Source organism: Hypanus sabinus, chromosome 8 (genome assembly GCF_030144855.1).
Source record: "Hypanus sabinus isolate sHypSab1 chromosome 8, sHypSab1.hap1, whole genome shotgun sequence".
Classification (NCBI taxonomy): domain Eukaryota; kingdom Metazoa; phylum Chordata; class Chondrichthyes; order Myliobatiformes; family Dasyatidae; genus Hypanus; species Hypanus sabinus.
Window position 1 is genome coordinate 117,148,745 of NC_082713.1, and position 288,358 is coordinate 117,437,102.

The 288,358-nt window shown below is 42.6% G+C and overlaps 6 protein-coding genes across 9 annotated transcripts; 1 reads left to right on the plus strand and 5 right to left on the minus strand.

Annotated features, from left to right (window-relative positions):
- Positions 1-3,277: 3,277 nt before the first annotated feature.
- LOC132398364 (GLIPR1-like protein 1) lies at positions 3,278-41,121 on the plus strand. Of its 3 annotated transcripts, none has more exons than XM_059977675.1 (6): positions 3,278-4,090; positions 26,028-26,276; positions 29,227-29,342; positions 37,692-37,771; positions 37,870-37,896; positions 37,983-41,121. In XM_059977675.1, exons 1-6 carry the CDS (start codon positions 3,656-3,658, stop codon positions 38,081-38,083), a joined length of 1,008 nt encoding a protein of 335 aa, XP_059833658.1. In that variant the 5' UTR covers positions 3,278-3,655; the 3' UTR covers positions 38,084-41,121. The 3 variants fall into 3 exon arrangements, with proteins under 3 accessions (XP_059833658.1, XP_059833659.1, XP_059833660.1); XM_059977676.1 differs by having other exon boundaries at positions 3,278-4,057; XM_059977677.1 differs by lacking the exons at positions 37,692-37,771; positions 37,870-37,896; positions 37,983-41,121 and adding an exon at positions 32,622-32,752.
- Positions 34,394-36,948, minus strand: LOC132398362 (uncharacterized). The gene is made up of 2 exons (XM_059977671.1): positions 36,875-36,948; positions 34,394-36,596 (listed from the first exon to the last, which is right to left on the minus strand). Exon 2 carries the CDS (start codon positions 36,428-36,430, stop codon positions 34,394-34,396), a length of 2,037 nt encoding a protein of 678 aa, XP_059833654.1. The 5' UTR covers positions 36,431-36,596; positions 36,875-36,948.
- Positions 41,122-41,268: 147 nt separating the features above from the next.
- krr1 (KRR1 small subunit processome component homolog) lies at positions 41,269-76,112 on the minus strand. Of its 2 annotated transcripts, XM_059977672.1 has the most exons (10): positions 75,713-76,105; positions 71,299-71,474; positions 68,773-68,907; positions 68,212-68,337; positions 67,418-67,501; positions 61,262-61,318; positions 44,895-45,065; positions 44,113-44,190; positions 43,865-43,958; positions 41,269-42,164 (listed from the first exon to the last, which is right to left on the minus strand). In XM_059977672.1, exons 1-10 carry the CDS (start codon positions 75,765-75,767, stop codon positions 42,034-42,036), a joined length of 1,107 nt encoding a protein of 368 aa, XP_059833655.1. In that variant the 5' UTR covers positions 75,768-76,105; the 3' UTR covers positions 41,269-42,033. The 2 variants fall into 2 exon arrangements, with proteins under 2 accessions (XP_059833655.1, XP_059833656.1); XM_059977673.1 differs by lacking the exon at positions 68,773-68,907 and having other exon boundaries at positions 75,713-76,112.
- A 4,450-nt stretch (positions 76,113-80,562) lies between these two features.
- Positions 80,563-106,513, minus strand: LOC132397795 (uromodulin-like). The gene is made up of 10 exons (XM_059976551.1): positions 106,396-106,513; positions 105,332-105,486; positions 100,718-100,919; positions 98,959-99,090; positions 95,321-95,511; positions 94,910-95,067; positions 90,820-91,077; positions 90,033-90,198; positions 87,038-87,188; positions 80,563-80,727 (listed from the first exon to the last, which is right to left on the minus strand). Exons 1-10 carry the CDS (start codon positions 106,427-106,429, stop codon positions 80,600-80,602), a joined length of 1,575 nt encoding a protein of 524 aa, XP_059832534.1. The 5' UTR covers positions 106,430-106,513; the 3' UTR covers positions 80,563-80,599.
- Positions 106,514-108,465: 1,952 nt separating this feature from the next.
- LOC132397654 (uncharacterized) lies at positions 108,466-126,230 on the minus strand. The gene is made up of 8 exons (XM_059976422.1): positions 126,070-126,230; positions 124,574-124,643; positions 122,815-122,954; positions 119,125-119,171; positions 118,914-119,022; positions 117,719-117,967; positions 114,732-115,028; positions 108,466-108,758 (listed from the first exon to the last, which is right to left on the minus strand). Exons 1-8 carry the CDS (start codon positions 126,194-126,196, stop codon positions 108,466-108,468), a joined length of 1,332 nt encoding a protein of 443 aa, XP_059832405.1. The 5' UTR covers positions 126,197-126,230.
- Positions 126,231-260,536: 134,306 nt separating this feature from the next.
- On the minus strand, positions 260,537-269,103 carry phlda1 (pleckstrin homology-like domain, family A, member 1). Its single transcript, XM_059976552.1, has 2 exons — positions 268,503-269,103; positions 260,537-262,522 (listed from the first exon to the last, which is right to left on the minus strand). The coding sequence occupies exon 1, from the start codon at positions 268,957-268,959 to the stop codon at positions 268,528-268,530; it is 432 nt and encodes a 143-aa protein (XP_059832535.1). The 5' UTR covers positions 268,960-269,103; the 3' UTR covers positions 260,537-262,522; positions 268,503-268,527.
- Positions 269,104-288,358: the final 19,255 nt, after the last annotated feature.

The following is a 288,358-nucleotide window of genomic DNA, read 5'->3' on the forward strand; positions in this document are numbered from 1 at the left end:
GACCTGCCTTTGACAAACCCATGCTGACTATTGCTAAACATATTATGCCTCTCCAAATGTTCATAACTCCTGACTGTCAGAATCTTTTCCATCAACTTACCAACCACAGAAGTAAGACTCACTGGTCTATAATTTCCTGGGCTATCTCTAATCCCTTTCTTGAATAAGGGAACAACATCTGCAACCCTCCAATCTTCTGGAACCTTTCTCATCCCCACTGATGATGCAAAAATCATTGCCAGAGGCTCAACAATCTCCCTCGCCTCCCACAGCAGCCTGGGGTACATCTCATCCGGTCCTAGAGACTTATCCAACTTTATGCTTTCCAAAAGCTCCAGCACATCTTCTTTCTTAATGTCTATATGATCAAGCTTTTCAATCTGCTGTAAGTCATCCCTACAATCGCCAGGATGCTTTTTGGTAGTGAATACTGAAGCAGAGTATTCATTAAGTACCTCTGCTACCTCCTCCAGTTGCATACACACTTTTCCATTGTCACACTTGATTGCTCCTATTCTCTCACGCCTTATCCTCTTGCTCTTCACATACCTGTAGAATGCCTTGGGGTTTTCCTTAATCCTGCTTGCCAAGGCCTTCTCATGGCCCCTTCTGGCTCTCTTAACCTTCCAGTTAGCCTAATAATCTTATAGATCACTATCATTACATAGTTTTTTGAACCTTTCGTAAGCATTTCTTTTCTTCTTGACTAGATTTTCAACAGCCTTAATACACCATGGTTCCTGTACCCTACCATCCTTTCCCTGTCTCAGTGGAACATACCTACGCAAAATGCCCGCAAATATGCCCTGAACATTTGCCACATTTCTGCCATACATTTCCCTGAGAACATCTGTTCCCAATTTATGCTTTCAAGTTCCTGCCTGATAGCCTCATATTTCCCCTTACTCCAATTAAACACTTCCCTAACTTGTCTGTTCCTATCCCTCTCCAATGCTATGGTAAAGGAGATAGAATTGTGATCACTATCTCCAAAATGCTCTCTCGCTGAGAGATGTGACACATGACCAGGTTCTTTTCCCAATACCAGATCAAGTACAGCCTCTCCTCTTGTAGGCTTATCTACATATTAGGTCAGGGAACTTTCCTGAACACACCCAACAAACTCCACCCCATCTAAACCCCTTGCTCTAGGAAAATGCCACACAATATTTGGTAAATTAAAATCTCCCACCATAACCTTTCCAGAATCTGTCTCCGTATCTTCTCCTCGATGTCCCTGCTACTATTGGGTCTATAAAAAAAACCCAGTAGAGTTATTGACCTCTTCCTATTTCTAACTTCCACCCACAGAGACTCAGTAGACAATCCCTCCATGACTACCTCCTTTTCTGCAGCCATGACACTATCTCTGCGCAGCAGCGCCATGCCCCCCCTCTTTGATTCCTTCCCTGTCCTTTCTGAAACATTTAAAGCCTGGCACTCAAAGTAACCATTCCTGCCCCTGAGCTATCCAAGTCTCTGTAATGGCCACAACATTATAGCTCCAAGTACTGATCCACGCTCTAAGCTCATCCGCTTTGTTCATGATGCTTCTTGCATTAAAAGAGACATCTCAAACCATCGGTCTGAGCGCATCCCATCTCTATCACTTTCCTATCCTCCCTCTCGCACTGTCTACATGCTTTCTCTATTTGTCAGCCCCTATCTCTTCAGTTCAGTTCCGATCCCCCCAGCAATTCTAGTTTAAACTAGGATATTGGTCCCCCTCAGATTCAAGTGTAACCTGTACTTCTTGTACAGGTCACACCTGCCTCAAAAGAGGTCCCAATGATCTAGAAATCTGAATCCTTGCCCCCTGCTCCAATCCCTCAGCCACACATTTATCTTTCACCTCACTATTCCCATACTCACTGTCACGTGGCACAGACAGTAATCCCGAGATTGCTACCTTTGAGGTCCTGCCTCTTAACTTCCTTCCTAATTCCTTGTAGTCTGTTTTCAGGATATGATCTATTTTCCTACCTATGTTGTTGGTACCACTATGTACCACGACCTCTGGCTGTTCACCTTCCCACTTCAGGATATCGTGGACACGATCAGAAACATCCTGGACCCTGGCACCTGGGAGGCAAACTACAATCTGTGTTGCTTTCCTGCGTCCACAGAATCACCTGTTGGACCCCTAGAGTCCTCTATTACTTCTGCCTTCTTCCTTTCCCTGCCGTACTGAGCCACGGGGCCAGACTCTTTGCTAGAGGTGCGGCCACTGTTTCTTCTCCCAGGTAGGTTGCCCCTCCCAATAGTACTCAATTAGGAGTACTTATTGTTAAGAGGGATAGCTACAGGGGTACTCTTCAGTATCTGACCCTTGCCCTCCCCTCTCCTGACTGTGACCCACTTATCTGTCTCCCGAGGTCCCAGTGTGACTACCTGGCACTGATAGGCCACGTACAGTGGACAAATGCTCTCGAAGCTCCCTTTTTAAATAACCACCACCAACCTGCGAGAAAACCCTCTTGGTAAAGCTCTGTTGACACCGCTGTAATTACATTGTGCTAACTACTATACTACTGTGGCACCTTGCCTTTTTACAGTAATTTTACCAAGATGTTTGACCCACTGGTCTGAAATTAGTTAGTTTATACATGCTGTACTTGAATAAAGTTACCTTGATTTTGTTCAGCTTTGACACTTTGACTCGCTGACCCCTAGTTATATAAACTTCCACATATGAAAATTACCTCCCTGGTGTGTCTATTCACATTAAAATACAGAACATAAAACAATACAGCCCAGGAACAGGCCTTTCCACTCATGATGTTGTGCCAAATTAATTAAGTACTTTCCTTATAGAAGGCAGCATCCTGGTAAACCTTTTTTGCATCCTCTCCAAAGCCTCCACATTCTTCCTATGAGGAAATCAGTATTGAATGCAAAACTCCAGATGCAGCCCAAATAGAATTTTTTAAAGCTGCAATGTAACTTCCTGACTCTCGAACTTAGTGCCTCAACTAAGGCAAGTGCACCATATTCCTCCTTTACCACCCTAACAACTTGTGCAGCCACTTTCAGGGAGCTATGAATTTGGCCACCATTTAATGGAGGCTTTAATTAATTTGAACATTGTTAATATTTTCCACTTAAAAGAAAATATTCTCAGACTATTAAACTAACAGAACTCTTTTATCCCAAGAACCATTCTGCTAAATAATTTCCTCATTCTTCAAGGATCCTGAATAAGTAATATCATGCAAGTTAAATTGTCAGAGTAGTGATGTTATTACAAATGCATGGAAGCTTAAATTGTGGCTTTACAGTAGTTTAAAAAGTTAGGGCAGACTTAGATTTCTGCTATGACAGTTATGACTTGCCACCTCAACAGGTCCTTCATTATTAATGTTGCTACAGCAAAGAGAATATTGGCAATGACACAGAACTCTTAGCAATTGAGTGGGTTGTATCAGTATGCTTGAAACTTGTGCCAATAACATAAAAGGATTTCAGCATCACCCTTGCATCATTGATGAAATACAGAATTGTTGGCAACGTGGCTGCCCTGAATCAGTTAAATTGTAGCCTCACTTTCACCTGCTGTCCAAGGCTCTGTGGACATCTCGTGAATCTAAGTTCACGTCCAGGTTTATTGTTGTTGGACGCAAACGAATTCTATGAACATTAACTTCTTGCAGCTTGAATGCTACGTGGAGACGAGTCAGGATTAGTGTGCAAGGAGAAGCCAAATACAATTGACAGAATGAACCCTCAGAACACTCCACTGCCATCCAACCATCTGGGAGGTTGTCTTGGTGCAAAGATGAAACAAATGGCAATATTGCCTGTGAAAAGAGTCTACGAGGGTTTCACGACGATCGAAGCCGTGGTGCACCCGGCGCCATTGAGCAACGCTTCGCATCGGGCGCGGGCCGCGGGCCGCGGCGCTCGCGACGCCGGGGAGAGCGCGCTCGTCATGGCTGCCTGCCGCTGGCTTGTGTTCGCTCTCTGCGCGCCGCTGCCGTGCTGGGGCTTGTTGCCCTCCATCACCGACCCCAGTTTTATCGAGGACTGTGTGAACGAGCACAACAAGTATCGTTCGCAGGTGAACCCGACGGCCAGCAAGATGTTCAAATTGGTAACGGTGGGGGTGGGGTAAGGAAAGATCGAGAACGAACCGGTGGTTTGCGCGAGAACCGGCGACGCCGAGGTTTTCGAAAACAGTGAGTGGAAAGAGGATAAAAACATAGAAAACCTACAGCACAAAACAGGCCCTTCGGTTGTCTCGAACATGTCCCTGCCCTAGAAATTACTAGGCTTACCTATAGCACTCTATTTTTCTAAGCGTCATGTATCTATCCAAAAGTCTCTTAAAAGGTCCTATTGTATCCGACTCCACCACCATTACCGGCAGCCCATTCCACACACTCGCCACTCTCTGCGTAAAAAAACATACCCCTGACATCTTCCCTGTACCTACTCCCCAGCATCTTAACCTGTGTCCTCTTGTGGCAACCATTTCAGCCCTGAGAAAAAGCCTCAGACTATCCATACTATCACTGCTTCTCATTATCTTATCAGGTCACCTCTCATCCTCCATGGCTCCAAGGAGAAAAGACCAAGTTCACTCAACCTATCCTTATAAGACATGCTCCCCAATCCAGGCAACATCCTCGTAAATCTTCTCTGCACCCTTTCTATGGGTTCCACATCCTTCCTGTAGTGGGGCAACCAAAACTGAGCACAGTACTCCAAGTGGGGTCTGACTAGGGTCCTATATAGCTGCAACATTACCTCTTGGCTCTTAAATTCAATTCCATGATGAAGACCAAGATACCGTATGCCTTCTTAACCACTGAGTCAACCTGCGCTGCTGCTTTGGACGTCCTATGGACTCGGACCCCAAGATCCCTCTGATCCTCCACACTGCCAAGAGTCTTACCATTAATACTATATTCTGCCATCATATTTGACCCACCAAAATGAACTACCTCACACTTATCTGGGTTGAACTCCATCTGCCACTTCTCAGTCCAGTTTTGCATCCTATCAATGTCCCGCTGTAACTGCTGACAGCTCTCCACACTATCCACAATACCTTCAACATTAGTGTCACCAGCAAACTTACTAACCCATCCCTCCACTTCCTCATCCAGGTCATTTATAAAAGTCTTGAAGAGTAAGGGTCCCAGAACAGATCCCTGAGGCACTCCACTGGTGACCGTCCTCCATGCAAAATATGACCCGTCTACAACCATTCTTTGCCTTCTATGGCAAGCCAGTTCTGGATCCACAAAGCAATGTCCCCTTGGATCCCATGCCTCCTTACTTTCCCAATAAGCCTTGCATGGGGTACCTTATCAAATGCCTTGCTGAAATCCGTATACACGACATCTACTGCTCTTCCTTTATCAATACATTTAGTCACATCCTCAAAAATTTCAATCAGGCTCGTAAGGCACAACCTGCCCTTGACAAAGCTGTGCTGACTATTCCTAATCATATTGTACCTCTCCAAATGTTCATAAGTCCTGCCTCTGAGGATCTTCTCCATCAACTTACCAATCATTGAGGTAAGACTCATTGGTTTATAATTTCCTTGTCTATCTCTACTCCCTTTCTTGAATAAAGAACAACATTCGCAACCCTCCAATCCTCTAGAACCTCTCCTGTCCCTATTGATGCAAAGATCATATGCAACAAAATTATAGCTACTTAAAACTGGAAATGCTCAGTAGGTCGCCCAGTATTTACAGAGAGAGGGAGTCAGTGTGTCATGCTGATTTGCTGTCATAATTCTGAAGCAGAAAATTGTGACGTGGAAATGGGAGGCTGTTCAGCCCCTCTAACCTGTGCCTTTATTTAGTAGAACAGTATTTAACATCATGTGACAAAGTAATTATAGCATAATATATGTGTTCTCATATATTTTAGCATTATATAAAACTTTCATAGTCACTGCTAAATTGCTCTCATTGCAAATTCAAATCTTGCCAAACCTAACCTCCATTTCCTTTCATGTTGCTGTTCAATGTAAGGGGTTTGGATTCAGGCTAGTTTTAGACCAGAAGATGTAGGAGCAGAATTAGGTCATTTGGACTCCAGTGTCTGCTCCACCATTTCATCATGGGTGATCTATTTTCCCTCTCAGCCCCAATCTCCTGCCTTCTCCCCATATACTTTAATGCCCTGACTAATCAAGAATCTATCAACCTCTGCTTTAAATATACCCAATGGCTTGGCCTCTACGGCCACCCCTGTGACAATGAATTCTGTAGATTCACCACTCTGGCTAAAGAGTGATTTACACCATGGTGCAATGACAGTCCATGCTAATCCAAAGCTCACAGAGTAAACTGTGTACAAGGTGATAAAAAATACAACAATGATAAGGAACAAGACACCCAAATTTCCAATACTCATTCTACATAGAAATACACTGCTGCTGAAAGGTTAGTTTTTTCTTTTTAGCACACTGTCATGTTCTGACTACCCAACCAGTTGGTTGTTATCTGCATATGTTAACACAGATTGTCTTCTGACCTAATAACTTGCAAGAATGTAACCCCATCTGTGTAATCCATAACCACTGGAGTCAAAATGTTATTCTGGCCAGTCCAATGGTACACTTTATATAAAAAATGGCAGAACTGCCCAGAATACTTTAGATCTAACCTGGCTTTTGTATTGTGTTATTCCCTAGCTACTTTATATGAAAATAAATTAATTATGATGAAGCCGTTGATGCCTTTTCGGGGTCTTTCTTTGACTTCATACTTGATTACTGATATACTGCCTTAATTTTCATGCTGAGAGGTGATCATGCTGATAGACTGCCTTCTCCATATTGGATCAAAGTTCAGGTTCTCAAACACCTCCAGTCTAATTTGAACCTATCTCAACCAACCAGAAAGAAATCATGTCAGTCTTCAGGTCAAAGTACATTTATTATCAAAGTGCGTATATGTTTGGAAATACTATGAGATTTGTTTCCTTGCAGGCATTTACAGGAAAATATAGAAATACAGTAGAATTTATGAAGACACCTGGTGTGCAAAAGAAGACAAATTGTGCAAATAAAATTAAATTTTTTTAAGTACTAAGAATAAGAGATGTAGAGTCCTTGAAAGTGACTTTCTTGTAGAATTAGTTCAGAGTTCTGGCGAGTGAAGTTAATCCATGCCATTTCAGGAGTCAGATGATTGTAGGCTAATTAATATTCCTGAACCTGGTGATGTGGAACGTAAGGATCACGCACCTCCTGCCGATGGTAGGAGCGTGACCTGTGTGGTGGGGGTTTTCCATGATGGATGCTGCTTTCTTGTGGCAGTACTTCATGTAAATTTGCTGAGTGTTGTGGAGGGCTATCTCTATGGTGAATGGGGCTGAATGCACCATTCTAGAAACAGAAAACTTACAGCACAATACAGGCCCTTTGGCCTACAAAGCTGTGCTGAACATGTCCTTACCTTAGAAATTACCTAGGGTTACCCATAGCACTCTATTTTTTGAGCTTCATTTACCTGTCCAGGAGTCTCTGAAAAGACCCTATTATATCTGCCTCCACAACTGTTGCCGGCAGCCCATTCCACACACGAACCACTTTCTGTGTAAAAAGCTTACCCCTGACATCTCCTCTGTACCTACTTCCAAGCACCTTAAAACCATGCCCTCTCATACTAGCCATTTCAGCCCTGGGAAAAAGCCTCTGACTATCCACACGATCAATGCCTCTCATCAACTTATGCACCTCTATCAGGTCACCTTTCAGCCTCCTTCGCTCAAGGAGAAAAGGCTGAGTTCACTCAACCTATTCTCATAAGACACGCTCCCCAATCCAGGCAACATCCTTTTAAATCTCCTCTGCATCCTTTCTATGGTTTCCACATCCTTCCCATAGTGAGGCGACCAGAACTGAGCACAGTACTTCAAGTGGGGTCTGTCTATGGTCCTATATAGCTGCAACATTACCTCTCAGCTCCTAAACTTAATCGCACAATTGATGAAGGCCAATGCACCATATGCTTTCTTAACCACAGAGTCAACCTGCGCAGCAGTTTTAAGTGTCCTATGGACTCGGACCCCAAGATCCCTCTGATCCTTCACATTGCCAAGAGTCTTACCATTAATACTATATTCTGCAATCATATTTGACCTATCAACATGAACCACCTCACACTTATCTAGGTTGAACTCCATCTGCCACTTCTCAGCCCAGGTTTGCATCCTATCAATGTCGAGCTATAACCTCTGTGGCATTTTCTGTACCTAAAAATTGATATTTCCACTATAGGCTGTGATGCATCCAGTTAGGGTACTGTTCAGCTATAGAAGCCTATCATTGTTTTTGGTAGCATGCTGCATAGACACAAACTTCTGAGAAAGTGAGGCACTGTTGTGCCTTCTTCGTGATAGATAGCAATTATGTGGTGGTCCCAGGATAAGTCCTCTGATGTGATAACACCAAGGACATACTGATGTCCAAGTATCTCATCAGCTTGACCAGACCCCATCTTCCCAAAACTGATGTCTTTACCATTAACTTAGTTTTAGAGTTACATTTCAGAGACTTATCATTTTCAACATTAATCAAAGCTAAATACCATAAATAGAAGCAGGTGCACTTAAGTACCATTTACTTGGTTTATATAGAACATAGAACAGTGCAGTAGAAAAACAGGCCCTTCAACCTACAATGTTATGCTGAATCAAATAAATTAGTAATCAAGTTGACAACTAATCTTTTCTGCCTACATATCCTTCCATTTTCCTCACATTCATGTGCCTTTGTAAATGACTCTTAAAGGTCCATATGTATCTACTTCTAACACTACTCTGGGCAGCACATTCCAGACACCCACCACCCTATGTTTAAAAAAACTTGACCCTCACGTCTTCTTTGAGATTTCCCCCTTTCACCTTAAATGCATGTGCTATGGTACGGAATTACATTTTTCAACCTTGGGGAAAGATACTGTTTATCTATGCCACTCATAACCTTATAAATCTCTATCAGACCTCCCCTCAGCCTCTGCTGATCCAGAGAAAAGAATCCAAGTTGAACCTCTTATTATAGTATGCCTTTGAATCCAGGCAGCATAATGGTAAACAACTTCTGCACCCTCTCCAAAGCCTCGTCATTGTTCTATAATGGGGTGATCAGAACTGAATACAGTATTCCAGATGTGGCCTAACTAAATTTTTATGAAGATGCAACATAAGTTCCTGCCATTTTTGTATTCACTGCCTCCACAATTAAAGGCAAACATGCCATATACTTTCTTATCTACGTGCTGAACCTTATCAACTGTGTTGTCACTTTCAGGGAGCTATGAACTTGGGATGGCAAAATCCCTGTGCTTCTCAATGCTGTTTACCTTTGTCTCTCTGCCAATCACTTATTTGATCCTATTCATAAAGTGTGAAATGAAGGGTGTCATCCATTTGCCTCTACCTTGCAGATGCACCGTAACGGCACCAGATGCTGGTTATGCTGTGAAACTTGGAGCTTGACTTCTTTCAAGTATTGATACTTCCTGGATATGTCTGGTCTGGAGAAGGAAATGTTTTATTTCCACTCACATATGTTGGGTTTTCCCATGCCATTATTTACAGTATCCCATTCATTTATTCATTAGTAAATATTGATAATCATTGACACTTGTCTCCCAAGGACTGCTTTATTGTTTGTCAGTAGATGGCTACTGAAATCAATCTGGAATTTCAGATATAGCTGCAACCTGCAACTTGGACATGTATTGAATGGATAAGTCGACAATCCATCACAGGCAAATCCATTGAGAGCATTAACATGGAACATTGCCATAGGAAAGCCGTATACATCACCAAGGAGACATATCACCCAAGCTTGTTATTGCCATCAGGAAGTATGTACAAAAGCCTTCATCCCACATCACGAAGTTCGGGAACACTTATTACTGTTCAACCATCAAACTTCTGAACTGGTGTGAATAACTCACCTCAACTTGAACTGATTCTACAACCTAGAGACTCAATTTTAAGGAATCTACAATTCACATTCTCATTAGAACATATAACAGTACAGTACAAGAACAGGCCATTCAGCTCACAATGTTGTGCTGATCCAGCTAAAAAGCAGATAAAAAATACCCAAGCACAAAAACCCAAACCCCTTCTACTTACACCATGTTCATATCCTTCCATTCTCCTTATTTGCACTGTCTTCTTTTGCAAATTGATTGCTTTTTTATGCATAATTGATTATGTATGTTATTGTATTTCTTCATTTTCCTGTAAATGCCCGCAAGTGTTATGAGTGATGAACAGTTCTGATGGACAATGGGGTGCAAAGTTACCCACCCCCCCCCGAGATTCATGAATCATTACTGTTGCTATGCTGCTCATGAGAGAGAGAGATGAAAACATGCAAGAACATCTGCTATAGATAAGAGAGGGGAGAAAGACTTGTTGATTTACTGTATTATGACTTCTGCAAGGGTTCTTTATCTACCATTTTGCCCATTAACATTCCTCAGTGGACTGCAGGAGTGGGCTGGTTTGATGGTCATAGTCATTCAAAATTGATTGATAGCTGAGACTCCGTGAGTAGGATAAAAGACAGGTCTGGAGAGACACCCTTCAGACACACCAGTGGACACTGATTGAGTGTTGGAACCCACAGGAAAGGTGGGGACATCAGAGACTGAATCAGGAGATTGGTCAGTTAAATTCACAGTGTTACAGCAGGGCCGGTGGGGACTTGTGTGTGTGTCCACTCATGCCAGAGTGACGAGTCCACCACAGAAGAACGGTCTAGCTGAATGACAGAGGGATCATAACTGAATAACCACAAAGATATGACGGATTAAGAAAGCAAAGGAAGGTTTGGCTGCAGTAGCTGATACCTCTCGCTCGCTCGCTCTCTCTTTCTCCAATGATTGCAACACAACAACCATAACTACCTCAGCACTCATGAACTGAACTGAACTTTATACTTTTGTATGACAATTCATTTATCCCTAGACATCGATGGAGCTTGTTTATTATTGCTTATTATTATTCCTACACTTTTAGGTTTATTATTGCTAACTTGTGTTATCTATATATTTGCATTATTGGTATTGATTTGCTTATTTTACTAATAAACACTTTTGAAAATAGTACCACCAGACTCCAATGGATTCTTCTTTCTCTGCTGGTCAGACACCCAGTTACAGGGTATATAACAAATTGGGGGCTCATCTGGGATTTGATCTCCAAATTGGGGGCGGGGGGGGGTAGTGAATCGGGATAAAAGTCCCTTATCTGTTCTGGTTGCATGGATAACCAGTCGGGAAACCAGCAGAGATGGAACTAGACAAATTTTTAAAAGATCTGACTTCGGGGGCATTGGAGGATGCCAGGAAGGCAGAATTGGTGAGTGTTGCGAAACAATTAAATCTCTCGGCAGTGAAATCATCAATGAGAAAGTTGGATATACAAATAGCAATAGCTATGCATTATGTATCCGAGGGTGTGTTCACATCGGATGTATTGGACCTGTTCCCTGAGAGGAAACCAGCCAACGGTGAGGTTCAGTTACAGATAGAAAGATTAAGGTTGGCTGCAGAGAAGGAGAAAAGGGAGCATGAGTTCCAGATCAAGGAGTTGGAAGCTGCAAGGCAGAAGGAAGAAGCTGATAGGCAGAGGGAGGAAAGGGAGAAAGAGAGGTGGCATGAGCTGGAAATAGAGAAATTAAAGGCACAGCAGGGAAGAGACCAGGCAGCAGACCCAAATGAGGGGTTCAAGATTGGTCAGGAGATTCAGTTGGTACCTCCATTCAAGGAGATGGATATCGATAAGTTCTTTCTCCATTTTGAGAAAGTGGCTGTGAATCAGAACTGGCCTCAGGGGAAATGGGCTGTTCTGTTACAGAGCGTACTTAGGGGGAAGGCTCAGCAAGCATATTCGGCATTGTCCATGGAGGAGTCTAAGGATTATGAAGAAGTAAAAAGGGCTGTATTGAGGAGTTACGAGTTGGTGCCAGAGGCATACCGGCTGAAGTTCTGGAACTGGAGAAAGCCATGGAACCACACATATTTAGAGTTTGCCCATGAAATGCAAATGTATTGTGAGCGTTGGTGCACCTCAAAAGGGGTTGTTGGAGATTATGATAAACTGTTACAGTTAATGCTGATAGAGCAGTTCAAAGGTTGTATCCCTGAGAGTATGAAGACATACTTGGATGAGAAGGAGACAGAGACTCTGTCTGTGACTGCCAAGTTAGCAGACGAGTACGCCTTAACTCACAAGTCAAAGTTTTCCTCAAATAAGCGTTACCAGAGAGGCAGTAGGGATGGTAGAGAAAGCCCACTGGCTAAGGCAGAGAATAAGCCGGGAGCTAGTGGAAAAGGTAAAGAGGAGGAAAAGCAGGCTGGCAGGAAGGTTCTTAGTTTTACCTGTTATAATTGTGGGAAAGCTGGTCATATAGCATCTAAGTGCTTTGCTCCGAAGAAGGAGACAGGAAAAGGGAAAACGGCAGTCCCAATGGGTTGCATTGAGTCAGTCAGCAGATGAGGAAGGCAAAGGTAGATAGAGCACAAGAGGGCACAAGAAGTTTATCTCGGAAGGGACAGTGTCTGTGAAAGAAGGAGAAACCCGGGTTCCAGTGCAGATCTGGAGAGATACTGGGGCTGGTCAGTCATTGATTTTAAAGAAGGTATTAGATTTTGGTCCAGAGACTGACACTGGAGAGGTTGTGTTAAGAGGTATCGGAAAAGGGACAGAGGCCATACCTTTGCACAGTAGGTTTCTGAAATATGACCTGGTAACTGGGCCAGTCGAAATAGGGGTGCGGTCGAACCTACTGATGGACGGCGTGGACGTCCTACTTGGTAACAATTTGGCACATGTGTATTCAGCAGTGAAATTAACAAGTAAGCCTGTAAGCGCTTAGGACCCGCCCATAGATTCCAAGATTTATCCCGCATGCGCAATCACTCGCAGCATGTCTAGAAAGGCGGCTGAGAAAGGAGCCAGTTTAAATGAGTCCAGTGTTGATTTAGCGGAGACGTTTTTACCAACCCTGTACCAAGAGGGGTTAGAGGGTGGTAAAGCAGAGAATAGTGAGGTGAGAGAGAGTAAAGGAGAGGAGGCAGATCTACCCTTAGCCAGGAGGGAATTTATAAAGGAACGGAGTCGTGATGAGGAGCTTGTGACGTTGAGAGAATCTGCTCTTTCTGATGTAGAGATTGATAAGGAACCAGAAGGATACTATATGAAGGAGGGAGTGTTAATGAGGAAGTGGAGGCCGACCACGGTGCCAGTAGATGAGGACTGGGTGGTGGTACACCAGTGGTAGTTCCTAAGGTTTATCGGGATGAAATTTTGAACTTGGCTCACAAGGGACCTCTGGGTGGACATTTGGGAGTAAGGAAGACAGTAGATAGGGCTATGAAAGATTTTTATTGGCCAAGTATGAGGAAGGATATTGCTGACTATTGTAAAAGGTGCCATACTTGTCAGGTGGTAGGAAAGCTAAATCAAGTTATCCCAAAGGCACCTCTCAAACCGATACACACCTTTGGGGAGCCTTTTTCCTGAATCATCGTGGATTTTGTGGGTCCTTTGCCCAGAACTGCGAGTGGGCGGCAGTACGTCATGACCCTGATGTGTGCTGCTACTCAATTCCCGGAGGCCATGCCCCTGGGAAACATTAGAACTCCTGCGATGGTAAAGGCACTCATTAAATTTTTCACCATGGTAGGGTTACCTAGAGAAATACAGTTGGATCAGGGGAGTACCTTTACATCTCGTGCATTTCAGCAAATGTTGTCACAGATAGGAGTTAAACAAATTCTAGCCTCTGCATACCACCCGGAATCTCAAGGAGCATTGGAAAGATTCCACACTACCTTAAGGACCATGATTAAAACTTAACTGTCAGGAAAACACTCGAGACTGGGATGATGCATTACTACTTCTGTTATCTGCAGTGAGGGACACGGTTCAGGAATCTCTGGGGTTAAGTCCATTTGAGCTCGTTTTTGATCACATGCTCAGAGGACCTTTAACCTTACTCAAAGAGAAATGGTCTGGTCCGAACGTACAAGTCAATGTGATTGACTATGTTTTGAGGTTCCGTGAGAGGCTCCATAAGGTTTGCGAGTTGGCAAAGCAAAATCTTAAAGACTCCCAGACTAAAATGAAACAATGGTATGATAAAGGAACCCGAGAACAAGAATTTCAAGTGGGCGACAAGGTTTTGGTCCTGTTCCCTATAGTTACCAACCCCCTACAGGCAAGATTTCAAGGGCTGTACAAAGTGATCAAGAAAATAGACTCTCTGAGTTATGTGATTGAAACACCTGATAGACAAAAGCCGAGCCAGTTGGTTCATGTTAACATGCTTAAAGGTTATCATGACGTGACCTCCATGGTGGTCGGTGCTGTCGCGAAGAACGATGAGGCAGAAAGGATTGATAAGGAGGGGCCTAAGCATTTTGAAAAGATAAGTATAGTACCCACCCGACTAGAGAACTCTGTTATTTTAGCCAACTTTGCCGATAAAGTCAGTCACTTAGACCCTGAACAAAGAGAGCAGCTGACACAGCTAATTAACTGGCATGCAGATTTATGCCCAGATGTTCCCAGGAGATGCAAAGTAACAGAGCATGATGTTATTGTTACCTCGGCCCAGCCAATTAAACAATCCCCTTATTGGATGAATTTGGAAAAGAGCAAGCTAGTGGAGAAAGAAATTGAGCATATGCTAGCTGCTGGTATTATTCGTGAATCTTCCTCTGCATGGGCATCTCCATGCGTGGTCGTACCAAAACCAGATGGTAGTATAAGATTCTGTACAGATTACAGAAAGGTGAATGCCATCACGCAAACAGATGCTTATCCTATCCCCAGGGTGGATGATTGTATTGATAAAATGGGTAAAGCGAGATACATCACTAAGATTGACCTACTAAAGGGATACTGGTGTGTTCCTTTAACGGACAGGGCTTGAGAAATTTCAGCCTTTGTCATCCCATCCGGGTTTTATGAATACAATGTCTTGCCGTTTGGAATGAAAAATGCTCCAGGGACATTTCAGAGGATGATTGATGCCGTGATTAAAGGGTTAACAAACACAAAGGTTCATATTGATGATGTTGTAGTTTGGAGTGACACTTGGAATGAGCACATTGAGGCTGTAGAAAAACTGTTTAAAAGAATGCCTGCAGCCCATCTCACAGTGAACCTCGCAAAGAGTGAATTTGGTCATGCCACGATCACGTACCTGGGGTATGTGGTAGGACAGGGGCAGTTGGCTCCTGTGCAGGCTAAAGTACAGGCTATTTCCGAGGTTCCTGTCCCAACAACTGAGAGGGCACTAAGAAGGTTTTTGGGCATGGTGGGGTACTATCGAAAATTTTGTAAGAGCTTTGAAGATATTGCCCTCCCGCTTACAAAACTCCTATGGAAGGAGGAAAAATTTGAGTGGAGCAATTCTTGTCAGGAAGCTTTTGAGAAGTTGAAAACCATACTATGCCATCACCCTGTGTTAAAAGCACCTGACCTTTTGAAACCTTTCTCCCTGGCAACTGATGCAAGTGATGAGGCTGCAGGGGCAGTCCTATTGCAGAAAGCAGGGGATGGAGTGTAACACCCAGTAGTGTATTTCTCTCGAAAGTTCAATGAGCATCAGAGAAATTACTCTACTGTGGAAAAAGAATTGTTGGCACTTATCTTGGTGATACAGCATTTTGAGGTCTACATTTGTTCAGCACAGAGACCATTAATTGTTTATACTGATCACAAGCCCTTGGTATTTTTGGCTAACATGAAAAATAAAAATAGAAGTTTACTAAGTTGGAATCTGTTGTTACAGGAATTCGATATTAAAATAAATACAACATGTAAAGGGGAGTGACAATGTAATTGCTGATTGTTTATCTAGATGTTAATTGGAATGTATATTTGTATTATTTTTGTAGTTAAGACCACTTATGTATTTTGTTAAACTCTGTAATTTTGTATTATATACTGTATTAGTTAATTTTCACCTTGGTGAAAATTCCCAGAAGGATGGAGGTGCTATGAGTGATGAACGGTTCTGATGGACAATGGGGTGCAGAGTTACCCATCCCCCCTCCCTGAGAATCACGAACCATTACTGTTGCTATGCTGCTCATGAGAGAGAGAGATGAAAACATGCAAGAACATCTGCTATAGATAAGAGAGGGGAGAAAGACTTGTTGATTTACTGTATTATGACTTCTGCAAGGGTTATTTATCTTCTACCATTTTGCCCATTAACATTCCTCAGTGGACTGCAGGAGTGGGCTGGTTTGATGGTCACAGTCATTCAAAATTGATTGATAGCTGAGACCCCATGAGTAGGGATAAAAGACAGGTCTGGAGAGACACCTTTCAGACACAGCAGTGGACACTGATTGAGTGTTGGAACCCACAGGAAAGGTGGGGACATCGGAGACGGAACCAGGAGATCGGTCAGTTAAACTCACAGTGTTACAGCAGGGCCGGTGGGGACTTGTGTGTGTGTCCACTCATGCCAGAGTGACGAGTCCACCACAGAAGAATGGTCTAGCTGAACGACAGGGGTCATAACTGAATGACCACAAAGAAACGACGGATTAAGAAAGCAAAGGAAGGTTTGGCTGTAGTAGTTGTTCGTCCTCTCCCTCTCCCTCTCCCTTCCCCCCCCCCCACAACAACCATAACTACCACAACCATCCACTGATGGAAGGGTGTTTTTGTGCCATGTGACTGACACCAGGGTGATCTGGGTCTTTTGTTTGGTGGGAGATGAAGAGAGAAGACACTGGAGCGGGGCCAAGTCCCGACAAAAGCTGGAGGACTGAAGGAGGACCGGCAAATGGGAAACCATGAGCTCCAACTTGTGCACATTAGACTGTTTCATTAAAATGGGCCCTTTTTTTTTGCTTTTTCTTCACTAACCCTGTAGTCAAATTAAGAATTATAAATCATTTAATTGTATGCAGTGTACTGTCTGTTATTTTGTTGTACTGATTTGTAACAGGGTAACAGATCACACAGCATCTACCCAAACAGGGTGTTTTGGAGTGGACTTGCATCACAATCTCACTCGTTTGGCAGGGCCAGAGATTATCTTCCCTAGACTTAAGCAGCCACCAGAACCTGAGGGTCACACATGTACTTTGATAATAAATTTAATTTGACTTTGATATATTTCTGAATGATATTAGTGGGTCTTGGATGCTGATCTGCTATCTGAAAAGCTCCTTATGCTGTTCCTAATTTTCTATATTCTTATTGCCATTGTACAGTTTCAAAATGCTGTGATTCTTGCAGCAGGTGCTTAATTTCTACTGTAAGTCAGTGTTAATGTTGTACCATTTCATCTTTGTGTTGAGAATGTCGTTGAAATAGCCTGAGCTCAGAGAAAAATCTGGCCTCCAAATGAAGAACTTCTTGTTGGCTGCTTCAGTCCTTGCTGTACTGATTTGAGGGAGGATGTTGGCGATGTTTTGTCAGCCTGGGTGGAAGAGATCTTCTGCAAGTATTGCATTAATGATACTTCTTGAGGGGTTTTGAATGAATCTATACTTTGTTTACTTATCGACTTTTTAAAAGAAAAGAGGTATTGTGAATGCCTAAAGCCATTGTACTTGAAAATCTCATTTCTCCTGTTGATTAAAGGCCATATTTCCCCACTTAAGGCAATGTTGGATGTCTTTTGTTGCCTTGTGGGGATGTCTTCTAAAATATTGGAAGTGGTTAATGTTACCTGGAGTCTCACTATGAATCAGAGACCAATGCCATTGAGCCCTATATATGAGAGATTCAATCTTATTATAAAACCATCAATGATTGTTGGATTATAAGCACAAGACATTCTGCAAATGTTGGGTAGAGTGCTCCTTGAGAATTTTTAATTCTGATTTCAGTTAGTAAGTGTTCCTAAGTGCACCTTGCCCAGCTTACCTTACAAAGTGTTTCTAATTTTTCTGTTCCTAGATAAGGCGAGGAAAACCATTAAACAAGGGGAAAAGCTACTGAACAATACATCCTGATTCTTTTTGAGTCCAAGTGTTTTCGATGTGTTATGCTGATTCAACATAGATAATGTACCAGAAACATCAAAATATCGCATCTCCTTTGCTTTTATTGATGACTTCCTATTGTCTTTCTTTAGTTCCTGAGCTAGCTGCCTGTTTCTTTTAGGAAACTGACACATTCCCCTGAATTAATAACCCAGTATCTGAAAATATGTTCTATAATGTCTGCTTATTTAATTTTTCAATTCTCAATTAAATAATTAATGGATTGCAATGATTACATTCCAATTGTGTACTGAGTTTGTCTCAGAGTAGTTAGCCTTGACTGCCCTTGGTTATTGAAGGAAACTGAATGTTAGGGTTCCCTGCTGAATTTGTAATATATAGGTAGCAAAGCAGATTGTCTTGGACTCCAGCATGATATTGGACAGCTGGAAGGTTGGGTGAAGTACTGCAGATGGAACTTAATCCAGACAAGTGTGAAATGATGCATTTTGGAAGAGTAGAACATACACGATGAATAGTGGGACCCTAGGGACTTTTGATGAACCAAGGGATCTTGAGGTACATCCAAAGATCAATAAGAGTGGCAACATATGTAGATATAACTTCATCAGCCATGGCATATTGGATGTCATGTTACAGCTTTATAAAATTTGGTTAGGCCAAATTGTGTGTAGTTCTGGTCACCACATTACAGTATATAAAAAATGTAGTTACACTGAGAGGTTGCAGAGGAGATTCACCAGGATGTTGCCTAGATAGGAACATTTCAGTTATAAAGAGGGATTCACTAGTCTGGAGCAGAGGAGAGTGAGGAGGATAGATAGGAGAGACGATAAAAATGTTTTTCCTGTGGTGAGAATGTCTAAAAGCAAGAGGGCATCGATGTATTATTTCAGTGCCCAAGAAGAACGTGGTAGCTTGCCTCAATGACTATTGTCACCATATAAAACCATGAGTTTCATTTTCTTGTGGACATACTCAATAAATCCAATAACCATAATATAGTCAATGAAAGACTGCTCCAACAGGGCAGGCAACTTATGTGCAAAAGACAATAAACTGTGCAAATAGAAATGGAAGATAAAATAAATAATAATAAATAAACAAGCAATAAATATTGAGAACATGAAATGAAGAGTCCTTGAAAGTGAGTCCATACAGTAGGTTGTGGGAACAGTTCATTGATGGAGCAAGTGAAGTGATGTTTCATTGAAGTTGCCAAATGTTGGTCATGGAGCACATCAACTTCTGGAGAAATAATTTGGATTTGCTCCAATTTGTCTACTGTCACAATAGGTCAATAGCAGGCACTGTTTCATTGGTTTTTCACTCACCTCTGCAACACTTGGACATCAGGAAACTTGTCATCAATTACAGCTCAGCAATCAACACTATCATCCCCTTGAAACTACTAAATATGCTCCAAGACCTAGGTCTCAATAGCTTTATGTGCAGCTGGATCCTTGATTTCCTCACTTGCAGGCCCCAGTCAATTTGGATTGGCAACTTCACTTGCCCCATCAATGAACTGTTCCCACAACCTACTATATGGATACTTTCAAGGACTCTTCATCTCAGTTTCTCTATATGTATTGCTTATTTATTATTATAATTCATTCTTCATTTGCACTGTTTATTATCTTTTGCACACTGGTGCAATCTTTCATTGATTCTTTTATGGTTGTTGGAGTTATTGAGTATGCTTGTAAGAAAATGAAACTCAGGGTTGTATATGGTGACATATATGTACTTTAATAATAAATTTACTTTGAGCTGAGCAACATCTCCACAATCACCATCAGCACAGGTGGAGCAAGGTTGTGTGCTCAGCTCCTGCTCTACTTGCTTTATAGTTATAACTATGATGCTAAGTACAGTTCCTGCACCATATTTAAGTTTGCTTAATTGTTCATCAAATCAAAGGTGGTGAAAAATTGGCATATAGAAGGGAGATTGAAAATCTGGTTGAATGCTGCCATAACCACCACCTTTCACTCACCATCAGATAAAACAAAGATCTGATTATTGACTACAGATGGAAGAAATCAGGGGCCCATGAGCCAGTCCTTATTAGGGGATTGATGGTGGAGAAGATCAGTAACTTTAAATTCCTTAACATATCAGAGGATCTGACCTGGGACCAGCACATAAGTGACATTTGGAAGAAGACACAACAGCACCTCTATTTTCTCAAAAGTTTGTGCAGATTCTGCATGTCATCTAAAACTTTGGCAAACTTCTATTTATGCAAAGTGGCAAGTATCCTAACTAGTTGAATCATGCACACACAATGCTGGTGGAACACAGCAGGCCAGGCAGCATCTATAGGGAGAAGCACTGTCGACGTTTTGGGCTGAGACCCTTCGTCAGGACTAACCAAAAGGAAAGATAGTAAGAAATTTGAAAGTAGTGGGGGGGGGGGGGGAGGGGGAAATGAGAAATGACAGGAGAAGACCGGAGGGGGTGGGATGAAGCTAAGAGCTGGAAAGGTGATTGGTGAAAGTGATACAGAGCTGGAGAAGGGAAAGGATCATGGGATGGGAGGCCTCAGGAGAAAGATAATATGACATATTTAGTTGTTTGCCTGTTCTCCATCTCCCTCTAGTGCTTCCCCCTACCTCCTTTCTTTCCCCTCCAGTCTTCTATCATTTTGCATTTCCCCCTCCCCCCACTACTTTCAAATCTCTTACTATCTTTCCTTTCGGTTAGTCCTGACGAAGGGTCTTGGCCCAAAACGTCGACAGTGCTTCTCCTTATAGATACTGCCTGGCCTGCTGAGTTCCACCAGCATTTTGTGTGTCTGTTGTTTGAATTTCCAGCATATGCAGATTTCCTTGTAGTTGAATCATGGCCTGGTATGGAAACACTCAATGCCAAAGAATCAAAAAACCTACTAAAAGTGGTAGATGTAGCCCAGTCCATCATAGGAAATGCGCATCTCACCAATGAGCACACCCACAAGGAATGTTGCTGCAAGAAAGCATCCATCATCAGGGACTCCCACCATCCTGGTCAATCTCTCTTGTTACTGTTGCCATCGACTGAGAGGAGCCTCAAATCCCACACCACCAAATCAGGGACAGCTATTACTATCCAGTCATCAGGCTCCTGAACCAGCATGGATTACTTCACTCACCTCAACTCTGTACTAATTCCACAACCTAGGGATTCATTTTTAAGGACTCTACAACTCACGCTCTCATCTATCTATCTATCTACCTGTTTTCTTGTATTTGCACAGTTTGTCTTATAGATTTGATATGTGTCAGTCTTTGTGTATAGTTTTTCATTGATTCTATTGTATTTCTTTGTTCTACTGTAAGACAATGAATCTCAGAGTATATTGTAACATACTATATTTGTACTTTGATAACAAATTTACTTTGAACTTTGTAAGGTGAGAAGTATGGAGTGACGAAGGGATCTAAGAGGACTTTTTTTCCACACACAAAGGGTTTGGAATCTGTAATGTGCTGCTTCATGAGGTGATGAAGGCAGGTGTTCATTTAACAAGCATCCAGACAAGCATTTGGATTATTAAGACAAAAAGGCTGGAAATCAAATGAGGGTAAATGGGACTTGTGTAGATAAGCAAGTACATGGAGGATTGAAGGGACCATTTCCATCTTGATTCTATGGCACTATTCAATAACCTGTTGAGAATGACAGGGCACTTCATGAGAAATGAGAAACAGGAAACACAGTTACTTTATTTTATTTAGAGATACAACAGAGTAACAGGCCCTTAAAGCCCAACAAGCCTGCAGTGCCTAATTACCAGTTAACCTACCAGCCCGTATGTCTTTGGAATGTGGGTGGGAACTGGAGCACTCAGAAGAAATCCATTGGTAATGGGGGAAACATACAAATTCCTTATTCTTATAGAGAGCTTTGAAATTTAACCCAGGTTGTTGGCAGTCTAATAGATTACATGCAAGGATGTAATCTTGAGGCTTTATAAAGCACTGACGAGGTCTCACTTGGAGTATTATGAGCAGTTTTGAGCCCCTCATCTAAGAAAAGATGTACTGGCATTGGAGAGGATTCAAAGGAGGTTCATGAAATGATCCCAGGATTGAAAGGCTTATCATCTGAGGAGTGTTTGATAGTTCTGGGCCTTTACACACTGGAATTCAGAAGAATGAGGGGTGAATCTTATTGAAACATATTGAATGTGGAAAGGTCTTGATAGAGTGAATGCATAGCAGATGTTTCCTATTGTGTGGATGTCCAAGACCAGGACACACCTCAGAATAGAGGGGTGTCCATTTAGAATGGAGATGAGCCAGAGAGTGGTGAATTTGTGGAATTCATTGCCACAGGTGGCTATGGAGGCCAAGTCATTGGATATATTTAAGGCAATGAGGTTGATAAATTCTTGATTAGGACATGAAGGGATACAAAGAAAATGCAGGAGATTTGGGCTGAGAGGGAAATGGATTGGCCAAGATAAATGGCAGAGCAGACTCAATGTGCCAAATACCCTAATTCTGCCCCTGTAACTTATGGTCTTATGACTTTGTTACGTACCCCGTAACTGGGTGTCTTACCAGCAAAGATTGAAGTGTCCATTGGAGGCTGGTGGTACTATTTTCAACAGTGTTTATTAGTAAAAATATACAAAACAATATCAATGCAAATATACAGATAATATACATTAGCAATACTAAACCTAAAAGTGTGGGTATAATAGTAATCAATAATAAACCAGCTCTATTGTTGTCTAAGGGGTAATGAATTGTCACATGGAAATATAAAGTTCAGTTCAGTTCATGCAGGCTGAGGTAGTTGTTGGTCGATGTGTTGGAATTGTTAGAGAAAGAGTGCGCAAACAGTAACAGCAATTGTCTTGCAAACTTTCCTTTACGATCTTGATCCGTCGATGAGTTGTTGCTGTGGCCATTCAAGTATGACCCCTCTGTCCTTTAGCTAGACCATTTTTCTGTGGTGGACTTGTCACCCAGGCAAGGGTGGACACACACACAAGCCCCTTGCTATAAACACTGAGTTAAAATTTACAGATCCTTCGTTCGGTCTCCGATGCCCCACACTTTCTCGTGGGTGTCTGATGTTCACTAGTGTGTCTCCTGGTGTGTCTGAAGGGTGTCACCCCAGACCTCACTTTTATCCCCACTCACGAGGTCTCAAGTGTCAATCAGTTTTGAATGACTTAGCCCATCAAACCAGTCCACTCCAGCTGTCCACTGAGGAATTTCAATGAACAGAATAGTACCAAGTAAACAATCCTTCTCCAAAAGACAATAACAGTAAATCAATGGCTCCTCTCCTCTCTTATCAGTAGCAGATGTTCCAACTTGTTTACCTCTTTATCAGTGTCTCTCTCTCTTTCTCTCTCATGAGCTGTTATCAGTAACAGTTGTCCTGGCATGTTTTCTTTTGTCTCTCTTACTCTCCTGTTAACAGCATCGAAATAGTAACGGTTTGTGATTCTCCAAAAAGGGGGGGGGGGGCATGGGCAACTCTGCACCCTTCCGCCCATCAGAGTTGTTCATCCTTCGTAACAACTCAAATTGCAAATATGACAAACAAGGCTACCTTAGATTAAAATACAATTTCTCCTCTTTGAATTATGGTAATACTCCATCTACATTAATGTTCGAATTACAGAAAATAGTGTGCCTGACAATGCAATCCATTCTGCCTACGGTATTTCTAGATCTGGTGGTTATTCCCTATGACCCGCACCTCTGAATGACTGTTTGTACAGTCGTATCTTCCATCATACATATTCTGGAATAAACTCTTTAAAAGTGTTGTCACCCCATCCAGTGTCTAATGTTGAGTGCCACAGTCAAACAAACAGGCATACACCCTTGACAATTGTTGCACATCTTGTCTCTCCCTGCCATGTTGGAAGGTCACTCATGTACTATTCTGAACTTTGAGGTTACTGGACGACCATCTGGAACCTACAATCCAGGACCCTCACCATTTCCTTTATGCTGTGACTCCAGCTGCCTTTCAAGCTCAGATCTAATTTGTTAGAATTGAAGTAGCTCACAATACTGAGTGAACACCGATTTCCCTTTTTTTGTAATTTTTCTTATTGAAGTTCATCATCAAACAAACATTTCCATAAGATGTATTTCAGACATTATACATATGTATCATATAATCATATATGTCATAAATCTCCACATAGTATTTATCTGAGGTATACACATAGAAAAGAGTGGAAAGAAAAAAAACAAGCAAAAGGAAAAAACTATGTACAAGTAGGGAGTGATTTTTTTTCTTAGAGAATATTCATTGATTTGTGAGAATAAAATCAGGCCTATGAGGCATTATGTAGTTAAACTATTTTTCTCAGTATGAATCAAATTGTTCCAGCTTATGATTAACAAATGTGCTGTTATCTTCTCCATTTTGTAAATGCCCAATGTAATTTCCATCCATTCATTTAAAGTTGGGCTCTCCTGTGATAACCATTTCCTAGTAAGAGTCTTTTTACCAGTCACCAACAGTATATTCATTAAATATTTATCTCTTTTCAACCATTCTCAAAATTATATGCCCTTACTCTCTAAGGGTATTTCACACTTAAAGATGTCTTGTAGGGCTTGTGTATCCCCCTCCAATAGTCTTTGATAACAGGGCAGTCCCAAAAATATGATAATGATTTGCATTTTGATTTCCACAATTTCGCCAGCAAACAGGGAGGTTACTATCATAGTGGGATTTCTGAGAGGGTGTAATAAAATATCTTATCAAGTTTTTCTATCCAAACTCCCTCCATTTCTGTGAACTGGTACACTTACATTGATACCTCCATATTATTGTCCATTCTTCCTCCGATATAATTATCCCTCCTTCCTTCTCCCATTTTGTTTTAATGTATGAAGTCGAATGTGTTTTAAGATTTGACAACCCTTCATACATGCTTGAAATGATTCTACTATCGCTAACTGAATTATTTGCTTTTCTAAATAGCTCTATCAAGCATGTACTTGCCTGGTTACATTTTTAAGCATCTTATTAACATATTGTCACATCTGTAAATACTGATAAAAATCTTGTTTTTCGAATTAGTGTTTCTCTTTAAACATTTCAAAACTGAACAGTGTTCCTTCTTTCATTATGTTGCAAAGAACTGTTATTCCTTTAGCTGTCCAGTCCTTAAATCTAGCATCCAATTTATTTGGTGTAAAATCTGAGTCATATGCACACCATTTAAGAACTGCAACATCTCCCTCTAGATTATATTTTATAGTAATTTTGAACACCGATTTCCATGGAATAAATGTTGATTTTAATAATGCTTATTAACTAATTAAACTAATATAAAACCCTCTTATGTACTTTATCTTCCCAGTTTAAATTAGACAGCAGCAGCTTTCCATTCTGACCAGATTCTTAAGTTTGGGATGCCTCATCTATATTTAGTTTGAAATCAAAAATTAAACTAAATTTATTATCAAAGTACATATATATTACCATATAGTGCCCTGAAATTTATTTTTGCAGTCATTCGCAATAAATGGAAAGAAACACAATTGAATCAATGAGTAACTACACACAAAGATGAACAAATATCTAAAGTGCAAAAGACACCAAACTGTGTAAATACAAAAAAGAAAAACAAAATAACAATACATAAATAAGAAATAATATAAAGAACATGAGTTGTATGATTCCTGAAAGTGAGGCCATAGGTTGTGGTCTGCACTTAATGTAAATTAAAAACAACATGGAAATAGTACTTTCCCACCCTTTATAAATTCCCATGAATGCCAAATTACTGATCTTTACAATTTGAAGTTATGTTCAATAGAAGCTGCACCCATTTTATACATCATACTTTTACAATGGGAACATAAAAAAATGAAAGCAAGAGTAAGTACAGTAATGTAATTTAGTTCCTTGCACTGACTCTGTCATTCATAAGATAATGGCTTTTACTTCATATCCACTTTGTTGTACTAACTGTATATCCTTTGAAACTCCTAAAATCTGAAGATCTGTCTTAAAAAGTTAGTTGAGATGACAAAAATATGCAGAAATATTTTAACATTGTTTTCCTTTTTACAATTCTAGACATGGGATGACGCTCTTGCTAAATCTGCAAGAGCCTGGGGCAAGAAGTGCATATTTAAACATAATCCAGCCTTGAGAAAGATTGGACAAGTACATCCAACCTTCTTCCCAGTTGGAGAAAATCTCTTTGTTACAACAGGCACTTTTCAAACCAAACAGGCTATTAAAGTGTGGAATGATGAAGTGAAGGATTATAATTTTGGAAAAAATAGCTGCAAAAAAATTGCTCTTTGTGGACATTACACCCAGGTAATATTTCTGTTGTAAACAGTTAACTTTGCATTGCTAAATGAGTAGAACTTCATCAAATATATACAGACAGAAAAAGACCATACTCAGCAGCATTTGTGGAGAGCAAGTTAATTTTAGGTTGATGCCTTTTCAAAGATCTTTATAAATGTTGCCTTATCAACTGAGTATTTAAGGGATATTCTGTGTTTATTTCAGATATATGGCATCTGTTGATTCTTACTTTTGCCACATTATATTTTTGGTTTCTTTTGCATCAGCTGCATTACAAGACTCCTGAGACTCAATTAAAACTCACCTTTGGTGGCCTGCAATCACGTTAGCTATTAAATGTCAAAAAAATGTAGGGCCACTTTGCTGATGTGAAGTGGTATTGGTTTGTTTATTTTAGATAAAGGTTCCTTGCCTTTATTTTAATATCATGGTTTTAATCTACTGATTGTTAGATTTCTCAAGCTTTAGGAAATCTGACCCCTGGAGACAGGCAGGAAAGATTGAACTTATGAGGTGGGTACCTTTACAGTACAGCATGTGAGCCAGAAGCATCAGAAATTAAATTGCAGATGCACCTGGAACAGACACGTTATCACACATTTCCAGTTTTCTTTGTAAGTTCTAAGTACATTTATTATCAAAAAAAATCATTTTCTCACATGCATTCACAGTAAATGCAAAGAAACACAACACAGAAACACAGAATAAATGAAAAACTGTACACGAGATGGACAAACAACTAATGTCCAAAAGATACCAAACTACAAATAACAAAATGGTTCAAAAACCTGATGATTGAGGAGTAATAACTGTTCCTGAACCTGGTGGTGTGGGTCCTGAGGCTCCTGTATATCCTTTCAGATGGCAACAGCAGGAAGAGAGTATAGCTTGGATGGTATCAAGTAGTCCTTCAGGATAGAAGATGATATGATTCCAGGTTTGTGGATTTTAAGGTGGCTGATGAGGTCAGTGTGAGATCCACAGACTGTATAACAGGGTGAGTGAGTAGTAAGGGGAGTGTCATAGCCCTTATACCATTTTAACTGGGTTTCAGCACGTTAGACAAATAAACCTGAGGTTCTCATTGTCAGCCAAATGCTTCTCCATTTGGAGTAACCATGAGCTAGGGGTTCCTACAAGTTGTTGGTGATATTGCCTTTTTGAGGACGCTTTGAGTCTTGAATCATCTCTGTCCTGTTGTAATAGAACTCAGAGTAGAGACAGAAGCACAAGAAGGGAATTGCAAAAATAGTTGAATTGATGAATTCAAGAGGAACGGGAGTCTAGAGTTGGACAAGTGTGAGACTCAGCCTACCTGACTGGCTGAATGGTGGGGCTGAGGGAATGCTGATCCTGCCAGTACGTTTAGAGGATTTTATAGAGGCAATGTTGGTGGTATCCCCCTAGTGCTATGAAGTAACTGCTGTAAGTAATCCATATATCAGAAACATCTGGAGAGCAGTAATCACCTAGGCCTTAAGCTTTTCATACCCTTTCCATCCATGTACCTATACAAACTTCTCTATCATGTTCAAATTGAATCCACATCTCCCACTTCCACTGGCAGCTCGTTCCAAACTCTCACCGTCCTAAGTGGAAAAGAGTCCCCTCAAGTTTCCCTGCAACATTTCACCTTTCACCCTTAATCCATGGCCTCTAATGCTGGTCTTACCTAAACATATAACAAATATAACAGTTAGAATTAATATTTTGCATGCATACATTTGACATCAGGTGAATATAGTGGGTGGTTCATTCAGCATTATTTGAAAAATCATTTTAAAATTGCTAGAAATATCCAGCAGGTCCCACATTTTCTGTTCCTCCACCATCAGATTTCTGAAAGGACATAAACTAACCGACGAACTGTACCTTACTATTTTTGCTCTAAGATATATAATATATAGTAATTTATAATTTCTATTATGTATTGCTGCTGCTAAACAAATTTCATTACAAATGTCAGTGATATTAAACCTGATTCTGATTCTCAGTAGCTGTGAGGTATTAACTGGTATTTCAGGTTAACTATATTTTCTTTTTGAATATGAGAGTTTTTTATTTTATATTGTTATTGGGTAGAAAACTTCTGCTGGGCTGCATTCAGATTAATATAAATGGTTTGCGAATTCAACTGAATTTCAGAAAATGTGGATATTCAATGATAAAGTTATCAAAAGAGAATTACTTGGTGGCTACAAATTTTACTTATAGTTTACATTTTCAATTTTAGATACACATTTGTGATTTAAACAAATCAGTACTGTTTATTTCACAATATTTTTTTCAAACACAAGTGAACTATGTCACGTTGGCATCATCATCATTAGACCAACTTAGTGGTCTGACAGGTTTGTTTTTGTTCTGTGTGCTATGTATGGATCCTGCAGAGATCCAAATGAGGGGAAAAGAACTGTAGTGGTTTCTGACAAATGTTTAATCAGAATTAGAATTAAAATCGGGTTCATTATCACTGATGTACATCATGAAATTTGTTGTTTTGTGTTGGCAGTACAGTGTAATATATTAAAAACAGTTACAATAAGAAATTTATAAAATATTAATGTATTGCAAAATGAGAGTTAAAAGTGGAACCAATAATTTTTCTATCCTTAAGATAGATAGATACTTTATTGATCGCATAGGAAATTACAGTGTCAGTGTGGCAATACAAGTGCACAGAAGTAGAGAGAATAAAAAATCAGTTACCACAAACTGTGTAACAGGAGGGGGTCATCACTTCCCCGGCTATAGATTGACTCATGATAGAACCTAATGGCGAAGGGTACAAATGACCTCAAGTAGAGTTTTACGGAACAGCGCAGTTGCCTTAGTCTTAATTTACCATATACAATATAATGTACACAATGGTAGTACCTTCATGTATGATAAATAGATCAAACGTTAACAGAATGAATAATGTGACAGATGTTGAAAGACTGATCTTATTTTTCAGGTTGTCTGGGAGAGTACATACAAAGTCGGTTGTTCTGTTACTAACTGTCCCAGTGGAATTAAGCACTTTAGACCAAGAGGGCCAGCCAAAATATTTGTGTGTAACTATGGACCAGCGTAAGTTTTCCAAGTATTTTTAAACAATAATTTAATTTGAATGTCATTGCTTTCTTTCAATTGTAAAGTTAAGTAGATACTAGAGCAATAATTTAGATGAGAAACTGAAGTTATTTTTAAAATATTAAACACTTACCAGTCATAGCATTGTCACACGAAAAGGCAATAATTCTTAATGTTTCAGTTTACAGGTGACCTTGAATCAAGCCAGATATTTAAAATAATTACCATTGTTCAAATTACTACCCTTTTGAGCCTTGTATAACCATGTGTAAAGTTGAATTGAAAAAGTATTTCTGACCACTTAAAGGAATTTTTAAGTTGTGAGACCTTTCATCTGGACTCAATTCAAAGGATATTTTAAAACTCAAAATATCGACTGTGTATTTCCCTCCACTGAGTCACAATAGCACCTTCTCTGTTGTTCCAGATCACAGCATCTGCTGTCTATTTTGTTGTACAACTTGTGTTTCTTTTGTGTCTGCTGCTGTACTGTTCTCATGATAACTGCTTTTAGGGTTACCAGTGTTTAAGATCATCACTGTACTTTCTGCATTCAGCTTTGTTCCTCACTTTATTATGACCTTTCATATAAGGCTTTGTTTTATTTGTCACATTATTATTTTACTCATCCACCAAACTACCTCTGGGTGCCTTTTCTCACATGGAAATGTACTTACTGTGTGCTTCTTTGAAGGTTTACCATTATTGATCAAAATTTGATGCCAGTCTTTTGCACATTTGAGTTCAAGTTTATTGTCATCAGTGTGTGTGTGTGTGTGTATATAAGTTTTCATGCTTTATTGTATTTTATTGCATACTTTATCACAACATTGAATCACAGTGAATTTAATTTGGCTTTTTGACACTGTTCAACAGAAAAGACTTGTGTCAAAGTGAAAGCAGATTTCTACAAATTGGTCTAAATTTATTACAAATAAACACAAAATAATTGATTGCATAATTACTCTCCTCCTTCAAGTCCGTATTTAGCAGATGCACCTTTGGCAGCAATTATAGCCTTGAGTCTCTGTGGATGGGTCTCTATCCAGTTTGCACATCTGGACTCTGCAAATTTTCCCCATTCTTCTTTACAAACTGCTCAGTTCCATCAGATTGCTTGGGAATTGTTAAGTGAACAGCTCTATTCAAGTTCAGCCACAAATTCTCAATTGGATTGAGGTCTGGACTCCAATTTGACCACTCTAGGACATTAACTTTGTTGTTTTTAAGCCAGTGCTCTGGAGCTTAGGCTTTATGCTTGGGGTAATTGTCTTGCTGGAAAACAAATCTCCCAAGTCACAGTTCTCCTGAGGTTTCCCCCCAGGATTTCCCTATATTTTGCTGCATCCAGTTTACCCTCTACCTTCACAAGCCTTCCAGGGCCTGCTGCAGTGAAGCATCCGCACAGCACAACGTAGCTACCATTATGCCAAAGATAACCTTTAGTCTGATGGGTAAAAAGCCCAATTTTGGTTTAATCAGACCACAGAAGCTTCTTCCAGCTGACTTCAGAGACTCCCACATGCCTTCTGGCAAGCTCTACCGAGATTTCATGTGAGTTTTTTTTCCAATGGTGCCACTCTCCCATAGTGCTGTAACAGGTGAAGCACTTCCAGCAACAGTTATTGTATATGCAGTCACTTCCACCTCAATTGCAACTCCTACAAAGTTGTCATAGGTCTCTTGATGGCATCCCTCACTAGTCCCCTTCTTGTACAGTCACTCAGTTTTTGAGGATGGCCTGCTCTAGCTCTAGGCAGATTTTTAGCTGTGCCATATCCTTTCCATTTGATGACTGTCTTAGTACTACTCCAAGAGATATTCGTTGACTTGGAAATGTTTTTGTATCCATCTCCTGACTTATGCATTTCAATAACCCTTCTCATGGAGTTGCTTGGAGTGTTCTTCTATCTTCACGGTGTAGTTTTTGCCAGGATACTGACTCACCAGCCCTTGGACCTTACTGGTGTACTTCTATTACAATCAGTTGATACACCTTGACTGCACATGGTGATCTCCAATTAACTAATTGTGTGACTTCTAAAACCAACTGGCTGCACCAGTGATGATTTGGTGTGTTATATTAAAGGGGGTGAATACTTGTGCAATCAATTATTTTGCATTTTATATTTGCAGTTAATTTAGATAACTTTGTAGAGATCTGTTCTCACTTTGACATAAAAGAGGCTTTTTCTTTTGACCAGTGTCAAAAAGTGGAGTTCTCCAGGACCTCACCTGTGCCTAAAGAGGATACAAAAGGTCAAGGCCCCAACAATCTCATCTCCTTATTTCTTTGTTCAAAAGAGGAATAGGGATAATCCCGAGAATTATAGACCAATGAATCTTATACCAGTGGCGGACAAACTACTGGAGAGTATTCTTTGAGATGGGATTTATGAGGATTTGGAGATATAAGCCTGATTAGGGATAGTCAGAATGGCTTTGTTAGGAGCAGGGTTGTGCCTCATGAGCCCGATTGAATTCTAAATGTGGGTTGTTGAATGGACTTCCAGGGGTGGTGGTAGAGACACATGCATTAGGGACATTAGGGAGATTCTTAGATATGCACATGGATGATAGAAAATTGGAGGGTACATGGGGGAGAACTGTTAGATTGATCTTGGAGTTGGTTAAAAGATTAGCACATCGTGGGCCAATGGGTCTATACTGTACTGTGCAGTTGTCACAAATTTATTCAGAAACTTGTAAAAACAAACATGTCATATTACTTGGTCTGATCATGGATCTTCTGAGGACAGCCCTGTCTCTTGAGAAGAGTGGTCTGCACTATCATTGGGCATTTGGGAAAGGGAAGTCACATAACTTTACTGCTCTCTCCCATATTTCCATCCTCAATGGTAATGCATGTGTAACGTTCTCCTTCGCGTGTCACGAACGCCGAATTTAACGTCGAGATAAACCACAGTTAATAAGAACCAGATCGCAGCAAGATTAACCATTTACTGTTCACTCTTCACATTAACATATGGTGAAAACTGTTGATAAAACAATACAAGATTGATACAGTATTTGTTCCTTCCTTAATATCACATTTCAAGTGTAAATACTTGCAAAGGTGACTATAACTACATTACACTAAGGTGCAGTATACAGGGAGAGTTTACCTGCTCCATTGACTACTTTAAATACACTTCCATGCAAACTATCCGCGACTCTTTAACTAACGAAAGCATAAACATTATCTACCGTCGTTACTTCTAACAGGATCGGCATTAACATCTTAGTTCAATATATCGATTATCTATTAACTTACAGCGTTGCTCTCACTGTGATTTCTCATGCCTGCAAAACTGCTTCTGCTCAGGTGAGCCTCGTGGAAAGCCCCCACCCTTGCGCTAATTTCAAACCGGTGTTTTCCCACAAGACGCGGCGAAACCGGATGTGACGTCATCGCATGCCGATATATTTTACATGCAATGAATATACTTTAAACACTTCTAATTCTAACTAGAAAATACTATCGAATGAATTACTAAGCGGAAATATTATAAACTAAATAACTGTCGTAAAGACAGCACACTCCCCGCTTGACCTTCGTAAGGTCACAATGAGCAGAGTACAAACTTAGTCTCTTAATCAGTCATTGGGTAGAAGTAGAATAACTTCTGTAACTGGCCTTTGGTAAATTTTCACGTCGCCTTGGTCGGTAGTCTTCAATTCGATCTTCCTGACATGTCCATCCTCGCTAGGGAATGTAGCAGTGATTCTGGCCATTGGCCAGCTGTTGCGGGCGATTTGCTTGTCCCTGAGCAGGACTAAGTCTTCAACTTGAAGATTCCTTCGGGGTTCTGTCCACTTTTGTCTCTGTTGCAACAAAGGTAGATATTTTTGTCTCCAGCGAGGCCAGAACTGATTTGCCAGAGCCTGGACTTGTCTCCATTGCTTTGTGTACAAATCCTTGTCTGAGAAGTCTCCTGGTGGAGGAGGTGCTCCTGCCTTCTGCGTAAGGAGCGTTGATGGCGAAAGTATAAAGGGGTTTTCTGGGTCAGAAGACACAGGTAGGAATGATTGTGCGTTTATAATGGCTGTGACCTCTGCCATTAGGGTGCACAGTACCTCGTGGGCCAATCGGGTGCGTTGCTGCATCTCAGGTTTCCTTTTCTGGGTTTTCCGTAAGGACGTGAACCGCTTGACCGCTTGCTCTGTTATTTGGCAACCGCTGGCGTGGTTCTCTGAAGGGTAGTGGGGCGACCCAATTATTTGCTTCATCCCTGAAGACTTTGGTGTCCATCATTTTTAAGAAGAAGACGTCTTGAGCTGATGGAGCAAGTTTATTGTCATACTTCGTTTGAGCGAAGACTGACTGGCCCAGCGACTCGTCGCTTGCCTCGCGCTTGTTAACGCCTTGTTGTGCTTCCTTGATATACATGGAACTTGTGCAGGGTTGAAAAATCGAATGGCGGCCACTCTCTAGCACATTGGTCTTGAGTGTGTCGACCGTCGGTTTGTGTACGTCACCGAGACACACCTCTCCTATCACCACCCAGCCCAGATCCAGACGTTGCGCGAAGGGGGCGTCGAGTGGTCCATTGACCTGCTGCCTAACCTTGTGTACCTGGATAACATCTCTTCCTAATAGCAGGAGTATTTCCGCTTTCGGATCCAGTTCTGGGATGTGTTTGGCGATGTGGTGGAGATGCGGCTGGTGTAGCACCGCACTTGGTGTCGGGATCTCAGCGCGGTTATTCATGATTTCATTGCACTCTAAGAGCGGAGGGAGACAGATGACGACTTTACCATCCAGGGACTCGATCTGGATGCCTTCTGCCTTCCTTCCTTGGGTTTCCATGTTACCTGAGCAAGTTTTGAGGTAGTATGGGAACCGCTCACTCTCAATGTTGAACAATTTAAAGAACTCTGGACTGACTAGTGAACGATTGCTCTGATCGTCCAGAATCACATAGGCTTTGATGGCCTTGTCTTTGGCTCCTTTAGGGTACACCTTAGTGAGGCAGATCTTGGAACAAGAACGACTTGACTGAGCTTGACCGCAAACTTCTGTACAGTTCGTGCTGACAGCTCTTGACCTAGTGAGCCTCTCCCTCCCCGCCGTCCTGTTGTGGGGGTGAAGGAGCGCTCTCGGTTTGCGGTGACAGGTCGGGATGCATGGCCCCGACGTGATCTGGGCTATCACATTCTGGACACTTCACGGCGATCGTACACTCTCTGGCGAGGTGAGAGGTTGAGGAACAGCATCTAAAACATATTCTTTTCTCCTTGAGAAGAGCCGTCCTCTCTTCAAGGGGTTTTTCCCTAAACATTCTGCATGCTTTCAGGGGGTGAGGTTTGTTATGCAATGGACAATACTTGCCAGGGTCGTTGTTAGTTGTAAGGGCTTCGGTCTTGAGCACTGACACGGATTTATCAATGTTGAAAACATTCGAAGAGGATCTACCTGGCTTGGTGTAAATCGAACTGCTTCCTGGACCCACGAGGCTAGGGTCGTTTCGCCTCTTCGCCTCCTTGCGCACAAACTCAGTGAGGTGCTTAAAGGGAGGAAATCGACCACCGTGGTCTTCCTTGTACTCTGAGGCAACAGTCAGCCACTTGTCCTGCAGCCCAAATGGAAGTTTGTCCACGATTGGTCTAATCCCGGATGGAGTATCTAGGTATACTAGACCAGCTGAATAGCCATCTTCTTTGGCGCCTTGGATCTCCATGAGTAAATCTCCGAATTCTCTTAACTTAAAGTGATCTTTGGCTGACACCTTAGGAAAGTTTTCCAGACGACGATATAGCGCCGCTTCAATAATGTCAGGGGCCCCATATCTCTCCCAAAGTCTCTCCCACGCTTCGCTTAAGGCTAGCTCGGGTTTGTTGATGTACACTGAACGCATGCGTCTCACCTGGTCGCGTGATTCTTTCCCCAGCCATTTCGCCATAAGGTCCAACCTTTGGGTTGCACTGAGCTGGACCCCGTCGATCACGTTGGTGAATGTGGAGTGCCATGCATGGTAATTTTCGGGTTTATCGTCAAACTGGTACAGTCCCGAAGTGACGAGATCCCGTCGTGCTAAATACTGCAGCGTGGGATCGGCTGTAAGCGGCATGCGGGCTGGAGAAGTACGTTGGCGCCTATATGACTGAGAACGCACGTTTCTCATGGAATTTGCCATCCTGGATTCGACCTCCGCGTCTCTTTGCATCAAACTTTGTAAGTTTGGTGTCAAAGTATATCGGTTGTCAGCTCTTTCATTCTTGACTTCATCACGGAGCCGCGAGGGTAAATTTTCTTCCTCTCTTTCATTCTTGACTTCATCATGGAGCCGTGAGGGTAAATTTCCTTCCTCGTATGGATGTGATGCAATCGTGACTCTCTGAGGTTCCTCGTAGCTGGGGAAGTTATCGAATACGTATGGAGAGGGGAGACGAGCCTGCCTGTCTATTTGAGATTGTACATAGTCGCTTGTGCATTCCAGCCTGGTCCTTTCTAAAGTAGATCTTGCTTCAGTCAGATCACGCGACCCTTCAGCTTCTTCTATGTACTTTGTTTCCGCCATGGCAGCTTCTTCTTCTCTTTCTAGCTGCAGCACTTGCAACTCTGTCGATATTTTTGCCATTTCCAACTGGATTTCGGCTTCTCGGGCGGCCTTTTCGGCTTGTCTGGCGGCCCCTTCTCTCTGGATTTCGGCTTCTCTGGCAGCCTCTTCTCCTTGTCTGGCGGCCCTTTCTTTCTGGATTTCGGCTTCTCTGGCAGCCTCTTCTCTTTGTCTGGCGGCCCTTTCTTTCTGGATTTCGGCTTCTCTGGCAGCCTCTTCTCTTTGTCTGGCGGCCCTTTCTTTCTGGATTTCGACTTCTCTGGTGGCCTGTTTCATTTTCAAAACTGCTTCTTGTCTGGCGTAACGCAGTCGCACCTTGGCGGCTTCTGCCTTGGCTCTTGCCTGTGTGGACTTACTTGATGTCGTTCTACTGCCCTTGTCGCTGGGCGCCATCGACTTGATCCCGGATCGAGCTGACATTGCAGCACTTGGAACACCTGATGACGCCTGGGTGGGCTTACTTGGTGTCGGTTTACTGCCCTTGTCGCTGGGCGGCGTCAACTTGATGCTGGATCGAGCTGACATTGCAGCACTTGAAACACCTGATAATGCCGCTTTTTCACTGTAATGTTCTCCTTCGCGTGTCACGAACGCCGAATTTAACGTCGAGATAAACCACAGTTAATAAGAACCAGATCGCAGCAAGATTAACCATTTACTGTTCACTCTTCACATTAACATATGGTGAAAACTGTTGATAAAACAATACAAGATTGATACAGTATTTGTTCCTTCCTTAATATCACATTTCAAGTGTAAATACTTGCAAAGGTGACTATAACTACATTACACTAAGGTGCAGTATACAGGGAGAGTTTACCTGCTCCATTGACTACTTTAAATACACTTCCATGCAAACTATCCGCGACTCTTTAACTAACGAAAGCATAAACATTATCTACCGTCGTTACTTCTAACAGGATCGGCATTAACATCTTAGTTCAATATATCGATTATCTATTAACTTACAGCGTTGCTCTCACTGTGATTTCTCATGCCTGCAAACAACTTCTGCTCAGGTGAGCCTCGTGGAAAGCCCCCACCCTCGCGCTAATTTCAAACCGGTATTTTCCCACAAGACGCGGCGAAACCGGATGTGACGTCATCGCATGCCGATATATTTTACATGCAATGAATATACTTTAAACACCTAATTCTAACTAGAAAATACTATCGAATGAATTACTAAGCGGAAATATTATAAACTAAATAACTGTCGTAAAGACAGCACAGCATGTGTAAAGTTAAAAGGTTAGGTGACCTATCATATCATTGTATATCTACATATTTATGGTTGTCTTTTTCTTTTCATGAATGAACTATCATTTTGTGGTGTCCTGATTGCTTTTCAAGTGAAATTTAAAAATTGTTTTAAGTTTTTAAATTACAGGTGAGCTTTGTTATGACTGTTTGGGTAACAGAAATTCATCCTTACTGATTTCACAAATTGCTACCTAAAATCCAGCATCACTCATGGAATTGGTGTTACTTTATTTTCAGCCTGTGTTTCTTGGCAAGTGCATATTTTGTGACTTCACATTATAAATAATTATAATGGGAATAGTTTCCTGGGAATGCAAACCCTCCATAACACAGAGATCATCTACATTATTTTGATATGAGTTTCTTTGAATTTCCTTAAGTAGATTCACATGTCCCTAAACGTTGAAAGGTACATCTGATATTGAACTTACTTTGCTGTTTCTTGTAACTTTGTAAAATTGCCATACGTAATTTTATGAACAATTATTTCTTTCCATCCAACTCTTTTTTTGTTTGCACGCAGTGGAAATTTTCATGGAAGACGTCCATATACATCAGGATCAGCTTGTTCAGCTTGCACCATGTGTAGTGGCAAGTTATGCAGTAAGTTAAATAATAGTCTAATACTATAATTGCATTGAAGTTATTATACAAGTTGATCTAAGTGCAAACTGTCACAATTTATTTTTTTCTTTTATTAGCTGATGCAACCCATGAGAAACTCAAAAGTATGTATTTTGTATTTTTTATATTTATAATTTTTTGTCAACTTTGTACAAATTAGTTAAACATTTCCCCCTTTTTTGTTTGGCAGAGTACCCTCATTGGAATCCAAACTTTGGATCAGCCTCTATTTCCTTGTATGATCAACTAATATTTCTTATCACTATAATTTTAATATATACTCTACAATAATCATTTAAATGTAGTTTATCTTTTCAGGATATTTTGGTTGAAGTTGAGAGGGTGCAAAGTTTTGGTTCGTTAATATTTTTTGGCCAAAATGTATCTAAATGCATCATACTTTCAGTACAATTTCATCATCACCTTTCAACTTTTTGCAAGGCATATCCATCTAATAAGCAAGTCAAACACTGGCAAAACTAACAATTAAAATAATCCTGGTTGATAGGCTAAACCAGAGATTCCAACTGGTGATCTTAATTTGATCAACAATCTGTTCAGAATTTTCTCTCCTCCATCCCAAGAAAAATCTCTTCCATCTTATCTACTAAGATTGTAGTTTTCTAAATTTGAATCTCTGCCCAAACATCATTCAGAGTAATAACTTTTTGTTAAGGTTGCAGAAGAAAAAGTTAGTTACTACTACACATGATATGTTGACATTTAACAAATGCTAGCATTTTGTTAATGCTGGCAAAAGAGAAATTGCCAAAGATAATTTGATTTCAGTCAACCAATAAATATTAGTCAGAAAATTCATGAAAATCCTGTCTGCACTTTTGATTACTTTATGTCAGATTTTGCTGAACTCCATTTTACTAATCTTGAAGGAGATCATTTGATAACCAAAACCAGTGATTTGCTGGAAAACAAGTTTAGCTCAGAAAACAAAACACTGACATTCAGATTTGCTGCATCTACAGCATTTTCAGCATTACTTGATGGCCCTATCTTAAAAGGAATAATTATGAATGAGTCTTATCTATGTTTAACCATTTATTGGAAACATTACTTTGCCAGTTGAGTGTAAGCTTGCCAAAAGTAAACAACTGAAATCACAAAGTATAAGAGACCTTATGAAAATATAAAATTAAACATCATACTGGCAGACGAATTGAAATACCCTAATGTGAGCAAATAGGATAGGCATCACAGGTTTTCATACTAAATTTTGAGGTTCTCCAAGTATATTCAATTTCAGTAAGATTCTAAATGTATAACTTCAATTAAAATACAGATTAGCAGATGACTAACTTCCTATTCTTACCCCTTGGGGAGGTAATGTTTATATCATCTAATATAATTTCTGCCCAGAGAATGTTAGTCAACCTTCTGTAACTTTGTTTAAAATGTATCTATATATTGAACAGTCAGGTCAGTACAGATAAATTAAGGACACCATAAATTGATAAATGCATTAATTCAACACTTGCTATTTTATCCGAGCATTTCAGCATTTTTGGGTAAATTGCTAATTCCAGAATCTGTAGTAGTTTGCTTTTGCATTAATGCACTATATGTTGGAAAATTGCAAAGAATCTGTTGATAACTTACCACACCCTCAGCTTTAAAATAAACAATGCTAATTTTTCACCATATTCTTCACTTTAAATAAACTAATGCTGATTACTGATAGCTCAATAGTAAAACACAACAGATGCTTGAAATCTGAAATGAAACATGAAGTGGCTGTGAACAAGAAGAGGTTGAAATACTTAGCATGTCAAGCAGCATCCATGGTGAGGTTTAATATTATCATTTCAGATCACCTCAGATTTCTCCCTTGTAACACATTTACTGCGTAATCAATTAAGAATTGCCAGCATTTTCTTAGACCCCTATGTCAGACTTGCAATTAGTGTATCAAAGTCTTACAATTAGATTAAAAGCATTTGGATCTTGCAAAGCACATAAACTATGCCAGAAATTGTAAAGCTTCACTGTTATTGCTAAGTCCTACATATTGATACTCTGAACTAATAGTAAGCCTCACTGTTTCAACCCAACAGTTTGGAACCAGCTTCTGAAAAATCAAACTTAACATTAGTCACTATTGTAGAACAAAAGATAATCGTATTGGCCATTTTTTGTACACCACAACAGTGGGAAGTTAGAACCAAATTCCACCCCAGCAGGGCATGGTGAAAAAAATTAACGCTATGTTTACTATACATTTGCTATTCTAATTACCATCCTTTTGAAATTGACAGTGTTTGATGTTGCTGAGAGCAATTTTATGAAAATTAACATTTTCGACTTTGATGTTGCAGACAATATTTAAAGACATTGAATTTTCCATAATTGAGTAATGCATACTATTTGTGAAACTTAGCCTTGTGTACCAGCATTACTAATAAAATAGTTCCACATTTCTTTATGCCATTTTTTATGCATCATAGTAAATGACAAAATTTAGTTGCCATCACTGATTCCCTTGCATGTCTATCCAGTGCTTGGTTAAATATTTAGCCTGTTTTGTTTTCTTCTATGCACATCATATTTAGTTTATACCAACCCATGTTATTTAATCTGTCTTATTGGCCACAGGAGTATTACCAAGTACTGGTTCAACTGCATGAACCAGCCACATACTTCAAACTCAATTGCTGAACTCGTTTCCACTTTTCTGTGTTTGTTGGGTGTTCTTCCATCATCTGACGTGGTGGAAAATACGATCCGGCTTTAGTGAGCGTGAAAGTAGCCTATATCAATAGTTCGACCATGCATCTCATAAGTAAGTTACTCCTTTGTTCCAGAAAGGTATTAGGTATAACCCTGAGAATTATACTTGCATCAGTGGTGGGCAAATTATTGGAGAGGATTCTTAGATGCAGCATTTATGATCATGTAGAAAAGCGCAGTCTGATAAGGGCTAGTCAGCATGGCTTTATGAGAAGCAAGTCATGTCTCATAAGCCTATTGATTTCTTCCAGAAAGCGACAAAACAAATTGATGAAGGTAGAGCGGTGGATATGGTGTATATGGATTTTAATACAACATTCAACAAGGTTCCCTGTGGTAGGCTCATTTAGAAAGTCAGGAGGCATGGGATCCTAGAAAATTGGCTGCATTAATTCAGAATTAGCTTGCACACAAAAAGCAGAGGGTAGCACTAGATGGAGTGTATTCTGTTTGGAGATTAGTGACTAGTGGATTCTGCAGGGATCTGTTCTGGGAACCCCTGCTTTTTGTGGCTTTTATAAATGATTAAGATGAGGAATTGGAACAGTAAGTTAGCAGGTGACATGAAGGTTGGTGATATTGTGGAAAGTGTAGAAGGTTGTCGCAGGTTACAGTGGGATATTGACAGAATGCAGAGCTGGCTGAGAATTGGCAGAATTGGAGTTCAATCTCAAAAAGTGTGAACTGAAATGCTGCAAGCAATATACCTTAACATTGCACAACATCACTTGCACTGCACGTGAATAGCTCATTATGAACATTTAATGAAACAAAAGCAGTTAATTTTAGATATAACACAAATTATGAGATACAAAAGAATTTTAAAATATTTTTCTAAATGGTATTATGTTAAATAAACTGAACAGTTGCACCTACACATAAAACACTGTCTTTGAAACTCATTGAAGACTTCACTTCAAGTACCGTAAAGGAGAACAATAGTTTTACCCTGACAGACAATACTAGTCCAAGAATACTTTAGTTGTGGTCTGCACAATCTCAGCACGTTTCCGCCAGTCTTCATAGGTTTCAGAATGCAGTGTATGCTTGTAGTACAGTGAAATATACTCCCACAATCTGTGTCCACTGGGACTACTATACAAGGTTTAAAATAGATTTTGTCCACCCCCCCACCCCTCACCTGCATTTTAAAAATATACCCGTCATTCTAATCAAGGAGTCAATTGATGGTGACAATAAAAGAACCTCGTACTCAGTTGTTAAGATTGGATTACAGAAGATCCAGACCTGTTAAATATTCTGAGATAGAAGACAGCTAGGGAATCACAAGTACTGGTTCAACTGCATGAACCAGCGACACCCTCAAACCTCAGTTGCTGAACTCTTGTTTCCACTTTTCCGTGTTTGTTGGGTGTTGTTCATCATCCGATGTGGTGGAAAATATGATACAGCTTTAGTGAGCATGACAGCAGTATTTATGGATAATTCAACCATGGTTGTCAAAAGCAAGTTAGGAGATATGGAAAATTATGCCAGTTTTATTTTTTCTTCTTCTCCTTTTGAGCCATCTTCTGTGCAACTTCCTCTGTTGCTGGAGCTCCTAGTTTTATCTTCTTGGCTGCTTTCACTTTTTCTTTAAAAACTTTAATGTCAATTTTAGTTTCAACAGCTAAAACAGAAAATAATTTCAGTAAAGATCACATGTCTACCTGGTACAAACTTTACAATTTAAAATACTATAGGTTGAAAGCAACAATATTGGCAATTGTACAGGTTTAGTTTATGCACAATTGTTCTTCCAATTACAATCTGAAAAAAGAAAAAGTTGATGAATCTGTTCCACCAATCATTAATCCCATGTTCCATAATATATTTTAATACTTATTTTGAACACTCTTAGATTTAACTTATTTTGACCCGGCATCTTGTCCTGTGTCAAAATCTGTCTCAAGCCCTGAAAGACACAGCTTCAATCTTTTGGACTTAGGCCATCAGTGAAAATACTCTGTCTTCAGTTTGCCCAAACAAAATTCCACGGAATGCAAAACTAGATTCTGTGTTCTTTCCACATAACTTAGTACTTAAATCATTAAGCATTAATGATTTCCGAAGGCAGTTCACTGAATGAATGCCATTAATGTACTGTCCAAAAACGTCATAAATAGAATGGGAAATGTTTATTTACAACACACTCCTGACTTTTCCAAACTTAAAGAAAATACCAGATAAATCCTGACAACAAACAAGAGAAAATTTGCAGATGCTGGAAATCCAAGCAACACACACAAAATGCTGGAGGAACTCAACAGGCCAGGCAGCATCTATAGAAAAGAGTACAGTCGATGTTTTGGGCCGAGACTCTTCAGCAGGACTGATAAATCCCAGGACTACTGAGATAAATACAATGTATATTCTTAAGAAAGTTATCCAAGTGTTACATAGAACTATGTGGACAATGGATGCAAAACCAAAGATTTTACTGAGTAGACAAAAAAAAAACGCTTCGTGGGAAAATTGCAAAAGGTAGGAGCGCATAACTACTTTCAAACAAAGTAGGAGATTCAGTCAGATTTATTAGAATTCTCATCCTGGAATCATTTTTTGAAATAATAGACGCACACTAGATCAATAAAATAAAACATTAGAAAATGATCTACTTAATGCGTAAGGTAAGCTTTAGCTTTCATAAGTCAGAATATTGAGTATAGAAATTGGGATGTTATGTTGAGGTTATACAAGACTTTGGTGACGCCACAATTGGAGTACTGTGTGCAATTCTGGTCACCAACCTCCAGAAAAGTTAAGATTGAAAGAGTGCAGGGAAAATTCACAAGGATGTTGCCAGAACTTAAGTACCTGAGTTATTGAGAAAGATTGAATAAGTTAGGACTTTATTCCCGAAGCATAGGAGAATGAGGGAAATTTGATAGAGATATTCAAAATTATGAGGATGGATATAGATAGGGTTCATGTAAGCAAGCTTTTCCCCACTGGGGTTAGTTGAGACTAGAACTAGAAGACATAGGTTAAGAGTTGAAAGATTAAATATTTAAGGAAACCTGAGGGGGAATGTCTTCGCTCAGAGGGTGATCTGAGATGCCAAAAGAAGCGGAGGATGTGGGTTCAGTTGCAACATATAAGAAGTTTTGATAAGTACATGGAAGGGAGAAGTATGGAGGGTTATGGTCTGGGTGCAGGTTGATTGAACTGGGCATAATACTAGTGTATAATGAAATAGATAGGACAAAAGACCCTGTTTCTGAGCTGTAGGCATCCAGGGCTCTATGACAACGGAACCACCATTCTTAATTCGTATTTTAAAGCAGCAGGATTTTGCTTGTTGTCTTTGTAAACACAGATAAATTTTACCTTTCTTTGCTTTAACCATGGGCTTCTCTTTAGGAGGAATAAAAGCTTTATTTCTTTCTTCCATCCGTCTAGCTGTTGCTTCTGCTTCTTTGGCCTGAAAATACAAATAGAAAATGGTAGATAATTACAATGATACTTTAATCAGCAAACTGAGACCAATAATCAAATTAATAAGGTAGTGAAGAGAAATTATTCATCTTTCATTACCCTCCCCCCCCATTTACAACAATTAAATATTTTAGACTGACCTTTGTTTCATGTAATTTTTTTCTCCTCTTGTCTTTCTCCTTTAGAAAGTATTCACCAGTTGCCAGTTCCTTATCAATCTAGATAGTAAGAATAGCAAGCAGTTATAAACAATACGCTGAGCCTTTTTAAGGTATGTGTCAGACCGCACTTCCAAGTATCGTGAGCAGTTTTAAGTCTCTTACCTCAAAGGATATGCTGGCATTGGAGAGGGTCCAGAGGAGGCTCACAAAAATTATTTCAAGAATGAAAGGGTTAACATATGAGGAGTATTTGATGGAGTTTAGAAGAATGAGGCGGAACCTCATTGAAACCTATCAATTATTGTAATTCCTAGATTGAGTGGGTGTGGCAAGGATAATTCCTATAGTGCCGGAGTCTAGAACCAGAGGAGTAATACGAGGGAGAACAATTTTAAGGTGATTGGAGAATATATTTGGAGGATGTCTGAGGTTTTTTTTGCAAAGAGATTGGGCATTGGATATACTTAAAATGGAGTTTGATAGGTTCCTGTTTTGTAAGGGTGTCAAGTTATGGGGAGAAGACAGGAGAATGGGGTTGAGAGAGATAATAAATCAACCATGATGAAATGGCCTAATTCTGCTCCTACGTCTTATGGACTATGCTCAGTGGACAAGAAATATCAGGGAGTGACGATGACTTGACTAATTGCTAAGTAACCTTGTTCGTAGACCTCATTCATGAGGCACAGATGGTAGGTAAACACCCTGTCAATTGTATTTAAGGTTACAGAATAAACGATTTAGCAGTAAAGTGTACCCACCTTGCTTTCTGGCTGAGGTGGTGGGAAAGGCGTGTACTCCTTCTTCATTCTCTTCTTTTTGGGCACTTTGCGTTTGTTTATGTTCTTCGGTTTGAAAGTGGGCAGAAAACGCTCCCAGTTCTGTGTTCTTAGCTCCTTGTCTTTTGCTAATTCCCGTTTAATCATCAATGTCTTTGAAAACATCAGAATTTTACCCACTTAGTATCATGCATATGAAACAGGCAAAAAAATGAAACAAACCTATAGAACAAATAAGTCGTTCAATGGAAAAGCCTTTTCAAGTCCCAATACCACGCTGGTATTTATGCACATTTTATTCAATATCTGTACTCTAACCTCTACCGTTATCTTTATATAACTCTTCATAATTGTTGAAGATTGTTTTTGTTGTATGTCGTGCCAAAACACAATAGCAAATTGCAAATACAGTGGATTCCAGTTAATTGGGCCATCAGTTAAGCGGCCTCTTTGATTATTTCAGACAAATCTTAAAGAACAACGACTAATCGAGAAAATAGTTGGGATTCGCTTTGTTTATTTGGGATACTATGCTGCTTAGTTGGGACAGGACAGTTGGCGAATAGTTTCTAGTGGCAATTGCGTGCACTTGTGGCCATTATACACTACACCATGCTTAGAGTGAATAGTTTTTAAATAGAGTCAGTTGCATGTGTTGGTGTTCAAAAAGCAAAGATTTTTTTCCACTGATAATTGGTGAGAAATATGGAGTAAGATAATTCAGAACTGTTTTACTCACTGCAGTTTTCAACATTCAGGCTTGGAGATGCCAGAAACAACCGGGAGTAAAAAATGAAACAATTTCACTACTGTACTTCAACAAATTAGGAAGTACAAAGAATTTGAAGGTAACAACCATCTTGAATGTTACAATGAAAATGAAGATTTGGAGGATGCAATCATCGAAACCATTGTATAAAGGCAGTTCAGTATTTGCACTAGGTGCCTGCACTAACTTTGTTCATTTACAGTCATTCAAAATAATACGGCAGCATACACTGAATGAATTCCTCCGTCAATAGCTATTACAAACTAATATACTGTTTTATAGAACTGCAGTAGCATTGGTAGTGTTCTAATGACATAGTTTGTTACTCAGTTAAACAGTAGTTTGCCATATTTTAAACCATCTTAACCATTTCCACGAAACTTCAGCAAATGTGGAAACCGGCCAGTCAGTGAGTGGCCAGTGAAGGAGTGGAGATTTGAGGCTTTGACTTGAGAGGCTTCGACAAGAGGTGGAGGACGAGTTTGTTCCCAGTTAGTCTTTACGCCTCCTGAGTCGGTGATGTGCCTCTCCTGTGAGATGTGGCAGTCTTGGGGGAACTCCCCTCTCCCGCAGAGTCACATCTGCCAGAACTGCTTACGGCTGGGCGATCTGGAAGACCGTGTGAGGAATCTTGAGCAGCAGCTGGATGACCTTCGACTCATAAGGGAAAAGGAGGCAGTCATAGATGAGAGCTACAGGGAGGTAGTCACACCTAGGCTGCCCGAAGCAGGTCGTTGGGTGACAGAGGGGGGAAAGCAAAGGTGAGTAGACAGGTAGTGTAGAGCACCCCTGTAGCCATTCCCCTGAATAATACGTTTACCATCCTGGATATGGTTGGCGAGAACGACTGACCAGGTGTGAGCCACGGTGGCAAGGCCTCTGGCACTGAGTCTGAGCCTGTGGTGCAGAAGGATGGGACAGAGAAGAGGAGAGCTGTCATCATTGGAGACTCAATAGTCAGGGGAGCAGACAGGAGATTTTGTGGACGTGAGAAGTACATCTGCATGGTTTGTTGCCTCCTGGGTGCCAGGGTCTAGGATGTCTCTGACTGGGTGCATGACATCCTGGTACGAGAGGGAAAGCAACCAAAAGTCGTGATACATGTTGGTACCAATGACATAGGCAGGAAGAGGGATGAGGTCCTGAAGTGTGAGTTTTGGAAACTAGGCAGAAGGCTGAAGAACAGGACCTCAAGGGTGGCGTTCTTAGGATTGCTACCAGTGCCACACGATAGTGATGGTAAGAATTGGAGGAGATGGCAGTTGAATGCGTGGCTGAGGAGTTGGTGCAGGGGGCAGGGTTTTAGATTTTTGGATCATTGGGATCTCTTCTGGGGAAGGTGGGACCTGTACAGATTGGATGGGTTGCACCTGAACTTGAGGGGGAGGAATATCCTTGCAGGTAGGTTTGCTAGCATGGTTCGGGAGGGTTTAAACTAATTTGCAAGGGGATGGGACCCGAGGCGATAAGAGCAGTGAAAGAAGTGCATAGAGTAAAGCCAGATCTAACATACAGAGAGGCTTTGAGGAAAGAGAAGCAGAATAAAGGTAGTAAGGTAGAAGGGCTAAAGTGTGTGTACTTCAATGCAAGAAGCATTAGGAACAAAGGTGATGAACTGAGAGCTTGGATACATACATGGAATTATGATGTAGTGGCCATTACAGAGACTTGGCTGGCACCAGGGCAGGAATAGATTCTCAATAATCCTGGATTTCAGTGCTTTAAAAGTGATGGGGGGGGGGGGGGAGGGGAGGAGGGGTGGCATTACTGGTCAGGGATAATATTACAGCTACAGAAAGGGTGGGTAATATAGCAGGATCCTCTTTTGAGTCAGTATGGGTGGGTCAGGAACAGGAAGGGAGCAGTTACCCTACTGGGGGTATTCTATAGGCCCCCTGGTAGCAGCAGAGATACCGAGGAGCAGATTGGGAGGCAGATTTTGGAAAGGTGCAAAGATAACAGGGTTGTTATCATGGGTGACTTTAACTTCCCTAATATTAATTGGCACTTGAATAGTTCCAAAGGGCTAGTCAAGTGGAAGAAGGCAGCATACATGAGGTTTAGGAAGCAAGGATCAGATGGGTCTATTGAGGAATATAGGGTAGCAAGAAAGGAGCTTAAGAAGGGGCTGAGAAAAGCAAGAAGGGGGCATGAGAAGGCCTTGGTGTGTAGGGTAAAGGAAAACCCAAGGCATTCTTTAATTATGTGAAGAACAAAAGGATGGACAGGAGTGAAGGTAGGACCGATTAGAGATAAAAGTGGGAAGATGTGCTTGGAGGCTGTGGAAGTGAGTGAGGTCCTCAATGAATACTTCTCTTCAGTATTCAGCAGTGAGGGAAAACTTGATGATGGTGAGGACAATATGAGTGAGGTTGATGTTCTGGAGCATGTTGATATTAAGGGAGAGGAGGTGTTGGAGTTGTTAAAATACATTAGGACATTTCAGTCCCTGGGGCCAAACGGAATATTCCCCAGGCTGCCCCACGAGGCGAAGGAAGAGATTGCTGAGCCTCTGGCTAGGATCTTTATGTCCTCATTGTCCACGGGAATGGTACAGGAGGATTGGAGGGAGGCAAATGTTGTCCCTTGTTCAAAAAAGGTAGTAGGGATAGTCTGTATAATTATAGACCAGTGAGCCTTACACCTGTGGTGGGAAAGTTGTTGGAAAAGATTCTTAGAGATAGGATCTATGGGCATTTAGAGAATCATGGTCTGATCAGAGACAGTCAGCATGGCTTTGTGAAGGGCAGATCATGCATAACAAGCCTGATAGAGTTCTTTGAGGAGGTGACCAGGCATATAGATGAGGGTAGTGCAGCAAATGTGATCTACATGGATTTTAGTATGGCATTTGACAAGGTTCCACAGGGTAGGCTTATTCAGAAACTCAGAAGGCATGGGATCCAGGGAAGTTTGGCCAGGTGGATTGAGAATTAGCTTGCCTGCAGAAGGCAGAGGGTCATGGTAGAGGGAGTACATTCAGATTGGAGGGTTGTGACTAGTGGTGTCCCACAAAGATCTGTTCTGAGACCTCTACTTTTTGTGATTTTTTATTAACTACCTGGATGTGGGGGTAGAAGGACGGGTTGGCAAGTTTGCAGATGACACAAAGGTTGGTGGTGTTGTAGATAGTGTAGAGGATTGTAAAAGATTGCAAGAAGACATTGATAGGATGCAGAAGTGGGCTGAGAAGTGGCAAATGGAGTTCAACCCGGAGAAGAGTGAGGTGGTACACTTTGGAAGGACAAACTCCAGGGCACAGTAAAAGTAAATGGCAGGATACTTGGTAGTGTGGAGGAGCAGAGGGATCTGGGGTTACATGTCCACAGATCCCTGAAAGTTACCTCACAGGTAGATAGGGTAGTTAAGAAAGCTTATGGGGTATTAGCTTTCATAAGTCAAGGGATAGAGTTTAAGAGGCACGATGTAATGATGCAGGTCTATTAAACTCTAGTTAGGCCACACTTGGAGTACTGTGTCCAGTTCTGGTCGTCTCACTATAGGAAGGATGTGGAAGCATTGGAAAGGGTACAGAGGAGATTTACCAGGATGCTGCCTGGTTTAGAGAGTATGGATTATGATCAGAGATTAAGGGAGCTAGGGCTTTACTCTTTGGAGAGGAGGATGAGAGGAGACATGTTAGAGGTGTACAAGATATTAAGAGGAATAGACAGAGTGGACAGCCAGCGCCTCTTCCCCAGGGCACCACTGCTCAGTACAAGAGAACATGGCTTTAAGGTAAGGGGAGGGAAGATCAAGGGGGATATTAGAGGAAGGTTTTTCACTCAGCGAGTGGTTGGTGTGTGGAATGCACTGCCTGAGTCAGTGGTGGAGGCAGATACACTAGTGAAATTTAAGAGACTACTAGACAGGTATATGGAGGAATTTAAGGTGGGGGGGGGGGTATATGGGAAACAGGGTTTGAGGGTCAGCACAACATTGTGGGCCGAAGGGCCTGTAATGTGCTGTACTATTCTATGTTCTATAAATTGTGGCAGCCGCTTAATTTGGCCAAAATGTAGTGGCCTCTCTGTGTCCCAATTAATTGGAGTTCACAGTGCATATAACTGTTAGGGTGAATAAAGATGATTCTCCTCAAGTCTGTTATCTCCTCACATTCACTGTTCAAAGCAAATTTATTGTTGTTGTTGAGTTGCTCGTCAAGCTGGTTTGTTAGCTTACAAATGTTTCGGTACCCAGCTAGCAACATCATCAGTGCAACTTCAAATGAAAAGTTGGTGATCTACATTGTTTGTTTTATATGTGTCCTGTGATGTGTGTGAGTGTGTGTGCATGCACCATTTCTATTGGTTACAGATTATGTAATCCACGATTGGTTTGTTAAAATCCAATTAGGTGTTAATTTTGTCTGGGCTGTGTTAGTCCACTGTTACGCAGGATTAACATTTTCCTCATGATTAACGTGTGTAATCAGGTGTGAACTGACTCTTGGGACTAGCAACCTGATACTGAAGTGGAATGTAAACTGGGTTCATTTCGACTTGCTTATTGATAGAATTCTGTGTGGAGAACAAAGCCTTTAAGAATTCTCGGGCTTGTTGTTGATGGACTTGGCCTAGAGTCGAATTGATGTGCTTTGTATAGATATAAGGGAAAGTTGATCATGATGGTTTACAGGCTCATGTACATGACGGTTCATGTAGTCTTGTTGATAGCTTCCTACCAGTCTGGCCAATATAATGCTTGACGCAGTTGGCGCATGCAATTTTGTATATGGTGTTTGTTCTGTGCGTTGTAGGTAGGGGGTCTTTTATTCTTGATAGACATTGGCCTAATGTGGGTGTAGGTTTGTATGCTACCGTGATGTCAAATGGTCGTAGAAATCCATTGGTCATTTCTGATATGTTCTTGATGTAGAGTAGGGTGACCATCTTGGTTAGACGATGTGTGCTTTTTTGATTTTGTCAGTTGGACAAACAGCACTGAACAAAATTCCTTGAGTATTCATTGTTCTCGAAAACTTTGTAGAGATGTTCTTCTTCACTCTTACATAGTAATGCTGTTCTGCAATGTGTAGTGGCCCGTTTGAATAATGTCCTGATGCAGCTTTGCTTGTGGACGCCTGAGTGGTTGCTGTGGAAATTGAGTATTTGATCTGTGTGAGTTGCCTTTCGGTAGACACTAGTTTGAAATTCGCTGTTGACTTGTCATTCAACCAATACATCTAAGAATGGAAGTCAGCTGTTATTCTCTTAATCCTACGTAACAGTCGAATAACACATCCCGGACAACAATTATCACCTAATTGGATTTTAACAAAACAATCGCGGAATACATAATCGGTAACCAATAGGGATAGTATATACACACACACACACACACACACACACACACACACTAATCACAGGACACATATAAGACGAACAATGTTGATTACCAATGTTTCATTTGAAGTTGCACTGATGATGTTGCCTAGCTGGGTAACGAAACATTTACAAGCTAACAAACTAGCTCGGCGAGCTACACAACAACAACATCCTCATCCCAAGCCACCAATCTTTTCCAATATCTTAAATTTATTATCCACATACATATACTACCCTGAGATTCATTTTTTTTGCAGTCATTTACAAGGAACTACAATATATAGAAAAGAAAACTGTTCTTGAACCTGCTGGTGTGAGACCCAAGGCTCCCGTACTTCCTGCCCAATGGTGGTAGTGAGAAGCAAGTATGGCCTTGATGGTGGGTTAGGTTTTTGATTATGGATGCCTCTTTCTTATGGCAACACTCCATATTTGGGGTGGCAAGGTAGTGTAGTGGTTAAAACTTTACAGTTCCAGCGACCCGAATTCAATTCTTGTCGCTGCCTGTAAGGAGTTTCTACATTCTCTCCATGACCATGTGGGTTGCCTCTAGGTGTTCCTGTTTTTTCCCCAGAGTCCAAAGACATATTGTTTGGTAGGTTAATTGGTCATTGTGAATCGTCCTGTGTTTAGGCTAGGATTAAATCAGGGGTTGCTGGGTGGTGTGCTCAAAGGGCCTATTCCACTTTCCATGTCAATAGATAAATAACTATTCTTATGGTAACACTCCATATAAATGCTGAATGTTTGGGAGATCTTTTCCTGTGATCGACTGTGCTGTATCCACCACATTCTGTTGCCTTTTCTGTTCCTGGGCATTGATGTTTCCCTATTAGGCCTTGAAGCCTAACATCATGAATGGCCGTTGTGATACACACTTTGAAAGGGAGAATAAAACTAAACCTGTCTCAACTCCAGCAGCATCTGGTGATCTGTAATATCTGTTAGAAGTTGACAGCAGAATATCTTTCAAGAGGATGAAACCTCACAAGGCCTCAGTCCCTGAGGTACCTGGTAAGGCACTGATAATGTGTGCCAACCAACCGGCAGAATATTCAAAGGCACCTTCAACCTCTCTCTGCTGAAGTCAGAGTTTCCCACCTTCTTCAAAAGTGTAACAATCATACCACTGCACACGAGGAGCAAGGTGAGCTGCCTCATCAACTATCTCCTATTTGCACTTACATCTACTGTGATGAAGTACTTTGAGAGGTTGTCCATGGCCAGAATCAACTTGTGTCTAAGCAAGGACCTAGACAAGCTGCAAATTGCCTATCACCACATTAAGTCTACAGTGGATGCAAACTCACTGGCTTTCCAGTTGGCCTTGAATCAACTAGACAATAACAATACATACATCTAGCTATTTTTATTGATTTCAGCTCAGTATTCACACAATCATACCTTCAGTTTTAATCTACAACCTCCAAAGACTATGCTTCTGTACCTCCCACAGCAACCGGATCCTTGACTTCTCAGGAAGATTACAGTCAGTGCAGATTGGAAATAACATCTCCTTCTCACTGACAATCAACACAGGCGCACCTTAATGATGCATACTTAGCGCTGCTGTACTCTCTTTCTACACCCATGACTATATGCCTGGGCATAGGTCAAATGCCAAAAAAAATTGTCGATGACACAACTTTGTTGACAGAATTTCAGATGGTGATGAGAAGGCATACAGAGGCATAATAAATCAGCTGGTTGAGTGGTGTCACAACAACCACTTTGCACTCAAGGACTTAAGGAAGGGGAAGTTGAGAGAACACAGACCAGTCATCATCGAAGGATCAGTAGTGGAAAGGAAGAGCATTTTAAAGTTCCTGAATGTCAACACCTCCGAAGATCTATCCTGGGCACAACATATTAGTGCAATTACAAAGAAGGCACAACAGTGACTAAATTTCATTAGGAGTTTGAGGCGACTTGATATGTCATCAAAGATTCTTGCAAATTTCTACAGGAGTAGCGTGAGGAGCTTTCTGACTGGTTGCATCGCTATTTGGTATGGTGTTGCCACTGCCCAGGATCGGAAAAATCTACAAAAAGTTGTAAACTCAGCCAGCTCCATCAGGGCTCTAGCCTCCACAGCATCGAGGACACCTTCAAAAGGCGACATCCACTATTAAGGACCATCCTCCCATCATCCAACAAATGCCCTCTTCTCATTGCTACCATCAAAAAGGCAGGGAGCCTGAAGACATACACTCAATGTTTCAGGAACAGCTTCATCACCTCCCCAATCAAATTTCTGAATGGACAATGAACCCACAAACACTACCTCACTATTTTTTCTTTTTTTGTATGACTTAATTTATTCTATTTATGTACACACACTTCTTATTGTAATTTATAGCTTTCTTGAATTGTGCACTGCAATAGCCTGCTAGTGCAAAATAGCGAATTTCATGACATATGCCAGTGAAATTCTACCTGATTCAATCAGTTAGGATTCTGATGCCTCTAGTTACAGTCTCACCCTACCTCAGTGGAAAAAGTCTGCATGCATTTACCCATTTATACTCCTCAAGATTACCCCTCATTTCTCCCCTCAATTTGATTACTCCTCAAATCTCCCCTCATTCTTCTTTGTTCCAGGGAATAAAGTCCTAACCTATTCAACCTTTCCCTATAAATCAGGTCCTCAAGTTGTCTGGGTAAGTTTCTGATGAAGACTTGAGTCACTTATTTCTTCAGAGGTTGGTTACATAAGGTTGTTGTAGCTTGCCTCTTCAATGTAGTGCAACAAAATGAGTTTTTTTTACAAAACCACTTTAAGATTACTGTGGGCAGATGTAATAAATGGATGGTGCAGTTTGCTTCTCAGAGTTTGTAGCACAGCCTTGCAGTGACAGAGACCTGGTTTCAGTCGAGACATAGGGTGCGGCCCGTATGGAGTTTGCAGGTTCTCCACGTAACCATGTGAATTTTCTCTGGGTAGTTCAGTCTCATTTCCCATCTAATAACATACACGTTGGTGGTTTAATTGGCTGCTCAGTGTAAACTGTAATATGTCACTAATGTGTAAGTGAATGGCAGAATCTTGGAGGAGTTGATAGGAATGAGGGGGGAGTTAATGATCATAAACATGAGATTCTGCAGGTGCTGAAAATGTTGAGCAACATACACAAAATGGAGTAACTCAGCTGGAGAGTCAACATCCAAAGGAAGGGTCACAACCCAAAATGCCGACTGTCCATTCTTAACAGATACTGCCTGAGCCGCTGAGCTCCTCCAGCAGTTTGCTTGTTGCTGCAGTTCTGCTTCTCATTGACTGAGCAAGCAACATTCCATAGGAAAGAATATTACAGAGACTAGCAATAACTACAAATGAAGACATTTCTCATCTCAGTCTCAGATGACATTTCCTTCAGTCTGTGAGGCTGACACATTCTCAAGTTTACTTCTTGTTTCAATGACATTGTGTCAGTAAAAGAACTGGTCATTGACTTCAGGAAGGGGGGAGGGGCGGTGTACATGTCCCTGTCTACATCAACAGTTTTGAGGTCAAGATGGTGAGAGGTTCAGGTTCCAAGGAACGAACATCACTAATAACCCATCCTCGTCCAACTGTGACCAAGTATACTCATTAATGTCTCTAATTCATCAGGATGCTAAAATAATTTGGCATGTCCACTTTGACCATGGGTTGGTATGACAAATGCTCTGCCCATGATTGCAAGAAAATGCAGCTCATGACAGAAATCAACCGGGGGGTGGAGTTTCAAGATGGCGACGTAAGCATCTGCCTTTTAGGCACTCTTTATTTTTTCAACTATAATCACCCTTTAATCAAATCTTTCCGAACTTAATCATATGAGTTGCTACTTCTGATTAACTCTTTTTTCCTAAAATAATATTTGATCTAATCTTGTCAAACTTAAAATGGCTACAAGTAAGAAATCGTCTAAGGATCCTTTATCTATCGATACAGTTGCTAACCTTCTGGATTCTAAACTTGCGGGTTTGGAAGGCAGACTAGAAGGTAAATTGGATAGTAAACTGTCAAGTTTGGAAAAAAGGCTTACCACGAAAATATCTGATCTTGAAGGAGTTGTTAGATCGCTTGAAATTAAGTTTCAATCGCAGGCATCAGATGTTCAGCGGCATGAAGATAAGATTACGACTCTTGAACAATCAATTTGTGAAAAAACACGTACAATTGAAGCGTTGGAGAAGAAGATAGAGTCGACTGCTAAAACTATGGATCAGTATAAGTTTAAAATTACTGATCTTGAAAACCGATCTCGCAGACAGAATTTGCGCATCATCGGATTTCCGGAAAAAGTTGAGTCCGGTGATTTAACTGAATTTTTCTCTAAATTACTGTGGGAAATTTTCGGTGATGAAGGTTTGCAAACTAAACCTGTTATCGATCGTGCTCACAGAGTTGCGAGGTTTTCGTCTACGACTGGTAAACCACGAGCGGTGATTGTTCGCCTTCATTATCCTCGTGAGAAAGAGCTTCTAATTCGATTAGCTCGTAAAAAAGGTATGATCTCTTATAATACCAATTCATTTCGAATTGTTGAGGATTACTCCTACGATGTAATGAGAGCCAGAATCGCTTTTAAACCAGTGATGGCAGAGATTCACTCGATTGGACTTAAACAAGCTTTAATGTATCCAGCGAAGCTTAGAATTGTGCTGAACGACAACAGTCAACGATTTTTCAACACTCCGGAAGAAGCGAAGAAATTTGTTGAAGAATATCGATCTTCTAGTGCAACTTGAACTATGAGTTACATTGAAGATTTTTTGGAGAGAGGATGCCATTTCATTTTTAGTTTTAACCCATGAAGCTGGGTTATAACTTCTTATCCTGATCTACGGGTCTGGTTTTTTTTCTACTACTATTATCATTGCTTATAGATGCTGTTTTAATTTTTATAATATCCTTTTTTATACACGTTTGTATTTTGTAATAATGAATTATTTTTTTAAAATGTCGTTTCTTCTTCCCATAAGACTTTGCTTTTTATAAGCGTTTATTTGTTTGCCTGTATTTAGAAATGGAACAAATGTTTTGAATCTTTTTTTAGTCTTTTTTTATATATGCTGTAGTGTCTATTAAATCTTTTTTTTAATTCTATTTTGATAACTCTTTTTTACTAAATTTTCTTATTAGATTGCTGAACATATTCATATTTTGTAATATGGCTTTTTCAAAATGTCGTTTCTTCTTCCCATAAGTCTTTGCTTTTGAAACGTCATCTTTCTTGTATTTGAATATGGAATTTTTCTTTTAAAGGTATATTACACTTTTAAATTTTAATGTTCATTTTTTTTTATTAATGATTTTTTGTTTTACTATTTTAGTTTTTTTTTAACCTGACTGATATATATATATATAATATATATATATATTTTTTGCAACCCTATATCTTAATCTGGGTGTTATATAGTTTTTTTAAAAATCTTCTTATGGAGCTGCCATCTTGAAATGGGTGTAATATTAGTATTAGTTTATGCGCCTGCCGCTTGGCTTTCTTTCAAAGGGTGGGGGGAGGGGGGAGGGATCTTTTTTCACGCTTTTGCTTTTTATATTTTTGCTTTTAGTTTATGGGCCGACTTTAAATTATTAATATTGTTGAGATGTCATGATCTCTGGTTGCTCCTGAATCAATTTTCCTTCTTCCTAAATTGTGGGTTATGTGTCTTTTTAACCTTTTATGATACACACAATTATTATTGGTATGATGGATAAATCTATTAACTTTATCTCGTGGAATACTAATGGTTTAAATCATCCGATTAAACGTAAAAAAATATTTAAAGTATTCCATAGATTGAACGCTAATATTATTTTTGCACAGGAGACCCATATTAGGAGGGAGGATAATCAACTTTTTTTTTGGTTCTGGAAGGGTCAACAATTTCACTCGAATTGTACCGCTAAAATTAGGGGTGTGTCTATTTTTATAGACCCCTCAATTTCGTTTACACATTATGAAGTTATTTCTGATCCACAGGGCAGATTTTTGTTGATAACTGGTTCACTTTTTAATCGAAAAGTCGTTCTAGTTAATATTTATGCTCCAAACTTTGACTGCCCTGAATTTTTTAAATGTTTATTTACTTCCCTTCCTAACTTGAATGAATATATGTTGATAATGGGTGGAGACTTTAATTGTTGTTTGAATCCTTCGATGGATAGATCTAAACCTATTCGAACTCTTCCGAATAGATCAGCTTTACTTATTAATTCTTTTATGGTCGATTCTGGAATTACTGAAATATGGCGGTTTCTGAATCCTAAAGATAAAGAATTTTCATTTTTTTCACATGTATATCATAGTTATTCTAGAATTGATTATTTCCTTATTGATCATCGTTTATTAACAGATGTTACTGATTGTAAATATGACTCTATTGCTATTTCGGATCATGCACCTTTGAAGTTATCTATCAAGATCTCAGACTCTTCTATTAATACTAGATCTTGGAGACTTAATGCTACTTTGCTTCAAGATCCAGAATTTATTACCTTCATAAAACAACAAATTGACTTATTTTTTTCAACAAACTATACCGAAGAGATTGACAGAGGAATACTTTGGGACTCTTTCAAGGCTTTTATCTGTGGACAAATTATCTCATATTCCGTTGGTAAAAGAAAACAAAGATATTTAGATATAGCTTTATTGGTGGATAAAATTAAAGAAATTGATAAGATTTATTCTGTTACTCCTACCAAAGAACTTTATAAGAAGAGAGTTGAGCTTCAAATGGAACATAGTTTATTATTATCTTCTTCAATTGAGAATCAATTAATTAAGACCAGGGCTCAATTTTATATTCATAGTGATCGAACTGGTAAATTGTTAGCTAATCAATTAAAAGCTATTTCGACTAAGCAACAAATTATTAAAATTCGTAAACAAGACGGTAATTTAACTACTGATCATAAAGAAATCAATAACACTTTTCAAGATTTTTATAAATCTTTATATCAATCAGAATTTGATGGTGACCTGTCCATGATGGATAATTTTTTTAACAACTTGAATATTCCTAAACTGATAGATGAAGATTGTAGCTTGCTTGATGCTCCTATCTCTATGGCCGAAATAAGAGAGGCTATCTCATCAATGAATTCAGGGAAAGCTCCTGGTCCTGATGGTTTTATTGTAGAATTTTTTAAAACTTTTTCTTTATTGCTTTCTCCTTGGCTATGTGAAATCTTTAATGATGCGTTTGTTAAGAAGAGATTACCTCAATCTTTTTATGAAGCTACTATTTCTCTAATTCTTAAAAAAGATAAAGATCCTACTTTATGTGCATCTTATCGCCCTTTATCATTATTAAATGTAGACTCTAAGATTCTTACAAAAATTTTAGCCATTAGATTAGAAAAGGTACTATCACAGATTATTTCAGAAGATCAAACTGGTTTTATTAGGAATCGGTATTCCTTTTTTAATATTAGAAAATTGATTAACATAATTTATACTTCATCACCTACAACCCCAGAATGTGTTATCTCATTAGATGCTGAAAAAGCTTTTGATAGAGTTGAATGGACATACTTATTTAATGCATTGAGAAACTTTAATTTTAGTCCTAATTTTATATCATGGATTAAATTAATATATTATAAACCTGTTGCTTCTGTTCTTACAAATAATTATAGATCCTCTTTTTTTCAATTATCTCGTGGTACGAGACAAGGTTGTCCTTTAAGTCCTTTATTATTTAATATTGCATTAGAACCTTTAGCCATTGCTATTCGTGAATCTCCTAATATTTTTGGTATCATCTGTAATGAGAAGTTATACAAATTATCACTTTATGCTGATGATTTGCTGTTATATATTTCTGATCCTAATAGGTCTATTCCCACTATTTTATCCTTGTTGGCTCAATTTGGTAGTTTTTCTGGTTATAAATTAAACTTAGATAAGAGTGAATTATTCCCCTTAAACGCGCAAACCTTATTGAATGACAGGATGCCATTTAAAGTTGTTACTGATAACTTTATCTATTTAGGTATAAAAATCACTAAGAAATATAAAGATTTATTTGGACTGAATTTTTTACCTATGCTTCATCAAATTCAACAACTTACTACAAGATGGTCTCCCTTATTTTTATCATTAGTTGGTCGGATTAATGCTATTAAAATGATGATTTTACCGAAATTTTTATATTTATTTCAAGCCTTACCAATTTTTATTCCTAAATCTTTTTTTGACAACATTGATTCAAAAATTTCCTCATTTGTGTGGCAAAATAAAAACCCCAGGTTAAGCAAAAGGCAATTACAAAAATCTAAAAAAGATGGTGGTCTAGCTTTACCTAACTTTAGATTTTATTATTGGGCGAATAATATTCGTAACCTAACGTATTGGAAACTAGATTTGGACTCACCATTGTGTCCACAGTGGGTAAATTTGGAATGCAGTGAGGTAAAGGGATATTCTATATTCTCCATTCTTGGTTCTTTTCTTCCTGTTGATTTAGTTAAATTCAATAAACAGATATCTAACCCTGTTGTCAAACATACACTACGAATTTGGTTTCAATTTCGGAAATTTTTTAATCTGAAAAACTGTTCTTGACAGCCCTATTTTATTTAATTTTTTTTTCAAACCTTCATTGACAGATCAAGCTTTTAGCATATGGAAAAGGAAAGGTATAAAATGTTTTCGTGATCTTTTTTTTGAAGGTACTTTGATGTCTTTTGATCAACTTTCTAACAAATTTAAATTACCTAAATCTAATTTTTTTAGATACTTAAAAATTAGAAATTTCTTACACAAAATTCTTCCATCTTTTCCCAACTCAACTCCATTGGATTTTTCAGATTTGATTTTTACCTTTAATCCCTGCCAGAAGGGATTAGTAGCTTTTATTTATAACATGATTATGAAGATACAACCAGAAATATCAGATAGAATTAAACAAGAATGGGAAAAAGAACTTCGATATAATATATCAACAGATAAATGGGAAAAAATTTTGCAAATGGTTAATTCCTCTTCTATTTGTGCTAAACATACTTTAATACAATTTAAAATTGTACATAGAGCTTATATGTCTAAAGATAAGCTTGCTCGATTCTACTCGCATATCAATCCTCAATGTGACAGATGTCACTTAGAAGTGGCTTCACTGACCCACATGTTTTGGTCATGTCCCACTTTACATAACTATTGGAAGGACATTTTTGATGTCATTTCCTCAGTATGGAATATCGATTTACAACCTCATTTTATTACTGCAATTTTCGGTATCCCAAATGAAGATGGTAATCAGTTTTCCCCTTCAATCAGACGAATGATTGCTTTTGTAACACTAATTGCCAGAAGGTCTATATTACAAAACTGGAAAGAAGTAAATCCTCCTACCACATCTCAGTGGTTCTCTCAAACTATTTCCTATCTGAGTTTGGAAAAAATTAGAAGCACTATTTTTGACTCATCAATTAAATTTGAAGAAACCTGGGGACCGTTCATGCGACATTTTCATATGTATTAATTTGGCCTTTTTCAGATCCTTTTCTCTACTTATCCTTGTTCAGGTATGGAGTTCTGGAGTTTTTTCTTGACACTATCACATACTTATAAACTGTTATTATTGCCCATGTTAGTTTAGTTTAGTATTTTTTTCAATATATATTTTCTTCTATATATTTTCAATTTTTTTTTTCTTTTTTGATGATTATTTTTGTTTTTTTCTCATATATATTTATATAGACTTGATTGATTAATGTACCTTTTGTTGATTGATGTTTAATAGGATATTATTATCCTATTACTAATGTAATTTCAAGTTTATTGAATTTGTAATCTATTCATTATCATGCTATGTTTTTTTTTATATATGAAATTTAATAAAAAGATTGAAAAAGAAAGAAAGAAATCAACCACCCTTCTATGGACTCTGTCTACATTTCTTGCTGCCTTAATAAAGCACCTGATCCACTCCTGAAATTTTGTCCTTTTCCCTCTCATCAGGCAGAAGATACAGAAGCCTAAAAGCTCCTGTACTGCTGTTATTAGACTATTAAATGGTCCCCTTATACAATAAGATGGACTTTTGACTTTGCAATCTATTTATTATGACCTTGCACCTTGTCTGGCTGCACTTACACTTTCTGTGTAACTGTAACACTTTATTCTGCATTGTTATTGTTTTATCACGTACTATCTCAATGTACTGTTGTAATAGTGATCTGTAAAGACATTTTCTCATTGTACCTCAGTCCATTTGACAGTAATAAACAACTTAACAATTTATTGCAATACCTTGATATTGTAGATTGGATGAATATTCTTCATGGTATCAATTACTACTTTTCTGGCCTGAAAAAATTAAGACAACAAATATTACTATGACTACAAAAGTTACATGGACTATTGTTCTCACTAAGGTGGGTAGCACTGCATGGTCAAGTTTATTGATGAGCTGCTGCAAATGGTTCTGTTTGGAACTGACTCCACAACCTGGCTATTTCACAGACAATGGAGTGGCACATGGTGTAGCAGTTAGTGCAAGCGCCAGCAACCCGGGTTGATTTTTCACCGCTATTCATCAGGTGTTTGTACATTCTTCCCGTCACCTTGTGGGTTTCTTCTCACACAGTTCAATGGGTCACATGGGTGTAACTGGGCAGCGCAGGCTTGTTGAGACAGAAGGGCCTGTTACTGTGCTGCATCTCTAAATAAAATAGCATTAATAACAACATTCCATGGCAACTGTATAGTATGGACTCCAGAAACACGTAGGTAAAACTGTGCAAGGTCAATTCCTTAGAGAGACGGTAGACTGAAAACATTTTGACAAGAAGTCCCCTGGTGCCATTGAAAGCAGACTTGTTGAATTTTGTTTTGGATAGCATATTGCTTCAAGTTTCTATTAAAAACTAAAAACGTATCACCCCCTATGAATTCAAACACCTCATATTTATCTGGATTAAAAGCCACTTGCCACATACCTACTTTATCAAGCCCCCGAAATTTATGTCTACCTTACTACACACAAAAAAAGGACAATGTCGAGCACTGTGGAACACCACTGTTTTGAAACTAAAACTTCCAACCACAAGAACATACACTCAGTGGCCACTGACTGCATGTTCGTCATCTTTTTCTGCAGTAGCACATCTACTTCAAGGTTCCACGTGTCGTGCAGAGATGCTTTTTTGCACACCACTGTTGTAACATGGTTATTTGAGTTACTGTCGCCTTCCTGTCAGCTTGAACTAATCTGGCAATTCTCCCCTGACCTTTCTCATTAATAAGGCGCTTTCACCCACAGAGCTGCCACTCACTGGATGGTTTTTGTTTCGGCACCATTCTCTGTGAACTCCAGGGACTGTTGTGTGTGAAAATCCTAGGAGATTAGCAGTTTCTAGGATACTCAAACCATCCCACTTGGCACCTACAATCATTCGATAGTCAAAGTCATTTAGATCACATTACTTCCCCATTCTGATGTTTGGTCTATGCAACAACAGAACCTCTTGATTATGCCTGCATGCTTTTATGCATTGAGTTGCTGCCACATGATTGGCTGATTAGATATCTGGATTAACGAGGTGTACAGGTGGCCAGTGAGTGTAGAACAGTACAGGCCCTTCAGCACACGATGTTGTACCAGGCTTTTAACATTCTCTAAGATCAATCTAACCCTTCCCTTTCACATGGCTCTCTTCTTTCATCCACATACTTATCTAAGAATCTTTTAAACGTTCCTAACTACCATGCTTTCATTTCCCACCACAGATCCTTTTGGGGATCCAATTTGCCACACCCTCAGAATTCCATGCACCTTTTAAAGTTTTTTTTGACCAGCCTGCCTCACAAGATCTTGTTGAAAGCCTTGCTACTTGGGGAGCACAGGTCAGATGGATTGTTCAAGATTCTACGAGTCTGCTAAACAGGGTGTGCACGCTTATGGCTTTTCCTTTACCAAGGCAGCATAGGTGGGGCTCCTGACCTGGTTTGCAAGGCAGACTTTTTAATTTTCCTCTTTAAAAACCATGGTACAACTTTCTCCCCCCCTGTGAATACATGTGATGAAAATGTTAAACAGTAATTTCAGTGGATGTAAGCAACAGAATTGGAATTGAATTTCTATAAAACAAGTGGGTGTTCAAGCATTTTGCCATCACTGTTTCTTTATTTAAATCATTTGCCAGCCGTCACATACAGATACTAGACACCGAAGGTGGTTACATAACCCACAAACCCACCAGAAAAATGCAGTAAAAAATGACATGAATTGTACAAAGATTAAAATAAAATTATCCCCAGAGTTAGCCTGTGCTTAGCACCTAAAGAAAATTAGGGCAGTTAATGGATTCATGAACTGCTAACAACTGCTTCTCCCCCTCAGCCATCAGATTTCTGAACAGTCCATGACACTTGAGATCATAGGCTGGATGTGGAGTGTAAAACATTGAAGGGGAATGTGAGGGAGGTCCTTTTCAGTCAGATGGTGGTGTGAGTGTGGAACAAGCTGCCAGTGGAAGGGATAGATGTGGGTTTGATTACAACATTTAAGTTTGGATATGTAAATAGATGGGAGGGGTATGGAGAGCTACGGTCCATTGTTTGGGTCTATAACAGTTCTACATGGACTATGTAGACTGTTTCTGTGCTGTCTGCTCTATGCCTCCATGACACTATTTTTGTAGTTAACAGATTTTTATGTGTTTTGCACTGTACTTGTGCTGCAAAACTACATCATGTCTCACTCATAATAAATAATAAATCAGATCCTGATTCTAAACAACACACACAAAATGCTGGAGGAACTCAGCAGGCCAGGCAGCATCTATGGAAAAAAGTAGTTGACATTTCGGGCCAAGATCTCAGCCTGAAACATCGACTGTACCCTTTTGCATGGATGCTGCCTGACCCGCTGAGTTTCTCCAGAATTTTTTGTGTATTGCTTTGATTTCCAGCATCTGCAGATTTTCTCTTGCTTGTGTCCTGATTCTATATGTCAATTAGCTCTGTGTTGAATGAAATAAACAAAATCTGTAAATTCTTAAACTGTTTCACTTATTCATAAGTACTGAACTTAACTTAAAGAAATTAATGTTACAAATGTAGGATAGCAAAAAGAAAAGTTATTGGCTCCGGTTAATTGTAGCCATTCATAGGAGTTGATAATGGCTGGCCAGATCAGCTTTAATTCTCCATCTCTCAACACCCCTGAACTGCAGAACCACTATGGAGGGCTTCACATTGCTTAAGCATATAGCAGAAGAATGACAGCTTCCTTCCCCATTGAACATTAGTGAATGAGATGAAGTTTTTCCATTGTTAAAACATTTAAAAATTCAGTTAATGAAGCTTAAATTTTCCATAGGGGACCATAAGTCTTAGGAGCAGAACTAAGCCACTCGGCTCTTTGAGTTTGCTCTGCCTTTTCATCATGGTTGATTAATTATCCCTCTCAACTGATTTATCATTCTCCTGTCTACTCCCTATAATCTTTGACACCCTGACTAACAGAGGACCAATCAACCCCTGCTTTAAATAAGCTCAATGACTTGGCCCCCAACAGTTATCCATGGCAATGAATTCCACAGATTCACTACCCTCTGGTTAGAGATTCCTTCTCATCTCTGTTCTAAATGGATGTCCCTTTATTCTGTGTGCATTCAAATATAACAACTTCAGTCCTGTATTCATCCATTTCAATTTTGCCAAAGTTACACTTCACCTCATCCCAACGACTGAAATTTTACCCCATCACCTGCCTGTCCTTCCTCAGTCTCAATACACACTGCATTGACTTATATACCATTTGCCCCATCTCAGCCCTATCACCCTGGATCCCATCCCCCTGCCAACTTAGAGCTCCCCAACAGCTCTTGCAAACCTGTCCACAAGGATATTGATCCCCCTCAGGTTCAGGTGAAACCCATTCTTTTTGAAGAGGTCTTACCTTCCCTAGAAGAGATCTCAATGATTCAGAAATCTGAAACCCTGCCCCGCTCCCTCAGTCACTCATTCATTTGTACTATCATCCTATTCTTGCCTGATTAGCACATGGGAGTAATCCAGAATTTACCAGTTAGAGTTCTTGCTCTGTGCCTCTTCCCTAACTCCCTATACTCACTATGCAGGAGCTCTTCTCTGTTCCTACCCTTGTCATTGGTGCCAATGTGTACCACGACCACTGGCTGCTCATCTTCCCTCTTGAGAATCTTCTGCAGCTGCTCTGAACCACCCTGGACCTTCTCACCTGGGAAGCAACACAGCATCCAAGCTTCTCTTTTGCAGCCACAGAATCCGCTGTCCGTTTCCCCTGAAACTAACGAGTCTACTATCACTACCGCTCTACCTGACTTTACCCTTTCTTGCTGAGCCTCAGAGCCAGCCACAGCGCCACTGTTCTGGCTGCTAATGCTGTGCTCTGATATGTCATCTGCCCCCTAGCAGTATTCAAGGGGGTATACTTATTGCTGAGGGGAATGGCCACAGGGGAACCCTGCAATCTCTGCTTACTCACCTCATCTCTCCTGTTGGTCATTCATCTATCATCTGAAGCCTGCACTCTAGGTGTGACCACCTCAGTAAGAGACTCTTCTATGAAATTTTCAGTTTGTTGGATGGTCCTGAGTTCCAGATTCAGTTCCTCAACCCTATCAGCACTTACTGCAGTCACCAGGGAGACCTTTAGGTACCCTGAAATCCCACATCTCACAGGAGGGCCATTCCACTGTCTGAACTACCATCTTCTCAAACTTAAGTTCTAGACTGAACCTGTTTCCAACAAAGTCTGACCATCCCAACAATAAGCCTTCTGCTTAAACCTTGCTTCTTTTTATTGGCCTTGCTAATGAACCCTGGTTGCTATTAACCCAAGCAATCTCCCACTCCACAGACAAATCCCGAAAGGTTCTGCTCGCTTTTTAAGACTAGCATGCAACGTCCACAAGGAACTCTCTATCTAGCTGGTGATATACAGTATGGAAAAAGGCCCTTTGGCTCAAATTACCCATACTGTCCGGGGTGTTTTCCTGAGGTGTTCACATTTGTCTGTATTTGGACCATATCCCTCCAAGCCTTTCCTATCCATGTACCTGTCCAATTGACTTAAATGTTGTAATTGTTCCCACCTCTAACACTTCCTTTGGCAGCTTGTTCCATATATCTGCCACCCTGTTGAGGCTATGGCAGAGCAGAGGTTGAGGTGAGGTCAAGGTAATGCCCAGGCAAGGACTGTTTACAGATAACATGCAGTCAGCCCAGGCAAGAAAGGTCAGTAAAGAAAATGCAAAGGACCCGAGCCACTTGGCATATTGAGACAAGATAAGGAAGGATGCAAGGCACATACTATTGGAAAATTACTTTTCAAAATAGAGTCACCGGCATATTTTGTGAAATGTGTTGTTTTGTGATACGTACACTGCAACACATAATAAAAACTATAATTTACAATAAGAAATATATAAAATAAATAACTAATGCAAAAAGAGAGCAACAAAAAAAGAAAAAAACTGAGTTGGTGTTCACAGGCTCGTTGTCCATTCAGTCCCCTGTACCTCCTCCTTGATGTAGCAATGAGAAGAGGACTTCCCCTGACTAAAAGGGGTCCTTATGATGGGTGCCACCTTTTTGAGGCATTACCTTTTGAAACTGTACTAACTCTAGATATCACTGGCTATTATCTTCTAGTTCCTATTGGCTAATAATACCTATATTACCAGTGTGATTGATTATGCAAAGAATTTGAACATACATTAGTCTACCAATTGGTCAATATCTGTGCCCAAGTGGTCAACTGCTGTACAAAAATAATGTTGTTCAGACTTCAGAGCAGTTTGATGATAGCAGCCAGGCTGTCCTTCTTGTGTTCTGTGGAATTCATTGCTACCGACAGCTTTGGAGGTCAAGTCATTGGGTATATTTAAAGGACAGGGTGATAGGTTCTTGATAAGTAAGGGTGTCAAAGGTTATGGGGAGAAGGCAGAATGCGGTTGAGAGGGTAAATAAATCAGCTATGATAGAATGGAAGAGCAGACTCGATGGACCAAATGACCCAGTTCTGCTCCTACGGCTTAGGATCAAAGCACATTAAGTGTCTTTGAGGAACAAGTGCTAGTTTTCCGTGTCCAGATTCAGCGGCAACAACTTGTGAAAACCTTGCCCCTTTAAATCTTTCCCTTTACACCTCTGCCCTCTTGTTTTATGGCACCCTACCTGGTAGCCCTACCATGTACCTCATAATTTTATTAACCTCCATAAGGTTATCCTTCCGCTTCCTTTAATTCGGAGAAAATGACCCCAGCCCGTTTCCTCATAACAGATCTTGATAGAATCTCAACTTGTGGCTTTGGATCATTCATCCAGGCCTCAGGATCACTAGCCAAGCCTTAGCTAAAACACAGAAGAGAATTTATAATTCCTACATGAACACAACAACATAGTATATTTGCATACCTCTTTAAGCCCAGAGTATGGCCCCAATGCAGCCACTGTATTCCCTTGTACCAAAATATAGCAGTTTGTCAACAACTCCAAGGCCTGTAAATTGAAGATAAAACACAAAGAATCTCATTAAACATAAACACTTGACACAGACGTGCATTCCTGACTCACTGCAGGTCTGACAATATATTAAAATACAGTTAAAATTCCTTATTCTGCTGTCAAGGTGCAGTTGTGGGACTTGCCTGAGAAATAATTACTCATTGAGGTCTTCACTGATGAGTCAGCAGTGGAAAAGGAGAGCTGCTTCAAGTCCCTGGGCAGCAAAATCTCATAGGATCTAACCTGGGCCCACCATATTGATACGGTCACAAATACGGGACAACACCGGCTATGCTCATCAGGAGTTTTGAGATTTGGTATGCCCATTTCTACAGATGTACGATGCATTCTGACCAGTTGCAACACCACCTGGTATGGAGGCTCCAAAGCTCAGGATTTAAAAAAGCTGTTTATTCCCCTCTGCAGACGGAGTTGCTGTCTTCCTCCAGCATTTTCCTAAAGGTTTTCAGCATCAGCAGAAAATCTCAAGTTCATGGGTATATCTGACTGCTACATAGCTAATTGCTAATTTAAAGTTGGAAAATTAGTTTCAAACACACACAGTGGTTCAGGTCAAGTTTACTGTCATCTATGCACAGTAAAACTTAATTGTGGCAGCATCTCAAGCAGTAATCAAAGAAAGATTTTCATTTCAATAAAGGTGATTGCATTCTTTAACAACAAAAGAACAAGCACCACTTTACCTTAATTGTTGATCCCTTTGGTCCAATGAGTCTCATTCTCCTTTTCACTAGTCGCTCACGGTTCCTAATTAGTGAGCCAATCTTAATGATGTCACATGCCATATCATCCTGAAAGATGCGAACTGCCTACAAAGAATAGGGGTCACAATTTAGAAAGGTCTGAACAACTTGCACAAGGTTAACCCTCTTAACGAGTTTTAAACTCGCCAAACTGGGTTCATTTTACAAGTTTAAAAGTCTACCTCAACAACTTCAACTGCAAATCACCAGCCATGAGTTATGAGGAAGAGCAAGAGAACATTCTTTGAAAATCTATGCAGACATGGGCATGCCATATACCTTCTTTACCACTGTGCCAACCTGTGGAGCCACTTTCAGGCAGGGATAGAGTTGGACCCAAGATCCCACTATATATTCGGGAACTGCCATTAAGTGTACTGTGCCTCTACATGTCATTTCCCAAAGCACAGTACCTCACACTTGGTTGAATTAAACTTCATTTTTATTAAAACAGAAAGCCATCATATCTCTGCCAATTTCTTTAGATATTTTGCTACTCACTTGCTCAAATGGAACACTTCTTGCCAGAAGTTTTATCAGGTCTCTGGCCTTGATGATAGAATATGGATCAAATGTCTTCCTTGTGCTGGAGACTGTCATGCTGCCTTCGATCAAATCTAACGTTGCTTTAATGTGCTTAATTAAAGACAAATTATATTTATTTTTATTTAGAGATACAGCAGGGTAACTTCAGTCCCAATGAGCCCACGTCACCTAATTCCACCCATTGCACCAATTAACCTATACATATGCTCCTAAAGATAACATTTCTCACATGTACATTAACACAACAGAGAAATACATTGCTTTGCATCAACATCCAACACAGTTCGTGGGGGAAGCCCATAAATGTCACCATGTTTCCAGCGCTAACATAGCACACCTACAATTCACTAACCCTAGCCTGTGGGGACAGCAGAAGGAAACCAGAGCCCTTTGCAGTCACGAAGAGAAAGTACAAACTCCTTACGTGCAACTACTAATGCCAAAAATATAAAACAATGCATAAAAGACACCAGATACAGGTTGACCAGTAATTTTCCGACATCTGATGGACTCTTTTAATTCGGATGAAATTACAAGGCCAAGTATCGTTCACTTTTCATGAAACATCTATTAGGTGGGGTGAATGCTGGCAATTCTGTACAGACATTTATTAAAGAATTTAACATGAAGGATGTTCTTTGGTTCATCAACACTAAAAAAATGGCCTGCATAAGTTGTGGCCTGCCTTGATGTTTAATAATGTGCCTGATGATGATTCCACAGGATTTTGTGTACCAAAGGAGAAAGTAGATGTTCATGACCTACTTTGAACAACATAGCAAATATTCATAATGAAGAAAATCTACATGAGTAGATGATTGTCGACGATCATCTGTTGAGCAGCACCTTGCAGAATCAGAAAGTACTGACCATGTTTTAAGTGCTAATAAAAACACTGCAAGTGATGAAGATGGCAGCGATGATGAAGAAACGGATGAAATTGAAAGATTTACTATTGGGGACAAGTTAATTGAGCTAGGTGATTTAACCAAAGAGTTAGAGAAACGTACCTTTGTGACGGAACAAAAGTTAATGCATTTTAATTTGATGCAAGAAAAATTACACAGGGAGATCAAAACATGAAACAACTTCGTCAGGATAAAATTAAAAGCAACATTCTTTGTAAGCACAGTAATTAATCCCTCACTGATTGACAAGTGCTCTCTCACTCACACATCCCTCACTGAAGTGTAACACCCGGTTTAATTTACAACCACTCTCACAAGTAACAAAACGGCAAGTGTGAGTCCAACAATGTTCAATGACACACAAAGCCATCCTCACCACACAGTACATACGATATTATGTCTACAAACATTACAGCTCAGGTCAGTAATTATATTTCAGCAACACATCAAGGCATGTCTGTCTTTGTCCTCTGCTGTGTACAGAGGAAATGCCTCCAGCTTCTAATGTTCCACAGCAACCCACTTCCCTCGCTCCCATACACAGGAAGTAAAAGTGCTCATCGATGAAGCAAGTGCTTGGATTGGGGAAGGAGTGTTGCGGAGTGAGGGGGTTTGGTCAACTAGGGGCCATGAAGGGTTCGGTCAGGGATCCCAAGACCAAAAGTGGCTCAGTGAGGGTCATGGTGCGGGGGTTATCATTTGAAGCAAGAGAGCTGGTGGGGGATATTCAATGTTCTCCAGGTCAGTTACAATACCTCTGACACCCCTTTATTCCTTCCTCGATGTACCTCCAACACCCGTCTAAACCCCTTTCACCTCCAATGCCCAACACTGGAAGGCCCTTCATCTGCCCCCCAACCCCAGAGCAGAGGTGGGAGGAGTGGAAGGGGTAATGGATCAGATGGCAGAACAAACACACGCTTTGGTGTCAGTTTCAGAACACCTGAGACAGTCTGCAGGTAATACCAGGGCACACATACACACACGCATGTGCTTTGGTACTGCTTTGTCCCCTGCCTGTTGAAATATCCCTTTTGAAATGTTGAAATTTTTCCCTGTCATTGGGTGTTTGATGATCTTTTATTATGGGTTCTTTGGGCTTCTTTGTCTCGTGGCTGCCTGTGAAGAGATGAATGTCAAGGTTGTATAATGTGCACACAGATAATAAGTGTAGTTTGAACTCATTCTTTTAAACTAAAACGAGTACAGGATGTAGCAAAACAAAAATATTAACCTTTTCGTTAAAAGATTTATTTTTGTGACCTTTCTGTGGAATTACATATATATTTGATAATTGCTGTTGTGTGCCTTAGAATATTTTAGCACTTAGACTGCCAGAGAATTACAAATAGACCGTTGAACCATACAGCATAGTAGTTAGCATAAAGCTTTACACCACCAGCAATCATGAATGGGGTTCAATTCTGCCACTGACTGTAAGGAGTTTCTGCATTCTCCTGATGACCATGTTGATTTCCTCCTGTTGCTCTAGTTTCCTCCCAGAAGATCAAGATAATAAAGATAATCCAATCTAACCAATGTTACTCCAGAACAGTAATTAAAAGTAGCTCACATGATCATTCAGTGCATTCTGCACCAAAGGCCAGCATTCCTTCAGATAGGCCTCTCTGTATTTAGGAAACAGAGTTGCAAAGCTACTTTCCTCCAGAAGCCCATGGATATTGTCCTCTTTGCTAAATGGTGGCTCCTTCCACCCATCTGGTACCGTCAACAGCTCTGATTCGTCACCTGCAGCAAGTTAGTACAGCCACATTAACAACGTAAAATTTCACCTCCCTGTAAACTGTGTAGCTACCAAGTCATGAAAAATTATATGAATTTTAATTGATAAACGGTGGGAACGGGGGGGGGGGGGGGGGGGAAGACGGTGGGAATGGGGGTGGGAGAGAGGGGACGGTGGGAACGGGGGGGAGAGGGGACGGTGGGAACGGGGGGGGGAGAGGGGACGGTGGGAACGGGGGTGGGAGAGAGGGGACGGCGGGAACGGGGGTGGGAGAGAGGGGACGGCGGGAACGGGGGTGGGAGAGAGGGGAAGGTGGGAACTGGGGGGGAGAGGGGACGGTGGGAACGGGGGGGGAGAGGGGACGGTGGGAACGGGGGTGGGAGAGAGGGGACGGCGGGAACGGGGGTGGGAGAGAGGGGAAGGTGGGAACTGGGGGGGAGAGGGGACGGTGGGAACGGAGGTGGGAGAGAGGACGGTGGGAACGGGGGTGGGAGAGAGGACGGTGGGAACGGAGGGGGGAGAGGGGACGGTGGGAACGGAGAGGGGAGAGGGGAGGTGGGAACGGTGGGGAGAGGGGACGGTGGGAACGGAGGGGGGAGAGGGGACGGTGGGAACGGGGGGGGAGAGGGGACGGTGGGAACGGGGGTGGGAGAGAGGGGACGGCGGGAACGGGGGTGGGAGAGAGGGGAAGGTGGGAACTGGGGGGGAGAGGGGACGGTGGGAACGGAGGTGGGAGAGAGGACGGTGGGAACGGGGGTGGGAGAGAGGACGGTGGGAACGGAGGGGGGAGAGGGGACGGTGGGAACGGAGAGGGGAGAGGGGAGGTGGGAACGGTGGGGAGAGGGGACGGTGGGAACGGAGGGGGGAGAGGGGACGGTGGGAACGGAGGGGGGAGAGGGGAGGTGGGAACGGGGGGGGAGAGGGGACGGTGGGAACTGAGGGGGGAGAGGGGATGGTGGGAACTGAGGGGGGAGAGGGGACGGTGGGGTGAGGGGACGATGGGAACGGAGGGGGGAGAGGGGACGGTGGGAACGGAGGGGGGAGAGGGGAGGTGGGAACGGGGGGGAGAGGGGACGGTGGGAACGGAGGGGGGAGAGGGGACGGTGGGAACTGAGGGGGGAGAGGGGACGGGGGGGTGAGGGGACGATGGGAACGGAGGGGGGAGAAGGGAGGTGGGAACGGGGGGGAGGGGAGGTGGGAACGGGGGGAGGGGAGGTGGGAACGGGGGGGGAGAGGGGACGGTGGGAACGGGGGGGAGAGGGGAGGTGGGAACGGGGGGAGAGGGGAACGGGGGGAGAGAGGGGAGGTGGGAACGGGGGGGAGGGGAAGTGGGAACGGGGGGGAGGGGACGGGGGAGAGGGGAGAGGGGACGGTGGGAACGGGGGGGAGAGGGGAGGTGGGAACGGGGGGGAGGGGAGGTGGGAACGGGGGGGAGAGGGGACGGTGGGAACGGAGGTGGGAGAGAGGACGGTGGGAACGGGGGTGGGAGAGAGGACGGTGGGAACGGAGGGGGGAGAGGGGACGGTGGGAACGGAGAGGGGAGAGGGGAGGTGGGAACGGGGGGGAGAGGGGACGGTGGGAACGGAGGGGGGAGAGGGGACGGTGGGAACGGAGGGGGGAGAGGGGAGGTGGGAACGGGGGGGAGAGGGGACGGTGGGAACTGAGGGGGGAGAGGGGACGGTGGGAACTGAGGGGGGAGAGGGGACGGGGGGGTGAGGGGACGATGGGAACGGAGGGGGGAGAGGGGAGGTGGGAACGGGGGGGAGAGGGGAACGGGGGGGGAGAGGGGAGGTGGGAACGGGGGGGGAGGTGGGAACGGGGGGGGGAGGGGAGGTGGGAACGGGGGGGGGAGAGGGGACGGTGGGAATGGGGGGGAGAGGGGAGGTGGGAACGGGGGGGAGAGGGGAACGGGGGGAGAGAGGGGAGGTGGGAACGGGGGGGAGGGGAAGTGGGAACGGGGGGGAGAGGGGAGAGGGGACGGTGGGAACGGGGGGAGAGGGGAGGTGGGAATGGGGGGGAGGGGAGGTGGGAACGGGGGGGAGAGGGGACGGTGGGAACGGAGGGGGGAGAGGGGAGGTGGGAACGGGGGGGAGAGGGGAACGGGGGGGGAGAGGGGAGGTGGGAACGGGGGGGAGAGGGGACGGTGGGAACGGGGGGGAGAGGGGACGGTGGGAACGTGGGGGGAGAGCGGACGGTGGGAACGGGGGGGAGAGCGGACGGTGGGAACGGGAGAGGAGAGGGGACGGTGGGAACGGAGGGGGAAGAGGGGAGGTGGGAACGGAGGGGGAAGAGGGGAGGTGGGAACGGGGGGGAGAGGGGATGGGGGGGAGAGGGGAGGTGGGAACGGGGGGGAGAGGGGAACGGGGGGGGAGAGGGGAGGTGGGAACAGGGGGGGAGGGGAGGTGGGAACGGGGGGGAGAGGGGACGGGGGGGAGAGGGTACGGTGGGAACAGAGGGGGGAGAGGGGAGGTGGGAACGGGGGGGAGAGGAGGTGGGAACGGGGGGGAGGGGAGGTGGGAACGGGGGGGAGGGGAGGTGGGAACGGGGGGGAGAGGAAGTGGGAACGGGGGGAGAGGGGAGAGGGGACGGTGGGAACGGGGGGAGAGGGGAGGTGGGAATGGGGGGGAGGGGAGGTGGGAACGGGGGGGGAGAGGGGACGGTGGGAACGGAGGGGGGAGAGGGGAGGTGGGAACGGAGGGGGGAGAGGGGAGGTGGGAACGGAGGGGGGAGAGGGGACGGTGGGAACGGGGGGGAGAGGGGACGGTGGGAACGTGGGGGGAGAGCGGACGGTGGGAACGGGGGGGAGAGCGGATGGGGGGGAGAGGGGAGGTGGGAACGGGGGGGAGAGGGGAACGGGGGGGGAGAGGGGAGGTGGGAACAGGGGGGGAGGGGAGGTGGGAACAGAGGGGGGAGAGGGGAGGTGGGAACGGGGGGGAGAGGAGGTGGGAACGGGGGGGAGGGGAGGTGGGAACGGGGGGGAGGGGAGGTGGGAACGGGGGGGAGAGGGGACGGTGGGAACGGGGGGGAGAGGGGACGGGGGGAGGGGGGAGGTGGGGACGGAGGGGGGAGAGGGGAGGTGGGAACGGAGGGGGAGAGGGGAGGTGGGAACGGAGGGGGGGAGGGGAGGTGGGAACGGGGGGGAGAGGGGACGGGGGGGAGAGGGGACGGTGGGAACAGAGGGGGGAGAGGGGAGGTGGGAACGGGGGGGAGAGGAGGTGGGAACGGGGGGAGGGGAGGTGGGAACGGAGGGGGGAGAGGGGACGGTGGGAACGGGGGGGAGAGGGGACGGTGGGAACGTGGGGGGAGAGCGGACGGTGGGAACGGGGGGGAGAGCGGATGGGGGGGAGAGGGGAGGTGGGAACGGGGGGGAGAGGGGAACGGGGGGGGAGAGGGGAGGTGGGAACAGGGGGGGAGGGGAGGTGGGAACAGAGGGGGGAGAGGGGAGGTGGGAACGGGGGGGAGAGGAGGTGGGAACGGGGGGGAGGGGAGGTGGGAACGGGGGGGAGGGGAGGTGGGAACGGGGGGGAGAGGGGACGGTGGGAACGGGGGGGAGAGGGGACGGGGGGAGGGGGGAGGTGGGGACGGAGGGGGGAGAGGGGAGGTGGGAACGGAGGGGGAGAGGGGAGGTGGGAACGGAGGGGGGGAGGGGAGGTGGGAACGGGGGGGAGAGGGGACGGGGGGGAGAGGGGACGGTGGGAACAGAGGGGGGAGAGGGGAGGTGGGAACGGGGGGGAGAGGAGGTGGGAACGGGGGGAGGGGAGGTGGGAACGGGGGGGGAGAGGGGACGGTGGGAACGGGGGGGGAGAGGGGACGGTGGGAACAGGGGGGAGAGGGGACGGTGGGAACGGGGGGGAGAGGGGACGGTGGGAACGGGGGGGAGAGGGGACGGTGGGAACGGGGGGGGAGGGGACGGTGGGGAGAGGGGACGGTGGGAACGGGGGGGGGAGGGGACGGTGGGAACAGGGGGGAGAGGGGACGGTGGGAACGGGGGGGAGAGGGAAGGTGGGAACGGGGGGAGAGGGGAGGTGGGAATGGGGGGGAGAGGGGAGGTGGGAACGGGGGGGAGAGGGGACGGTGGGAACAGGGGGGAGAGGGGATGGTGGGAACGGGGACGTGGGAGCGAGTAGAGATAGGATGGGGGAATGAGAGAGAGGGAGTGGGGAAGCGCTATAATGGGGGAAGAAGGGCAGGAACCCAGCCTGTTCTCCCTCCCTCATCCCTCTCCCGTGGGTCGCTCCTTCACCTTCGTTTGTCCCACGTTTCTTCCCTCTCGAAGCCTCCTTTCCCCGCGGCTCCATATCGGTGCAGCGCTGAAAACTGTCCGGGCACGCACTTCCGCCGACCGCGCCCGATTTTGGGTTCCGACCGGCTGTTGTTCCCAAACCCTGTGGTGAATGTCCGGATCCCACTGCATCAGGGAGAGAATTTATTCCTCTCAAACTTAGTCTCCTCTCTTCTCTCTGTTATCTTTGTTGCCCTTATTAATAAAGTACCAAAAATTGTACTCTTTTACATGGATGCGGCCTGTCCTGCTGAGTTCCTTCAGCATTTTGCGTGTGTTGCTCCTCTTTAAATATACCCAATGACTTAACATCCACAACCATCAGAGAGTAATGAATTCTACAGATTTACCACCCAATGGCTGATGAAATTCCTCTTCATCACCGTTCTAAAAGAACATCCTTGTATTCTGAGGCTGTGCCTTCAGGTCTTATGCTCCCTCCCACAGGAAACATTCTTTTCATGTCCACTCTATCCTTTCAATATTTGATAGGCTTCAATGAGATCCCCTCTCATTCTTTTAATCTCCAGCTAATACAGGCCCAGAGCCAACAAACGCTCCTAATGCTTTACTCAATTTATTCACAAGATCATCCTCATGAACCACCAATGCCAGCACATCTTTTCAAAACTGCTCATAATACTCCAAAAGTGGTCTAACCAAATTTCCCATTTCATATAAAATAGTGATAATAATTCTGATAAATAGGAACAAGCAGAAGCCATTTGCTCCCCTCAGAACAGTTTTCCCAGTTATCTAGGTTATGAGCAGGTTGATACTTGGTGCAGTGAAATATTTATCCCCCAAAAGTTAGACCTCTTCCATCCGATTTTGCCCATGGTGACAGCAGGATACAATTAACATGAGCAAAACATTCAGATTTTAATCAACCTCCAATACCAAATGTTGACTTTTTTCCCCCGACTTGTGAGATCACACTGTGCACTGCTATGCCTGTTGTAACAATCGAACACCAAAGTGTGCATAAAGAATGTGAGGTACAGTAAATTACCAAAGCAGGTGCTGCAAGATAATCTGCATGGACATCTGTATTTTTTGTCAAGTTTACATAAATAGGAAGAATCATCACTGGCATCAGGAAGAAGGCAAAGGAGCCACGGGACTCACACCACCAGATTCAGGACCAGTTACTACCCCACAATCAGCAGGCTGCTGAACCAGAGGGGATAACTTCACTTGCACCACAACCCATCGTCTCACTTTTAGCAATTCTTCATCTCATGTTCTTGATATCTATTCCTTATTTATTTATTATTCTTCCTGTTCGTATTTGTGCAGTTCGTTATCTTTTGCAGTCTCATTGAACAGCCAAGTTGTTGGGTTCTTTCATTGATTCTGTTATGGTCATTATTCTATAGATTAATTGTATATGCCCACAGGAAAATAAATCTCAGGGTTATACATCACCATATATAAATCAATAGATCACACACACACACACACTTACTCACTCTCTAAATTTACTTTGAACTTTGATTTCTAAAATAGGATCCTGGGGACCTACTTTTATTTCACAATACTGAATAGTACACCGATGCTCAGGAATAACCTGATGAATATTCACTTCTTGGTTGTTTGCTAATCTTGCTTGCTAAACACAATAGCTGGCTCTTGCAAGATCAAACAGTTGTAAGTAAATTTAACTAATACTGCTTTCTTTAGTTTTAAGCTGTAAATGGAAGTTAATCTTCAGTTCTTCAAATGTAAATAGAAAGCAGTAATCAGTTTGAAGTTAAAACAAGTATTGTCTATAGAACAGCTTTGGAAACAAGCTCTGTATGGAGCCTCAGAATTGCTGGCTCATACCACAAGGCTAACCGCTTGAGAGATGCAGTACATGACAATGGGTTGTTTAATTTGGCTTGTTTCAAAACAGACAAGCTGACTAAATTGCTAAGGAAGCTTGCAGACCAGATGGCTAACATCATTTAGCACATCAAATAACTGATGTATTTATGGTTAGGAATTTTATGAAGTTAGAGAAGTTAGATTCTACGTCTCCAAGATCATTTTAGAGCATTTGCATTAAAAGGGTATTTGTGGTGGAGTCACCTGAGCAGTAGAGAAAGGGTACAAATGTAGAGTGCAGTTCAGGCCCATTAGGAATAGGGTAAGGGACAATCAAGAAACACGGTGAACTAGAATCCATTCTTCTTGCTTTGGTTTCTGTGACAGACAATTTGTTCATCTGCAACTGGTTACCATGTACAGGAATTGTACCTGTGTTTTGAAATATTTTATCCTTTATGCTTTGTAATCTGGAAAGGTTCAAAATAAAAATCTTCTGCATTTTAAATGTAAATGACATTCTTAAAGCGTATTTATGTATCAGTGAAAATAAATTAACTGCTTTATTAGCTGGAAGTATCTTTTCCTTGGTAAGGAGAGGGACCCCACAGCTTGAATAGTGGGTATTGGCAGCGAAACTCACCTCCAAAAATATACGGAGAAGTAAACTAGTCTTTGAAGATTGGGTCATTATAGTATGATATTGATTAAGGTCTTCGAGTATAGAACTTCACAGTCAGCGAACCCAATATCATCACAACAGAAATGCCTGCCACTCTTCTTCACCCAGGTCTACACGTTGCTTGTCACCTCTTGCTCTACCCCATATACCAGACAGCAACCCACCCACCCACCCCTCCACCTTTTCAGTGCAGATGAAAGGGTTTCAGCAGAAAATGCTAACCAACTGCCCACTGATTTCCTCCTGCAGTTCAGTTTCTTTTTGCCCTGGATTCCAAGTAAAAGGGCAAGCCACTCCAAATTCCTGGGTCTTAATATCTCTGAAGATCTATCCTAGGCCCAATATATTTATACTATTGTAACGCTTACGCGACAGGCTGGTATATGGCTAGGGGAAAAATTCCAGCCATTCACCAACCCCACCTCCCGTATATGCAGGTGCTGTGGAAAACAAGTTAATGCAGCGTTGCACACACAATATCAAACCCACACCAGATACCGTTATGGAATATACTTTAAAGATTTTACTAGAACTAAATGATTACTAACAATACAGTATATATGAAGGAAAATAAAGTAAAAGGTGCCAAAACTTAGAGTTCAGTCAATTTAGTGCACATCGTTGGAGCTCAGCCATCGAACCTTTCGACCACCCTTCGTTTTTATCCAACCTCCATGACCTCGCACCTGGGACCACCCAGAGTGATCAACTGAGCAGTGCAGCACATGTCCACCTTCTACAGTGTCTTCTTCCCTGCTCCCGAAAAGACCGCGAAATCCCAGCTGCCAGACCCACACGAAAAAAAAATGACATCCAACCCCATTGGTTAACAAATGAATACAATCCGTTATCAGCAATTCTAAACCTAAATAGACTGCGAGAAGCTTCGAGAATGCTCTGCCGGACAACACTCTCCCTCCAGTTAGCATAACAAAGCAGTAGTTCTACTTTTCACAAAGAAGCCATTTTGATTAACATACATAGTACACTATATTATATACATAGTATAATACTCACACAGTAACTTAGTGATTTTTTAATGTATTGCACTATACAACTTTCACAACATATGTCAGTGAAAATAAACCTGACAGCATGGATGCACTTTTGGGACCTCTGCGGATCACAGTCTGTGTTATTTACTTACTTTTTTATATTTTTCCTTAATTTGTTCTTTTTGCACACATCGGATGTTTGTCAGTCTTTGTGTGTGTTCTTTATGGATTCTATTGTATTTCTTTGTTTTGCGGCTGCCTGCAAGAAGACGAATCTTAAGGTTGTATATAGGGTGTACATATTTTGACAATAAATTTACTTCCAACTTTGATTCTGATTTCGAATTTTTCCCTTTCAAGGTTCTTTTGAAGACCCTGACCTGAAATTACACTCTGACTTTGGTTATTTGCGGGAATGGGACCTGTTCTCGGGGTTTCAGAACTGGCCGTTGTTCGGCACGCTAAGGGTCAGCCTGAGAGTCCAGCACAGATTTGGAAGCCTAGGATCTCAGGGCTCTGGGGACGGGCAGATTGAGTGTCAGTGTTGTGGCAGGAGACCTATGTGTCATTGGGAGAGCTGGAAAATCTACTGTGTGCCCAAAGACCCGGGGTCTTTGAGAACAGAGCTCGGAAAAAGGGATGTATGGACTTTTAACATCGTAAGCCAGTAAGTTGTTTGTTATGTCTCCCTGCTCACTGGGGAAAATACGGAGACACCTCCTCCTCCCTTATCTCCCTCTGGTATGCCGAATGCCAGGTGAATTGCAAAGTCTTTGGGTTAACTGCAAGTCTGTGTCTTTGCTATTGCTGTGTTCACCATTGAGTGTTCGATGGTGGGTGCTGATGCATTTTTTTTTGCCAGTGGAGGTAAGCTGGATCATTGCATTCTGACGCTTACACGCGAGAGGGAGGAGTGTGGTGGGGAGGGAGAGGACTTTAGGGTTCTTACATTTAGCTGTCGGTCATTCTTAGGGGCATCTCTGTTTTTGGAGATGTTTGTGAAGAAAAAGAATTTCAGATGTATATTGTATACATTTCTCTGACATTAAATTGGACCTTTAAACCTTTGGTTCAGTATTGTGTCTCCTTGTTCCCTGGTTCTTAACCATCCCAGGCCAGTGGAAGTTTCTCTTCATGCCCTATCCATACAATTCTTGATTTGAACAAACTACCTCTGAATTTTCTCCTCCCAGCAACCTTCATTTCAGGAGCATTAGCAAAATATAATCAGAAAATACACTGAAGGCAGTTTAATTAGTTTGATTTTATTATAACACCCATTGTAGCAAATAATCAGAACTTATCTTAGTATTAGACACTGAACTACATCTTTTGTGGGAACAGAAGACACCCAATCTTCCATCAGGAGCTACACCATTCCAACCATGCTTGGCCATTCGTAACCTTTAGTGAAATAACTACAACTACCATCAGCAGGGATATTCCTGTTACTCCGCTGATTATCCAGAGGAGGGGTTTTGTGCCATGCCCTAGAATATAACAGCAAGCATTGGTTTAAATATTCCATTCACAGAGAGATTCAAGAAACACACAAACAAGAACATAATAAATAGGAGTAGGAGGAGGCCATCTGGCCTGTCGAGCCTGCTCCGCTGTTCAATAAGATCCTGGCTGATCTCCACCTACTTGCCTTTTCTCCTTAACCATTAATTCTCCTACTATGCAAAAATCTCTCCAACCTTGTTTTAAGTACATTTACTAAGGTAGCCTCCACTGCTTCATCAAGCAGAGAATTCCACAGTGTCACCACTCTTTGGGAAAAGCAGTTCCTCATCATTTCCATCCTAAATCTACTCCCTCGAATCTTGAGCCTATGTCCCCTAGATCTAGTCAACTATCAGTGGAAACAACTATCCAGCCTCTATCTTATAAAATTAAGTAAAAGAAATGTTTCTATAAGATCTCCTCTCATTCTTCTGAATTCCAGCGAGTACAGTCCCAGGTGACTCAAGCGCATCTCTTACTCTAACCCCCTCATCTCTGGTGAACCTCCTCTGCATCGCCTCCAAAGCCAGTATATCCTTCCTTAAGTAAGGAGACCAGAAACACACACAGTACTCCAGGTGCGGCCTCACTAGTAACCTATACAGTTGCAGCACAACCTCCCTGCTCTTAAGTTCGATTATTCTCGCAATGAAGGCCAACATACAATTTGCCCTCCTGATAGCCTGCTGCACCTGCAAACCAACCTTTTGTAAATCATGCACAAGCACTCCAAAGTTTCTCTGCACAGCAGAATGCTGTGATTTTTAAAAACAATTAAATAATACGTTCTTCTATTTTTCCTTCCAAGGTGGATGACCTCACATTTACCAACATTGAATTCCATCTGCCAGACCCTTGCCCACTCACAACCCATCTATAATCTCTCAGCAGAGACCCTCTATCTTTTGCACAATTTGCTTTTCTACTCAATTTAGTAGATCATCAGCAAACTTAGATACACTACACTCAGTCCCTTCTTCCAGATCGTTAATGTTGTTAACAGTTACAGGCCCAGCCAGGACCCCTGCGGCATACTGCTCACAGCTTATTGCCAACCACAGAAACATCAAAGTATCCCAACTCTCTGCTTTCTATTAGTTAACCAACCCTCAATCCATGTTAATACATCACCCCCAACTCTATGCATCCTTATTTTATGCAGCACCTTGCCAGACACCTTCTGGAAATCCAAGTAAATACTGTCCATCTGTTCCCCTCTATCCACTGGACTTATTACATCCTCAAAGAACTCCAGTAAGTTTGTCCATCAGGAGCTGCCTTTGCTGGATCCATGCTGCGTCTGCCTGATGGATCCATTTCTTTTCAGATGCCTATTTTTTCTTTAACGATAGCTCCAAGCATTTTCCCAACTACAGACGTTAAACCAACTGGCCTTTAGTTACATGCATTTTTGCCTACATCCTTTTTTGAACAGTGGCAGGATGTTTGCCGTCTTCCAAACCACTGGGACCTGCCCAGAGTCCAAAGAATTTTGGTAGATTATCAGCAAAGCCTCTGCTATAATTTCTGTCATTTCTTTCAGTACTCTGGAATGCATTCCATCAGGACCAGGGAATTTATCTATCTTCAGGCCCCATAAGTTTGCTTAGCACCTCTTCAGTGTTTGCTATTGTATAGAGGTCCTCACCTCCCATCACAATCATAACATCTCTCTTTGGCATGTTAGATGTATCCTCCACAGTGAAGAGAGACACAAAATAGTCATTCAAAGCCTCTGCAATTTCCCACTACCCAATATCAATTACCCCTTCTCACCCTCCAAGGGACCTACTTTCACTTTGGCCACCTCTTCTCCTTTATACAATTATAAAAACTATCCATTTTTATATTTTATGCTAGTTTATTTTCATAAAATATCTCTTCTTTATTGTTCGCTTTGTAGTTCTGTTGGTTTTTAAAGTCTTCCTAATCTTCCCGTTTCCCACTTTGTATGCCAAGCCATCCTACACATCTTGCATTGGGCATTTCTCTTCTATCAACAGAGAAGGTGCAAAGGTGATTGACCAGGATGCTGCTTGAATTGGAGAGTAGGTCTTATGAGAGGTTGAGAGAGCTGGGGCTTTTCTCTTTGGAGTGAAGGAGGATGAGAGGCAATTTTATGGATGTTTACAAGATAAGAGGCTCTGTCGTTGTCATCTGAACCCTTAGTGCCTAGGTGGCACATGGAGCCTCCACAAGGGTCTTCCATTTCTGCCAGTCTTTCGCTCTGCTGCTCGCCGTTTCCCAGTTCATGCCTACTTCTTTCAGTTCTGCTTCCACAGATCTTCACCTCGTCATTTTGTCCCTGTCCCTACTTCACTTTCCCTGTGGGGCTCACCTCAGTGCTACTTTTGCTAGTTGATTACTTGGCATTCTCATTACGTGGTACAGCCATCTCCATCGTCTTCTTTTCACACAAACTGAGATTGATTCCATATTGCAAGATGTAAGTAAGTCTTGGTTTCTGATTTTCTCAGGCCAGAAGATCTTCCTGATACATCGTAGGCATTTTGTCTGGAACATGTCAAGTTTCCTGCAGATGTCTTTCATCATCTTCCAACCTTCACTTCTATGAAGTAGCATGCTTAGGATGTTGCTTTTTAAAATTCTGATTTTGGAGTTAAGTTTGAGTGGTGTGGATTTCCAAACTGCATTGAGGCTGCCAAAAGCTTGATTTGCTTTAGATAGTCTTGCTAATACATCCTTACCACTATCTCCATCAGTGCTGACTTTACTCCCAAGGTACATGAACTCATCTACCTCTTCCATTTGCTGATTATTGATGATTACTGGTTGGAGGTTGGAAGCATTCATCTTCATGATCTTTGTTTTTCCTCACCTGAATGTTCATCCCAAGTTGCGATGCATAATGCAAGCTTGTCTGATTTCTCCTGAATGTCACAATGCTGACTCGCTAGCAGACTGATATCGTCAGCAAAAACTAGGTCTTCAAGTGTTGAGGCAAGAGTCCATTGAATACCCCCATTTCTTTTCTGTGATTGTTTCCCTCATAAGCCAACACATTGCTAAAATGAAGAGGAAAGGTGATAGGATACATCCCTGTTTGACTCCTGTGCATACCCTGAAGCTTTCTGTCAGCTGCTTTCCACAAATCACCTTGCACTGGAAGCCACTGTACATCATTTGGATAATGTTTACAATTTTTTGGGGAAATCCGTAACTTCTTAAAAATTTCCAGAGTGTTTCCCGTTGGATACTGTCAAATGCTTTTTCGAAGTCCACAAATAGTACATAAAGATTGCTGTTCCACTCTGCAGATTGTTCGAGAATTTGTCTTAGCACGAATATACGGTCTATGCAAGATTGACCTTTTCTAAAGCCAGCTTGTTCTTTCTGGATGATATCTTCCACAACCTCTGAGAGTCTATTTAACAGGATGTGACTGAAAACTTTGTAATTGAGAGGAATATAACACCCCTCCAGTTGTCACATATACTTAAATCTCCTTTCTTTGACAGTTTTACAATAAATCCAGTTTTCCACTCCTCGGGTATTTCTTCACTTTGCCAGATGGTGTTAAAGATTTGACACAGCACACAGCCCATTCCTCTGCCACCTCCCTTAAGCATTTCTGCATGTATCTCATCTTCTCTGGGTGCCTTTCCTGATTTCATTTTCTTAATGGTTTGCTGGAATTCTTCAACTGTGGGTGGTTCTGTGGACCTATCAAAGTCTTCATTACTCTCACAATTCTCAGGGGTTTCTCGAGGTGTTCAAAACTGCTTCAAAATGTTCTTTCCATCTGGTGGTTATTCCTTTCTCGTTTTTGATCATATTGCCATCCTTTGCTTTTATAGCGATATCATTCTTGTTTCCATAGTCCCCCTTCATGCACTTGGTTATTTTGTATAATGTTCTCATATCCATATTTTTTGCAGCTTCTTCAGTTTTTGAGGCAAGTGTCTCAAAATACTGTCGCTTGTCCTTTCTGCAGCTTTGTTTAACATCCTTGTCATTCTCGGCATATCCAGCAGCAAGTCTCTCCTTCAGGCGACGGGAAGTTGTACTCAGCATTCTTTTCTTGGTTTCTTTCCTTTTGGTTATTTTCATCCAGATTATCTCACTAATCCATTATTTTTTCTGTTTCTTTTGGTATTGCAGGATCTTTTTACTCGTCTCCTTCATCACATTATTAAAGTTGTGGATTGTCATGTCAGTATCTTTGCCAAGTATGCTAAATCTGTTTGTAAGTTTGAGTGTAAATTTTCTCTGTATCTCGAAGTTTTGAAGTTTGCTGGAATCGAAGCGTCAGCCTCTGCCTAAGCCCATTCTCACTTTCCTCAATTTTAGTTTCACTTTTGCTACAAGGAGATGGTGATCGCTGCCAACATCCACCAGCCTTTTTGCTCGAACATCGTTGAGTGATCTCTTCCATTTGTTGTTAATGATGATGATATGGTTAATCTGACTGTTTTCCCATCTGGGGATTTCCACATGAGTTTATGGATATCTCTATGCTGGAAAACGGTGCCTCCTACTGTAAGACGGTTCATTTCACGAATGTCAAAGTCTTTCACCAATGTCATATCCAATACCATGCCTTCCAATAGTACTTTCGGGATTGCTGATTTCACTCCCAACTCTTGCATTAACGTCCATTATAATGAGCACATCGTGTTTCGGGATCTTCTCCATGGCAGAATGAAGGCTGTTGTAAAACTCAGCTTCAGTTTCTTCTTCCGCATCCTCAGTAGGTGCATATACCACAATTATGGACAGTTTGGCAAACTTAGAGTTTAAACAAACATACAGGAGTCCTTCATAGATGGGGTTCCATTCTAATAAGGCCCTCGAGGCGTCCTTGTCCATGATGAGTGCCACACCTTGTAAATGGTGGTTGTCCTTGCGGCCTGACCATATGATTGTATTGCCAGATGCTAGGGGTTGCTTTCCAGAATCCGTCCAATGTGTTTCTTGTATTTCAAGCAGCTGTCGTCATCTCTTTGATAGTCTGTGTAAGCTTTCCAGTTTGATATAAAGTTTGAACATTCCAGCATCTAATATGGATAGTTCCTTTGGGTGAAAGAAGATTAGCTCTCAGTCCGGAGATGTCCTGGTGGCTTTGATCTCCGTCCATCATAATTTCTGTTCCCAGTTCTGTATCACTCCTCTCACCGGCATCAATAAATTTCCTTTTTTCGGTTTCTGTAGCGGTAAAGATTTTACAGGGTAGTGTTGCTGGCCCTACGGCCAACCCGGAGGACCAAGGTGCTGTATTTGTCTGGCCCTTCACTCGGAACCTGCCCAGCAAGGCTGAACCTACCAGGGACTGAAGTTCCGGCTGCTATAGATCCCAGGATCATTAAGGCACACAAACCTCTGCACCACAATAAGGAACAGCACATGTATGTTTCCCCATGACTGCGTGGGTTTCCTCCAGGTGCTCCAGTTCTCTCACAGTCCAAAGACATTAATTGGTCACAGGGGTGGCATGGGCTTATTGGGCCAAAAGGGCCTATTATCGTGCTGTTTCTCTAAACAAAAAAATAAAGCACTCACTAAAATGAGTCATGATTGGAGATGGAATTATAATCCTCTCAACCTTTACACTAGAGAAAGGACTTGCTATGTGGACTTTTTCGTAATGGGTCAGGCTTTCACTGAGAAGCCACATCTAAACCAATTCCCTGTTATACATGGGCCATCAAACATGTATCGACAGAGGCGCACAAGGCGGCAGATACCGAAATATGGAGCATAACCTTTCTGGAGGAACTCAGTGGGTTGAGCAGCATCTATGGGGAGGAAGGAACTGTTCTGATGTAGCAATGTTGCAATTCTTTGAACGCTCCCTCATTATTTTTTTCCTATATTGCACTATGTAATTCATTGCACTGTACTGCTGCTACAAAACAAATTTCATTTCATATCAGAGGTAAGGTAAACAAAATCATGAGGGGTACAGATAGGAGATCTAGAGATCATGGGTCAAGGGTGAAAGGTGAAATGTTTAAGAGGAACACGAGGGGGAACTTCTTTACTCAGAATGTAGTGAGAGTGTGGAACAAGCTTCCAGAAGTGGGGGGGGGGGGGTGCAGGTTTGATTTTAATATTTCAGAAATTTGGATATATACATGGATGGGAGGGGTATGGAGGGCTATGGTCTTGGTGCAGGTCAATGGGATAGGCAGAATAATAGTTCAGCATGGACTAGATGGGCCAAAGGATTTCTATGTTTATAGTATTCTATGACTCTTAAAATAAATCTGATTCAGATGCTGCTTGACCGGCTGAGTTCCTGCAGCAAATTGTTCTTTGATCACTGATACGCACATTTGATGGTCGTCTCTTCCAGGTCCTCTGGCTGACTGGGATGGCTGCGCAGAGCTATGGATCCTGTGGAAACAAGTTCAGTCACAGTCCCGTGGAGCGTTGTCCCTTCCCTCTGTTTGTCTCTTTTGGGAATCTGTGCACTGGAGCACTCCTGTGGGGGGTAGGAAATAAAGTTACCAATGCACCAAGCAAGATGAACAAGGGTGGTGAGGTACTGTTGTGGTTAGTGTAGCACCATTGACCTGGGCTCAATTCCCACTACTGTAACAAGCTTGTGTGTTCTCCCGTGACTGCACGAGTTTCCTCCTGGTGCTCAGTTTTCCTCCCACATTCTCAAACATATTGGTTAGGTTGTGGGCCTGCTATGCTGGTGCTGGAAGCGTGGCAACGCTTGCGGGCTGCCCCCAGCACATCCTTGGACTCTGTTGGTTGTTGATGCAAAAGCACATATTTCAGTATGTTTTCATGTACGTAACAAAAAGTTACTATTCTCTAATCTTAGAAATAGAAGAAAATGAACTTTAACTGCTTTTTCGTAGACTTGTCTCCCTTTCTGCATTCCTCTACAAACTATGTATCCACTTCCCTTCACCTCCTTCTAAGGCAGCACATTCTAAAACAGAACCATATCAAAAGATTTTCACCAAAACCAATTTAAGGTGATTGGACTAAAGTACAAGGAGGAACGTCACAGGTGCATGGAACACACTGCCAGCGTTGGTGGTAGAGGCTGATACATTGAACTGAAGTGACTCAGATAGGCACATGGATGATAGAAAAATGTAGGTCTATGTAGGACGGAAGGGTTAGATTGACTTTGGAGGTTAGGTGGTCGTCACAACATTGTGGTCTGAAGGGCTTGTACTGTGCTCTCCTGTTCTATGTTCCACGTTCTATCAATTTTTTTTGCAAACTAAAAGGTTGATTAGTTAGTAAGTCAGGCAAGGCAATCACAGCTGGAGTTTAATCCTGCTACACAAGCACCAATACATTCTGGGAAGACCAACAAAGACTTCACACGATGAATGGCAGGGCCCTAGGGAGTTTTGAGGAACCTTTGTGTGCAAGACCAAGCATTCTGAAAGTGGTGGCACAAATCGATAAGATGACTTAGAAGGCTTGCAAATAGTTGTTTTCTGTGTGACCAATGAAGCCAAGAGTAGGGGAGTTATGATACAATGTTCTAAATTATCGGTTGAGCCACTGCTGGAGTTGCGTGTACAGTTCTAGTCTGAAGGATGTGACAGTACTGGACAAGTTGCAGAGTTCATCTGCACGAGAAGTTGGATTTTCCTTGGAGTGGAGGAGACTGTGGGGTGGGGGGGGGGGGGTCTAATACAATGTACAAAATTGAGGGGATTTAATATAGTAAATACTCCATTAATTAGAAATGCTCAGACAATTATCATTTTGGGCTGAGACCCCTCATTTATGCTGAAGAGTCCTGGCCCAAAATATCTACTGTCTATTTCCCTCTGGAAATGCTGAGTTCCACCAGCATCTGCATAATTTCATGTCTCTGAAATTAAATTGATAAATTGGTTTATTATTGTCCCATGTACTGAGGCACAGTGGAAAACTTGTCTTGCGTACCAACTGTACAGATTTATTCATTACAACAGTGCATTGAGGTAGTACAAGGGAATGCAGAATGAAGTGCAACAAGAGAAAGTGCAGTAATCTTTGCTGTGGTCACAAAAATTTTCCCATAGCAGAGATGTCTAAACCATAGGGTCTGGAGGAAGGAGCAGAGGAAGATTTTCCACTGAGAGGATGTTGGAATCTGGAACATACTGCCATACACACCAGGCTGGAAATCCTGCTCTTGAAACAGTAGTGTTCAAAAACGCCCAGAGATCAGTAGTTTCTGAGATACTCCAACCCTGTCTGGCACCAGGCTCAAGGACAGCTTCTACCCTGCTGTCAGACTCTTGAACAAGTCCTTTGTATGATAAAGGACTCAATCTCAGTCTACCTATCATAGCCTTGCACCTTATTGTCCTGCTGCACTTCTCTGTAACTAACACTTTATTCTGCATTGTTATTACTTTTCTTTCTTATTGCCTCAAAGGACTTGTGTATGCAATGGCTTTTCTGGATCACTATCTCAGTACATGGGACAATAATAAACCAATTACCACATCACTCACTGGTACACCATTACAATGTAATGAATACAAACTGTATCACTTCATTAAGTGTCATTGAGTGTACATTCGAGATCTTCTACGGCTGTAGCCCATCCACTTCAAGGTTCAACATGTTGTACATTCAGAGATGCTTGTTCGCACACCACTGTTGTAACATGTGGTTATTTGAGTTATTGTTGCCTTCTTATCAGCTTGACCCAGTCTAGCCATTCTCTGACCTCTCTCATTAACAAGGTGTCTTCAGTCACAGAACTACTGCCTGCTGTATTTTTCCACACCATTCTCTGTAAACCCTAGAGATAGTTGTGAGTGAAAATCCCAGGAGATCAGCTGTTTCAGAGATACTCAAACCACCCTTTCTAGCACCAACAATCATTTCACAGCAGGAGTCACTCAGATCACATTTCTTCCCCATTCTGATGTTTGCCCTGAACAACAACTGAACCTCTTGACTGTGTCTGCATGCTTTTATGCATGGAGTTGCTGACACATGATTGGCTGATTAACAAGCAGTGTAGAGGTGTACCTACTAAAGTGGCCAAGGGTATTCATGTGCTGCTCAGCATCAGCCTGGCTTTGATTAGAACAAAGGACAGTATAGCACAGCAAACGGGCCCTTCTGCCCATCATGTCTCTGCCAACCTATGCTGCCATTTTAAACTGATCCCATCTGATCACACATGGTCCCTATCCCCTACAACTGTTAAATGTTAATAATTAACACATCGTGCTTAGAAAACAACCAGATGCAGCATCTTCCATCTATAGAATCTTTAAAAAAAGTTTTTAATAACACTCCAGTTATCCAGTTAATAGTTCACTTGGGATTGAAATAGTTGACTTACTGTTAAACAGTCTCCAGCAGCTTCCACATTACAGATCGTCACCTGGCAGTGCAGGTAAATGGGACTGTTCACCATTTCTGTGAAGCGGAACATCTTGATGGCAAACCGGGTGTTGCTGCTCAGCCCGTTAACGGAATACCATCTGAAGGTCTCGTCTACAGGACACCTATTGGAAGAATGGAGGAGAGAAAACAGCAGAAGGAAAATCAACACCCAATTCATCTCCTCAGCAACACATGGGCTTGCTTTGTTGACCCAATCAAATGTGGTGATGAACCAGCATGTAAGCACAGAGACCTTCAATTTCATTGAGTGGTACCTCAATAACCTCTCACCCCAACATCAGCAAAACCAAAGAGCTGATTATCAGCTGCAGGAAGGAGAAGCCAGAAGTCCGTGAGGCAGTCTTCATTAGGGAAATAACCTGATATAACCAGAAATAACCTGAAATAACCAGGTCAATAACCTGAAATTCTCTGGTGTTAATATAGAGAACATGCCTGGGTTAAGCACGTACTGCAAAAGCCACCACAAAGGCGGCACAACAGCACTCCTCTTAGAAGTTTGACTCTGTTCTAAAGGGATGTCTCTTTATTCAGAGGTTGTGTCCCCAGATTCTCGACTTTCAGTACCCAAACAGGTCCTTTTTCATTCTTCGAAATACCAGCGCACACAAGTTTGTCCAATCTTTCTTCGCAGGACAAACCAACCCCATCCCCCCACATTCTGGATATCAGTTCAGCAAACTTTGTTTGAACTCATTGCGCTTATGAGAAGTAGTTCTCACCCATCCTGGAGGAACTGGAATGCTAGTCTTCCCAGCCGGTCAGCAGTTGCAGTGGCCCAACAGGAAACCACTTCCAAAACAAAAGCAGCCTCTGAGATCCCAGTCGGAGATGCCCTGACCTCCAAGTAGAGATCCTCGTTAAGCTGGATGGTTGGAGACTCTCCGTACATAGTGCTGGGTGAGAATGTGTTGTCTTTGTAGAGGAAGATGGCAAGATGGAGGGGGTCACTGTTATACTCAATTATGGGTTCAAACATCCTTGAAACAAACAAGAAAACAGAACAGTTCAGGACGTTTCTGAGCAATAAATGGTTGTGCCATTATACAGAGTTACACAGGTTTCAGAAGAGAATATATGAATTACAAGGAGAAACCTTGGTTGTTTTCTCTCTGTTAAACAAAAAACTGCTCCCACCCCCATCACCTTAAAGCCATAGCCTCTGATACTTTACCCTGGGAGATAGTTTCTGAATATCTATCTTGTTAACGTTTCTCAGAAGTTTATAAATTTCTATCAGTTCTCCCTTCAGCCTCTCCAAGAAAAACAACCCAAGTCTGTCCATCTTCTCCTGATAGCTTGTACCCCCTAATCCAGGATGCTGAGACAGGAATTCCAGGGGAACAAACAAACTGTTGGAAGAACCCAGCAGATCAGGCAGCACCTATGGAGGGCAATGAACAGTTCACATTTTTTAACCAAGAAGGGTCTCATTCTGAGTCACTGAATGTTCATTACCCTCCCATAGGTGCTGCCTGACTTGCAGCGTTCCTCCAGCATATTGTGCAGTTTCCGGCATGTTGCCTGGATTAGAGTGTAAGAGCTACAAGGGAGAGGTGGGACACATTTAGGTTATTTTTTCCCCTGAAGTAGCAGAGGTGCATAAAATGATGAGAAGCATAGACAGGGTAGATTATTCTCGAGACTGTCATCATGCAGCAGCTTGTGAGTTCCTGAGATCGAGAGCGATGCCATCTGGAATTTAGCTATCTGGCACTGATCTCCTGGTAGGGTCACCCATGCTGGTAAGGTCGAGGAAGAGGTTCCAGACAAAGAGCAATCCAACCAAAACCTCAGACGTGGAGCAGGTGGAAGATGACGTCATGTCACAATGGCAGTAAGGGACCCCAGGTTGCCTTTCACTCCATGCCGCTGGAACCCTGACCCCAATCTGTCAAGGACTAAGTGGTGGTTGCCCATGCATCAGCCTCCCACTTTAAACAGAGTTACACACAGGCATTGTCCATTAAGGGATTAATAGACAACTCCTTACAGAACGTTGTACTTGACTTGAGTGATTGCACTCCTGCCAGGATAGACGGTCAGAATTTTTCTCCCAGGGGACAGAAATGCCAAGCGCTTGAGGCATAGCATTAAGATGAGAGGGAAAAGCAAGTTCTTCATTTAAATGCCGAGGGTGTTGGGTTTCTGGGCCATGCTGTGTGGTGGTGGAAATAGATACGGAAGTGACATTTAAGGGATAAAATGGTAGAAACAGATGCACAGGGAATGGATGGATATGGATCATGTGCATGTTCAGAGATTTAGTTTAATTCTGTATTTTGTTCAGCAGACATTATGTCTGAAGTGCCTGTCCCTTCAACAGTTCCATTTATGATCAGAGAATGTATACAACCTGAAATTCTCACTTCCACAGACATCCTCAAAACAGAAGGAAAACCCCAAAGAATGAATGACAAAAATGCAAGAACCCCAAAACCCCCTGCCCCCTCCCACACTCAAGCAGCCTCAACTCCCCTCCCCCTCACTTATAAAAGCATAAAACATCAGCATTTCTACTACCCTCCATGCCCCCCAGTGACACACCATGGTCTACAGTACTTCAAAAAAAAAACTTCACTTCAACACCTCTTAAGCTATGTCCACACTAGACCGGATAACTCCATAACCAAAGCCTTTTCTCTTCGTTTTGAACCTCTGTCCACACTGAAATGGTGTTTTCCTCCCCCAAAAACAGAGCTTCTCTAAAACATCCTCCAGAGTGTGTAAATTTGAAAACGCCACTTGGGCAAGAGTAGTGTGGATGGGGTAAGCAGAGATTTCTAGAAACGCTATCATGACATGCTGGAACAGATGGTGGCATTTCATTGTTTTCCTGGACGAAACCCACCACACAACCTAACAATTTCAGAACAGACAGCAACGAGACTGAAGCCAGAAGAGTTAGAAATGTACTCACCAAATACTTTGACCCATAACTTACCGAATAAATAAGTATATTCACTTCGCTCTGTTTTCTATCCTTGCTCGTATGAAGGTGGTTTACCTATTTATACAAGTACTTCTCTGACAATAGATGTGTAACAGCCTAATGTAATATTGTATGGAAAAACAAGATAACGCTGATGCAGACATGTTTTATACATTTAACAAGGTGCTTTATTAATGCAGTTAGTCAGTTTTTCAGTGTTCGTCGTCAGCCGGGTTATACTGTCCGTTAACTCCCTTTCGGTTGCCTCCATATGCTCTAGTCTCTCTTTTTTTAAAAAAAAGTTTTAAGTCCTCCTGTGTGAAAGCCAACAGCTGTCTGTCGTTTGGCAATTTTGTTTTAAGTTTTTCTAGTCTGTAAGTGCACAAACATGGACTTTCACAGTGAGATTCAACACCAAACATGTCGCTTGTTTTCTGTAGATGTGTCCTGTGCATGCCCAGTAGGAGGAGATTCACCCAAACACCTGTTTTAATGCGAACAGAGGTATTTTCAAAAATGCTTGGTATGGACGCTTATCATTTTTACACGAAGCCGGCGTTTTTAAAATGATCCAGTCCAGTGTGAACGTAGCCTTAGGATCTCCCTCACTAACAAGGGAGGGACAGACATCGCTCCTTCCACAGCAAGAGAGGAGACCGTCTACAGTGTTGTGCTGAACTAATTAAATTAGAAGTAATCAACTAGCTGGCTAAACTGTTCTACGCAAATGCTATTGGATCTGGAAATGATATTAACCAGGAGATTCTTTGGAAATCATGTTGTGGTTATGGCTGTTTAATTGGATGTTCATAACAAAGAATTAACAGCAAGTCAGCATTGGTAACTAACTCCAACTAACCAATTCACCTGTAAACAAAAACAGAACAAAGCACCTTGCCTTAGGTCAATATTTGTACTGAAATCTAGCTCAAATGGGACAGATACAAAGGGAAATCTTTTGATAAGCCTATGAGACAACAAGGAAATAGTCTTGATCTGCACAGCCAAGAATTAAAATATATATTTTACCTTTCTATGCACATAAAACACTTAACATATGTATCTAATAATTAAACCACTGTGTTGCTCAGTAATAATTGTAGCTTTCATCAGGGCAGGGCCTTTCACATGCTCCATTATTCTCACTTTATCCTTTAAAATTGTTCCGATTGTTGATCGACTGTAGCCTAATGCTTTTCCACTGACCAATGGTGTTTCACTTCTTTCCAAATGCTTTATTATTTCCACTTTATTTTCAATCGTGATTGCTTCCCATCAATGGAACAGAAACAGTGGGTCCTGAGCTCTGCCGGCTTCTGAGGTCCGCTGGGTCCTAAGGACCACCGCACTGAGACAGGCTAAATGGGACAAGTGGGGGCTGTGCTGGGTTTGGCTTTTTGATCCTCCACAATATGCCATGTGGGAATTTAAACTGGAGGTGGCAGTGCTTTTTTAAAATGTGGTCGATTTGCGAGCTTGTCATCAACCTGGCACGGATGGTATGGGAGTCACTGGATCAACACCAACCCTGTACGGGAGCGGTCCATCACTGGATCGAACTTGGAAACTTCCGTTCTCTAGCCCGGTGCTGATCTCACTGTGCCACCAGCCGACTGGAATGGCTGGGTGGGGGGGGGGGGGGCAGGGTCAGAGTGAATCTTATTAAGAAAAATTTAAGCCAAATACAAAGTTAAACACTCAACACAGTGTCAACGGCAATGACTTAAAATGGCGGATGGTGTTCTCCTTCCTCGGTTCGTAAGTACGAGTTGTCAGTAAGTCGGACGTTCGTAACTCGGGGACTACCTTTAATTACTGCTGTGATTTTTTTAAAAAAAACTATCACTGAACCTAGTGAAAAGGTTAAACATTAAGCATACCTAATCTGTTTGATCGAATCCAGAGGCATTTTGACTAAGGAACTCCTGGAATAGGCACAGTTCACAGTGAGTATCAGACGTGGTTCTCTGATGATGGGAGATTCGGAGTGGTACTCGTTAGTGATGACGTGTTTGAATATTTTGTGTGTCTCATTCATCTGGAGAAAAGACAAAAGCAATTCTTTAAAATAATTGGAGTTTGACATTGTTAATGTACACATGCAAAGTTTCTTAAATGTATTAGAAAATAATTCAGTGGTTAACTAGGCTTTTTTTAAAAAAAAGCTGGTGATTATTTGGGTTGCTGTGAGCTGTCTGTCTTTCAGTGGTCCCTCTAACCTCGCCCTTTTAGATCTTAAGGGGATATATTCTTATGTGCAGTATTTTGATAATAAATTCCTTTGACCTTACCTCAAGCTGCCCTCCACAATAAGCTTTGGTGTCAGTGACAGTGAACGTGTAGAAGTCCAGCTCCTCTTCTGCCCCACAGACCCCATCGTTCAGGACCAGCTGCAGACCTGTCTGCATCAGATCTACCAGGAATTCTTTTGACACACTAATTTTCATTGAATCCATTCTGCAGTCTGCAAACACTCCGTGATCTAATGGGGAGAAAAGGGGTTCCATTACACATTATCATCCTACAGCAGAGAACAGGAATTCCTAGAACAGCCACTGGCAAGGACACTTTGGAATTGGTTTATTATTGTCACATGTACAAAGACATACTGCAAAGCTTGTCTTGTATACTGTTGATACAGATCAAATCATTACACAGTGCATTGAGGTAGGACAAAGTAAAATAATAACAAAATGATCCAAATTAATGATTCTTACTAAAGGTAACTGACCCAAAATATTGCCTCCACATATGCTGCCTGACCATCAGAATATTCCATCATGTTTTTATTCAAGGTGGAAATGATTTATTAAATATCACATATACTGCAGTACAGTGAAGAGCTTGTCTTGAATACAGCTCATACAGATCATATCATTACACAGTACATTGAGGTAGAATAAAGGAACACAAGACCACAAGCCATCTCTCTAACACAGCGGCGTCAAGAAAACAACCTTTCCCTCAATGTCACAACAACAAAGGAGCTGGTTGTGGACTACAGGAGGAATGGAGACATCTAACCCCTATTGACATCAATGGATCTGGGGTTGAGAGGGTAAACAGCTTCAAGTTCCTCGGCATCCACATCACCGAGGACCTCATGTGGTCTGTACACACCAGCTGTGTGGTGAAAAGGCACAACAGCACCTCTTTCACCTCAGATGGTTGAGGAAGTTTGGTATGGGCCCACTAATCCTAAAAATTTTCTACAGGGGCACAATTGAGAGCATCCTGACTGGCTGCATCACTGCCTGGTATGGGAACTGTACCTCCCTTAATAGCAGGACTCTGCAGAGGATGGTGTGGACAGCCCAGCACACCTGTAGTGAACTTCCTATGATTCAGGACATTTACAAGGACAGGTGTGTAAAAAGGGCCAGTAGGATCATTGGAGACCAAGGTCACCCCAATCACAATCTATTCCAGCTGTTACCGTCCGGGAAACAGTACCGCAGCATAAAAGCCAGGACCAACATGCTCTGGGACAGCTTCTTCCACCAGGCCATCAGACTGATTAACTCACGCTGATTTGAGTGTACTCTATATTACATTGACTGTTCTATTATAAATTATTATAAATGACTATGATTTGCACATTTAGATGTAGATGTAATGTAAAGATTTTTACTCATGTATGTGAAGGATGCAAGAAATAAAGTTAATTCAATTCAAGAAATAGGAGGAGTAGGCCATTTGGCCCATTGAGACTGCTCCACCATTCATTAAGATCTGGCCATGGACTCATCTCCAACTACCTGCCTTTATCCCATAACCCTCAATTACCCCTACCATGCAAAAATCTATCCAACCTCGTCTTAAATATATTTGCTGAGGTAGCCTCCACTGTTTCATTGGGCAGAGAATTCCACAGATTCACCATCCTCTGGGAAAAGCAGTTCCTCCTCATCTCCATCCTAAATCTACTCCCCTGAATCCTGAGCCTATGTATCCTAGTTCTAGTCTCAACTATCAGTGGAAACAACTGTCATGCCTCAATCTTATTTATCTCTTTCATAATTTTATGTTTCTGTAAGATCTCCTCTCATTCTTTTGAATTCCCGCGAGTACAATCCCAGGCAATTCAATTTCTCCTCAACAATAACGATGCAGAATAAAGTGCAGCAACTACAGAGAGAGTTCAGTGCTCATAAACAATAAAGTGCAAGATCTCAATTAGATTACGTGGTCAAGAGCCCAATTTATCTATAAGGGAACTACTTAATAGTTTTTTAACAGTGGTGTAGAAGCTGACCTTGAGGCTAGTGATAAGTGCTTTCAGGCTTTTGCATCTCCTACGTGATGGGAGAGGGGTGAAGAGATAATGCTGACCGCTTTACTGAGGTAGGGAGAAGTGTGAACAAAGTCCACCACACCACCCAGGCGGGGGGTGGGGGGCTCTTGCTGCATTTGCTTAGTCAAGAACCTCCAGCACCACTCAGGGAATTTCCAGTGGGTCAGTTCCTGGGGCCTGGATACTCTCCTTGGAACTTCGTTCAAATTAAAGTATGTATATATCACCATATAGAACCCGAAGATTCATTTTCTTATGAGCATAGTCAATAAATCCAGGATAGAATAATAACCATAATAGAATCAATGAAAGGCCACACCAACTTGTGTATTCAACCAGTGTGCAAAAAAAAACCCAAAATGCGCAAATACTAAAATAAATAATAATAATAATTAGACAGAACTTCATACTCTGGTGTTCCAAAAGAAAAAGTTAGTCCAGTTGAAATACAAAACCCCCTAAGACTGTTGGAAAGGGTGGAGTCTCAGAGATTGGACATCGTACATCATGGAAGCCCTTCAGCCCATCATGCTCACGCACCCCATTGTATCTATCCATATTAATCCCATTCCCCCCCCCCACAATAAATGCACTGCCTTCCATGCCTCAGTGATTCAAGAACATGTCTAGATGCTTCTTGAATGTTGCTAGAGCATCTATCCCTACCAACACTCTTAGCAATGAGTTTCCAATTGGTCATTGGGAAAGAGATTTCCCAAATATCCCCTATAAACATCAGCCATCCTCAACACAAATGATTCTTCAGATACTGGAAATCCAGAGCAGAGTGGTCAGCAACTATGGAAAGGAATAAACAGTTGATGTTTTAGCTGAGACACATCAAGTTGGCACTATGGCGTTGCAGTTTGCAAAATGCAATAGCAGCGCCCGTAACCCATTTCCTGCCACTGCCTGCAAGCAGTTTGTGTATTTTCCCTGTGACTGCACGGATTTCCTCCGGATACTCTAGTTCCCACCCCCACCCCCACATTCCAATGACAGGTTAATTGTTCACGTGGCGTAATTGGGCGCACAGGCTCATTGGCTGGAAGGGCTTGTTACCACGCTCCAAATCTAAATCAGGACTGACAAAGGATCTCAGCTTGAAATGATGACCTTTTATTCCACTCCATAGATGCTGCCCGACCTGCTGAGTTCCTGCAGCATTTTGTGTTTGTTGCTCCCGCTCTCTGCAAGCCTGCTCTCTCTTGGCCTAGACATCGGCACGAGAAAGAAATTTCTTCAATCTGCTCTATTTATGCTCCCCAATGTCACACACCTCCTCATAATGAAGGATTTGACCATTCAGCACTGGGATGTTGCTCACCGCTTTTGACACTGCTTTTGACAGAGCACAAATATAGAAACAACTTGGTTGCAAGCTACAAGCTTATTCTCCCTCACTCCTGCTTGTCCATTGACTGCTCTTTGATTTTTTTTTGCTGCCCACCTACTTGAACAATTACCCTATCAGCATGTCTCTGGGATGCAGGAGAGGAAACCAGAGCACCTGGAGAAAGGCTACACGGGGTCAGGGAGAATATGCAGACCACACACACAGGATCTGACACAGTGAGCAAGCGGCTGTAACAGAACTACAAAACAATGCCACATTAAAAAAGGGAGAAAACCAACCTCTGCAAGATCTGCTTTGAAAATCAGGGTCAAAGTACCCTTGTTGACAAACACATGTGAAGGAATCAAAGGTATTGATACAGTCAGCCCCGACAGGACAGTCATTCTTGGCAGAGGAACACTCATCCTCATCTGGACAGAGACAAAAAAGAAAATCAAAATGTCATTAAAGGAATGCACATTTGACAGGAATTCATGGTTTACTATCATTAAAAGGAATTTGTCTCTGTTCGCTATAAACTCAGTGGCCAGTTCTCTCCCACATAACGTGCAAATTGGTAGTTCAATTGGCCATTAAATTGCCAATTAACCCACGGGTGGGGAGAGTGGTGGAATCTGGGATCACATAGTGAATGAACTAGGATTCGTGTAGATTGGAGACACGAGATTCAGCAGGTGCTGTAAATCTTGAGCAACATGCACAAAATGCAGGCAGGAACTCAGCAGTTCAAGCATCAATGGAAGGGAATAAATAGCTGATATTCCAGAACTGTCAACTATTAATTTCTCTCTCCTTCCGTAGATGCTGTTGGACCTGCTGAATTCCTCCAGCATTTTGTATCACTTTGTGCACATCAGCACTTAGCACTCAGCACGGAATCAATGGGCCAAAGGCCCAATTCTATATCGTATGAACTATAAATGCAAAAATAATAAACATTAACATGGTTTGAATGGAATTACTGAATTGTGGTCTAAAACCATCCCATTCAGATACACTTTCAGAAAGGAAATCTGCCAATTCACTAATTGCTGTACGTTGCTCCCCCTCTGGCCTTATTCTGTTTCTTCCCAAATCACCCACCTAGCACCCCACACTGCTTCTTTCCACTTCTTCACCCTCTTCATCTGCCCCCTGCACACACACCCCTTCCACAACGAGCCTCCCCCTCCCACTGTTCCACTGTCCTCTATCAGACTCCATCTTCTTCAGCTCTTGATTACCTCCACCAATCACCTCCCAGCTTCTGGTGCTGTTCCCACAATCTCTCCAACCCGATTGGATTCACCTGGCACCCATCAGTTCCATTCCTTCCCTTCACCTTTAGCTTTTAGCACAGGCTCCCTCCCCTCTATTTTTCCAGATGAAGCGTTGCAACCCAAAATGTCATCTGCCCATTTCCATCCACAGATGCTACCCGACCCATTGAGTTACTTCAGCTTTTTTGTGTGTTGCTCCAAATCTTGCACATCAGTTGTTTAACAGTCTTTATGTATAAAATTTCCATAGATTCTATTGTATTTTTCTATTTTTCTGCAAACACCTGGAAGAAAATTAATTTCAAGGTCATGTATGGCAACACATACTTTGATAAAAGATTTATTTTGACCTTGGAGATTCCAGAGCCTGCTGTCTCTTGTGTCTGACACTTTAACTAGCCCAGCCCAAGTGGGGCAGCACAGTATTGCAGTGACTGTAACAGGGTTCAATTGCCACCACTGTCTAAGGAGTTTGTTAGCTCTCCCTCTGGATTTCCTCCAGATGCTCTGGTTTCCGCCACATTCCCAAGACACAGGGGTTAGTAGGTTAATTGGTCACATGGGAGTAATTGTTGGACCAGAAAAGCCCATTGCCATGTTGTATCTCTAAATAAAAAGTGTTTCCAGGCCTATAATAATGAGATTGATTCTTATCAGCTGGATGGGGACATGCATGGATGGATACCCTCCACATTCTGGTACGTCAACTATAGGTGAGGGTCAGAAACAACAGGGAGAGAAGGGCAAGGTGCAAGAGGAGGTACATTTCATTACCCACCATCCCAGAACAGCACATCAACCTCAGCGGACACCCTGGTATGACTGAGATTGGACAGAAGATACTCGAGACTTGCTGGTGTGCTGTTCAATTGAACGTGGGCCGTCATATTCATCTCCACTCCATCACTTCCTCTCCTCAGATGCAACAGCTCCACATCTGCATTGGTGAGTTCCCCGGAATCCAGGAACAGCTGTCGAACCTGCCGGATTAACACAGCAAACGCGTTGGAGAATCGGATGATTCATTTCCACAGTGGGGACAGGTCTTGGTTTACGATCTGGGCGAGGAAGCCCCCAACTAAATCTTCACCCTCAGTGCCTGATAATCAACCCTCCAGCTCCCAGTCCTTGGCTCAAACTTGCTCCTTGTGTTTCTCATCTTCTGGTAGGCTCATGAGAATGATACATCAATATACACTAGTAGAGGACAATTCAGGCTGCATCAATGCATGGTACAGAAAATGCGCTGCAGCACACAGGCAGGCTCAACAACGAGTAGTCAAAACTGCCGGCACCAACCTACCCGCCATAAAGGACACAGATACAAAAAAGTGCCAGTAACATCACGGTGGATCCCATCCACCCTGCTCATGGACCGTTTGTCCCATTCCCATCAGGGAGGGGGTAACTCAACATCCACGCCAGGACCGCCACACTCAAACACAGTTACCTTCCCCAGGCAGCAAGGCAGATCAGCCCCTCCACCCACTGACTGGCCCATCCACCACTTCATGATCATGTCCTGTCAGTCACTTTATGTATAGACACTCCCATGCCTGGCATCACTTTATGGACAACGTATACACGCCATTTCATGCATTTATTTATTGTGCTGTTTTATTATTGTGTTCTTTATCTTGCTGGTGTATTTTTGTACTGCATAGGATCTGGAGTAACAAGTGTCTCATTCTCCTTCGTACAGTGGAAACAACATTAAGCAATCTTGAATGAATGATTCTGGGAATGAAAGGATTAACACAGGAAGATCATTTGTTGGATCTGCGCCTGAATTCACTAGAATCATTAAACACTTCAGTACAGAAACAGACTACAACCCATCTAGTCCATGACAAACTTAGTTCTGCCTAGTCCCATCAACCTGCACCCAAACCACTGCTCTCCCATCCACGTATTTAACCAAATTTCTCTTAAACGTTGAAAATCGAACCTGCATCCAAGACTCCGCTCAGTGTCCTAGTGCATGGTTCACCAAAGGCCTATTTGCAGGTTGGGTCAGTGGTAAGGAAGGCAAATGCAATGTTACCACTCATTTTGAGAGGACTAGAATACAAAAGCAAGATTTAATCGTGAAGTTTTATAAGGCATTGTTCAGACTGCATGGAGTATAGTGAACAGTTTTGGGGCCCTTAACTAAAAGATGAGCTGCACTTGGAGAGGCTCCAGAGGTGGTTCACAAAAAAGATTCCTGGAATGAAATGGTGAACATATGAGGAGTGTTTGCTGGCTTTGGGTCTGCACTCACAGGAGTTTGGGAGAATGGGGGGAGAAACCTCATTTAAATTTACCGAATATTGAAAGGCTTAGCTAGAGCGAAAATGAAGATGTTTCCTATAGTGGGAGAATCTAGAAGCAGAGGACACAGCCTTCCTAGAAGGATGTCCTATTAAAACAGATGAGGAGGAATTTCTTTAGGCAGAGCGTAGTAAATCTGTGGAATTCATTGTCACAGATGGCTGTGGATATATTTAAAGCAAAGACTGAGAGATTCTATGCAAACATGAGAAAATCTGCAGATGCTGGAAATTCAAGCAACACACACAAAATGCTGGTGGAACGCAGCAGGCCAGTGTGGTAAACTATGTGTATACCTGTCTGGACACGCCCCTCTGCTGACTGCTCCTGTGGCTCCTCCCACAGACCCCTGTATAAAGGCGATTGGAGGCACTGCTTCTCCCTCAGTTTCCAAGATGTTGTGGTCACTTTTGCTGCTAATAAAAGCCTATCGTTCGCCTCCCATCTCCGAGAGTTATTGATGGTGCATCAGCCAGGCAACATCTATAGGATGAAGTACAGTCGACGTTTTGGGTCGAGACCCTTCGTCAGGACTAACTGAAAAAAGATAGCGAGAGATTTAAAAGTGGGAGAGGGAGGGGGAAGACCCAAAATGATAGGAGAAGACAGGAGGCGGAGGGATGATGCTGAGAGCTAGAATGTTGATTGGCAAAAGGGATACAAAGCTGGAGAAAGGGGAGTATCATAGGATGGAAATCCTTGAAAGAAAGAAAGGGGGAGGGGAGCACCAGAGGAAGATGGAGAACAGGCAAGAAGTTATTGTGTGAGGGAAAGAGAAAAAAAAATAAAAATTAGGGATGGGGGAAGAAGGGGAGGAGGGGCATTAACAGAAGTTAGAGAAATCAATGTTCATGCCACCAGGTTGGAGGCTACCCAGACAGAATATAAGGGGTTGTTCCTCCAACCTGAGTGTGATCTCATTGTGACAGTAGAGGAGGCCATGGATTGACATATGGGAATGGGACGTGGAATTAAAATGTGTGGCCACTGGGAGATCCTGCTTCCTCTGGCAGACAGAGTGTAGGTGTTCAGCGAAACGGTCTCCCAGTCTGCGTTGTGTCCCACTTCAGCAAAATGGTCTCCCAGTCTTCCACCGCATCTGCTCTCAGAATGAGGCTTTTCATTTCAGGACAAAGGAGATGTCTTCTTTTTTTAAAGAAAGGAGCTTCCCTTCTTCCACCATCAACTCTGCTCTCAAATGCATCTCTCCCATTTCATGCATATCTGCTCTCACCCCATCCTCCCACCACCCCACTAGGGATAGGGTTCCCCTTGTCCTCACCTCTGTGTCCAACAAAAAATGCTCTGTAACTTCCGCCACCTCCAATGGGATCCCACCACCAAGCACATCTTTCCCTCCCCCCCCCCTTTCTGCTTTCCGCAGGGATCCCCTGGCACTTTTCCTTGTAATTGGAACAAGTGCTACACCTGCCCTTACACTTCCTCCTTCAGGGCCCCAGACAGTCCTTCCAGGTGAGGTGACACTTCACCTGTGAGTCAGCTGGTGTGATATACTGCATCCAGTGCGGCCTACTATATATTGGTGAGACCTGACGGAGACTGGGAGACCATTTCGCTGAACACCTACGCTCTGTCCGCTAGAGGAAGCAGGATCTCCCAGTGGCCACACATTTTAATTCCACGTCCCATTCCCATATGTCAATCCATGGCCTCCTCTACTGCCGAGATGAAGCCACACTCGGGTTGGAGGAACAACATCTTATATTCCGCCTAGGTAGCCTCCAACATGATGGCATGAACATTGATTTCTCTAACTTCCGTTAATGCCCCTCCTCCCCTTCTTACCCTATTCTTAATTTTCTTAGTTTTTATTTTTTTTTCTCTTTCCCTCTCACAATAACTCCTTGCCTGTTCTCCATCTTCCTCTGGTAATCCCCCCCACTTTCTTTCTTCCAAGGCCTTCCATCCTATGATACTCCCCTTTCTCCAGCCTTGTATCCCTTTTGTCAATCAATTTCTCAGCTCTAGGTTTCATCCCTCTCCCTCCTGTCTCCTCCTACCATTTTGGGTCTCCCCCTCCCAAACCTCTTACTATCTCACCCCCCACCCCCGACTGTCCTGATGAAGGGCCTCGGTCCCAAACGTCACCTGTACTTCACCATATAGATGCTGCCTGGCCTGCTGCATTCCACCAGCATTCTGTGTGTGTTGACCGAGAGATTCTAGATTAGTAAGGGCAAAGATTATGGAGAGAATGGCATTGAGAGGGAAAATAAATCAGCCAGGATCTACTAGAGGAGCAGACTTGATGGGCTAAATGGCCTAATTCTGCTCCTTTGTCTCATGGTCTTATCTTAAAACCCAGATGTGATTGGCCAAGTTAAAATCCTTACTCCAGATATGAACAGCAATTCCTTCAAAGTCTGATGGGAAGATCACACACACTCTGGCCATTAAGCTCATTACTAATGAACTATCAAATTACTTCTTGGGGTCCAATCAGTGCTGGTCTCCCAGTCCTTTTCCTTACTGCTCTCTACTATATCCCAAATATTTAACCTATTCTTGTTTTATTCGTCTCCCACTACCTTTTATACAGCACATTACAACTGTGATTTAAAAAGAAATCTATTCAGCTCTTTTTATAGACCCAAGAGATTCTGCAGATGCTGAAAATCCAGAGCAATACAAAATGCTGGAGGAGCTCAGCAGGTCAGGCAGAATCTTTGGTGATGAATAAACAGTCAGAGTTTTGGGCTGAGATTCATCAGGACTCAAATCTCCAAACATCTGTCCGACACAGCACTGAACCAAATCCTCGACTGCTCCATTTACTTGAATAAGTTATTCTGCTCCATAGACGTTGTTCCTCCAACATTTTGTGAACATAATTCAGCCAGTTTGATTCCTTTTGTCTATTCTCTTAAATATGCCCCCTCTACCTCCTTGCTTTTCGACCACAGGAAACCACTTACACCCAATCTCTTCCATTAAATCCCACCAAGGTGACCAACATCTTCCATAAAATCTCATCAATCCACCCTTGCTCCGAGGAAATCAATCCCAGCGCCTCTGCACCCTCCCTTTACCCAACATCTGGTCTTTAACTCCATCTTACCTTGGAACGAGAGATGCCTGCCAGTTTTAGGTAAGCTTTTGAAGTTGGGTCATTCATGTAATCTGCAAACTGCCAGGGAAAATGTATGTGGAAGTGAATTTGGTTGGACGGCACGACAATGCTCTTGCGATCCGACGGTCGGACTTCAGGACACCCTGTGGAATTCCTAAGATTAATCAAAGTCAACACAAAAGGCACCTCCAACCAGCAGACCTAGCTCGGGACACTGGTTACTTCCCATCCATCAACTCTCCCAACTCTTCTGAAGAAATGCTCTGACTAAAGTCAGCAGCTCATCAACATACACACCCAAGGCATTATTCCCAACCTCCTTCCATTACATTAGAGCCATTTGTTCATGGCAGCAGCCAATGTAATCCTCATTCATGGAAGTGCTACTCTGCTTAGCAGAAGCCCCCAAGCAAAGAAGAGCACCTCTGAATCGCCACTAAACAAAAAGGACTCCTGGCTATTTTAATTGATTAGTTTTTGTTCTTTTAGAGTTGCCCCAAATGAGCAGCCCCTCTGATTAACCAGAGGCCCTGTTAACCAGAATCCACTACAAATAGTTAACATCTTGGGCTGAGACCCTTCATCAAGACATTGAGGTTATACAAGAGAAAACAACAATGTAAAGATTAGTTTTGTCACACGTGTACCAAAACATAGTGAAATGTGCTGTTTCCATTGATGTCCAATGCTGTCTGAGAATGTGCTGGGGGCAGCCTGCAAGCATTGCCAAGCTTCTGGCAGCAAAATAGCAAGGCCACAACTCACTAACTCGTACGTCTTTGGAATATGGGAGGGTGTTGGAACACCTAGAGGAAGGCCACAGGGTTGTGGGAAGAACCTTGTAATCCTTACAGACTGCAGCAGGAATTGAACCTGGATCGCTGGTGCTGTAAAGCATTACTCTAACGACTCCATGCCACTTGATATTAAAACCCTACTCGTACTTTCCTGTGCAGGCTGGAGTTTTGAGACTCCTGAAACCTGCTCAGTTATAGCTCTATTTAGAGATGATTTCATCTCACTTGGGGGTTGGAGTGGGATAGAAATTGTACCTGTAACTGCGACCCCGGAGATTCCCTCGCTCATCCACGGTCCACAAGTTGCTTGGACAGTGTACAGGTACCGAGTACAGGCTGACAAACCGGACACCTGGTAATAGCTCTTCTTAGTGAAAGCCACCAGCATGTTGTTAGCTTGCACACGAATTCCATGATAGGCCGGTGGCGAACGCCAGGAGAAGAAGCCCCCATCCAGGGTTGGTTTGTAGATCAGCTCAGTAACACTGACTGGGGCTAGGAGGAAGAGAAATATTTGATAGCAGCCCCACAATGGACAAATAACAAAAAAAAAGTTTGTCATTATTCCAGAACTGTTCGATGTTATAGCCAATGAAATAACCTGTGTTCAGGAAATGTGGCAGTAAGGACGTTCTGGTTGAAGTACACACGGGTGAACAAAACTGCAGAGAATAGTGGCCTCAGCCCAAAACATCACAGACAAGAGAAAATCTACACACACCACACACAGGGACTCAGCAGGTCAGACAGCATCTATGGGGAGCAACAAACAATCAACATTTTGGACCAAGGCTTAAAGCTACATCGAAGATCTGTCAGAAGAAATACTAAGCTAAATCCTCATCTGCTCAGTCAGTGAGATGTGACGAGACACCCATTACCAATTCCACTGCTGCAGGGGAATGTGTCCTGATGTTTTGCTGATATTTCTCTGAACAGACATTAAAAACTTCATCATTTATTCTATTGTTGTTTTGTGTTGAAGAACCTGACCATTTCCTACATTACAGATCCACTTCCCAAGCTACTGATAGAAACAGGTTCTTTAAGCTAGACTGACTACTTCAGGAATGACACATTGAACAGTCACACAACACACGAGCAACCCCACCAGCCTAACTTGTCTGTGCTGATCCAATCTAGTCACATTTCACCCATATCACTTGAAATCATTCCTGTCTCATGCTAAGGATATGCATATACTGTGCTTCAACGAGCAAATTTATTTAGAGACACAGCGCAGTAACAGGTCCTTCTGACCCAACAAGTCCACACTGCTCAATTACACCCATGTGGCCATTTAACTCACTAACCCGTACTGCTTTGGAATGTGGGAGGAAAATGGAGCACCGCAGGAAACCCATGAGGTCATGGGGAGAATGTACACCAGATAGTGGTGGAACTGAACCCAGTTGCTGATGGCGTAATAGTGTTACACTAACTGTACACCCAAATACAAGGAAAATCTATACATCTACAATACGTATCGAATAACAGAACATCAAACAGTACATGCCAACGAACGATACTGTGCAACTCCTTAACTTACTCCAAGACTAATCTAGCCCTTCCCTCCCACATAGCTCTCCATTCTTCTATCATCCTGTGCAAGAGTTTCTTAAATGTCCCTAATGAATTTGCCTCTACCACCACCTTGGCAGTGTTTTCCACACACCCACCACTGATAAGAAACATCCCTCTGACATACTTCCTATACTTTTCTCCACTCACCTTAAAAGTCATGCCCCTTTGTGTTAGAGATTCCCAACCTTGAAAAAAAAGGAGCTGGTTGTCCACTCTATCTATGCCCCTTATCATCTCGTTCACCTCTATCAAGTCACCAGAGTACAAGGAGAATTGTCTGTCCTCATTGCCAGCATCACTGGATAAGTTGCCGATTGTCTGTTGCTTGTCCTTTGTATTTAAGGTACATTTTTTCAAACCAAGGAAACAAATTGTTATCCTGAACTCTTCCATAAACGTTAAATCCAAAGGAAGATGGAACATTTCCCGATGTATCGTGGAGAGCATTCTAACTAGTTGCATCACCATCTGGTATGAAGGGGCCACGAGAGGAGAAAGCTGCAGAGGGGTGTAAACTCAGCCAGCAACACCACGGGCACGAGGCTCCCCACCATCGAGGACATCTTCAATGCGCTGCATCTATCATAAGGGGCCCTCACTACCCAGGACATACGTTCTTCTCATTGCTACCATCAGGGAGGGAATACAGAAATACATTTTTGTATATACATTTCTTATTGTAACTTATAGCATATATTAAGCATTGCACTATACTGCTGCCACAAAGCAATAAATTTCATGTTACATAAAACATGATACTGAAAAAAAGTAAAGCCCCAGACCTGTTGTCACAACAATTGTCTTTTTGTCAGCCACAGCTCCGGTCCTACACACCACCTCCAGCATAAACATCTCTTCGGTGCAAGGTTCAAGGCCCACTGTGACGTATTCCATTTGATTCTGGGTCAGTTGCAGACGTCCATTTCTATAGACTCGGAAGAGGACTTGAGACGGATCTCCTGAGACTGACCAGGACACGCTGTAACCATCAGCAGCAGCAGTGGTCTGGGCAAGCTTCAACAACTTCGCTGGAGCTGAAAGAGTAGGGGATGCTAGTTTTATGTGGTTTAATTGAGGAATGTTTCTAAACATCTTAAAAGCAAGTTACCGACAGCTGCAACTGAAAAGCCTCAGAAACAAGCATCTTCTCCACCTTCCCCAACACACTTTCTTACTCGGCCTTCTGCCCCTTTCCCTTCCAGGGTCTCAGCCCAAAATGACAACTGCCTGATCTGCTGAATTCCTTCATTTTACATGAACCCTGATGAAGGGTTTCAGCCAGAAACGTTGACTGCTCATTATTCCCTTCTATAGGTGCTGCCTGAACTGGGAGGGGGGGGGGTGGTGGTGGTGGGATGTGTGTGTGTCTTTCTCTCTCTCTCTCTCTGGATTTCCAGCACTGGCAAAATCTCATACACACGTGACAAGTACAAGCAGATTGTCTACATCACGTGATTCTGTCTTCTCCTTATGGAAGCAATGCTCTCCTCTGCCACACACTCCCAGAATTTGGTACAATTAAATGGACCCCTGAAAACTCAGACTCATTCCTCAATTACACTATTTATTTGTGCACAAGGAGAACAGCATGGTCGTGTCACCAAATTGTTCTAAAGTTTAACAGGCCAGTCCCTTTCAGTCTCACCTTGCAGAAGCTCCTTGTCCCAGGAATCTCATGCCCAGAATCCCAGGGACTAACTCCATATCCTCCTTTAAGCTCTACAAAACTCTGGTTAGAACAGACTTGACGCACTGTGTTCAGTTCTGTTCAACTCATTATAGGAAGGATGTGAAAGCTTTGGAGAGGGTGCAGAGGAGATTTACCAGGATGCTGTCTGAATTAGAGAGCATGTCATACAAGGAAAGGCTGAGTGAGTTAGGGCTTTTCTCTTTGGAGAAAAGGAAGATGAAAGGTGATTTGATAGAGCTGCACAAGAACCATAGAGAGAATGGACAGCCAGAGATTTTTCCCCCTCCCAGTGTGGAAATAGCAATTCTTTATAATTGTTGAATGTTGTTTTTGTTGCATGTTATGCCAACACCACAGCAAATTCCTAATACATGTAAATGAATGGGGCAATTAAAGTTGATCCTCAATAATTTTAAAGTGTTTGGAGGAAGGTATGGGGGTGTGGGGTGGGATGTCAGAGGCAAGTTTAATTTCATGGCTGGTGTACGGAATGTGCTGCTGGGGGTGTGGAGAGATACCATCCGAGTCATTGAACAGACTCTTAGATAGGCACATGGATGATAGAAAAATGGAGGGTTATGTAGGAGGGAAGGGATAGATTGATCTCAGAGTAGTTAAAGGTCAGGACAACATTGTGGGCTGAAGGGCCTGTACTGTGCAGTAATGTTTTATGTTCTTTAGGCATAGAGACAAGATTTAGATTCAAGGTTCAAGTTCAGTGAAATGCATCATTTGTGTTAAAAACAACACCCCTGAGAGTGCGGTGGGAGCAAGCCTGCTGGCTTCTCCACACAATTTGGCATCAACATAGCATCACCACAATGCTGGGCAGAACTACATAAAACAACAAAAATAGTCCCCGTTCCTTCCTCACACCTACACGTACACAGTCCTTTAACCCCAGGACATGCCTCCAGCAGGCTTGGACACAGTCTCCTAGCATTCCGGGATGGATCTCACAAGCACTTTACAAACTTGGCAAGATTTGCATATGTTTATACTCAATCCCTCTACTGATAACAAAGTAGACAGACCATCTGGTTACCACCCTGCAGCTCATCACAAACCAGCACAGATTCCACTACACAACACGCTTCTCAATGCATGCAAAAAATATTCACTTTCCCTTCTAGCTCTGTGCAAGCAGCAAATATGGACACCTGATAGTGTCTTTGCATTCATACCATTAACATAAAGGAATTAAAATTCAAAGTTCACACAGTGTACATCACCACATACCATTGACATTCATTTTCTTGCAGGCATTTACAGTAAATATATGGAAAACAGCAGACAGAGACAAACAACCAATGCGCAAAAGACAACAAACTGCCCAAATACAAAAATAATTAAGTAACTCAGCTATAAATACTGAGAACATGCACTGTGAATCAGTTCACTGTTGAGGTGATTGAAGTTATCTGCTCCGGTTATCTGATGGTTGAGGGGCAATGTCTGTTCCTGAACCTAGGGGTGTGGGACTTGATGCTCCTGAATCTCCTTCCTGATGGCGGCAGCAAGAACAGAATGGCCTGGACAATGGTGGTCTTCGATGATGGATGCTGCTTTCCTGCGACAGTGCTCCATATTGATGTGTTCAATGGTGGGGAGGGCTTTACCCATGATGGACTGGGCTATGCGCACTACTATTTGTGGCTTTTCCATGCAAGGGCATTGGTGTTTCCATACCAGCGGTGATGCAGCCAGTCAGGTCACTCTCCAACACTCACCTGTAGAAGTTTATCAAAGTTTTAGATGACATGCCAAATATGCAAGATCTTCGTAAGAGAGAGTAGAGTGGCTGCCATGCTTTCTTGCAAGGAAAGCGGACATGCTGGAAACAGGACAGATCCTTTGAGATGATAATGCTGAGGAATTTACCTCGGATTCTCCTGATGAGGACTGGTCATTGGCCCCCCAGTCTCTTCCTCCTGTAGTCACAAAACTTGGTTTCCCTGACATTGAGTGAGAGGTTGTTGTTGTCGTCAATCACAGTCAGTCACCATAATCAGAATTGTCACTCTGGATCTGTAAAATTCCTCAAATCCACTCAATCATTTGTCAACATGAGCTTTATTTCTACAGATCCTCACCAACTTTTAATCAGTTCCCCGTAGAATGCATTGTCTGAATGCATCATGGCTTGGTATAACAACTACTCAACCCAGAAACTGCAGAGTTGGGGACACAGTTCAGTTCCTCACAGAAACCAGCCCCCTCCATGCATTCTGTCTATGTCTTGCTACCTCAGTAAAGCAGCCAGCATAAACAAAGACACTCCCACCCCTCAATTCTTCCCTCTTCCATCGGGCAGGAGATACAAAAGCCTGAAAGCGTGTACGACCAGGCTCAAGGAAAGATCTGATCCCACTATTGTAAGACTTTTGAATAAAGTCTCAAATGACAAGATGGACTGACAATCTACCTCATTGTGGCCCTTGCATCCTATTGGTCTACAAGCACTTTCTCGGTCACACTTTGATCTGTATTCTTTTACTGCTTTTCCCCTGGTACTATCTCAATGTACTGATGTGATGAAATGATCCGTACAGGTGGCACGCAAAAAAGGTTTTCACTGTACTTGCATACACATAGCAACATTAAACCAATTCACCAGTTTTATTTACGTGTTCTTCAAAGCTGCTCAACATTATGCAACTGAAATTTTAAACAGGACTTTTTAAAATGTCAAAATCTTTGCAAGAAACACATGGATGCCCATTTCTCACTGGATTAAATTTCTGGTGAACACCCCATAGCCTTCTGAAACACTCCATTCCAAAAACACTAACCACACCATCTAGGTTCCATGCCCCTTGTGCCCCATTAATCTCATCCCACTCGCCACCTGATGCAGTCCGAATTCTTACTGAACAGTACTATGAACACTCGAGTTGAGTATGATGGGGTTATCTATTGGTGGATTCACATGGTTGGAGAGGCCGATTACAATCCACAAAGTTTGAACGAGGAGCTTCCAGACCCCCTTCACTACTCGCTAATCACAATAATTGGAACGCAGGTGTAGATTCCCTTAAAGGAGATTGCCTGTGCTTGACTTTTAACGTGGGGAGGCGGATGCAAGGGCAACCACCACAGTGCATGGAGTACAAGGCAACTGGGCACCCTTTTTGTTGCAGCCTGCCATCGTGATGTGACATCATCTTTTGCCACCTCCATCGTTGAGGTCCTGATTGGATCACTCTTCCTCTGGAACCTCACCCTTGACCTTACCGCCATGGGAGACCCTATCAGGAGCTAGGCTCCGGAGGGCTAAATTCAAGACAGCATCGCTCTTGAGATCTCAGGAACTCGAGCCTCTCCACCACGACAAGGTAATGATTCTTGGAGCTGTCTAGTTAAATACACTTCACCCGCCCCCGTTGTGGAAGTTGCAGCAAGTCAAGAGTTAAAATGGTGTACTGACAGCACAGAGAGTGGACACTGTACAGTCTCAAGTTGAACAAAACCTCAGAGCTGGACTCCCCTTTATCAGCTGGATGTTCAGCAAGGCAAGATGATAAGCTGACAGAGACAGTAAGCAGACATAGTGCACGCTTCCAGGCTGAACATGACCCTTGGAAGCCTCGCTCCCCTTTGTAAACCTCTCGGTTCAAGTCTGGGGATGAAGGTCAGCTAACGTATCAAGATAAAAAATGCAAACGACGGATTCTAGGACAACATTTACTATTGGACAGTCATTTTACTGATTCTCCAGTATTATTGGCCTTTAACACATTGATTTAATTAGTTGACACTCAAAATATTGGTATTTAAATATGCAAATGATGGGAATCAGATTGGATCAATTTCTGTTTCCAAATAGTCAATTTCTGCACAGCAATGGCATTTCTCTGTTCAAACTTCAGAGCAGTTTGGTAACAGGAGCCACGCTGTTCACCTTGTGCACAAGGGTGATTGAAGAATGAGTTTTCAGAGTTTAGTTAATCAGCAGTGACACTGTGTGGCCTTAACCCACGTAACCCCTTTGAAGACCAGATACAGCCTCATCCACGGGGTATGACCACACACAGTTCTTGAGGAGTATTTGCAACCCAAATTCTTCACGTCAGAAATATGCATCCAATGTATTTAAATAATACCCTAGGCCAATGTGTGGTTAAACCAGGTTGCTCAACTCAACTAGAGATTGATACAGAGTTCCCAGCAGGCAGAAGATGCCTGCAGCCCAGAGGTAGTCAGCAAATCAAGCCAGCCAGTCTCCCAAACGCTCTTTCCCATATGGGGGTTGTATGCGGTCCAAGTGTCTTCCCACCACCCCCCCCCCACCACCCACCACCCCAAGGGGATCAGCACACTACCTCCTCAGTTCCATTCAGTTTGTGAAACAGGACTTCCCTTCCGTACAACTGTTGGCACTAGTGAATCCTGCATCATGCTGTTACGTCAGTAATCAATTCCAGCACTTGGTTAACTGATTTTATTACACTCTGTCCCTCATTGAGTTCCTTCTAATAGCACACCCATTTCTTTTTCAAGGAACAGATGTGATTGCAACTGTGCACAGCCAGAATCAGGTTTATTATCAATGACACGTCATGAAATTTGTTGTTTTGCAGAAGTGATACACGAAGTATACTATAAATGAGAAGAAATCTATATATCTACATTATGCACACTACAGATTATATACATTATAGTACATACTGTATATTATATAGTTGATATACACAGTAAATTACAGTTACGTTTACCAACTAAATGCATATAAGCATGCCAACATGGTCAAGAGGTTCAGTCATTGTTCAGACCAAACAGCAGAATGGGGAAGGAATGCGATGTAAATGACTGACTGTGGGATGATCGTTGGTGCCAGATGGGGTGCTTTGAACATCTCGGAAACTGCTGCTCCCCTGAGACTTTCATGCACAACAGTCTCAAGGATTTACAGAAAATGATATGACAAAAAAAAAGTCCAGTGAGTGGCAGTTCTGTGGACAAAAATGACTTGATAATGAGAGGGAAGTCAGAGGAGAAGGGCCAGACGTGTTCAAGCTGACAGGAAGGAGACATTAACTCAAATAATCACACATTACAATAGTGGTGTGCAGAAGAGCACCCAAGTGTACAACACGCTGAACCTTGAAGTGGATGACCTACAGCGGAAGACCATGAACATAAACTCAGCGGCCACTTTATTAAGTACTGAGTGTATATACTACCAAAAGATACACTATAAATAAATAAATATATAAATGTTTATCTACTACACACACACTGAATAAACAGTGCAGAGAGTAAGAATGATGAAATAATGTTCACGAATTTATTGTCCATTCAGAAATCTCAGTCTCACCTGTGTCAGCCACCAGAGACAAATCTGTGCTTTCTTTCACTGCGGCTCCCTCACATGCACTCTTGAGCGAAACACGCACCTGTTGACAAACCGGCAGGCCATCGATGAGGAAGGAAACCCCACTCTGTGTCAAGTTGTACGATTGAAGTAGCGACTCAGTGTCTTCGCCGTTCCGTTCAGGCAAGATGACATCCAGTTGAAACCAGTCCACGTCCCCCTGAGCTGGCCTGTCCCAATAAATGGTGACACTGTTGGAAGTTGATGCTATTAGGCTCAGGTTGCTGGCGGGCAGGGGTTCTATACAAAGATTAGAATATGAATACAGTTCGAATCAGATTTATTATTATTGACATACATTGTGAAATTTGTTGATTTGTTGCAGCAATGCAAGACAAAAACATTACAAGTTAAAATATATAGTGCAAAAGAGGAATTTGAAGTAGTGTTCATGAACCGTCAAAAATCTGTTGGCAGAGGGGTTGAATCTGTTCCTCAAGATGTTGAGCTCCTGTACTTCCTTCCTGATCCTAGAAATGAAAACAAAGGGCTCGCCCTTCTTCACGTTCTGCCTTTGAAGATGTCCTTTACGGTGGGGAGGCTGGTGCCCGCAATGGACCTGGCGGAGTCAAAAACACTCGGCAGCTTTGGCTCGCTTCATTCCTGTGCATTGGAGCCTTCAAACTAGGTGGTGAGTCAGAATATTCTCCATGGTACAGTTGTAGAAATTTGCTTCTCCCCAACCCAATCACCATCAGGGAAGATACAACAGTCTAAAAGCACACATGATCAGGCTTAAGGTCAACTTCTACCCCAATATTACAAGACTATTCAATAGTTCCCTGGTACAATAATATTGACTCTTGATTTCAGAGTTTATGATTGTGCACCTTATTGTCTACCTGCACTTTCTCTGCAAATGTTGCTGTTTATTTTGCAAAGTTATTGCTTTACTTTGTTCTACCTCAATGCATTGTTTAATGTTTTGATCTGTATAAACTGTAGAAGACAGTTTTCACTGCATATCAGTACACATGACAATAACAAACCAATTCCAACTTGGATAAAAAGATTGGAACATTCTGATGGTCAGACAGTCTCTCTGGAAGCAATATTTCAGATCAGTTACCTTTGGTAAGAATCACTAATTTGGATCTTTAATGGCGTGCAAAAAATTTGCATATTTTAAAAACAAACCTTCAAATCACAGTTTGATCTATTTGGAAAGAAAGCTTATTTTTTTAAAAAAATTATATTGTTGGATACCTAGAGCAAGAATCAAAATTGTCTCACAGGCATAAAAAAGTCACATTACTGCTGAGTTGATCTTGTCAGCTGTGGTCTAACAATCCACACACAAGAAAATATTGGAAAGACTCAGGAGGGTGAGGGTGTTCCCCTTCCACATTTGGAACCGATGAAGGGTGTTCAACCAGAAATGTTCTTTCACACTCTCCACAAATGCTGCCTGACCCATTGAATATTTCCAGTTATTTTGAATTTCAAGTATAATCAAAATTGATTCAGGCCCTCGAATGCAGTATCAATCTTTATTTGTGTAACCAAGGGCCAACCTCCTCAGGTAGATGTGAAATATCTCCCATCACTATTTCATTATACAAACTCTGACCAGAATAGCACTTTCCTTCTGCCTACATTGTACCTGGCTGACTTCTGCTGAGAGAACAACCAGCAATGTGTTGAATTCAAAATTAGAAAATATTTATTCATGTTTTCTAATATTATTGGACATCCAGAGTCCAAGCCAATGATGTGGGTGTGGCCATCCCGTGGAAATAGGGCTGTCCCAGACCTGGGACTCCCTGGATCAGATGTCCATGCAAGCAGGAAACATGTAGGCCAGTGACTTAGTGAGCCTGGAGTTTGATGGAACCCAGAGCTCCAGACTCATCGGCTAGTCTGGGGGTTGATACCAAAGATCGAAACCCGAAAGTCAATCAGAAGTCCAGGAGGTCAATCCAATGGCTGAAGCCAGGAGTCCCGGAAGGTTTTACTGTCATGGGATCAAAGGACAGAGTGTGTGTGGGTGAGAAAGGAAAGGGACTTGTTCTGCTGCTGTTGTTTCGTTGCTTCTTGGGCTGTGTCATTGTGCTCTGCCAATATTGAGGGCATGCCATGTTGGTGTCAGAATGTGTGGTGATATCTGTAGGCTGTCCCCAGCACACCCTTAGTTAGATTTCACTGTACATATTGATTTACATGTGGTAAATAAATGAATATGAATCTAATGCACATGCTCAGGGTCAGTAATATTCACTTTCATATCATAGTGGTAGATAATCGGGCTGCAAATTAGATGTAGGAAGGAAAAGAATCTTTTCTTAGGGCAACTCATCCTGGCTGTGACTACAATGAGGCCAGTCAACAGGAAACCCAGGGCTCAGACTGACCCAGCCTGCAGTTAGTTGTCCAAGGTGATAATGATGCCCAAAGAGAGAAAATATTTTTGCCCCAGTGTTCCCAGATCTAATATAAGAGAACTGTTATTGAAAAAAAAATCTTAATCTGTACAAAATATCCCTTTCTAAAGATTTAGATTTATTCAAAAACCAAGTACTCCATAGAATTGGATTAGAATAAACTTGGTATTAATGTAGTTTTAAATGTAATACATCTGGTGTTGCCCACAGCTAAAAAGAAAATGTGTTATTAAAAATACAAAATTAAGATAGAAATGGAAATTTCAGGGAAGGGTTAGATTTATCTTGGAGTAGGTTAAAAAAAATCAGAGTAACATCATAGGGAATAGGGCCTGAACTGTGCTATAATGTTCCATGTTGTGGTTCAAGGCGCCACTCAGTGGCCAGAACTTGCAGCTACAATGTGACAGTTGACGTGGCAAAATTGAGAGGGCAACAGAATTTTTTTGGTGGTAAATGTTGTCAGAAAAGTATGACAACAGACTTTCGGATAAGCAATAGAACATTTTTAACATCTGGAGAGCAGGACAGCAAGAACACATACACTACCTGTTAGTGTTACAGTGCAGACACCATGCTCCATAATATACACACATACGATGTAGTGTCTACATGGCGTTAAACCCGTGATGTTAAGGCTTGGATGTATGACAATCTCTTGATGCAGTTTGTTGCCATCTACATCAAACAACAGAAGAGTGCAGAGGGGATCTTTAAGGAAACAGGTTCTAAATCCCCAGAAGAAGCTTAGTCCAGTGGGAACGGTGTTGATCTTCAAAGGGAAGTGATCAGCAGAAACTGAAAGGAAAGGATAAGATTAGTTTTATTTGTTATAAGAGCATCCAAATATACAGTGAGGTGTGTTATTGGTGTCAATGACCGACACGGTTTGGGGATGTACTGGGGGTAGCATGTAAGTGTTGTCATGCTTATAGCATACCCATAATCTACTGACCTGCAGGAGGAATCCAGAGCACCCAAAGGAAACCCACCCAGTCACAGGGAGAACATACAAAATTCTTACAGACAGTGGCGGGAATGAAACCCAAATCCCAGGCACTGTAAAGCTTAACATTAACTACGCTAGAATGCCACCTTAGAAATTAGAAATCGTTACTGGTTAGAAGTTAGCTAAAGGATTGATGCTGACATTTACCGTAAGCACTCACAGTAATATGGCAGCTGATAACATATCACATTCGGGACCGATTATAACAACACACACGACTCCCCAGGGTTCCATTCCTGTGGACTGTTTATAACCCAGACAGGATGGCGGTGCAGTGCTGGGTGTAGCACTAGTATAGCACCCATGAGCTGGATCATTCTCGCCGCTGTCTGGAAAAGTTTGGGTGCTCTCCCTATGACCACATGGGTTTCCTCATTTCTTCCCACTTTCCAAAGACGTACAGGTTGGTAGGTTAATTGGTCACATGGGTGTACTTGGGCAATGATGGCTCATTGGCTGAAAGGGCCTGCTAAGGTTCTGGACCTCTAAATAATTAAAATCCAGGCATGAACAGAGCACCCTCCCAGCAGAAGATGCCTACAGTCCCAAAGCAGCCGACAAAGCCCACCTGTCGGCCGCCCAAACATTTGTTTCTGTGGGAAGTACACAGGTCGGGCACTCATAAGCTGGGTGGACTTGTTTCACTGCACAAATGCTCCCCAACCTGAACATTCCCCAGTGAGAATTGCTTTCGCTTCTAATTATCCAGAAGACGAATTAAACAACATGACTCACCTATCGCCAATGACAAATCGTGTGTCCCTAAAAAGTAAAGGACTTCTCCCTCACAGCCAAGCTTTGCGTTCCTTCGGAACAGGAAACTTTGTTTAGCGTCTTCCACTCCCTAGAAAGCAAAAAGGTGCCACTGCTAGCAGGTTGAAGCTCACGGCAAATGAAATGCTGAGCTTAAACAATTCATTCGACCACATACCACCAACCAAATTACCTGTACTTCTGTAACACTTCCATTTAACACCTCTACGTGTGGAGGACCTTCAAAGTCATCGGAGAAAGGAAGCAAAAATAAATTCACACATCAAATGAACTGCAGCTTTGCCAAGTCCACATTGAATTATTTTGACAATCAAGTTTTGGTTACTGTACATTATGACAGGAGGAAATTATGGCACTTAGATAAGAAATTTATAGCACTCAAACCAGATGGTTTGTCCATCCCTCCCAATACCTCTTGAAGTAGCTTGGTGCCAGACTGGAGTTAGTAGCCCCCTGTAAAAGGAGAACTAGTCCTGCGGCCAACCTTTATCATGGGTCAGAGATTCCCCGTCTGGTCTGGGTCACATTGGAAGCAAAGAGGAAGATGGTGTGGGAATTCACTAGGTTAGCTCATGGGATGAGAGAGTTGCAAATCACGTACAGCTGAAGAGGTTAGATCAGTATTACACAGAACATAAAAGCACAGTACAGGCCATCACGACGTTGTGCTGACATCTTAACCCACTTTAAAATAAATCTAACCCTTCCCATCCTACATATCCTTCCATTTTTCTATCATTTATTTGCTGAAGAGTTTCAAAGTTCAAAGTAAAACTTGTATCGAAGTATATAAATGTCACCAAATACTACTCAGAGTCTTTTTCTTGCAGGCATTCTTAGTAAATAAAAAGCATCAATGACCGTCCCTGGCAGTGAATTCTACTCACCCACCACTTTTTAAAGAAAAACATAACTCTGATATTCTCCTCCCCCCACCTCATACTTTCCTCCAATCATCTTACATTTATGCCGCTTTGTATTAGCTGTGTCTGCCCTGGGACAAAGATGTTGGCTGTCCACTCTATCCATGCCCCTTATCATCTTGTACACATCATCTCCTATCCTCCTTTGCTCCAAAGAGAAAAGACATAGCTTACTCATCCTATCTTCACAAGATATGCTCTCTTATACAGGCAGCATCCTGGTAAATCTCCTCTGCACCCTCTCCAAAGTTTGCACATCTTTCCCATGATGATGTGACCAGAATAAATACATCATTCCAAATGTAGTCTAACCAGGGTTTCATCGAGCTGCTATTGAACTCAAAATATTCCTTGGAGTTCAGAAGAATGTGCAGCAACTTCATCAGGGGGCATAATAGGACAGATGTTGAGCAACAAGCAATTTGCTGGAGGAATTCAGGAATCAATCAGTTGGAGGAATTGTTGACACTTCAGGTCAAAACCTTGCATCACCTTGCATCACGGTTTATGCTAAGATGTCTCCACTAGTCAGAAAGACTCATCAGACGATGTAGTCAGACAATAAGGGAGAATTCTTTATAACTGATGTGTAGGAATTTCTTCTCAGAGGACATTAATAGGCCCTTTGATCTAGGCATTCCATGATGAATTGTTATGCTGCCTGGTCCTAGTGGCCTGTATCTGGACCATAGCCCTCCTATGTATCTATCCAAACTTCTCAAATGTTGCAATCAAACCTGCATCTACCACTTCCACTGGCAGCTCGTTCCACACTTGAACCACAGTGAAGAAATACCCCTGCTTGTTCCTCTTAAGTATTTCACCCCTAACCTATGACCTTGAGTTCTAGTCTCATCCAATCTCAGTGGAAAAAGCCTGCTTGCATTTACTCCATATAGATCCCCAAAAATTTGCATACCACTATCAAATAACCCCTCATTCTTCTACGCTCCAGGGAATAAAGTCATAACCTACTTGGACTTTTCCTATAACTCAGGTCCTCAAGTCCCAGCAACAGCCTGGCAAATGTTGTCTGGGTGTTGAACCTCTGGAATTTGCCACCTCAGAGGGCTGTGGAGATTTGGTCATGGGAGGGATTTTAAGTGGTGGGGGAAGGAGACATTTTTGAAGAATTAGGACCACATGGAACTGGCTCAGAAGAACATAGAACATTACAGTACAGAGTAGACCTTTCAGTCCAAGATGTTGTACTTTTTACTATATGCCAAGATCAATCTAACCCTTCCCTCCCACATAGTCTACCATGTTTCTATCACTTATGTCTATCTAGGAGATTTTCAAATGCTCCTTGTGTATCTGCCTCCACCATCATCCGGGCACCCCATACAACTGCAGAAGAACTTGCCTCTAACATCCCCACTAACAACTTTCCTCCTGTCATCTTATAATTATTCCTCCTGGTATTAGAGGGAAATATTTAAATTTAATTTAGAGATACAACAAGGTATTAAGCGCTTTCAGCCCACACCACCCAATTACACCCATGTGACTAATTAACCTACTAACCCATACCTACGGGTATTTGGAATGTGGGAGGAAACTGGAGCACCCAGTAGAAAGCCATTTAGCCACAGGGAGAACGAACAAAGCTCCTTGTGGACAATGGTGGGAAATGAACCCAGGTCACTGGTGTTGTAATGGTGTTACACCTTTGGACCTGTGCTCATTGGAATTCAGAAGAATGTGTGGGGATCTCATTGAAACCTACCAAATGTTGGAAGGACTAGATAGGGTGGATGTGGAGAGGACGTTTCCTCAGGTGAAGGTATCAGGAACTAAAGGGCACAGCCTCAAAATTTGAGAGGCAACCTTTTAGAACAGAAGGAAGTTTTTTTTAAGCCAAAGAGTGGTGAATCTGTGGAATGCACTGCCACAGACTGCGGTGGAAGCCAAGTCCAGAGGTACATTCAAAGTGGAAGATGATACATTCCTGATTGGTCAGGACATCAAGGGATATGGCGAGAGGGCAGGTGTCTGGGGTTGAATGGGATCCAGGATCAGTTGTGATGAAATGCCAGTCCGGCCTCAATGGGCTGAATGGCCCAATTCTGCTCCCATGTCTTATGGTCTACAATAACCACTATGCTACCGTGTCTTGGCTATCCACTCTATCAAAGCCTCTTATCCTGTACAGCTCTATCAAGTTACCTCTCATCCTCCTTCACTCCAAAGAGAAAAGCCCTGGCTCATTTAACCTATCTTCATTAGATATGCTTTCTTGTTCACTCAGTATCCTGGTAACTCTTCTCTGCCATCCTCTCTAAAACTTCCACATCATTCCTATATTCAGGTGACTAGCAGCAGCAGAGGGAAGTCCTATGGGGCAGGTCCGAGGTGTCAGGTGGCCCACAGCTACTACTTTGTGTGGTGTCTCGCAATTGTTAGATGCCAGAACCAACACCACATCTGTGGTTGAGTATTGTCTAGGCAACCAGCCTGCAAACATCAATGGGCTTGAGCATGGTAAAAGGAAAAATAAATGTTATGTCCACACAAAGTATTCTGCGGATGCTGTAAATCCGGGACAATACACACCAAATTCTGGAGGCACTCAGCTGGTTAGACAGCATCTCTGGAGAGGAATAAAGAGTTGATATTTCGGTTTCAGACCCTGTATCAGGACAGGAAAGTAATGGGGAAGAAGCCAGAACAAGATGGGGGGGGGGGGAAGAAGGAGTACAAACCAGGTGATAGATGAGGGGGGATGGTAGGTGGTTGGGGGAAGGGTGTGAAGTAAGAATCTGGGAGGTGATATGTAGGAGAAAAGGCCAAAGGAGGGATCTAATAGTGAACCATGGAAGAAGGCGAAGGAGGTGCACCAGAGGGAGATGTTGAGCACTTGAGAAGGGGTAAGATGGGAGCCAGAATGGGGAATGGAAAAAGGGGGAAGGTAGAGGGGAAACAGCAACTCAACCTACACATGGTGTAGATTTTCCAGGTTGATGACTGGGTTGCGTGTGTGAGGTGTAGGACGTGTTCCACCCTTGGTTCCAGCCACCAGGAACCAGAATTCATTTTTCCAATGTCAAGAACATTGTTGTAGTTTAAGTAAAGTTTCCTACAGAATAGAAACAAAAAACATATTAAAAAAGCAACTAGGGGTCCATTCTCAAACAATTCCGATTTTATTAAAAAAAAGTTCTCAATCTGTAGCCAACATTCGCCACCCAGATCTTTGTCCTCAAGAAATTGTTGGCAAACCATATGCAGTCCATCGATTTGCATATTCAAATCCCCAATACTGTCCTGTTCTTCCTCTAACCCTCCAATTTCACCCCACGTTCCTCCTCCTGCACTCACACTTGACCACCCTCCTAGGAGCATAAGACATAGGAGCAGAATTAGGCCATTTGGTCCATTGAGTCTTCTCTACCATCAATATTGGCTGAGGAATATAAACTGAACAGCCTGATTCTACTCTTGTGTCTTATGGTCTTGTTTTCCCTCTCAACACCATTCTCCTCATAACTTTTGACATTCTTACTACTCAAGAACCTATCAACGTCCATATTAAATATACCCAAATACTTGGCCTCCACAGCCATATGTGGCAATAAATTCCACAAGTTCCGCCATCCTGGCTAAAGAAATTCTTCCTCATCTCTATTCCGAGGAGATAACCTTTTCTGAGGCTGTTCCCTCTGGTCCTTGATTCTCGGACTATTGGAAGCATTTCTTTCATGTGAAATCTGCCCGGACCTTTCAATATTCAATAGTTTGACTTCATTTCCCTCCACAGATACTGCCTGAACTCCTGAGTCCCTCCAGCATCTTAAATATTTAAGCCACTTCATTTCGAACCGAGTCTGTAGAGATACACATTTCAAGTCAGTCACACATCATGGAAAAAGGCTACTCAGGTCTATGCTGATCAGTGAGCAACCATCTGTACTAATCCCACTTTCAAGCACTTGACCCATTACCTTCCATCCCTGGACAATTCAACCCTTTGCCGAGCACTTGTCAGTGACTCTCCCACCCACCACCTCTCAGAAAGCGTATTGAAGGTACTCAACACTCTCCAGTTGAAATATTTTATATTATATTGGGGCGAAAAAGATAATTCCAGTAAATTTGGGGCAGCACACTAGTGTTGTGGTTAGCATAATGCCATTACACCAGTGACCTGGGTTCAATTCCACCACCGTTTGTAAGGAATTCGTACATTCTCTCGGTGACCGCATGGCTTTCCTCTGGATGCTCCAGTTTCAAATGAAAGTTGGTGGGTTAATTAATCACTCAGGGTAATTGGGCCAAAATGGTAAGTTGCAGAAGTCTAGGAACAGAGTGCACAGCCTCAGAATACATGAGCAACCCTTTAGAACAGAGATGAGGAATTTCCTCAGCCAGAGGGTGGTGAGTCTGTGGAATTCATTGCCACAGACACTGTAGAGGCCAAGTCACTGAGTATGTTTAAAGTGAAGGTTGATGGGTTCTTGATTGGTAAGATTATCAAAGCTTACTGCAAGAAGGCAGGAGAAAGGGGTTGAGAGGGATAAAATAAACAGACCTGAGTGAATGATGGGACAAATGGACTAATTATGCAGTTGTATGGTCGTCTTTCAAACCCAATTGCAGCTGCTGTACAGCGATGTCACCGACTAATCCATTCAGAGGGCCCCAGCAGGTTTGCTGTCTTCATCTACAACTGTATGGAATCCTCCTTGCTGGAGTTACCCAGTGAAGGTGACGGGTGATGTAATGTCCCAGCACAGCGAGGTGGCACCACAGGTCACTGGCTCTGCTCCTTCAAGTTAAAAAAAAAGAGAAAATCACATTCATAAAGAATTTACATAGAACGCAAGGATATGAGGTTATTGCTTGAAATGTATAGTACACTGATTAGTCCACAGCTGGACACAATTCCATCACCACAGAAGATTCGCAAGAGATTCTGCAGATGCTGGAATTCCAGAGCAACACACACAAAATGCTGGAGGGACTCAGCAGGTCAGACAGAATATACAGATGGGAGTAAACAGTCAATGTTTCGGGCCAAGACTCTTCATCAGGACTGGAAAGGAAAGCGGAAGAAGCCGGATATGAAGGTGGGGAGGGTAACAGGGAAGAAGGAAGAGCAAAAGCTGACGGGTGAGAGGTGAAATCAGGAGAAGGGAAGGTGGGGTCAGGAGAAGGGGAAATGAAGTGAGAAGCTGGGAGAGGATAGGTGAAGTAAGTAAAGGGCCAAAGAAGGAGGAATCTGATAAGAGGACAGGAGAAAGGGAAGTCATTTGGGAAGGCACAGGTGGACTAAGTATTGGCTTTGGGAGACAAAAGCAGACAAAATAAAAGATTGAACAAGGTGTTGAGGAGGGGGACAGGGAAAGTGGAGATAGCTAGGAAGGTGATAAGCAAGAACACAAAGGGCTGCCGATGCTGGCATCTGATAAGTGAGGCGATAATGGCGGGAAAGGAAGGGTGGTAGAGTGGCGCTGCAGTTCGCATAATGCATTACAGCGCCCCCTGTAAGACCGTTGTTCGATTCCCACCAGTTATTAAACATTCTCCCCGTGACCGTGTGGGTTTCCGTCGGGTGCGACCGTAGCGGTTAGCGCAACGCTAGTACAGTTAGGGACATCGGAGTTCAGAGTTCCATTCCGGCGTCCTCTCTAACAAACTGTGCGTTGGTTTCCTCCCACAGTACAGAGATGTACCTCTTAAAAAACATAGTGTCTAAAAGTGTGGGTTGAAGCAGCATCGTTCGCCCAGCCTTCTCCTACAAGGCTCTATCGTTTACAACTTTTCAACCAATGAATGGAGTAATTTCAAAAATTAACTCTTCATGACGATTGATTTCCCCTCCCTTCAGTGAAATTAAGTGGTTCACCAGGGTTGGGAGAAGGAGATTCCAATGGTTACTCTTAACAAGACAACCAGCCGTTCCGTCAGAACATCTCCGAGTGTGAACTAGTTAATAGTCCCATTCTAGAGTTTAGGCTGGAACGCAACTGAATCCGGGGGGGGGGGAGAAGAAAAAAATCCTGCGCTCTCAATTTCAGCCACAACATCGCAAGCCTTATCCTAGACCAAGGTGTTCACTTCATTTGATAAGATGTACACGCATGACTAAGAGGTGAAGGTCGAAGCTTTTCCCGGCCACTTGAACGGAAGTTAAGCGACCGTGAAGAAGAAATCAGTCGCTGAATGACGAGCGGAAGCTCCCGTCCCGTTACCTTCTGACGACCTCAGTAACAGGGCTGAAGTGGCGAGCCACAACAGGCTTCCCGCTCGCCCGGGCATCGTGCTGTTGAAGCGGATCAAGGTGGGAGTCCTCTCTCTCTCGTTTCTGCCCTTAATCATCCCCCCGTCAAAAAAGAACGAGCTAACCAGTCCAGCTGAGATCTATCACCTGTAAGTCGCCGATAAGAGAGCGATGAATGGAAGGTTGGGACTTGGAGCTCCTTAACATTTAAAGGGATATTCCCTGCACTGGAATGATCATCTTAGTTTTATCTTTTAAAAGATTAGCTTTACTTGTCACGTGTATATCAAAACATACAGAGACATACAAGACATACATTTGCATCAACAACCAACAAAATCCAAGAATGTGCTGGGGGCAGCCTGCAAGTGTCGCCACTCTTCCAGCACCAGTATAGCATGCCCACAACTTACTAACCCTAACCCGTATGTCTTTGGAATGTGGGAGGAAACCAGATCACCCGGACAAAACCCACACGGTCACAGTGAGAATGAACAAACTCCTTACAGACTGCAGCAAGAATTGATTTTCTGATTGCCGGCACTGTAAAGCATTACACTAACCACTTTACTTATTTATCTTCACACACAAGATCAGAAACATTGAAATCCTGATCAGTACAACTAAGAAGGATTTGCCAAATTAAAACTGAAAATGCTGGGAACACACAGAGGCTCTGTGGAAAGAGAAACACGATAATCTTTTTGGATTGGACCCATTAACCCCAGTTTCTCTCTCCACTGATGCTGAGCAACTAGCATTTGAGTGTTTCCAGGATTCTGTTTTCAGTTCAAGCTGTATTTCATTAACTCTGCCCTCAAGCTCAGCTGCAAAAGGAGGAGGGTTGGGCATGGGGCTGGCAACCCAGAGCAACAGAAGCTCCGAAGACCTCATCCCTCAGAGAGGAAGGATCTTCAGCTGGAAGATACAAGATGGGTTACACCTAAGGACAACTTGAAAGACTGGCCCAGGACAGAGGACTGGGGAGCTGCTGTTGGCAGGCCATGGCCTATCAAGGGTGATGGGCTTAAGTATGTAAGTTAAGGACTATTTCATAAGATTTACCAAATGCTTTCTTAAGATAATGCTTTGCTAGGTGACTGGAATCAATAACACAAGGCTGATGTGCGGCTTGGAGGGGAACCTACTGTTGGTGACATTCCCTGATGTCTGCTGCTGTTGTCCTTCTCAGTGGCAGCGTTGGGAGATGAGGGAGTAGGCTGGACATTTTCTAAACGTAAGAGATTTTGTCAATGCTGGAAATCCTGTGCAGCACTTCCAAAATGCTGGAGCATAGGGTGATTGAGAAGGGATATGGTGTGTTGGCCATCATTATTAGTCAGGAGATTAGGTTCAAGAGCCGTGAGGTAATGTTGCAGGTCTATAAAACTCTGGGCAGATGACATGGAGTAATGTGTGCAGTTCTGGTTGTCTCATCATATGAATACGTAGCTTTAGAGAGGATGTAGAGGAGATTTGCCAGGTTGCTGCCTGGACTAGAGGGCCTGTCTAATGAGGATAGATTGAACAAGTTAGTGCTTTTCTCTTTGAGAAAGAGGATGAGAGGTGACTTGACAGAGGTGTATAGATGATAAAGTGGACAGCCAGAGACTTTATCACAGGATGGAAATGGCTACTAAGGGGAATAACTTTAAGGTGATTGAAGAAAAGTATAAGGGGGATGTCAGAGGTAAGCTTTTTTTACATAGAGAGTGGAGGGGGTTTGGTATGCCTTGCCAGAAATGGTGGTAGAGAGTGAATATATTAGGGACATTTAAAAACTTGGATGGCCACATGGATGATAGAAAAATGGAGGTCTATGTAGGAGGGAAAGGTTAGATTTTTTATTAGAGTATGTTAGAAGGTCAGCACAACATAGTGGGCCAAAGGGCCTGTACTGTGTAGCAATATACTATAGTCACTAACTCCCTTAATAGATTTTCCAAAACTTTCCTGTGGCTATGGACTCCATTCTCAGTCACACACTTCAGGAAGCAACTAGTCACATTATCAACACCAGGTTTAAGTTTCTCTAATTTCTTCAAATGACAGCTCCAGTGGGATATTTGAACTCATGTCTCTGTAGTGGACCATTAATCACAGCCCCTTGGTATGATTGGCCACAGCAATGCTACCATAGGGCAATCAGCTCCCATTAAGCCAATCAGGCATCAACTAGAAAACACATTTATATATAGCTTCTCACCACTTTAACAGGTCCCAATCAAGGATAATAATTGTCCTGAAGAAAATAAGCAACTAGTTTGTAAGTTTGTACACAGCATGATCCCACAAGTAACTCTTCGTACAATAACAAGATATAGGATCAGGATTAGGCAATTTGGCCCATCAAGACCCTGCCATTACTTTTTTAACCCATATCTCCTTCTTCTCCCTGTAACTCTTAACTCCCTTACCAATTACAAAACTATCAATCTCTGACCTAAATACCTTCACAGTGTCTCTGGCAATATATTCCACAGATTCACCACCCTGTGGCTGAAGAAATTCCTTCTCGTCTCCATTTTAAAGGGATGTCCCCTTGTTCTGAGGTTGGCTAACATTCTCTCCATATCCACTCCATATACTCCTTTCAATATGCAATAGGTTTCAATGAGATCCTCTCTCATTCTACTGAACTCCAGTGAGTACTGGCCCAGAGACATCAAGTGTTCTCATATGTTAACCCCTTCATCCCAGGATCATTCTTGTAAACCTCCTCCCCAAAACTGCCGACAGTACTTCAATACAGCGTGATAGATGAAATCTCATAGCAGAAGGGGAGAAGCTGTTGCTGATTCATTGAGTGTGGGTCTTCAGGCTCCCTGATGGTAGTAATGAGAAGAGGATATGTGCCTGATAGTGAAGGGTTGTTAGTAATGCCTCCTTCATGCCTCCAAGAAGAAGCCTCCTTCTTGAGGCATCATATTTTGACAGAGTCCTTGATGGTGGGGAGGTTTGTACCCCTACTGGAGTTGGCTGTTTACAACACTTTGCAGCTTTTTTTGATCCTGTGCACTGGAGTTTCCATCTCAGTCTGTGATGCAACCAGTCAGAATGCCCCTCCACTGTACATCTGTAGAAATTTCATGAGGAGAGGAGAAGTATAGACAGAGTCCACGGAGGGAATGCTGATTTTTATGATGTGTTGAGCTCTTCTACAGTTTCTTGCAGTCCTCGGCAGAGCAATTGCCATGTCAATCTCTGATGCATCCCGATAGGCCCCTGTATCTCCTCCCTGATGGCAGCAACGAGAGGAGGGCGTGCCCCTGATGGTAAGGGCCCTTAGTGATGGATGCCGCCTTCTTCAGGCACCACCTCTTGAAGATGTCCTCAAGAGTGGGGAGGGTTGCCCCCATGATGGAGCTGATTGAGTTTATAACCCTCTACAGCCTTCTGACTCCTGTGCATTGGAGCCTCAGTGATGCAGCCAGTCAGAATGCTCTCCACCTTTCATCTGTAGAAATTAGTTAGGGTTTTCATTGACAGATCGAATCTCCTCAAACACCTAATGAAACAGAGCTGCTGGTGCCCTCGTCAGGATAGGAGTAGTAGTGTGATCACTCGAATCGAGTATGATGTTCTCCAAAGGGGTTGTCTATTGGTGGGTCTTCATGTGGCTGTAGAGGCTGATCCAGGATCCACATAAATAGAGAACGCCTGTGCGTGGTTTTGTTTAACTTGGGGAGGCAGATGCATAAGCAGCCACCACACTGGCCTTGATGAATCGGGGTCAGGGTCCAGTGGCCTGGAATGCAAAAAGACTGCTTCCGCCTTCCTCCACCTTCTCTGCCATTGTGTTTGTCATCATCTTCTGCGCACACCACTGTTGAGGTCTTGGTTGGATCGCTGTTTGTCTGGAACCTCCCTCTGGACCTTACTGCCGTGGGTGACCCAACCAGGAGTTAATAGCTAGATGGCAAACTCCATCTAGCTCTTGGGATCTCAGGAACTTGTAAGTCTCTGCACCATGACAAGGTAAGGATCCTCAGAGAAATCCATGAAAGCATCATGATAGCCCTCAATCTAGGTACTGGCTAACTTATGTGTGGCCTAACATATTGAACACCCATTAACGAGGCACTTCCCAGCTACCTGGCCTAAATTTGTCATTTGCATAACATTAAATGCTCATGTAAATGTATTTAGACTTGTGTATCAATATGTTGTAAGAATCTCTGCCTCCTCCACTCTCCTGGTCAATGAGTTTCTGACTTACATCACCCTCCCTCCACATCTCTCCTCTAATTGTTCTGCAGTAACTAACTTCATGACATGGGGAATCAGTTTTTTCTAAATACTCTGTCATGGCTCTTTCATAATTTTAAACAGACTATGAAATGTCCCTGTAACCTCCTCTATTGGGCCTGTGTCCCACTTCATCCAGAGCAGCTGTGTGACAGAGGACTCTCTGATCTACAGGCTGTTCCCAGGGACAGACATGGACACAGACATGGACACACATACACATACACAGACACGTGGATATCAAGTGCTGCTGGAAGGTGATCAGTTTGGTGAAGTTCAAAGTAAATTCCTTTTGAAGGAACGTATCTGTCAACATATGCTACCCTGAAATTCATTTTCTTGCAGGCTTTCAGAGTAGAACAAGAAATACAGTACACAAAGACTGACAAACAAATAATGTGCAAAAAAGACAAACTGTGCAAATACAAGAAAAAACAAGTAATATTAATAATAAATAAAGAAGAAAAAAAAAACTAAGAACAAGAATTGTAGAGTCCTTGGAAGTGAGTTCATAAGTTGTGGAGTCATTTCAGTGTTGAGGTGAGTGAAGTTATCCACATGATGAACGATGCCCTTTGGTCTAGCAGAAGCTTGTTGTTGCTCTGCCCGCACATTGAGATATCCGTAGAGGAATGCTGCTGACTGACACATATCCAGGATTCAGGAGGACGTGCTGAGGGACGTACTGAGAAGCTTAGTGCAGACATTACATCGGCCCGGTGGGGGAGGACCACGGTGTAGGCTTCTTCTACTAGAGAGTGACCAGGTGAGGAGCTCTCGTAGTAGCGTACCAGCCCAGGGGGCTGCATGAGTGATAACAGTGCCGTTGGTTTTTAAAAATGTAATAGAATACTAATTGATGCATTATCAATGAATCAGAATCAAGTTTATATGTTGTGAAATTTGTTGTCTTTGTGGCAGCAGTACAATGCAATACATTATAATAGATTAAAAAAACGTGGTACATTAATAGTAGCCTGATGAAGGGTCTTGGCCTGAAATGTTGACTGGTTACCCTTTTCCTTAGTTGCTGCCTGGCCTGCTGAATTCCTCCAACATTTTGTGTGTGTTGCCATGAATTAGGGTAAGTATATATATTAAAAAGCTAAATTAAGTAAGTAAGCCAAAAATAGAAATAAAAAAAGTAGTGAGGTGGTGTTCATGGGTCAATGTCCATTCAGAAACCGGATGGCCGAAGGGAAGAAGCTGTTCCTGAATTGCTGAGTGTGTGCCTTCAGGCTCCTGTATCTCCCTCCTGATGGAAGCAATGAGAACAAGCGCTCCCCCCACCCATACTTGATGGTGATACAGTCAGTCAGAATGCTCTCCACAGTACACCTGTAGAAATTTGCAAGTGTTTTTGGTGACACACCAAATCTCCTCAGATTCCTAATGAGATATAGCTGCTGTCATGCCTTCTTTGTAGCTGCATCAATATGTTGGGTCCAGGACAGATCCTCAGAGATATTGACACCCAGAAACTTGAAACCGCTCTCTCTTTCCTCTTCTGATGCCTCTATGAGGACTGGTGTGTGTTCCCACGTCTTACCTTGTCATAATTCCCCAGTCAGTCCTTTGGTGTTACTGATGTTGAGTACAAGGTTGTTGCTGTGACACCAAGTAGCTGATATATCTTGCTCCTGGACATCCTCTTGGCATCATCTGAAATTCTGCCAACAATAGTTGTGTCATCAGCAAGTTTATAGATGGCATTTGAGCAAACAACATTACATGGCTTATTCTTGCAAATAATTTTTTTAATGAATAAAGCTGGTGTTGTACAAGTGTTGTATTAACCACTGTGCAGGTAGTTACATGTAGGTAATTTGGCCACTACAGACAATGCGGGCTGAAGGGCCTGTTCGGGTACAGTATTATTCTATCGACAATTCTTCTGGTCATTTCTTGCAAGTATTAATCAGCAAAGATAAGAACAATTCACCAACTCAGCAACCAATTATAAGTAAGATTTAATTGCACAGAGACAATCACTGACCTGGCTGCAGGTGCAAAAAGTTTTCATTGCGTATTATGGAAATTCAAATTATCCTGAAAGTACGTACTGTACCTGCATGACCAGGCCTCACACAACACATACTACAGTTGCTACTCTTAGCACACAGCTAGAGTGGGGGCTGACTAAAACAGCAAGGAAGTCCCATCAATGTTTCCAACTGCCTGTAATTACCCCCTTCTCTTCTCCATTCCCTATTCTGATTCCTCACTCACCTCTTCTCTTCTTCTCACCTGCCCATCACCTAATTATGGTTCTCCTCCTTCTTCCCTTTCTTCCATGGTCCACTCTCCTCTCCTATCAGATTCCTTCTTCTTCAGCCCTTTATCTCTTCCACCTATCACCTCCCCCCCCACCCAGCCACCTTCCTCCTCACCTGATTTACCTACCACCTGCCCCCCACTCCCACCTTCTTATTCTGGCTTCCGCCCCCTTCCTTTCCAATGCTGATGAAAGGTCTTGGCCCAAAGCAGTATTTATGTTTATTGCTTATTCCCCTCCATAAATACTGCCCGACTTGCTGAGTTCATCCAGCGTTTTCTGTGTGTTGCTTGAGGGCCTTTTATAACTTACCCTATAATCAATCCAACCCTTCTGTCCTATGTAGCCCTCTAGTTTTCTTTCATTCATGTGCCTATCTAAGAGTTTCTTAAAAGTCTCTAATGTATCTTTCTTGACCACCATCCCTTCTGTGTACCCACCACTCTCTGAGTAAAAATATATCTCTGACATCCCCTCTATCCTCTCCTCCAATCACTGTGAAATTATGCCCCCCCCCCCAGGGTTTTTCCACCCTGGAAGAAAAAAGATCAGACTACCCATGTGATCTGCACCTCTTAACATCTTGCAACATTGGAATTACTTGCGTATTTATTCTAAAACATTTTATAATCAAGCCATTTCATTGGAAAATCTGTTGAGTGCAGATCTGCAGAATATTCAATTATGTGAACTGCTTTGCGAAGTAAAAATATGGAGAGTTAAATTGGAAAAAAAATGTAGTTTAAATCTAAAACCATTCACGCAAATCTTGGTTTTGATATATCTTTTGTTGCAGCCTGAATATGGGCACTGTCACAGGAGATCAATATTCATCTGAGAGACAAAGTAAGCTCAGGGGACAAGAGGAGTGCGTGATCAGTTGGATTAATGGGCATCGACTGAGGCAAACATCCTGTAACAGAGAGCCGCAGTATTCAGTCTTCATTAGGCTATTTCTGTTGCTATATAGAATGTAGACAAAGAACATTACAGCCCAGAAACAGGCCCTTCAGCTAACAATGTTGTGCCAAACTAATTAAACTGTTAATTAAATTCCTAATTTAACTAATCCCTGCTTACTCAATGTCCATATCCCTCCAAACTTTGCATATTAATGTACCAATCTAATAGCCTCTCAGATGCCTCTGACAGATCTGCCTCCACCACCAACCCTGGAAGCATGTTTCAGGCACCCACCACTCTCTGTTACAAACACCTACCCTGCACACTTCCTTTGAACTTAACCCTTCTTATCTTTGTTTGGCATAGCATCAGCTGTCCCACCTGTGACGCACTTGCGGGCTAGCCCCAACACATCCTTGGACTCATTGGTCATTCACGCAAACAACCCATTTTACTGTTTGTTCCAACGTTTTGATGTGCATGTGACAAATAAAGCGAAATTCTTTAATTTGGAAAATGCATTAGGGTTAGGGCATTCAGCCCACAATGCTGTGCTGAACAAATTAACTTAATAATCAAATGGCCAAATAAACTAATCCCATCTGCCTACACAATGTCCATATCCTGCCATTTCCCTCATGTTCATGTGCCTAATAGTAGATTAATTGGTCACAGGGCTGTAATTGGGTCTGTTACATGGACCTGTTGTATCTATAAAAAATAAACAAAATAAAATAACTTTAACTTTTAGGGAATTTTAAGAGATCTGACTCTAATGTTTGGTGACAATATGCAAAATAAAATGACTTTGCAGAGACTTTGCTGAATATTGGTCTTTTTTCTCAATTAAAGTTTGCAGAAACATGGAAAGAATTAAGGTGGGGGAAGGGAGGTGGACAGTTTTATTTAGTGAGTTGTGTAGTTCATAGATTCATAGCTATACAGTGTGAAAATGGGCCTCTCGGCCCATCTTGTTTATGCTGACCCAGATGCCTATCTATGCTAACACTATTAGTCAGTCCAGTCCATCATGAGTAAAGCACTTCCCACCATTGAGCGCATCTACATGAAACATTGCTGCAGGAAAGGATCATCCATCATCAGGGACCTCCACTGCCAAGGTCATGCTCCCTTTGTGCTTCTGCCATCAGGAGGCTCAGGACTCACACCACCAGATTCAGGAACAGTTATTACCCCTCACCCATCAGGCTCTTGAACCAAAGGGGAAAACTTCACTCCACTTCATCATTGAAATGTTCCCACAATTTATGGACTCACTTTCAAAGACTCTTCATCTCATGTTCTCAATATTTATTGCTTATTTATTTACTTTTTTTGTAATTCAAATTTTTATTATTATTTCCTCTTATTTTACAAAGAAGCACAGCATATCATAGAGCAGATACAGTACAGCATATTTATACAGGCATCCCACGACAGGAAAGCACATAAAACTAAGGAACAGAAAAAAACTTCTAATTTAAGTTTAAATTAACATACAGCCAAAATTGATCCCACGCGTCTTGCACTTTTCCCTCACTGTTAATTCTTCCCAAGTATTTTTGAAGTTTGTGTCTTTTGCACACTGTTTGAACGTCCAGTTGGTGCAGCCTTTCATTGATTCTATGATAGTTATTATTCTATTAATAATAACTTGCAAGAAAATGAATCTTAGGTTTGTATATGGTAACATATGTGTACTTTGATAATCAATTTACTTTGAACTTTAAACTTTAGACTCCACTATACTAGAAATAGTCTATGCTTATTTGCCCTCTCTATGTCCTTCTTAATTTAATTAAACTCCATAAGGTCACTCCTGTACCTCCATTACACCAGGGTATGCACTCCCAACTTATCTAATCTCTGCCTATAGCTTAAGTCCTAGCAACATCCTAGTGAATGATTTCTGCCTCCTGTCTAGTTTAACCACATCCTTCATATAAGTGTGGTACAGATTTGATGGGCTGATTGGCCTAGTTCTGCTCCTATGTCTTACAGGTGTAATTGCACACTGTATTCCAAGGGCGGTCTAACCAAAGTTTTGTAGAACTGTAGCGTGATGCCTGAACCCCTACACTCAAGGCCTTGGTCAATGAAGGACAGCATGCCACATGCCTTCTTCAAAGTCTCAAAATCAAGTTTATTTTTATGTTCACAAGTACATATCTCTTCTCCCCTCTCTCAATGGGTGAGGAGATACAAAAGCCTGAAAGCATGTACTACCAGGCTCTTGGACAGCTTCTATCCTCACAATCTACCTCATTATGATCTTGCACTTTATTGTTTACCTGCACTGTGCTTTCTCTGTAGCTGTTACACTTTATTCTGTATTGTTATTGCTTTACCTTATTCTACCTCAATCATTTAGTATTCTACCTCAATCATTTAGTATGTGTGAACAATATGCAAGACAAACTTTTCACTGTATCTTGGTACACGTGACCAAGATAAACCAACTCCAATACCAATGTGTGCATGGGTGCAATGAAAAACTTACAGCAGCATCACAGGCACATTGCAATAGAGATACGGTATTCACAGCAAAAACATAAATCATTCTGAGTTTTATAAGGAAGAATACAATTGACAAAAAAAAATGAAGTTCATTTCAGTGTAAGGTGATCAGAGTGGTCATAGTTGTTATTCAGAGGTAATGATTGGGGTCGTGCCAGTTTGTTCAAGAACCAAATGGTTGAAGAAAGCACTAGTTGTTCTTGAAGCTGGAGGTGTAGGCCTCTGTATTTCCTGACCATTGGTACCTGCAAGAAGATGGAGTGGCCTGGAGGATGGTGGGGATCTTTGATAATGGATGTTGCCTTCTTGAGGCAGAATCTCCTGCAGATACTACCAAGGGTGGGGAGAGATGTATTGAGCAGAGTCCATTACTCTTTGCAGCTTCTTATGTTCCTGTGCAGTTGAACCTCCTAGCAAAGCATGATGCAACCAGTCGGGACATTGTCAATAGTGCATCTGTAGAAGATTGCCTACCTGTTTTGCCATTTCTAGGCTGTTTGTTACATGTAACCCAAGGTTTCAGTGTTCAATAACACATCACAAGGACTCTATCGTTCACTGTGCATATCCTGGCCTAGTTTAAGCTTTCAAAAATGCAAAATTCTACACTTGTTTAAGTAAAATTCCATCAGCCATTCCCTTAAGCATATTTCCAGTTTTGACTTGGAACACTTGAGTAAAAAGTTGGCAGTTACAGATTCAACAGAAACTTACAAAAGGGAAATGAAAAAAGTATTTGAAGTTAAATGTGCAGAGGTACAGGGAAGGATTGGAGAGTGGGACTTGTGAGAGACCCACTCCACTGTGTGTTTGTCCACACACCATAGGCAGCTCAGTGGCACTGTGAGTGAGCCTCTGCTTCACAGCTTCCGTAACACGGGCTCAGTCCTCTGCTGCGTAGGCTTTGCCCATTCACCCTAAGACTGCATAGGTTTTCCACGGGTGCTTCCGAATCTTCCACATCCCAGAAATTTGCAGGCTGGTTGGGTGGGGGTGTTATTAGTCACTGTAAATTGCCTCTTTTGTGTAGGTGAGGCATAGAGTCTGGGGGAAGTTGATGTGAGTGAAATTACATCAGTATGGGATTAGTGTCAGAAACCCAATCATCGGCATACATCGTGAAATTTGTTAAGTTTGTGGGCAGTACAATGTAATACATGTTAATGAGAAAAATAAAACCTGTGAATTACTATATGTTTATATTTAAATTAAATAAGTAGTGCAAAAATAGGAAATAAAAAAGTAATGAGGTAGTGTTTATGGGCTCAGTGTCTATTCAGAAATCACATGGCAGTGGGGAAGAAGCTATTCCTGAATCACTGAGTGTGTGCCTTCAGGCTTCTGTACCTCCTTCCTGATGGTAGCAATGAGAAGAGGGCATGTCCTGGGTGATGAGGGTACTTAATGATGGACACCACTTTTCTGAGGCACTGTTCGTTGAAGATGCACGGATACTACAGAGGCTCGTACCTATGGCTGAGTTTACATCTCGCTGCAGTTTACTTCAATCCTGTACAATAGCGCCCCCTCCCTGATACCAGATGGTGATGCATCTCGTTAGAATGCTCTCTACTGTACATCTGTAGAAATTTGCAAGCGTTTTTGGTGACACACCAAATCCACTATTGAAATACAATTACTATCTTGCTTTCTTTATAGCTTCATCGATAAATTGGTCCTCAGAGATATTGACACCCAGCAACTTGAAACCACTCACTCTTTCCACTTCTATCCTTAGAACCATAAAACTATAGAACACTGCAGCACAGTACAGGCCCTTCAGCCCTCCATGTTGTGCTGACCCATATAATCCTTAAAAAAAGCACTAAACTCACACTTCCCCATAACCCTCTATTTTTCTTTCATCCATGTGCCTGTCCAAGAGGCTCTTAAATACCCCTAATGTTTTAGCCTCCACCACCATCCCTGGCAAGTCATTCCAGGCACTCACAACCCTCTGTGTAAAAAACTTACCCCTGATGTCTCCCCTAAACTTCCCTCCCTTAATATTGTACATATGCCCTCTGGTGTTTGCTATTGGTGCCCTGGGAAACAGGTACTGGCTATCCACCGTATCTATGCCTCTCATAATCTTGTAGACCTCTATCAAGTCCCCTCTCATTCTTCTATGCTCCAAAGAGAAATGTCCCAGCTCTGCTAACCTTGCTTCATATGATTGTTCTCCAATCCAGGCAACATACTGGTAAATCTCCTCTGCACCCTCTCCATAGCTTCCACATCCCCACATCCTTCCTATAATGAGGTAACCAGAATTTTACACAATACTCTAAGAGAAGTCTCACCAGAGATTTGTAGAGTTGCAACATGACCTCTCTACTCTTGAACTCAATCCCCCTGTTAATGAAGCCTAGCATTCCATAGGCCTTCTTAACTACCCTATCAACCTGCGCAGCGACCTTGAGGGATGTATGGATTTGAACCCCAAGGTCCCTTTGTTCATCCACATTCTTAAGTATCTGACCATTAATCCTGTACTCAGTCTTCTGGTTTGTCCTTCCAAAATGCATCACCTCACACTTGTCTGGATAGAACTCCATATGCCATTTTTCTGCCCAACTCTGCAGCCTCTCTATATCCTCTTGTAACCTTCGACAACCTGCAGCTCCATCCACAACTCCTCCAATCTTCATGCCATCTGCAAACTTCCTCACCCATCCTTCTGCCTCTACATCCAGATCATTTATAAAAATCACAAATAGCAGGGGTCCCAGGACAGATCCCTGCAGCACTCCACTAGTCACCGACCTCCAGGCAGAATACTTTCCTTCCACAACTACCCTCTGCTTTCTTCCTTTAAGCCAATTTTTTATCCAAACAGCCAAGGTTTCACTGATCCCATGCCTCATGACTTTCTGGATGAGTCTATCGTGAGGGATCTTGTCAAATGCCTTGCTAAAGTCCATGCAGACCACATCCACTGCCCTACCCTCATCAATTTCTTTTGTTACCTCTTCAAAAAACTCAATCAGGCTTGTGAGGCACGATCTTCCCTTCACAAAGCCATGTTGACTGCCCATGAGTAGAATGTACTTCTCCAAATGCTCGTGGATCCTATCCTTAAGAATCCTTTCCTGTAGTTTACAGTCCACCGATGTAAGACTCACCGGTCTATAGTTCCCAGGTTTCTCCCTATTACCCTTTTTAAACAAGGGAGCTACATTTGCCATTCTCCAGTCCTCCGGCACTTCCCCTGCAGCCAACGAGGATTCAAAGATCATAGCTAATGCTCCTGCGATCTCTTCACAATTCCCACAACAACCTGGGGTGTATCATATCCGGCCCTGGGGATTTATCAATCTTAATGTTTTTAAGAAGATCCAGCACTTCTTCCATAATCTCCACATTGACTAGCACACAGGCCAGCTCTATTTCGACCTCACCCTGATATAGATCCTTTTCACTTGTGAATACTGAAGTATTCATTTAGGACCTCCCCAACCTCCTCCACTTCCAGGCACATGTTGCCCTCTTTATCCTTTAGTGGTCCCACCTTCATTCTCGTCATCCTCCTGTTCTTCACATACGCATAGAACGCCTTGGGGTTCTCCTTAATCCTACATGCCAAGGCCTTCTCATGCCCCCTTTGAGCTCTCCTAAGTCCTTTCTTTAGCTCCTTCCTAGCTACCCTATGTTTCTCATGAGTTCCTCCTACTTCCTGCTTCTTATATCTAACATATGCTTCCTTTTTCCTCTTGACGTGTTGCCTCACGTGTTTTGTCAGCCACGGTTCCCTTTTCCTACCATTTTTTCCTTGCCTCAGTGGGACAAACCTATCCTAAACCCAGCTCAAGTGGTCCCTAAACTTCTCCCACATTACTTCTGTGCTTTCCCCTTTGAACATCTGTTTCCAATTTACTCTTGCTAGTTCCTGCCTCATCCCTTCAAAGTTAGCCCTTCCACAGTTAAGCACTTTACCATTTCATCTGATTTTATCCCTTTCCATAGCTATGCTGAAGCTAAGGGAGTTGTGGTCACTCTCACCAAAATGCTCCCCCACCAAGAGGTCTGTCACCTGACCAGGTTCATTACCCAGAACTTGATCGAGTATAGCTTCTCCTCTCATTGGCTGGTCCACATACTGTGTCAGGAACCCTTCTTGAACACACCTGACAAATTCAACGCCATCTATCCCCCTTGCACTCAGGAGGTGCCAGTCAATATGAGGGAAGTGAAATCACCCATAATTACTACCCTGTATTTTGTGCACCATTCTAAAATCTGCCTGCTTATCTGCTCCTCGGTGTCCCGAGGGCTATTTGAGGTCCTATAGACGACTCACAGCACCGTGATTGATCCCTTCCTATTTCTGACTTCCACCCAGACCGACCCAATGACACTCCCTCTGCAGCGTCCTCCCTTTCTATAGCTGTGATACATCTTACCCTTTCTGAAGTCCACAATCAGTTCTTGGTCTTACTGACATTGAGTGCAAGGTTGTTGCTGTGACACCACTCAGCTAACTGGTATATTTCACTCCTGTATGCTCCCGTGTCACCATGTGAAATTCTGCCAACAGCAGTTGTCATCAGCAAATTTATAGCTGGCATCTGAGCTGTGCCTAGCCACACAGTCATGGGTATAGAGTGATAAAAGAAGCTGGCTAACCACATATCCCCAAAGTGCACTTTGTTGTTGTCAACAAGGTTCTTGGTCCTCCAAAATATTCCGCATGGAATTTAAACTGAAGGTGAAGATATTATTTCCGATCCTCACAGACTGGGGTCTTCCGGTTAGGAGGTCAAGGATCCAGTTGCAGAAGGTGGTAGAGGCCCAGGTTCTGGAGCTTTACAAACAGAACTGTGGGAATGACAGTGTTAAATGCTGAGCTGTAGTCAACAAACATCCTGACATAGATATTTGTATTGTCAAGCTGATCCAAGGCCATATGGAGAGACAGTGAGATCATGTCTGCCATAGACCTATTGTGGTGATAGGCAAATTGCAGTGGGTCCAGGTCCTTGCTGAGAAAGGAGTTGATTCTAGTCATAACTAACCCCTCAAAGCACTCATATCACTGTAGATGTGAGTGCTACTGGATGATAGTCCTTATGGCAGCTCATCCTGTTCTTCTTGGTCATAGGTATAATTGTTGCCCTTTTGAAGCAGGTGGGAACTTCCAACTGCAGCAATCAGAGACTGAAATTGTCTTTGAACACATGTCAGTTAGTTGGCACAGGTTTTCAGAGCCTGACCAGGTACTCTCCATAGTCTGTCACCTTGTGATGGTTCACCCTCTTGAAAGACAGCCTGGTGTCAGCCTCCAAGACAGAGATCACAGGGTCACTGGGTGCTGCAGCGATCCTCATATCTCTAGTTTTATTCTCCCTTTCAAAGTGAGCATTGAGCTCTTCAGCTAGTGAAGCATTCATGATGTTGGGTTTTGCTTTATGGGAAGTAATGGCTTGCAAACCCTGCCAGGGTAGATGTGCATCCGATGTCACCTCCACTCTGGCTTGGAATTGTTCCTTGGCTGTTGAACTAGCCTTGTGCAAGTCATGCCTGGTTTTCTTGTACAGACCTGGGTCGCCAGATTTAAATACCACAGCTCCTGCCCTCAGCAGACTACAGATCTCCGGTTCATCCATAGCTTTTGATTTGGGTATGTGCAGTAAGTTCTCGTAGGCGCTCACTCATCCACACAGGTTTTAATGAAGTCAGTAACAGTTGTGGTGTACTCATTCAGACTTGAAGATGAACCCCTGAATACAGACCAGTCCACCAATTCAAAACAGTCCTGGAAGTGCTCCTGCATCTCCCTTGTCTATAGATTTCTGGTCTTCACTACTGGTGCTGCAGTCTTCAGTCTCTGCCTATACTCAAGGAGAAGCACAGCCAGGCAATCAGACTTTCCGAAGTGTGGCATGGGATGGGACGGTAAGCACTCCATGGTGGTGTAACAGTTGTCTAACGTGTTGGTTTCTCAGGCACTACAAGTGATTTGTTGGTAATAATTATTTAGAGAGTTTTTTTCAAGCTAGCCTGGTTAAAATCCCCCAAAAGATGTCAGGATATGCTGTTTCATGCTTGTTGGGCACATCACCAGTATAAATAGGGGATTGATACTCAGCATAGTTGGAGGGCAGAAGGGCTAGTTTTCATGCTGTATCTCTTTATACCTGTAAATGCTGCCTCAAACAAGTTTTTCATTGCGCATATAACTCACTGTACTTATGTGATGATGATGATCATCATCATTATATGCCATGTTGTATGATGTGAGCTTTCATTGTCTATGGCCATGATTGTTCTTGGCATATTTTTCTACTGAAGTAGTTTGCCTTTGCCTTCTTCTGGGCAGTGTCTTTACCTGACAGGTGACTCCAGTCATTATCAATACTCTTCAGAGATTGTCTGACTGGTGTCAGTGGTCACATAACCAGGATATGTGATATGCACCAGCTGCTCATACGACCATCCACCTAGTTTGGCAGAGACGTATCTCCACCCTGGGGGTGTCATATATTTATCTACATGACAATAAACTCAACTTGAATTCTTTGACTTCTGTAAAATCCTGAGATTATTTTAAAGGTACAACTGTTACTCTTTTAAGTCGAAGTGTCCTATGTCCCATTCCTGCCTTTAAGCGTGGAACAGTTCTATGGCAGCTTTTTAAAACTCTAGTAAACTCCACATCTAGAGTATGGGTATTTGCATTCAGTTCTGCTCACCCCATTATCGGAAAGATGTGGAACCTTTACAGAATGTTTAGAAAAGGTTTACCTGGATGTTACTTGGATTGGAGGGCATGAGCTGTTAGGAGAGTTTGGATTCTTGGGAATGGTGGAGCCTGAGGGCAGACCTACGAGAAACATAGATAGAGGAAGCAGCCTGACCTTTTCCCTGAGATGGAAAAGTCTAACACCAGAGGGCATGCATTTGAGGTGCAAAGAAGAAAATTCAAAGGGGATGTGCAGAGAGTTTTTTTAAAACAGGGAGTGCTAGGTGCCTAGAATGCACTGCCAGTGGTGGTTGAGGCATTTACGAGGCTCTTAGATAGGTAATGAATGCACAGACAGTGGAGCGATAGGAACAACGAGCAGGCAGAAAGGATTAGTGTAATTAGGTGTCATTAGGTTGGCACAACATCACGGCCTCTTCCAGTACATTTTGTGATCTATCTCCCTGTTGGTGTTGCAAGTTTGAACCTCTAGATGGGGCTATCTGTTCTAGGTTTCAATTTGAACACTGAATGAAACAGAAAACCTACAGCACAATACAGGCCCTTCGGTCCTTTGCAGCCACTTGGTTGAAACAAATCTAAGCAAGATGGGGTATCCCGATGGCCTCTCATTTCAGTTCGACTTCCCATTCCATTCCGTCATGTAGGTCCATGATGAGGCCACACTCATGCTGGAGGAGCAACACCTCATATTCTGTCTGGGTAGCCAGACATCAATTTCTCCAACTTCCAGTAATTTCTCCTTTTCACTTGTTTTCATTGCCCATTATTTGGCCCTCTCACCCCTTCTCTTTTCCTCACCTGCACGTCAACTCCCGCTGGTTCTCTATTTCCATCTTTGCACAGTCCACCATTCTCTCCTATCAGATTTCTTCCTCTTCAGCCCTTTACCTCTTCCACCTATCATCTCCCAACTTTTCACTTAATCCCTATTACATCCTCACCTATCACCTGCTAGTGTGTACCCCTTCCCCTTCCCACACTTTCTTATTCTGCCTTCTGCCCTGCTTTTTATCCAGTCTTGATGGATGGTATTGGCCTGAACATTAACTGTTTATTCCTCTCCACTGGTGCTGGCTGACTTGCTGAGTTCCTTCAGCACTTTGCATGTGTTGCACAAGATTTCCAGAATCTGCAAAATCTCTTGTTTTCAATGACTGTACTATTCTATATTCTGTGTTCTACCTGCCTATCAGTGAAACTGAGTTCAAACCTTCAGATGGGGCTAAGAGTTCTGGGTTTGAATTTGAAAACCGATTACTTACAACCAGTTTGTTGAAGCAAATCTAACCAAGCAGTCATGACTGCAAGTTTAATTATGTGACTGCATAGGTTTCCTCCAGGTGCTCTGGTTTCCTCCCACATTCCAAAGGTGTATGGGTTAGTCGGTTAATTAGGCACATGGACTTATGAATTGTGTGGATTGTAAAGCCAATGTGTAGTCAAAATCATTTGGTGAATGTAAATAGTCTTTTTCCCAGAGTTGGGGAATAAAGATGCTTTATTCCCTAGAATTAGAACCAGGTTTAATACCACTGACATATATTGTGAAATTTGTTACTTGCAGCAATACATTAAATATACTATAAATTACAATAAGAAATATAGAATGGATTCTGGTTAATTGGGCCATCAGTTAATTGGATCATGTGCTTATTTGGGATAACTCTTAAGGAACAAAAACTAATTGAGAAAATAGCTGGGACTCCCCTTGTTTATTGGGACACTATGCTGCTTGATAGGGACAGGAGACTGTTGCCGAACAGTCAGTTGCGTGCACTTGTGTGACCATTAGACTCCTAGAGTGAACAGTTTTTAAATAACGTCAGTTGTATGTGTATTCAAAAAGTAGTGACTTTTGTCACAGAGAGTTGGTGAGAAACAAGCAGTGAGAAACAATTCAGAACTGTTTTGCTCACTGCAGTCTCAAGCATTCAGGCTTGCAGTTGGCAGTAACGGCCAGGAGTGAAAATGAAACAATTTCACTACTTCAACAAGTTAGGAAGTGCAAAGAATTTGAAGGTATCAACAATCATCCTGAATGTTACAAAGGAAATGAAGATTTGGAGGGTGCAATCATTGAAAGCATTGTATGAAGGCTGTTCATTATTTGAACTAGATTCTGCACTGATTTTGATCATTTGCAGTCAATCAAAAGAATATAGCAGTGAACACTGGATGAATTCTTCTGTCGATAACTATTAGGAACTAATGCACAGTTTTATAATAATGTAATAGTATTGATAGTGTTCTAATTTTTTTCTGTATTTCATTTTCATACATAATTTTTGCATAGTTAAACAGTAATTTTTCTTTTTTCTACCTTTTTAACTACTTCCATAAAACTTTGGCTAACTGGGGCAGCTGTTTAATTGGTCAAAAATGTACTGGTCCTGACGTGTTCCAATTAATTGGAACTCACTGAATATAATTTTTTTTAAGTAGGTAGTGCAAAAGCTGAGGAATAATAGCGAGTAGTGCAAAAACTGAGCAATAATAGTGAAGTAGTGTATAGTGGTTCATTGTCCTAAAATATGATGGTCGAGGGGTAGAAGCTGCTCCTAAAACATTGGGTTTCGGCCTTCAACCTCCTCCCTGATGGCAGTAGTCAGAAGAGAGCACATACTGGTTGATAGGTGTCCTTAATGAAAGGGTGGATGTAGAATTGACTGCAACATTTAAGAGAAGTTTGGATAAGTACATGAATAGAGGGGTATAGAGGGCCATGGTCCAATGAGATGAGGCAGAATAACAGTTTGGCACAGAGAGATGGGCTGAAGGGCCTGTTTCTGTCTTGTAGAGCTCTTTGACTCTATAACTCTATACTGTAGGTTTAAGACGAGAGGGAAGAGATTTAATAGGATTCCAAGGGGGTGGTGTGAATACGAAACAAGCTTCCAGAGGAAGTAGTTCAGCAAGGTACATTAACAACACTTAAAAAACACTTGGACAAGTACATAAATAAGGTAGGGTTAGAGGGAAATGGGTCAAATACAGGAAAATGGGATGAGCTTAGATGGACATCTTGGTCTTGGCACACTGGGCTGTATGAGTCTAGGACTCTAGCCTTAACCCAAGGGTTAAAATTGTGGCAACAGTTACCATTTAAGGTTAGATTGGATAAGTGGATGCAAGAGTCAGGGCTCAGTGGTGTTAAACAAGCCAAAGTACCAGGGAAATTCGAAATGAAGGCAGGAAATGCCAGAAAATTATGAGGTAGCAGCAGTGGAGAGTCAGTAATGTTTCTCTAGTCAGAAACTGGCAGAAGTTGAAGGGAGACGAGTATTTGTGATGCAGAGAGAGGAGGGAGATCTGTGTTGGGTGCAACAGAGTGGTTAAATAAAACCATAAGACATAGGAGCATTTAGCCCATTGAGTCTGCTCCGCTATTCCACCATGCCTGATTTATTATCCCTCTCAACTGCATTCTCCATAGACCCATAGAAACATAGAAGATTACAGCACAGAAACAGGCCTTTTGGCCCTTCTCAGCTGCACCAAACCATTTTTCTGCCTAGTCACACTGACATGCACCTGGTCCATATCCCTCCATACACCTCTCATCCATGTACCTGTTCAAGTTTTTCTTAAATGTTAGAAGTGAGACCGCATATACCACTTCATCTAGCAGCTCATTCCACACTCCCACCACTCTCTGTGTGAAGAAGTTCCCCACTAATGTTCCTTTTAAACTTTTCCCCCTTCACCCTTAACCCATGTCCTTTGGTTTTTTTTTTCTCCCCTAGCCTCTCCTGCTTTCTCCTCGTATCCATTGATGCCCTAACTAATTAAGCATCTATCAACTTCTGTTTTATGTACTTGGCTCCACGCTATGTGTGGCAATGTTTTTCCACAGATGCAAACCTCTGCATCAGGGCTAAGAGTGGAGAGGAGGATGGCCAATGTAAAGGGCAGAGGAGGGAGTGGTGAGACACTAGCTTATGGGTGTAGACAGAGCCAGGTAGTGAGAGTGACAGCTGTTTTCACTTTTACCCTCCTTTCCCCCCACATGGTTCTATCTGTCTGTAGCCATCATCCAGAGAAACACTCACAAACACCAAATGCTGGAAGAACTCAGCAGGTCAGGTAGCATCCATGGAGTGTAGCAAACTGTTGATATTTCAGGCTGAGACCCTGCATCAGGGCTGAGGAGGAAGGGAGCAGAAGCCAGCATAAGAAGGCAGGGGGTGAGGGGTAGTTGTCAGGAAACATAGAGGAAGCTTGACTGAAATGCAGAGTAGCAAAGACAGTTTAGCAATGAGTGATAACTTTAATAATGAACTGCCCATGAAGGGCCGCAAAACAATAGAGAATAGGCACTAACCACAACAAGGCAACAGAAGGCTAGGAACAACGGGCTGAGGCTGGCTGGTTCAATGGGTGAACAATGACTGTGAATGAGAGCTGGGTTTAAATAGGCTGCAGGTGATGAGTTAGAAATGAGTGACAGGTGACTCTTCTTAGTTGGATGGAGACTGGGAAGAGCCTGCATGTGCAGGATTGACAGGACCTCCCTTCCCCACACACTCCCACCTCCCAAGGCTGGCCCCAGATGGTCCAAGATGAACTGGATGGGTCCAGTGGAATTCCTTGATGAATGACGAATCTAAGATGTAACTGGACAGCACCTGACCTTTTGTCTGGGCTGTACCCTTCCCAGTTGACCAAGTACTGTACACCCCATCAGTGATGACGTGAACCCATCAATGGGCATTTCACGTACACAGGAATACCTTCCACCTGGTAGGTTCTGAGGTGCAGCCTCCGATGGGTTGAGTGGATCATGGACTACGGGCTTGAGGCAGGACACGTGGAAGGTAGGGGTGATCCTGAAGGACAGTGGCAGGTGGAGACGGTAGTGACCGGATTGATGTGATAGGTAATCATGAATCAGGGCAAAGCTTGTGGGGGGCGGGGGGAGCAGATCTTGGGTGGACAGCCAGACACAGTGCCAGGCTGAATAGTTTGGGCAATGATAGCGGTTAGCCTGGCAGCAGTAGGTGCAGTTGGCAGCTAGAATAGCCCTCTGTGCCCTCTTCCAAAGCATTCTGGCATCAGCAAACCAGGAGTCTGGTGGATGGGACTCCACCATTGGATCCTTAATGGGGCAAAATGGCAGATAGTAGCCATGAAGCACTTCAACGTGTGACATACCTGTGGCAGAGGAGGTGTGTAGATTGTGGGACAGTTCAGACCAAATGGAAGGCTCAGAGGTGGCAAGACATCACTGAATCTTCTCCACTTGCTGGCTGGCTCTTTTGGACTGACCATTGGTCTGCGGATGAAATCCAGAGGGCAAACTGGGGCGGGGAGGAAGGAATAGAAAGTTCACCAGAAGCGGGAGATGAATTCTGGGCCCAGACCTACAACAATGTCCTGAGGGAAGTCGTGGAGGTGAACCACATGTTGGAGAACCAGATCTGCCATCTCAACAGTTGACCGAAGTTTGGGGAGGGCAATGAACTGGGCCACCTTGGAGAACCAGTTCACCACTATCAAGATGATCAGAAGGTTGCTAACCCATGATGTGAAGGCATCCTTGAAAGTGTGGTCCACGGCTGCAGACTAGGTTATCCTTAAGGCAGGTGACTTGTTGAGGGAGGTGAGAGGAGCGGCAATTTGGCTGTTGCTTCAGATGAAATGATGGTAGATGTTGGAGAAGCCCAAGAAACACAGTAGCTGTTTGAGTGAGCACAGTTGAGGCCATTCAATAGTGGTATGCACTTCCTCTGGGTCCATGGTTATGCTTTGGGGTGCAAGGACATAACCCAGGAAGGAAATTTATTTTATAAACCCACATGCTTGTTAGTCAAGACAATAAAAGTGTCTTGATTTTGAATCTGTATTTACTTGTCAGAAAATACAGATTCTTTCTGTGCCTAACTGATCATAATTACTGAGGGGCAATCCTTGTAACAGTGTGTGCACACGCCATGTCTCTCTTCTACCAACAACCCCTACCTCACCCTTCCCGCAACATCCCGTCAAGATCTCGGTACTGTCAATTTAGGGGTTATGTATTCTGAATCAGGTTTATAGGTTGGTTGACAGAAGAGTTAGAGGCCACTCAGTATCTATGGAATATTTACCGGTGCTTGGACATGCTCATCCATGTGGGGCACTTGTGAACTTACAGATCTGAAAGACAGCAGAGGCATCTGCATTGTAATCTTCAAACATGAGGAAATCTGCAGATGCTAAAGTTCAAGCAACACACACAAAGTGCTGGTGGAACGCAGCAGGCCAGGCAGCATCTCTAGGGAGAAGCACTGTCGACGTTTCGGGCTGAGACCCTTCGTCAGGACTAACTGAAAGGAAAGTTAGTAAGAGATTTGAAAGTAGGAGGGGGAGGGGGAAATGCGAAATGATAGAAGACCGGAGGGGTTGGGGTGAAGCTGAGAGCCGGAAAGGTGATTGGTAAAAGGGATACAGAGCTGGAGAAGGGAAAGGATCATAGGATGGGAGGCCTAGGGATGCTGCCTGGCCTGCTGCGTTCCACCAGCATTTTGTGTGTGTTACATTGTAATCTGATGGAACTTCCATTTGTACGAATATCTCCAGGACTTCTTTCTGAATATCTCACATAAAACTATCAGGATCTTGAAGTAAAAGTGGATGATGCAGGCAAACAGAAATTCTGCAACTCAGATTATCCAGTAGTTTAACTTGGAGAATGTTGTTGGGTTTTGTGGTTATAGAATAGCAAGGAAAAGAGAACAAATCAGTTTTTCTTGTTGTTTATTAACAAAATGGAAGCAGTCTCTTCAGCTGCCAATCTTCCCCTCCCTAAAGGAATTGATGGCTTTGTGGCCAAGTTTACATACAATGCGAAGATAAGTGGAGTGGCAGGTTCTTGGGGGCAATTCAGTTGTCTTGTCTCAGCAGGACAGGAGCTTGCTGGTATATGCTTGCAGGCTTTTGAATCTTCTGTGCATTGGGGGGGGGGGAAGAAGTGAGAATGTCTGGGGTGAGTTGCTTCTTTGATTATGACTGTTTTATCTGTGTTAGGATGGGGATTGTGGTTGTCCTGGCAATCTACTGCATCTGGAGCTGGCAATGGATAAAAGAAAAAGAGAAGGAAACGAGAAAGAGGGGAAAGAGGGAGAGAGAGAGTGAGAGCAAAGCAACGTGCAGGAATTGTGAGATGCAGAATAAATCAATTGGTGGAAATCTAAAACAAGAGAGATAATGAATCTGCTCAGCATAACAGACCACATCTGAGGGAAAAAAATACCCTGATGAAGGGTCTCAGCCTGAAACATCAGCACTTTATTCTCCTCTGTGGATGCTGCCTGACCTGCTGAGTTCTCCCAGCATTCTGTGTGTGTTACTCTAGATTTCCAACATCTGCACAAAAAAATGGAGTTAATGATCTGACAACGACAGGAAAATCTGGTTCTCTGAGATGCTGAAGATTTGTTCCAGTGAGATTTGGAATAGCTTACCCCATTAAAAAGAGCCACATTTATACTTGATTTTCTATCTTTTACACATCACAATACTTGCTTAAAAGAGTTGTCAGAATAAAGATGAAATACGCCAAAATAATTTTCCTCTGAATGCTTTATTGAGTTGAAAAGTGGTTCCAGTGGGCTTTTAATTTATTCCATCTTCTTTCAGCAGCTAATTATTCTTCAGTACTTACAGTAGATAAAATTAAATTAGAAGATGTAAAAAAAAGGAATATCCGATGTCTGTCAGCTCTTGACAGTTGCACAGTTGCTTTACCTCCTTCTGTGTAATGAATGATTCAACCAATATGGAAACACCATGCTCCCCCAGAATAGAAATGTCTACTCAAAATGGTGGCTGCAGCCCAGTCCTTCACAGGCAAAAGCCCTCCCCACCATTGAGCTCACCTATAAGGAGCGCTGGCACAAGAAAGCAGAATCCGTCATCAAGAATGACCACCATCCAGGCCATTCCCTCTTTGCACTGCTGCTGTTCGGAAGGAAGTACAGGAACCTTCGGTCCACACCACCAGGTTCAGGAGTAGTTATTAACCTATAACTATCAGGCTCCTGAATTAGTGTGAATGCCCTCAATTCTGAATTGATTCCAAAACCTATGGACTCACTGTCAGCTCATGAACTCATTTATTTACTTATATATTTACTATTATTTTGTATTTGTGCAGTTTGTCTTCTTTTGCACATTGATTGTCAATCATTGTATGAATTTAGATTTTCATTGATTCAATTGTATTTATTTTCTCTGCTGTGAAGCCTGCAAGAAAATGCAAGGTAGTGTATGACCACCTTGGGGTGGCACGGTAGTGTAGTGGTGATACTTCTCAGTACCAACGACCTGCGGTTGTCTGTAAGGAGTTTGTAGGTTCTTCTCATGACCACACAGGTTTCCTCCGGGTGCTCTTGTTTCCTCCCACAGTCCAAAAATGTACCAGTTGGTAGGTTAATTGATCATCATAAATTGTCCCTTGATTAGTCACAACCACGGATTTGGCAGTGCAGCAGATACGACAATTGCGTTCATCAAAATGCAGGTGTCAGCTAATTATTATTTCATTGTGATGGTATTTAACTCCATTCTTTTAGTCGTAGTGCTTGTCGAGGCTTGAGCAAAGCACAGCAATGTTTCGCTGCCTGCTTGCATTCAGCCTTGCGTGACAGATTGGACTTCCGAGTCAATTGACTCTGAAGACTAGCGGTATTTGTTTTATATTTAGCTATTCCTTTCAGCCGCAGTGTACACTTTGTTTTCCATTTGAAAGTTTTAGCTAACAGCCCCGTTTGGCCTAGCATTTATTGTTTTCTTTTCCCTCTAACTAAATCTGTTCACATTAAAGTCTGTGAACAATCTACCTGCTTCAGTGTCCCTCGCTCCACACTTGGGCCATATCTGAACGTAGTGACATGATTAGGTTAGGGTTACACTGGTAGTTGCTGGGTGATGTAGCTTGAAGGGCCAATTCTGTGCTCAATAAATAAGTAAGTAAATAAAATATATGTACTATAAGACATAGGAGCAGAATTAGGCTATTCAGCCCATCGAGTCTGTTCCACCATTCTGATGTAGCTGATTTATTATCTCTCTCAACTCCATTCTCCTGCCTTCTCCCTGTAAGCTTTGATGCCCTTATTAATCAAGAACCTATTAATCCCCACTTTAATTATACCCAATGACGGCCTCCACAGCTATCTGTGGCAAAGAATTCCACAGATTCACCACACTCTGGTTAAAAAAAATTCTCATCTCTGTTCTAAAGGGATGTCCTTCTATTCTGCGGCTTTTCATATTTGATAGGTTTCAATGAGAACCTCCCACCTCCATTCTTCTAAATACAGAAACTATAGGCCCAGCACCATCAAATGCTCTTCAAACATTAACCCTTTCAGTTGTTGCATATGTGATACACTGTTCTCGGAGTGAGTGTTGGACACTTAAGATTGTCTGGTTCTGAAGCACAGTCACAAAATTATGGAAACCCACAGTCCTGAAGAAGGCCATTCAGCCCTTTATGTCTATGCTGGCTTTCTAATTTCCAATAATGGACTTAGGGATAACAAGGTATGGTCACGGTTAGCGTAACATTATCACAACACTAGCGACTTGTGTTCAATTCCCGCCATTTGTCTGTCAGTTGCTTGTACGTTCTCCCCTGTCTGGGTTGGTTTCCTTTAGGTGCTCCAGTTTCCTCCCACTTTCCAAATGCCTATGGGTTAGGGTTTGTATGCTGTGGACGTGATGTTGGCGACACTTGCGGGGTGCCGTCAGCACATCCTTAGACATGGTTGGTCATTGACACAAATGGCACATCTCACTGTATACTTCGGTGTTTTGACTTACATGTGACAAATAACTTCTTTATCACTTTACAGATAGAGATCACCCATATGTCTTTGGAATGTGGGAGGAAACTAAGAGCACCTGGAGGAAAACCCATGTAGTCATGGGGAAAATGTACAAACTCCTTATGAGACAGTGGCAGGAATTGAACCCCAATCTTAGAGCTGGGGCTGTAAAGCACACACTAACTGCTTCCTACTGTGCCAGCCTACATGAAGCTGGTTCCTCAGTGAATGAACAATGAGGAGCAATAAAGAATGGGGCAATTCTGAAGGGAGGGAGATCCCAAAGTCTTTGAAACCTGTACAAGATTATCTAAGAAAGGATATGCTGACATTGGAGAGGGTTCAAAGGAGGTCATGAAACTTATTCTGGGATTGAAAGGCAATTATATGAGGAGCATTTGATGGCCCTGGGCCTGTACTTGCTGGAATTCAGAAGAATGAGGGGATCAGATTGAAACCTATCGAACGTTGAAAGGCCTCGATGGAGTGGATGGGAGAGGATGTTTCCTATGGTAGGGGAGCCTAAGCTACAGGACACAGCCTCGGAATAGAGGGATGTCTATTTAGAATGGAGATGAGGAAGAATTTATTTAGCCAGAAGGTGGTGAATCAGTGAAAATCTTTGCCACAGGTAACTGTAGAGGCTGAGTCATTGGGTATATTTAAGGCAGAGGTTGATAAATTCTTGATTAGTCTGGGCATGGAGGGATATGAGGAGAAGGAAGGAGATAGGGGCTGAGAGGCCATGATGAAATAGTGGAGCAGACTCAATGGGCCAAATGGCCTAATTTTCTCCTATATCTTATGGCTTTATGGTATGACCAGCATTGGAGAATATCTGAATTTATTATATCATGTTTACTGAGTGCCCACACCATCACAATTTTACTATAGATTTATATTAAAATTGCTTTATTATTTGGATCCCTGGGAGCATTAAAATGATTTCAGTTATTATTACAGCTCCTAATCAGGTCTTCCAACATAACCAAGAGAGTAAGGATGCAATTATTGCATAGATTTAGGCTGAACTTATGATTTAGCTTCTACGTTGACTGCTAATGAGTTGTTTTCCACTTCCCGTGTCTGTGGGTGGCACAGTGGCACAGTTGGTAGGGCTGCTGCCTCACAGCGCTGGAGATCCAGGTTCAATCCTGACCTCCGGTGCTGAATGTGTGGAGTTTGCATGTTCTCCAAACACCTGCGGCTTCTACGTCAATTGGCCTCTGTGAATTGTCCCTCGTGTGTCAGTGAGTGTTGGAATAAGAGAAAAGTGGATGACGATATGTGGAAAATAAAAGGAGATTAATTAAGATTATTGCCAATGAAAGTTACTGTCTATATCTCTTGGACATCACCATGCTGTGTGAGGGACTGTGAAGCTGTCTATTGGATTTCTATTATTTTATTTTTAAATTTAGAAATACAGCACGGAACAGGCCCATCTGGCCCAGCAACCCACCTATGTAACCCTAGACTAATCGTGGGACAATTTACAATAACTCAGAGGAAACCCACATGATCACAGGAAGGACACATGTACAAACTTCTGACAGGCAATTAACTGCTACCCTGCTGTAGATGAGACTGTTGAATTGCCCGATGACTCATTGAGAGGCTGAAGAGAGCAAAGGAGCCATTGTTGGTGTTGGGGCAAATAATTCACCCCTCAGTCCCCATCACAATGCAGTTTGTGGAATCAAGCTTTGTACAATTTGTCTGTCACAATTTCTACAATTAAGTAATATTTCACTATTTATAAAACTTTCTAGGGTGTTCTTGAAAGGGATGTGAGGGACATAGCAGCAGAATTAACCCATTTGGCCCATCAAGTCTGCTCTGCCATTCCAATATGGCTCATTTATTATCCTTCTCAATCCCGTTCTCCCATCTTCTGCCTGTCACCTTTGACACCCTCCACTGGTTTGAGTCGACCATGGATTTTGCATCCCAGCAGTGTATGTGATACGCATGCCTGGGCAGTTCAATATGTCAAGCAAGCTGTTGCTCACGTAGCAGGCTCACCCTCTCCATACAGCTGATGAGTCCAAAGGAACGGCAGAGACTGAATCAGTATGGCACCAGCAGTGTCACAGGAGTTGCCAGTCAGCATCAGCATGTGTTGGACTACCTTAGGGACTCCAGCTCTGCATATTTCCTCAGAGTTTACTCCCCCATGCGTGGGTATAGCTGCAAGGCAGTGGAAGTTTGAAATCAGAGTTTTCCTTTTTCTAGATGAGCTGCCAGCCACTGCTAATGAGCCCATTCTGCACAAAGCGACTGGTTTTAAGGCACCAGTAACCTGCCTTTGCCCCTTCTCTGTCAGTAGAAATTGTTCCCCCAGGATTAGTAGCTGACCCACACATGAACACCAGGAGCTGGACTTGGTTATCAGTGACTATTTGAGATGCAGGCCATTGGGAGCGTTTAGTAGCAGTGGGAGATTATCTCCATTACCAACCCCCCCCCCCCCCCCCAGCTATCACAACCTAAGGAACCAATCATGAACTACTCAGAACCTGTCAACCTCACTTTAAATAGACCACATGTCTTAGACTCCACAGCCATCCATTGCAATGAATTTCACAGTTTCACCACCCTCTGGCTAAAGAAATTCCTCCTCATCTCTCTTCTAAAGAGACATCCTTCTGTTCTGAGGCTGTGCCCTCATGGCCTTAGACTCTTCCAATACAGGAAACATCCTTTCCATGTCCACTCTATCTAGACCTTTCAATGCTTGATAGCTTTCTTTGATTCTGATTCTGATTCTGATTCAATGAGATGGAAGGGGAATTTCCTGAGCTAGAGGATGGTGTATCTGTTGAATTAATTACCACAGACTGCTGTGGAGGACACATCATTGGGTTGATAGCAGAGTTGATTGGGTTGATACTCAGAGTGGAGGTTGATAGGCTCTTGATTAGTCAGGGTGTTAAAGAAGGCAGGAGAATAGGGCTGAGAGGGAATAATGAATCAGCCATGATTGAATGGCAGAGCAAACTTGATGGGCTGAAAGGACTAATTCTGCTCCTATGTCTTATGGTCTTATGATCCTATCATCTAGAGTCACAGAGCCATTGATGCCATGTAGAAACAGGCTCTTCAGACAACCAAATACCCTTGTCTCTTCCACCAATGGGAAATTCCTCTGCAGGCTGCATCTAATCCCCCAATAATTCTAAATCCCTTCACAACTTCTCCTGTTCAAAGGAGAACAACCCCAGCATGCTCATTTTAGAAACATTTCAGTAAATCTTTTCTGCATCCTCTTTGAAGACTTGTCACCTTTCCTAAAGTGCATTGCACAGATCTGAGCACAATATTCCAGTGGAGATGCAAGAGGGAAGGACTTCATTTTATCTTCTGACATCTTTCTTCAAGCATTTCTGTGTCTAAGCGATTTAGACAAAAATTACCTTCCCGCAAAGAAGTGAGAGTGGTAACTCATGGAGGAACTTTTGGGCTCTGAGGTTTGGATGATTAGTTTATCTCAGGCAAGACGCCAGATCCCCCTGGTCTCTTTACACTGAACTCCATCATGTGGGTGTTGCCCATCATGGAGCTGTCTACACTTTTCCTGTTTCAAATCGTGACAAGCCTGATGCTTAGCCACAGGACTAAATCAATCTATATTTCTGGAGTCATAATTCGGCAGACAGTTACATGTGTTTCCTGTTTAGTCAAATTAGAACAAAGCTCCCCATTGAATTTGATCTTCACTCAATATGTGACTGAGCAGAAATAACAGGGTAGAAATTTGTCCTCATGTCGATGCTAAATTTGTGTTGTAATGTTTGCCTGGTAAAATGCTGCTTCAGAATTTAGGCCTGTTGAAATATTTCTGACTGAATCCAAGAAGGAATCCTTCACCACCACTAATTTACCTCAATCACTCCATTACCTCAATTACTCTAACTCCTCAATCCCTCTGTCACCTTAATCACTCAACCACCTCAGTCCCTCAGTCACTTCAGTACCTCTATCTCCTCAATATCGCTATCACTTCAATCACTCCATCAACCCATTCCCTCCCCATCAACTCAATCACTCCATCTCCTCAATCCTTCTTTACCTCAACCCCTTCATCACCTCAATCACTCCAACACCTCATTCTATCTCCTCACCTCGATCACCTAAAGTCCTCCTTCAACTCAATCATTCCATCACCTCATTCACTCCTCAAGCACTCCATCACCTCAGTAACTCTATCACCTCAGTCCCTCCATCCCCTCAATCACTCCTTCACCTTGACACCCTCCATCATGTCAATCCCTTTGTCATCAATCCCTCCATTATTGTCACTTCAATCAGTCAGTTACCTCAATCACTCCATCACAACTCCTCCTTCACCTCAACTCTCCATCATCTCAATCACTCCATCATGTCAACAACCTCCATTATTTGAATCCCTCTATCTCCTCAAACCCTCTATCATTTCAACCCCTCCTTCACCTCAACCCTTCCTTCATCTCAATCCCTCTATCAGTTCAATCCCTCCATCTCCTAATCCCTCCAGCACCTCAACCACTCCATCTCAACCTCTCTATCACCTTTATCCCTCAACCTCTTATTAACCTTAAGCCCTCTTTCACCTCAGTTCCTCCAACTCCTCAACCCCTGAATAACTCCATCACTTCAAACATCCTTCTTGATTACCCAATCTCGGGAGAAAAGACTGTGCGCATTCACACTACCTCTGCCCCTTATGATTTTATACACTTCTTTTTCAATACGCTACTTTTTAGTTATAGTTGTTATGTGACTACAGCTCCGAAATATCAGTTGTCTAAACTCAGGAAGCTACTTTATTTATTTGTGGATGATCTATTAACATGGGTTATAAAGGAATTAAATTTACCAAGGTTTAGCATCGCTCACCCTATTGCTTGATTTATTGTCCCACAGAAAGTAAAAGCAATTATGACAGTTGTTGCATAACAAGACCCTAGGTATACAAAGCTTACAGAGGTTTATAAAATAATGAGTGGCATATATAGGATGGATAATCACAGTCATTTTCCCCTGGTATAGGAGTCTAAAACAAAGGGGTGCAGCTCTGCAGTGAGAGGGGGGAAATTTATAGAGGACTTCAAGGAGAAGGTTTTTTACCCAGAGGGTGGTGAGGGGAAGGAAGAAGGAGAGGGAGAGAGAGACAGAGAGGGAAAGAGAAGGGGGGGGGGAAGAGAGAGAGAGAGAGAGAGTGTTGGGGCTTGGAGAGTGAAGCAGGGCATTCAGCTTGTGGCTCATTTGTAAAATAAAAGAGGGAAGATCTGTCTGGAAAAGTTCCCTAATCACCCAACTGAAAAGACAAACTGTTGTCACGTTAGAGTCAGACCGATTGCCTCCGACACCCGCTCTTTCAGTGTCAGTCATGATTACGTGCTGAAGTCTCGGAATGGTATTTGAGCTCACAACCTGTCAAATCACATGCATGAGGGTCCCACTGAGCTGTAACCAACACCCTGTAATTATCCCATCCCCTTTCAGTGTATTAGACCTTTTTAGTTCTGCAACAGGATGGGCACATCCTGAAGGTTGACTGTTGGGGCTGTGAAGTGAGGGCAGGGGATGGTGAGTGGGGAAACTGACCGGCTGTCTAGACCCCCAGACAGCCGAGGGAAGTATTGCTCCCTCAACACATCTACAGTACGTCTGTGTGGCACATGATTCTCCATATATCCGGGCTGTGCTCACTTCTTGCTGCTGCCATCAGGAAGGAGGTGCAGGAGCCTGAGGTCCCACACCATCAGGTTCAGGAACAGTTATTACCCCTCATCCATCAGGTTTCTGAACCAATGTGGATAACTTCACTCACCTCAACACTAAACTGACTCTACAACATGTGGACTCACTTTCAAGGACTCTACAAATCAAGTACTCAATATTTATTTATTTATTTATTGTTATTTTGATATGTTTTACTTTTTTATATTTGCACAATTTGATGTCTTTTGCACATTGGTTCTTTGTCTATCTCTTGCTTCTGTAGTCTGAGGTACCCACCTGCTTTAAGTAGGTTTTAATTATACCAGTGGCTAAGAAGAATGTGATAACCTGCCTCAATGACTATCATCCAGTAGCACTTACATCCACAGCGATGAAGTGCTGTGAGAGGTTGCTGATGAAACATATCAACTCTTGTATGAGAAGCGATTTAGATCTGGTCCATTTTGCCTACTGAAGCAACAGGTCCACAGCAGATGCCACCTCATTGGCTCTTCATTTAACCTTGGACCATCTGGACAGGAATGATGCATACACCAGGATGCTCTTTATCAACTAAGGTTCAGCATTCAATACAATCATCCCCTCAAAGCTAATCTATAAGTTTCAAGACCTTGGGCTCAATATCTCCATGCGCAATCGAATCTTCGAATTCCTCACTTGCAACATTTCTACCACAACCTCAATCAAAACAGGTGCACAAAAGGCTGCATGCTTAGCCCCCTACTCGACCTGCTTTACACTTATGACTGTGTGGCTAAGCACAGCTCCAATGCCATATTCCAGTTTCCTGCTACACCACGGTCATTGGCTAAATCAAAGGTGTTGACGAATCAGCATATAGGAGGGAGACTGAAAACCTGACTGAATTGACAACCTCAGCAAAATCAAGGAGCTGATTATTGACTTCAGGAGGAACATCCAGAGGTTTACAAGCCAGTCCTCATCGAAGGATCAGAGGTGGAGATAGTCAGAATTTTAAACTCCTCAGTGTTATCATTTCAGAAGATCTGTCTTGGGCCCAGCATGGAAGTGCAATTATGAAGAAAGTACGATATTGCCTTTACTTCCTCAGGAGTTTGCGAAGATTGGGCATCTCATCTAAAACTTTGACACACTTCTATAGGTATGTAGTGAAGTGTATATTGACTCAGCTTGGCATGGAAACCAGGGAGTTACGGCAGTTAAACACCCTCCCCATAGTCAGATTTCTCACCCAGAGATTCATCCAGGTAAGATTGTAAACTTCCATAGTGATAGCTGCACAGCCTTGCACAGAATGCATTGAAATGCTCTTCCAATATTTGATTCCAGCCAGACTCTGGATGCAGCCCTGCATCTGTAGACCTCTATCCTCTGTATATTCAGTGGCTGTTTTGTTAACTACCTGCTGTATCTAATAGAGTGGCCACTGAGTGTATGTTCATGAGTGAAAGGTAAATCTCGTCACTGATCTGGACCTTGTGTCTTTGAACTGGGCTGCACGGAAGGGGAAGGGGGCTGTCTGTGGAGGTAGAGTGTTGGCCTTCATTAGTCGGGAATTCAGATCAAGAGCTGCGAGCTAATGTTGCAGCTCTACGTAAAACCCTGGTTAGATCACACTTGGAATCTTGTGCTCAGTTCTGGTTGCCTCATGTAGAAAGATGTAAAAGTTTAGACAAGTTTCAGAGGAAATAAACCTGGATGCTGCTGGATAGGAGAGCATGTCTTATGAGGATAAGTTGAGTGATCTAGCATTTTCTCTTTGAAGCAAAGGAGAATGAGAAGTGAATTGATTAAGGTGTATAAGATGACAAGAGGCATAGATCAGGTGGATACCCTGAAACATTTTCCCAGGGCAGAAATAGCTAATATGAGGGGGCATAATTTTAAGGTAATTGGAGGAAAGTATCAAGGGTATGTCAGAGGTAGGATTTTCACACAGAGAGTTGTGGGTGTGTGGAAGAACCAGCCAGGGGCTGGTGGTGGAAGCAGTTACATGAGGAATATTTAGGGACTCTTAGATAGGCACATGGATGATAGAAAAATGGAGGACTATGTAGGAGGGAAGGGTTAGATTGACCTTAGTTGGTTGAAAGGTTGTCACAACACTGAGGGCTTAAGGGTCTGTACTATGCTGTTGTTTTTTATATCCTGTGTTCAACCCTCAGTGGCCAATTTATTAAGTGCAGCTTTTTCCAAATAAAGTGGCTACTGAGTGTATGTTCATGGTTTTCTGCTGCTGCAGCCACCCTCTTCAAGGTTCAACATGTTGCGAGATGCTCTTCTGCACACCACTGTTGTAACACGTGGTTCTTTGAGTTACTGTCACCTTCCTGTCAGCCTGAACCAGTCTGGCCATTCTCTTCCGACCTCCCTCCTTAACAAGGCACTTTCACCCACAAGACTGCCACTTTTTTCACTTTTCACACCATTCTGTGTGAACTCCAGAGACTGCTGTGTGTGAAAATCTCAGATCAGCAGTTTCTGAAATACTCAAACCACTCCAACTAGCACCAACAGTCATTCCACGGTCAAAGTCACAAATCACATTTCTTCCCCATTCTGATGCTCGGTCCGAACAAAAACTGAACTTCTTAACCACGTCTGCATGCTTTTATACTTTGAGTTGCTGCTATGTGATTGGCTGATTAGATATTTGCATTAATGAGCAGGTGTACAGGTGTACCTAATAAAGTGGCCACTGAGTGTATATTCTCTCTTGCAGAGTGTCACAGCATCCCCAATGAACCATGTTTAGTGTCAACTACTGTGATATGTTTGACTCTGACAAATTTCCCAAGACATTTCATGTCAGCAGCTCTGCGATCCATCCTGGTGGTACTCAGTACTTTTTTTTATGTGTTTCTGCTGATTTTCTTTTTGTTAAAAAAGCATTAGAATTTCACCCGTGTTGCCATGACATACATTAAAATGGTAAAGTGCTCAGCTCTCAGAGCTGGGGACTAGCCATGTTTGACGTTTCCAGTTGGAAAACATCTACTTATTCCATCGCTGTTGGCAGATTAATTTTCCCTTTCAAAACTTGGGCAGACACCAAATAGATTGTAGATCTTGCCCAGACAGCAAGGGTGCAAATTACCTTCCTTATCAGGAATATCCAACCCTCCATTCCCCTAGAATGATCAGAATTAATAGTGCAGAATGAGGCTATCTGGCCCACTTAAAGACCTATCCCATTCACAGAGTCACACCGCAAGGACACTGGCTGCTAGGTCCATAATGACCACCCTTATACAATCATCTCATTTTTTTCCCCAGTCCTCGGAGTTAAAAGTTACAGGAGCCAATTAACCTACCAATGCAAGTGGGATGCATGGACAAAACAGAACACCTGAAGGAAACTGATATGGTCACAGAAAGGGCACTTGTGAATTCCACACAAACAGTACCCAAGGTTAGGATTGAACTTGGGACCCTGGAGGTGTGAAGCAGTGACTCTACCACTGTGCTACCTAACTCATTCCCTTCACCCCTGTCCCATTGCTCTGCAAATCACTGCTGGCACAATTCTATTGAAGCCACTTCCACTGTCCCTTTGGGAAGTTATGGGTCATGAGCACTCGCTCTATGCCTAACACGAGAAAACCTGCAGATGCTGGGAATCCAAACAACACACACAACATGGTGGAGGAACTCAGCAGGGCAGCCAGCATCAATGGAATATAGTAAACAGTCGAGCTTTCAGACCGAGACCCTTCATCTGGAGTGGAAAAAAGATGAGAAGTTAGAGCAAGAAGGTGGGGGGAGGGGAGGAAGAAGTACAAGGTGGTAGGTCAAATCACAAACAAGGGAAAATCTGCAGATACTGGGAATCCGAGTAACACACACAAACTGCTGGAGGAATTCAGCAGGCCAGGCAGCATCTAAAGGAAATAGTCCAGTCAACACATCGGGCCAGAACCCTTTGGCAGGACGGTTGACGCTTCGGGCCAAAGCCCTTTGGCAGGACCCTTCAGCAAGGCAGTAGGTGATAGGTGAAACTGGGAGGGGGAGGGGTGAGGTTAAGAGCTGGGTAGTTGATTGATGAAAAAGATAAAGGGCTGGAGAAGGGGGCATCTGATAAGAGAGGGTAGAAGGTTATGAAATAAAGGGAAGGGGGAGGAAAGGATTCCCTCTTCTGCGGTCTCTTTCACCAACCAACTTCCCAAATGGAATATTCCACAAGGCGCTGGGAAAGTTCTCAGGTGATATGCAGGTATCTGCGCATTGTGGACAGTTCCGAGAAGTGAGTTCACTTATGTAATGACTAGAAGTTAATGAGAAATAAAAAAACATTGTGTAAAGTGAAAAATGAAGATCTCAATTGTGTCGGCATCAGAGTAAACATAGGCTGCATAACTGTTTGCTGATTATGAAACGAACAAAGATCTATCACAACAAACTGAAAATTGAAGGTATTTGTGAACTTGCAGCAGGCATGAGGTGTTTGATGTCTGATTATCTGATAACTAGCAGTGTCTCGCAAATGTACAAAAGACATAAAAGACGAACAATTGCGCCTTTGTTTGGACCCAGAGAGACCGTTGCGTCATGATCTTACTGGAATAAAGTTCCTACTAAAAGTGGCCACTATTCCTCATAAAGTGGCCTCTGAGAATACGTTTGTTGTCTTCTGCTGCTGTAGCCCATCTACTTCAAGGTTCAACACGTTCTGCATTCAGAGATGCTCTTCTGCACACCGCTGTTGTAACGCATGGTTATTTGAGTTACTGTTACCTTCCTGTCAGCTTGAACCAGTTTGGCCATTTCCCTCTGATGTCTCTCATTAAAAAGGCTTTTTACTAGGATTAAATATATAGGTGCTCCGAAGATAAAATTATTGGTTATTTGGGGAAAGAAATAAATATATATACTAAAGTTATTACGAACTCCATGGAGCATGTGGGGATCTTCCGATATCCAGGCATTCTTTCTTTCTTTCTTTTTTTTTTCTCTTTTTTTTTCTCTTTCTACAGGGATATGTTAGGGGGGAGGGGTTGATAAACTTTTTTTCCTTCTGTAACCATTTGAAAATTCAATGAAAAATTTTTTATTAAAAAAAGGCTTTTTTCACCAAGAGACCTGCCATTCACCGGATGTTATTTGCTTTTCACACCATTCTTTGGAAACTTTAGAGGTTGTTGTACATGCAAATCCCAGGAGTTCTGCAGCTTCTCAGCTACACAAACCATCCAGTTAGGCATCAACAATCATTCTATGGTCCAAAAGTCACTTAGATCACATTTCCTGTTCTGATGTTTGGTTTGAACAACAACTGAACCTCTTGCCATGTCTGTATGTATTGAGTTGCTACCACATGATTGGTTGATTGGATATTTGCATTAATGAGCAGGTATACAGGTGTACCCAGTAAAGGGACTACTGGGTATAAATTATACAAGACACTGAAGAGAGAAAGACTGAAAAAACAAAGATTTAGTGCAATACAGACATAATCAGTGACTTCATGGTAGCCTAGCAATTAGTGTAACACTATTACAGTGCCAATTACTTGGGTTCAATTTCTGCTCCAGTCTGTAAGGAGTTTGTACTTTTTCTCTGTACTGCAAGGATGCTCTGGTTTCCTGTCATTCCAAGGACATATGGGTTAGTAGGTTAATTGGTCACATGGATAGCATGGGCTTGTGGGCCAGAAGGGCAGGGCCTTTTACTATGTAGTATCCTAAATTAAATTAAATTAAATCCATGGTAGTGCAAAAGTGGCCATAGTGTTCTGTCACAGAGGTAGAGTTAGGGTTCTGCAGATTGGTTCAGGGATCTGATGGTTTTAGGAAAGTCACTGTTCCTGAACCTGGTGCTGATGGATTTCAGCCTTTTGCTACCATCAAAAGTTCCTCAATGCTTTGGCATGACATTGTCTGAAAATTCCTCTTGCTTTTCCCTCTGAATTGGTTGGATTTTGCCACACCCTTGAAGTGCCTCCTTCCTGCTCTGTGCTAAGCCCACCCCCTTTCCAGCAGTCAGGGACCACACAATCACTGCAAACAGCTGTCCCCAGTCAGCTCCTTAGCTCAGCTCATTTACTGATATTATCTTTATGCTTTGTGTAATTTCCCTTGATGGCACAGATTCCGCTGATGTGGATGTATGGAAGAGAAAATGTGTCAACAGAATGCTGAGACTTAGCTTTCCATTCATACACATACAGACACACTAATATATATAGTCTCACACCCATGCATTCTAACACACTATCTCTCTCACATACTCATACATTTTAATAAACCTGTTCTTACACACACACGTTTATACAAGGGGTGATTGATAAGTTTGTGGCCTAAGGTAGAAGGAGTCAATTTTAGAAAACCTAGCACATTTATTTTTCAACATAGTCCCCTCCTACACACTTAGTCCAATGGTCGTGGAGCATATGGATCCTCCTTTGTAGAATTCGGTGTCTTGGACCTCCAGAAGTGGTACACATCAGGGGTGACTGATAAGTTCGTGGCCTAAGTTAGGAGATGAGTTATTAACTTCAAACTTTCAGCATAATCACTCAAAAGAGTTGAACTACATGTGCATGTAACAAGAACTGTTTAATTCATCTCCTTCCACCTTAGGCCATGACCTTATCAATCACCCCTCGTATATACACTGTAATACTTGCACACCCTTACACATACTCTTAAACACACACATTTAGACACACCTTTACTATCATACATATGCTGACTTACAAACTCGTATATACATACAGCTGCCTTCCCACAACAATCAGGTCCTTAAACTAACCTGCACAACCCTAATCCTACCTCAGCAATGAAACACTATAGACTGCCTCTTGCACTACCGTTGACTTGGACTTGTCTCTTGAGTGTGTCTTTTTTTGCACTGTCTTGCTTTTGCACTGCATGGTATACTATGATGTGTAACTTATGTATGATTTCTATTCTGTGCATTGTCTGTACCTACGAGCCTGTGATGCTACTGTGAGTTTTTCAATGTACTTGTATACAGGACAATAAACTCAACTTGACTTCACACACACACATCCACACATGCAGAATCTCACACGCTCTCACACACAGATCGTCAGTTCACCAGAATGTACCAACACATGTATTCACACACATACATGCAGATATACTCACATACATCACTGATTCACAAACACATCAATCGCATACGCACATATTCTGTGTATTTAAATTATCACACACAGTAACTCACTGTACACATTGCATGCACATTGCACTTGAACAAGCCTGTACGCACATATGCACACCCATCCAAATGTACCGACATACACGCGCAGACTAACATGTATGCATACACTCACACACACCCATTGTCATAGATGCACACACTCATATATACTCATACACATGCAACCATACAAACAAAGAAACTTGCACCCATGCATGGACACATACATACACATTCAACACACTCACACTCACATACACACCTATATTTCATTCAAACATATTCACATATAAGTACACACTAATTTATACACACAGTCACATTCATTTACATGTGCTCATATATCATAAGGCCATAAGAGATAGGAGCAGAATTAGGCCATTTGGCCCATCAAGACTGCTCTACCATTTTATCATGGCTGATTCAATTTCCCCTTCAACCCCATTTTCCTGCTTTCTCCCTCTAACTTTTCACGCCCTGACTAATCAAGAACCAATCAACCGATATACCCAATGACCTGACCTCCACAGCCGTCCGTGGCAAAAAAAATCCGCATTCACCACCCTCTAGTAAAAGAAATTCATCCTCATCTCCATTCAAAATGGACATCCTTCTATTCTGAGGTTGAGTTCTCTTGTCCTAACCCATAGGAAATATATTCTCCACATCCACTCTGTCTAGGCCTTCCAATATTCAATATGTTTCGATGAGATCCCTCCTCTTTCTTCTAAATTCCAATGAGTACAGGCCCAGAACCATAAAACGCACCTCATACACTAACCCTTTCATTCCTGGAATAATTCTCATGAAACTTTGCTGGGCGTTCTCCAATGTTAGCACATCCTTTCTTAGATAAGGGGCCAAATTACTGCTCACAATACTCCAAGTGGGGCCTTGTCAGTGCCTTATGAAGCCTCAGCATTAAATCCTTGCTTTTATATTCCAGTCCTCGTGAAATGGATGCTGACATTGCACTTACCTTCCTCACCACTGACTCAACCTGCAAATTAACCTTTAGGGAATCCTGCACGAGAACTCCCAAGTCCCCTTGCACCTCAGATTTTTGAATCTTCTGCCCATTTACAAAATAAACTACACATTTGTTCCTTCTACCAAAATGTATGACCATACACTTCCCAACACTGTATTCCATCTGCCACTGCTTTGCCCATTCTCCTAATTTGTCTACATCCTTCCACAGTGTCTCTGTTTCCTCATTGCCACTTGCCCCCCACCTAACTTTGTATCATCTGAAAACTTGGCCACAAAGCCACCAATTTTGTCATCCTAATCACTGACGTTTAACGTGAAAAGAAGTGGTCCCATCACAAACCTATACGGAACACCACTAGTCACTGGCAGCTAACCAGAAAAGGCTCCCTTCATTTCCATTATTTGCTTCTTGCCAATCAGCCAATCTTCTTTCCGTACTAGTATTTTTCCTGCTATACCATGGGTTCTTGTTACGTAGTTTCATGTATGGCACCTTGTCAAAGGCTTTCTGAAAATCCATTGATTCTCCTTTGTCTATCCCACTTGTTATTTCCTCAAAGAATTCCAACAAATTTGTCAGGCAAGATTTTCTCTTAAGGAAAACATGCTGACTTTGGCTTATTTTCTCATGTGCCTCCAAGTACCCCAAAATTACATACTTAACAATTACCTCCAGCATCCTCCCAACCATTGAGGTCAGACTTGGCACCAATTTCCTTTCTTCTGCCTCGCTCCTTTCTTGAAGAGTAGAGTGATATTTGCAATTTTCCAGTCCTCCAGAACAATGCCAGAATCTAGTGATTCTTGAAAGGTCATTTCTAATACTTCAGCTACCTCTTTCAGAACCCTGGAGTGTATACCATCTGGTCCTGATGACTTATCTACTTTCAGACCTCAGCATCTGAAGCACCTTCTCCATTGTAATAGCAATTTCACTCACTTCTGCCCCCTGACACTCTTGAACATCTGGCATACAGCTAGTGTTTTCCACAGTGAAGATGAATGCAAAATATGTACTTAGTTCATCCATTATTTCCTTTTGCCCATTGTCATTTTCCAGTGGTTCAATATCTACTCTTGCCTCTCTTTTATTCTTTATATATCTGAAAAAGAACTTTTGGTATATGTTATTGGCTAGCTAACTTTAAATATTGAATATTTTCCCTTCTTATGGCTTTTTAGTTGCCTTCTGTTGGTTTTTAAAATCTTCCCAATCCTCCACCTTCCAACTAATTTTTGCTCAATTATATGCTCTCTCTTTGGCTTATACATGGTTTTGACTTTCCTTGTCAGCCTCAGTTGTGTTTTCCTGCCTTTTGAATACTTCATATTCTTTGGGATGTACAGTATTTATCCTGTGCCTTCAGAATTTTTCCCAGAAACTCCAACCACTACTGTTCTACTGTCATCCCTTCCAATCAACTTTGGCCAGCTCCTCTCTCATGCCTCTGTAGTTCCCTTTACCTCACTGTAATACTGATAGACTTTCCTTTAGCTTCTCCTTCTCAACCTGCAGGGTGAAGTATATTACTCTTTCTTTTCATTCTTTTTATTATTATTATCCAAAAGTAGAGTACAAGAGTACATCGATGTAGGTAACACTTACAATGTCTCAAGGGGAGAAAAAACATTGTTTTAAAGATTAAAAAATTTGGTGACACAAAAAAGAAAAGAAAAAATACCCTACTAAAGCAAAGCAAAGTGAGAAAAAAACCATTAGGTGTTCAAACCCGAAGCCATTCGTCATACAAAAAGCTTCTAAAGATAAAAATCAGACCGCCAGCAAGAAAAAAAAGTATCAAAAATTTACAATTAGATCGTGGAGGATATCTATCAATGAACTCAAATGATAGTAACAAGTATATTATGTTATGCTTACTGCCTCCTAAGGTTTCTTTTACCTTAAACTCTGTAATTAATTCCGGTTAACAGCATAACACCCAATCCAGAATAGCCTTTCCTCTAGTAGACTCAATCACAAGCTGCTATAAAAAGCCATCTCATAGACATTCTACAAATTCTCTGTCTTGGGATCCAGCACTAACCTAATTTTCCCAATCTCTCTGGATGTTGAAATCTCCCATGACTATCATAACATTGCCCTTTTGACATGCTGTTTCTAACTCCCGTTGTAATTTGTAGCCCACATTTTGGCTACTGTTGAAGCTCTTATCTAACTCCCATCAGGGTCTTTTTATCCTTGCGGTTTCTTAACTCTACCCACAAGGGTTCTACATTTTCCAATCCTCTTTCTGAGGATTTGATTTCTCTGTCCACCTCTGCCTACCTGCCTAGCTTTTTGATATAATGTATATCCTTATATGTTCAGCTACCAACTATGATGATCTTCCAGCCACAATTTAGTGATGCCCATAACATCAATGAATTAATCTCTAACTGCACTACAAGATCATCTACCTTATTCCATATACTGCGTGCATTCAAATATAACACCTAGAGTCCTATATTCATCACCATTTTTGATATTGTCCCCTTGTCACACTGCAACTCATGCCACTGACTGCAGTTCTGCCCTATCATCTGCTCCTTGCATCAGTGTCTCAGCCATGCATCATTGGCCAGATCATCCAATTCTTACCCTCGCTGATGTGTGGCATGGCAGCAGTACAGAGATTACTACCCAGGAGGTCCTGCTTTAAAGCTTTCTACCTAAATCCCTAAATTCCCTCTTCTGGACATCCCCCCTTTCCCTTCCTTTGTCATTGGTGCCAAGATATAGCAAGAGTTCTGGCTGCTCACCCGCCCCTTTTAGAATGCTGTGGACGCACTCCAAGATGTCTCTGACACTGGCTGCTGGGAAGCAACATACCATCCGGGCGTCTCTTTCACATCACGTCACCAACCAATTCATACGTGCATGGACACACACGCATGCACTCAAATGGAGCTGTATAAACCCATAGAATCCAGCCCACAAAACACCCATTGCGCACTGACCCATGACAGACTTTACCACCCATCAAACTGCATTTTTCAAAAGCTCCCTTCTGCAAAGTGCTATAGGGCTATCAAAACAAAACCTTCACACCATCTTAAAAGTTTCTTCTGCCGGGCAGTTAACCTGATCAACCATTCTATTTAGTGACCTACCCCACCCCCTCGATCTATTACCTCAGTCACTGCACTGTAAACACTTTAAACCACTTTTTATAATGCTGCTTACTTTGTAAATACTGGCATTTATGTATTCATGCTCATTTTATTCCATATCTGGACTTCTAACTTTATTTTTACATAATTATTTACTCTTTATAATTGTTGTATGTTGTTGTTTTTGTTGCATATTGCACCAATACACCACAGCAAATTCCTAATACATGTAAATAAAGTTAAAATAAAGGTGAATAAAGTTAATCCTTGATGTATATTGTACTTTCTCTCATACAGTTACACCCATAATCTCCATGTCCTCCTTCTCTCTTTTTATATTCCCTCTCACCTCATGTCTTCTCCTCACCTGTCTATCACCTTCTCCTGGTGCCCCTCCTCGTCCCTTTCTCCTATGGTTCGCTCTCCTCTCCAATTAGATTCCTTCCGTTTCAGCCCTTTACCCTTTCAGCTGTCACCTCCCTGCTTCTCACTTCGTCCTCCTCCCCCACCCACCCACCTTTCCCCCTCATCTGGTTTCACCTATCACTATAGTTTGTCCTCTTTCTCCTTCTTCTTCCCCCACTTACTTATTCTGGCTTCCGCTTCCTTCCTTTCCAGTCCTGATGAAGGGTCTCAGCCCAAAAGTTGACCGTTTATTCCTTTCTGACCTACTGGGTTCCTCGAGCATTTTGTGTGTGTTACAAACACAAGAATCAGCTACCTACGTACATACACATGAACACAGGTGGACAGACAGACTCACATGAGTGCTCCCTATTGATTTACATATACTAAGTGCACAATTTTATCTGGAATATGCTTGATTTAACTGTTAATTCAAATCTACTTCATGCTCTGTGCAGATGCTACTGATGGTAATTGTTTAATTCCAAATCATTGAATAATTTGAGTCCTTTCCAAGACGGGTAACATGCCTTGGATTTAGCAGGACATGTACAACCCAGCATAGAAATAAATCTTTGATAAAGTTGTAAAGGTTTTATAGCATTCAAATAAGCTTTCTGCTTACAATTACAGTCAATAGCCACTTTATTAGGTAACCACTGTTGTAATGTGTTGTAATTTGAGGAAGTGTTGCCTCCTTGTCAGCTTGCACCAGTCTGCCCATTCTCCTCTGATCGCTTTCAGTAACAAGGCGCTTTCACTTACAGGACTGCTGCTCACAAGAAGTTGTTTTGTAAACTCCAGAGACTTGTGCATGAAAATCCCAGGAGATCAGCAGTTTTGAGAATACTTAAAACACCCTGTCCACAGCCAACAAACATTCCACAGCTAAAGTCACTTAGATCGGATTTCTTCCCCATTCTGATGTTTGGTCAGAACAACAATTAAAACTCTTCACCAAATCTACATGCTATTATGCATTAAGCCATTGCCACATGATTGGTTGATTAGATATTTAGGTGTACAGGTGTACTTAATAAAGTGGCCACTAGGTGTATTTTGGCCTCTTTAAAAACTCACTGGGGTAGATTCTGATTTGTGCTGTTGGTGCAAATATTACCTGAGCATGGTGCATCAAGTGGGGGAGTCTAGGACCAGGTGGCACAGCCTCAGAATAATAGGACATCCCTTTAGAACAGAAATGAGGAAGGATTTCTTTTGCCCGAGGGTGGTGAATTGGTGGAATTCATTGCCACAGATCGCTGTGGAGGCCAAGTCATTGGATATATTTAAAAGTGGAGGTTGATACGTTCTTGTTTGGTAGGGTATCAAAGGTTGGTGGTGAAGACAGGAGAATAGGGTTATGAGATCATAAATTGGCTGTGGTCGAATGGCAGAGCAGACTCAATTGGCCGAATAGCCTAATTCTGCTCCTATGCCTTATGGTCTAATCAAGGTGAATGATGTGGTGAGAATCACCAGTGTGCTGGCCCCTCAAATCCATCATGCTCAATCCTAGAACATCTCATGAATGTCTGAACTTGGCAATCAAACTCCCTTCAGAATCGGAACAATTCTGTGGTGGCTTCCACACTAGTGTCGAGCTACTTCCGCCAGTCCTGATTCAAAGTGAAAATATTTTATGGACTTTTTACTAAGATTGCACTGGACTCTAAAGGTAAAGGTTTTCTTTAAAGATTAGCTTTATTTGTCACATATACATCGAAGCATCAAAACATACAGTGAAATATGTTGTTTGTTTCAACAACCAACACAGTCCAAGGACGTGCTGGGGACAGTCCACAAGTGTCACCACATTTCAAGCGCCAACATAGCATGCCGACAACTCATTAACCCTGACCATACATCTTTTGAATGTGGGAAGAAACTGGAGAATCCGGAGAAAACCCACAGGGTCATGGGGAGAATGTGCAAGCTCCTGGCAGACAGCAACGGGAATTGGACCCTGATCATGATCTCAGGCTCTGTAAAGCATCACGCTAAGCACCACACTACTGTGCAATCCCCGATATATTTCCATTCAAAACTGTAAGAAGAAATAACAATAATTTCAGTGTTATAAAGAGGATATATTTTCACATCTAGTTCCTGTATTTCTCCTGCACTAATAATAAGTAAGGAAGTTTGAGTTCAATAAATCCAAGTTAAATTCAAGGTAAACTAGATGGAAATGTCGATGCGATTCCTTGAGAGTTCTGTGAAGTAAATTCCACCCTGTAAAATGTTTTCCCTGGCAACAGTGAGGTGAACAGAATAGCTAAACTGTCCCATTCATTCAGTGACAATCCTAATCTTTCATTCGCACAGTCTTTGTTCCCTGTATGCACCATTAACACGTTCCTCATATTATAAACAACAGCCAACACTATAATTTGGATGACAAGTGTCTTCTGGCACAGCTGTTCTCAAGATCCTGCAGATGCTTTATCCTTGAGGCCACTGGAATCATCTTCTGTTTGATGCCTCTGTGCTTTAGGGAAGTTGACAGAAAAAAAACTTCCAGACGGACAAGAAGACCAATCCGTATTTACCCATAAACACAAGAGATTTCTGCAAATCCTGAAAATCTTGAGCAGCATATATAAAATGCTGGAGGAACTCAGCAAGTCAGGAATTATCTATTGAGAGGAACAAGCAGTCAATGTTTCAGGCTGAGATCCTCATTCCACTATTCCATTGGACTTTATACTCCCACTGTGTTTTATGTTAGCCTTTCCCGTTACCACAACTAAAACACAGAAATAGGTTTCCATTTCCAGGCTTTTCCCCCCTTTGTTTTCACTCCTGGTGAAGGGTCTCAGCCTGAAATGTCGATTGTTTATTCCCCTCCGTATAGGTGCTGCCTGACCTGCTGAATTCCTCCGGCATTTCATGTGTGTCACTCTGGATTTTCAGCATCTGCAAAATCTCTTGTTTTTACGTTTCCATAGCACCATTTACATTCCTTTCATTGTGAGCCCAAGGGTTTATCTGTCAATGAAGTATTCACATTTTTACAATGTAAAAAATAAGACACAGGTGGGAGCATTTTGCATTACTTTGGTGTAGCTATACGGTGGCCTTGTCTATAGTTCTGACCTTTCTTGTTGCAGTAAATTGTTTAATTGTTTAATGCTTCATGTCATTTCCAGTATATAAATGTAAAGGAGAATGAAAAAAACTTACTCCGGATCTGATTCAGCATATAAAAAAAACACATGAAGTTAAAGAACATATTAGAAAAAAAATGCAAATAATAGCATTTTAGATGGATAGCATTCCCACATAGATTGATTGTACATCCATAAAGTGATGCTAGGCACAGCAGTCGTTGTATGTAAGGAGACTTTGACAGGAACTGATAAATTAGTTGAGGCTGTGATGGGGTGGGTTAGTTGGTGGAGATAGCCTACACCCTGGTGGGAATGAGACATACAGCAGGGTGGTGGGATCCTTCATGATCTTTTTCCAGCACTCTTGTGTATATATGCCCTTGATGGTGGATAGCAGAATAGAAATATTACAAGAAGGGAGATCATTTATCCACTGTGTCTATCCTAGCTCCCGGTAAATCAATCCAGACAGTCCCATTCCACTGTATCAGTGCTGCCAGTTAGTTTCTCTCTTGTCCCTGTCCCATTCATTTTTGGATTCATATTGGGACTCAAGGCCAATTTTGATAATTTCAGAAAACCACGCTTTTCTCTTAAGCAGAACACACAAAATGCTGGAGAAACTCTGCAGGTCAGGAGGCATCTATGGAGGAAAAAGAAACAGTTGATTTTTCGGGCCACGATCCTTCATCAGGGCTGGAGACAAAGTTGGGGGGGGGAACAAAAGGCAAATTAAGAAGGCGAGGGGAGGTAAAGAGTACAAGATGGCAAGTGATAGGTGAGACCAGGTGAGGGGGAAGACTGGAAAGTTGGGGAGGGGGGATGAAGTAAGAAGCTGGGAGATGGTAGGTGGAAGAAGTGAAAGGTTGAAGAAGGAATTTGATAGTAGACTATGGGAGATAAGGAAGGAGGAGGGGCATCAGAGGAAGACAATGAGCAGGTGAGGAGAAAAGAAGGGGTGAGGGGGAACCAGAATGGGGAATTGAAAAATGGAAACAAGGGAAGGGAGAGAAGTGGTCTCAGCCCAAAATGTCCACTGTTTATTCCTCTCCACAGGTGCTGCCTGACCTGCTGAGCTCCTTCTGCACTGTGTGGATGTTGTTTTGGATTTCAAGCATTTGCTGAATCTCTTCAGATTTCTATGCAATAGAAATAGTTTTGTGGTGTCTCTGCAGTGTCTTGCACTGCACTATCAATCTTTCCCCTCCTTCCACTCTGTCAAAAACACAAGAGATTCTGAGGATGCTGGAAATCCAGATCAAAACACACAAAATGCTGGATGAACTCAGCAGGTCAGACATTCACGCCAAGATTATTTCCTGCTTCACTGTGATGTTTCTTTGTGTGATGCCTATCCTGAAGAAGTTTAAATTTTCTTTTTGACTGGTGTTCAGTGAGACCCTCTCTCACTGCCCTCCCGCCTCCTCCCCCCCCCGTGATCTCTGCTATCCTCTTACTCTTCAACCATGTACTCACTCAGACTTACTACCACAGTCATGTGTCCTTCCTGGCAACTTGTCTCACCTATCACCTGACAGCTTGTACTCCTTCCCCTCCCACCCTCCACTTCTTTATTCCGGCTTCTGCCCCCTTCTTTCCAGCCCTGAGGAAGGGTCTTGCCTGAAACTTAGACTGTTTATTCTCCTCCATAGCTGCTGCCTGACCTGCTGAATTCCTCTAGCATTTTGAGTGTGTTGTTCTCTCCATCAATTTCCTTTCCCTCACCCAAGCTCAAAGTAAGTTTATTATCAAATACGTATTTGTCAACATCTACTACCTTGAGATTCATTTTTGTAGGCATCCATGATAGAACAAAGTACAATAGCACCAATGAAAAACTACACACAAAGACTGACAAACACCTAATGTGCAAACTGTGCAAATACAATAAAAATTAAAAATAATAAAAACAAAGTAGGAAATAAATAACACAGAGAACTTGAGTTGTAGAGTCCTTGAAAGTGAGTCATAGGTTGTGGAATCAGTTCAGAATTGAGGTGAGTGCAAGTTATACATGTCAGGTTAGGAGCCTGGTGGTTGAGGGGTAAGAACAGATCCTGATCATGGTGATGTGGGACTGTGGGATCTAAGACTCCTGTATCTCCCTCCTTCCTGATGAGAAGGGAGCATGTCCTGGGTGGTACGGGTCCTTGATGGTGGATTATGCTTTCTTGTGGCAGCATTCCCACCCGTTTTCTGGCCGTCATCCTTTCTTGCTGATATTCATTGCAGACACTTTTCCCACCAAAAGACAGAACCTTCGTGGCGATCAATAAGAGAAAAATTATCTTGTCATTCCTTAGCTTTGCTTAATGGGTTTACAGTATGATGACAATACCAAATGCTGACAAGGTAGCTCCCACCAATTAGCTACTGCTTATCAAAGGCTGTTCTTTTCTCAATTGTCGTTAGTGCTAATTGATGGCTTTGTCTCATTGTTCTTACAACATCACAGACAATAGTCTCACTGAGATCATCTTTATCTCCCACCTAGTTCAATTCTCTTATTCTTTTTTAATGCAACCAATCAATGAAAGTTCTTTAGACAGACTTACCTAAAGTAATTATGACCCATATTTCACTGACATAAATGAGTGAGATTCTGGGTTCATGCAGTTTTTGCACTGTTAATTTAAAAAAATACATCAAAATTAAAGATGCTGCCTGGCCTGCTGAGCTCCTCCAGCATTTTGTGTGTGTTGATCAAAACTAATAGAAGATTTTTTTTTAATGGTTAAAATGGTCACCAATTATATTTAGAAATCCTACAATATTTATCTAGGTATCTGGTACCTCCTCCTTGTTGACAATCACCACAGACGAATCTCAATAAGGCGTGCTTAGCCCACTGCCCTACTCTTTCTATACTCATGATAGTGTTGCCAGACACAGCATAAACAACATCAATACATTCACTGATGACACCACTGTTGTTGGCAGAATTTTAGATGGTAAAAAGGAGGCGTTAGTAGTGAGATGGATTAGCTGAATGAGAGGTGTCCCAGATGCAACCTTGGACACAGCATCAGTAAGATTAAGGAATTGATTGTGGACCTCATTTGGGGGAATTCGAGAGAACACACACAATTCCTCATTGGGAGGTCAGCAGAGGAATGGGTGAACAGCTTCAAGATCCTGGACATCAACATCTCCAAAGATCTACCCTGGGCCCAACACACTGATGTATCAAAAAGAAGGCACACTGGTGACTATACGTCATTAGGATTTAAAGAGGCTTAGTATGTCAACAAAGACTCTTCCCAATTTTTACAGATGTATGATGGAGAACATTCTGACCAGTGGTGGTTTGGAGGCTCCAGTGCACAGGTTTAAAAGAGACTGTAGAGGGCTGTAGACCCTGCCAGCTCCATCATGGGTACAACTCACTGCACCATTGAAGACACCTTTAAAAATCTCTCTTCTTGTTACTACTTTTGAGGAGGAGGTACAGAGCCTAAAGACCCACACTCAACATTTTAGGAGTATCATCCACTCCATCATCAGATTTCTGGATGCTCCATGAAACCATGAGCATGGTCTCATTATTTGTACAAACGTATTTTTCAGTATTTATTTTTGTAATCTATAATAATTTTTATATCTTCTGTACTGCTGACACAGAGCAACAATTTTCACAATGGATGTCAATGATAATAAATCTGATTCTGAATGCGATTGTGATTCTGAAATGATGACTCCTTGTTCTGATCCAATCTGCAAATGGAAACAGATCTTACTTACCCTGTCAGGCTCTGTCGATACTTCCTACTGTTGTGTATTTAATATTCATAAGAACATAAGAAATAGCAGCAGGAGTATGCCATCTGGCCCGTTGAGCCTGCTCCGTCATTTAATAAGATCATGACTGATCTGGCCATGGACTCATCTCCACCCTACTTGCCTTTTCCCCATAACCCTACTATGCAAAAATCCATCCTATCTGGTCTTAACTATATTAACTGAGTCAGTCTCCACAGCTTCATTGGGCAGAGAATTCCACAGATTCACCACTCTCTGGGAAAAGCAGTTCCTCCTCATCTCCATCCTAAATCTACTCCCCTGAATCTTGAGGCTATGTCCCCTAATTCTAGTCTCACCTACCAGTGGTAACAACTTTCCTGCCTCAATCTAATCGACCCTTTCTTAATTTTATATGTTTCTATAATATTTCTTCTCATTCTTCTGAATTCCAGCGAGTACAGTCCCAGGTGACTAAATCTCTCCTCACAGTCTAACCCCCTAATCTCTGGAATCAACCTGGTGAACCTCCTCTCCAAAGCCAGTATATCCTTCTCCAAGTAAGGAGACAGAAACTGCACACTCTACTCCAGGTGTGACCTCACCATTAATCTGTACAGTTGCACAATAACCTCCCTGCTCTTAAATTCGATCCCTCTAGCAATGAAGGCCAACATTTCATTTGCCTTCTTGACGGCCTGCTGCACCTGCAAACCAACCTTTTGTGATTCATGCTCAAGCACTTACATGTCCTCTGCACAGCAGCATGCTGCAATTTTTTACAATTTAAATAATAATCTGCTCTTTCATTTTTCCTTCCAAAGTGGATGACCTCACATTTACCAACATTGTACTCCATCTGCCAGACCCTTGCCCACTCACTTAACCTATCGATAGCTCTCTGCAGACTCTCCGTATCTTCTGCACAATTTGCTTTTTCAATCAATTCAGTATCATCAGAAAACTCAGATACAATACACTCAGTCCCCTCTTCCAGATCGTTAATGTATATTGCGAACAGTTGTGGGTCTAACACCGACCCCTGTGGCACACCGCTCACCACTGATTGCCAACCAGAGTAACACCCATGTATCCCAACTCTCTGCTTTATATTAGTTAACCAATCCTCTATCCATGCTAATACATCACCCCCAACTCTATGCATCCTTATCTTATGGATAAGCCCACAAGTGTTGCTACAATTTTAGCACCAACATAGGATGTCCACAACTCACTAGAGTCTTTGGAATGTGGGAGGAAGCTGCAGTACTCAGAGGAAACCCACGTGGTCATGGGGAGAATGTACAAACATCTTACAAACAGCGGGCGGGAATTGAACCCTGATCAGTGATTGCGAGCGCTGGAAAGTGATGCGCTAACACTGTACTACTGTGCCAGCCCCGCATCCTGTCTGTGTGGAGTTTACACGTACTCTCCGTGACTGCTTGGGTGTCCTCTAGGTGTTCTCGGGTCTTAGGTCGAGTACGTATCCCAAACATAAGTGGTTCTGCAGATGCTGGAAAGCCTCAGCAACACACACAAAATACTCCAGGAGACTCAGCAAATCTGGCAGCATCTATGGGAGGGAATAAACAGTGAATGACTTGCACCAAGACCCTTCAGTCTGAAACACCCACCTGAGTTCCTCGAGTATTTTGTGTGTATTTCCCAGGTATGTATCTTCTGTAAGATTCATTGCACAGATGAACTCAATACTTTGGTTGAAATCTGAATATTGAAAGGCCGAGACAGAGTGGACATGGGGAGGATGTTTCCTTTTGTTGGGAGTGTCTAGGACCAGAGGGCACAGCCTCAGAATGCAAGGATGTCCTTTTAGAACAGAGGTGAGGAGAAATTTCTTTAGCCAGGGGGTGGTGGATCTGTGGAATTCATTGCCACAGATGACTGTGGAGGCCAAGGTATTGGGTGTACTTAAGGCGGAGGTTGATAGGTACTTGATTAGTCAGGGTGTCAAAAGGTGTGTGGAGAAGGCAGAAGAATGGGGTTGAGGGGAATAATAATCCAGCCATGATGAGATAGTAGAGCAGACTTGATGGGATGAATGGCCTAACTCCGCTCCTATGTCTTACTTACTTACATTTATCCTGAAATAATTGATTCCCAAATCCCTATCATCCCAGTTTCTTCTCAAAGTTTAAGTGTTTATTCAAGCTAGCAGCATTGGTTCGAGGTGTCTCAGTGGCAGACCGTGTTTATTTAGCGATGCGCTGGGGTATATGTTGGCAGGAGGTGATTCTGCAATTATAATTTCCCATATGGTGACTGTAGTCTTCATTGCACTCTGAGGAAATGTGAAGGATGCTAACGTCACTCTAAGCAGCTTGAACCTAGTGAGTGGAGGAACATCACCGGCCCAGAAACCCAAGCTTAGCCCACGAGTGTTTGAGTTGTCGAGTCACACAGTGTAGAAGTAGGCCCTTTGGCCCATCATGTCCATGCTGTGCTTTCTGCCCATCTACATTAATCCCATTTGCCCACTTTAATCCCATATCCTTCTACACCTTTATAAGACAATAAGACCATAATTTTAAGGTGACTGGAAGAAAATATAAGAGGGATGTCAGAGGCAGATTCTTTCGAAGAGAGTGTTAGGTGGATAGAACACACAGTCAGTGAAGGTGGGAGAGGCAGATACATTAGGGGCATTTGAGAAACTCTTAGATAAGTGCATAGATGATAGAAAAATGGAGGACTATGTAGAAAGGTGTTGATTCATCTTACAGTAGTCAAAAAGCCAGCACAATATTGTGGGCCGAAAGGCCTGTACTGTGCTGTACTGTTCTAAATTACTGACCCTGTTTGGTTATGCTCCATTGTCAAGGACAGCTTTTGAAATTGCAATGAATAAAAGTGTGGGATTCATGGTTCCCTTAATGTGTTAATCTCCATTTGGCAAAGACTTCCTTTGATCTAGCAATGAACATCTTTGCAGCTCCAAACTGGAAAAGCATGTGGGAATTTTGAAATCGCTTTCGCAAGCAAGATTAAGCGTTATAAATAGCTCTCGATGTGGGTTTGCAGACAGGACCCGTGCCACTTTGCTCTCGCTCTTCACCCTTTTGCCTTTGAGGAAAGCAAAGGTGAAGCTGAAATAAATGAACAGCTGCAGCAAGATATTCACAGGCAGTGTCAAACTGCGTACATACACAGAGCTAATCACCAGAGCACTTCATCACTGTCCATTAAACAGAGGAAGCCCAGAGTTTATAAACACAAGTAATTGTACAGATGCTGGAAATCCAGAGCAACACACACAGAATGCTGGAGGAACACAGCAGGTCAGGAAACATCTATAGGGGGGAATAAACAGAGGACGTTTTGTCCAAGACCTTCATCAGGACTGGAAAGGAAGGGGGCTTGTGTGTATGTCACTCAAAATTTCAAGCATCTACAGTATCTCTTGTGCTTGTGAACTAGAAAGCATTTGATTTCCTATCTATTGTTGGCAAGATGCCACAGGCAATAAAGAGGAGGTTTAAGAAAGCTCGTCATTTAATCACATCTTGGTGTACTTATGTATGGAATGATATGTCTGCATAGCATGTAAATACCAGATTCTCCACTCTGGTGGGTGTGAATTATGCAAATAGATTTAGCTTAGATGGTCAGCATGGATGAATTGGGCCGAAAAGCCTGTTTCCATGCTACATGACTTTAAAAGTTATTCACAAACATGAGTTTTTGCAGATCCTGGAAATTTTGAGAACCGCACAAACGATGCAGGTGTTGTGTCAGGTCGAGACCATCAGGACTGGAAATGAAGGGGGATGAAGCCAGAATAAGAAGGTGGGGGAGGGAAAGGAGTATAAGCTGGAAAGTAATTGCATAAACCAGGTGAGGAGGAAAGCGGATGGGGAGGGGTGATGATATAAGAAGCTGAGATGTGATAGGTGGAAGAGTTAAAGAGCAGAAGAAAAATAAATCGGATAGGAGAGGAGAGCGGACCGTAGGAGAAAGGGAAGGAGGAGGGGTACCAGAGGGAGATGATGGACAGTTAAGAAGAGAAGAGACAAAGTGGGGAGCCAGAATGGAGAATGGAAAAAAAGAAGGGGCTATAGGGAAGAAATTACCAGAAGTTATCAGATATATAGAGAGAGTGCAGAGACGATTTACTAGGATGTTACCTGGGTTTCAGCACTTAAGTTACAGAGAAAGGTTGAACAAGTTAGGTCTCTATTCATTGGAGCGTAGAAGGTTGAGGGGGGATTTGATCGAGGTATTTAAAATTTTGAGAGGGATAGATAGAGTTGACGTGAATAGGCTGTTTCCATTGAGAGTAGGGGAGATTCAAACGAGAGGACATGATTTGAGAGTTAGGGGGCAGAAGTTTAAGGGAAACACGAGGGGGTATTTCTTTACTCAGAGAATGATAGCTGAGTGGAATGAGCTTCCTGTAGAAGTAATAGGGGCCAGTTCAGTTGTATCATTTAAGGTAAAATTGGATAGGTATATGGACAGGAAAGGAGTGGAGGGTTATGGGCTGAGTGCGGGTAGGTGGGACTAGGTGAGATTAAGAGTTCGGCACTGACTAGGAGGGCCGAGATGGCCTGTTTCCGTGCTGTGATTGTTATATGGTTATATGGACGTTCGTGCCATCAGGTCAGAGGTTATCCAGATGGAATATGAAGTGTTGCTCCTCCAACCTGAGAGTGGCCTCATTGTAGCAATAGTGGAGGAGGCTATGACAGGAAAGTCAGAATGGGAATGGGAGACTGAGTTGAAATGGGAGGCCACTTGGAATTCACACTTTTTATGGCAGACAGAGCGAAGGTGCTTGACCTTACCCTAGAGTTTATACTTTTTCAAGCCGATCTGAAATCTTGCTGAATTGTTTAATGTAATGTATTAAGATCATTGACCATTTTGGTCTGAATCAGCCATCAGTTATGCTGAAGGTTCATAAACAATACCTGCTATTGGACAATCATAGGAACCGTGCATTTGTAGTCAGATTTCTGTCTGTATGGATCCTGCCTATGCTCCCATGCCAAGGATCAAGCTTTCCTTGAGTCTGGTGATTGGTAATTGGTCTAGTATTGTCAAAAGTACCGAGATGCAAAGAAAATCTCATCTTGCACACCATTGATACAGCTCAATTCATTACACAGTGCATTGTGGTCGATCAAGGTAAAACAATAATAATACAGAATAAAGTGTTATACCTATTGAGAAAGTGCAGTGAAAGTAGGTAATAAAGCACAGGATCATAACAAGACAGACTGTGAGACGACCAGTATTTTCTATCCTGCAAGAGTTTCAATTATCATACTAGGGATCTATTTAATTGTCTGATATTTAATAGTGTGACAGGAGCTGGTATGTTTTCTCAAGGTTTGTGTAATTTGCCTGATGGGAGAGGGGAGATGAGAGAATGATGTAGCTGGGAGGGGTCCTTAATTATGCTGGCTGCTTTACCGAAAGCATTGGCGGAATCAATGGAGGGGAAGCTGGCTTGCATGACGTGCTGGCCTGTATTCTCAAAAGTGGAGTGTTTTCAGTGGGCTGGCCCCAGGCATAATGGGCTGAATGGCCAAGGTCTCCTGACTACAATTCCAGACACTGGGTTTCACTGGAATCTAGCTGGTGTGGGTAATGCGAGATCAGGAGGGCTGTGTCTGTGTGCAGGGACGGGGCTCCCAGATGAATTTGGTGGGGTTGTATCACTACAGAGATCTGTGAGCTTGTCCTTGCTTCCTTGCCACTGCGCACACTTGCAAGATAGGAAATTCTCCTCTGTAACCATAGCAATGAGCTATTGGATGCCTGCTGTTGGCACAAGCAGGTGTGATGGAGAAGGGCTTTGTTGAAGCTGTAAAGCTGCTAATCCTTAATTTGTCTTGTAAAGACTCAGAGTGAAAAGATCCTTTTTTGCTGCTCCATTCCCTGCTTCACACGAGCTGTCGACAGAGGCGCCTTTGATATCATGCCCACCCAGAAACCTTTCTCACTAAACTCCAATACTTCCCAGCTCTGCCATTTGGAAAGCTGGGGATTTGATCCAACAACCACCAAGGATATAATGAATGAGACTATCAGATCTGAAAGTTTCTTAAATGCCCCTAACTTATCTGCCTCTAGCAACACCCTTCACGTCACTTTCCATATATCCACTACTCTGTGTAAAAAAATCTGCTTCTGACACCCCCCTATACTTTCCTCCAATCATCTTAAAATTATGCCATTTCTGCCATGGGAAAAAGGCGCTGTTTTCCACTCTATCTATACCCCTTGTACATGTCTCATCCTCCACTCTAAAGAGAAAAGCCCTATCTTGCTCAATATCCTCAAAAGACATGCTCTCTAACCTAGGCAGCTCCTTGTAAATCCCTGCACTCTCTCTGAAGCTTTCACATCCTTCCTATAATGAGGTGACCAGAACTAGACAAAATAATCCAAGTGTGGTCTAATCAGTGCTTTTTAAAGCTGCAACATTACCTTCTAACTCGTGAACTGCAATTCTGAAGACTGAACGGAGATCTTATAGAAACATATCAAATTATGAAAGGGATAGATAAGATAGAGGCAGGAAAGTTATTTCCAGTGGTAGGTGAGACTAGAACTAAGGGACATAGCCTCAAAATGTGGTGGAGAAGATCTAGGATGGCGATGAGGAGGAACTACTTTCCCAGAGAGTGGTGAATCTGTGGAATTCTCAGCCCAATAAAGCAGTGGAGGCTACCTCAGTAAATATATTTAAAACAAGGTTGGAGAGATTTTTGCATTGTAGAAGTTCTGGGGAAAAGGCAGATAGGTGGAGATGAGTCCATGGCCACATCAGCCATGATCTTACCGAATGGCGGTGCAGGCTCGACAGGCCAGATAGCCTACTCCTGCTCCTATTTCTTATGTTCCTTATGAAGTAATAAAGTTCCCCCAACTAATAAAGGCCAATAATTCAGTTAGGCCATTCTGTCAGCTGCTTCAGCAATGCCTTTCCGTAAGATGGGCTAAAGGGCCTGTCTTCGTGCTGAATGATTATAAATTGGAACACCTGGAGGAAACAAACAATGTCACAGGGCGAACATGCAAACTCAACACAGACAGCACTAGAGGTCGGAATCAAACCTGGGTCACTGGAACTGTGAGACAGTAGCTCTAACAGGCACAACGTCCAAGTTAATTCATAAGATCTGTGAGTAAATATGCTTGTGGGGTCCTCTCAGGCAGCATAATTAAATAATTTCTCTTCTCCCCAGTGACTCTTCTGATAATTATCCTAAATCCGTGTCCTCAGGTTTCTTTTCCTTCTGCCTCTAGAAAGGATTACGGTACTTGCTATTAACTCCATCCTGATTTATCTGAATGAGAAAAAGACAGGGAAGAGACTATCTCAAACCCAGTCTGGAGTTCACTGGAGCTGCTTGCTGATGTGTCTTCAACGTCTGCAGATACCGGCTACCTGTCTGATTTCCACAGCAGACGCATATGGAAAGGCATTAAGCAATCTGCTGGAAGAACTCAGTGGGTTATGCAGCATCTGTGGTGGGGAGAGGAATTAATGAGATAACGAGATCAGCTTTATTTGTCACATGTAGGTTGAAACATACAGTGAAATGTGCCACTTAGAGTCAATGACACAGCCCGAGGATGTGCTGGAAGCAGCCTGCAACTATCGTCATTCACTAGCCCTAACCCATACGCCTTTGAAATGAAGGAATACACAAAGTCCTTATCGAGGGGTCAGCAGTGGAAGAGTTGGGCAGTTTCAAATTCCTGGGTGTCAATATCTCACCTATGTATATAAAGATGTCACACCTGTGGCTATGTTTCAAAGTTCAAAAGTCCAAAGTGCTTTTATTATCAAAGTACATATGTGCCACCATATACATTTTCTTGCAGGCATACTCAATAAATCTAAATAACTATAACAGAATCAATGAAAGACTGCCCAACTTTGGTGTTCAACCAGCGAGCAGAGGATAACTAACTGTGCAAATGCAAAAAGAAAGAAATAATCATAATAAGTAAATAATCAATAAGTATCAAGAACATGAGATGAAGAGCCCTTGAACTTAAGTCCATTCCTTGTGGGAACATTTCAATTATGGAGCAAATGAAGTTGAGTGAAGTTATCCCCTTTGTTCAAGAATCTGATTGTTGAAGGGTAGTTACTGTTCTTGTCCTGGTGGTGTGAATCCTGAGGATCCTGTATCTTCTTCTTGATAGGAGCAGTGAGAAGGGAACATGTTCTGAGGGTCCCGGATGATGGATGCTGCTTTCCTGCGGCAGCGTTTCATGTAGAAGTGCTTAATGGTTGGGAGGGCTTTATCTGTTATGGACTGTGCCGACTCCACTACATTTGTAGGATTTTCCATTCAAGGGCATTGATGTTTCCATACAAGGCTGTGTTTCAGCCAGTCAATATATGCTTCACTACTCATCTATAGAAGTTTGTCAAAGTTTTAAGATATAAGATAAGAAATAGGAGCAGAGTTATGCCCATTAAGTCTGCTTTGCCAATTCATCATGGTTGATTCATTTCCCTCTCAGCTTCAGTCTTTTGCCTTCTCCTTGTATCCCTTCGTGCCCTGACTAATCAAGAATCTATCAGCATCTGCCTTGAATGTAGCCAATGACTTGGCCTCCACAGCCACTCTGGCTAAAGAAATTCCTCCTTATCTCTATTCTAAATGGACAGCCCTCTATTCCGATGCTGTGCCCTTTGGCCTTAGACGAGGAAACATCCACTAGGTTTCAATGACAGCCCCCTCATTCTTCTGAATTGTAGTGATAACAGGCCCAGAGCCATCAAACACTCGTCATGTGATTAGCCTTTCAATCCCAGTATCATTTTCATGAATGTTCTTTGAACCCCCTCCAATGTCAGCACATCTTTTCACAGATAAAGGACCCAAAACTGCTCAGAATCTTCAAGTCAGGCATCGCCAGAGCCTTATATTGTCTCAACATTACATCCTTGCTTTTATATTCTTGTCCTGTTGGAATCAATAGTAACACTACATTTACCTTCCTCACCACTGGCTCAACTTTCAAATTAACCTTTAGGGAATCCTGCACAAGGACTTCCAAATCACTTTGCAACTCAGATTTTTAATTTTCTGAGCTTTTAGAAAATAGTGTATACTTTTATTTCTTCTACCAAAGTGCATGACCATATACCCTACACTACATTCCACCTGCCACCTCTTTGCCCATTCTCCTAATCTGTCTAAGTCCTTTTGTAGCCTCTCTGCTTCCTCAAAACTACCTGCCCCTCCACCTATCTTCATATCATCTGCAAAATTAGTTACAAAGCCATCAATTCCATAATTGAGATCATTGACATATAAGGTAAAAAGAAGTGGTCCCAACACAAATCCCTGTGTAACACTACGAGTCACCAGTAGCCAATCAGAAAATGATTGCTTTATTCCCACTGTTTGCCTCCTGCCAATCAGCCATTGCTCTATCCATGTTAGTATCTTTTGTTAGATACACCATGTTAGTATCACCATGAACTCTTGTTAACCAGCCTCTTGTATGGCACCTTGTCAAAGACTTTCTGAAAATCCAAGGACATAACATCCACCAATTCTACTATGTCTATACTACTTGTTATTTCTTCAAAGAGTTACAACAGATTTGGCAGGCAAGATTTTCCCTATTTGGCTTATTTTATCATGTGCATCCAAGTTCCCCAAAACCTCATCCTTATAATCGACTCCAACATCTTCTCACCACTGAGGTCAGACTAATTGGCCTATAATTTATTTTCATCTGCCTCCCTTTCTTCTTGAAAAGTGGAGTGATATTTGCAGTTTTCCCATCCTCTGGGTCCTCTAGATCATTAGTAATACTGCTACAATTTCTTCAGCCACCTCTTTCAGAACCTTGGGGTATAGACCATCTGGTTCAGGTGGCTTATTTACCTTCAGACCTTTCAGTTTCCTTCTCCCAAGTCATGGCAACTGCACTCACATCTGCCCTCTGACATCTCAAACCTCTGCAATCTTTGCAAACTCCTAAGGAAGCAGAGGTATTGCCGTGCCTTCTACATAATTGCACTTACGTGCCGGGCCCAGGACAGGTCCTCCAAAATAATAACACTGAAGAATTAAAAGTTGCTGACCCTCTTCACCTCTGATCCTTCAGTGAGAATGGGCATATGGACCTCTGGTTTCTTTTCTCTGAAGTCAATAATCAGCTCCTTGGTCTTGCTAACTGAGGAAAAGGTTGTGCATTGGTTCTATCCATTGAGGAATAGGATGCACGTTAACTCTGGCAGGTTTTCAGGCATTACTTCCGACAAAGTGAAACCTAACATCATAAAAGGGTGCAATGCTTCACTCCTAGATGAGCTCCACACCTTTTATGCATGCTTTGAAAGGGAGAATAAAACTACACCTGTATGAATCCCTGCAGGTTCTGGTAACTCTGTGATCTCTGTCTCGGAGGCCAAAGTCAGAACATCTTTCAAGAAAGTGAACCCCTGCAAGGCTTCAGGCCCTGGTGATGTGCCTGGTAGGTCTCTGACAACCTGTGCCCACCAACTGGCAGGAGTATTCGAGGGTTTTTCAATCTTTCACTGTTGCAGTCGCAAGTTCCCACCTGCTTCAAAAGGGCGACAATCATACCAGTGCCCAAGAAGAGCAGGGTGAGCTGCCTCAATGACTATCGGCCAGTGGCACTCACATCTACTGTGATGAAGCGCTTTGGTAATGGCTAGAATCAACTCCTGTCTGATTAAGTACTTAGACCTGCCTATCGCCACAGTGGGTCTACACCAGATGCAATCTCACTGGCTCTCCACTCGGCCTTGGATAACCTGGACAATAGTAATATTATGTCAGGTTGCTTTTTATTGCTTACAGCTCAGTTTTTAACATAATCATACCCACTGTTCGAATCAAAAAGCTCCAGAACCTAGGCCTCTGTATCTCCCTTTGCAACTGGATCCTTGACTTCCTCACTGGGAGACCTCCTCACTGACAGTCAACACTGGTGCACCACAAGGATTCATGCTTAGCCCACTGCTCAACTCCCTTTACATCCATGAACGTGAGGCTAGGTGCAGCACAAACATCATCTATAAATTTGCCGATGGCCCAACTGTTGGTGGCAAAATTTCAGATGGTGACAAGGAGGCCTACCAGAGTGAGATCTGGTTGATTACTGTTGCAATAACAACTTTGCACTCGGTGTCAGTGAGACCAAGGAGTTGATTGTGAACTTCAGGAAGGGGATGTTGAGGGAACACATACCAGTCCTCACTGAGGGATCAGCAGTGGAAAGAGTGAGCAGCTTCAAATTCTTGGGTGCCAACATCTGTGAAGATCTATCCTGGGCCTAACATATTGATGCAATTACAAAGAAGGCACAACAGTGGCTATATTCCATTAGGAATTTGAGGAGATTTGATATATCACCAAAGACACTCACAAATTTCTACCGATTTACCATAGGGAGCTTTCTAACTTGTTGCATCACTGTCTGGTATGGAGGCGACACTGCACAGGCTTGGAATAAGCTGTAGAAAGTTGTAAACTCAGCCAGCTCTATCATGAGCACACACCTCGCCAGCATTGAGGACACCTTCAAAAGGCAATGTCTCAAAAAGGCAGCATCCATCATTAAGGACCTCTATCACCCAGAGCATACCCTTTTCTCATTGCTACCACCAAGGAGGAGATACAGGGGTCTGAAACTCAATGTTTCAGGAACAGATTCTTCCCTCCACCATCAGACAATAAATACTATGAACACTACCTCACTATTTTTTCCTCTCTTTTTGCACTGCTTATTTAATTTATTTTTAAAATATATATTCTTCTTATTGCAATTGTATCACCCTGGGTAAGGTTTCACTGCTAACATAATGGTCTTTCTGTAGAAGCCGTGTTTGAATTATGGTTAGAGATAATGGGGCTTTGCAATGCAAGCTGTCCAATGAGGGGAGTGTGTTTTTGTGTTGTGTGCCTGACATCGGTGAGCTGGGTCCTTTGTTCAGCAGGAGATGAAGAGAGAAGATAATGGAGAGAACCGGTCATAGGATTCGATCTGGTGGGGGGACCGTGATTCATTGGAGCAAAGTGCTGGGGTCTACAGAGGATTGGTGAATATGTGTGACCTTTGGAAGAGTTGAGCTCCAACTTGTCCAACTGTTTAATTATAATGGGCCCCTTACTAACTTTCTAGCTAAGATTCATAAATATAGTTACTTTAATCATATACAGTGAGCTGTCTGTTGTTTCTTGGCACTGAAATGTAACAGGGTTGCAGATTACACGGCATCCACACAAACCAGGGTTTGGGGTGAGAGAGCCGTCTCAATCTCATGGGTTTGGCAGGATCGGAGAGTGTCTTCCCTAGACTTACACAGCCAAGGAAACCAGCGGGGTTTCATAATTTATAGGTTTTTTAAATTGTTATGCACTGTATTACAATGTTTTGCTGCTGCTAAACAACAAATTTCATGACATACACAGTGTTATTAAACCTGATTCTGATTTCATTTGGAGCTTGAGGAGATTTGGTACGCCTCTGAAGAATCAAGCTTATTCCCACAGATCTATCATGGAGAGCATTCTGACTGGATAGAACGAGGCTGCAGATGGTTTGTAGTCTCAGCCAGCTCCATTATGGACAGAAACCTCTTCATCATCAGCGATTTCTTCAAAAGACAGTGCCTCAGGTTTATAAAGAGAGGTGGAATGGAATTGATGGGATTAGTTCCTTATGAGCCAGCATTGTGTAGAAAGGCCAAATGGCCTCTCTTTGTGTTGTTAGAATACATGAGCACTTTTGAAGAAGAGTGCATTTCAGTTTGTGAAGGGCACTATATAAATGTACATGGTTGTTGTAGATGCATGCTGTTTACCTGCATGTGAATTATTGATATAAACATTTGGGTTTTTTGGTTGATGCTGGTTTTCAGTATCTTGTTCAGAGATTCGTATTTTGGTGGAAGGGAATGGAATCTTTTCATATTTAGCTGTCTTCCTGTGGGTCCTGGCACACACCGCCTTGCCAAGAGGAGCAGAGCTTGTTATTTTTGGAAGTATTTTGTTTGAACACATCGAGCCAAGTGGGAAATTTAAAACATTATATTCTGTGTTTAATTCTCTAAACTATGCTGTGAATGTTAATAGGATAGAGTTCTTTGATCATGGAATGTGGTGTCGATATTGAGCTTTGAATGTGTTTTTGTGTAGTATTTGGTATTTGGGGAGTTTTAGTCTTGGGGTTAGGTGCTAAATCCTACACATTGGCTCCATAACCAGCTCATAAGGCAGAGTTTAGGAACTCCTGCTTCCAATAATGATGTAATGCTGTGGCTTTATAAAACACCAGTCAGACTGCACTTGCAGTATTCAGAGCAGCTTTGGTCCCCTTATCTAAGTATAGATGTGCTGGGATTGGAGAGGGTCCAGAGAAATAGCACAAGAATGATCCTGGGAATGAAAGACTTAATGTATGAGGAGCATTTGATAGCTGTGGGCCTGTACTTGCTGGGGTTTAGTAGAGGAGGCAGGAGAATGGGGTGAGAGGGATAATAAAGCAGCCATAATGGAAAGGCAGAGAAGACACGATGGGCCAAGGTGCCTAGTTTTGCTCCTATGTCTTATGGTCTAATAATTCAAGTACTAGATCTAAATCCACATCTACAGACTTCTGCAGATGCACTGTTGTAAGTATACCGACCGACTGCATCTTGGTCTGGTATGGCAATTTGAATGTACAGGAAAGTAGGAAGCCACAGAGTGTAGTGGACTTAGCGCGATACATCACAGGCACATCCCTCCCCACTATCACCTTAACAGGAGGCACTGCCACAAGAAGGCAACATCTATGATCACAGATCTCCACAGATCTATCATCTATCTTCTCACAGATACCACTGAGCAGGAGGTATAGAAGCCTGAAGTCCCACACCATCAGTTTCAAGATCAGCTGCTTCCCTTCAACCATTCAGTTCTTGAATTCTCCTACTCCTTCATTCTCTCTTATTCCATTTCACATTCTGGCTCCCCTGTCACTCCTTCTCTTCTTCACACCTGCCCCTCACCTCCCTCTGGTGCCCTCCTCTTTCACTTTCTTCCATGCTCCACTCTCCTCCCCTATCAGATTCTTTCTTCTTCAGTCCTTTACCTCTTCCACATCATCTCCCAGCGGCTTTCTTCATCCCCTTTCCCCCTCACCTGGCTTCACCTAACGCCTGCAAGCTTGTACTCCCCCCACCTTCTTATTTTGCCTTCAGCCCCCTTCTCCCCCAGTCTTGATGAAACATTGACTATTTATTCCCATCCATTGATGCTGCCTGATGTGCTGAGTTCTGCCAGCATCTTGTGAGTTATTCAAGTTTTCCAGCATTTGCAGAATCTCTTTCACTTAAGGTTCTTGAACCAACCCGCAGAACCCTAATCACTACCTCAGTATAGCAACATTATGACCACTTTGAGCACATTGGTCTACAATATGAATCTAGAAGATTATAAGGCTAGCAAGAAGGAGCTTAAGAATGAAATTAGGAGAGCCAGAAGCGGCTATGAGAAGGCCTTGGCGGACAGGATTAAGGAAAACCCCAAGGCATTCTACAAGTATGTGAAGAGCAAGAGGATAAGATGTGAGAGAATATGACCAATCAAGTGTGACAGTGGAAAAGTGTGCATGGAACCTTAGGAAATAGCGGAGGTACTTAATGAATACTTTGCTTCAGTATTCACTATGGAAAAGGATCTTGTCGATTGTAGGGATGACTTGCAGTGGACTGGAGCTTTTGGAAAGCATCAAGTTGGATAAGTCACTAGGACCAGACGGGATGTACCCCAGGCTACTGTGGGAAGTGAGGGAGGAGATTGCTGAGCCTCTGGCAATGATCTTTGCATCATCAATGAGGACAGGAGAGGTTCTGGAGGATTGGAGGGTTGTGGATGTTGTTCCCTTGTTCAAGAAAGGGAGTAGGGATAGCCCAGGAAATTATAGACCAGTGTGTCTTACTTCAGTGGTTGGTAAGTTGATGGAGAAGATCCTGAGAGGCAGGATTTATGAACATTTGGAGAGGCAGAATATGATTAGGAATAGCCAGCATGGCTTTGTCAAAGACAAATCATGCCTTATGAGCCTGATTGAATTTTTTGAGGATGTGACTAAGAACATTGATGAAAGTAGAGATTTCAGCAAGGCATTGATAAGGTACCCCATGCAAGGCTTATTGAGAAAGTAAGGAGGTATGGAATCCAAGGAGACATTGCTTTGTGGATCCAGAACTGGCTTGCCCACAGAAGGCAAAGAGTGGTTGTAGACGGGTCGTATTCTGCCTGGAGGCCGGTGGCCAGTGGTGTGCCTCAGGGATCTGTTCTGGGATCCCTAGTGTTTGTGATTTTTATAAATGACCTGGATGACAAAGTGGAGGGATGGGTTAGTGAATTTGCTGATGTCACAAAGGTTCGAGGTGTTGTGAATAGTGTGGAGGGCTGTCAGAGGTTACAATGGGACATTGATAGGATGCAAAACTGTGCTGAGAGATGGCAGATGGATTTCAACCCAGATAAGTGTGAGGTAGTTCATTTTGGTTGGTCAAATATGATGGCAGAATATAGCATTAATGGTAAGACTCTTGGCAGTGTGGAGGATCAGTGGGATCTAGGGGTCCGAGTCCATAAGACACTTAAAGCTGCTGCGCAGGTTGACTCCGTGGTTAAGAAGGCATAGGGTGCATTGGCCTTCATCAGCTGTGGAGTTGAGTTTAAGAGCTGAGAGGTAATGTTGCAGCTATATAGGACCCTAGTCAGACCCCACTTGGAGTATTGTGCTCAATTCTGATCGCCTCACTATTCTGGATACCATAGAAAGGATGTAGAGGAGATTTACAAGGATATCGCTTGGATTGGGGAGCATGCCTTATGAGAATAGGTTGAATGAACTTGGCCTTATCTCCTTGGAGCGACGGAGGATGAGAGGTGACTTGATAGAGGTGTACAAGGTAATGAGAAGCATTGATTGTGTGGATAGTCAGACGCTTTTCCCCAGGGCTGAAATGGCTAGCATGAGGAAGCATAGTTTTAAGGTGCTTGGAAGTAGTTTCAGAGGAATGTCAGGGTAAGGTTTTTACACAGAGTGGTGAGTGTGTGGAATGGGTTGCCGGTGGCAGTGGTGGAGGCAGAAATGATAGGATCTTTTAAAAGACTCCTGGATGACTACATGGAGCTCAGAGAAATAGGGGGCTATGGGTAAAGCCTAGATAGTTTTAAGGTAGGGACATGTTCAGCACAGCTTTGTGGGCCAAAGGGCCTGTATTGTGTTGTATGTTTTCTGTTTCTATGTTTCTACATTTCTATCTTTGTTTTTTTTTGTTCTAATAGTGTTCTTTTTTGTATAATTTATGTTTAATTGTGTTTATCTTGTGAATATTGCGTATCTGATGCTGTGTGAGTGTAATGCTGTTGTAAGTTTTTCATTACATGCATGTACTTATTGATGGGCTGAATAGCCTAATTCTGTTCCTATATCTTATGGTCTAATGTAGATAATAATAAACTTAACTTGAACTTTGATTCTAGACCAAACTGATGACCTTCTTTCAACAGTTTCTACTTGTTCCCACTTTACTTATTGTACAATTCACTGAACTCTCCATTTCCTCTGTCAGCTCATTCCAAATACTTACAAAATGAGGAATTTTCCCCTCAGGTCCCTTCTAAATCTTATCCCTCTCACCTTTAACCTATACTCTCTAGTTTTTAGTTTCCCTTCCTTGGAAGACTAAAATGGCTATAACCCTCATTATTTTATACTCTTCTATATATTGATATCTCACCCTTAATCTGCAATGATCTAAGGAATAAAGTCTTAGCCTGAACATCCTCTCTCTTTAATTCAGGTCATTGAGTTTTTGCAGTATCCTCATAAATTTTTTTTGCACTCTTTCTAGTTTAAAGATATAGCAGGGTGACCAAAACTGTAAATGATACTTCAAGCGCAGTCTTAACAATGTCCTGCTCTTCTAACATCTTATTCTGGTGCTCCAGATTCCAGACTGGAGTACAGAGTTCCCTGTTAGTACTGAGAAAATTTATAAGGATGTTGCTGGGACTTGAGAATCTGAGTTATAGGGGAACTTTCAAAAAGTTTAAAAGCTGAGGAAAAAGTGTAGTGCCAGTAAACAATGAAGTGCAAAATCATAAAAAGGTAGATTGTGAGGCCAAAGGGTCCGTCTTATCATATAAGAAGTCCATGAAGAGTCTGATAACAGTGGGATGGAAGTTGTCCTTGAGCCAGGTGGTATGTGCTTTCAGGCTTTTGTATCTTCTGCTCTATGAGAGAGGGGAGAAGAGTAAAGTCCAAGATGGGTGGAACTTCATCATTCTGTGCCTTAATGTGTGCAATGAACCACTCTACAGAAGCTTTATTCAGGGTGCACAGAAAACAGAAACACATTTCTAGGCAAAGTTCAGGAGTTAGTCATCACCCAGTAATAATTTTGATGCATAAGTAATGTGTGATTGTTTATTCATGAATGGCTTATGCTAATGTCTATATTTTTGTCAGGAATCAGCCATGCATTTTATAGAAACCAGCATGTGCCAGGATAGAGTTTAATATTATTTGACAGAATTGGAGCATTCTAATTTAGTATCTTTCAAAGAACAAGTGCAAACATTTTTGAAGAAATTTTTGAAATTTGGCCAAAAGGTCCATTGTCACCGATGAATTTTAAATGCCAGAAACATATCTTCCCCTTCAAAATTCTCTTCAAAAATGCTTTGTTTTCAGGTTTCAAACTGTGGCTGGAGTCTATGTTCCTCTTTAACACACTTATTTTTAATGTTATAATATTTTGCTTCCTGGTGGCCTTGGAAATTCCTGATGGAATTGATAGCAGCATTGCAATTTCCAGGTTTAAACACCCAGGCCTCCTCCCCTCTGTAGGTCAGCTGTAAGTGATTGCTGAATATTCTGCAGCTCCATGAGCCTGTCTACTGCATTCATTAGGGTAATACTGTGGCTTTGCATCTCGCAATTTCACACATCATTGCCGGAAAACCAGTGTTGCGAATGGCTCTTAGTGCAAGCTCAGGAGATATTCTAATCAGGAATTTATTACTAGTGCACAGCAGCAGGACCTCAGCCTGGGATGTCATTTGTACTTAATCTAATCATTGTAATGAAACTTTTGATTTGTCTCCATGGATAAACTCTCTTTCCCCCTTTGAAGGCCAATTTGACGTGTGTGTGTGTGTGTGTGTGTGTGTGTGTGTGTGTGTGTGTGTGTGTGTGTGTGTGTGTGTGTGTGTGTGTGTGTGTGTGTGTGTGTGCGCGTGTGTGTGTGCGCGTGTGTGCAAAGGTGTACGTAATGAAAGGAACACGTGGGGAAGGGGAATCAGATATCCCGAGATTTTCAAATCCATTCATACCAATGCAGCTAAAAATGGGGCTTATTCACCCACAGAGCTAAAGGCAGGGTTGCAGTTATTTAACTTAGAGATATAACACAGTAACTGGCCTGTCTGACCCAAGGAGCCCTCACCGCCCGATTACTTCCATGTGACCAATTAACCCACTCTGGAATGTGGGGGAAAACAGAATCCTCAGAGTTAACCTACACGATGCAGAATGTACAGACTCTTACAGACTGCGTAGGAATTGAACCCAGGTTTCTGGTGCTGTAATAGTGTCACGCTACCGCAATGACTTGTGAACTGTGTAGGTTATGAGCAGTCCCCAGGAATGGGACCCTGGGGAGGACACGTAAAGCTTAGAAAGTGCATCATCATAATCCATTTACAATTTGGTCCAGATGTGACATGTTAGTAGCTGTCAAATTGCTGTGTGTGCATGGAGTAAATGTCAGCAGTTACCCTTTGACTAATTTTGAACCAGTAACCATTTCTAATTTCCAGGATGCCATGGAAGTGTAGCAGTTAGTGTGGTGCTGTACAGTGCCAGCAATAGGGTTCAATTCTGTTGCTGTTTGTAAGGAGTTTGTATGTTCTCTACGTAACTGTGTGGGTTTCCTCCAGGTGCTTTGGTTTGCTCCCACATTCTGAAGACGTACAGGTTAGTAGGTCATGGGTATGCTATTAAGCCCCAGCAACACACAAAATGCTGAAGGAATTCAGCAGATGCAAGTTCATGTTGAATTATCATTCGGGCAAATAAAATGGTGTTTCTCTGGGGCCAAGGTGTATAACACGTTACCAACAGCCCACAGCACACTGTACATCTACTGCAGTCAGGCAGTATCTATGGGGGAATAAACAGTCAACATTTCAGGTCGAGGCCATTCATGGGGACTGGAAAGAAAGGGGACAGAAGCCAGATTAAGCAGGTGGGGAGACAGGTACGAGTACAAGTTAAATGTTGCAAACACAAACCTCACTGATTTGATTGATGCAATTGATGCATTTCACTGTACAGTGTACGTATACTGTTTCAATGTACATGTGACAATAAAGCTGATCTTTATCTTTACTAAATCTTAAAGATGCTGGATTTAAACTTCCAGTTAGTCGCAATGATATGGGTGATTTACATACAGGGTGCGTTCAGTCACATCTAACAGAGAAAGTTTTCCCTTAAGAAATATGGGCGTGTGGAGCTACCCATTATGAAGAGTCATGTATTAAATGAACCAAGAAATTCCATTCATTTTCCATTGGCAACAGCAGTTTCATTTTACACTTGCTTAGCAGAAGTTATTAGGGGTCAAATATCATTCTGGATGTAATATGCTAGCTTTGTGCAGTGGAGATGACCTGTAGCCAACAATTTCGGGGAAGGAGGGATCTTGATGCGTAGAATTTTGTTCAAAGCTATTCAGTTACTGAATGCCTGTACAAATGATCTGGGGCAGACAGTAATGTGATTGTAGTCTTACTGGCAGAAGGTCAAGATGGAAGAGAAGAGGGGGAGATGTTTGGAGAAGCAGATGGGGAGGGAATGTGGAGGTGGGGGTGAGGGGGAAAGGAGGGCAAAGAAAGGGCAGGAATGAAGATGGGAAGGGGAGGTGAGGAGGTAAGAAAAGGGGAGGGGAGAAGGATAAGAGTAAAGTTCATGATTATCAAGCGGAGATGAAAAGTATTTCTAAAGCTTTCCTCTTGAAAAGGATACACAAATTCCTGCTCTTTTGTGCTAGCAATGTTGAACTTTAAAACTGCCCAAAATAGAATCAGCCTGAACTCAAGAGATTCTAAATTTGCTGGAAATCCAGAGTAACTCACACAAAATTCTGGAGAAACTCAGCAGGTCAGGTGGCATCAATGGAGAGGAATAAGCAGTTGATGATTTGGGCCAAGGCTCTTCATCAGGACTGGAAAGAAAGGGGTCAGAAGACATGTTCTGTTTGAGTGTTTGGCACTGGGAAATTGAATAGCGGATGAGATCATAGGTGCCAAGTCAATACACAAAGCCTACATGCTCAAGGCCTTGCTGCTGTGTTCTTTGTAGGTGAAGAAACTGCTGGACACAGGCTGGCCAGGGGAGACAGGGACAAGGCCCAATCGATGAACAAAAGGATTGGTTGGGTGAGAATGTAGGCAGTAGATGGGAGGAAGGATTGGTAGACAAGGGGTGCCAGAATTACGGTGTGGGCTGGTGGTTGGTAATATGTGGGCATTATTAGTAATTGGGTGGGAAGGATCTAGATCAGGGTTAGTGAACCAGTGGATGTGGTGTTGAAGAGAAGATTACATGCTGTGGGTAGTGTATGAGGCGTTTGGGTTGTGGGTCCTGGAGGGAGATCTGCTGAAGAGCTTGGGAAAGGGTTCATCTCCAAGTCAGCCTCCCCACTCCTTTCTTTTGGTCACTTTGAACTAGGCCTGAAAAAATTTATTAAGGCCTGCTTTTACCCAAGTGGACGTGGATGGTGTGGTTCATACCAAGGGTTGGACCACACACTGTTGGGGGTCCCTGTGCGTTTCCTGATTCCTTCCTGCAATACTGTGGAAGGATCAAATTCAATATCATTGTCGTGAGTGGACAAACACCCTGGGTATAAATGCCATGAAAATAAGCTTTTTGCAGCAACAGCAAAGTACATTACTAATACCACAAATATAAGTTACCATAAACTTAAATGAACATAAATTATACATAACTCACACAATACAATGAGCAGAAATAACATTCTGACTGCAATATGCAAGTTGAGGGAAATATACGAGGAATGATTGATAAGTTCATGGCCTAAGGTAGAAGGAGTCAATTTTAGAAAACCTAGCACTTTTATTTTTCAAATTAGTCCCCTCCTATATTTACACATTTAGCCCAGTGGTCGTGGAGCATACGGATCTTGGACCTCCAGTTTCCACAGCAGGGGTGATTGATAAGTTCATGGCCTAAGGTAGAAGGAGATGAGTTATTAACTTCAAACTTTCTGCATTATCAGTCAAAGAGTTGAACTGCATGTGCATGTAATGAGAGCTGTATAACTCATCTCCACGAACTTATCAATCACCCATGCTGTGGACACTTTCCTGAGGTCCAAGATCTGTGTGCTCTACGACCGCTGGACTAAGTGTGTAAATGTAGGAGGGGACTATGTTGAAAAATAAATGTGCTAGGTTGTCTAAAATTGATTCCTTCTGCCTTAGGCCACAAACTTATTAAGCACTCCTCGTAGTCCAAGGTAGAATATAGTTCAGTTTGCATCAAGAAAAATGTGGCAATGGGAAGGACACCTTCAAAAGGTGATGCCTCAAATAGGCGGTATCCATCATTAAGGGCACCACCAACCAGGACATGCGCTCCTCTCCCTTACCCCATCGTGGAGGAGGAACAGGGGCCTGAAGGCACACACTTAACATTTAGAAATAGCTTCTTCCCCACTGCCATCAGATTTCTAAATGATCCATAAACACTACCTGACTATTTTGCTCTCTTTTTGCACTATTTATTTTTTCCCCTTATAACTCACAGTATTTTTTATGTCTTGCACTGTACTGCTGCTGCAAAGCAACAAATTTTATGACATATGTCAGTGATGATAAATCTGATTCTGACTCTGAAAAATATGGACCCTCTAAATTTATGAGTGAACAGCTTTCAAATACATTTTAAGCACAAGAGATCCTGCAGATGCTGGACATCCTGAGGAACACACACAAAATGCTGGAGGAACTCAGCAAGTCAGGCAGGATCAATGGAAGAGAATAAATACCTGACATCAGTTTTCATGAAGGGTGTCGGCTTAAATGTTGACTGTTTATTCAAATACGTTTGCTTTCTCCTTAAAATTGGATCACACAGTATGTTGAAACATTGCAAAGAATAATTAGGGGACTACAGGCTGGTCTGCTTAACATCAGAATCAGGATCAGAATCAGAATCAGGTTCATTATCACCAGCATGTGTTGTGAAATTTGTTAACTTAGCAGCAGCAGTTCAATGCAATAGATAATCTAGACAAAGAAAAAATAAATAAGTAAATCAATTACAGTGTACTGTACGTATATTGAATAGATTAAAACTCATGCAAAAAGCAGAAATAATATATATTAAAAAAAGTGAGGTAGTGTTCACCGGGTTCAATGTCCATTTAGGAATCGGATGGCAGAGGGAAGAAGCTGTTCCTGAATCGCTGAGTGTGTGCCTTCAGGCTCCTGTACTTCCTACCTAATGGTAACAGTGAGAAAAGGGCAGGCCCTGGGTGCTGGAGGTCCTTAATAATGGATGCTGCCTTTCTGAGACACTGCTCCCTGAAGGTGCCCTGGCTAGTATCCAAGATGAAGCCAACTAAACTTACAACCCTCTGCAGCTTCTTTCGGTCCTGTGCAGTAGCCCACCCCGCCCCCCACCACCACCTCTATACCAGACAGTGATGCAGCCTGTCAGAATGCTCTCCACGATACATCTATAAAAGTTTATGAGTGTATTTGTTGACATACCAAATCTCTTCAAACTCCTAGTAAAGTACTGTTACTGTCTTGTCTTCTTTATAACTGCATTGATATGTTGGGACCAGGTTACATTGATGGTGGGACAGTTAGTGGAGGAGATTCCAAAAGATTACCACAGTCCACTCCATGATTAGATGGATACTTGACCTCACAATTCACCTCATTATGTTCTTACACCATATTGTTTACCTGCTCTGCACTCTCTCTGTTATCATTACTCTTTATTCTGCATTCAGTTATTGTTTTATCTTCTTCTACCTCATTGCAATCTGACCTATTTTGATATGTAAGACAAGCTTTTCACTGTATCTCAGTACGTGATAATTATTAACAAATTCCAATTCCACCTTTCACCTTGTCCCAAATGACGATCACCTCTCCTCTAGTGGTTCCCGTTCTCATCTCCTTCATTGTAACATTTGCTTATCTTCCTCCAGCAACTGTCTCCCAAATTCACACTCCCGTGCCCTCACCCTCCTCCCTCTCTTTCTCTCTGCTTGCCTCCATCTATTATTCATTTGTCACAGTCTTTCAACACTCCCACTCACATCCACCCACTGGGTACTACCCACTTGTCATCTTATACCACTACTCAGTGCACCAATTAACTCAGAATCCTTTCTTGCTACTCCCCTACCCTTTTCTATGTTGGCCATCTCACCTGTCCATTCTCAGTCCTGATGCAGGGCTTTGACCCAAAACCTTGGCACTTTCTTTCCTCCACCACCTCCAACAGATCACTGTGTTGCTTCTGACAAATGATCCATCCTCAGGGACCTCTTTACTAGCTACCTTCTGTCCCTAATAAAGTGGCCACTGTATATTTGTAGTCTTGCTGCTATAGCCCATTCTCTTCAAGGTTTGACGTTTTGCACGTTCAGAGAGGCTATTGTAACATGTGGTTGTTTGAGTTACTGTCACCTTCCTGCAGTTTGAACCAATCAGGTCATTCTCCTCTGACACTCTCATCAACAAGACACTTTCACCCACAGAACTACTGCTTTCTGGGTGTTATTTTCTGTATACTCTAGAGACTGTTGTGCATGAAAATCCCAGGAGATCAGCAGTTTCTGAGATACTCAAACCACCCCATCTAGTGTCAACAATCATTCTATAGTCAAAGTCACTTAGATCACATTTCTTCCCCATTCTGATATTTGGTCTCTGCTACAATTAAACTTCTTGAGCTTGTCTGCATGTTTTTCTGCATTGAGCTGCTGCCACATGATTGGCTGATTAGATATTTACATCAACAAGGTACAGTTGTACCAAATAATGTGGCTACAGATTGTATATAAGTTTGGAAAGGCAAGGAATGATTATGGACAATCACCATTGCTTTGTGCATAAGAAATCCTATTTCGTAAACTTGACTGAGATTTAAGGAGGAGACCAAGATGATCGAAGAGGGTATAGTGGTAGAGGCAGATTTATTAGGGGCATTAAGAGACTCTTAGATAGGCACATGGATGAAAGAAAAATGGAAGCTACATTGGAGGAAAAGGTTAGAGTAGGTTAAAAGGTTGCCACAACATCATGGGATGAAGAGCCTGTACTGTGCTGTAACGTTCTATGTTCTATTTTACTAATGTGTCCCATTCCTGATGAAGGGTCATTGACCTGAAGCATACCCTCTGTTTCTGTCTTCACTGATGTCAACTGCCCGGCTGAATATTCCTAGCATTCTCCATTTCTATTGTGTCAATAAGTGTCAAGTTATAAATGTCAGAGCAGAGAAATGTCATTACAGATGCTGGAAACTTAAACTAATCAACTGGATGAATGTTTATTCTTTGTAACACATTTCTTGAAGGACTTTTTGGTGGGCTGCAATCACCGTCTGCAGTTGTTTCAACACACACAAAATGCTGGTGGAACACAGCAGGCCAGGCAGCATCTATAAGGAGAAGCACTGTCGACGTTTCGGGCTGAGACCCTTCGTCATGAACCCAACAACCCTTCGTTGTTTGAATTTCCAGCATCTACAGTTTTCCTCGAGTCTGCAGTTGTTTGTTTGGCTGAGGCAGCACAAAGTTTAAAATGAGCTTGGGGCTTTTCGGTGGGCTGCAATTATAATGATCTATTAGGCCTCAGCAAAGGCCAACAAGGAGAAGCCAGGCTTAAGTGTAGTGCTCATTGTGGGAGCGGGCAATTGTTAGAGTAGACAGTGTTAGAGTAGTTAGGTTTTGGCTTAACAGGCGAAAGCTCTAAGTTTCTTTTCATCTTTTGTTTGTCTATTATTCTCAAGATGGTGCTGATAAGTGGCAACTTTTTTCATGCAGCTCCAATGGGAATCATCCAATATTCATATTTAGGACTACTACAGCTGAAATCTGCAGTCACAAATATGGGTACTTGAGTAAGCAAAATCATTTAAAAAATCCATCTATCCTCAAATGCAGTGGATGGAGGCAGACTCAGGTTGCGAGTGAAATACCCCCTTAAAAAATGGAACTGGGAGGTGTGCTGGCTACAGTTACAATTGAAATGCCCGATAGCTTTGCCATTCACCATAAAGACAGGTCTGTTGAGTCTTTTAAAGGTAGAGGAAGGGGAGTACGCTTCATGATTAACTTATCATGGGGCACAGACATATGGTTCTGTTTCAGTCATGCTTACCCAACCTTGAACATCCAGCTATGAAGTTTCGTCCATTTTATCTGCCGAAGGAGGTTTCCACCATCATTCTGATAGAATTCATCCTGCAGTTTGAGAGGGAAAAGATAAAGTCAAATGTATCAGTATTATAGTGGATTAAGGGGAAATATGGAAGTATGAGACAGGAACTGGCCAAAGATGATTGGAAGCAGACACTAATTAGGGATGGTAGCAGAACAACAATGGCAGAAGTGTTTGGGAGCAATTCAGAAGGCATAGCATAGATATCAAAGATGAGGTAGTATTTTAAAGGGAGGATGAAGCAATGTGGCTGACAAGGGAAGTCAGAGACAGCATAAAAGGAAAAGAGAGGGCATCTAACATAGCAAAAATTAGTGGGAAGATAGGGGATTGGGAAATTTTTAAAACCCAACAGAGGGCAACAAAAAAGCCAAAAAGAGAAAAGATGAAATATGAAGATAAGCTAGTTAATAATATATAAGAGGATACCAAAATGTTTTCAAACATGTACATAAAGAGTAAAAGAGAGGTAAGAATATATAATGGACAACTAAAAAATGACATTGGAGAGGTAGTAATAGGCGAGAAATAAATGGCAGATGAATGAAGTAAGTATTTTGCATCGGCTTTCACTGTGGAAAACATTAACAGTATGTCAGAATTTGGGAGAATCAGGGAACAGAAGTGAGTGAGTTGCCACTACTAAGGAGAAGGTGCTTAGGAAACTGAAAGGTCTGAAGGTAGATAAGTCACCTGGACCAGATGGACTACACCCCAGGGTACTGAAAGAGATAGCTGAAGAGATTGTGGAGGCATTAATAGTGATCTTTCAAGAATCACCAGATTCTGGAATGGTTCTGGAGGACTGGAAAACTGCAAATGCCAAGTAGCAGAAGGAAGGAAATTATCGGCCCGTTAGCCTGACTTCAGTGGTTGGGAAGATGTTATTAACTATTAAGAATGCATTCCATTATTAACATAGAACATAGAACAGTACAACACAGGAACAGGCCCTTTGACCCACAATGTTGTACCAAACCAGCTAAAAATTAAATTTAAAAAACCTTAAAAACTAATCCCTCCTACCTATACAATGTCCATATCTCTCCAACTTCCTCACATTCATGTGCCCATCTAAATGACACTTAATAGCCTCTAATGTATTTACCATTGGATGAGATTTTGGGTTACTTGGTAAAACATGATGAAACAGGCCAAAATCAGCATGGTTTCCTTCAGGGGAAATCTTCCTTGACAAATCTGTAGGAATTCTTTGAGGAAATAATAAACAGGATAGACAAAGGAGAGTCAGTGGACATTGCTTACTTGGATTTTCAGAAGGCCTTAGACAAGGTGTTACACATGAAGCTGCTTAACAAGATAAGAGTCCATAGTATTACAGGAAAAGTAATAGCGTGGATAAAGGATTCATTTCATTGGCTCCTCACTCAACCCTGGAACATCTGGACAGCAAAGCAGGGTACTCTTTGTTGACTACAGTTTGGCATTCAGTACCATCACCCCCTTAAAACTAACAAATAAGCTTCAACACCTTGGCCTCAATAATTCCTTGTGTGATTAGATCCTCGATTTCCTCACTTTAGACCCTGGTCAGTTCGGATTGGCATCAACATCTCCTTCAGCACAGGTGTACCACAAGGCTGTGTGCTTAGCCCCTTGCTCTACTCATTTACACTTATGACTGAGTGGCTAAGAATAGCTCCAATACCACTTTCAAGTTTGCTGATGACAGCATTGTTGTAGGCTGAATCAAAGATGGTTATCAATCAGCATAGAGGAGGGAGAGTGAAAATTTGGCTGAGTTGTGCCATGGCAGCAGTCTCTTACTCAATGTCAGCAAGACCAAGGAGCTGATTTCAGGAGGAGGAATCCAGAGGTCCACGAGAGAGGTCTCAGAGGTCATCAGAGGATCTGAGGTGGTGAGGGTCAGCAATTTTAAATTCCTCAGTGTTATTATTACAGAGAAATTGTACTGGGCCCAGCATGAAGAAAGCACGGCAGTGCCTTTACTTTCTTAGGAGTTTGCAAAGATTTGACTATCTTTTTTGATGTGTGGTGGAGAGTATATTGACTGGCTGCATCATACCTTGGTATGGAAACACTAATGTCCTTGAATGGAAAACCATATACAAAGTAGTGGATTCGCCCAGTCCTTCACGGGTAAAGACCTCTCTGCCAGTTAGCACATCTACCTGAAGCGATGTGGCAGGAAAGCAACATCCATTATCAGACCCCCACCATGCAGGTCACATTCTCTTTTCACTGCTGCCACGAGGAAGAAGGTACAGGAGCCACAGGACTCACACTACAAGGTTCACAAACAGTTGTTACCCCTCAGACATCAGGCTCTTGAACCAAAGGAGATAACTTCATTTGCCCCATCCCTTAAAATGCTCCCACAACCTATGGACTCATTTTCAAGGATTCTTCATCCCATGTTCTTGATATTTATTGCTTATATATATATATATATATATTTATTTATTATCATTTCTTTCTTTTGCATTTGCACAGTTTGATAGCTTTTGAACACTTGTTGAACTCCCAAGTTGGTGCAGACTTTTCATAATTCTATTATGGCTATTATTCTATTATGCATTCATTGAGTATGCCAGCAAGAAAACGAGTCTCAGTTGTATATGGTGATGTATATGTACCTTTTAATAAGTTTTCTTTGAACTTTTAACTTTGAATATTGGCTGACTGGCAGGAGGCAAAGAGTGGAAAGACGTAACCTGGTCCCAACATATCGATGCAGTTATAAAGAAGGCAAGACAGTGACTATAATTCATTCACAGTTTGAAGAGATTTGGCATGTCAACAAATACACTCAAACACTTTTATAGATGTACCATGGAGAGCCTTCTGACAGGCTGCATCACTGTCTGGTATTGGGGCGGGGGGGGGGGGGATGGTGTGGAGCTACTGCACAGGACCGAAAGAGGGTTGTAAATTTAATTGGCTCCAAAGTACCCAGGACATCTTTAAGGACCAGTGTCTCGGAAAGGCAGCATACATTAGTAAGGACCCCCAGCATCCAGGGCATTCCCTTTTCTCAGTTAGGAGGTACAGACACCTGAAGGCACACACTCAGCAATTCAGGAACAGCTTCTTCCCCTCTGCCATCTGATTCCTAAATGGATATCAAAACCATGATCACAACCTCATTTTTTAAATATGTATTATTTCTGGGTTTTTTTGCACAATTTTTAATCAATTCAATATATGTATACTGATTTATCTATCTATCTATCTATCTATCTATCTATCTATCTATCTATCTATTTATTTATTTATTTATTTATTTATTTGCTTATTATTTTTCCTCTTCTTCTATATTATGTATTGCGTTGAACTGCTGTGCTAAATCAACAAATTTTGCCAGTGATAATAAACCTGATTCTGATTCTGATTCTAAAGGGGAATGTTCTGGTAGGCTGCGGTGACTGGTGGGTCCACTTCTTTTCATGTTATATGTAAATGATGGCTTTGTGGTCAAGATTGTGGTTGACACAAAGGTAGGTGGTGGGGCAAGTAGTGTTGAGGAAGCAGGGAGTCTGCGGAAGGACTTAGACAGATTGTGAGAAAGAGCAAAGAAGTGGCAGATGGAATATTATGTAGGGAAGTGTATGGTCATGCATATTGGTAGAAGGAATGAGGGTGTAGACTATTTCCTAAATGGGGATAAAATTCAAAAATCCAATGTGCAAAACGACTTGTGAATCTTCGTATCTTATAGGTAGAGTTGATGGAAAGGAAGACAAATGTAATGTTGATAATAATTTTCTGAGGACTAGAATATAAAAACAAGGATGTAACGAGGCTTTATAAGGCTTTATACATGGGGTATTGTGAGCAGCTTTGGGCCGCATGTCTAAGAAAAGGTGTGCTCACATTGGAGAGAGTCCAATGCGAATCCAGAGGAGGTTTACGAGAATAATTTTGGGAATAAAAAGGTTATTATATGAAAAACGTTTGATGGCTCTGGGCCTGTACTCACTGACATTTATAAGAATGAGGGTGCCTCATTGAATATTGAAAGGCCTAGACAGAGTGCATGTGGAGAGTATATTTGCTATATTGGGAGAGTCTAGGACCGGAGACACAACCTCAGAATAGAGGGACTTCCAGTTAGAACGGAGATGAGGAGGGGTTTCTTCAGCAAGAGGGTAGTGAATCTGTGGAATTCATTGACACAGATGGTTATGGAGGCTAAGTCACTGGGTATTTTTAAAGTGGAAGTTGATAGGTTTTTGATTTGTAAGGACATCAAAGGTTATGGAGAGAGGGTGGAGAATGGGGTTGAGAGGGATAATAGATCAGTCATGATGGAATGGTGGATCAGACTGGTGGGTCAAATGGGCCGCTTCTGCTTCTATGTCTTCTGGACTGTAGCTGTTCAAGATGGTAGCTTGCCACCACCTTCCTCAAGTACAACTGAGGGCTGGTAATAAATGGTACCCTTGCCAGTGACATCCAGATCCCCAAAATGAATAAATTATTCAGCAGGCAGAAGAAGTCAGTTCTCTCTCATGAGAGTTTTATGGCCTGTAGCTATTTCTTTTTTTTTAATTTAGAGATACGTACTTGTGACTAGTTAACCTACACACCAGTATGTCTTTGGAATGTGGGTGAAAATCAGAGCACCCAGAGGAAATCCACACTGTCATGCCGCAATCCCTTACTTCCCTCCCACACAGCCCTCCAGTTTTGATCATTCATGTGCTGATCTAAGAGTCCCTAATCTTTCTGCACACTCCACACACCCATTCTGACACCCCCCCCTAAGTTCACCTTGAAGTTATGTCTCCTCTTATTCGCCATAAACATGAGAAAAGTGTACCATCTTTTCTATTCTGCTTGCCTCTATGCACCAGGGTGTAATACAAGCAGGGAAAATATAATACTTCCAGTTGTAATTATCTTTACTAACTGCAGAACTATAAAAGGAATTCCTAATGGTCAGCATCTTAACTCCCACTAACACCTTAATAAAGTATTAATATTGCTTGAAGGTTTCTGTGTTCTACCTGAGGGTTCATCTTGGCCATAATAAGGTGGCATGGTAGGGAGTAGTTTATGTGACACTACTATAGCAGTTACATCGGTTTGCTTCTGCCCCGTCCGTAAGGAAGTTTGGATCGGCACAGCATCATGGGCTGAAAGGCCAGTATCATGCTGTAACGTTCTACGTTCTGTATTCCATTGTTATAAGGAAACAACCATGGTCTCCTTTAAATGTTTAACCTTTAGAAAGACCTCATAAAATTGGATGCACTGAAATGATTAATGGAACTGACAGGATAATGGTTTTACCATACAATTGTCAATTAATGTCCACTCTTGTTTCTGGTTATTGGGAGGAGACATTCATAATGCAGTGTCACAGCTGAGATAATATATTAACCATCTCAGCAGTATATCCCTCTCTGTGTTCTGCCTTATTGTGTTTTTGACAATGTCATTAATATCTTTAGGGAATAGCTTCCAGAGATGATTGAGTTCCTTTCTGAGTTGCAAACCACCCTTGAAATCAATTGCTGATGGCTCAGTACACATGTGACAGCAGTTTCAAGGAGGTGGCTCACCACCACTTTTTAAGGACAATTAGGATTCCTAATAGATTCCACTGAATTTCCTTGCAAGTTGAAAAGGTGGTTAAGAAGGTGAATGGAGTGTTGGCCTTCTTAGTTGGGGGATTGAGTTCAAGACCTGTAAGGTAATGTTGCGGCTCTATAAAACCCTGGTTAGACCACACTTTGGTGTATTGTGCTCAGTTCTAGTCACTTCATTACAGGAAGAGTGGGGAAGCTTTAGAAAGGGTGCAAAGGAGATTTACCAGAATGCTGCCTGGATTAGAGAATGTATCTTCTGAGGATAGGTTGGAGCAAAGGAGGATGAGAGGTGACCTGATAAAGGTGTACAAGATGCTAAGAGGCATAGACAGAAGTGGACGGCCAGAGACCTTTTCCCAGGAAAGAAATGGCTGATATGAAGGGGTATAAGATGTTTGTAGAAAAGTATAGGGAGGGTGTCAAAGGTAACATTTTAAACACAGAGAATGGTGTTTGTGTGAAACACGCTACCAGGGTTGGTGGTTGAAGTGGATACATTAAGGCCATTTAAGAGACTCTTAGATAGGCACATGGATAATAGAAAAATGAAGGGTTATGTGGGAGGGAAAGTTTAGATTGATCTTGGAGTAGGTTAAACTAAGGCACAACGTCACGGGCAGAATGGCCTCCACTGTGCTGTACTATTCTATGTTCTGTGATCAATGACAACTGAATGATGTCTGTGAATGACAGACTCAGTCAGAATGAAGTAACTGCTGTCATGAACATTATGGCTGAGATTATCTTGGTGTTAACTTAGCTAAGGAGTGTTAGAGAAAATCTGGAGTGCTGGTATCACTGGACAATGAAGATTTTGCTTCCTGAATACTTTTGGGTGTATCTTGTGGATTTTGAGCTGCTGATGATGAAAATCCACCATGAAATTTTCCTATCATGCACCATTTAAAAAAAATCTCCCTTGTATGTTTTTTCAATTCATAATTCAAGACAATTAAAATGTTTCCCACAATGTACACTGAAAAGTTTTCTATCTTGACCAGGTATGACTAGACATGCTCAGGCAGGGTGGAAACTGCATGGTAGTATAGGTTTTAGAAAGGCTACAAAAGCATCAAGCACACACTGTTCTATGTATCGGTTTGCGATCATGTTGATGCACACACTCTATGCACATAGCATATTGTGTGTACTCATTATAATGAAGTAACTGTATTTTTAGGAGTGTTTGTTGGAGCAAAATGTCTCGCCAATGTTTCAAAAATCATGATAGAATGTTTGTGGTGAGTATATGCTTAAATCTCAATGACAGAGCATGACACATCTTATCAAGAAAGTCTACTTTGGGTGTAAAATTGGTGACCAAGACAGAGCCTGGACTCCTCACATTTGTTGTTGAACATGCACTGTCAATCTTAGAGCTTAGCTCAGAGGTACTCAAAAGTCAATGCCAGTTCACTGTCCTGATGATATAGCGAGTGCTGAAGGATCATGTGACAGAATGCTACTCCTGTCTGACCAGTGTGTCTGGTTTCTCTGCCAAAAACAATAAATACATTGAATACCCCAATCTCCCCTCAGCCATGAGACCTGTGCCACGTGACGATAGTCTTCTAGTACTGAAGGCATCAGAGGTCTGCAGTCTGGAGGTGGTAGATGAAGATGCCATGATGCACGAGTCAGGGACGGCAAATGACACTGATACAAATTCAGATTTTGAATCCCTTATGTCGAGTCAGCCTCTTCTATAACTCAATCTATGTTAAATGACCTGGTTAGAGACTTGGGTTTATCAAAGGCAAAAGTGGAATTACTGGGTTCAAGACTGCAAGGATGGAATTTGCTATCATCAGGCACAACAATTTCTCTGAAGAATTCTGATATTTGAGACAGATGTTTCCCAGAATAACTGATGCAAAGATTATGGAAGGCATTTTTGTTGATCCACAAATCAAACAGGTCACCAACGTCAGGCAATTTGAAGAACCTCTAGTGAGATGAGAGAAAATTGCATGGAAGGCATTCAAGGACGTTGTTGAAAATTTTCTTGGCAACCACAGAGCACCAAAATACGTGCAGTTGGCTGACAACATGCTTCAAGTAAACAAAACCATGAAGTGCAACATGTCACTAAAGATTCATTTTCTGCATTCCCATTTCAACTTCTTCTCCGTAAGTTGTGGCACTGTCAGTGATGAACATGGTGAAAGTTTTCACCAGGACATTGTGGTCATGGAGAAAGGGTATCAGGGCAACTGGAATACATCAATGCTGGCTGATTATGGTTGGACACTTGAGCAGGAAGCCTCAGACATTGAGTACAAATGAAAATCATCAACAAAACATTTTTAGCTTAGTTGAACGTCAGCACCACCATGCAATCAAACACATTTTGTTCAATAAAAGTTAATTCTTATTCCTCCAAAAGTTATTAAGTTGGTTTATTATTATCACCACATGTATAGAGGTACAGTGAAAAACTTTGTTTTTCATGTCACCCATACAGATAATTTCATAACATCAGTACATTGAGGTAGTACAAGGAAAAGCAATAACAGAATAAAATGTTACAGTTAAAGTGCATACAGACAATATGCTGCAAGGCCATAAGATGTATGGTATATTGTGGTGTGAAGATATCATCTTATTGTACTGGGGGAATTTTACCAGTCCTTGGGCTGTCAAGGATTGAAGACATTCTTGTGGTGTGTGCCTTCAGGCTTTTCTATCTTTTTCCCAATGGGAGAGGGGAGAAGAAAGAATATTCACGGCGGGTGGGTCTTTCATTATGACCAGTCCCTATACACCTTCATTCCCCATCTGGAGGGCCTTAAAGCTCTCTGTTTCTTTCAGGACAACAGACCCAACCAGTTCCCCTCCAGCACCACTCTCCTCCATCTGGTGGAACTGGTCTTCACCCTCAACAATTTCTCCTTTGGCTCCTCTCACTTCTTTAGATCAGAAATGTAGCCATGGGCACTCACATGGGTCCCTGCTATTCCTGCCCTTTTGTTGGATACGTGGAACAGTCCATGTTCCAAGCCTACACAGGTATTGCTCCCCAACTCTTGCGCTACATCGATGACTGCATTGGTGCTGCCTCCTGCGCCCATGCTGAGCTTGTTGACTTCATCAACTTTGCCTTCAACTTCCACCCTGTCCTCAGATTTACCTCCCTCCCCTTTCTCGATCTCTCTATCTCCATCACTGGAGACAGTCTATCCACTGTTATCTTTTATAAACCCACTGATTTTTACAGCTACCTGAATTATTTCCATACCACATCCCCTCCTCTCAGTTCCTCTGTGTCCGCTGCATCTGCTCTCAGGATGAGGCATTTCATTCCAGAACTACTGAAGTGTCCGCCTTCTTCAAAGAAAGGGGCTTCCTTTCCTCTACCCTCAATGCTGCCCTCACCCGGATCTCTTCCATTCAGCGCACGTCTGCCCTCACCCAATACTCACACCAGGGATAGGTTCTTCTTCTCCTCATCTACCACCCCACTAGCTTCTGCGTCCAGCACATAATTCTCTGCCACTTCTGCCACCTCCAATGGGATCCCACCAGCAAGCACATTTTTCCTTCCCTCCCCACTTTCTGCTTTTTGCAGGGATCGCTCCTGATGCAACTCCCTTGTCCATTCATCCCACCCCCCCACTGATCTCTCTCCTGGCACTTATCCTTGCAAGTGGAGCAAGTGCTACACCTGCCCCTACACCTCCTCCCTCACTGTCATTCAGGGCCCTAAACAGTTCTCCCAGCTGAGGTGTTACTTCACCTGTGAGTTTGTTGGGGTCATTTACTGTGTCTGGTGCTCCTTGTGTGGCCTCTTGTATATCGGTAAGACGTGATGTAGATTGGAAGACCACTTCACCGAGCACCTACTCTCCATCCGCCAGAAAAAGCAGGATCTCCCAGTGGCCACCCATTTTAGTTCCACTTCCCATTCCCATTCCAACATGCCTATTCATGGCTTCCTCTGTCGTGATGAGGGCACACTTAGGTTGGAGGAACAACACCTTATGTTCCCTGAGGGTAGCCTCCAACCTGATGGCATGAACATCGATTCCTTGTACTTCCAGTAATGCCTCCCCCCACCCCCATCATTTCCAATCCCCTTTTCCCTCTTTCACCTTATCTCCTCACCCGCCCACTGCCTCCTTCTGGTACTCCTACCCCCTTTTCTTTCTTCCATGGCCTTCTGTCTCTTTCACCAATTTACTCCCCAACTCTTGACTTCATCCCCACCCTCTTCAGGTTTCACCTATCACCTGGTATTTCTCTCTCCCGCGCCCCCCCCCCCACCCCACCAAACTCCTTAAATCTCTTCCTCAGCTTTTTCTCTCCAGCCCTGCTGAAGGGGTTTGGTCTGAAATGTCAACTGTAATCTTTTCTATAAATGCTACCTGGCCTGCTGTGTTCCTCCAGCATTTTGTGTGTGTTGCTGGGATTATGCTGGCTGCTTTACCAATGCAGCGAGAGGTGTAGAGAGAATCCATGGAGAGAAGGTTGGTTTCTGTGATGTTCTGAGCTGGGTCTGCAACTCTCTGGAGTTTTGCACGGATTTGCAGCTGGAGGCGCTGGAAAGAGCGTGGGAGCATTGGGTTTGGAAGCAGATATTGATTGACAGATTCTGAGGACCCACTCTGTGGGAGGAATGTCTGGGCTGTTCCGTGGCGTGAAGTTGTGTAAATAGACATCCCCTGCCAGGACTCCTGGCACGTTGCAGGGTAAGTGGCCTGGTGTGGTTCAGCCTGGGCAGACGCTGTTGCCACTTCCTGCAGTCTCTGGCAGGGCTGCAAGTCCCTGCAGAGGAGGCCAAGGAGGTGTGCCAAGGAAAGCAGTGCCACCTCTGGCAACAGGTCACACAGTGGGCGAGAACTTTCTATCCACAGGGAACATCCAGATCCAGACCTCTTCGCAAGCATCGAGCTGTTGCAGCCACAAACTGAATGGCCAGCTTGGAATCAACCAATTATATGGCACGTTGCTCAGACATGGGGCCTCTTGACCACTCCCTTTTCCATTTGACCACATTTCTTCACCATTCTTTGCCTAGCACCTCAGACACTTAAAAATACTGCTTGCTATGGTCAGTCAGAATAAAAAAATTGCATTTCCATAGCAACCTAGGCTAATCCATAGACACAAGAGGTATTGCAGATGCTGGAAATCTAGAACAATACACACAACATACTGGAGGAGTTCAGCAGGTCAGGCAGCCTCAGGACTCTTCATGGGTCCTGATGATGGGTCTCGGCCCATCCATAGATGCTGCCTGACCTTCTGAGGTCCTCTAGCATATTGTGTGGATTGCTCAGGCCAATCCAAAATGTTTCACAACCAGATTCTGGAATTTGGAGCAACACAGAGCGCTGGAGAAACTCAGTGGGTCAGGCAGCATCTGTGGAGGGAAATGGATGGTCAGATAAGGATTTATTTATTTATCACATATATGTCAAAACGTGCAGTGAAATGCATCATTTGTGTTAACAACCATCACACCCAAAGATGTGACAGGTCACCACACATTCCAACAACACATTTATGCACAATATGTTTCCTTGATCTAAGTGTCAGTAACTTTTAAAATTACATATCCTACAGCGCACTGGACTCACAACTCTAGTACAGGGATGAGATTAGTGTGGTTTCTGTGTGGATCTGGGCCAGGGATTGAATGGGCATGCAGCACGCCCTGGGGAGAAAGAAGAGAGAGAGAGAGGGGGGGGGGGAGAGAGAGAGAGAGGGGAGGGGGGGGGGGAGAGAGAGAGAGAGAGAGAGAGAGAGAGAGAGAGAGAGAGAGAGAGAGAGAGAGAGAGAGATTGATTAAAGACACCTGGAGCAGCAGCCCAGGGGGTTTGTAGAGCCTGTACTCTTAACCTACTGTATGACCTGTAGTTCTAGTCTCATCCAACCTCAGTGGAAAAAGTCTGCTTGCGTTTACCCTATTGATTACCCTTCAAAATTTTGTATACCTCTATCAAATCTCTCCTTATTCTCCTTCATTCTAGAGAATAAAGATCTAAACTATTCAACCTCTCCCTGTAACTCAGGCCTTCAGGTGCCTGCAACATCTTTGTAAATACTTCTGATTCCCTTGATGGTTGATAGTTCAAGAGGTTACAAGGGAAATCAAGATTGAAGGTAAATTTATTTGTGCTACCTTGAGATCCACTTTCCTGCAGGCATTCTCAGGAGAACAAAGAAATACAATAATGCACAAAACAACCAATGTCCAAAAGGAGACAAATGGAGCAAATTAATAAATAAACAAATGAGCTGATAAATAAATGATATCGATAGCATGAGTTGTAGAGTCCTTTAAGTTGAGTCCATAGGTTATGGAATCAGCTGAGTGTTGAGGTGAGTGAAGTTATCCACATTGGTTCAGGAGCCTGATGGATGAAGTGTAATAATTGATCCTGAACTTGATGGTGTTGGACCAAAGGCTGCTACACCTCCTTGCCAATGGCAGCAGAGAGAAGAGAGCATGGTCTGGATGATATGGGTCCTTGATGATGGAGGCTGCTTTCTTGTGGCAGTGCTCTGTGTAAGTGTGCTGAATAGTAGGGTGTGCTTTGCCTGTGATGGACTGGGCTGCTTCCACTACTTTTTGTAGGCTTTTCTAGTTTTGGGCATTACTGGTTCCATACCATTAGCAGTGGGATATGTTCAAAGTAAATATATAAAGTTGGTGTGATTGGTTCATTAGTGAGATTGATGCAATTGATCTGTGAAACAGCAGGAATGAACTAAACTAATTGGCTTTCTCCTATGCTATAGAAAAATACGTTCAAACTTCAAAGTAAATTTATTAACAAAGTGTGTATATGTTACTAAATACTACCCTGAGATTCATTTTCTTGAATGCGTTCATAATATAACAAGAAATACAATAGAATCAATGAAAAGCTATACACAAAGTGTGATGGGTAACTATTGTGTAAAAGAACACAAACTGTACAAATACAAGAATAAACAAATAGCAAATAAATAAATAATCCCTGACAACTCAAATTGTAGAGTCCTTAAAAGTGAGGGCACAGATTGTAAACAATGATCATTTCAGTGTTGACATGAGTGAAGTTGTCCATGCCTTTTCAGGAGCCTGATGGTTGAGGGGTAATAACGGTTCCTGAACCTGGTGGTGTGGAACCTAAGGCTCCTGCACCTCCTTCCTGATGGTAGCAGCGAGAAGAGAGCAAGCCTGGATTATGGGGTGGAGAACGTGGTAACCTGCTTCAATGACTATAAAAAAGTAAAATTTGAGGAAGAAAGCTTTTCTTTCAGTGAAGAAGAGATGTCCTAGATCAGTTGTCCCAACTAATCCCATTACCCTTTCCTTCCATTCACTGAATGAACACAGCTTGAGGCAGCTGCTCAGTCAACAGCAGAAGCAGAGAAATTCTGGGTTCGACCAGCTCTGCTCACTCAATGTTCCTGCAAGCATAGGGAAATAATGAATAGAGCTCAGTTTCTCGGGTGGTTCACCAGCTGCTGGAACCGGCTGCAAATGAATTATTCAGAAAGCAAAAGAGAATTAAAAAAAAAATCTGCTGCAATTATTAAGGTGATAAATATTAGCATTATTGAGACATGTTCATGATTGATGGATGGTGAACCCTATTCTTCAAATTGAAAGATGCAATGCCTCTACTTAATGAGAGAAGACAGGCAGAATCAGAATCAACTTTATTATCAACAACATATTTTATGAATTTTTCTTTATTTTGCAGCAGCAGTACAGTGTATAAAAGTTACTATAAGTCACAATAAGAAATATAAATCAGTAGTGCAAAAAGAGAGTAAAACAGTAGTGTTTATGGGTTCATGGACTGTTCAGAAATCTAATGGCAGAGGGGAAGGAGCTGTTCCTAACTCAATTAGGGTGTGTCTTCAGGTCTTGTCCCTCTTCTCTAATGGTAGGAACGATTGGAGTTCTAGATGGTGAGGGTCCTTAATGATGGATGCTGCCTTCTTGAGGCATCGTCTGTTGAAGGTGTCCTCACTGGTGGGGAGTCTAGTGTCCATGATGGAGCTAGCTGAGTTTCCAGCCCTCTGCAGATGGCAGGCTTTCTGCTGAAGCAATTCTGCCACTGCATGACGCTTTGCCGATTGGTGGGGGAAATAGAGAGAATAAAAGAATGAATTTGTGTTTCAGTCGCACCATTTACCAAAGAGCCCCACAGGAAAATAATAATAATCATGATAATAAAATGGTCATTAGAAGTAAACACATTCATAATGCGTGTATATTACTGAGTAATGAAACTTGAGAGTGACATGACAGCATAGAGGGACAAACTTCATTAACAGTAAATAACAGAAAGCCACAATATTGAATAGCGTGAGAATAGTCCGAAAGTTCCTGGCAATTGAGAAATGAGTGTGCTTGGCTATGCCTGTACCTCAGGTTTTACCAGTTTAAGCTGAGAAAAAAAATACAATAATAATAACTGAGCAGACTAGATGGTGACAAGGAAGCATTGAATGCCTGGTTCAGAGTTGGAGATGACTTCCCAGAAATAGAGGGGTTTCTTGTGGCAATACAGGATCAGGTGGTTAACACAAATTAATATCAAAAATACATAATAAGAGACCTAAAATTAAAAGCAACAAATGCAGAAAGTGCTGCGGGAAACCAGAAGCAGAATCAGGTTTATCATCGGCATGCGTCGTGAAATTTGTTAACTTAGCGGCACTAGTACAATGCAATACATAATAACACAGAAAGAAAAAAATAAGTAAACCAGTTACAGTAAGTATATACTGCATAGATTATAAATAGTGCAAAAACTGAAATAATATATATTCTTAAAAAGTGAGGTAGTGTTCATGGGTTCAATGTCCACTTAGGAATCATATGCAGAGGGGAAGAAACAATCCGACGCGTTACAGGATCGTGCAGCAGTTTACCTCAATCTGCGTACTTACACTGTCACAATCAAATGGCAAACATCATTCACCAAAATCTTGCTCTAAAATATAAACTCATAAAAGACATCATTCTTACTTTATGGGTGGTGGAAAGCTCTATCAAAAGATGTGGAAGGTCTCCTTCCCTCCATTAGCCGGCAGGTCACTATTGGTCAATGTGTGGCACCTCCTTAGCCCCCCTGATAAGGGTCACATGAAGCCTTGGTAGCAGATAGTACGAGCAGCTGGTGCACATCACAAATCCTGGTTATGGGATCACTGACGCCGGCAGACTATCTCTGAAGATATTAACCATGTCTTGTAAAGACATTGCCTGGAAAAGGGCAACAGCAAGCCAATTCTGTAGAAAAATTTGTCAAGAAGAATCATGATCATGGAAAGACCACAATCTCCTTTGTCACACTGCATGGCATATAATGAACACATCTTACTATAAATACAAACTTTATCCAGTTTTAGAGTCTTACAAATTATATTATGACAGATCCATTATTACAATCCATAATAACCATCCAGATATAATAATACAGGATAAACAGGCATGAACAACTTACTAAATAAATATAGCCATTCAAAACATACGCAATACATAAAAATTAATAACTGAAAAACGTTAGAAACATTCTGAATTAAAAGAGGAAACTGAAAGACTATGGAACATGAACAGGGTATACATTGTCCCAATAGTAATATCTACAACTGGCATTATTCCAAATTCACTACACAATAGCACTAAACAATTAGCATACACAGCAATATTTATGTAAACCTCCGGAAAACCAGAATACTAAATACCAGGACAAAAGTCTGAAAGGTCATAGCAATTGAGAAATGAGTGTGCTTGGCTATGTCCTTACCTCAGGTTTTACCAGCTTGAGCTGAGAAAATAAAATAATAATAGCTTAGTATTTATAGGGCACTTTTCATACAAACAACGTAGTTCTAAGTGCTTCACAATGGGACAAAGTGCAAACATGAAAATAAAATAAATAAAAATTAACATGAAAATTGAAAACAAAATGATGTTGGTTAAAAAGCAAGATTAAATAAATAGGTTTTGAGCTGTTAGTTATGAAACCCCCTGGGTCGCCTCAGGCTCGCTCAGCTCGTTCTCGTCTAGGGGGAAGCAGCCTTCAGCCCCGCCAAACTGGGTAATCAGCTGGTGTGGATGCTGTGTGTTGTCCCCGCCTCACCCAAAAACAGACAGTACACCATATGCGATTAAATGAGTACAATTTATAAAGGTTACTGTAACTAAGTGATTAATAACGACACAGCACATATGAAGGAAAAACAATAAAGAAAAGGCGCCAAACTTATCAAAGTCCAAACCACTTCATTCACAACTATTGGAGCTCAATTACTGAAGTCTTCTGGCCACCATTCAATCCCCTCTGAACTCCTCGACTCGCAGCTCAGGACCACCCGAAATGGTCAACCAAGCACATCTATTGTCGTCTCCTCTCCTCAGGGTACCTCTTGGCCTTGGACCCCCCCTGCTTGGGGTCCGTTCCTTGCCCAGTTTACAGCATTGCGTCCTCTCTCTCACCCCCTCATGCCGATCTGCCCAAAAGTCCGCCAACAATAGCTTATAGACTCAGAAGAAAGAACAACATTAATCCCAATTGGTTTACAAAGGAATACAATTCTCGTTATTAGTAAATTTTAACCCAAGCAAGCTTCCAGCACTCTCTCACAACAAAGAAGCAATTTTAACAAAACAAAGAAGCCATTTTGATTACATACACAGTAACAAAGAAAAAGAAGAAATCCCCTTTACACTCTCCCCCCATCAAATAAAATTCATGTCCTCATGACTATTAAATAACTCGCCACCTTTCCTGCCAACACACCATAACCCAAGCACAAACAGTGACATCTCCTCCCCACACAGTAAACCTCACGCCCTGTTCCTCAGGCACTACTTAGGCCAACTATCTGGGAGTTCCCTAACCCTTCTGAGACCTCCGTACCCCCTCACCTAAACCCTTGCTAGGACACAACTGGGGATACCTTGGGCCCACTACCAACTCCTCTCTCAACGTCTCATTCATGACCCCCACTGCACACAGCTAACCCTCTCCACTACACCTGACTCAGTGGGAGAAGGGCCAAAAGTCTCTTCTTCAATCGAGGGAAGTCAGTAAAAGGCAGCATGTACCACACATCCAGCACATTATCCATTGAATCTGTATTCTTCCTCATTTCTGTGATCAGTAGCTGCTATTTGATCTTCTCCAAATGGAAACACGTGGCCTGCACTGCTCCTGCAGTCTCTTCAGCCTCCTGTTCAGTATTCACTGCACTTCTCTCCAGCTTTTTCTTCCTCATGACTTCTTCCAGATCAAGTTTCTCCAGTCTCTCCGTCTTCATTTCAAACTTGATTCTGTAGAGACAGTCACTCACGAGCTGCGACCTTCGCCAGCCCTGGCACGTGTCCAGAAAACACTTTAACTCTGTAGTTATCAGCTGCTCCTGCAACAACCTCACTTCATATTCTCCTGAGGCAAATCCAAATGCCAAGAGATCATCCACATACACCAAAACTCCAAACGCCTCCACATCCCCTATGTTCTTCCACCTGCCCCGCAGGAAGGTTGCATGGGCTCCAGATCTGCCCTCTGGCATCTTTTCGGACTGGAAGACTCCTAGGGAATTTATAATGGCTGTCTTCTCCTTGTCGTCCCCACTCATTGGGATCTGGCAACATTCACTCCTCAGATCCAGCACCTTAAACCACTTTGCACCACTCAGATAGGCCATCGCCTCTTCGGCCCTCAGGGCCATATTCTGGTCACTGACAGTGTGCCTCTTCAGCGCAATATAATCCACACACACACTGCCTACGTCTTCCACGGCTTCAGGGCCCAGTCGCCGCAACCTCTCTCTCTCCGAGGTGTCTTCAGCGGTCAACTCCCCTCCCTCGTGGTCTCACCGGCTCTTGTTTGAATTCGGTATTGGCCCAATGCTGCTACACACGTCCGCACAACTAGCTTGAATCTCTGGGTGCATCGACAATGCCTCCAAACAGCACTCACCCGCCTCCTCCGGGCAGGCCCCCAAGTGCACCAGCAGGATATTGATTCTCTCCAGAACAGAAACGCTGCCCGTCTCAACAGTGTCCGGACCCATCAGCATTAACAATTCACAAACCTCAGTCACCTCTACTTTTGCCTCCAAGAACTCCATTTTCACTGACCAACAACCGTCGTCTGGATAATCACTGGCACTGGTACCCCAAATCTCCAGTGCCCTCAATGTCATCAAGGGTAAATGCTTCCAATAACGGTTATAAAACAAACTGTACAGCAACTTAACCGGCATCCAGGTGCCAAGGATGGATTTAACTTGACTTCCATCCATCCGTAACAACGCCTGTGCGCTTGGTCCCTCTGAGCCTTCAGGAATAGGGTCTGCTCCTTTCGGGTTCCTTGGTACGTTGCTGGGAACGTGCACCCCCAAAGACCCCAAGCCGTTCCCCCACTGGGCCTCCTCTAAGTTTCCTGACACCTCTCGGATCAATGGAACAACTGATCCCCTTGACAGATCCCCTTGGCACCGCAAGCAATTTATCTGCCCCCCTAGCCAAAAGGGATACCCTAAAAACTTTCCACCAATCTCCTGCCACGGATATGATAAGCCCCCCAGCTGCGGCATTTGACTTCCAGTTGAACCACATGTATTTTCCCACACTTTCCCAGAACTGGCAGCTGTCACTTCGAGGTAATTGGAACAGACAGTTCTAACAACGTCACCAGCCCACCTACTCAAACTTCCAACCAATTCCTGTCACTTTCCCTCAGCCAAGCACTGCCACTCACCCAACAACTGAGAGGTCTGCTCCGCCCATGTCTCCGCCCCTTTAGGGCTGGACATTATTCCAACAACTGGGCTGAGCCTACCACTGCTGAAACATCACAACCTTCCACTCCACACTCTCCAAACAGTATGGACAACCCATGGTTCCACCACCATTTCGTCAGCGGTAGTCAGAACTCGAACAATGACCTCCGGGCGACCAACAGCAGCCACCCCAACCAACACACACGCAGTGATAACCAGCAATCGCACACCCACAAAGGCACACCAGCTCTCTGCCGCAGACATAATTTAAAGAGGGTGATCACACAGCTTCCACAGAGATCAATCCCAGACGAGCCCCCACAATGTAACCCCCGGGTCGCCTCAGGCTCGCTCAGCTCGTTCTCGTCTAGGGGGAGCAGCCTTCGGCCCTGCCAAACTGGGTAATCAGCTGGTGTGGATGCTGTGTGATGTCCCCACCTCGTCCAAAAACGGACAGTACACCATATGCGATTAAATGAGTACAATTTATAAAGGTTACTATAACTAAGTGATTAATAATGACACAGCATATATGAAGGAAAAACAATAAAGAAAAGGCGCCAAACTTATCAAAGTCCAAACCACTTCATGCACAACTGTTGGAGCTCAATTACTGAAGTCTTCTGGCCACCATTCAATCTCCTCTGAACTCCTCGACTCGCAGCTCAGGACCACCCGAAATGGTCAACCAAGCATATTTATCGTCGTCTCCTCTCCTCAGGGTACCTCCTGGCCTTGGACCCCCCCCCCCACTTAGGGTCCGTTCCTCACCCAGTTTACAGCATTGCGTCCTCTCTCTCTCACCCCCTCGCGCCGATCTGCCCAAAAGCCCGCAAACAATAACTTACAGACTCAGAAGAACTACATTAATCCCAATTGGTTTACAAAGGAATACAATTCTCGTTATCAGTAAATTTGAACCCAAACAAGCTTCCAGCACTCTCTTGCAACAAAGAGGCATTCCTACTTTTAACAAAACAAAGAAGCCATTTTGATTACATACACAGTAACAAAGAAAAAGAAGAAATCCCCTTTACACTTATAAGAGACAACTGTTTCTGCATCCCATATAGTTTTGGGTATTGAGTTTCACAGTTTAAGAGTGTAGTTCAAACAAACTGACCTGCCTATTATCTTTTGAGGGAGATTGTTTAAATTTAGAAGACCTGTGGAAAAAGACCTGCTGGTTCGAGCAGAATTATAAAACAAAATTGCTTCTGTGATGTACTACTGTCCCAGACCATTAAAAGCTTTAAAAATAAGTAAAATCAATTCTAAAAGATACAGGAAGACAATGCAGAATAGCAAGGTCAGGAGTTATATGCTCCCTCATCCTGGAAATCAAAGCGATGACTTCAGAATATTGGCATGTCAGGAACAACAGTAAATCTTTACACAGAAACAGGAGGAAGGGGTTGGCTGAGTCAAAGAATGATAGTTGTGCAGCACAGAAGGAGGCCCTTCTGCCCATCACATCCATACTGATCATGTTGTCTACCTGAACAAGTCCCATTTGCTTGCATTTGGTGCATATCCCTCTAAACCTTCCCTATGAATGTCTTTTAAATGCTGTTATTGTACCCGCCTCAACCACTTTCTCTGAGAACTTGTGCTCATCGAGGGGGGTCAGCAGTGGAAAGTATAGACAGATTTAAGTTTCTCAGTGTCAACGTCTCTCAAGATCTATCCTGGGCCCAATATATTGATGCAATTACAAAGAAGCTATATTTCATTAGGAGTTTGAGGAGACTTGCTATGTCATCAAAGATGCTTGCAAGCTTCATGACATATGTCAGTGGTAATAAACCTGATTCTGTTTCTGATTCATACTAGAAGACCATAAGACATAAGAGCAGAATTAGACCATTTGTCCTAATGAATCTGCTTTGCCATTTGATTATGGCTGATTTATTTTCCCTCTCAAACCCATTCTCATGCCTTCCCTCCAAAACCTTTGGTGCACTGACTAATCAAGAACCTATCAAATTTTGCTTTAAATACTCCTACACCCAAAAACTCGGCTTCCATCTGTGGCAATGAATTCCATAGATTCACCACCTTCTGGCTAAAGAAATTCCTCCTCATCTCTGTTGTAAATGGTGAACCTCTATTCTGAGGCTTTGCCCTCTGCTATTAGACTCTCCAAATATTTAAAATATGCTCTCCATGTCTACTCTATCTGTGCCTTTCGATGTTTGAGAGTGTACTTTCAACTTTATAGAAGTTCACCCAGCTCTGAATTCATTATTGTGATTCCAAGTTCTTATGGCTGAATAGGACACGGAACAGAGTAACACAGGAACAAGGCCTTTCCATGATTACCATAATGCATAATGAAGCTAATCTCAGTTACTTGCACATGATCCATATCCTTCTATTCCCTTCCCATTCAAGTGCCAGTTACATGCTACTATTGTGTCTGCTTCCACAGCTAGCCCTGGCAGCACATCCCTACCCCTCTGTGTAAAAAAGCATGCCTTGCACATCTCCCTCTCATCTCAAAGCTATGCCCAGTAGTATTTCCACTCTGGGAAGGAGGTTGACTGACCTCAGAGTCCCAGCCAATACTTACCTTGGTGCAGCCAATGCACAGGCTCGGTGGGAAAGGACCACAATCTAATGTTCTTCCACTACTGGACAGTGAGGGTGTCAAAGACAGATCGACCCGATGCAATAATGCAACGTACCATGAATTGAATAAAACCATAAAACAAGCAATGCTTCATCCAGCTTCACTTTTTATTTATAGGATGCTATGGGGAAATCATAGACTAACCAAGGAGATAGTCTGAGCTTTTCCGTCTGGACTTACAATTCTACCCAATTTATAGTATTATTTGTAGGAAATCATACAATTATGTGAGTTAAGACAATTTTAGAATAGTTTCGATCACATGTTAATATACAATTAGATGTAAAATCATTATTGGTTAGTTATAATTATTTCTGCCAAGACTAGCCTGGATACAACCTAAGTTCCTCATATTGGCACCTTCCCCTGACACTTCCCCCTTCTCTCGAATGTTCTGTCCCAAATAGTTATACCTTGAGATGCCCCTTCAATCATTCTATACCCATATTTAGTTATGCTTAGCACTTTTAGAGAACAATGCCTAGTGCGTCACCTGTTGCTGGGTAGAGTTTCTTTCTGACTGCTCAGTAACGTAAGGTACCTGTAAGACAATAGATCATAAGCTAATCACACCCTTTAATCCATTCCCCCAATTACCTATCCCTCTACCTAAGTTTACCTTTCCCTTTGTCAAGGGGCTAAGCCAGGTGGGGAAGCCCCTCAAGTATTCCACTGGTGTATCTTTTAGGAGGGCAAAGGGCTGCCAAAATACTATTGGTCAAAAAAAAATTCAACATTAGTGAATACATTATCCAAAATGTAAAGGTTTAGCACTGTTTATTCTTATACAGCGGCCATTTTATTAGGTATGGGAGGTACTTAATAAAGTGGCCACTGAGTGTAGGTTCATAGTCTTCTGCTGCTGTAGCTCATCCACTTTCAAGGTTTGATGTGTGTTCAGAAATGCTCTTTGGAACACCGTTGTTGTAATGCACGGTTATTTTGGACTTGCTTAGAGATATCATGTGGTAACAGGCCCAACGAACTCATGCCACCCATTTATGCCAATGTGACTAATTAACCAACTAAGCTGTACGTCTTTGGGATGTGGTATGGAAACCAGAACACTCAGAGGAAACCCACGCACTCATGGTGAAAACGTAAAACTCCTTACAGCCTGCAGTGGATATTGAACCTGGGTCGCTGGAATTGTAAAACATTACACTAACTGCTTCGCTACCATGTCACCTTTCTGTCAGCTTGGACCAGTCTGGCCTTTCTCCTCTGAGTTCTCTCATTAACAAGGCATTTCCACCCACAGGACTGCCACTCTCTGGGTGTCTTTTTGTTTATCACCATTCTCTATAAACTCTCGAGACTGCTGTGTGTGAAGATCCCAGGAGATCATCGGTTTGTGAGATACTTGGGCACCAACAATCTTTCCACAGTCGAAATCATTTAGATCACATTTCTTCCCCTTTCTGATGTTCGGTCTGAGTAACAACTGAACCTCTTGACCATGTCTGCCTGCTTTTATGCATGAAGTTGATGTCACGTGGTTGGCTGCTTAGATAGTTGCAACGAGCAGGTGCACCTAATGAAGTGGCTACTGAATGTATATTTTTTTATTATGAATAATTTTACTTTGATTGAAACAAACATTGTTAAAAACATCGCTATGGATGTCAAATAGACTCCTGGATGGTGTGCTGCTGGAATAAATGTTATCATCAGGTAGTCTGGGGGTCAATACTGAAGGTCGAAGCCTGAAGGTCAATCGGAGTCTGGAAGTCAAAGGCCATTGTCTGAAGACTGAAGGCTCAGAGGCCTGCTCTGGGGTTGGAGCATTGTCCAGGTGCATTTGGGTGGGAGAGAGCAAAGGGTCTTGTTTTGTTGCTGTTGTTTTGTTGTTTGTTGTGTTCTATGTTCTTCTGCTGGAAACAGTGGACATGCTGCGTTGGCGTCAGAATGTGTGGCAACACTTGCAGGCTTCCCCAGCACCGCCTCAGCTGTGTTGGTTAACGCAAGTGACGCATTTGACTGCATGTTTTAATGTACATGTGACAAATAAATCTGAGTCTGACTGATTATTGGACTCTGTAGATGCTGTCTGACTTCCTGAGTTCCACCAGTGTTTTGTTTGTGTTGTTCAAGTATTTCAGCTTCTGCAGAATCTTCTGTGATTTTTTTGTGATAATTGTGTTCTTTTTTGTGAAAACTACATATAATTTATATTTTTGATTCTCTGCTTTATGCCTGTGTTGCTGCTGCAAGTTTCTCATTACATCTTTTCATACATCTACTTGTGCCTATGACAATAAATTCGACTTCAACTCTCTAACATGCTTTTCTTTATCATTCTCTGAGACCTAATTGCAAGAATTTTTATATCAAGGATTCCTCTTGACAATTCCCTCACCAGCCATAGACTGATCTTCACAGTAGCCTTTTTCACAAGGTTTCCAATTCATTCATCACTGTCCTTACAGACCATCTTCTCAGAACTTTGAAGTGTTTTGGACTATTAAACAATGACGAGAAGGCACAGAGCAATATTTTAAACTTTGCTGAGTAACACAGAGAGTCTTTGGCAACGTATCACCAGGGCCATTTCATTGACAAATAGTTCCTCCGTAAGCTGCTATTAAATCACAGGCTCTCATTTTGTATTACAGAGAGCCTGAACCTGAATTTAGATGGTAAAATTCAGCTCTCCATTTTAATAAAAACATAAGAACAAGAAATTGGAGCAGGAGTAGGCCATCTGGCCTGTCGAGCCTGCACCGCCATTGAATAAGATCATGGCTGATCTGACCATGGAATCATCTCCACCTACCTGCCTTTTCCCCATAACCCTTAATTCCCCCAATATGCAAAAAAGCTACCCAACCCTGTCTTAAATGTATTTCCTGAAGTAGCCTTCACTGCTTCATTGTATTGTGTTGTTTTATAGAACACAGAACTACTGTAGGCGCCACAGTAGCGTAGTGGTTAGCACAACTCTGTAACGGCTTGGGGTGTTCCAGAGTCTGGATCCATTCCAGTGCTGCCTGTAAGGAGTTTGTACCTTCTCTTTGTGAGAGCATGGGTTTCCTCCGGGTGCTCTGGTTTTCTCCCACATTGTGAAGATGTATCAACTAGTAGATTAACTGGTCATTGTAAAGTGTTAAATCAATGGTTACTGGGTGGTGGGGCTCATACCCCACTATGTAATTAGTTCATTACGTAATGCATTGAGTTAGAACAAGGGTAAACAATAGAATGCAGAATAGCGTGCTACATTTTCAGAGAAAGAGCAGGGCACACAGACAATGAAGTGCAAGACTATGATGAGGTAGATTGAGTTTGGGATTTTAATAAACCTTTAAGACAATAAAATACCACATCAAGCTGGCAAGCTTAAATAGTCTTAAAAATTATTCTTCATTGTTTAGTGATACTGATAAAATTTATCTTGAAACAAAAAAAAACTAGAATTGCATTTACATAACACCTGCATGCTGCTGCCTCACAGCGGCAGAGTCGCGGGTTCAATCCTGACCACTGGTGCTGTCTGTGTGGAGTTTGCATGGTCACTCTGTGACAAATGATTTCCTCGCACATCCCAAAGACATGGGTTGCTAGCAGCTATACCTCATTAGGAATTTAAGGAGATATGTCACCAAGAACTCTATCAAATTTCTATAGATGTACGGTGGAGAGCATTCTGGCTGGTTGTATCTCTGTCACGGGGGGAATCCTTTCAACTAGTCTGAGTCAGGCTGTCCATTTTGTTCCACAGCAATGCATGACCCATTCAATTCCTTAGATTCCTTTGTTCCTTTGAGTTGCTCCAAATTGCAGCATCTGCTGTCTGCAGGAGACATTCTACCTCTGTCTCTTACATTCTCAAAACGCTGAGGGTTGACTTGACTCCTCCCGTTGAAGTGTTCTTGAATTACGTGTAGAGGGAATGTGACCTTGCAGACAGGCTTGTGCGTTAAAATTCAAGGGTAGCAAATGTCAAGCCATTAAGCTTACATGGGAAACTTTTTGTACCACATTTTGTCCCACTAATATGTACGAAGTATATTGAAGAGGTTTGCAATTAATTCTCCATCAGCCTAATGACTATAAATTTGTTAGTCTGAGTATTTATTTTCCATCTAACACATTTGGAGTTAAATGTCTTTTGGTGTAATAATTCTGATCTGTGAACTACCTTGATTCAACCCATAAATGTGATCAAAGTAAAGGAAGGAACATGAAGATTTGTGTAGTACCTGTCCCATCCTCAGGATGTTGGTCTACAGCTTTAATGTACAGAACATGCAATCAGCTTCTGTAGGAATTGGCATGGTAGCATAGTGGTTAGCACAATCGCTTTACAGCACCAAAGATTACTAATTGGGGTTCGATTCCTGCCACTGTCTGTAAGGAGGTTGCACATTCTCCCAGTGCTCCGGTTTCCTCCCACATTCCAAAGACCTATGGTTAGAATTAGTGAGTTGTGGACATGCTACATTGGTGTTGGTAGCCATAGTAACACTCGCAAGCTGGATCTGATTTGACACAGAGAACATATTTCACTGTAGATCTTGATGTTTTGTTGTACACATGACAAATAAAGCTAATACAGACACAGAGTCTTAAAGCAGTACAGCAAAGAAACAGGCACTTTGGCCCATCAAGTTTGGACCGATCTGTTATTCTGCTTAGATCTGCACCTGGACCATACTCCTCCATACCCTTCCTTACACCTCCATATCCCTCCCATCCATTTAATTATACGAAATTCTCTGAAATGTTGAAATTGACCCTGCATCTACCTCTAACACTGGCAGTTTGCTCCACATGCACATCATCCTCTGACTGAAGAAATTCTCTTCCAGGTACCCCATAAATATTTCACCCTTAACCTATAACCTCCAGTTTTAGCCTCACCCAAACTAGGTGAAAACACTTAATTGCATTTACCCTATCTATACCCCTCATAATTTTGTATGTTTTGTAATTTTTGATCTTTACAAACTTTTAAAAACAACAACACCATAATAATGCAATTGTAAGTTTTAGAGATATTGGTCAGGATTAAATATTGCTTTGTATACATGAGGAATCTCCCAGCTTCCTCATAAGAGCAGTTCAAAGTAAATTTATTATCAAAGTCCATATATGTCACCATATACAAACCTGAGATTCATTTTCTTACAGACATTCACAGTAGAACAAAGTACAATAGAATCACTGAGAAACAACACATAAAGACTGACAAGCAACCAATGTGGAAAGGAAGACTAACTGTGGAAATATAAGAAAAATAAAAACAACAATAATAAATAAATAAATAATATTGAGTACATGAGCTGCAGAGTCCTTGAAACTGAGTGCATAGGTTCAGAAGGGAAGAATGTTTAACGTCTGATCCATACTGAGCACCTCTGACAGCCCACTGCCCTTTCCACTACTGATTCAAAGTATCAAAGTACATTTATTATCAAAGTATGAATACCATATATTGTACAACCTTGAGATTCATCTTCTTGCAGACAGCCACAAAATAAAGAAACACAATAGAATCCACAAACAAGCCCACACAACAGGTCCTGGTTCCAGCATGTAAGTGTAATTATGACAAAAGCATGCAGTGCCTCTACTTCCTTAGAAATTTGCAAGATTCAGCAAGATGTATAGAACTTTGACAAAGTTCTATAGAAGTGTAGTGGAGAGTATATTGACTGACTGCATCAAGTGCCCTTGAATAGAACAATCTAGAAAAAATAGTGGATATGGCCCAGTGCATCACGGGTAAAGCCCTCCCCACCACTGAGCACATCTACACAGAGCAGGAAAGCAGCATCCATAATCAGGGACCCCCACCATCCAGGTCATGCTCTCTTCTCACTGCTGCCCACAGGCAGGTAGTACGGGAGCCTTAGGACTCACACTCCCAGGAACAGTTATTACTCCTCAACCATCAGCTCTTGAACCAGAGGGAATATCCTCACCCAATTTCACTTGCTCCATAACTGAACTGTTGCCACAACCTATGAACACACTTTTTAGTACTCTTCATCTCATGTTGTTGATATTTATTGCTTATTTATTTATTATTATGACTTCTTTATTTTTCTTTTGTATTTGCATAGTTTATCATCTTTTGCGCACTGGTTGTCCATCCTGTTGGGTGCAGTCTTTCATTGGTTCTATAATTTATGCATTTATTGAGTATGCCCACAAGAAAATGAATCTGTGCTTTGATAATGAATTTACTTTGAACTCTGAACAAAGACAGTCAAATATCTAATGTTAAAAGAAAGAACACACTGTGAAAACAATAGTAAAAGTAAACAAATAGTACACAGAACACAAACCACAGAGTCCCCAAAAGTGAGTCTACAGCCATGGAGCTGGTACAATGCTAAGGCAAGTGCAGCCAATCCAGGAGCCTGATGGCTGAAGGCCAAAGCTGTGGAGTCAGATCAGTGCTGATGGGACAGGCTCAGGAGGGGGTCCTGGCGTTGGCGACATACATTGACGTTTTGCGAGCAGCTAACAAAACTGCTACTTATTCTACAACTGCTCTCAATGTCAGCCAAGTGCATGCTTTCCCAGTCTCAAGCAGAGTGGAACTGTATGTGGAGTCAGTGTTCATCTCACTGACTCTGGGTCTCGCAGTTTAACCACACATTGAAAGACAATGTTAGCTGAATGGCAAAGTTAGAAACAGGCTTGAAAAACAGCACTTGCTTTCTTTATAGATACTCTTCTTAATTAGTTTGATCTGACATGGTCCATAATTGTCACTGTCTGAAACTTGAAATAGTCTCCTTTTGTCTGAACTGTAGGCTGCCCTCGGGACATCTTAATCGGGGCATTTCTTGACGTGCTCTACTGATGCCCATTAGTCACTGATTACAGTAGCTTTTCACAATTCATTATAATGTTGCGTAACAACTGCATGAAATGACAAACCAGCTGATAGCAGAGACGGATTTGCGTTTTACAGAAACAGAGAAAGTATACAACGCTCTCCCACCCCCCAACCCCACCTCACCTTTGCCCTTCTCAAAGTTCACTAAAAGTTGAGTTAGTCGTGAGGCACATGCAATGTTAGCATTGATTTCCAGAGGACTATAATATAAAAGCATGGATGTAGTGTGTAGGACTTATAAAGCTTTGCTCAGACCACATTTACAGTATTTTGAGCAGTTTTGGGCCCATTATCTAATGCAGGATGTTCTGGTACTGGAGAGGGTCCAGAGGACATTCATGAGAATGATTCCAGTAATAAAAAGGTTATCATATGAGGGGCACTTGATGGTTCTTGACCTGTATTCACTGGAGTTTAGAAGAATGAGGGGCATTTCATTGAAACCTTCTGAATACTGAATATTGAAAGGCCTAGATATAGTGGACATGGAGGGAATGTTTCCAATAGTGGGGGAGTTCAGCTCCAGAGGGCACAGCCTCAGAATTGAAGGATATCCCCTTACAGCCAGATGGAGATAAATCTGTGGAATTCATTGCCACAGACCATTGTGGATGCCTAGTCTTTGGGTATATTTAAAGAGGAGATTAATAAGTTCTTGAGTAGACTCAGTGGGCTGAATGGCCTAATTCTGCTTCTGTCACAAATGGATGAGGTAATAAAGGAGACATATAACATGCTCACCTTCCTTGGTAAGTATGTTGAGCATAAAAGTAAAGAAGTCATGCTGCAGCTGTATAAACCTTAAAATATTGTGTACAGTTCTGGTCACCTCACTACAGGAAGGGTATTGATATTATAGAGAGGGTGCAGATGAGATTTGCAAGGATGTTGCCTGGACCAGAGAGTGTACCTTATGAGAATAAGTTGAGTGAACTCGGCCTTTTCTCTTTGGAGCGATAGAGAATGAGAGGTGACTTGATAAAGGTGTATAAGTTGATGAGAGTCATTGATTGTGTGGATGGCCAGACGCTTTTTCCTAGGGCTGAAATGGCTAACACGAGGGGCATAGTTTTAAGGTGCTTGGAAGTAGGTGCGGGGGTGGGGGGGGGATATCAGAGGCAAGTTTTTCACACAGATAGTGGTGGGTGCATGGAATGCACTGCCAGCAACAGTGGTGGAGGTGGATACAATAGGTTCTTTTAAAAGCCTCTTAGATAGGTACATGGAGCTTAGAAAAATAGAGGGCTTTGGGGTAGGGAAATTCTAGGCAGTTTCTAAAGTAGGTTACATGATCAGCACAACATTGTGGGCCGAAGGGCCTGTAATGAGCTGTAAATTTCTATGTTCTGTACCCCTAAAAAAGATTTTGACTGCCTACCCTATGGATAACTCTTATAATTTAAAAAACTTCTATCAGGTCTCCAATCAGCTTCCAAGGCTTGAGGGAGAACAGTTTGTCCAACATTTTCTTGTGGCTCGTACTCTAATCCAGGCACAGTTTCCTGGTATACTTTTTCTGCACCCTCGCAAGAATCTCCATATCCTTCCTTAATGGGTGACCAGAACTGTACATAATATTTCAAGAAATATTCTTGAAGTACTCCAAGTGGGGTCTAACTAAGGTTTTAAAATGACAAAAAAACACACTAAGGTTTTATATAGCCATAACATTACCTCATGGCTTTTGAACTCCATCCTACTGTTGATGAGGGCCAACACACCATAAGCTTTCTTAACAACACTGTCAACATGTGCAACAGCTTTGAGTATCGTATGGACACGGATCTCTCTGATCCTCCACATTGCCAAGAGTCTTACCATTAATATTATATTCTGTCTTCAAATTTGACTTAACAAAGTAAACAACTTCACACTTATCTCAGTTGAACTCCATCTGCCATTTCTCAGCCCAGTTCCGCAAACTATCGATATCCTGCTGTAACCTTTGACAACCCTCCAGACTATCCACAACACCTCGAACCTTTGTGTCATCAGTAAACTTACTAGCCCACCTTTCTACTTTCTCATCCAGATTATTTATAAAAATCACAAAGAGGAGGGGTCCCAGACAGATCCCTGCATAACACCAGTGGTCACTGAACTCCATGCAGGTTATGAACCATCTACAACCACACTTTGCCTTCTGTGGGCAAGCCAGTTCTGGATCCATAAAGCAAAGTCTCCTTGGGTTCCATGCCTCCTTACTTCATGAGTGAGCCTTGCATGGGGAACCGTATCAAATGCTTTACTGAAATCCATATACACTACATCCACTGGTCTACCTTCTTCAATGTGTTTTGTTACATCCTCAAAGAATTCAATCAGGCTCATAAGACATGACCCGCTCTTGACAAAGCCTTGCTGCCTATCCTAATCTGAGTATGTCTCTCTAAATGCTCATAAATCCTGCCTCTCGTGATCTTCTCCAACAACTTGCCCACCGCTGAAGTAAGACTCACTACTCTATAATTTCCTGGGTTATTTCTACTCCATTTCTTGAACAAGGAAACAACATTTGCAACCCTTCAATCCTCTGGTACTTGATGATGCAAAGATCACCACCAGAGGCTCAGCAATCTCCTCCCTCACTTCCCACAGTAGCACTGGGGTATAGTTCATCCACACTTGGCAACTTACCTAACTTACTGCTTTTCAAAAGCTGTAGCACATAGTCTTTCTTAATGTCTACATGCTCAACCATTTCAGTCCACTGTAAGTCATCCCAAAATTGCCAAGGTCCTTTTTTCAGGTGAAAACTGAGGCAAAGTATTCATTAAGTACCTCTGTTACCTCCTCCGACTCCATGCACATGTTTCCACTATCACATCTGATTGGTCCTATTCTCACACGGCTCATCCTTTTGCTTTTCACATACTTGTAGAATGCCTTGGGGTCTTCCAAGGCTTTCTCATGGCCCCTTCTAGCTCTCCTAATTTTATTCTTAAGCCTTCCTGGCAACCTTGTAACTTTCTAGAGCTCTAACAGTATCTAGTTTCTTGAAACTTTCGTGCTTTTCTTTTCTTTTTAACTAGATTTTCTACATCCTTTTCTACACCATGATTCTTTTAGCCTACCATCCTTTTCCTGCCTCAATGGAACATACCTATGCAGAATGCTGCTGAACATTTGCCTCATTTCTGCCATGCATTTCCCTGAGAACATCTGCTCCCAAATCATGCTTCCAAGTTTCTGCCTAATAGCTTCATATTTCCTCCTACCCCAGTTAAATGTTTTCCCAAATTGTCTACTCCTAAACCTTTCAGCGATATGGTAGAGGAGATAATTGTGAACACCACCTCAAAAATGCTCTCCCACCGAGAGATTTGATACCTGACCACATTCATTTCCCAATACCAGATCAAGTACAGCCTCTCCTCTAGTTGGCCTATCTATATATTGTGTCAGGAATCCTTCCTGAACACACCTAACAAACTCTACCCCATCTAAGCCCCTTGCTCTAAGGAGATGCCAGTCAGTACTAGGAAAGTTAAAATCACCCATCACAACAACCTTATTATTATTGCACCTTTCCAGAATCTGCCTCACTGTCTGCTCCTTGACATCTCTGTTACTACAGGAGTGGTCTATAAAAAACACCCAGTAGAGTTATTGCTCCCTTCCTGTTTCTGACTTCCACCCACACTGATTCAGTAGATAATCCCCCATGACTTTCTCCTTTTCTGCAGCCATGATCCTGTCCCTAATTAGCAATGGCATGCCCACACCTCTTTTGCCTCCCTCCCTGTCTTTTTTGAAACACTTAAAGCCCACAACACTCAGCAGCCATTCCTGCCCCTGAGTCACCCAAGTCTCTCTAATGGCCACAACATCAAAGTTCCACTTACTGATCTACGCTCTAAGTTCATCCACCTTGTTTATGATTCTCTTTCCATTAAAATTGACACACCGAACTCCTGTTCCTTAAAGTGGTCTTTTGGGAGCAGGAGCTGGAGTTGGCTGCACTTCTCGCAGGTGTAGTCATCTGGGAGACCATTAGGTTCCATGAATTCCTACATTCCACTGCCATATCTGCCATCCTACCTGCTCTGTACTACGGGCAAGACCAATTCAGCAAGAACGAAAGGAAAAACTGACCCTTTTTAACTATTTCTTACGCCTCAACCTCTTCTTGTCAAAGCCCCGTTCCTACTCTGACTCTAGCCCCCACTCCGATGATGGCTGCTCCAGTAGACCCTATCTCTCTTTTATGGTTTTTAAAAAATAAGAAAAGCCCCCATGTAAGGAGAAAGAACTCACTGCACTTAGTGGTGCCCTGCCTGCCTTCTGATGTCTCTGACGTTTCCTGCACCTGCGCACTGGCTACTGTACATTGTGGTAGTGTGGTGAACTACATATACCTGTCTGGACACCCCCCCCCCCCCCCGCTGACTGCTCCTGTGGCTCCTCCCACAGACCCCGGTATAAAGGAGATTGAGGCCTGAGCCCTGCCCTCAGTCTCCAGGATGTAGTATGGTGGTCAACTACTGCTTGTTCTTTCTTCCAGTCAATAAAAGCTGATATATCGCCTCACATCTCAGAGAGTTATTGATGGTGCATCAGGTAGTTAATAGTATTATTAGTATGCCACTTCAGTTAGCCACTCACAAGTGGGAGGAGATCACATACTGTACAAGCAGGTCTATCAATGAAGTTCACTTGAATATCCTGCATGCTGGCATCTTGGTGTGCTCTGTACTGTCCCTCAAAATCGAACACAACATGATGTCAGAAGTGGTTGATCATCAATGAACTGATGCTACAGACCAGGTGAGATCCTCAACAAGAAAGAACTTACAGTAAGACTGTTCTTGTTTGCATATATCTATGAAAAATATCCAGAAACTTATCAACCTAAACTGCCTGTGCTAATTGTACCGTATGAGCTGAGAACTAGCCAGGGCAGCTACACCCAAAAGTAGATATATTGTAATAATCTGTGGGCCACTAGCCTGGGGAAGTGCTCAGAGACACAGATACAGTAGAGAAGTCAGAGAAATCAATAAAATGATGCTGAGGTAAAGCTAGAAGCTGTACTAAAAGAAGGGTACAAAGAAAGAAGATGCAGTCAGAAAGACCACAGAAAGAGGTGACATAGAGCTCAGCTCTAACAAAACAGGCAAGTGAACCAAACAGCAGTTAAAATGTGGCAAGTCTCTAATCCATGTCAAAGAGCTCTGTCCAGCAAAAGATGTGAAATACCCCAGTGTAAAAGAGTTGGCCATTGTAAAAGCCAGCGTCATTCAAAAACAGTTCTTCCAGAGGTCAAAGAGACCATGATTCAGATGAAGAGAGCATTCCTTGGGGCGTTAGTTTTAAATAGACAATGCTGGTGAGAAACAGCCCAGTTGCAAAATGAGGCAGTGAGATGTTCAAAATGGATACTGGGGCAAATGCCACAGCCATCCCTGAATGTCTTTACAAAACTGGGGAAGAAAGCAGACATTACACTAACCTCAACAAAGGAAGTGCTTATGGGGCCAGGGAAACCAGACAAGTGACTAAAGAGGCAAAATAATCATCTCACCTTGCCGGAGTGTTCATATTTAGTGGTTTTAAAAAAGAGTTCTAATGTTGAAAACATTTCACAAAATGAGACTGTTCTAAAAAAAGGATAAAGACAAAGTCAGGGAAAGAGCTTGTGGGGCTCAGTGTGAAAGGAATGTTTACTGCTTCCATCCGTAAAAATGAGGAACAGTTAAAAAAGGATGTGTATGTTGTTCACCACTCACTACTACTGGGATGATATGCCATCGAGAAGCTGAACCTTGTAAATTTGGATTCTCTAAACAGTGTTTAATGGCAGGAGAAGCACCTGGAGTTGTTCACAGGCCTGGGGGTACTGAAAGAGGAGAATTGTATCCAACTGGGGTCAGGAGTGATGCCCTACTCTCTGTCCATAGCGGAATGTGTATCAGTCCCATTGATGAATAAAAGTCAAAGCTGAACTTGAGAGAGTAGAGGCCTTGGCATCATTACTAGAGGCAATGGACCTACTGACTGGTGTGCGGGCATTGTTGCTATTCCAAAGCCAGATGGTATACTGAGGATCTGTGTTGATCTAACAAAACTGAATAAAACAGTGAGACAAAGTTTCTTCTGCCCTTTGTTGACCATATGTTGGGTATGCTGGGTGGAGCAAAGTTCCTCAAAAAAAAAGAAATTGCCTAAGAGGACTGAAAAGTTCAAGCATGTAGATATTAAAGAAGAGGAGGTGCTGGAGCTTTTGGAAAGCATCAAGTTGGATAAGTCACTGAGACCAGACTGGATGTACTCCAGGCTACTGTGGGAAGCGAGGGAAGAGATTGCTGAGCCTCTGGTGATGATTTTTCATCATCAATGGTCCCCATCATCAAACCGTCCCAGGAGAGGTTCTGGAGGATTGGAGGGTTGCGAATGTTGTTCCTTTATTAAAGAAAGGGAGTAGGGATAGCCTAAGAAATTATAGACAAGTAAATCTTACTTCAGTAGTTGGTAAGTTGATGGAGAAGATCCTGAAAGTCCTGAAAGTCAGGATTTATGAATATTTGGAGAGGCATTATATGATTAGGAATAGTCAGCATGGCTTTGTTAAAGGCAGGTCGTGCATTATGAGCCTGATTGAATTTTTTGAGGATGTAACTAAACATATTGATGAGGGTAGAGCCAGAGATGTAGTGTCTATGGATTTTAGCAAGGTATTTGATAAGGTACCCCATGCAAGGCTTATTGAGAAAATAAGGAGGCATGGGATCCAAGGGGACATTGCTTTGTACATCCAGAACTGGCTTGCCCACAGAAGGCAAAGAGTGGTTGTAGACGGGTCATATTCTGCATGGAGGCCGGTGACCAGTGGTGTGCCTCAGGGATCTGTTCTGGGACCCCTACTCTGTGATTTTTATAAATGACCTGGATGAAGAAGTGCAGGGACGGGTTAGTAAATTTGCTTATGACACAAAGGTTGGGGGTGTTGTGGATAGTGTGGAAGACTGTCAGAGGTTACAGTGGAACATTGATAGGATGCAAAACTGGGCTGAGAAGTGGCAGCTGGAGTTCAATCAAGATAAGTGTGAGGTGGTTCATTTTGGTAAGTCAAATATGATGGCAGAATATAGCATTAATGGCAAGACTCTTGGCAGTGTGGAGGATCAGAGAGATCTTGGGGTGTGAGTCCATAGGACACTCAAAGCTGCTATGCAGGTTGACTCTGTGGTTAAGAAGGCATACAGTTCATTGGCCTTCATCAATCGTGGGATTGAGTTTAAGAGCCAAGAGGTAATGTTGCAGCTATGTAGGACCCTGGTCAGACCTCACTTGGAGTACTGTGCCTCACTACAGGAAGGATGTGGAAGCCATAGAAAGGGTGCAGAGGAGATTTTCAAGGATGTTGCCTGGATTGGGGAGCATGCCCTATGAGAATAGGTTGAGTGAAACCAGCCTTTTTTCAATGGAGTGACGAAGGATAACAGGTGACCTGATAGAGGTGTATAAGGTAATGAGAGGCATTGATCGTGTGGATAATCAGAGGCTTTTTCCTAGGGCTGAAGGAGATAACAAGGGTACGTTTTTTACGCAGAGAGTGGTGAGTGCGTGGAATGGGCTGCTGGCAGCGGTGGTGGAGGTGGAAATGATAGGGTCTTTTAAGAGACTCCTGGATGGATACATGGAGCTTAGAAAAATAGAGGGCTATGGGTAAGCCTAGGTAGTTCTAAGGTAAGGACATGTTTGGCACAGCTTTGTGTGCCGAAGGGCCTGTATTGTGCTTTAGGGTTTCTATGTTCTATGTTCTTAAGAGTAAACCAATCCATGTAGTGGCCTGATCTGAGCACACAGCTGTGAGATTATGTAAGGCAATATGAAGCATACACAAAACAGCACAAAAATCATGCTGAACCTTGCTGTCCTACAGAATTCATAGACTTACCATGGCGAATTGCAGGTGCATACACTTTCAAATTGAAAAGAGACAAATATGTTCTCAGTGTGGATTCCTGCTCAGGGAATGCTGAGGTGTCCAAGCTGTCCCCTACATCCTCAGCAGCAGTCACACAGCACCTGAAAGCTGTATTTGCTCATTATGGAATATCCAAAACACTTGTCTCAGACAACAGCCCACAATTCAGCTGCTCAGAATTTAAACCCTTTGCAAAGGACTATGAGTTCAAACACCAGACAAGCAGTCCACGGCACCCACAGGCAAACAGAGAAGTGGAAAATCGTTAACTGTTAAGAGACTACTGCAGAAGGCAAAGGGCCCCTATAAAGCACTGCTGGCTTATTGTTCCACAACTCTTGCGAATGGCTACAGACCATCAGAGTGGTCAATAGGCTGGATACTGAGAACAAGCTTGCTCATTCTTCTTTCCCTTCACCAACCTCACTTATCAGGCTTAAACAAAGTGAGAAATTTTGAGACAACACAATGTAAGAAAACAAAGAACATGCATGAAGTCAGGAGTGGTGAAGCTGCTTGAGTTTCAGCCCAATTCACCTAAGGAGCTATAGTCTGGCAGCATGCACCATGATCATTTGTGATCAGGGCATCACAAGGTGAAATCAAGTGGAACAGGTATGTGCTTGTGCTCCTTCAACATCCACAAAAGGCAAGGAAAGAAATAGTGTGGGCTGATCCTTATGACAAGGACTACTTACCTGAGGTAGACACACCTGTTCAAGAAACTTCATTTCGCTCCAACACTTCCAGGAACCTATACCAGATTGGGTTGTTAACTGTCCCACTACAGAGTTATACTCCATAGCATGATAGTTTTGGGCAAATGATGAAAGAGGTAAAATAATCCCTTCAATTTGCCAGAGAGTTCATGTAGCCTACCTTGTCCTCTATTAGATTTTGTGATTTTTAAAGAGCTCTAATGTTGAAAACATTTCACAAAATGAGACTGTTCTAAAAAAAGGGATAAAAACAAAGAGAAAGGCAGTTATAATGTTGGCAATTATTTTTATGTAAGGTGCCTAAGTTACATGCTGTAAGTAAAGCGAACTGAATTGCTCAATTTCAGTGACTCTAATTTCAATGCAGTTCCATTGACAAGAAGTACATACCTAGTCTTTTTTTTTACCAAGAAGGGGAATTGGCCTTTTCTCCTTGGAGTGACGTAGTATGAGAGGTGACCTGATAAAGGTGTATAAGATGATGAGAGGCATCGATCAGAGACTCTTTCCCAGGGTTGAAATGGCTAACAGGAGAGGATACAGTTTTAAGGTGCTTGGAAGCAGGTACTGAGGAGATGTCAGGGGTAAGTTTTTTATGCAGAGGGTGGTGAGTGCATGGAATGGGCTGCCGGTGATGGTGGTGGAGGTGGATACGATAGGGTCTTTTAAGAGACTCTTGGATAGGTACATGGAGTTTAGAAAAATAGAGGGCTATGGGTAACCCTAGGTAATTTCTAAAGTAAGTACATGTTCGGCACAGCGTTGTGGGCTGAAGGACCTGTATTGTGCTGTAGGTTTTCTATGTTTCTAATAGGAGATGTTCTGGTAGTTAACAGTGCTGTAACCTATGCCACTCAATTAGCCACTCCCACATGGGAGGAGTTTACATACTGTACAAGTAGGGATATCAATAAAATTCAGCTAAATATTCTGCATGATGGCATCTTGGTGTGCTCTGCACTATCCTTAAATATCAAACACAACAGGTAGAGATGTCAAGAATCAGAGGATGAGCTTTTAAGAAAAGCGGGAAGTTCAGAAGGGCACATTGCTTACACAGAGCATGGTAGTTCCCTTGAATGGATTACCAAGAATAGTAGTGGCAGAGGCAGTTTGGTGGAGTTTAAGAAACTTTTAGATAAACACATGAAAGTTAAGAGAATGGAGGGATACAGATGATACAAAGGAGTGGTGGGCAAGTTATGTTGACGCAGGAAGCTTTGTGACCAGCAGATCATTGGAATGGTGTTGGTCATTGACGCAAATGATGCATTTCGCCAAATATTCTGATATACAAGTGACAAGTAAAGCCAATCTTTATTTTTAGTATAAATTGGCATCCAGATTAGCAGAACATTGTGTGCCAAATGGCCTACCCGTTTGGTGTTGTACTGATCTACACTCAGTGGTCAGTACCTAATAAAGAATGAGTCTGAGTATATGTTCAAGGTCTTCTATTGCTGTAGCCCATCCACTTCAAGGCCAACGTATTGTACGTTCAGAGATACTCTTCCGCACACCACTGTTGTAACACGTGGTTATTTGAGTTATTGTTGCTTTCTTGTCAGCTTGAACCAGTCTGGCCATTCTCCTCTGACCTCTCATTAACAAGACATTTTCAGTCACCCAACTACTGCTCACTGGACTTGTTTTTTGGTTTTTGCACCATTCTCTATAAACTCTAGAGACTGTTGTGCATGAAAATCACAGGAGATCAACAACTTCTGAGGTACTCAAACCACCTAGTCTGGTACCAGTAATTCCATGGTCAAAGTCACTTAGGTCACACTTCTTCCCCATTCTGATGTTTGGTCTGAACAACAATGAATCTCTCAACCATGTCTGCATTCTTTGATGCATTGAGTTTCTGCCACAGGATTGACTCATTAGATATTTGTATTAACAAGCTGGTGTACAGATGTATCTAATAAAATGACCAAAGAGTGCATGTTCTATATTCTTTGTTCTCATGTGAATGGGGTCTCCTGATCAACTCATGCAGAGTAAGCATCCTTTGACAAGTAATCAGCGGAGACAGGATCAGACCAATCAGTGCTGTTAATAACAACATTGTTTCAGAAGCATTGGTTAGAGCAGAAAGATTGGTCAGGGAAGAGTTTAAGAGAGATTAGCTTTATTTATCACATGTATCTCAAAGCCCTCAGACTCTGAAACATTCTGCTATAGAGAAAGATAAAGATTAGCTTTACTTATCACGTGTATATTGAAACATTTGGTGAACTGCGTTACTTGTGTCAATGACCAACACCACTCCGAGGATCTTCTGGTCACAACGCTTCCTGTGCTAACATAATGTGCCCACTACTCACTAACACTATCCTGACCCGTAAATCTTCGGAATTTGGGAAGAAACTGGACCGCCTAGAAGAAACCCATGCAGTCATGGGGAGAACGCACAAACTCCTTACAGACAGCTGCAGAAATTGAACTCCATTCAGTGATTACTGGTATTGTAAAGAGTTGCACTATCAGAGAGAGTTCCCTTATTCAGGAGAACATAGAACACTACAGCACTGTACAGACAATGCATATAATGTTGTGCCAACCATTTAAACTGCTCCAAGTTCAATCTAACCCTTCCCCCCTACATAGCCCTCTATCCATCTGATGAGGCTAAGGGTCACTTAATCATCCCTATTATATTTGGCTTTACCACAAACCCTGGCGTGGCATTCTGTGCACTCATCACTCTCCATGTAAACAGTTTTCCTCAAGATTATGGGTGAAAGTTAGAGGAGAACATAAGGGCAATGTATCTTTAGTTAGGAATCTTAGATACATTGATGTAAAGATCACCAGATGGTGGCTGAAACTGACTCATTGGAATGGGTTCCCAAGGTATTTATCTGCGGCAGGGTTGTGGACTCAATGCTTCAATTCCAGCATTATATTTCTTTGGCACAGCTTTTGTACAACGCAGAGTCAGCCTTTGAGTAGCAAAGCTCCATTCTCTGTCTACTTCACCCTGGTACTAAGAGTGGATTCCAGCAAAAGACTGTTCTGTGGAAATCTCACTGCTAGGCTTCCTGTGTTATCTATACTTTTTCCAGCACATAACACAGCAGTTTGTGCAATTGCTTTACAGTGCCAGCAATCACTGATCAGGGTTTGATTCCCATCACTGTCTGTAAAGAATTTGTATGTTCTCGTCTCTGTGGAACCCTCCGGATGCTCTGATTTCCTCCCACATTCCAAAATCACATGCTTAGGATTAGGGCTGGTAAGATGCGAGCATGCTATGTTGGTGCCAGAAGTGTGGCAACATTTGCAGGCTGCCTCCCTCACAAGCCTCACTGATTTGATTTTACACAAATAACCCTTTTCACTGTATATTTTGATGTTTCAATGTACACGTGACAAATAAAGCTAATCTTTATGTCATCTTATTTTAGGACACTTGGTATCCCATCTCACAGTCATCAACCATGTCTTGATTATCTTTCACCTCAACACCACTTCCTGCATTATCTTCAGAAACATTCCTGCCCTATACCTCTCTCACTTCACTATACTTTTGCCACCAACTAGCTGCTTTTGGCAATGTGTGAAACAAAATTGCTTCAGAGGCATTGGTTGGAGCACAAAGACTGGTCAGGAGATCAGAGATAGTTGGCATATTCCACAAGACTATAGGGGCCTTTGGTTACTCATTCTAAACATGATTCAAATCGCCATTCAGCCTCCTTCATCCCATTGATTATATCATATAAGGAGAGCAAGATGGTGAGGTAGTTTTCAATGGTCAATGAACTATTTTGCTCTCCCTTTGCACTATTTATTTATTGTTTATTTTTATATATCTTATTGTAACCTACAGTAATCCTTTTTAAGTACTGAGCTGCAAAATTGCAAATCAAGGATCAACTTTATTCACCATGTACGTTTAGCTGTATTGGAAATTTGGTGTGGTTTGTTGATCAGGATGCGAGATGCGACAAAAGACAACAATATAATCACTAGAGTTCTGCAGATGCTGGAAATCCAGAGAAACTCATCAGGTCAGGCACCATCTATGGAACTGAATAAATAGTTGACGTTTGAGGCCGATTCCCTTCGTCTGGACAAAAGACAACAACTTTCAACAATTATATGGATAAAATATTGTACAAAAATAAAGTTAGAGGTAGAAGTACAAATATGGAATAAAGTGTGCATAAATACATAAACACATGTATTTACAATGTAAACAGTATTATAAAAAGTAGTTTAAAGTACTTGCAGTGCAGTGATGGGGTAAGAGATAGAGGGGTATGACGGGGGCTAACTAGAATAGTTGATCGGGTTAACTGTTTGGGAGAAGAAACTTTGAAGATGGCATGAAGTTTTTGTGTTACTAGCCCTGAGGCACTTTCCAGCTTTTGGAAAAGGCTGTTGGCAGGATGGGTGGCTACAACATATTGTAAGCCAGTGATAATAAACCTCACTATGATTCTGGAGTAACACACTCAAAATTCTGGAGGAATTCAGCAGGTGAGACAGCATCTATGGAAGGAATAAACAGTCGATGTTTCGGACCGAGATCTTCATCAGGACTGCGATTCTCCTGATTTTTCAGTGTAGTCTCATTGCCGAATCCCTCATCCCTGGAACCACTTTGGCAGATCTTCTCTGGGATCTCCTCATCCTTCCAAAAGTCAGACCAACACAAGAATACACATACCCCGGTTATGGCCTGAGCAGTGTTTTGTTCAGGCTCAGCTACCCTTTATTAGTCAGGGCATTTAATTGAGCAGTTGGGACATTAAGTTGCACTTGTACAAGCCATTCATGAGGCTGCCTTTGGAATATTGTAAACAGAAGAGATTCTGCAGATGCTGGAAATGCAGAGCAATAAACACAAAATGCTGGAGGAACTGAGCAGGTCAGGTAGCATCTATGGAGAGGAATAGTTGACATTTCAGGCCAAGATCCTTCAAAGGGTCTGGAAAGTAAAGGGGAAGATGCCAGAATAAGAAAGTGGGCGGGGGGGGGGGGGTGTCCAGGAAGGAATACAAGTTGGAAAGTGAGAGAAGAGATCAGGTGAGAGTGAAAGTGGGTAGGTGGAGGAGGGGGGTGGTTGATGTGAGAAACTGGGAGGTGATAGGTGGAAAAGGCAAAGGGCTGAAGGAGGAGGAATCTGATAGGAACAGAACAGTGTTTAGTTCTGGTTAACACTGCTATAGGAAAAATGCCGTTGAATTGGAAAGAGGGCAGAAGGAATTCCTGGTGATATTGCCAGCACTTGAGGGATTGTGCTATGGAGAGAGCTTGAGCAAGTTGGGGTTTTATTCATTGGAGTTGGGGAGAAAGAAGGTAATCTGTTGGAGGTGCATAAAATCAGGAGGAGCATATATAGGGTGAAATGCACATTGTCTTTTTCCAAGTATGGGGAAATAAGAACTAGAGGAGGATAGAGGCTTAGGATCAGAGGGGAGAGGAGGTAACTTTTTTTTTACATGGAGTATGGAATGAGCTGCAAGAAGAAGTGGTTGAGAAAGGTTTATTTAAAAGATAGTTGGACAGGTAAATGGATAGGAAAGGTTCAGAGAGATATGGGGCAAACATAGCAAATGGGGCTAGCTTAGATGGGAATCTTGGTCAGCATAGATTAGTTGGGCTGAAGGGTCTGTTACTATGCTGTATGACTATGACTCTGGTGTAACCTCCCTAGTTTTAGAGTTTATTTGGAAAAGTTGTTGCCATTGGAGATGGTAAAATAAGATAGAATTGGTAGGTTTAAAAGCCATTTAAATATTCAAATAGGCAAAAGATAAGGACCCAATGCAAATAGGAATATTTTGCATGGGCAAAGAGGTCAGTATGAACATGATGGGCCAAAGGACCCATTTTTGTGTTGTATGACTTCGTGACTCAAAGCCTCAGAAGGGGGATGTGGTGAGGTCACATGCTCCTGTTTACATCAACAGTACTGAGGTTGTGAAGATTGAGAACTTCATGTTCCTAGGAGTGAACATAACCAATAATCTGTCCTGGCCCAACCTTGTGGTTGGCACAACTACGGAAGCTCATCAATGCCTCTACTTCCTCAGGAGACAATGCACCGTATAAAGCATCCTATCTGGATGTATCACTATTTGGTATGGCAACTGCTCTGACCATACCCACAAGAACCTGAAGACAGCTGTGGATGCAGCTGAGCACACCATGGAGACCAGCTGCCCCTCTGTGGACTGTGTCTACACTTCTCACTCTCTCAGTAAAGCAGCCAATATAATCAGACTCCTGCCACTCTGGACATTCTTTTCTCGTGTCCGTTCTAAAGTCAGGGCAACACAAGAAGACACAATACCCCGTTTGTGGCCTGAGAAGTGCTTTGTTTGGGCTCAGTTAGCAATCATGAAGTTGAGATGTTATGTTGCAATTAAACAAGCCATATTTGAAATTTACTTGCTTCTCCATTTAACTTTATTGCTTTCTATTTCATTGTTGAAGGACTCAGATCAAGGACAACATAAACTGGAAGCAAGAAGTCTGCTGCCTATGCCTCCTCAGTAAGTTTTGAGAACTGTGAAAGAGACAGCTGACTGAAACTGCACTGAAACAGCCCCACGATAAGTTATGAATAGAACATTTATGTTTTTCTCCATCAAGGCACACCAATAGTATTTCTAAAGCACAAAGATAAAAGCAATTTAAATTATATCTGCCCAATTCCGGTCGAAGTATCTTGTACTAAATCCTTAATGACTTTTCAATTACTGGCAAAATAAACACAAGGCTTTCCCGTCTGTGGCTGTTGGTACAAGGGTTTAATTCATCAAACATGCCTGGTTCTTAATATCTGCCTCATCGCCCTCTTCAGTGTTTGCACTGTCTGCATTTTTTAGAAAGTTGGTGTGCGCGCAGAGGGTGATCAAAATAAAAGCAGTGTGTCAAAATGCGAAGCCTGATTTGGATCTATCTTGAGAAGAAGGTCATGTCCTGAGTTACAGGAGATTTGGTATTTCACCAAAGATGCTAGCAAATTTCCACAGAAGTACTGTGGAGACCATTCTAACTGATTGCTTCACTGTATCGTACAGAGGGGCCACTGCACAGGTGTGGTAAACTATGTATACCTGTCTGGAAACGCCCCACTGCTGACTGCTCCTGCGGCTCCTCCCACAGACCCTTGTATAAAGGCAATTGGGGCACTGCTGCTCCCTCAGTCTTCAACATGGTCGTGTTCTCTTTTCGCTGTTAATAAAAGCCTATTGTTCACTTCCAGTATCCGAGAGTTATTGATGATGGGATCACCCAGGACACGCGCTCTCCCTATTTCTACCATCAGAAAGGAGGTAGAGGAGCCTGAAGACATGCACTCAACGTTTTAGGGACAAATACTTACATAAACAAATTTCACAACATGTCTGTGATCCTAAACCTGACTCTGATTCTGTCATGAGCAGCCATTAATGTATAATCCCAGAATGCTGCGTTGATGAGAACTGTGGCCATGTTTACTGCAGGGTTAAGATGCAAGGAATAAAATTTAATTTGTTCATTCTGTGGAGACAGGCACATTTGGAATATCCACATCAATTCCGTTGCTCTGGGTTTCCTATGTCCTACTCCCATTCATTCCATCTCCTGATCACCCTTGCTCACCTGGATCCAACTATCACCTGTCAGTTTCTGCCTCAGCCCTCCTCCTCACTTCTTTCTGTTGGATATCTCTGCTCTGCAGTCTCGTAAGTTCCAGAACATAGAAAATGAATGATACAGTCTGTCCGGCCCACAGTGGTGTACTGATCCTTTAAGCTACTCCGAGATCAATTACTGGGGGAAGCCTGCGGGTGTCACCACGTTTCCTGTGCTAACGAGGCATGCCCATAACTTACTAACCCTTACACCTTTGGAATGTGGGAGGAAAACAGAGCACCAAGTTGAAACTCATGCGGTCATAGGGAGAAAGTACAAACTCCTTACAGAGAGTGGAGGGAATTGAATCTTCAAATTGCTGCTGCTTCTACCAGGAGCAAAGCACCAGATGGCTAAACTCCAGGCTGCATTGCTCTCAGGATCTTGGGATCTTACAAGCCTCTTCACCACAAAAACTTGTGATCCTTGAAGACTTTCTGTATATAAATCTTGCCACATACATCTCTTATAAACTTTATACTATCCACTCTCACTTTAAACCAATGTCACTAGTGTTTGATATTTCCAAATACAATAGATATCGCAGATGCTGGAAATATTGAACACACACAAAATACTGGTGGAACTCGGCAAGTCTGGAGGGAAATAAAGAGTCAACATTTTGAGCTGAGACCCTTTGTCAGGACTGGACAGAAACCAGAATAAGGTGGTGGTGGGGGAAGGGGGTAAAGGAGTACAAGCTGTTAGGTGATTGGTGAGACATGTTGCCAAAAAGGACATGTGGCTGGTAGCGAGTCTGGGTGGGAACATGGTCAAAGAGCCGCAGAGATCACAGACGGGGAGCAGTGAGAGCTGGTCTCACTGATCTCTTTTGGAGCAGAAGATTTAAACTTCTTCAGGGTATACCTGGAAGAGACAGCACAATGGAACAGCAGATCATCTTGTTATAATTTTATAAACTTTGATCAGGCGTCCTTGCAGCCTCTGGTGCTGAGAAGGTTTGTCCAACCACTCATCATGGTTAATACGCTCCCCCTGTAGGTTGTAACAGTGATGGCCACCTTGTCCTGGTGGGTTCAAGTTCACTTTCTATTGGTTTTGCAGTATGTTCCATCACACTTCTGTCTTGGCTTACGGATGATGGCAACCTTCCCATTGGCAATGTTCACCTCCAGTTGCTCAACACAAGGCATAGCTGGTTTGATATAAGCTTGTCCGTCCAGTTTCTTTATTAGTAATCACCTGTTTGTCCCTACATGTTCGGTGGATTTTCAATAGGAGAGCTGGGTCTGTGGTTTCTTTGTCCTTAGGCCTGTGTTATGCCAGCATAAATCAAACTGTCTCAATATTCAACAAACTATTTTCTCATGTTTCTAGTTTGAGTGCGTTTTCAGTATAAAGACAACCACGTGGTATGATATCTTGTCTTTGTTTAGTTCTCCTTCACTTATAGTGAAATGAATTGGTGACTGTTATTTCCTTGTTATGAATATCAAATAAATGGTGGTGGGGTAAAAAGGGGGTTGGGGTGAGGGTGAATGGGGTGAGAGGGGAGTTGAGTTGAGACGGGCATGGGTTGAGGGGGTGGGGAGAGGGGGTTGGGTTGGGAGGGTGGGCTGAGAGGGGTGGGTTGAGGGGGGATGGGTGAGAGGGCTGGGTGGGAGTGGGTGAGGGGGTAGGTGAGTGGGGTGAGGGAGGTGAGAGGGGTGAGGGGTGTGGGGGTGAGGAGGTTGAGAGGAGGTGAGGGGGTTGAGGTGGGTGGTGAGAGGGGGATGGGGTGATGGTGAGAGGGGGGTGAGGGGAGGGAAGTTGTTGATGTTGCTTGTGTTGTTCGGTTGAGCATTATGGGTATGTTATGTTGGTGCTGGAATTAGTATCCACTTGTGGGCTGCCCCCAGCACATCTTAATGTTGCACTGGTTTTTAACACAGTCATTACAGTTCACTGTATGTTTTGATGAACCATTTCTGCTGACAGGAGAAAGGGCAAAGGCGGGCTGCTAGTGCCTTAAAACCAATTGATTTGGGCTGATGAGCCATGGTTGTAGGCTCATCTAGGAAAAGGAAAACACTGATCTCAAACTTCTGCTGCCTTGTGGCTATACTCACTCATGGGGAAGGATTCAGGAGTAGATCCAGAAGGAAGAATTTGGAGCTGGAGTCCCTAAGGTTGTCCTACGTTGAGTTTAATGCTGTCTGGCAACTCCTGTGGTGCTGCTGGTGCCAAACTGTATCAGTCCCTGCTGATCCTTTGGGTTTGTCAGATGCATGGGGAGGGGGAGCTTGTTACAGGGACTACAGCTTGCTCTCCATATTGTACTGCCCTGGCTTGCGTACCTAGAGGGCGAGAAAGCAACACCCGTGCTCGACCGTGACTGACAGAGGCCTCATCATCTCATCACATGTGATAAATAACTCAATCTAAATCTGAAACTGAGATGTCATTCCAAGCTCACGGCGAAGGCTTAATGAGAGGGATGAGGAAATTTGAGACTGCTTCTGAGCCCTTTATAGAAGGGTGCAACATTCCCTGGCACATGACAATTCAAAATAAAACATGGCTGCCAGTGATTCCTTCAAGTCTGCTTCAGCCGGTATAAATGAGAGGAGAGGCTTGTCCCTCCAAAACTACTTCCCCAGCAGCCCTGTTAAGCACCTCTTGACTCATTTGTGCAGGTCCCAACATTGTTTGATTGGTGTAACTACCATAGTTGCCAGGATAACACATGCAGGAGTCCCCACTGCTATATACATAGTAATGCACAGCACTTCAATTAGATAGATGGAAGTGGAAAGAATGTTTCCTTTAGTGGTGGAGTCTTGGACTAGAGGGCACAGCCTCAGAATTGAAGGTCATCCCTTCAGAATAGAGATAGGGAGGAATTAGAGTTTAAACTAGAATTGTTAGGGGGTGGGAACTGAACTGAAGAGACTGGGGAAGAGGCTGTTGGCTCACAAATAGAGAAAACTTGGTGGCAGTGTGTGAGGGAGGATATGCAGGTGATAGAGAAGGGACACACTCAGACTGACGGTTTGAGATGTGTCTATTTTATGCAAGGAGTATTGTGAACAAAGCGGACGAGCTTAGACCGTGGATCAGTACTTGGAGCTATGATTTGGTGGCTATTACGGAGTCTTGGATGGCTCAGGGACAGGAATGGTTATTTCAAGTCCTGGGTTTTAGATGTTTCAGAAAGGACAGGGAGGGAGGCAGAAGAGGTGGCGACGTGGCACTGTTGATCAGAGAGTGTCATGGCTGCAGAAAAGGTGGACATCATGGAGGGATGTCTACGGAGTCTCTGTGGGTGGAGGTTAGGAACAGGAAGGGGTCAATAACTCTGCTGGGTGTTTTTTATAGGCCACCTAATAATAACAGGAATATTGAGGAGCAAATAGGGAAACAGATACTGGAAAGGTGCAATAACAGAGTTGTTGTGGTGGGAGATTTTAATTTCCCAAATATTGATTGGCATCTCCCTTGAGTGAGGGGTTTAGATGGTGTGGAGTTTGTTAGATATGTTCAGGAAGGTTTCTTGACACAATATGTAGATAAGCCTACAAAAGGAGAGACTGTTCTTGATTTGGTTTTGGGAAATGAACCTGGTCAGGTGTCAGATATCTCTGTGAAAGAGCATTTTGGAGATAGTGATCATAATTCTATCTCCTTTACAATAGCATCGGAGAGAGTTAGAAACAGACAAGTTAGAAAAGCATTTAATTGGAGTAAGGGGAATTATGAGGCTATCAAGCAGGAACTTGGAAACTTAAATTGGGAACAGATGTGAAGTGAGAAGTGGAAGATGGAGTTCAAGCCAGATAAGCGTGTAGTGGTTCATTTTGGTAGGTCAAAGTATAGTATTAATGGTAAGTCTCTTGGCAGAGTGGAGGATCAGAGGGATCTTGGGGTTCAAGTCCATAGGACGCTCAAAACAGTTGCACAGGTTGACTCTGTGGTTAAGGCGGCATACGGTGTACTAGCTTTCATCAATTGTGGGATTGAATTTAGGTGCCGAGAGGTAATGTTGCAGCTGTATTGGATCCTGGTCAGACCCCACTCAGAGTACTGTGCTCAGTACTGGTCACCTCACTACAGGAAGGATGTGGAAATCATAGAAAGAGTTCAGAGGAGATTTATAAGGATGCTGCCTGGATTGAGGAGCATGACTTATGAAGACAGGTTGAGTGAACTCGGCCTTTTCTCCTTGGAGTGATGGAGGATGAGAGGTGATCTGATAGAGGTGTATAAGATGATGAGAGGCATTGATTGTGTGGACAGTCAGAGGATTTTTCCCGGGGCTGAAATGGCTGCCGCAAAAGGGCATAGTTTTAAGGTACAGAGGAGATGTGAAGGGTAAGTATTTTATGCAGAGTGGTGAGTGTGTGGAATGGGCCGCTGGCAACGGTGGTGGAGGCGGATACAATAGGTTCTTTAAAGAGACTTCTGTATAGGTACATGGAGCTTAGAAAAATAGAGGGCTATGAGTAACCCTAGTAATTTCTAAGGTAGGGACATGTTTGGCACAACTTTGTGGGCAGAAGGGCCTGTATTGTACTGTAGGTTTTTCCATGTTTCTTTAGGTAGAGAGTGGTAACACTATAGAATTCATCGCTACAGACAGCTGTGGAGGCCAGGACATTGTGTACATTTAAAGTGGAGGTTGATAGGTTCTTGATTAGTGTCAAAGGTTATAGAGAAAAACCAGAAGGGGAAAATAAATCAGCTATGATTAAATCACAGAGCAGTCATGATGGGTTGAATGGCCTAACTCTGCTCCTGTTTTATGTGATTCATTTTCCAAGTTTACTTTGATGGATTCCTGCATTTATTTCATCTCAGAACCAAAGAAACTTTAGTCCAAGTTCTCCTCTATCCCAAGAGAGGAAATGGAAGACAAACCAGATAATTCCAATCCATTTTGTTGAGTAATTTGTGGGAAAACCAGGAAGTCACGAACCTGAAACATTAATTTTGTTCCTCTCTCTACAGCAGTTCTTTACTAGCAGAGTGTTTCTAGCAATTCAAAAGTTTTTAAAAATTTCCCTTTGGAATGGTACAAATATCCTGGGAAGTGGACCTGGGTACAGGTGATTTTGCAATGGTTCCTGCAGCAATAAAGAAACCACAGGATTTCTGAGTAAATTGCACTGGCACCAGGCTGCCTGCTATTCCTGGAAATGTGCTCATGTACAATTGTTGCTTGAAAGGTTTATGGGAAAAATTCCAGGAATGACAGGATCTATGTATGAGCATTTGATGGCTTTGGTGATGGGAGGTTGTTCTTATTTAAACCAATTAAATGCTGGAAAGCATAGACAGAGTGGAAGTGGAGAGGATGTTTCTGTTAGTAGGAGAGACTGGGATCTGAGAGCACAGCCTCAGAATAATGGAGCTTTCCTTTAAAATAGAGATGAAGAGGACATCTTCAGTCAAAGGGTGGATGATCTGTGGAATACAGAATGGCAAAGGCTATTGTTGGGTTTATTTATGTCATTGATTGCTAAGCATTTTATTGATTTAGAGAAACAGCACAGAACAAGCCCTATAGATCCCAATGAGCTGCACCACCGAGTAAAACACCTATTTAACCCTAGAGGATTCAGAAGACAATTTATAATGACCAATCAATCTACAAACTGGGTGTGGGTGGAAACCGGAGCACCTGGAGGAATCCCACGTGGTCATGGGGAGAACGCACGAACTCCTTACATACAGTTTTGGAATTGAACTCTGGAATGCCGAATAATAGCATTGCACTGATCACTCTGCAACTGTGGCACCCTAAAATAGCTCCAGGGTCACAGGATGAAGGTAGAAGTATGGGGTTGCAAAACACAATCAGCCATGATTAAATTGTGGAGCAGACAGAATGGGCCAAATGGACTAACTCCACTCCTAATCTTGTGGTTTCACGGAAATAAGCATCACACTCTCTTTGGGCTGAATCTCCATCCTTGTCCCCTCTTCACTCACTTGGGACACTGAGGCTCAAAAGAGAAGAGAGGTGAAGGGACTGCAGTAGTGATGGGAGATTTCATTGTCAGAGGAACAGAGACCAGATTCTGTGGATGCGATAGAGATACATAGATGGTATGCTGCCTCCCAGGTGCCAGCATCAGGGACATCTCAGATCATTTCCATGGCATTCTAAAGGGGGAAGGTGAACAGCCAGACGTCTTGGTATATATTGACACCAATGCCATAGGTAGGAAAGGCGAGGAGGTCCTGAAGAACTATTTTAGAGAACTAGGTAGAAAACTGAAGCAGTTCCTCCTGGGTAGCAATCTCTAGATTGCTGTCTGTTGCATGTGCCAGTAAGAACAGGATGCTTTGGCAGAAGAATGCGTGGCTGAGGAACTGGTGCGGGGGGGGGGGGGGGGCAGTGGTTCAAATTTCTGGATTATTGGGATTTCTTCTGGGGAACGTACGACTTGTACAAATGGGATGGGTTACACCTGGATTCAAGGGGGTCCAATTTCCTTGTAGGCGAGTTTGCTTAGAGCTGTTTGTGAGTGTTCAAACGAATTTGGCAGGGGTATGGGAAATGGAGTGATAGGGCTAAGGATGGGGTAGTTGTTTTAAAATACACCAGCAAGGAAAGGTTGATGATAGGACAAAACTGCAGTTAACAAGATGTGTTGCAATGTAAAAGGGGGACAAAATTGAAAAGGATGATGAATACAAGACTGAAGGTGTTGGATTTGAATGCACGCTGTATACTGAATTAGGTAGATGAACTTGCAGCACTGTTACAGATTGGCATGTATGATGTTGTGGGCAGCACTGAATTATGGCTGAAAGAAGATTATAGCTGGGAGCTTAACATCCAAGGCTACACATTGTATCAAAAGGGCAGGCAGGTGGGTGGAGGGGATTGGGTGACTCTGTTGGAAAGAGGTGACATAGGATTGGAAGGTGTAGAATCGTTCTGGGTAGAGCTAAGAAACTGCAAGGGTAAAAAGATCCTGACGGGAGTTATTTACAGACCTCTAAACAATAACAAAATTGTGATCTACAAATCACAAAGGGAGATGGAGAATGCATGGTCATGGGGATTTCAATATGTAGGTAGATTGGGAAAATTAGGTTGGTGCTGGATACCAAGAGGGGGACTTTGTAGAACACCTGTGAGATTTGTAGTATTCCAAAGGCAGGATAGCATAACTGTGGCTGACAAGAGAAGTCAAAGCCAATATAAAAGTCAAAGACAGGGCATATCATAGAGCAAAAATTAATGGGAAGTTAGAGGATTGGAAAGCTTTTAAAAATTAACAGAGGCAACTAAAAAAGTCATTATTTAAAGATGGAATATGAAAGTTAGCTAGCCAATAATATTAAAGAGGATAAGAAAGGTTTCTTCAGATATACAAGGTGTAAAAGAGATGTGAGAGTAGATGAAGCTGGAAAGGTAGCAATGGGGGACAAGGAAATGACAGATGAATTGAATATATATTTTGCATCAGTCCTCACTGTGGAAGACACTAGCAGTATGCTGGAAATTCAAGAGTGTAAGGGGGCAGGAGTTAAGTTGCCATTACTAGGGAGAAGGTGCTTGGGAAACAAAAGTCTGAAAGCAGGTATGTCAAGTGGACCAGAAGGTCTACACTCCAGGGTTCTGAAAGAGGTGGCTGAAGAGATTGTGGAGGCATTAGTAATTCAAAAATCAATGGATTCTGGCATGGTTCCTGAGGACTGGAAAATTGCAAATGTCACACCACTCTTCAAAAAACGAGAGAGACAGAGAAAGGAAATTATAGGCCAGTTAGGCTGATCTCAGTGGTTGAGAAAATGTTGGAGTTGATGGTTAAGGCTGTGGTTTCTGGGTACTTAAATAGGCCAAAGTCAAGGGAAATCTAACCTGACAAATCTGTTGGAATTATTTGAAGAAATAACAAGCAGGATAGACAAAGGAGAATTGGTCGATGTTGTGTACTTGGATTTTCAGAAGACCTTTGACAAGGTTATGAACAAGTTAAGAACCCATGGTATTACAGGAAGGATACTAGCATGGGTAGAGCACTGGCTGATGTCAGGAGGCAAAGGGTGAAAATAAAGAGCCTTTTTATGGCTGGCTGCTGGTAACTAGTGGTGTTCCACAGGGTTCTGTATTGGGACCACTTCTTTTTACGTTATATGTCAATGATTTGGATGATGAAATTGATGGCTTTGTGGGCAAGTTTGCAGAGGATATGAAAATAGGTGGAGGGACAGGTTGTGCTGAGGAAGCAGAAAGGCTGCAGAAGGACTTAAGACAGATTAGGAGAATGGGCAAATAAGTGGCAGATGGAATACAGTGTTGAGAAGAGTTTGGTTATGCACTTTGATAGAAGAAATAAAAGCATATACTATTTTTCAAATGAAAATTCAAAATCCCAATGTGCCTGAGTCCTCGTGCAAGTTGACTCGATAGTGAGGAAGGCAAAGGCACTTATCATTCCATTTAAAAGACTAGAATATAAAATCAAGGATGTTATGCTGAGGCTTTATAAAGCGCTGGTGTGGCCTCATTTGGGAGTATTGAGAGCAGTTTTGGGCCCCTTATTTGAGAAAGTATGTGCTGACATTGGAGAAGTTTCAAAGGAGGTTCACAAAAATGATTCCAGGATTTTAAGGCTCATCATATGAAGAACGTTTGATGACTCTAGGCCTGTACTCACTGGAGTTCAGAAGAACAAGGGGGGATCTCATTGAAACCTATTGAATGTTGAAAGGCCTCCACAGAGTGGATGGAGAAAGGGTGTTTCCTATGGTGGGGAGACTAGGACTAGAGGATACAGCCTCAGAATAGAGAGATGTCCATTTGGAATGGAGATGAAGAGGGATTTCTTTAGCCAAAGAATGGTGAATTATTAAAATATGTTGCCACAGGTGGCTGTGGAGGCCAAGTTATTAGGTATGTTTAAGGCAGAGACTGAGATTCTTGATTAGTCAGGGCATGAGTCAGGATATGTGTAGAAGGCAGGAGACTGGGCCCGTGGGGGAAATGGATCAGCCATGATGAAACGGTGGAGCAGACTTGATGGGTCAAAGGGCTTAATTCTGCTCCTATGTCTTACATATGTAAGTGAAGCCCAGGCACCCATTTTCATTTAAAAACCCACTATAAATCCCAACTTCTATAGTCTGTAAGATTAGTCTAATTACCTTAGCTGCCAGAATAAAGCACACAGACAGGATTCAACTCAGCCAGGTCCATTGCAATACAATTCTTGTTTAGAATTTAGCATAAAGTATTTCTCATCACAAAGAATCCCAAGAGTTTCATATAAAAAGGTAATTATGTTGAATTTAAGGCTGCTGTATTCAAAAGTTAAATATTCCAGATGCTGAATAAGTCCTTAAAATTTAATCGACTGAGCTCCAATTTATTGTATTTTCTATACGTTTATTACCACACTAGTAGTAACCGGTCTAGTAGTAGACCGATTTCTGTAATAATCAAGAAATCACAAGAAAGCAACATCCATCAAAGACCCAAGCATCCAGTCCATGCCCTCTTCTTGCTACCATCATAGGCAGGAGCTACAGAAGCCTCTGATCCCACACCAGCAGGTTCAGGAACAGTTATTACCCTATCACATCAGTCTCCTGAACTGGTGTGGATAATTTCACTCACCACAACTCCAAACTGATTCTACTACCGACAGACACACTTTCAAGGACTTCACAAATCATGTTCTGAGTATTTTTTTTATTTGCACGAATCTTCTTTTACACATTGGTTACTTGTCAGTTTTATGCAGTTTTTTTTGTAAATTCTATTGCATTTCTTTATTTTCCTGCAAACACTTGCAAGAAAATGAATCTCCAGGTAGTATATGGTGACATATACAGTAAATATGTATTTTGATAATAAATATTACTTTGACTTACTTTTCTTGCATCAAGCTTGAAAATACAAGATAGAAAACACCTTAAATTAAAAGGATTGAGAAATTTCTTTATTCACTTTCAGGGACATGAGTGTTAGTGATAAGGTCAATTGCTTTGGAGGAGGTGGTGGCGAGCTGACTTCCCGAATTATTAGTTGTAGGATTAACACAACTGAGTGGCTTGCTGGGCCATTTCAAAGGGCAGTTCAGAGACAACCACTCTGCTGCTGATCTGGAGCCACCAACACACCAAACAGCATAAAAACAGTTTTTTACCTAATGGGCCCTGATGAAACAAAATGGCTTTTGACAATCCAGTGGCTCTGTGCTTTCCATTACTGAAGCTAGTTTTGCTTTTATTAATATTAGATTATTTAATTAGCTGAATTTAATGTCCTCACCTGCTATGGTGGGATTTGAATTCCTGTCTCTGGATTGTTGGTCCAAGCTTCTGGATTACTTGCCTGCATGTTAACTGCTGGACCCAAGCCGCACATTGCAAAATAAACCCAATAAAATCAGCTGCTCAGCCATCCAAGCTTTAGACACAGTTACACAGCGGAAAAAATGGAGTAATTATTTCACAGCGTTTGGGAGGCTTTTGTGTTACAATTGATTTCTTTGACACTGTCCCCACCTCCCTTTACAGCACTGCCACCTTGTTTGAATGTGGTTAAGATCACAAGACACAGGAGCAGAATTAGGCCATTTGGCCCATGAAGTTGGTTCCCCCATTCCTTAATGGCTGATTTATTACCCCTCTCAACCTCATTCTCCTACCTTCTCCCTGTAACCTTACTAACACCCTTACTAATTAACAACCTACAGTGACAGGCAAGACAAGGGTTAAAGATAACATCCAGGCAAGGTGGCTGCAGACACTAGGTAGCCAAGCCAGACAAGCAAAGCTTGTGAAGAGCACTATTTCTCTTTGCAGAGTGTGGGGCCAGGGAGACAAAGGAGGCAAATGCAGTGTTAGCATTCATTTTGAGAGGACTAGAATATAAAAGCAGGGATGTAATGCTGAGCCTTTATAAAGCATTGATGAAACCACACGGAGTACTGTAAGCAATGTTGAACCCCTTATCTAAAAGATGTGCTGACATTGGACAGGATCCAGAGGAGGCCCATGAGAATGAAAGCGTTAACATATCAGGAGCGTTTGATAGCTCTGGGCCAGTACTTGCTGGAGTTTAGAAGAATGAGGAGGGATATCATTGAAACCTATCAAATGTTGAAAGGCCTAGTTAGAGTGGATGTGGAGAGGATGTTTCCTATAGTAGGGGAGTCTAAGACCAGAGGGCACAGCCTCTGAATAGGATATCTCTTTAGAACAGTGATGAGAAGGGATTTCTTTAGCAAGAGGCTGTCGAATCTGTGCCACAGACAACTGTGGAGGCCAAGTCATTGGGTACGTTTAAAGTGCAAATTGTAAGATTATGGGGAGAAGGCAGAATAATGGGGTTGATGGAATTAATAAATAATGGTGGAGAAATTTGATGGGCTGAGTGGCCTAATTCACTGCCATGTCTTATAGTCATTCAGCATACCAAGAGAAGCATAATCATCAAAACAAAGGGACAAGGATAAAGGGCCAGTAACATTAATGAAGGATCCCACCCACTTATTCAAGGATTGTTTGTCCCACTCCCATCAGGGAGAAGGCTATGTAGCATGTAAGGACCACCAGACTCAAGAGCATTTACTTTCCCCAAGCAGAAAGGCTGATCATCACCCCCACGCTCCAACTCACCCCTCTACAACCTCCACCACCACTACTTTATCATTTCCTGTCAGTCACCTTATGTACAGACACTCCTGTACCCAGCTTCACTTTATGGACGTACAATGTATATTAGCTATATTATGCATTTGTATTTGTTGTTTTTTTCATTATGGTGTTCTTTATCTTATGATTTTCTTTTGCTGCATCAGACCTGGAGCAACAATTATTTCATTCCATTTTACACTTGTGTTCTGGAAATGACATTAAACTATCTTGGATTACCTATTTGCATCTTCAATTTATTTTTAACACCTGCACTATGAATGGTGATTGATCATACATAAAATAGATTTGAACCAACATAGCTTACCAAGTGGTTAATATCCGCAGCTGCAAATCAATTCTGTATAAAATAACATGTTTAAAAATTCCGACTTCAGAACAAGGTGGTGACCAGGACTATGCTATTCTCCTTGTGCACAGTAAAATAAAGTACGATTGAGGAATGAGTGAGAGCTTTCAGAGTCTAGTTAACTGATGACAACATTATAAACCTCTGCTTTAAAGAGAGTTACTAACCTTCGTTTTGTGTGTCAAGGCTTGGCACTGAACTACATTTGCCAATCACCGTCTCTGCCTTCACCGGGTGACTGTCCTTCTGGGAGTGGTGGTCAACCAGCAAGAAAGCACTGCCACCTTTAATCCAGGGACACCTTATTTAACTGCAATTCCTCCACTGGCTTGAGATCAAATATATGCCTCCTTTATTCCTTGGAGTGTAGAGTCCGAGGGGTAACCTTATAGAAGTGTATCAAACCATGAGGATCATAGATAGGGTGAAGGCACAGTCTGTTACCAAGTGAAACAACATTAAACGCCAGAGGGCATAGGTTTATGATGAGAGGTGAAAGATTTATTGAGGGAGCTTCTTCCCACAAAAGGGTAGCAAATATATTGCGAGAGAAAGTTGCAGGGGAGGTATAACAACAACATGCAAAAGATATTTGGATAAGTACATGAATGGGAGGGATTTAGAGGGATATGGGCCAAACACAAATGGAACTAGCTTAGTTGGCACCATGGTCAGCACGGATGAGTTGGGCTGAAGGGCCTGTTTCTCAGCTGTATGACTGACTAAACAGCTCAACATATGCTAGGCTTAAATCAAGTTCTTAAAGCCTTAACTGTATTAAACCTACAGAGCTATTTTGTAATTCTAATCATGTCAATACCCTCTTTATTCCTGTCTCCAACCAACTCCACCACACAACCACCCTTCTCCAATGCAGAAAAGGATCTATAACATGCATAAATTCTAACGGACAGGAACAGTGCTAAGTGAACATTTTTTGAGAATTTATATTCTCCCTTTGCCAATACACCCATTGTGTCCTCTAATGAAATTGGATGGAATCACTGGTTTCTGAACCAGCATGATAACTTCACTCACCTCAACACGGAACTGATTCCACAACCAAATCTTCTGTGATAGCTTAGTTGCAATAGAACAGAGAACAGAACAGCAGTAGACAGGCCATTCGGCCTAAAATTTTGTGCAGATCCTGATGCCAATTTGTATTAAATGTCCTCTTCCTGTGTATCACTCATATCCCTCCATTCCCTTTGTATTCACGCGTCTATCTAAAAGCCTCTTACATCTACCAACCTACTTGCTATCAGGCACCTACCACTCTCCATGTAAAAAACCTTACCCCTCACATCACCTTTAAGCATCCCCCTCTAACCTTAAGAGCATATCTTCCCTCTGGTGTTTGACATTTCTATGCTGAGGAAAAAAGTTCTGAGTTTCTATATTAATAGTTCATACAAAAATGCAAAGGAATAATATTAGATTTTTAAATCAGTGACTTGTGAACATCATTTATCAGGAAAAGTTAGTTCCATGTTTGATTTGTTGGCTTGTGATTGGTTTAAAGGTACATACATTTGTCCAGGTACATTGAAACCTATCGAGTATTGAAAGGCCTAGATAGAGAGGACATTGTGGATGTTTCCTGTAGTGGGTGAGTCTAGGACCAGACAACACAGCCTCAGAATACAAGGACATCCCTTTAAAATGGAGATGAGAAGGAATTTCTTTAGCCAGAGGGTGGTGAACCTGTGGAATTCTTAGCTGCAGATGGCTATGGAGGCCAAGTCATTGGGTATAGTTAAAGCAGGGACTGATAGGTTTTTAATCAGTAAGGGCATTAAAAGTTAAGAGAAGAATGGAAAAGAATGGGGTTGAGATGGATAAATCAACCACAATGGAATGACAGAATTCACTTCTTGGACCAAATTGCCCAATTCTTTTCCTATGTCCATAAGATATCCCCTTATTCTTCCAAACTCCAGAGTACAGGCTCAGAGTCATCAAACACTCCTCAGATGTTAAGCTTTTCATTTCTGGAATCATTTTAGGGAACCTCCACTGGACCCCCTCCAATGTCAGCACATCTCTTCTTAAGGGCCCAGAATTGCTCACGGTACTCCAAATGTGGTCTGACCAATGCCTTATAAAGCTTCAGCTTATATTGTATGTCTCATGCAGTGATGTTTATGTTATTGGAGCAGTAATCCATAGATCTGACTGAATGATTTGAACAGAAATGTTCAACTGTGGCATTTAAATTTAGTTAAATAGAAATTAAAATAATATCAATCAAACCACTGGATAACCACTATCTAGTTCACTGTTGTCTTTTAGGGGGTAAAAACCCATCATCTTACCTGCCACAACGAAATGGTGGACTCTTAACTGCTGGATGCCAGAGGCTAGTACCCAATTCAAGGAGAGTAAATAAGAACGGTGGTAAATCCCACATCCTTGTAGATGAATAAAGTACCTGTTCTGTAATATCTGTCAATCCCAAGAGCGGCATAAATCTGCATGGAAGATGCAAAACCTAGATGCTATAATATAATGTTTCCAGACTACACTGAGATAAAGTCATGAACAGTATTATCTTTTAGCATTCCGGTTTTATATAATATGCTCAAGAGACCTAGAAAAAAATACCATGCAACCAGACTGTCCATGCATTTCAATGCTTAATTGAATGCCATCTCATGTGAATTGAATCTGCACTACTTTCTTATTAAGAATCCTACTAAATTACAGCATTAAGATAAATCCAACCCACCCAGAGCAGTGTAAAATAAGCATCAGATAATTACCCTAAAAATCTGTGGACGACTTAGTGGTATGCTATGATTATGAAGGACAAAATCACGTTACATAACTTTACTATCTTTTTATAGTATGCAAAATTCTTTTACACAATACTGCTGCATTCATGTGGTAATAACTGCACTTCATAAAGCAGAAAGGCCATAGTATAAAACGATATGGCTGAACATTCCTTCATTTGTGAACAAAACAAATTCCCAGTACGGATATTAAACATAACTAAATAACAACTGTATATTCCCTTTATAGTTGAAAGCAGTTTAACAACTCATGGAATGCTTAAGAGCCCATAATAAAAATAACTGATGAAAAACCTCATCTCTTTTTCTGCCTCTACAGATGCTGCCCGGTCTGCTGAGTATTACCTGCTATTTCTTTCCTGTTTTAAGTTTCCAGGATTTGCAGCATTCTGCTTTTGAAAATAACTTCCATTGAACTTGATCATAAATTGTGAGAGCTATATACATGACTTGGAAATAACCTGGCAGCTCCACAATCTTACACATTTAGAGTCTATAGCTGGACAATGGCTAAAATCTAAGTTTCTATCTTGGAGATGAGATAACACTCAATTCATTTAACACAATCAAGCTAATCCTCTAACTTAACTCCCCTTTGCCATCCAATACCCAAATTCCCTGTTTTGATCACAGCTTGCTGGGTTTCTGTATTTCAAAAACCTGCCCTCTGAAAAGCCCCCTGAGTTACTCCATTAAAGGGCAATAAAACCCAAAAAATGTCACAATCCTCTGAATGAAGGAATTTCACACAATCCCTTTATCTTGCGATGATGACCTCTATTTCTAAACTCACCAACCAGGGAAAACAGCCTTTTGACATTTGCTATGAATCATATAAAATTCTTAGATGCCCTGACAATGAGATCACTGCTTGTTCTTCTAAACCAGAGAATATAAACCCTTTCTTTCTATGCACTGTCACAGAATAAAGAGGCTATTAACTTTAATCCGCCTCTGCTCCAAGTCCTCTGGCTCCATTTTAACAAAACCCATACATTCAAAAACATCAGGCACTAAATTAAAACATCATAAATTAGGAGAATCAAAGGCAGCAATAATTTACAATTACATATCTTGTATCACTGGCCGTTCCAGGATATATAAACAATAGGTTATAAATAATGAAAAAATGTCCGCATCACGCTGTCCAATAATGAAATTCATTAAATCTTCTTCCTGGAGAATACTGATTGAATGTTCCATGTTGATTCATTCTGCTGAGTTTATAGTTTAAGACACTCCAGCATCTAATAAGCTATTCAGATATTTGCAATGGACAGAGATTTTGCTTTCCATTTTTCACTCCTGTATGCTAGATTACAGCGTAGTGTTTTTCGAACCTATATGGGATCAAAAATTAAAAATAATGTTATTTCAAAAGAAATGAACAGAAGAAACTGTTATCACAAGTGATTGATTCTAATTATATAGCACACAGAGCATTACAACACAGGAACAGGCCCTTTATGCCGAATCAATTAAATTAGTAACAAATGGCCAACTAAACTAATCCCTTCTCCTTACACAATGTCCCTACCCTTGCATTTCTGTCACATTCACGGGCTAACTAGAAGTCTCTTAAAAGTCTCTAATTTAACTGCCTCTACCACAACCCCAGGCAGCATATTCCAGGCACCCACCCTCAGTGTGAATACTTGCTCCTCATCCTCTTTGAACCTACCCCCTCCCACATTAAATGCATGCCCTCTGCTATTAGGCATTTCAACCCTGGGAAAAAGATACTGTCTACTCTATGCCTCTCAATCTTATAAACCCCATAATAGATCTCCCCTCAGCCTCTGCCAGTCCAGAGAAAACAACTCAAGTTTGTCCAACCTCTTGTTTTAGCACATGCCCCCTAATCCAGACAGCATCTTGATAAACATCTTCAACACCCTCACCCTTCCTTGACATCTGACCAGAATTATATGCAATACTCCTAATGCGGCCTAATTAAAGTTTTATAAAGCGGCAACATAACTTACTCAGTTTTGAACTCAGTGCCTCAACTGATAAAGGCCAGCATGTTATACACCTTCCGAACCACCCAATCAACCTGTGTAGCCGCTTTCAGGGTGCTATGAACTTGGGCCACAAGATCCCTCTGCTCAAAAACACTGTTAAAGTTTTGCCCTTAACAATGTACTGTCTCTACATTTGAAAGAAAATATGAATAGAGGAAAAAAAAACTCCTATGAGTTACCAAAATGATTGAATAATGATTGATAATTTTATGTTAAAATTATCGGATGCTGACAAAATGTATGTGGGCAGGTGCAATTCAACCCAATGGCCAAAGGTGACATCTTCATACATCTCCTAATGATCACATTGCAATGAACTGCCTGAAATTAGAACTTCACAAATTGACACAAAGCAAATTTAAAAAAATGACAGTTAAATGTACATTACAGTGCATTTACTGAATTTATAAGTTAGCATATTTGCTTCAAGAATGGTGAAATAGTTATTGAGCAGTCTGATGGAATCAGAATAATGATACTATTTATTACATTATTCTTCCATGTTCCACTTCTGTCCCATCAGATTCCTCCTCCTTCAGCCCTTTATCTGCTCCACCTATTATCTCACCTTTTTTTTTCCTGGTTTCTGCATCCCCTTCCTACTCATCCACCTTCCCCCTCACCTGGCTTCACATGTCACTCTTCAACTTTGTTATTCTGGCTTCTGCCCCCTTTCTTTTTTATCCTATTGAAGGGTCTCAGCCTAAATCGTCGACTGTTTATCCCCCTCCATAGATGTCGTCTTGCTTGCCGAGTTTCTCCAGCATTTTGTGCTGCTCACAGAATCTCACTTTTGTGGAGGAGGCTTTTTGACCAGTGCAGGATCTACCCACAAACTAGTAAATGTTGTCCTATACAATTCTCTTTTGAAAGTTCGCACTGATTCTGCTCTCACTGCATTCCAAGCCATTGCAGCTGAACATGTGTAAAAAAAAATACACTCAGTGGCCACTTTATTAGGTGAACCTGTACATCTGTGCATTAGTGCAAATACCTAATCAATCATGTGACAGCAACTCAATGCATAAAAGCATGCAGACATGGTTAAGAAGTTCAGTTTGTTGTTCAGACCAAACATCAGAATGGGGAAGAAATGTGATCTGAGTGACTTTGACTGTGGAATGTTTGTTGGCGCCAAATGAGGTAGTTTGTCCATCTCAGAAACTGCTGAGCTCCTGTGGTTTTCACACACAGCAGTACCTAGAGTTTACAGAGAATGGGGCAAAAAACAAAAAAAAATCCAGAGAGCAGCAGTTCTGTCGGCAAAAATGCCTTGTTAATGAGAGAGGAGAGAGGAAAATGGCCAGATTTGTTCCAGCTGACGGGAAGGCGACAGTAATTCAAATAACTACATGTTACAATATAGAAAACCCACAGCACAATACAGGCCCTTCAGCCCACAATGCTGTGCCAAATATGTACTTACTTTAGAAATTACATAGGGTTACCCACAGCCCTCTATTTCTAAGCTCCATGTACCTATCCAGGAGTCTCTTAAAAGACCCTATTGTATCCCCCTCCACCACCATCGTCGGCAGCCCATTCCATGCACTCACCACTCTCTGCATAAAAAACTTACCCCTGACAGCTCCTCTGTACTAACTTCCAAGCACCTTAAAACTGTGTCCTTTCATGTTATCCATTTCAGCCCTGGGAAAAAGCCTCTGACTATCCACATGATAAATGCCTCTCATCTTCTTATACACCTCTATCAGGTCACCTCTCATCATCCATCACTCCAAGGAGAAAAGGTTGAGTTCACACCCTATTCTTATAGGGCATGCTCCCCAATCCAGGCAACGTCCTTGTAAATCTCCTCTGCACATTTTGTATGGCTTCCACATCCTTCCTGTAGTGAGGCGACCAGAACTGAGCACAGTACTCCAAGTGGGGTCTGATCATAACATGTTGAACCTTGAAGTAGATGGGCTATAGCAGCAGAAGACCACCTCCTGTACATATTAAGATGAGTGTAGTTCCCCATCCCCACTTCCATTATTAATAATCTTACATTCGGTTACAGGCTCACTTGCCAATGGAAATTATTTATAATTGTTCACTGCACAAATGTGTCAAATCTGGAATGTTTAATCTCTCCATAATGTTCTCTGCTGTAACAACAGAACAGATGATTGAGTTCAAGAGGTGTGAGGTAATGTTCCAACTCTACAAAACTCTGGTTAGACCACAGTAGAATGTTATGTTCAGTTTTGGTTGCCTCATTATAGGAAGGATGTGGAAACTTTACAGAGTGTACAGAAGAGATATTGCTGCTATGATTTACTATTTCTTAACCATTTTTACTACTTAAATAAGCACGTGCACTACTTATTTAATATATACACACACTATTTCTTATTATAAATTATAGTGTTTCGTATATATTGCACTGTACTGCTGCCACAAAATAAATTTCATGACATTTCAGTGATATTAAACCTGATTCTGATTCTCAGATTTAGCAGGACATTGCCTGGACTAGAGGGCATGCCTTATGACGATAGTCTAAATGAGCTAGGGCTTTTTCCTTTGGCATGAAGGAGGATGACAGATAACTTGATTGAGGTGTACAAGATGATTGATAGGGTGTATAATCAGAAACCACTGCAGGAAAACAATGGCTAATATGAGTGGACATAACTTTATGGTGAATGGAGGGATGTAGGAGGCAAGTAGTTTACTCAGAATGGAAGGTGCACGGAATGTCCCCCCAATGGGGTGGTGGTAGAGGCAGATACATTAGGGGCATTTAAGAATATTTTAGATAGGCACATGGACAAAAACAAAAGGAGGGGTGTGTGGGAGGGAAGGATTAGATTGATCTTTGCATAGGTTGGTACAACATCATGAGCCAAGTGGCCTGTACCGTGTGGAATTCTCTATGTTCTATGCAACACTGCAGGCTCTCCGGTCTATTAACTGAAGTCTATTATCTCTGTCAACACTCCATCTTCAGACTCCTGGCCAAGTGTGGATGCAGAGCTGGACACACTATTTCAGAGGAGCTCCAGCCTGTATGGTAAACCTCCACACTGGTCTCAGTGAACTAACTATCTCAGACAGCCAACTGGAGATCATACATGCCTTCTTTTAAAAAAAAGACCAAGAATAAATTTACAAGGATGTTGCCTGGACTTGAGGACATGAGTTATAGGGAAAGGTTGAGCAGACTAGGACATTTTTCCCTAAAGCGCAGGAGAAAGAGGGGAGATTTAATAGGGATATACAAAACTGTGAGAGGTATATGGTGAGACTAAAACTAGTGGTTATGGGTTAATGGTGAAATATTTACGGGAAACCTGAGAAGGAACTACTTAATTAGCGGGTAGTGCAAACAGAATTAGTGGATGCGGGTTGGATTGCAAAACTGGAAGACAAGTTTGGATAAGTACATGAATGGGATTGGTACGGGGGCTTTTGTTCTGGTCAATGTCACCAGGCAGAATAACAGAACAGCATGGACCAGACAGGCTGAGTGGTCTGATTCAATGCTCAATACCGCTGAATACATTGTTTGACACAAGCATAATGGACATTATGCATCTGCACACTTTTTGGAGTACAGATATAAAACACCTCACAAGGAATATATTAGATAACCACCAAAATAGTGGAGCACTTGGTCTAGAGAAAGATACTTTACAATAGACACACAAGGAAACAAACAGTAAAGACTGAACTCAGAATATGTTACACATTAAAAATAAATTGTTTGTAATGAATGAACTCAAATGTTTCACTTTTATAATGTGCATTTGATTAAGATTAACCCAGAATCATGTATAAGCAATGATTCTAGCTTCCCTTCCCTTCTTTTTAAGGTCAGGTGTATTGTCATATAACTGTACATATGTACACAGCTAAAGGAAACAACGTTCCTCAGGGACCAAAGTGCAAAACACAGTGACATACATCACATTCAGCTCATAAAATATTAACAGGTAAAAAGTATCCTGTAGATGTACCAAGTTGATATAAAGTGCATGTATGACATATACAAAGAATACTGCTTCTTGTCCTGTCATAAATAACGTGCATTGGGTGACAGTAAGGTGTATAGGCGTCTCACAGCCTAGGGGATGAAGCTGTTAACAGTCTCGGTTCTTATCCTGCAGTACCTTCTCCCTGACGAAAGGAGGTCCTGAGGAAAGGTTTCAGCCCAAAATTGCAGCTCTTTATTCCTCTCCATGAATGCTGCCCTACCTGCTGAGTTCCTTCAGCATTGCATGTGTTATTCTGGATTTACAGCATCTGCAGAACCTCGTGCTTAAGCAATTATTTAAATGCCCATAAACCCAGGTCTTGAATTTTACAACACTTTTAAGTGTGTGTGTACCTCACTTCACTCAGTAAAAGTGTCTCCAAATCCACTCATCACAAGAACTGTCTAAAACAACCCAAACCTGAAGAGAAATGGACGGAATCAGTCCCACTTTATACCTGACAACACGTTATAACTTTTCATTGACACTGTATATCTATGGCCATTTTACTAGGTACATCTATACAAATATCTGATCAGTTCATCCTGCACTAGCAACTCAATGTGTAAAAGCATGCAGGCATGGTCAAGAGGTTCAGACAAAGCATCGGAATGGGGAAGAAATGTAATCCATGTGACTTTTCATGGTCAAAGCTTGCTGCTGCCAGAGTATCTAAGAAACTGCTGATGTCCTGAAATTTTCATGCACGAGTCACTTGAGTTTACAGAGAATGGTTAAAAAAAAATCCTGTGTGCAGCAGTTGTGAGGGGTGAAAGCACCCTGTTAATGAGAGGTCAGAGGACGATGACCAGACTGGTTCAAGCTGACAGAAACAGTAACACTGCAACAGTGGAGTGCAGAAGAGCATTGCTGAACTCACATGTCCAATCTTGAAGTGGATGGGCGACAGCAGCAGAAGCCCACGAGCGTCTAAAGTGGCCTCACTGAGTACAGAATGTATCTAATAAAGTGGCAATTGAGTATGTATTATTTAATATTGATATATACATAATATTATATATTATGTAAGTGTATATATTATATACACATTATATATACTATACATAAAGATAATGTATCTATATTAACATTAGAATCAGTGAAAAGTTACAACACGTACTACTGTTTTAAGTTTAATAAAATAATCCGTAGCTAAAGTTCTTGGTAATTTCATTTCAGTACACTCTCCGTCAGTAATTTAACCCTTGGACGGCTGATATTCTAAACCGAGTACAGATGTCAGAACAATGGGATTGGGGGAAGAGTTGCCTCTTGGATTAGTTCAGAAGGAGGGGAGGAGAGGGGTGCCTCACCTCTGCAGGGCCGGGGTGAGAGGCATCACGCCGCGTTGTGGATGCCCACGCCGATGCCCCGTTGAGCCAGCTTCTGTCGGCTGGACTGCACGGCTTCCATGGCCCGCCGGTTCTGGTACTGCACCATGCCCAGGGTGATAAGGGCGTTCCAGCCCGCGTCCTGCGGGCACCGAAAGTCTAGCTCCCTCCGGTCGGCCATCACTACTGTGAAGTACACGTACTTGCCCTTCCTCTCCACGCAGTCCACCGTCTTCATGTCGCCGAAGCGGAGCTGCTTGGCCCCGCTGCCGCTGACGCCGCTCTGGTGCCGGGACACCTCCAGGTATTGCCGGGGACGGAGCAGCAGAAGCCCCTCCTCGGTTAGGACACAATGCTTCTTCTTCCAGAGCTGGAGCAGACCCTCACTCCTCTTTTGTAGTACGCCTTCCTTCATCACCTCGCCGCTGCCCTCCAGCATGCTGGCCACCCGGTCTGAGAAGGGGAACGCACTGGGCTCCGTCTGCTGCAGGGATCCCCTCTTCTGCCTCTGCCGCTCTCTGCGGCACCCTCGCTCCTCGCTCCCGCTCCCTGCCCGGACCACGCTCCCTGTCCGGCGCTCTCTGCTCCCGCCCGCCGACAGCAGCGGGAACTGCAGCCGACCCATAGCTTTCCACACGTGTGCACTCAGCGCTCGCTGAAACAAAAGGCGTAGAGGTGCTTAGCAATGGTTACTGGAAATTGCTCCGTTATTGTCACATGTAGCGAGGTACAGTGTAAAGCTCCTCTTACATTCTGTTCATACAAATCAAACCATTACACAATGCACTGATAAACACGAGACAGTCTGCAGATGCTGGAAATCAAAAGCTACACACGCAAAATGCTGGAGGAACTCAGCAGGTCAAGTAGCATCCATAGAAATGAATAAACAATCACCGTTCAAACCAAGACCCTTCCTCTCGACCAACAAAAAAAGGGGAGGGGGGAAGAAATGGACGATGCCAGAATAGAAAGGGTGTGTGCTGGGGGGGGGGGGGAAAGGACGGTAGCTCGAAGGTGATAGGTGAAGTTAAGTGGGAGGGGAAGGTCAAAGGCTGGAGAAGAAGGAATCTGATAGGAGAGAGTGGACTTGAGGAGAAAGGGAGGAGACCGAGGGGGAAGTGATGGGCAGGTGAGAAGACGTGAAAAGTCAAGAGTGGGGAGTAGAGGAAGTTTGGAGTGGGGAGAAATTTTATGGGAAGGAGAAACTCGATATTTGTTCCATCAGGGTAGAGGCTACCTAAATGGAATATAAGGTGTTACTCCTCCACAATGAGAGTGGCCTCATCTTGGCACAAGAGGAGGCCATGGACCAACAGGTTAACCTGCAGGTTGAGTTGATGCTGAAGAAGATGAATGCAATGTTGGCATTCATTTCTAGAGGTATAGGATATAAGAAGCACAATGTGATGTTGAGGTTCTCTAAGGCACTTGTAAGATCACATGTGGAGTATTGTGTGCAGTTTTTGGCTCTTCATTTTAGAAAGGATATACTGACATTGGAGAGGGTTCAGAGAAGATTCACGAGAATGATTCTAGGAATGAGAGGGTTACCATATGAGGAATGTCTGGCAGTACTTGAGCTGTATTCCCTGGAGTTCAGGAGAATGAGGAGGGATCTCATGGAAACATTCCAAATGGTGAAAGGCCTGAATGGATTATATATGGCAAAGTTACTTACCATGGTGGGATATTCTAGGACAAGAGGGCATGACTTCAGGATTGAAGAATGTCCTTTTAGAAATGTGATGCAGAGAAATTACTTTAGTCAGAGTGTGGTAAATCTATGGAATTTGTTGCCAAGAGCGGCTGTGGAGGCCAAGTCATTGGGTGTATTTAAGGCAGAGATAGAAAGGTTCTTGATTAGCAAGGGCATCAACGGGTATGTGGTGAAAGCAGGGGAGTGGGGATGACTGGATGAAGTGGATCAGCCCATGATTGAATGGCGGAACAGACTCGATGGGCTGAATGGCCTACTTCTCATAAATCTTATGGTCTTATATCAGAATGGGAATCAGAATTAGAGTGTACATTTAGAATTAAAGCTGGGAAGTTCCGCTTGTGGGATGGAGTGTAGATGGTTCATGAAGTGGTGCCCCAATGTAGAGGAGGCCGCATGGGGAGCATCAGACACAATAGATGACCCCAGCAGATAGTGTAGTGTTGCCTCAGCTGGAAGGACTGTTTGCGGAACATTCAATGCATTGAAATGGGCAAGACCCTGAAACAGCATTGATGAGCAGAGGGATTTTGGGGTCCAAGTTCAATCAAAATTCAATATTGTTTTATGTCATTTCCAGAACACAAATGTAAAGGAGGACAAAGTAACTGTTATTCCGCATCCAATGCAGCCCAAAAAACACAATAGGATAAAGGCCACAATAATAGAAAATCACAATAGATATAAATACATTTTTGCAGAGTAACGTAACTGGGAGAGACGTACATAATTCACAGCCACCAACATTGAGTTGGGGTTTCACTTTAAGAGGCTGGTCTGATGAGATGAAGTTATGAAAAGATTTTGCACTTTTGTGTTTGGGTTTTGGAGTTCAATAAAACATGTTAACAGGTTTTATTAAACATAAAATGCCTCACTTTATTTTATTTGCAAAAACCTACATTGGTGATCCCAATGCTTCAGGACAATTCCAGAGTTATTGAACATGCCGGCCAATGAAGTCGCTTTGTAACTGCTGGAGTTTTGGGAGCAAAATGCCATCACTTGGTTTGTAAAAGCTGAGGCCTAATTTGCTCTGCAAGAAATCACTACCGACGGCACCAAATTCTACTATTATGGTAGCATCACTCAGCAACTCCATGGCTCAGAGAGCTGATGGAACACCCATTTGAACACGATAAATACTGATCGCTGAAAACTCAACTTTTACAGACTTTTGGACTATCGAAGTCTGAACATGCCAAACAGTTGTTCTCCTTACCTGGTTTCAGTGATGCTAAGTTGTCAGAGCTAATGGACCACATGCGTTCTCTTCTAGGGAAATCACCACTCTTGTTTTATTTTTAAAGGACTCTTGATGCAGCAAATGCCTGATCAAGTTTACATAGCCCTCGCCAATGCACTCATGATGGACTATAGGGAGCTTGCTAAAATGGCTGATAGTCCACACTCAACAAGGCAGTGGTGCATCATTCCTTTTCCCTTCGCTACCTCAAGAAGTCCAGTAACAAGGTCCCCAACCTAAGGATGCTCATGGCTGTGAAACACACAAAGGCAGGCGTTAGTTTTTACCACACTGGCTTCGGTACGAATGTTAGGAAGTACCAACTGCCTTGCAGCTTCGACAGTGCCAGCAGATTGGGACATCAGGGGTCTGTGAACATCATGGGTTCCAGTTGCCAGGGTCATCTACTATTCATTACAGACATCCCTTCAGGGTGATTTTTCCTTTGTGACATGGCTGCTCAAGTGAGTGTGCTGCCAGCATTGCCTATTGATGAGAAGGCAAAGAGTGACAAAACCTCACTGGAGGCTGCCAATGGCAGCAAGATCTAGACTTATGGGACATGACTGATGACACTTTGCTTCAGTGGACGACGTTACACATGGGACTTCATCCTGACTAAAGTGGCTAGACATCTGCTCGGTGCAGATTTTCTGTGTGCCCAAGAATTGTTAGTTGATCTTAAGAACTGCTGGCTTGTGGATGTCAAAGACTTTGGGTCATTACCCTCCTCTACCAGTAAGTTCCCCACAACAACTCTGTCAAGCACAATGCACCACTGCATTTGAGTTTACTCAACTGCTGGGTGAATTCCCAAACATCACCATGCCCCATTCTCCACTACAGTTACAAAACATGGGGTCAAGCACCACATTCCCATAACTGGCCTGGCAGTACATGCCCATGTCCATAGATTGGACCCAGAAAAGCTGGCAACTGTGAAGGTTGAGTTTGGCAACATGGAAAGAGTTGCATTGCAGGCTGGTCGAATAGCCTCTGGGCTTCATCCCTCCATATGGTCCCTAAGTTGTTGCCACCCATGTGGTGATTACTGACACCTTGACAAGGCCACCAACACTGATCATTACTCGGTCCCATATATTCAAGACATTTTTGGCATGTTTAGCTAGAAAGTTAATTTTTTTCCAAAGCTGATCTAGTCAGGGGCTTCTTGTGAGCTCAGAGGACATTCCCAGAACAGCTGTGATAACCTGATTTGGTCTTGTTGAGTTTCTGCACATGCTATTTGGACTGAAAAATGCAGCATAGACTTTCCAACAGCTGATGGACTCTGTATCAGAAGACTTAGATTTTCTTTTTGTTTACCTGGATCAGTAATCACCAGTGCATTCAAATACGAACACGTATCTCATCTCTGCACACTTTTTCTGCCCTTCAGCCAACACAGGTTATTAGCCCTGCTAACTACCAGGTTGGTTTGTCAAACATTGATGCTCTTGGCATTCACATCTCCAAAGAAGGTGCAAAACTCTCCCATCAAAAGTAACCCCTATTATGGATTTTCCACCACCCTGCACTACAAAAAAATGACAGGAGTTTTTAGGAACTGTAAATTTCTATCAATGCTTCATTCTGCGTGTGGTTGAACTTATGCTCCCCTTGTACTGAGCGCTTAAATGCAATATTCCTATTCTCAGCAGACATGAGCAGGCATTTAATGACGAAAAAGCTCTTTCTAACGTGTTATATTGGTGCACCAATGCATTTATAGCCATTACTACTGATGCCTCAGTCTATGCTAGTAAGTTAGTAAGGGGCTTGTGACAGCCATTCACCTTCTTCAGCTAGCTGCTCCATCCCCGCAGAAGGACCATGAGTATGAGCTTCTTGGTCTCTATCTCACTGTCTGCCATTTTCATTTTCTTCTAGAGGGTTGCCATTTCACAGTGCGTACATGATGGTCAAAGTATCAGATTCTTGATCTGCACTGCAGCAACACCACCCGGCCTACATATCCAAGTTCACATTGGATATACAACATATCAAAGGGAAAAATAATCCCTGGGCTGATTGCCTCTCATGGCTAGCTGTTGGACCTGCACACATAGTGATTGACTATGCCAGCATGGCAGCTGACCCAGAAGTCCAGGCTTACCGAACAGCAGTCACAGGCCTGTGGTTGGCTGACATCAAGTTGGGAGAAGCTGGGTATTCCCTCCTGTGCGACGTTTCAACCAGTTGCTCTGGCCTCATCAGGGCTGCAAACTGGAGACAGACTGTTTTCGACTCCACACGTGGCCTCTTTACATCCGGGCTGGAAGGCCTCACAGAAACTGGTTGCACTGAAGTTTGTTTGGCAAAGCCAGAAAGGATGTGCATGATTGGACCGCAGCCTGTGTGGAGTACCAGTGGGCAAAAATTAACCATCATGTTCAGGCACAATTGATGCCTGTTGAAGTCCCTAAGCAAAGGGTTGACCATGTCAATGTGGACCTTGTTGGTCCTCTTCCCCCTCCTGTGGTTTCACACACCTCCTTACCATGGTGGACTGTTCCACCAGGTGGCCAGAGGTCATCCCACATCGACAACGGCCAGAGATGTGATTCGGGTGTTTGTTAATCAGCATCTCAGTTTGGCACCTCATGTGAAATTTCCTGTGACCATAATCCCCAATTAATTTCAGACTTCTGGGTTGCAATGGCCCAGAACCTCAGCATTAGGCTACATCACACCATGTTGGCATGATCATGGGTCCCTGCTGGGGCTCAGAACTGCCCCATACTGCAGTCGTCCATGGCAGAGTTGGCAAACGGGCAGCCATTATGAATACTGGATGATTCCATTCCTGATGCCATGACCGTCTGGTTGGCTTCTCAGTAAATTCAAATCCTTTTCACCTATTTCTATCTCCCATCTTGGGTTCTGTTGATCTACATTCCGCCTTGTTTGTTTTCATCTGCCATGATGCACACCAACATCCCCTTACATGGAGAAAAGATTTTTATCATAGATAAGAGGGGTAAAGACTTGGAGTACTCCACTGCTCTGCCCCCAGCATCACAAACATGACTATGAGCATGTCAATGCACCTCTGGACAAGCCAGATGTACCTGCTGGTTCTCCACAGAACCTGAACCAGGCAGCTTGTCCGAGCACTGGACAGGCCCACGATGCCTGTTTTAGTGAATTCTGTGGGGGAGAAATGTGTATAATTCACAACCACTGACCCTGAGTTGGAGTTTCACCTGAAGAGGCTGGTCAGACATGATGACGTTATTACATAAAGATTTTTAGCACTTTTTGTGTTTAGGATTTGGATGTCCATAAAATGTGTCCCAGCTTTCATTAAACATAAACACCTCACTTTGTTTTATTTGCAAGAACCTACAATATAAATAGATTGAATTTATGTCCATAAAGTGGCACTAGACACAGGAGTGTCTATTTCTACATAAGGAGGATCTGACAGGAAATGATAAAGTAGTGGTGATGGGAATGCAAAGGGGTGAGATAGTGGGTGGAGATGTTTATCAGCCTTACAGCATTGGGAAGATAACCGTTTTTGAGTCTGGTGGTCCTAGCATGGATGTTACATAGTCTCCTTCTGCATAGGAGTGAGACAAACAGTCCAAGAGGAGGGCGGGTGGGATCCTTCTTGATGTTACTGGCCATTTTTCTGCACCTTGCATTGCTCCCTGAATGTGGCTACACAGGATGATAGGATGGTTGGGAAGGCTTATAGCATGCTCCCCTCTATTAGCCTAGGCATTAAGTTCAAAAGTCAGGAAATTATGTTGAAACTTTATAAAACTCCAGTCAGGCCACATCTGAAGTGTTGCATACAGTTCTGGTCACCCCATTATGGGAAGGATATTGAGGCTTTGGAGAGGAAGCAGAAGTTTAACAGGTTGCTGCCTGGATTAGAGGGCATGTATTATTGCAGTCAAATCAGCAAAGGAGACCTCATGCAGTTCTGGAAGTGAGAGATTAAAAAAAGGAGCTTTTGTAGGATTTCAGCTTTTTCAGCAGTGCAGTTATGATTCATTAGCAAGGGCAAATAAAAATAAGACAAGGATATGCAGAACAGCCATTATATGAGTGGGCCAGTATTAGAGTGGGGAGGGTTTGGCTCATCAGGCTTAGGTGAGGGACGTATCTGGTAAGATTCTTCTTTTTCATTCTTTATCTGTTAGTGCAGAGTTAAAACAGTGAGAATGGCTCCAGAATCTGTGTTGTGTTCTTTGTGTAAGATGTGGGAAATTGTGAGACCTCCTGCTTTTCAAATAACCACGTCTGCACCAGGTGCACAGAACGGCATCTTCTCAGAACACATGCCAAGGAACTGGAGCTGCAGCTTGATGACCTTCGACTCGTATGGGAAACTGAGGAGATGATCGACAGGAGCTACAGAGAGGTAGCCCCCATTAAGTTGCAGGAGGCAGGTAAATGGGTGACTGCCAAGATAGGCATGGGAAATGGGCAGCCAGTACAGAGTACTCCTGGATCATTCCCCTCAATAATAAGTACACTGTTTTGGATACTGTTGAGAGGATGACCTACCAGGGGTCTGGGGAACCACAACGACCAGGGTTCTGGCACTCAATCTGGCAGTATGGCTAAGAAGGGAAGGGGGGAAGAACAGGACTGCTGTGGTGACAGGGGATACCATAGTTAGAGTGGACACAAGATTCTGTGGAGACAATAGAGACATCTAGATGGTATGCTCCCTCCCAGCTGCCAGGGTCAGGGATGTCTCAGATTGGGTCAATGATGTTCTAAAGGGAGAGGGTGAGCAGCCTTGGTACATATTGGCACCAATGACACAGGTAGGAAAACTGAGGAAGCCCTGAAGAGAGCTAGGTAGAAATCTGAAAAGCAGGACTTCTAGGGTAGTAATCTCCAGATTGCTGCCTGTGCATGCACCAGTGAGGGTAATAATAGGATGACTTGGAAGATAAATAGGTGGCTGAGAAACTAATGAATGGGGCAGGGATTCAGATTTCTGGATCATTGGGATCTCTTCTGGAGAAGGTATGACTTGTACAAAAGGGATGAGTTACACCTGAACCTAGGGAGACCAATACCCTTTCTGGCAGTTGTGCTAGAGTTTTTGGGGAGGATTTAAACTAATTTGGCAGGAGGGTGGGATCCGCAGTGATTGGGCTGTTGGTTTACAAACAGAGGCAGTATGTAGTGAGTCTGTCAGGAAGGACAGGCAGATGAAAGAGCAAAATTTCAACCAGTGTGCAGTCATAAAAAGGTGACAAATACAAGACTGAAGGTGTTATATTTGAATGTAGACAGCATACAGAATAAGGTAGGTGATCTTGTAGCACAATTAGAGATTGGCAGGCATGACGTTGTGGGCATCATTAAGTCATGGTTGAAAGAAGATTATATTTGGGAGCTTAACATCCAAGAACATATATTGTATCAAAAGGACAGGCAGGTAGGAAGAGGGGGTGGCATTGCTCTGTTGGTAAAAAATGAAATCAAATCCTTAGAAAGAGGTGGTGTGGGAGTGGAAGTTGTAGAATCTTCATGGGTAGAATTGAATTGAATTGACTTTATTTCTTACATCCTTCACATATATGAGGAGTAAAAATCTTTACATTACATCTCTGTTTAAGTGTGCAATGCAAAATCTAAAGCAATTTGTAATAAATAATATGTACAACAGGACAGTCAATATAACATAGAAATACAATTGTATCAGCATGAATTAATCAGTCTGATGGCCTGGTGGAAAAGCAGTCCCAAAGCCTGTTGGTCCTGGTTTTATGCTGTGGCACCATTTCCTGGATGGTAGCAGCTGGAACAGTTATTGTTTGGGGTGACTCATGTCCCCAATGTCCTTCAAGCCCTCCTTACACACCTGTCTCTGTAAATGTCTTGGATAGTGGGAAGCTCACATCTATTGATGTCCTGGGCTGTCCGCACAACTCTCTGTAGAATCCTGCAATAGAGGGAAGTACAGTTTCCATACCAAGCAATGATGCAGCCAGTCAGGATGCTCTCAATTATGCTCCTGTAAAGGAGTTGGGGACTCATACCAAACTTCTTCAACTGTCTGAAGTGAAAGAGGTGCTGGTATGAGTTACCACACTGCTGGAATGTACAGAGCACGTGAGATCCTCGGTGATGTGGATGCCGAGGAGCATAAAGCTGTTTACCCTCTCAACCCCAGATCCATTGATCTCAATAGGGGTTAGATGTCTCCATTCCTCCTGTAGTCCACAACCAGCTCCTTTGTTTTTGCGACATTGAGGGAGAGGTTGTTTTCTTGACAACATTGTGTAGGGTGATGACTTCTTCTCTGTAGGCTGCCTCATTATTATTTGAGATGAGGCTAGTCAATGTAGTATCATCTGCAAATGCTGGAGAGGTAGTAATGGGGTCAATGAAATGGTAGACAAATTGAATAAATATTTTCCCTCTGTCCTCACTGAGGAAGACATGAGCAGTATGCCAGATGTTTGAGAGTGTCAGGGGGCAGAAATGAGTGTTGTTGCTACAGCTACAGGAAGGAGAAGGTACTTGGGAAACAGAAAGGTCTGAAAGTAAATAAGTCACCTGGACCAGATGACTACACCACAAAGTTCCTAAAGAGTTAGCTGAACAGATTGTGGAGGCATTAGCAATGATCTTTAAAGAATAAATAGATTCTGGAATGGTTCTGGGGGGCTGGAAAATTGCAAATGTCACTCCGCTCTTCAAGAAGGGAGGACGGCAGAAGAAAGGAAATTATAGGTTAGTTAGCCTGACCTTAGTGGTTGGATAAATGTTGGAATCAATTGTTTCAGGATACTTATAGGCACATGATAAAATAGCATGGTTTCTTTAAGGATAAATCTTGCCTGACAAATCCGTTGGAATTATTTGGGAAAATAACAACCAGAATCAGAAGGGTTTTGACAAGGTGCCACACACGAAGCTGTTTAACAAGATAAGAGGCCTATGGTGTTACAGGAAAGTTATCAGCATTGATAAGAGTATTGGTTGGTTGGCAGGAGGCAACTAGTGGGAATAAAGGGAGCCTTTTCTAGTTGGCTGCTAACTAGTGGTGTTCCACAGGAGTTGGTGTTGGGACCATTTCTTTTTATGGTGTATGTCAATGATTTGGATGACAGAATTGATAGCTTTTTGCCAAAGTTTGTGGATGATACGAAGATAAGTTGAGGGGCAGGTAGTGTTGAGGGAGGCTGTAGAAGAACTTAGGTTGGGAGAATGGGAAAAGAGGTGACAAAAGGAATATAGTGTTGGGTAGTGTAAGGTCATGCACCTTGGTAGAAGGAATGAAAACTTAGACTATTTTCTAAACGTGGAGAAAATTCAAAAATCCAATGTGCAAAGGGACTTGCCAGTCCTCATGCAGGATTCACTAAGACTAATTTTCAGGTTGAGTCAGTGGTGAGGAAGACAAATGCAGTGTTAGCAATCATTTTGACCTGACTAGAATATAAAAATAAGGATGTAATGCTGAGGCTTTATAAGACATTGGTGAGGCCCTCTCATATTATCCACACTGCCCCCCACCCCCGAAAAGTGGAGATGGCTATCCTCTAAATTTATGCTTCTTATCATCTTATACACCCCTATCAAGTCATCTCTCATCCTCCTTCATTCCAAAGGAAAAACCCCAGCTCGCTTTACCTTTCCTTATTAGACTTGCCCTCTAATTTAAACTGCCCTCTAATCATGATAAATCTCCTATGCACCCACCCTAAAGCCTCCAATTCCTTCCTATAATGAGGTAACTAGAACTGAACACAATACTCCAAGTGAGGTTTCACCTGAGCTTTATAGAGCTGCAAGATTACCACTTGAACTCAATCCCCCAGCTAATGAAGGCCAATGTACCTTCTCAATTACCTTACTAACTCATGTGGTAACTATGGATGTAGACCAGATGTGGTATCATGACCCTTTAATTTGAGCAAAATTTCTCTACTCCCATACTCCTGCAACAGTTGTCAACATCTCATTTTGCTTTCAAAACTGCATGCTCACCCTGCACCTTTACTTTTAGCGATTCATATGCAAGGACAGTCAAGGACATCAACATTTTTTAATCAATCATCACTTCAAAACTACACTGCCTTTCTGTTTTTTTTTCTATCATGGTCGATAACCCTACACTTTTCTGCATTATGTTCCATCTGCGTCTCCTTGCCCATTCTCATAGCCTGTCTACATCCTGAAGCCTCTCTGCATCTCTCTCAACCCACACTGCTGCTTAACTTTATATCAGCTCTCCCTGCAAGTTGTACCTTAGAGTAAACATGTACAACGGACAAACAAATTGTTTCATTATTAATTCCATTGGCTTGTTTAATTGAGAGCACATGGGGAAAAAACAGTTGCAAGTTCATTAATTAAGTTGGGTAATTTTGATTCTGTAGAATAATGTAAAATAATAACTCTCATTAATTCTCTGTCAGCAGCTATTCCCATAATGGATTGCATGGTGAAGCCTGATATCTCTAGATTATTAAGCCACAGTGGGAGAGCAAGTCTTTATTACCCCCTAATCAAAGGGCTTGCCAGGTAGTGAAGAATGGTGAATTTGTGGAATTCACTGCCATGGACAGCAGTGGAGACCAACTCATTGGGTATATTTAAAGAGAAGCTTGATAGGTTCTTGATGGGTAAGGGCATCAAAGGTGATGGGAAGAGGGGAGGTGAATGGGGTTGACTAGCCATGATGGAATGGTGGATCAGACTTGCTGGGCCATCTGGCCTGATTTCCCCTCCTATGTCTTATGGATAATCACATCATTTTAGGTCTGGAGTCACATAAAGTCTAGGATGAATTGGGAGACCAAATTTCTTCCTCTCCTCTAATCAGATGGCCACCACCAATTATAACATTAATTTATTAAATTGAATTTGAATTCACTGATATGTCAGGATTTGAATGATCACTAATGTAGCCTTCTGGATTCAAATTCTCTCCTCCAGATCTACCCAACTCCTCCTACACCCTGCCATTTAGCACCCTGTTTCTTTCCCAATCTGCCCATCACCCACACACACCTTCTGATTGAACCCCCTGAGTTCCCATACTGTCCCTGACACACACTTTTTCCATTTGTCCTTCCCACCTCCTTCATTTGGTCCAGCTTCCTTGCCTATCAGCTCTCTGTCTCCTCCATCTCTCACATCCCAGCTTACGTTGCTATTCCCACTCTCCCTTCTCCACGTGCCTGTTACTCCTCCTCACCTGGATCCGCCTTTTGCTTGTCAGCTCATGGTCCTTCCGTTCCCCTGTGCTTTTTATACCGGTCATCCCCCCCCCTCTATCATTCAGTACAGGTGAAGGGTCTCAACCCAAAATGTTGACTATCCTGTTCCTTCCCCAGCTGCTGCCTGACCCTCTGAATTCCTCAGGCAGCTTGTTTTATTTTTCCCCAGATTCCAGCAGCTTCAGCTTCTTGTGCCTCCAATGTTCCCTTGTCTCTTGTCAGGGAAACATCTATCAACGACCTGGGTGATAAAGTGATAACTACATCTGCAAAATTTGTAGATGACACCAACACTGGGGACTTAGTGGACAGTGAGGAAGACTATCAAAGCTTGCAACAGGATTGAGAGCAGCTGGGAAAAATGGCTCTTTGGTTTTCATAAATCAAAATATTGAGTACAGGAGTAGGGATATTCAAGACTTCAAGATTGGTTAACATCATTTCCAGTACAGAAGTGTAAAGGAGAATGAAATAATTGTTACTCCTGATTTGATGCAGCACAAAAAGAAACACAACAAATATACATACGTAAGATAGCTTCTATGCATAAGTTAATTGTATGACCATAAAGTGACATTGATGCACCATCAATAACTCTAGGAAACTGGAAGTGAATCATAGGCTTTTATTAACAGTGAAAAGGGAGCATGACATGTTGAAGACTGAGGTGGGGGAGCAGTGACCCAATCGCCTTTATACAGGGGTCTGTGAGAGGAGCCACAGGAGCAGTCAGCAGAGGGGCGTGTCCAGACAGGTATACATAGTTTATCACAGACATTAAGCACAGAAGTGTCTGTGCATAAGGTGACTGCCAGAAGTGATAAAGTAGTGGTGGTGGGAGGTGTGGAGGGGTGGGTTAGTGGATGGAGGTGTTGATCAGCCTCACTGCTTAGGGAAAGTAACTGTTTTTGAGTCTCGTGGTCCTGGCATGGATGCTACTCTCTAATGGGAGCAGGACAAACAGTCAATGAGCAGAGTGGGTGGGATCCTTTGCTACTGGGAACCGTCTAATGTCAACAGGTATTACACATGCAATTTGTTTTTTATTTTTCCTCTTGCTACTGCGTTAGAATCCTGGAAGTCTAACCCTATCAGACTTCTGGACTCTTTTGCACCCTCTTCACAGTGGCATTCGTTCTCACATTCACTACTTTCTCTGTATCATTCCATTGCTTAGTACTCGTCACTGTGTTTATTATTGTATTTACCATTACCATGTATGAGATTGTTATTTTATTTTACTTTTTACTTAGAGCTACAGCATGGAGCAGGCTCTTTTGGCCTAAAGAGTCGGTCTGCTCTGCAACCCACCTACTTTAACACTAGCCTAATCACAGGACAATAATCATTAGGTCATTGGACTGTGGGAAGAAACCAGAACACTCCTTCCAAAAGGTACTGGAATTGAATTCTGAACTCCAATGCCTCAAGCTGTAATACACTACACTACTGTGGCACCCACACAGATTGATATGTTCAGAGCTATTTCATACAATGGTCACCAGTGGGGGTCTTCAACTGGACATATACGGTTCTGATGAAGGGTCTCAGCCCAAAATGTCCCTCCATAGATGCTGCCAGACCCCTTGAATTCCTCTGGCATGTTGTGTGTGTTCCTCAGCAGTTCCAGCACCGACAGAATCTTTTGTATCCATGTATAGTACAGAGTGTATATACGGATATGGTGAGGTAATTACAGAATCCAAATACAGCTAACCCCATGAGGATACTAGGATTTAGGAGCAATGAATTCTATGAAATTCTGATATCTGACTGTCTACTGCACAATGAATTAATTGTCTTGAAAGACAGAGTGGGCCACATAGTCTTTTATGTAACACATTAAACTGTGCTTAGTTCCCTTTCTTTTGTACAATAGTGTGCTGCCAGACAATGCAGGGACCATTTAGTGGCTGAGGCAGTATCTCTGGGGAAGATATGGTTCATGTTAACCTTTTGTTAGAAGCAAAAATTGTTAGTGATGAACCATGATTAATTGAGGAAAGAATGAAATGGAAAGTTCGTGCTGAGTGAAAAAATTAGAAAACAAAGGTTCAGTCCTGGGACCTCTGCTTGTAATATAGTGATGGTAAACCATACCACAGAAACAGCTTCTTTGACCTATCTAGTCTCTGCCAACCTATTTTCCCAGCTAATCCCAGACCCAATCTGCACATGGACCACAGCCCTCTCATCCATGTACCTATTCAATCCTCTCCTAAATGTTACAATTGAACCCCATCCACCACTTCTGCTGGTAGCTTGTTTCACACACTAAGTGAAGAAGTTCTCTCTCAAGTTCTTTCACCTTTCACCCTAAACCTATGACCTCAATTCTAGTCTCATCCAACTTGAGGGGGAAAAAACATGCTGGCATTTTCCCTATCTCTTTCTCTCATGATTTTGTATGCCTATAAGTTCTTCCCTCTTTCTCCTATGCTCCAGCGAATAAAGTCTTACCCTAGTCAACCTATTCCTATACCTCAGGGCCTCAGTTAGTGGTAACATCCTTGTAAATTCTGTCTGTACTCTTTCAAGCTTATTGGTATTTTCCTCTCCATAAATTATTGCAATGAAAATGTATGTGGGCTGATCAGCAAGTTTGCAAAGGATACAAAAATTGACAGTGTAGTTTATGGTGAGGGAGGTTAGCAAAAGATTCAGCAGGATATGGACCAGTATGAAATATGGTCAGAAGTTTAATCCAAAGTAATGTGAAGTCTTGTACTTTGGGAGGTCAAATACAGGAGGAATATATACAGTAAGTGGCAAGAACTTTAGAAGCATTGCTCCCCAGTGAAATTTTGGGGTGCAAATTCATAGCTGTTTCAGAATGTAAAGATGCATCCATCATCAAGGAACCCCACCATCCAAACCATATCCTCTTTTCACTGCTGCCATTAGAAAGGAGGTACAGGAGCCTCAGAACCTATGCCACCAGGTTCAGGAACAGTTATTACCCCTCAACCATCAGGCTCTTGAACTAAAGCGGATAACTTCATGGAAATTCACTCACCTCAATGCCAACTTATTCCCACAATCGCTGGATTCGCTTTCAAGGACTTGTCAACTCATGTTCTTGTTACTTGTTGGTTTTTATTTATTATCATTATTTCATTTTTTTCTTTTTTGTATTGGCAGTTTTTCATCTTTTGCACGTTGGTTGTTTGTCTTTGTTGTGTGCAGTGTTTCATTGAGTCTACTGTATGACTTTGCACTTATTGTGAATGCACACAAGAAAGTGAATCTAACAGTAGTAAGTGGTTATCAATGTGCTTTGATAACACATTTGTTTTGAAGTTTGAAATTGGCAATGCAAGTAGATAGGGTGGTAAACAATGCATGCTGCATTTTCAATGGTGCAGTGTGTTATGTGTGAAAGTTGGGAGGTTATGTGTCTGCTGAATAAAGCTTTATTTAGGCCATACTTGGAGACTTGTGTGTGTTTTTAGTCACCCACTTGACAGGAAGGATGTGGAGGCTCTGGAAAGGTGCAGAAGAGCTTCACCAGGATGTTGCCTGGATTAGAGAGTAAAAGGAGAAGTTGGGCAAACAAGCAAGGATTTCTCTGGATCAGTGGAGACTGTGGGGTGACACAATTGAAGTTTACAAAAATATGAGCAGCATATTGTTGGATCCTGATGTTTCGAGCTGAGGTTGTTTACCATCATTTAGTAAATGTTACAAGAATAAAGAAGAAATGAGGAAAAGAAACATGAGGGGAGAAAGAGAGAGATCCTAGTGGGAGAGAAAAATTACAAAGAAGAGGGAGAGAGACGAAGAGAAATGAGACCAATCTAATATAGTTTGGTCCTCTTATACCAGTTTAATTCCACTGAATTTCCATGGATAACAAGCAATAAATTAGCTCCTATTCAAGTAACACAATTACACACACACTGAACAATTACAGGTATATTAGTGATTACATAAATATACCAACAAGCAGAAAAGTAAAATAACAATTATACAGTCCAATCTAACAGAATGGACTATCTTGTGCATGTGGTCTTTCTCTGTATTTCTTGTATTTACTGAGAATGCCCTCAATAAACTGAATCTAGGTTTGTATATGGTGACATATAATGTGTGCACTTTAATAATAAATTTACATTGAACTTGTGGCTTTGCCCCTGACCCTCTACTCTTCACTGCACGCCTAACCCAAAGACTTACATTGTGACTCCACATGCGCATTCATCCACAACAGCATGCTTTCTGCCTCCTTCAAGGGGAAGTCACTGTGCAATCTCTCTCCTTTCAATGAGAATCGCCCTTCCAGCCTCCTAGTAATTCCCACCCTCTCCACTCCTTCATCTTCCCTCTGCTGCCTGGAGGACAGGTTTGGTTTAATCTGTCAAATTTGTTTCCCTTAGAATGTGGAAATTTCTAACATGAACATCAATGGTGTGCTAGATGGAGAGAGTCAATCAGATGCTCCTTGCTGTCTGAGTACACCCTGGAAATGTTTACCCCTAACTTCATCTCACAGTCTGTAACCAAGGCAGGGAAGCTGTGTGACATCATGGAGAGGTAAGCTTCCATTTGTGAGCTCAGCAGAGGGGGGTGGGGGAGGTTGCCTTGTGAGGAGGAGGGAAGGGATTGAGATAGTAGTCCCAACACCTCTCTCTCCTCTTAAAACATTGCGTGGATTTGTCGTTTGCTCCTTGAGCATATTCCCCATCCCTTCCCTATGTTGTCTACCATTCAGCACAGGACAAGGTATGTAATTCTCTCTTCTCCCACCTCCCAATTGGCAGAAGATACAAAAGCCTGAAACCACATGCTATCAGGTACAAGGACAACTTTCATCCTGCTGTCATAAGACCATTGAATTGTCCCCAGTATAATAAGATGGAGTTCACCTCTCAATCTAGTTCATCATCGCCCTGGCACCTTATTGCCTGTCTGCACTGCACTTTCTCTTAACTGTAACACTGTATTTTGCACCCTTTTGTTGTTTTCCTTTATACCACCTTGGTACATGCAACAGTTAGAAACCATTTTATTTGGACATTGTGTGGGCAGAAGGAACTAGATTAGTGAGCGTAGAGTTGTTCAGCGCAAGACCTGTTCCTGCACTGTACTTCTCTAGGTTCTATAATCTATGTTAGTTTTTTTGTTTTACTTGTGCATACTCCCTATATGATACTATGTGATACTATATGATACTATGCGATGCTGCTGCTGGTAAGGTTTTCTTTGCACCATGCATACTCATACCCGGCATAGACAATAAACTCGACTTTGACGGCCAATGCTCCGGACAGCTGGAATGGGATATAGCTTAGCTCGTGCACGATATCCATAGCCACCCCCCCCCCCCCCCCACCACTAATATGTAGACGGAAGTTTCCCAGGTGAGGTCTCTCAAGCATCCTAGAGGATGAGATCTCACCTGGAGTGAGATATCCCCAGACATTTCCGAGTAGATCTTGCCCCAGGTTATACATCTCCCCACTGGAATATTCATTTTGGATAGCACATGAATGGAAATTTGTTTCTATATCTTGGGACAGTCGGGTGACAATAATAAACTGATTCAACAAGTTGTTGGACACTCCAGGTTGCTTCCTCTGCTATCACCTGTGTTTCTGGAAGACTGACAGTTCTTGGCACGTGGGGGTGGAAGGGAGGATGGACAGAGAGTGGGGGGTGGAAGGGAGGATGGACAGAGAGTGGGAATGATTGACAAGGAGGTGAGGTGGATGTGGCTGGCAGATCATAAACTCAAGAGATTTTGCACACCCTGGAAATCTTGAACAACCCATATGAAGTGCTGGAGGAAGGTAGCAGGGCAGGCAGCATCTATAGAGAGAAATAAACAGACAATATCTCAGGCCTAGACCTTTCATCACGACAGAACGGAAAGGTGAAGAAGCCAGAATAAGGGGGTGAGGAGTACATCCTGGCTGGTGATGGATGAGACCTGGTTTGAGATAAGGTGTGTGGATGTGTACGCAATATTAGCATTCATATCGGGAGAACTAGAGTATAAGCCAGGGCTATAATGCTGAGACTTTGGGCATTGGACAGAGTGCACTTGAAATATTAAGAGTACTTTTGGGCCCTTTATTTAAGAAAGGATGTGCTGGCAAGAATGATCATGGGAAATGGAAGGGTTAACATATGACGAACATTTGATGGCTCTGGAAGATTGAGTAGGGTGGATTTCGTTTAAACCTATTGAATATTGAAAGGCTCAGACAGAGTGGGAGAGCATGTTTCCTAAAAGTAAGAGAGTCGAGGACCAGAGGGCACAAAATCAGAATAGAATGATGTCCCTTTAGAACAGAGATGAGGAATGATTTCTTTAACTAGATGGTGGTGAATCTGTGGAATTTATTGTCACAGATGGCTGTGGAGGTTAAGTCAGTGGGTACATTCATAACAGAGATTGTTAGGTTCTTGATTAGTAAATGCCTCAAAATTTACAAGGAGAAGGTAGGAAAATGGAGTTAAGAGGAGTAATAAGTCAGCCATGATGGAATGGCAGAGCAGACTCGATGGGCCAAATAACCTAATTCTGCTCCTAAGTTATATGGGAGGGAGGATGAATTAAGAATCTGGGAGGTGGTAGGTGGAAGAGATAAAGGGCTGAAGAAGGAGGAGTCTAAAATGAGAGGACAGTGGGTCATAGAAGAAAGTGGAGGTGCAAAGGACGTAGACAGAGTTGATGGGCAGGTGAGAAAGGAACCAGAATGGGGTATTACAAAAGGTGCGGGGGGGGGGGGGAGAAATGGTCAGAAGGCAGAAAGATCAATGTTCATGCCATCAGTTTGGAGACAACCCAGTTGGAATATGAGGTGCTACTGCTCCAACATGAGTTTTCTGATCTGCAGATTCAGATTTATTTATCACAATACACAATAAATATGTCATTTGCATTAACAACCAGTACCTAAGGATGTGCTGGAGGCGGCCCACAAGTGTCGGCACACATCCCAATGCCAAGATAGCGTGCCCAACATGCTCGGCAGAACACAGCACAACAATCAACAAAACATCACTTTCCTTTGACCTTAAACAGACCATTATTTCCCCTTTCTGTCTCCAAAATCATTGCTACAAACATAAAAGACCAATGAGTCTGAGCACATTCTCAACTGGGATTGCAGCTCAGAACCAACTTCACCAAGAGTTTGACCAATGAGTTTGGCCTCATTGTGGCAGTACAGAGGACAGACATGTCAAAATGGGAATGGAAAGTTGAACTGAAATGGATTGCAATCAGTTAATGCCAGCTTTAGTGGCAGATAGAGTGATGGTGCTCAATGTAACGGTCCCCCAATCTATCGACTAGCAAATGATAGACAAGTAGGGAGAATTAAACAGGGAGTAATGAGGGGGCAAGGAAAGCTTGGGAACAGGGTTATGTGCGTGTGTGTCAAAATTTTTCTGGTGATAGGGTGAGGAAATATACGACACTTAAATGAGCAGATAATGTAGGGACATGGACATTGTGAAGGCAGAAGCAACTAGTTTAGTTAGGCATTTAATGACTTGTCTAATAGTTCATCATGGACTGATGGGCCCGAGGATGTGCTGTACTCTGTTCTGTGTTGTATGTTCTTTCTTCCCCATTGCACACCATCTGATTCTCTGGGATCCTGCTCCCTCTCTCTGCCTCCCAAAGTCTCACCTTCCCCTCCATTATGCTTTTCAT

Excerpts from the sequence above, each read along its gene's own strand:
- LOC132398364 (XM_059977675.1), top strand. The coding sequence starts at position 3,656 with ATGCTACGTGGAGACGAGTCAGGATTAGTGTGCAAGGAGAAGCCAAAT. Across the intron at positions 4,091-26,027 it reads CCAGCAAGATGTTCAAATTG|ACATGGGATGACGCTCTTGC; the intron begins GTAACGGTGGGG and ends TTACAATTCTAG. Across the intron at positions 37,897-37,982 it reads AACCCATGAGAAACTCAAAA|AGTACCCTCATTGGAATCCA; the intron begins GTATGTATTTTG and ends TTTGTTTGGCAG.
- LOC132398362 (XM_059977671.1), bottom strand. The coding sequence starts at position 36,430 with ATGTCAGCTCGATCCAGCATCAAGTTGACGCCGCCCAGCGACAAGGGC.
- krr1 (XM_059977672.1), bottom strand. The coding sequence starts at position 75,767 with ATGGAGCCGCGGGGAAAGGAGGCTTCGAGAGGGAAGAAACGTGGGACA. Across the intron at positions 67,502-68,211 it reads CAAAGGGATCAACAATTAAG|GCCTTGGAGTTGTTGACAAA; the intron begins GTAAAGTGGTGC and ends TTCAATTTACAG. Across the intron at positions 42,165-43,864 it reads CATGGTTAAAGCAAAGAAAG|CTGTTGAAACTAAAATTGAC; the intron begins GTAAAATTTATC and ends TTTCTGTTTTAG.
- LOC132397795 (XM_059976551.1), bottom strand. The coding sequence starts at position 106,429 with ATGAGCGAGGGAATCTCCGGGGTCGCAGTTACAG. Across the intron at positions 95,068-95,320 it reads ATTGTGGAGGGCAGCTTGAG|ATGAATGAGACACACAAAAT; the intron begins GTAAGGTCAAAG and ends TCTTTTCTCCAG. Across the intron at positions 87,189-90,032 it reads CTGCTGGAGACTGTTTAACA|GAGTGCTCCAGTGCACAGAT; the intron begins GTAAGTCAACTA and ends TACCCCCCACAG.
- LOC132397654 (XM_059976422.1), bottom strand. The coding sequence starts at position 126,196 with ATGATTAAGGGCAGAAACGAGAGAGAGAGGACTCCCACCTTGATCCGC. Across the intron at positions 119,172-122,814 it reads CTGGAAAATCTACACCATGT|GTCCTCCACACGTAGAGGTG; the intron begins GTAGGTTGAGTT and ends ATGACTTTGAAG. Across the intron at positions 119,023-119,124 it reads GAAGTGTTACAGAAGTACAG|GGAGTGGAAGACGCTAAACA; the intron begins GTAATTTGGTTG and ends TTTGCTTTCTAG.
- phlda1 (XM_059976552.1), bottom strand. The coding sequence starts at position 268,959 with ATGCTGGAGGGCAGCGGCGAGGTGATGAAGGAAGGCGTACTACAAAAG.